At 43.4% G+C, this 288358-nt stretch overlaps 9 protein-coding genes and 1 non-coding gene across 10 annotated transcripts; 4 read left to right on the top strand and 6 right to left on the bottom strand.

Moving 5' to 3' along the window:
* The first annotated feature begins 32970 nt into the window (after window positions 1-32970).
* Trnak-uuu (transfer RNA lysine (anticodon UUU)) lies at window positions 32971-33043 on the top strand. Its single transcript has one exon. It is a non-coding gene; the product is annotated as a tRNA-Lys (tRNA).
* A 3434-nt stretch (window positions 33044-36477) lies between these two features.
* On the bottom strand, window positions 36478-50021 carry LOC128723264 (leucine-rich repeats and immunoglobulin-like domains protein 2). Its single transcript, XM_053816984.1, has 7 exons — window positions 49855-50021; window positions 47461-48478; window positions 39983-40057; window positions 39623-39904; window positions 38906-39557; window positions 38669-38837; window positions 36478-38594 (listed from the first exon to the last, which is right to left on the bottom strand). The coding sequence occupies exons 2-7, from the start codon at window positions 47772-47774 to the stop codon at window positions 36478-36480; spliced, it is 3609 nt and encodes a 1202-aa protein (XP_053672959.1). The 5' UTR covers window positions 47775-48478; window positions 49855-50021.
* Window positions 50022-59187: 9166 nt separating this feature from the next.
* On the bottom strand, window positions 59188-62733 carry LOC128723906 (U6 snRNA-associated Sm-like protein LSm4). Its single transcript, XM_053817671.1, has 5 exons — window positions 62640-62733; window positions 62204-62328; window positions 60693-60734; window positions 59597-59695; window positions 59188-59502 (listed from the first exon to the last, which is right to left on the bottom strand). The coding sequence occupies exons 1-5, from the start codon at window positions 62731-62733 to the stop codon at window positions 59188-59190; spliced, it is 675 nt and encodes a 224-aa protein (XP_053673646.1).
* A 542-nt stretch (window positions 62734-63275) lies between these two features.
* On the top strand, window positions 63276-66534 carry LOC128726957 (aspartate aminotransferase, mitochondrial). The gene is made up of 4 exons (XM_053820807.1): window positions 63276-63320; window positions 63380-63512; window positions 64344-64851; window positions 65226-66534. The coding sequence occupies exons 2-4, from the start codon at window positions 63424-63426 to the stop codon at window positions 65919-65921; spliced, it is 1293 nt and encodes a 430-aa protein (XP_053676782.1). The 5' UTR covers window positions 63276-63320; window positions 63380-63423; the 3' UTR covers window positions 65922-66534.
* A 3977-nt stretch (window positions 66535-70511) lies between these two features.
* LOC128723905 (hemicentin-1-like) lies at window positions 70512-231779 on the bottom strand. The gene is made up of 17 exons (XM_053817670.1): window positions 231731-231779; window positions 133142-133271; window positions 120313-120427; window positions 119807-119900; window positions 105386-105499; window positions 90876-91079; window positions 88670-88815; window positions 86107-86251; window positions 82161-82291; window positions 81469-81628; window positions 80694-80987; window positions 80452-80593; window positions 78579-78778; window positions 78221-78420; window positions 73456-73633; window positions 73256-73317; window positions 70512-70979 (listed from the first exon to the last, which is right to left on the bottom strand). The coding sequence occupies exons 1-17, from the start codon at window positions 231777-231779 to the stop codon at window positions 70512-70514; spliced, it is 2832 nt and encodes a 943-aa protein (XP_053673645.1).
* A 13231-nt stretch (window positions 231780-245010) lies between these two features.
* LOC128726858 (uncharacterized) lies at window positions 245011-245791 on the top strand. The gene is made up of 2 exons (XM_053820697.1): window positions 245011-245080; window positions 245153-245791. Exons 1-2 carry the CDS (start codon window positions 245011-245013, stop codon window positions 245668-245670), a joined length of 588 nt encoding a protein of 195 aa, XP_053676672.1. The 3' UTR covers window positions 245671-245791.
* A 168-nt stretch (window positions 245792-245959) lies between these two features.
* Window positions 245960-247777, bottom strand: LOC128725956 (DNA fragmentation factor subunit beta). Its single transcript, XM_053819728.1, has 4 exons — window positions 247625-247777; window positions 247128-247251; window positions 246864-247049; window positions 245960-246793 (listed from the first exon to the last, which is right to left on the bottom strand). The coding sequence occupies exons 1-4, from the start codon at window positions 247775-247777 to the stop codon at window positions 245997-245999; spliced, it is 1260 nt and encodes a 419-aa protein (XP_053675703.1). The 3' UTR covers window positions 245960-245996.
* Window positions 247778-248853: 1076 nt separating this feature from the next.
* Window positions 248854-255089, bottom strand: LOC128723904 (tsukushi-like). Its single transcript, XM_053817668.1, has 6 exons — window positions 254971-255089; window positions 254766-254905; window positions 254137-254694; window positions 253972-254060; window positions 253562-253900; window positions 248854-248892 (listed from the first exon to the last, which is right to left on the bottom strand). Exons 1-6 carry the CDS (start codon window positions 255087-255089, stop codon window positions 248854-248856), a joined length of 1284 nt encoding a protein of 427 aa, XP_053673643.1.
* Window positions 255090-258834: 3745 nt separating this feature from the next.
* LOC128723389 (protein PTCD3 homolog, mitochondrial) lies at window positions 258835-261066 on the bottom strand. The gene has a single exon (XM_053817122.1). The coding sequence runs from the start codon at window positions 261061-261063 to the stop codon at window positions 258985-258987; it is 2079 nt and encodes a 692-aa protein (XP_053673097.1). The 5' UTR covers window positions 261064-261066; the 3' UTR covers window positions 258835-258984.
* Window positions 261067-262261: 1195 nt separating this feature from the next.
* Window positions 262262-262855, top strand: LOC128726888 (acidic leucine-rich nuclear phosphoprotein 32 family member B-like). Its single transcript, XM_053820730.1, has 2 exons — window positions 262262-262276; window positions 262388-262855. Exons 1-2 carry the CDS (start codon window positions 262262-262264, stop codon window positions 262853-262855), a joined length of 483 nt encoding a protein of 160 aa, XP_053676705.1.
* Window positions 262856-288358: the final 25503 nt, after the last annotated feature.

Here is a 288358-nt window from a genome sequence, read left to right as displayed (position 1 = left end):
ATGCGCTCATAACTAGCGACGAAGTTCATCGTCGCTATCTTAACACGTTCATCTTGACCGCAGTTCGTTTCAATCCTTTTATCAGGCCATCAAGTCAGAGAAGCCTGCAGAAGCCGAATGTCGAATTTTATGGCTCGCTGAGAGGTGCCAATGGTGCAGATTTCCGCGCACAAACCTGCCTCATTTTCGGCATCCTTCATTCTTGAGTTTACCAAACCGCGAAAACGGGCCGAAGAAGAAACGCAGGATCAGGTTTCGAGGCGCACCAACATGACCGGAGGAAATTGATATCCAGTTTCATTTTCACTCCAGACTAAACCAAACACACCCCGGCGCTGTGACAAACCGAAAGCTGCCAAGGAATGAGGAACAACACAACAATCCACAACTCCGGACCGCTAAGCCGCTTTAAAACAGCCAACCCCCGGTGCCGTAAGGTCGGTGTCGCGCGTGGGGCAACCGACGACGAAACGGCAAAGGTTAGTGGAAATAAAATAATGTTTTCAAAATGTTTTCGTTCCATTCCCGGGGCGCACTAAAACACATTACTCAAGTCAAAACCCGTACCCCCGCATCCGCCACTCATTTTCGGCCAAAGAGGTGGGCTTTCATGTGCCTTAGCTCAACAATCAAGTGCCGGCACAAGCGTCCCCCGGTATGTCCCTCACGCGCGCCAAGTCGTCCTTATATCGCTCAGCACCAAACAGCAACGCGGCATCGAGCGATCGAGCGAAGAGTCAGCTGGCTAGGACTTTGCAATAAAACCGAGAAGAATTCAATTTCCCAAGAGTTTGCATGATGATCCTGGCAGCCACGGGGATCGGGGTTCTATTTCCAACGCGAGCGCCCGCCCCGGCGAGTGCTAGTGGCCTGGCCGTGATGGACGACAGACGTGCTGGAGCAACCATCAACTGGCTTCACAGCAGCATATGACCCCGTGTGGTTTGCACCGAAATGCCATCGAACCGTCGTAACAAAACGGAGCAGCAGATGACGAGCAGCAAAAACCCCGAAACACGGCGAAACGCGAGCAAACTCTCTCGACGAGAAAACCATTTCCGATGGTTAGCAGACTATGATTTTCAGACCGGATTTGCACAGTTTTAGCGGTACGATTTCGTCGAAGGAAATAGAAAATTGGCTTACCATCTTGGCGGTTTTCCCCGTTCCCACCGGCAACGGTAAGCCCTCGGCACAAGTTTCACGTTCTCGTTTGCCTCTTTTTCCTTTCGTTCTCACTCTTGCGCGTGCTTCAGGCTTGTTCTTTTTCTTTCACGAGTCCCTAATCGGAGACATGAAAATCCAGCCACACTCCACGGAGTAGATGTTCGAATCACAACGAATCAAATCAGGACTGCTTTCGGTGATTCTATTCGCTTAAGCATTGTCTGGTTTTTCGGATTTCCTCCTTCACGCTGCGGTCGCCGACGTCCGATAACGGAGGAATTTGTTATGCATAGAAAACTTTTCAATTCTGATAGTGGAAATGAGATCCAGTAATGTTCTATCAAGCGGTGTGAAAGAGGAATGATAATATCGTTGACATAGAACCAAATTTCTTTATCCCCATGACGGTATCGATGAGTAGAAGAAAAGCAACAGAATGCTGCATGTTAAACTTATTATACGCATGTTGATCGTTTTAAATTGTTTTGTTTTTCCGTTACACAAGCTTCAATCAGCTGTTTGCAATGTTTTTTGGGAACTTATGCTAGTAGCTAAAAAAGCTCCTGACACTAAATCAAACCGAAATATAAATTAGCTAAATTATACGCATCAAATTCGCTTCCTTCGTCATTAATACCGTTCTTGGTGAAATTTGTACACGACCAGACTGTCTGAACATTCAAACAGAGTTTTCAGCACCCAAACTTTTGATTCCCCATCGTCGCTTCCTCACTCAGCAAACCGAAGGCACCTGGTAGGAAAATTTGCCGCGCGATATCTTATTTTTCTCCGCTCATTAAAGGAGGTGAAAAATGATTTTCACCCAGTCAGCTGCATTCGCCAAACGATTAATTAACGCATACATTAAGTTGCTTGTCGCAAAAATTGCTTCTGGCAACTCCTATCCATCAACAGACATCGCGCGCGTCTCGGCTCGCGTTCGCCGTTGTAAACGGATCAAATGATTCCTTGCAAATGCTCACCGATAGAACCGGGTACCCTGTCAAGGAAACGTCGGGAGTACACAAACGATATTAATTAATTACACCGGCATTATTCGAAAGTTTGAAAAACCTCGCCAAACATTCATGTAACTTTAATTCGTGCATTCTTAATTTCCATTCCATGGGCCTTCTCTCAGGTTCACGTTCTCTTTTATGTCAGCGGCATTTCCACAGCGGTGGATAGTAAAATTTATGTATTTTTTTCAAATAAAGTGCGTTGAACTCAGCCTTAAAGTGACTTTTGCTATCAAGCACACCATACATCTTGGCGGTCCACCGATCGACCGCTCTAGATAGACGCCCGTTATTCCTTCTCCGATGGCAAAATACGCACGAAGCATGCACTTTGGTGCTATTTTTATGCCACACGTGTACATCACTCACGAGAGCACGCTTTAAAGCCATCACGCACCGCCGGATCAGTGACATCGGTGACAAACGTGAAATTGGATCTTGGGTGCACTTTTGTCGCATTCCCAAACGCGAGTGGCCGAAACGAGCCAGCCTGTTAGGTAGAATTCTTTTTTAGTGATAGGGTCATAAACTGGCCCTTCGGTTGAGCTATTAATCTAAGGAGGTTTATTATGCTTCTGCTTGGGTAACGGGGATAACAAACGTATGTCGACACTGTCACGGCGATCTGTGTATTCTGACGGATTACGCCGTGAAACGTGCTCTCTGCTCATCACACCCAATGGGATTGAGACACCTATTGCACTCAAATGCAAGAAAATCACACCGCACTATAGAGCGTATCGATCGTTCGGATCATTCTCAATTTTTTTTCTAAAAATATCAACCAAAGTCAAAGTACAAACATAAAAACGGTAGTACGTTTTCATATAATGGTCGAAAATCGCTTTTTGATGGTCCACATACGTAAACATAAAAGGCTGGCAAATGCACGAACCCACGAATATTATGCAATTTATATTGTTTTCAACATCGATCACAGTCAACAAACATTAGATAAAACCTACTTGCATAATTAAACAGCAACGAATAGTCCTCCTGATGTCTAAAACTTGAAAATGAATACTACTCTTCCTATTTATTAATATAAAATTTGGTACTTTAAACACTGCTAGCCCATTTCAAAGTAATATATGAAATTCAGCAAGATGCTCCTAGATTGCTCCTGGACAAACCTTTAGCTGTTCCAACAAACACCATCATATTGGTTGATCTAATTCATATACGCCTAATGTCGTTGGTAACGCTAACTCTTCGACATTTGAAATGTAATCAGCCTAATGGATGATATGCCCTATACCTTTCTATGCGAACGAAGCATAATTATACAACGAAGCTAACTTTTAACCCTCCCAAAGAACAGCCATCTCGGCAACGTATCAAATACTGACGGGCAAGATATCAAGCAGCTCAATACCCTTTTCACTAAAGTTCGTCCGTAACCGTTCATCCCATTTCTTCAAGATGGCGTCGTCGCTGCCTGATGCCGCATTAACTGGCGAGACAAAATAGACCACAATTCACAGCCATTTGCTGCACCCGTAGAACCTTAGAGAGCCAGCGTAGAAGCAGTATCTTCCAACAATATTACCCCATTACCCAATGCTCAACAAGCTCGTGTTACTTCATTATCACTGCGTTCTCTGAGAGTTCCGCATCCTTCCTTCAGAAAAGGATCAAATAGAAGGTCACGGAGTTTTCGATCCAAAGGTGCTCCATCGTAAGGGTTAAGAAGATTCTTCTCCACGGATGCAAGATGGGAGGTCGGATATAAAACCAATTTCAATTAACCTTGCCTCATTATGTTGTTATCGGTAGGCACTCCGTAGAGTCGGTGGGATAGCGTAAACATCCGATCATGGCCGAACACAGAGCAGAAAGCAACTAGCACCGTAATTAAGCCTTCCAATAATCACGTTCGAGCAACCGAAAGTCCTCCATGCGACATTGTTGCATTATTGCCGCGTCATTTATGACCGTCGCGTTAGCACTAAATAATGCCGCAGACGAAACCCCCAGGATCAACGTTCAACACAGAACTAAAATTAGACTGACAATCAAACGATGGTTCCCAACAAAAAAAAACAAAGAACTTATCCCCATCCGTGACCATTAGCGTCTGCATATTCGAAAGGTTTATTTGCCGCATTAAAGCAATACGTACTCGAAGCGTTCGTGCTAGCGCACCGTCGAGTATCGTGAGTCCCCTGACGACCATAATCTTTGCGCGCGAGCTCGAACCAGCAAGACAACGAGTTTAACGAGCATTTGCGATGTCAGTTTTTGCTCTCTGTTTTTTTCTATGCCATTTGCCATCACCGAGGACGATTGCATGCACCTAATGCCAACCAAACTAGCGTCTCCCAGACGAACCATGAGTGAAATCCATCACGACACACAGATATATGCATGGTCGTCCTGTTTACACTACCAAATTGCAGACGCATCACGCCAGCGCACCGCCGGCAAAACTTCAGGTGCCGCTATATTTAGATTGAACATTAGTTCGGTTTCCATAGTTCACCAGCATTGATGTACCGCCAGGCGCCCCAACCCGGCCAGCCACCAACGATTAATATGATCCACCGGTTGCTAAGCAAATGCAACAGTGCGTTTCGGGTGCTGTTTTGCTGCCGCCTTAACTTCCTTATCATGGGCAGACACAGCAGCGCAGCAGCGCGCCATCAGTGCGAAAAGTGTCCCGCTCGGTTGGGTGCCAGTCGCGACGAAAGCAGCAGACAGACAGCACCACAACAGGTGGAAGATGGACGGGCCGAAGGAAAGATTTATTTACACTTCAAATTTCAGCTCACCGCTGAACCCCGACGCGAGGCCGACACGGTTGATTATTATTGCATTATTTGTGGCGTTTGGAAGCATTCCCAAAATAATACGTGCATTGGAGAGACCGCGCGTTGCCGGACACTACACTGTAATGCGTCGCATCACACGCGAGAAGAACTTTGGCTCGATCGGAAATGTACCGAAGCAGGCCATGGTTAAATAAAGACTAGCTAATAAATCAACGAGAATGCGAGTTTATTTTCAAAGCGCCTGTTATGATGCCGTTCAAATATATCGCATCCTTTTGCCATATTTTATCCGAAACCGAACGCAGTTCCACAGTACGAGTCAAGATATATAAACAATGTTCTACTTACGTATCTCAATGAATCAACAATTATATCGCTCCGCGAATACTGCCAATAACTGGAAAAGCCACAGTTGCCGGTCCATTTCGGCAATCACTTCCCCGTCATGTTTACTCGCAACGGCTTAACGTGATTTATTCCGCTCAAGGCGAAAATCGTTCACCGTCTTTCGAGATAATCAGAACAAAATCTCTAAGCCCGTCTACGATCCTGCGCAGAGCGAGAAGCCACATCCCACAAGGTACCCGCCGCGTGGTATTATTCCAAATTGTCATACTCGATGTGGGAATGCCATTCCGACGACGTCGCGTGATACGGCGTAAAAACAGCCACAGCTGAGAGCACTCGTGCGGGAACACGCTGAAACGCCCGTACTCATGAAAACATAACTTGGGACGGTACTTACAGTAAAGGGCGGCTTACTTAAGTCTAATGAGGCACCGGCGCGCCGTATTACTGGCGTGCGTAGTTCTACTAAGTACCGTCCTTTCCCAGCCCACCCAGGTCCCAGAGATGCAGGCGCTGTCGAGGAAATCTCTGCAAGATGAAAACTATTCACCTTTTCGCTGGAAACCCACCGAGCCATTCAGCCAAGGCAAGGCACTGCTACCTTGACCAACTCTGCACCCTGCGGGTAAGCGCCTTACAATTTGTTAAGGAAGTGTAATCTAATTAAAATTAATTGAAAAGTAATTCAAATTTGCATAGACAATGCTGTACGCCATGCAGTACACGATGCCACACGACGCTTATTGAAACCAAGCGTACGCGAACGCTTGCGGAAGCGATTCTAAATCGCGCCATGTTCATAACTAAACCTGTGTCGTCTTATAGTAGTTTAACTTAACCAGCAACGACATGCGATAAAAAGTAAAAATGTTTTATCAACGCATAAAATAACATTCCATCAAAGGCTTTAGAATATTGTGTAACTGTTCATCTTGAGTTTGAATATTTTATCGAGAAAGTCACAAATAACAAATAATTCAAATAACATTTGGCAAACAAATCATGTAAAAATATGATGAAATTGAATTATTCACAAATCTTTTCGAGAGCCCGAGTAATATAAATGTAACAATACTTGACGAACTTTAGAAAATAAACTGTGTAACTATGTGTCTACCGAAACTTTTCTATTTCAAATTACTGCATTTGCATTACGCTACGATGCGAACCGAGTAGAAGAGTGCTTACGTTTTTTTGTTTTCATCACCCACGGTTAATGGTTTTATAGTCAGCTCTTTTCTTTGGGTATACCATTTTTGCACACCATTGATGGTGTAACGGACAATTTTGCGTCCTTTCGGAAAACGGCATCATACTGTGCACCGTACAGGCACTGACCATTTATTTAAACGCAATCCATTGCATCACCACCGACAAACGGCTTTCTGCTTTTCGTAGCCACCAAAGCCAAGCCAAACCCGTACGGAGGGGGGAACAAGGACATTCGGAAAACTAACTCCAGTGTGGCCCAATGTAATCCGCGGTTGAACGTTTCGCTAAAGGGTAGCCGAGGTTCCGAGCAACAACGGCCGTCGTCAGCATGTGATAATACTATCATGTGTACCCCGTTGTCGCAGTCGAAACTGTCGACGTCAGCTATGTGGTTTTGGGGTTACGTCGAATGTATTAAACGAGCGGAGGGTGAACGTGTGAACAAAAGTACTAACAGGCGACATCGAGGCGATCTTAAGGTAGCGTAAGTTGAGTATGTATATTTGTAACGAAAATATCCCACAACATTCGCACAACTTTATTCCAGACGTCTAATTAAACCTCTGGCCATATTTACCATACCATAACAGAAGATCACAAAACGTGTATCGGACAAGCAAATTAAAATTCAACAAATCTCTCATTTAACTGTTGTGGTTTTTATAACACAACGGAAAACGCCTTTTTGAATCCCATATCGTCATTTATTGGCAAACGTTTGCACCAGCCTGGACACGTTACACCCTTTTCCAGTGCCACAAAATCTCATTCAAAATGATCACCCTATCCATGGGCCATCATCTCGTGAGAGATCATTTTTATCTCATTGGCACTTTTCCTCAGGGAGCCGCATCGAACAGTCGCCGGGGCTCGCATGGACACCAGTTCAACACGGCATCAAAAGTCAGCCCCTGACCAGGATGGTGGCCGTAAAGGGTTCGCTTTGATGCAACCCCATTTACATAATTTCATTGCTGCGGTCTAGTGGGTTGCTCGGTTCCAACGATGACGGGGAGCTGCCGGTGCATGCCGGCCATCCAGCATACTAATCGGGAACCGTTAGCAGGATTCCGTGACAAAAATTCGTCCGGTCCGTCCAGTGCAAGCAAAATAAAAGCATGGACTGGTGCCTCACGGAGAGGGATTAAGTCTCGACGCTGGTTTTCTCCGTTCAGCAAACGTGGACGAAGATCCTGTCAGCATGATACAAATGATTGAACTTAAAAGCCTTGTTCTTCTTTAATGGCACAACAACCGTTCCCGGTCAGGGCCTGCCTTTAATTTGGCTTTCTTGACTTGAGAGGTCGCATAGCCGGAAACCCGTTCCATGTGAGCTTTAAAAATCTAGTTTTAAAAATTTACTAACCTCCAAAAGTAGGCTTTGAGACGTATGAGAGCAACTAACAATGATAAAAAATGAGCAAGAACTACCAATCGACATTAAAACCACACTCAAATTGAAATGAAACCGTATTCCATTTCATTAAGACTTTTATTCACCCTCAACGTAGCTTCTTCCTAAATACTAAAAGTCGATTGCGAAGCTAAATGGACTGCAATCGCCACGGCTAAGAAGTTCGTCTAGCCAATGTTGAGCGGAAATACAACCAGAATGTTTGAAAAAAAATCGATTGCATGTGAGCTTCGACGAATGTTTAGAAGGAATAGTGTGAATTGGTTTTCCCCATTGAAATTCTGGCCAACGGCTTAAACCAATTGCTTTCCACTACGAACCCCTTTACCGCTTGTCTGACGGTACACACAACTGAATGGCTTTTCCGGTCAAATAAAAAAAACCGACAAAAAACTCATACACACACCGTACACTACCGTGGCAAAGAATACTCGTTGTCGTCGTCGTGCCTGCTGGCTTGTTGGTGCTTTATTTATAGCCTCCAGCTGCACCGTCAACACTTTTAACTACGACCGGACCCAATGCATCCGCAGGCCGAAAAACACTGCCTTGAGCCCCGCGCTATCGGATTGAACTTGGTGTGAAAAAAAACGCCATTTCCTCCTACTCGGGCACCAGAAGAACCAAGCAGCTCTCCAAGGACAACGGTTTCGACATTCAATACCAATCCCACCCACACCCGATGCGCGCGCGTTTTATTCGGCGCCTCCGTTGCACCGTTGCAATCGACACACGGCCCGATACGGCGAACCGAAGCGCACCAGTGGGAATGAATTCATACGACCAGGGACTGTGGTGCCATCTAAGTATTTTGCATCTTTCTAAACATCCTGCCGGTGTGCTTCAGCGTCTAGTTTAGAGGTTTCTGGCTATTCACCCGGGGCAGACCAGGAGCCAGCATAAAATGCTACAGGGACTGATTCGTTAGCCGGAGCATCCGTTGGCCGCGCAAAGCCCATCTGTGTACGGTGAACACAAAAAAAAATGGATGACCTTCGCCTCGCCGTCCATAATTTTACGCTGGAGAAGCAAGAAAGCAACGTAACTAATAATAAAAAACTGATAATGAAAGTTGCATGTAAACAACACACGCACGCGAGATGGCTCGAAAATCATCGGATTTTGTAAACAAAATTTTGCGAAGAGGTCCTAAAATTGAAAAAAAAAAACACACAAGCCACTCTCAGCTTGAAGATCTCCTAGGATCGTGCTCGCATTTGGGAAGTTTGCTAAAACGGTTTTCGACTCGAAATAGTTTCTTTGCAAACAATCTCATTGCATCGTCCAACACTGTACGAACGAAACCATACGTTACGAAACACAGGCTCCCACGGAGAAAAACGGCTCCATGCGCTTGCTTCCGGCTTCAAATGGAAGCAAATTTACCGCTTCCATCGATCACACTCCGAATGAACAGCGCAACTCGATACGACAGGTTTCGATGGCCAAGAGTTACGTATCGAAACATCTTCTCCTGAATGCTCCTGTGGCCTTTGCAACGTCGGATGTCCGGCAATTTTATGACCCCACACAATCAAACTCGGTTCGGTCGGGTGTGTCGAGAAATCGAATCCCGTTTCGCCGAGCGCGAGCAAAACGCATCTCGGGCAACCGAGCGATGATGCTAAATCTTCTACTTGAAATAAGCGCCACTCTATCGGGTTCTGGTGCACTTTGTAGTGCCAGTATCGTGTCTCGTCGGTTTACGATTCGACCCTGCGCATTATCGATCTTTAACTGCTCTGCATTCCAGCGGTGTTGAAATCGAAACGATCGCAGAATTATTGCCGGAATACGGTTGGCCATCGTCACACGGAGCTGGGAAGCGACGCAATCATCGTAGTTCTTTCCTTACACACACTCGAGTGGATGTGTCCTCGAGCGTTCTTCAATTCCCTCGACAGCAAGGGCGATGCGGGCGTTTCATTTTGCAAACCCCATAGGGGTAATTTTGATTGCCTTTTGCCTACACACAGATTACTTTTTTATTCCTCAATCCATCGCCTAAAAACACTAAGATTGGATTCTGTACGTACTGATTTAAAATGGCTTTTTAAGGTTATCTTTTTTTTTGCCGAAAAAAATCCCTATTCCCATATCGAACTAGAGCAAGATCTGCCAGAACACATCACAAAATGCGTATTAATCTAGGACAACATTAGACGTTTGATGACTTTTCGTTTATGACTTTCATAATGGCGTCCATTAGTTGATGAAATTTTTTACACATCTACCCTTAACGATAGTCTTTCGAATTCTCGTTCACTTTACTGTAAAATCGATTTCAATTAACAGAAAAGTATTTTTCATCGTTAAATAAACCTACATCTGGTAACCATCGGGAAGCGTTTTCTAGAAGCAAAAATCGATACCTAATAACTGATGAAAGCATTGTAAGACACACCATGATTAATCAATTTAAATCCATACCAGAACGCCTTGAAACAAGCAAAAAAAACACAATTCCCAGTTGAACATTGTTCAAGCGCAACATACAACGCAAAGCACACTGACAAGCAGCTTAACGATTTCAAACACCACCATTAATCATTTGGAAACGGCAACGCAAGACCGCTTCCCATCAACACCTCCTGCTTGGTCGTTTAACATATCGTAACGTCCGCACAGCTTCCAACTGTCCAACGGCTAACGACCAAATGATACCAATTTTCCTGCAAAAGTCCATTAACCGTGGGTAATGTTGAACGGAACCCAGAAGAATCACGTAGCATGTCAAACAATATGCATTCGTTAGCGCGCATTTATGCGCCCCATCTAACTAGCCAGCCCTTCTCGGTGAGCCGTGGTCTGGCGGCTGACGGAATGCCTATTTAAACATTACGGCCCTGAGACGCATCCAGCACGAAATGGATTCCGTTTAATTAGTCTCCATTTCTTAATTACACGTGCGGTTGACCCTCGCCGCGCCGTGCTAATCTTCATGCAGCAGTGCCATTTTTCCCTTGCTTCGCTTCCCGGTCTTGGCCGTCCACCCTGCGAAGAAGTTTATTAAAAGTTACATGAGCCAGCGCCCAAATTACATCCCTCTCCAATTGCTTCCTTTCGGCAGTTTTGCACCGGGCGAGCAACATTTGCGCCGCGGCCCCAACCAACCATTCTCCCGTCCGTCACGCAACCTTTCCGGCTGCTCGTGGGCTGCCTTCTATTGGGATCGGATTTAAACGATCAATTAAATAAATTTCTCACTCGTGCGAAACGCTCCCACGGGGCAGGGTCCTCTGACGGGGTTTTCCCGCCCCAAATACCGGGCCCAAACCGTCCCAGGAAATCGTTTCGCATTCTAACCGAAGCACTCGCAAGCCATCGCACCGAAGAGGTTTACCGCCGGTGTTCACTCTCGCTCGCTCATCGGTCACAGCCGATGCGAAATGGTTTCACTGAACCGTTCCTAATCAAATGCGGTTAGCAGGACTTGCTACACCACGTATCGCACCGGACCTTCTGGTAAGAAAATGAAACTTTCTTATTAAAACAACGGCGCACCCGAGCCGGCTCCCCTCATTACCCGCGTGCAGCTGTTTTCTTTGTCCTTCGCTCCCACAAGCGCATTTACATACCCGATCTGGCGATTGTCTGAGAAGCATTAATCCACTTGAGAAACGATTTCGTTGGGCACGCTGCCCGTTGCTGGTTTTGGGTACGGCCAGAAACCCACCCAGCCTGCATCCACAGACAAACCCTTACAATTAATGGCCGGTACACAAGCGAAGTGGCTTGTATCATCCAAAAGGAGATTGCAATGCTACTGCTACAATTTCTACTTCAAACATGCGAATGTCTACTGCATGAAATAAGTACAACCGCTGGTAGTCAACCCTGTATGAAGAAGAACAACACACACACACAATTCTCGCACATGTGGTATGTGCAAGCAAATCTAGACAAAACACGAGCCCGGACAGAGTGATGGTACGATATGTTGCCACGCATGCACCAACGCCTACTGCCGGTACCGTGCTGGCCACCATATCGTTTGTTTTTATTCTGAGACAATTCTAATCTAATTCTGTTTCCATGGTTGCTTCCTCGTCCGCCTACTCTAATTTCGGCTCGAAATTAAAATCTTAATTACGCCTCTTCACTCAAGACCACGATTGCGGAGATTTCGAACACTCAGGAGATAATTTGAAACGCATAATAACGCAGGAGCAATATCGACTACCTTCAAACAGATCTAGCTCAACCCGGAATGTGATGTTTCTGGTTACATCGCTGGATGAAACATTCCAGACAACGAAAACATGCCGCCGAGTTCTATTTTCAACGAGTTTAAGCTGATGATGGTTAAAACGATCATTTCATTCATGCTATTCTGTTCCTGACACCATGTATAAAATATACCCAAAATTGCTTGTGCTTTGAAATTGAAATATTTGTTTTAATAATCAAATTTTGAAATATTGAAAGAAATATTGTAGATTAAATTTAAGTTACATTAAACAAATATCGAATAAAAATAACACATTATAATCGAGAACGTTTTCTTTTTGGATTCTAGAATATTGTATTTCGAATTTGTTGCTGTTGATGTTGATTTAAAATTGCAATTTTTTACTTAGTGAAGAAATCATTAAATTAATGTTACGTCAAATTACATAATTTCTTATTCGATCCTACTACTTTACGCGTTCTGCACAATAAATCCTTTAATGATATATCACCCGTCATTCTTCACGAAGGTTCAGGTTAAAATTGATGTGCGTTTTTTTAGTCCGCATCAGTACGTGCGTATTTGAACATGCGTTCGGTAATGTCGCCCCCTTCAAGACTGCAAACGGCAAAAGCGGTCAACCGGCATGTGGCATCCCGGCATAGTATCGCTTTGAACATCCTTATCTGATGAAATATGGGTTCAAAACTGTAAATTAATTGTAAACAATCTCGTCAGCAGATGTTGCCACATCAGCCTCTAAATTGTCCAACCAGCAAACCAGCACACGGAGTCCTGATTCGGATTGGTCCGGACGAGTCTCGGAAAACAATGGCATGGTCTGCTAAATGAAGGCAAATGGTCGACTTGCGGAGAGACAGAATACATGACAACTTGCGTCAACACGATAGAACTTTGTCACGGCTCGTTGAAAGGCGAAAAGGATAATTGCGTCTGGTGAACCACCAGTAGGTCAGCCAATGTGATAAGCAGCTAATAACATACCGTCAAGGGTAGAGGGATGTTTCTGACCTATTACAAGCAATATGTGTTATGAAAGGTTGCGAAACACAGAAGACGTGAATTTTAGAAAGGCTTAACGAATGTACTACTTGAACGCTCATGGACTGAACACTGTTCAGAAGCTTTGCTGCATAGCATAACGTATAATAAAAACATTTAAATACTGGAAAAGGAGTAAAATTTCATTCAAGCGGTACAAAGTAGGAATTCAGTATTCAGTTAGTTAGTTTGTTTATACATAGATAACAACATTGGTGTATATTTTTATTTTTGAATTCCATAATTTTTTTTGTTAATTTTGATACTCAACAAGTGTCTATATAAACAAAAAACTACAACAATAAAAATAAATGCAATCTATACGGAAATGGTTGTTGCAACCGGCGTTTTAGTTTCATTTTACGCATATTATTCATGTTGAAAAAAAATCTAAGGTTAGTTTACTTAAGCAGCCTCATCTTTTTATATAAAAACAAGATAAAACATATGCTTAGCACTGACCTCTGAATAATCGCACTCCTCAAACCAGACGACTTCTTTGGCTGCATCTTCCTCCGAAGGTTCCGGTGTGAAGCAACGTTTCAAAACGACAATGTTTTCCTCATCCACGGTAGTGTAGTGTCCATGCTGAGTTTGGGCATGCCGTAAACATTGCACGGAATCCGTCGGCTTTGCCGCACCATCACCGGCATCCATTTTAGCTTCCATTTTGAACCTCGTTTCCCGTGCTGTCGCTACACACGTTTCACTAGCACTGATTATCACTTTGTAATACTCGTTCAAAAACAAAAAAACACTTCAATTGGGTGTTAACGGCTGCCTAGAGTACGTTAGATCCTTAAATTATGATATAATTTGCGTAAAACACCGGTAATCGAGCTTAGAAAAAGGCCGCCAGAAACCACACCGCAATGTTTGTACACAACATTTGACAGCCACCCAATTTTGACAGTTCATTCTCTCTCACGTGTTCAGTGAGCGGGAGAGCGAAATCGGCACGTTGCCGCGTTGAAATACAGGTAGCGACAAACTTTAGCGCACAGAGCATATAATAAACATTTTCACATTATTTTACTACTCTTTTCACTAAACATTTTCAAACTGGTATCGTTCCATGCTCCATGCTTAGTTATTCATGTTGATGATCTCATAAATTTGGTAATGCAAAATGAATTAATAATACATTTCATGACAGCAAGGAAGAAAACGTTTTCTCTTCGCATGTGGAATAATCTAAAGCAGGTTACTAAAATAGTATAAGAGCTTGTTAGAATAATAGGTCTAAAATGACTCTTCGCAAAATATTTCTCATAGTTTCATTTTTAATAATGATTTACTTTCTCACACCTTAAATAATGGTTTACTACTAACACAAAAATATACGATGCGTTTGAATTTAATAAGATCAATAGTAGCTGTCTATCATGGGCAGTTTCATTCTAACACTTGATTTGTGTCTGCAATAAGAGAGTAAGTATTTCCAAGTATTCAAAATCCTTATTTATAGATCGATTAATGTTTGAAAAGTAATCAACCAATATAATACATAAAAAATAACGATGAACTATTCAATTGGAGCTCCGATTACACACAATGTCCATCGTTACTGTGTGTTAAGCGTGACGTAGTTAATTCAACCTATTTCGGAACAGTACGGTCGTAACTTCCAAAACAACACACCCTTGAAATTAATTTGAAAAGTGTTCAAGACGAGCCATAATCATTCGAGAAACAGATGTATGTTCAAACAAATACGAAAGTTTTCCTCCCAAAAAGAGCATAATTTGTTTTAACACAAACATCAACGGAGAGGCCAGTTTAATCCGGTTGCATGTACGATCCAGCATTACCTTTCCCGTAGCATCCAGATTCGAATACGGCATGCAAATAAAGTTCCCCAAAGTTATAGTGTACAGTCTGTCCGATTTATCGCGCCATTCACCGCAATAAATACTTCCACTAAAACCGCCAAAACTCCATCAAGCACATGCTTCCGTGGCATAAGCCCACAGCACGGTATTTCGCGTTCAACACCGTAAGGAAATGTGCATCAGTTCCGTCCTGCTTTCCCATTCGGCTTTTTATTTGTGGCATTTTCCGGGAAAATTTACGATATGAAAAAATCATTCTTTTGTAAAATGAGTATCCATACCCGGAAGGTGCACCCAAAAAACACTACAGCTTAACTTCCGCTGCAAAACGGCGGGGAAAAATTATAGAGTCGCTATTTTAGGTGAATTTTCACCATTACAAGAAGGCGCTTTTCTTTCCGCCTCGTGTAATATTAATTTGTATTGAAAAGAAGTTTTTCAAAGCTAAAAGAGCTCATAAAAGCGTTTGTAAATGACTAACATAACTTACTGTAGCCGATAAGAAAGAAATATTTATGTTCTCAATAAAACGTTAAATTAAAATATTAATGATCAGTGCTACTAGACATATACACGCTTCCGATTGGCTTGGTCAGCAATTTTCGTCTTCAACACCACATCACCACTGCGTCTGAAAGATTATACGAGTACCAAATATTGTGACGAACATTGTGTGGACACCGAACGGACACTTTGGACATCATTAATACACCAGACCAGGATATTTGACCTCTGCCTTCGCCGGCCGGAAGCTAATCAGTGCGGCGTAACGTGCTAAACCCGATCCGGTGGTATAGGCCGGCATCTCTTACTGTCCCCCAAGGTATCCAACCGGGCATGGAGAAACCACACTCGCAAGCAGTTTCGCCCGACGACGGCTACCCGCTAGGTCAGCGGTGTCATCGATGATGGGGGTTCTCTAAGCAAGCATCTGCCGGATATCGGACGCGCAGAGATACCGGACACTACTTACCAGAATGCTCGATGTTTGCACTGCCTCGGGGGCATCCAAAAACCAGATGCATCCATTCGAAAGCAGCTCCCTCTATCAGCAATTCAAGAGCCATCCCAAAAGCAACCCAAGTATGCAACACAAGCGCCACGTTTGCTACTTTATGCAGATTAAGACAATGCTCCCGGGCACCAGGCGGCTGCTGGTGGTGCCCTTTTCTCGTTACTAAGACGCCGAACCGTTATTTTGCAGGACTCCCCAAATGGCCAGCAAAGCGGGAGCCAAACAACAGAATGCTCCCCCGCGATATTCCACTTCAACTTGCTATGCATTAGATGGATCCAGCAACTGTTTCGTTACTGCACCACCGAGGCGTACCCGCTGGTTCCAGCGGACGCCGGATGGTTTGTCTTGTTGTATAATGAATATGTGAATGCTGTTGACAATATGCGGCACGTGTGGTGAAACAGATAACATTAATTGATATGTGATTAAAATTAAATCATTTGTCCATGCGATACGATTGCTCGGAATGGCAAGGCTCTCCGGTTTTGTGGTTATTTTTGCTCCATGTACTTGTTCTCTCGAATTGGGAAAATGTGTCGTTGCTAACAAAACTCGAATTATCGTACTCTCTGCTTTTGATGGTTTGGGAAATACCCTTCCCTTTATCGGCTATAGTTTAAAGCAAATAGCGTTAAAAAACGAAATTATGCAGATTTTTGAAACCACTCCTTGGACTCCCTGGACGAATACTCGCTAGTATAACTGCTTCGATGCAACGCTAGCTCACGTACATACATAAATCACGTAATACGCAATCCAAACTGGCGGCCGTCTTCTGATAATCACTGCGAAATCAGTTTCTTCAGCGTTCCCAAGCACGACGCAACGCACGTTTCGCAGGACCATCCCCAAGGCGGTGGATATTCAACCGGACACCAGGGAAGGCTCATGCGTTCGCAACGCCAGTGGCCACCGCAAACAAAGGACCTACGCAACTTGCTAACTAACTGCGTCCGCATTTAGCCGACCCATGTGGGCTCCGCTCCGAGCGCCATTCGCCATACTCGGAAGCGATTCTAAAGCGGCCGTGCCGCAAAGCTCACCAGGTGCACCGCTCCGGAAGGATCGGATCGCCTCCGTATGCTTCACGCATCCGCAACCGTTCCGTAACCCCATCCGGAAGGCACATTTTATTGGATGTCATTGTTGCTAATTTTCAAGGAGCTATCGGACCCGCCGGAAACAAGACGCCACCGGTCATCGGCTGGACCTGCAGAGGTTCCTTATTATTTGCCCCAGCCGTGTTGCATCGGTTCCAGCGCACCGTGTGCGCCTTCTGGGACGTTGCCGCTGCCCAAAGGCGATGGAACACGCTTGCTCGTACCGATTTCGAGCCTTCCACCCGGTGTCCGGCAGCCGGTCGAGAATAGCCGGGTGGAATTCTGATTTATTGCACCGGGTGAGATAAATTAGCTCCGAGCAGATTAATGCACTTCTTGTTTGCAGATTTTCGCACGCATAAGCGCATAAGTGCCTCCCCGGGTTGTGGCTGGCCGGGCTGTGGAAAATACGAAGCGTAAAGAAACGGTCTGGGTCTGCCGTTGCCCGGTCACACCACCCGACCGAGCTGGTGCATCCCGTGACCACGAAATAGAAGGAAGAAAGCAAAAAAAAAACACATACAGCTCGGCTCCTCAGCAAAGAAGGTGTGATTGGGTCGGATTGGCCGCACTATCGTGCCGTGCTTCTAATTATACCGCTCTACCGGTGCACCGGTGGTATGGTGTGCTAGCTCCCGTTTGCCAGTGCCCTAACGTATCGATCCACGTGCTGACTACTTTCTTCCTGCTTGCGGATGGTGTGCGGACCGTGTGTAAGTTGCCCTCGGAATTTCCGGTCCGAATTCTCGGTGCCCGCCTGGCGGCACAGTGCCTTTACCGAGTGCCCGTGCACAAGGACGATCGATTTCAATCCGCCAACACAGCGTGGATCTGCCACTCTGCCACTCTGGGCTCTGGGCAGAGCCCCGACTCGACTCGCAAATAATTTGCCATTCCACGCACGCACCCGCAGGTGGGCGAGGATTTTTGCGTACGACGCAGGTCGCCCTCATCATCATCTGCGCCCGTGCCAGTGCAAGCCGCAACGAAAGTTCCCCCCGTTACTCGGTGAGCTCGTGAGAATGGCTTAAGCCATTTTTCTGACACTTACCGGCGGCGAAAACTCGGCACAAAGCTTCACACCGCCCGGTCAGCCGGATGAAAAGATTGGAAGCGAGCGAGCGAGTGCCTGTCGAACGAAAGTTGTATAATATTTGGGTTAATGTTGCTTCGCCAGAATAAATTTACACCACGGCGCGGTACGTTCTCGTGCAGCAAATGTCCCTCCTGCTGTACGGCATGATGGTGACATTTTCACTCGGAAAACTTCTCGACCAGAAATATTCATCTCACTTGTCTGCCGACCGGGCGCGTTGTGCGGAGGTGTGAGGCGGTCGTCGGTGACGGAACCCCAGGCTACCCAGGTTTGTTCCTTCGACGAGGATGACGCGCTGACGGCAGCTTCCCCAAAACAAAACGACACGCAGCCGGCAAATCAGAGTGCAGAGCTAAGGCGCGGTGATTTTCCGAAAACGCACCCGGAATGCAAAACTCAACGCATACCCTGTAAGCGGACTCTTTATCTAACCCACCCCCAACACACACACACACACACACACACACAATTGCCGGGTGAGTTTTCCCCCATTTTCTTGCGTACGCGGTTGCGTTGAAGGCGAACGTTTTGAGTACTACTGCCAGTGGCAGTCTGGCAACTTCACCAGCCCCGAGCACGGGCGTCTTAAGGCGGGAGGTTTTTGAAACTCACATGAGTTATGGGCTCATGTTTTTGCGCCAAAGTGTTCCGTTTTGCGGGCATTTCGGTTTTAACGGTGCAATAAAAGTTAGTCTTTTGAGCAAATTAATTCATTAAAATAATTACACCGACCGTGTACGCATCGTTGTGCACGGGTACGGCAATCGAATGGCTCTCAAGTGCGATGTTCCGCAATCGCATCTCTGTTTTATGGGCCCCTTTTTTTGTGCTGCCATAAGCGAAAAATAAACATCAATGCCACAATATCGCGCTTCATGTGGATAGCTAAAGCACATCTGTGACTGTTTGGGATGTGTTCGCAAGGAATAATAGGACCCTCTCTTGATTGGGGACTTTTGGCGACAAACAAATACGCATATAAGCATAACGATATTGGCTTCAAAGGAAGAAAAAACACGGCCTACTTTAGAAACCAGTCATACTACAATGGCTACAGCTTTACAATAATTAGCAGCTTTAAGAGCTTCAACGTCAAATTAGACGTCATTTTTTGACACGATTCACTCCAACCATTCCGAGCTACCCTCGGTGAGCAGTGAAATATTAAAACACAAGTTGCGGTAGAATTGTGACAAAGTTTCTCCCTGCCCTCGGCATCAGCCACCCATCACGAACAGATGTTTATTCTTGCCCTTGGCTGCCCGCAAAGTTGGACAAAGAAACGGATTCCGCACCTTTTCGGGCCTAATCGAGCCGACTCATGATAGACAGCCGGTCTGCCCACTGCCACGAAAACTTCAAACACGATGGACTGATAGATGTGGTGATCGCTATAATATGTTGATTAAAATGACACCCCATCAGATAGGTGGCTAAGGCTTTCGGAGGTGACATCGGCGCAAATTACGGTGCCATAAAAGACAAGGGCAGGGAAAGGGCAAACTTTTCTAAGCGAAAAAAAATGATAAAGAATTGTCGAATGACCGGTTTTTCTTTGCTCAGGGGGATCAGACACGACACCGGACGCCATTGTTTGCTCAGTGACAAACTTTTCCGATGCCCGTTGGCGCGACGTCGGTGGACGGGTGGGTTTTTATTTTGAGTGCTTTTCCTTTTACGTTTATTTTTCGGTACATCAAACGTATCCTTTTTCTCTCCGACGAAGGTTTTGATGATTATCCATCGAGAGGGTATAAAAAGCAAAGTTAATTTATGGCATCGGGCTGGGTCGGTAATTTCAAAATAAGTCCTGCAGTAGGAGATATTTATCAACAGATCACATCGAGCGATGTTTATAAATCAAATTTGTATAGTATATAAATATCTGCCTTAAAGATGTATATTGATTCGAGTAGCTGTTTGGTTTGAAATTTTCCCCTAAACAGGTACGATGTAATGGTTCCAAATGTTACGTTCAAATGTTGAATTAAAATGCTACTGAATGATTGGCATTCCCTAAATCTGTCTACTTTTCGCTTAGGTTGAACTGTCGCATCGTTTTACGAAACGGAAACTTTTACATCATTGACCATAATCTGAGAAACTAACGAAAGCCGCATGACAGATTAGCAAGCAATTTATACCCCTAATGATGATGATGATGATGATGATGACGATGTGTTCGTACACATTTGACATTTGATCATGCCCCAGCAGCACCGGACGGTTTCTTCCGCCTAGATCATCCAACAGCGGGATGACTGAAGTATGATGCAAAGAATACCATAAGCAACGCGTGGGCGAGAGTAAGTGTGCCGGGTTTTTTGGGGTCAACCGCTTTGGGGCCTGATAAAAGATTAATAAATACCGTAGAATCGGATGGCGTCGGAAGTTTGTACAGCAATTCGCCGGAACAAACTCAAGCGCCGGAAGTCGACCAACGCCAGGCCCAGGGAAACAGATAAGTGCATTGCGGAAGCGGTAATGTTTACGGAAGCGAAAAGGTACGGGGATCCTTTTTGCCAAACATCCCTTGATGAGAAAATAAGCTAGCCCTCTAGTCTGGTTTATTTATTTGTTCGGTTGATTATTTATTTCGCTCCACCTTTCGCTCCACCCTTTTCCGCAAGCGGTTGTTTCGCTTAACGCGTGCCTTTTTAGGTGATACATAAAAAAGTAGCATTGATTAAGCTGACGAGGCGAAGGGATGGAAAACTTTTATCCCAAAGGATCAGCTATGTTTCACTAATTGTCGACACCATCGTTCCCGGGGATGGAGCCCTTTGAAGGGGGCCACCGAAAAAAAAAAGCCAAGCTAACGATTTGAGCGCGCAAAACACCTGGCGAGCAAACTTCGTTAAGGATCCTTATGGTTTTGAAGTGACCAGAAATGCAAACTTGTTAGCATAAGCAAACAGTTCTGGTAGAATACCACGAAAACTTTTGCGACACATCCATGCCTGGACTTATAAGGAATTACTAAATAGGAGCAAAATCGTATAAGTAAAAGGTGACCGACACATATCCAAAGCCAGCTTTATATCAAAGCATTAACCATCCGCCAAAAATTAAAGTCCGTTGCATCATCTACGCAGCTGTCTAAAAGCTAGGACTAACTATGCGTAAAAATGTGCAAAATTTCGCATCCACGCAATGGCGTTGCTGTCACTCAAGAGAAAGGCAACATATTTAGGTCAAACACAGGTGCAACCTTATTCAGGCCTCAAAAACCCCTCCATTGTGTTATTCTCGGGAAGCGGTGCAGTGTCGACCACCATTGCGATACGAAAACGATCCATGTCGATTCAAAACGCACGCAGAGCGGATCCATTACGATTGTAATCAAATTCGGTATATCCACCCTCGCATGGGCCCGGAATTAGAAAGTGAAAAAAAAACTACTGCATCGACCTTTTTCACCGTAACTCCCAGGCTGCTAATGGCTCTCGTGCCTGCTCGATGTTCTCCATTTCTTTTCGCAGTATATCGCCATCGTCCCGGTTGAAGAATTCGAACTAGCCAAATGTCAATTCAGGCGTCCCCGGAGTGTGTGTGTGTGTTGCGCCACCTTTTCACAGGAGGGGTGCAAGTTTCTTTCTTTCCAGTTTTTTTTTCTTTCGCTGTTGCCAAACGATATTTTCATTTTCAACGTGACAGGATGGCTGTTGCGGCGATCAGTCTTGCCCGAGCTCAACCCTCATGGCCGCGAAATGCTTTCGCTCGCAACCAAAGTGCGCAAAGCCCCGGTGGAATCGAATTTTACGCCACTCTATAACTAAAAGGCACCGTATTTATTCTTCGGCTGGCATTTAAGGCACCGAAATGACCCAGTTCATAGCACAGCGATACCAGCACGCTTCGCCTTTGCCGCCGAAGAGTTGAAGTAAGCGAAGGAGAGTTGATAAGTTGCTAAGAAATGGAAAATACGTTCCAAATAGGGAACATTTATTTACAGTATTTTTGAACAACGAGAAAAAACCTTCAATTTCGTTACAATATGTGTGCTTAAATTATAAATTTATTCTAAAGCACGTGGCTCGTGTGTTGAACAGCGTCAACATAAGAACATCTCCACACGAAGCGGCCTGATAGTGAATAATAATATTGTCATCAAACATAGAAAGTGTGTTCATACCCTTTACCTATAGCATACTATAGATCGGTGAACAATCCGTAAATGATGCGAAAAATGTATTTTTGATGCATTGGTATGCGGTTAAAAAAAGGCTTCACCGACATTTTAAAAGCGTGGGCAATAATTCCTGCACCTTATCAGTTCTTCTGCTGTGAAGTCTCGTCCAGGACGAAGCCACATCCACCCGTGGCACAGTCGATGCCGAGGTGCCATATGATTGCGTGCCGACCATCAGCACGTCAGGACGATGCGGGCGTTTGCATTGGGCGCGCATTAGCACATGAGTGTGTGTTTTGTATTTTTGCTCCTAACATGCTTTTGCAATATAAATCAAACATGCTCATAAATGGTGAACCCGCTGTTTACTACGCCGGATGTCGGTTTCACCGTAGCCGGAACGCTACGGGTCCTTCCCAACAGGCTACTGACTCCGGTTCAATCCAATCTAGATACGCCACATATAGAGCGGGACTTTCTCTGCATTCCACGAAAAGTTCGATACCTCATTCCCGCTCTATTCAAACCCCCGACGCATGCGGCCAGCATGGGGCGTGGGCGAAGGCGTGATGATTACGCTGACGACATTGAGGCGTCCTGCCGTTACGGGGACCGGGGCCGCTGCTGCCGATGAGAAATGGGGCGAAAAATAATGGAAAAATACGCATAATCCTGTGCTGGTCCTGAGCGACGGTCGTTAGCAATGTGCGAAAGTGAAAAATCATGAGTTCTGATGTTTATTCGATATTACATTTCATCCTGAGCCGCTACTCAAAAAACAACCTATCACACGGCAAATATGGCGGCCTGGCATTGTCTCTTATAACTGCGGCTAGATTTTCTATTTTAGCGGGACAGGTTGCGCGATATTCAAAATAACTGTGATTTATTGAACATTCGTTTGGTTCTCGCATCCAACGCATTGAAAACAACAGTACGCGCAAAGTATTTTAAATTTTTCTTTTAATTTTCGTTGGTATAATACACGAAAAATATTTCATGATAACCTAGTTTCAGCAGATAGTCGTGCGGTTCAATTACTTAGTAGAAAAAGCAAGAGTCCAAACTCCAACTGTCAACGTTCCATTCGTTCGGAAAGCAGTTCTCGAGAAGCAACTGGCATCTTCATACTGCTGATGGTCCTTCGGTGATACTCGAAGCAATCTTCCATCCTTTCTGGTTCCTTTGACACCGCACCTCAGCAAAGCCGTCCGTCTTTTCCTCGAAGACGTCCAGGTGGCGTCTGCTAGTACGAGCTAGTAAATTTCTCTGCACTCCCATGTTACTGCAGCTGCTAATGGTGCCGATCCGATGGCTCTATGCCGTTAGCACTGATCAATGGGTTTTCGATGAAATTGATTTAAGTTGTGAAGCTCCTTCAGTGATTTCCTCGCTCAACAGTCAAACGGCCCATCGAATGACGAGCGCTTCGAATGCGCTGATGCGATATGTAGTGTCAATTAGGACTGTGCAGTCAGACCATCATTTGACGTGGCTTGGAAAATGTTCCATTAATTACATTTAGCTATCGGGTTGTGTACCGGAATGGGCAAGGCTCGTACAAACCGACGGCTGTTCCGACACTAGACCAACATGACAGAGCCGGCATTGATTTACAAATAATCGTTCACCATTCCTTTACCACGAATGCTAACCCAACGAATGCAACAAGCAATCGTGAGCAATACGATATTCCTCTAGGATGCTTGAAAATCTCTTGGAAATAGCATCGAGGAAGATTGAAATTTAAATCAGCTGACCACCAACTGGCGACTACTTCAACCAAACTAGGCTAAAGAGTACTTCGAATGGGCAAGGGCGCAAGAATGTTGAGCGTTACTCGTCGTTTCCTTTGCTGAAGAATACCTCTGTATCACGTTTCAAAAACACGGATTGAATTAACTCGGTAGAGAGCTATAAATTAAACCGATTGAAGGATGAAAAGCTAATTTTGAAGCTCCAATGCATCAAAATCCTTCATATTCATTTCCCGCTATGCTGGCCACCAAACCAACCGATTTGGGGTAAATTGATATCTGCTTTTAAAAATGAGGTCAAAAGGCTTGCTGAAACCTTCCTTGACCGTAAGGAGCAACATTCCACCACCACAAGCCGTTTCCTTGCCAGGATACATATGGTTGCTAGCCTCACAACCGAAACCGACACGTGCAACCTGAAACCCTTTCGTCGAGGCGTAGCCTGCTTGCCCGTTCACGGTTAGCGGGTGGCTCGTGATATAATTTTATACAGATCCGGATCCGGTTGAATTATGACACCCAATAAAGTGTTGTTATCGTGAAAAAAAAACCCTTACCAAAGAAGAAGAAATTCGGTACCGAGGGAAGCAATAAAAGCAAATTATCAACCTTTTCATCCACTTTTCCTGATTCCCATGCTTCTTGGATGATGCGGCGAGTAAGAAAACTGAAAGGATAAAATCCCTTCAACTGGACGCAGTAGCCCATGAGCGGATGTAAAAGCAAAATGGAGTCTTGTTTGAACGCGATGATGCGAAACATGGGAACGTTGTTACACTGTAAAACAATCTTTCAACCTACTAGATGGGGATCATTTTTTATGTTCACCACTATGGTCTATGAAAATCGAATAAGCACACCCTTTGCCCGTGGAAATGGTTTGCATGGTTGCCGTTGTGCTTTTTTTTTGCCAAACCTCCTTGAATAAATATGTTCCGGAACAGCCCATAAAACCTGCTTCCGTCCATTTTTTAACCATACCCCATTGGCGTGATACCGCCGATAAATAAATTACTTCAAACCTACAACAAAGAGAAAAATCGTTATTGTTGCGGGTGGTAAATTTTCAGTATCATTAAATTCCGAGCTAAAATCAGATGGATAATGAATGGCCGGTAATTGATTCACGAAACTCGAATGTGATATCCTACAAATACGCATCTTGACAACACATATCGTACATTTTATAGCTATGTGCGGTACTTGAGCGGAAAATCAGCGCTGGGGGGGAACCAATCCCCTTAATTGTAGTATCCCTAGGCTCTGGTTCATTTGAAAATATAAAATCATATTAACTTCACTTCTCTCTTTATTGCTCTGCTGACTTTTGCTGACACTTGCTTTTAAATACTGGTAAATTTTAATTAAAACATCCGCTTGTAGGAGATGAAATAAGAAAAATATGAACGGCACTTGCTGTTCTAAAAAAGGGGAAGCATATTCAAGAACCGAATGATTTAAAATGTGTGTGGTTCGGAATCGCGTAGGTCGAGCTCAGCAATAGTTTCTTAATTTATAATGCTTCGTTGAATAAGAGTGGCAACCTATAAAACTCATTCAGCGGTAAAATTATAGAACAACATATGAAAAATTAAAGAAAAATATATAAACTCGATATGTTGAGTTTATTTATCTTTCACTAAGTTACATAATTGTACTGTCTGACCTTTTACAAGGTTGAATGAGATTTTTTCAATTACACCAAACTACTGCCATTCTGCCAAACAAACTACCACATGAAAAACATTTCGAGGAGGAACGAAATTTAGAAACACTTTATACCCACTTAATCCTTCAGCATTCCCATGACCTCGAATAAAGTGTAGTAATAATTAATGAGGCAACGTTTGTTCTGTCTGAGACCCCTTTTGTGCTAACACACGGGTACGTTCGAAATACGCAAAAAGAGGTGTTACTTTATTTGCGGACATACAAATAGCTCCATTAAATCTCGACAAATGTATATTAACATTGCATTGTAATGGCATTAACCCTTTTCCGAGGAGTCATTCTACCTTAACCGTTGTTTTCTTAGGCTTTTGAAAATGTTACGTGCTACAGTGTGAATGTTTATGGAAAAGATCATTGAAGCCGACATTTACTGCACTCTTTTTGGTGTATTGTTTAGTTTTATGATGTTTTAAAGTTTTCATCAGGATAAAAGTGTGGAAAAACTCGTCTTTTGAACATTTTGAGGATAGCCGTTTTTCCGTGATACTTTGAAAGAAACAATACCAAAATGAAACACAAATTAGCACTCGTGCAAATTTAAGCTTTATGTGCTGATGCATTTTTTTTCAGCGTGCATTATTTTCAACCGACAAAAAAGAAACCGTTCCGAAGAATCCCAATTAAAATGACAGGCAAAATGAAGAATTTCGAAATAGTTGCCGCCCCATCCATCTTCCTATCGCTCGCACTCATCTTTGGACGCTGTGGAGCGCACTCTCACTGCCGATAGGCTTACCGACAATTCAATTAAAAGTTTCTTCTTGTTAATTTGCCAAAACAATCCCAAACGACAGGAGCCCACCGTCACCGGCAGCGCCAGAGAATCCGAGGCCAATAGGCTAGCGGTGAATGAAAAACGGACAGCCATCTATCTCTCGGAGGGAGGAAAAATCCTGGCACTGGTTCAGGCGGTTGGAATTTAAATCCATTTTTCCATGCACTCGAACGCTGCACCAGTTTTAATTGTTACGCCTTGCCTGAGCCCCTCTTAAGCTGTATACTTCCGGCCCGGACTGAGGTGACTGATGCCAAAGCACCATCCATTACATCATCACTCATTTTAATTCATTTTTCATTCGTTCGCCACTGCTGATGAGCCGGAAGTATGCATCTGTGTTCCGGCATTCGGACAAGGCATCCAAATGTTTCCTCACAATGCTCGGCTCCCGAGGAGCATAACGAATGCGAGATTGAATCGCCCACGAATGGATTCCAAAAATGTATGGACGAAAAACTGCGATCTACGGGGAGGGCGCGCTAAATGCTGCACTGCATGCATAAACGGGAAAATGCCAGCATATCCGAAGAGCATATTGAGGAGTGGCTTTGGCGAGCGCATAAATTTTCGTGAAACATATTTTTCTTCTCCTGCTGTTGAAATGGAAATCTCAATCATGATCATCCTTGGTCATCACGGCACAGCTGGTGAAGTAGCGAGTCTTCGGAGAAGTATTTAACACTTTTGAAATCATATTTGCAATCGTTTTTTGAAGGGATTGATTCTCTTTTTTACGTTTCTTTGTCTGCAATGCATGAACCAAATTTCACAAAAAAAAACATTAAATTTCAATACGAGTTCTCAAATTTTTTAAAAGCATTTGAAAATATCGAATAGAAGATATATACATATTTTGGGTTTTTAACAAAGTTGCATATATTTTAATCATTTTGATACATATTTCTTATTAGGTTTTCTTTGCTATTAATTAAAGCAATGCAGTGTACATGGAGATAATTTTAGACAATATAATTCGTATTTTCTCCGATTAGTTTATCACACAAGCATTTTCACATCGAATTCACGGCTCACGTGTTGCTCTCTAGCCCAAAGGCACTTGTCGAAGTCCTTCTGGACAAATTATCCTTAAATTGTAATATCCCGAAAAGTGTACCCTGGAGGAAACGCTCAAGAGCTTGTTTTCACATCTATTTCCAGCTTCACGAAAACGATCGCACGTGAATTTTCCAGAGAAAAGTACGATCGACAAACGCTCGTAAAACATAATCCATCGGGACTGCACGGCGAGCCACTCGCAACGTACGATGTTCCGAATTTCATTCGTGAGCTCAATTTACGAAACCAGGATTAAGAGTGTTCCCAGTGCACTCATTAGAGCGTTTTGGGCAGTTGTTTACATGTTTACCTTCTAATCGCCGCCCATAAAGCATTGAGGAATGACTAGCAACTTCATGCCCCAGGTTAACTCGACCAAATTTCTAGCTCGGAAAACTTTGACAATACGTTACAATAATAATCTAGCAAAAATGTCTTAAATTCATTGAAGCTTATAACATAGAATAAGAAAATAAAGATTACTTCATATTAATCTCTGTTCCGTTGAATATATTTTTACGAAATAGAAATCGGGCAGGATTTATGCGTCAAAAACAGGCGAGAGAACAAAACAGAACAGACGGGAAAATAGAAACGGTAGCAAAAAAAAAACTTTCATTAACATTATCCTTGCACACTGTTGCCTTAAAGCAACCTCGCTGATAAGTAGCAAAGATCCGTAATCCTTTTCGTGCTTATACTTTCTCCAGATGGTGCACACTCTCACCACTTGTACGCCCCGTTCATCCATATCAATTTAATCATCTATCTCGATAAAACTTTTCCCCTTTTGAATGAAGCTTTCACGGTCGATTTTCCTGCTCCACATGGCAAGGCGAAGCGTCGGCAATGATTAAGTTTTTACACTTCCTGATGGACGGATGCAACCAGCTGGGTGCAGTTTGATTCGCGTTACACGATCTTCACCGCCACCACCCTAAGGGCGACCATTAGCCCCACCATTCCGCTTTCATTGCGAATCGCCAAAGAGCTTAAGAGTCTGCCAAAAAAAAAGAGGCTTCGCTGCACCATCTGGTAGCTTATGTTTGAAATGAAACGATTTTTGTCGGAGCCGGAAAACGTGCGAATTTCTCCAGCCGTTATCGGAATTCTTGCGTGCTGCTTCGGCATCACACGGCTTTCTTTCCTCGGTTTTATTTCAGATTTTGGCACAATGTTTTGAACCACAGCCTCTGACGCTGGCTATAAGTCCATCAGCGCGGAAATACGCTCATAACTGTAGAATCGCAGCCACAGTACATTTGCCTCTTGCCGTGTACATATCCTTCGCAAACAGCTTTTTTATTTGTTTCTTCTTTTAGCTTGCAACACTATGCAGCTCACTGGTTGAATGTAAGGTCTTTGCGTCTCAATCGTGTAACCACTTTACAAGGACTCCGTCCCAACTTCATAAACTAGTGCTTCTTCGTGCGCCCGCGGGGAACTTTTGCGCGGGAATGAAAAACTTTACGCTAAATCTTTTTATTGCACACCAGATAATCCGTGGATCCAGGGCGCTTGTCCTTCGGGACACGTAATATGCTAATCGTTTTCATTTCCTTGTGCCATTACATTTTCTCGAGCCCTGCAACTATGATGAAGGTGGCTGATAGTACTTTCATGAATAAGTTTCCATCACCGCTACTGCCAGCTGCTTCGCCCACAATCCAAATGCCTTGACTAATTCAATAGATTCACCACTTTCAATGTATGGATAGCATCTTACATGCGGGTGCAAGTTGACGAGTGAGTTGCGTGTACTGGCGCTCAAGACGAGGAATTTTCGATAAAAAATCTTTAAGGGAAGAGACAGTACATGTTTTTAAATTTTTATGAATTTTTGTCTTAATATATTTTTTTCCTATTTGTATAGTTTTTGTTTAACCCTTATCATTGAACGATGCGTGGTGAATTAATCGTAAAAAAGTGTGTATACATTTTCTATTGAAACATGCCCACATGCAGTCCACTGCAAACAACAGCGTCATAGTACACTCCTTGTTCATACATATTGATGCCCGAGCCATCCCGTGCCCGCGTACGTTAAATCGGGAGCTAACCATTCAGGATAAAATAAACAGAATCCCGCCGGATTGAGCAGCCGTCATCCGGGTCATCGGTGCCGTCCTCATCATAGTTGGATATTAAGCGCGAAAAGAGCGTTGGAAAGCACAGTGAGTGAGAGAAAGAGCTTATTTCATTTAATATGCAAATATATCCTCACCAGCCTTGCGCCTTGTAACGCGCATCCATTTTTATGCACTTTGCAACGAGTTTCCAACGAGCAACGAGCCGGTAAAGCGCCCGAAGGCGAGGAAATGAAGGGCTCCCATGGGCAATCACTCGGCATCCGTTGCATCGGTTTAAGTTATGCACGCTTATGTGCACCGGCAGGGCATAATCCTTCGCGTTTCAGTCGACCATCAAATCCACGGCAGCTAAGCGCCTTCCATAATGCGAAGCCGTTGTTGGTCAGTTGATCGTTCACCTGCCTGTACGATGCTGGTATACAGGTAGTACGGCCGCTCGAGTCACCCTTTGCAGTTTCCAGCAAAGTGATTAATGATGCAATTGCGTTGAAATTCAAATTTCCAAACTTTTGATTGCATTTTTATAATCCATCATGGGGCCGCGATGCCATGGTTTCGGTGATATTTTGTACAAAATGCATAAAATATGGAGCCAAAATGGGATCGTATTGCAAAAAATGATGCAATGAAAATTAATTAAAAAATTGAGAGTTATGCAAATAAAAATGTCTACGCATCTGTGCATCCACAAACAAATTATGTATTTTTCGTATTTAATACAATTTAAAAACAATAAATACCAACACAGAGTACACGTTAGAAATCCTTTTAATTGCCGATGCCCGATACCATACGATATAATACGACATTTATCAACAACAAAAAAATCAGAATGCCCGTAAGATGCAGCTTTCAACGTCCATCAATGGATCCTTAATTACATTAATTATGCATCGAAGAACAATGCATAATTACACAACACTCAAAAAGTAGGCTTAGCTCCCAGGAGAGTGTTTTGATGAACGAAACAATCGATGATGAACTGCATTGTTGAATAATTTACTACTCAAAACCAATTAGGGTTAATCTCTGCACTTGCACTCCGCATTATGTTTTGCGCTTTCAATATTGTTCTTGAAAAGTAGCTAAAACCTCTCTACCTTCCTAAGCGATTTTTATCCCGCATTTAGCTTCCATTACTCATTCGTGCACTTCACACTTCGGAGAAAAACAAGCAGGATGGTTCTTGATTACATATATGGACGTTAATCAATGCACATACGGTTAATTGGTACATATACAGATATGTTACATTTATAACACATTTATTGTATTCGGTCAGAGTGTTCGCTATGGTCTCTAATGCTATTTGACCCATTAACGATGTTCCCAAGACAGTATCAAGTAATGGTTAGAGCATTTTGATTGCTCCACCTCCCAACCATCGTTATCGTCCGCGGGAACCGAAACATGAAACGCGTCCTTCGGCGAAAAGGTACTCAGACGCTACTTTGAAACGCGAATCCTTGTTCGCGCTGCACATAAAGTAAAATGTTTCTCATTACTTGCCCTTTGGTTTTGCAAGCAGCTGGCAAGAAAATCTCTCTCGTCGGCGCAGTGGAAACCCAGACGGACGAAAGATCACACGCATTGTTGATACTTTGAAAATGCCTCAAAGATTTAGCACCACAGCAAATAAAAATGTTCAAAAGAAGTTCAAACGGGTCTCAAACTAAGCCGAAGCGGGGCGAAGAAAAAGGACTGAAATGCACACTTCCGCGCCAAACGCCAAAATGAGCGGAAAAAAATTGCAGTTTAATACCCGCGGCTATGGGCAAGGACACGAAGTAAACAAAAAAAAACGACCGGCTGGAACATAAAATCGCCAGTAAAACTTTAATGCAAATTGAATTTTATGCTCAGCCCATAGTCGACCGTCCAACGAGGAGATACTTTTCCTGGGGTAAGTTTTGGTGGCGATGAAATTTGTTTCGCCACGTTTTCGGAACCTCGTTTGGTCGATCCAACGCAATTGTTTTTCGAACCGTGTGGCGACTCGTTCGGGATATTTCACCCGTTTGCATTCGTTCAAAAATTATGCTCTTTTACCCGGCCGTAAACATTTGTTACCATTCGCCGACGAATTGAACAATAGGCGAAGAAGAACGATCAACACTCCGCCGTCGAGTTTAGAATGGTGTCATTTCGTTTTCTTGGTGAACTTTTCGGCAAAAATAAAACCAGACCACTAGTGAGCTTTCTTTTTCTTTTCTTTCCCGATGCTCGATTTCGCTTCAACCGAAGAGCATGGATAATTAAATCGCGTAAACTTGACAGATGTACCGGAAAAGATGGTTCAGTTCGTCGGTTGAATTTTCTACAACCTAAAAGGCAATGTGAATCAATACATTGTTGGGAGTAATACAGCACTTAAGGTGCAATTGAAAAAATATCATTCAATTTTAAGTATCAATGCATCATATCAATTTTTTATCATTGAACCGTCTAAATTCTTAAGAAAAAAAAACAAGTATATTTTTTCATGTGTTTTAGAAAGTTTATATCTACTTTTATACACCGTTTTCAAGCCCTTTTACTGACAACAGACGTGAGGCGATCTTTTTTACTGTGTTGCACATCCTCTACCAAATTTGCCTTGGTAATTCACGAGAAAGTAAATTTACATGTTCAACTCCATTCATGTTGCGTAGTGGACCGAAATTCCAGCATCGGTAGGTCGGACGCAGTGAGTCTGCAGCAGAGTGTGATAAATAATAATAGCCAGATTGCAAATTCGGTGCACTTCGGGCCAAGTAAAAAACCAAGGCTAAAACCAACATTAAAAGACCGGAACGTTCGGTTACGGACGTTACGGTGCAACGTGGCACAACCCTCGTGTGCGGGTGTTCGAACTGTGACCGGACTCGGCCATAGGAACGATGTTGTAAAATACATTCTTCCCTAAATGCTGTGTAATGGCTGGACAGGTACACCACACTTCGCAACAGCACAATCATAATGTATTACATGGTTTATTATTGAGTTTTTAAATGTGAGCTCCCAATAAATACACAATACTTTGTTCGTTTCCCTCACTGTCTGCCCAGAAGCAGAGGAATACTCCAGCACGATGGTAATTGGGCACGCGTAATACGAACACATACCATACGCTAATTTGTCTAGATATCGTAATAGGACAATGACCTCAATAATACCTAAATAGATGTCTACGATGATAAATCAACCGGGTCATTGAATAGGTGTCATCTTCCAGATGCCCGGATAGCTCAGTCGGTAGAGCGTTGGACTTTTAATCCAACGGTCTAGGGTTCAAGTCCCTATTCGGGCGGAGAAATACAATATTTTTATGTAATAAAAAAATACTAAGAACAAACAAAATGATATATATTCCTGATAAAAAGCACAACAAACATTCGTCCCCATAAAGAACAATTATCCGCATGTAAAAAACCAAAGCGCGTTTATCATCTGGCCATTTTTCATACTAGGGAAAAAGTAGAAGAAATATAATTTTTAATTTTCTTAGTAAAACTGCTTAAAAGTTCATCTATTTCTTGAACATGTTTGATTTAGCTTACAAGTAACAGCACATGATTACTACCTTTCTCGTTGCTCACATTCGATTTGAATGCAACCTTGTATGCAATTGCTAGGGGTTATTTTATAATAATGTAAATGCCACCTTGGGCGATATAATATTGGTATGATTTTCGGATTCATTTTGAAACATTGTACAAAATCATGCACATGGCCGAACATAGTGCCAACAGTAGACACATTTTCTATGTAACAGCAGCCAGTAAGTAAGTTGCCGGAAGCCCACCTATACGGTAGTATTTCTTGCAAACGCGAAGAAAAGGACTAGATTGTGGAAAGCAGGAGGCAGAACAAGCTCACTAACGAAAGCTTATCCTTGTAACAGCTTATCTCGCGTGACTTGGTAGAGGAAGCGAGGAAGGAACGAACTACAAGTAGAAAGCTCACTTGAAAACATTGCACAAGTATGCAAATAAAATACTAAAAAGAAAATATTGGGGACTATCAGGAAGCTCCAGTACAAAAGAAAGCTCAATCGATGCACAGAGCTTTTCATACGGATCGGAGTATGACTCCCACTCGCTACGTTATATCACCAGAGCAATTCTTTCTCATATTTCCGTTTTGTAGGATTCGGATCTGAACACGCGAACAGAACACTCCACCATATCAGATATCAATTATAGTTTATTCGATAAATAGCTTATCCATACGCGATAACCTAACTTCTTAATTACAAAACTTCTTGGATTTCACGAATTGATGTGAGCTGCAGTGTAGTGAATTAGGGTTGTGAATCAAACAAATAATTTTCGCACGGACATTTGTTGAACCAAATGCTAGGCACAAACCAGTTATACAATAACTTAAAAATGCACGCTACGGTTGCAGAAAAAGTACGAAACGCATTGTGTTTGCATGTGTTAAACTGCTAAGTAAGATTTTTGCTTAAATACTGCTTTGTTAAGGCCATTTCGTTATATTTTGCTGCCCAATTGTAATGTTTTTTTTATGAGGCTACGGCTGACGTATAAAAAAGAGTTAATTGCACTTACTATCCTCTGTTCATGTTCCGTTTCATGTTATTTGCAAAGGCCATGTTGTGTAGGTTTCCCAAAAAATTTACGGCACTTTTAATTTTTCTTTTCTTAAGGAACGATTTTACGAGCATCATGGCGTTGTTGGTTATTTTTATGCTGTACCATACACTTATTCTATTGAAGTATATTATGAGGAACGGAAGGAAATTTAGAACTAACAAGCACGACATTTACAAAATACCTTACGAAACGTGTAATTAACGTGAAAAGCAGCATATCCCACTTGTGACAGTACATCTTTTTTTAAGTTTCCAGATGTTTCATTAGCAATTCCAATTACGGGATCTTTTAAACCGTACAGCTTCTTTGGTGTAGAGCATGATCAATGGTTATGCTATCTCCCTGTGTCGCATACACATTACAAGCCTCTCAATCCGTTTGCGAGTGTTAGAGTTCGGTTGCCTTATTGTACCTAGCAATGTACCGTAAACTTTAAAAGCACCATTGGAATCTTATATGAAAGATAAAAGTTGTAAAGTTGCTCTTCTTATTCTCATCTGTAGCAAAACATCTTAAGAAACATGCACGAAACAAGTGTTTATCGATTGCTGCATCCACTTTCTACTCGTTTTGTTCACATCAATAGCAATAGGAAAGTTTACAACGTGTAAACTCCAATTACGGCTTTACACGTATGTCCCTTTTCTGCGGTTGTTTTGTAGATTTTGTTTCCAATTTGTAACGATACAATTTCGACAGATCAAACTAAATGCGACAGTTGTAAGCAAAGAAAATAAGAGAGATGTGCAGAGAAAACAGTTGAATTGAGGGCAAACTGATACTAAACTAACCGTAAGTAATATTAACTTATCCTAAATTATTTTTCCTTCACACCATAGCGTAGCCAAGGGTGAAAAACAAAAATAAACATCACAGTTCAGAATTTGCTAACATATAAATAGAAATCGATTAACAGTTGCCTCATTCGCCTCGTCAAACGCTATTGCCACCAGTAAGTTATTGAACGAAGGCACACATAAAATTATAAACATCATATAAAACTGAAAACAAAGCGATCTTGCAATTCTATCGGGGAAAGTAATAATCAGATTTGTTTTTTTCCTGATTCATCAATGTAGCAAACCAGTAGACGGGTAGCAAGCTTGGGTTATAGAAAAGATAACAAAATTGTACATATCACACATTTTTTTTAACACGCGCACACTCCTTTTGTACATATATATATATGTTTAGTACATCCCAATTGATTTTTTTTTTCATTTGCATTTTTTTCCATTTAACCCACACAAAACTAAGGCAAAGCATTTGTATTTGTATATAACCCCGCTTAACAATACTTTCTGTCTTTCACGAAAACAATCGTTTCCTTCCCATCATATCGATTTCAAGTCCAGATCACAATTACAGTATGGCATACCAGCGTCCTGTTGACAGATGTTGAAACGGTAACAAATGCTCGATTAAAAAAGTGTCTCTTTTTTTTCATTAACAGTGAAGTAGTCAATGCAAATGTCGAAAAAGGATTTTGTCGGTTTGTTTTAGACTCTGTCAAGCAGTACACTCGTTGTCTTTTGTGGCACTTTTTCAAAAGCGATTTACTACAGCGGCTGTGAACCACTGGGTCAACATAATCTACACAAATCTGTATGCACTCAATTATTCCCGTACCCTTTGACTATCAATTTTGTCAAAGAACAAGCTTAACCCATTTAAAAAAGGAACATTTTTTAAATTATTTTTCTTGCAAACGGCTCAAATCTGAGCTCACTATCACTCTACGAGAAATTACAGTAAAATATCCGTGAACTATAGGTGCAGCAGGGTATACGTCTTGAAAAACAACAAACCCAACTGCGATTGGAATGAACGACGGAAGGCACCATGATGTTGTAGTTAAATATCAAATTCAATCTTAATTGTGCTCACGGTGAACTGTCTAGCGGCCATTCCAATGTATACGTTTATCAGTAGCTTTACTGTATATAGTTAAGACTTTGAGCAGTTTAAATTTAGATAAGAGGGCAACCTTATAGTCATAGTGAGGAAATAGTAATAGAATAAAGCTCTATCGGCAGTCCAGCTGTCGTTATAGAACTGTTTAAACCGGAATCTATAGTAGTTGGTATTAGTAGTAGTAATGTGAAGATTTTGCTAACGTAAAAATCTATCGGTTTACTTTTCTTCTCGTGTCACTCGTTCTCGTTGTTGGTTGCCGCAGTTCACTGGTGCACTCACCGTTCATCGTACTGCCATTACTGCTCCCCGTGCCGATACCACTGCTAGCGGAAGTCGGTACAGCATCCATGCTGTGGCATTGTTCCATTGATTTGGTTCTATATTTGGCCGGTTTTTCCATTAACCTCGGGTTTTCTAGCAGCAGTTGGTACAGTTGATTTACTTGTATCTGCTTCTGGGGAACAGGCTGTTCTTTTGCAGTCGGAATGACTGGATCAGCAGAAGCTTCCAACGAAGACGTTCGCAACGATGCCTCTGTTAGTGTGTTCGGTGCGCGAGTGAATCCCGGGAAGGTTTGTGAATTTGGTAAGCGTGAGACAGAAAGCCCTGCTGTTGATGGAATATAGTCTTCTATAGAGCAAGCAGGACCAATAGAAGGTTGAATAGTGGCCGGGCCACCCATCAACACAGTAGATGTGGCGTTCACTGGCGGTATCGCAGGAGGAGGTTCAATTCTCGGATCATCATCCGGATCGTGTGCATTCTGTGACGAAGGTAGCAATGAAGCATCGGATCGTGTGCCTAGTTGATATTGTCGATGGTGATTCAATTCCACGTCGCTAGTGTGCTTACGGTTGAGAGAATGTAGCAAGCATTTCAAATCTTCCTGACTGCCTCGATGAGCAGCATTCGTTGAGCCTGTTGCGGAAGCACAATCACCACCAGTCCCAGAATCCTTGGACGAGAGATCATCATCTAAATCATCTGAATCAAGCTCTGTAGAGCGAGTCTTCGTATTAGCAACTGCCGTATAAAAACCACCGTGGTCTCGTCCTATCGTACCACAATCGGCACTGTCACCGTCGTCGTCTACATTGGTTGTTATCTCCTTGTTGCGGACCATTGGAATCAAGTACTCAAAATAACCGGCAGGTGTAGTGGAAGTCCCGACGCCGCTTCGTACAATCAAGTTAGGTTGATTTATCTCCATACCTGTTGCGAGATCAAATTCCGTTTCCCCAGAACATCGCATAGCGCCTCCTCGAATTCGTTTCTCCATGCGATACATGCAAATCATCCAGATTAGCGACGTCACAAACACGCAAACTATCAAGGAACCCGCTATGGTCAACCACGAGCTAAATAGCTTTGAGTGAATTTCCACATCCTCCAGCACACCTGGTACATATCCTGTGCCCGTATCGCCCACAACAGATCCGTGCATGTCCTCCGGTGCATCAATGACGATCAAACGTGTGGATTCTCTTTCAGTACCTAGTTCATTCGCTAGCCGACACTCGTATAATCCGGCATCTGCTATTTCCGTGTCAACGATCACCAGCAGTTGGCCGTCACCCGTAATATAATGACGCTCCGTTAATCCTATCGGTTCACCATCTTTCAACCACAATATGACTGGTTTTGGCGATATGGATACTCTGCACACGATGACACTGGCTTTGCCAATAGGAGTCTCTAGACTGTTGATTGGCCGAAGTGCTGTTGGACTATCGAATACGACCACTGATGCGTTGGCTCGAATAATACCGGCCGGATTTTCTGCGGTGCAACTGTACACACCCATATCAATCAACTGCACATTCAAGATCAAAAAGGCGTCTTCGTTCGGGATGACGTGCATTCGGCGTTCCTTTGCCGCAGGGAAATCATTTCCACCATCTTTTTCCCAAGAAATTTGTGGCTTTGGCTCTCCCATCGCTGCACAATCCAATCGTGCTACTTTTCCTGGTTCCACGCTAACGTCAGACGGTGTTTTGCGAAATTTGGGATAGGTCCCTACGGTTACTTTCACTTTTGATGAATACACAACACCGTAGTTGTTCGTTATAATGCACTGGTATTTTCCGGCACCTGATTGCTGGATGTTTGGGATGGTCAATTCAGACGATCCGATTGTGCCATTATCGTTGTTGATCTGCTGAACTGTGAATTGTTCTGACGGTAGCTCGAGGTTGTCTTGCTTCCATTTAAAAGTCATTTTAGTAGCGGCTGTTGAAGTGGCCGTACACACAAGCGTTACATTCGTGCCTCGAATACCAAGCTGAGCTCTCGGTTCCTCGATCAAATGTGGCTTAGGGGAATCATCTACAAATGCATATATGGAACAAAACGTTTTCCGTTAGAATGATATCCTCTTCTGCATTCTCATTAATACCTACCACAAGAAAAGTTACTAGGATGCAGGTCACGGATCAAACGATTGCGAAGCCAAATGGGATAGATACATTCGGCGTCAATTTGGAACACCTCCCTTCGCTCTTTGATCCAATGATAAAACCACACCAGATTACAATCGCATATTAGATTCGTCGAGTTCATGATTAAGTTCTGGAAAATTGCAACATCCAATTAGTATAACAGCAATGAAGGTTATTGCATTGTACAATTGTAATTACCTTTAATCGAGGGGTATCCTTAAACGCGTTGTTCTGTATCGAAGAGATATTATTCTGACTGATCTCCAGGAGCGTAAGAGATTTTAAACCCAGGAAAGCCGTCCGGCTGACGGATTTGATTTCGTTCGCGTTCAAGTATAACCGCGTCAGCTTGTTCAAGCCCATAAACGGGCCTCGCATATCCTCAATCGTCCAAGAAATACGATTCGCATTCAGATACAGCGTCTCCAGGAGCCTCGTCTCGTTGAAGGTACCCTCACCAATTGCCGAAATGCGGTTTCCTTGTAAGTTGAGAGTCTGCAATGCGGACAGCTCCTCAAACGTGTATCGATCTAGTGTTTCAAGCTGGTTGTACGATAGATCCAAGCTGATAAGTTTAGGCGTAAACTCCCACCCGGATTGCTCGATTTCGCCGATCCGATTGTGGGCTAAGGCAAGGTTTGTGAGACTAGTTAGATTAAAAAATCCGCCCTTTCGTATGCTTGTGATGCTGTTGTTATTCAGCTCGAGCGTGCCTATCGATATGAGCCCATGAAACACACCATCCATCAGAGCCGGAATGCGATTATTGTTGAGCTTGAGGCTTTTGAGTTGATTGAGGTTCTGGAAAGTAAGACTTTGTACCTCCTCTAACGCGTTGCCGCTGATCTCTCTGCAAGAAGGGCAATAAAAATGCGTATTAAAGTTTGTACACTATTACCAGCTAATTTTACTTACAGCCTCTTCACGGACGTCAACCGATCGAAGGTGCCTTTCGTTAGCGTTGTCAGCTTGTTGAAATTCAAATTCAAATATTGCAAACTGTTTCTCGACGGAAACGACTGAGTCTGCACCTCCAGAATAGCATTCCGCGACAAATCGAGAAACCTTAGAGATGACAACGTCGCTAACGCCTCCATATCGATGATTTCAATTTCATTGTTACTTAGGACCAACTTCGTCAAGTTCCTGACTCCCATTAGTACCGGTATTCGACGCAGCCGATTGTTGTTTAAATTCCTACGATTTATTTCACAGAGAAATTGTTAGGGTGAAAATTTATTTTGTTTCCAGTATATCAATATCAATTGTACTTACAATGCTTGCAGCCGACGAAGGTCAACCAATTGCGCAGATACCGTATCGTGGCTCAGACGGTTGGACGCCAAGTCGCTATAAAAATCGAATGAAACAAGAAATCCGCATTAAAAAAAAATGCTAGATAACACCGCAATTTAGACGCGTATAAATCAATCACCCGGTCAATAATCTCACATATTCGGAAAGCCCAGTCGTGAACGTGATGTAATTCAACACTATATACCAGAACAAAAACAAACGCAAGATAAGTGAACCGTGCATCTAAAGACGTAAGTTTATGCTTGCCTACCACACACCTAAGGGTAATAGTAACTAGTATGCATTAAGTCTAAGCGGATATGAAGTTATCTAAAGTCAGTAACATTTCGGTAACATTGCCGTATGGAGTCGAGTAGATAAAGCATAAACGATAACTAACGCCTATGCGAAAGCACTCGTAACGGTTTGTCGATAAGATAAGCATTTGAAAAGGTGTGTTCTTCTGTTGTGTGGACACAACATCACAACTGGTGCGCAAAAACAATGCTTTGAAGGGTATATTATACCATGATAAGATAGTTTTGGTTGGGACAATGTGCGATAACTTCAAAAATCCAAAACATCATTTCCCGTATTTCCGTACTGCGTAAGCTACTATCGAAGTCTGCAGGAGATTGTTATTGTTGCAGAAGAAAACATACGCAAAATATGGAATAATATTTACTAAACAGCATATCAAGATTTCATTTGTTGTTCAAGGTGTGGAAGCTGAGTTTAAAATTTCAAAATCCTGAATCCAACAAGCCGCAGAATTATTACAGTCGATCATTGATGCAATACGACATACTTCGCATTCGAGTCGAATCTCTGAGCAACACTAACAAACAGCCGTGCAGCAGCAAATCAACAGGAAAAGAAACAGTGTTCCGGAGGTGTGCAACCGGTACTAACACTCCTGCACCAAACGGCACCAAGCTGGCTGCCGATGCGCTCAGCCACAGTCACAAACAAAGGGGAGCTTGCTGAAAAAAAACTGCACTAATGCGCCAGCGTACAACAAACTAACATTTGCATTACGGGTACAGCGCAGGGCAGGAAGTAAACCCGTATAATAAACGCGCCGTTGCACCACCATCGGCCGATTCATGAATGATCGAAAGCGATCTGCTTCTCCTTCTCGTCGTTCCCTTCCTTCACGCTGGCACCACCGTACAACTAGCAGAACCAGTCAGCGAAAGGAATTAAAACGCGCGTAGGCGACCTAGACAGAAAGGCTCGCGGCACCGGGGGTGGTGCATGCGTGTTTGCACTAAACCATTCGCACGAGGCAAGAATGCACGTGCGTTGGCGACCAGTACCTGTTTGTGAAGGGGGGCTGGCTGGCTTTCCAAGTTCTCTCCGTGATGGAAACCAAAAAAGGTGTACACTTTTTAGCAAACAAAATAAATGACGATAAATGTTAATGATAAAAGCACATTAGTGCATTCCAGGAGCTGCAACTTGTGTACGTTCCATTTGTAAAAGTATTTAAAATATTTGCGCAATGATTGTTTCCGATGAGTCACGCTTGCGATCGGATGGATCATGTTGCATACACCGCGCACGATCAGCAAGCAAGATCAACAGAAAACGACGTAGAGTATAGCGCTGAGATTGAGCAACAAACATTTCTGTTTCCGGTTGATTTCACAGGTGTTAATTTATTCCTCGCTGGCCCACACGATATCGCCATTGTCACGGAAAACCATCTACTCCCGCCATATAACGCCAACACCGTTTAAACATACGAAAACCATGATTTCGTATTCCTCCTTAACAGCCGGATTGGAATATAGATTTCGTTTGCACAAAAAGGAATCCATAATCCACCAGGCTGGGTCAGTAAGTGAATGAACAAAAACCGTTCGGATTAAAAGCCTAAAAGATTTAAATCGGCACAAATCTTCGATTTAAATGGCAACCTTTGATTCGCGTGCTTATACACACTAGGCCGGGGCGCTTTGCTGGCTAAGCGGCTCGACAGTGAGCTCGACAGTTTATAAGGAAATGCTGCACAGCACTTTTCAACGGCTGAGCATTCGAAAACGACGCTTCCCAAAGCGTAACAGCATCTACGCCAAAAGGCTTTTGCACAGATTAGCGTGAACCAAACTCACCAAACGCTAATCGAAGCACCGATTTGGAGCGCGTTTTATGTGCCTCTTAAAAATTTCAATTTAGCAACACACCCACATTCCCCAATCGGTTTGCCATTCAAAGTGAATTCTTGTTGATGCTAGGAAAAGTGCACAGCATGGCGATTGGGGTGATGCCGGGTGTGGTACGATTGAATTTCAGAATTGACGCACATACGACTCGTAAACCCCCCACAGACCAGCCGTTGCAGATTAGTCACTACTCTCTATCATTGGTGAACGGTGGCGGCAACATGCTTGCTGCTGTTTTGTCACAAGGTTTAACCAGTAGATAAACGTAATGGTGGCTGCTTAAATGGTGGTCAACTTGGTTAAACCACCGTCCGAAGCGAACAACAATCGCTGTTTTGCGAGCAACCGTTACACAACCGCGATGCATTGCCAGGGGTGGCTAAAGGAAACAAATTTACGTAATGCTTAGCTAACATGCAACAATACTTCTCGGAAAAGGCCTTCCCTGCAAACAGATAAGCGACCAGAGCCATCATCCAAACTGCGTTTAAGTGCCTTCGTTCTAACCACTTCCGGTTCTAGAAAGTTAAACACACTCTTCTTTGCTTACAGTGAGTTTGAAGAGCGATTGGCTTTGATTAAACTTTCCTTTTCCGAAGCTGTTTGGGCACGGACAACCTATGGCATATTTTGCTGCTATGTGGCGAAAAGTTTATTTACAAACATTTATCAAAATTCGCCCATGTTTTTTTTTCTAGAAACGACAGTTCCAGTAAGGAATTTTAATGGATGATTCAGCCATTGTTACATCAATCACACCACCTTCGTGTTGGTGTTATGGAAAACTTTGTCAATATTTATCATGTGAAATAACTGAAAATTATGATGAATTACTCGTGCAGTGAAAAAAAAACTTCTCACGTCAGCTTTATCAATACCACATTTGCACACGGCAGAAGATAGCAGATTATCTAAATCGCTCCCAGCAAACATCGTGTCGTCGATCAAACCCACAACAGCTAAATGTCGCTTAATGCCGGTGCGTCCAGCCGCGATATGAAACCCAAACTGCAAGTTGAATAAAGACCTTTTCGTACAGCGTTAACGAGTGACCAAAATGTGACAACCGTGAGAGCATGTTTAGATAATGAACGTTGATAAAAATCGTGCATCGTAACACCAATGAAATCAACAGCAAAACATGCGAAAAAAATCGTCACGTAAAAGATACTTTGGACTCATTTGGCTGCCAATTTGCATTCTTTTGGTGGAGTACCAAAACGAGCTAAGAATAAAATTTTTACCTACACGTACGAGCGGATACATTGCTCAGAATCTTATCACGACTAGCTACAAGGCTGGTTATCATAAAATAAAATAGGCCACAAGTGAAAAATAAATTGATTTTTACCTGTTCTTTGATCACACACAATTCCCCGATTGTTTACAAACAGTACAGCGCCTATCGAATGGCTATCAATAGCTGGCAAAGGGGCTATAGCCAACATGGAAAGAGTTTATATTGAGAGCCATAAAATAGGCACGCATCAAACGGTCTATCTTATCAAACTTATCAAGACCTGCAATTAAGTGATAATAAGTGAAGTCCACACGTAGTACCGTGGTTTCAGATTCATGTTCGACCGCATCGAAAGAAAACGGAACTGGATAACATTCGAATAGTTTAGTGAAGTAAGTAAGCTTTAAGGGAGGAAAAATTTAAATAAATAAAATTGGGTAATTAGCGAGAAACATTCTTCATAAAAAAAGCCATCGAGAAATCGAGCACACGTTAGCACATGCTCCCCATCCTAGTTGTGAATGTAAATATCCAAAGCTATAATGATTGATGATCATCGTATTGGATGATGATGATTGCACAGCCATTGAATTGATGCTATTCATTTGATTGTTATATATATACACCAAACAAATAAGCGATAGGAACAGACAGATAGTTCGATTCGATTACTTCCCCAGGATTTGGTCGCCTATCTCATGTCCAACTATTGAAGCACGCGTATAGCACGCATTAAAAAATCTTATCAAATCATAGAAACCACCCTCCGTAGTAAAATAAAGACCTATTATCGATCACCAAGCTTTTCTTCGAATCAGATGGACGAACACAAGACAGTAAAGGGCAGCAGACGAACGCAGTTGTGTAGTTAGTTTGTTTTTTTTTTTCGAATAAAATGTAAACATATCTATCGATCGATTACAAACCGTCGATTCGTTCACTATCTAATTTCAGGAATAGGGTAGATTGAATTGACGAAGGACAAAAACAACATACACACGCACACCGGTACCGAAGAAAACCGCCTGTTCAAACAGACTTCCAGTGATAAGAAAAGTACCCGAAGCCAATCGCTCTCGCTCGTCGCAGCTCTGCTAGTTTCTCGATTTTTATCGAACCACTGTTATGATGTTAGCCATTGAAAAACAGAAAACCTAATGTGTATCCCTGGTACCACCTCTCAAGTGCGTGTCTGTCACCCCGAATTACTGATAAGAAACTCCACCGGAATCCGAGAAAACGGCAACATAAAATACCAATAAATAACGACCGCATTTACCCATCAAAGAAATCGTCCTAATCTTCCGAACCAGCTTTCTGGCATTTGATCACACCTTTGCAAGCAGGAAAATCATGTCAGTGCGTGAAAGCGAAAAAAGGAAATATGCCCCCGTTCTCCAAACATGGATGACGAAAGCCCCGTTGTTGTTCTAGTTTGAGGCCATTGCGCGATGGTTGTGCGGCTCTTAATATGTTCATGTTTGGCTCGGAAAGCGACCCTCCTCCATCTCCGACCGTGAGAGTGTCTGCGACACACGCGAACAGCGAACAGCAATTGCGCACTTGAACGATACACACAATGTGGAGAAAAATATAATGTCAACATCAGCTCGAAGCCCTTCGATAGGGAATCGAAGCCATACGTGTTTTTCTAGTCCATCATTTGGTTTCGTTTTTTTTTTCTTACTTAGTTTTGACTCAAACTAGGTACGGGCTGTTCGTTGGGGGCATCTAATGACGAGCTTGTTTGCGATAGTTTTCACGATACCAGAACAAATATACGTAATGCAACACAACTGGGACAGATTTTGTTTGGAACGTTGCATCTACAAAAAAACGGCAAATGACGTAGAAATTGCAAACTCTTCAACAATTTAGAGACAGATGGCTACAGTCGATTGATCTAAATTACGACGACATTGATATTCTTTCTTTGTTTGACATTGATTATATGTTTTACTACAAGAAAACTATACAAGGGTGAAAAGAAACAAGGATGGAAAAGCAATACGAATTGAAATACGTAAATTATATGTTTACAAAATGCATTTCAAACTCCTCTATTATATAGCATCATACAGAAGTGAGCTGTTTGGCAGCCCTCTCCTTCAATATAGCTCCTTTCAATGTAGCTAAACAATGGTGCAAGCCTCCAAAACTAGAACAGGAAAAGCAATGCACGAAATACGATGCATCTTCGAAAGCGTCAGAGTAATATCTCCGACACCCACGAGGGGGCTTGATGGAAAGAAACGGAAGAAAATGGAACGGATGCGTCCAACAGCGTTTCATCATCAGCTCATCTCCGGATGGCCGTCAGAATCGATGCTCCGTTATCGAAGTGCTGATTGATCGTTTGTGGGCCGTAGTTTACGTAATGAGAACGATTGGGGCGGTTTCAAGTATAACCACATGGATTTAAACTCTCACACCAGTCAGCATCAGCAATCGATGAAAAAATAGCCATCGTTAGAAAGCAAACGATACGATGGAAACGAAGGAAAAACGATGCTGGCAGTTGTGACACGTAAGTCACGTCGACCGGACGTGAGAAAGTGTAACCTGATAGCCGCATTGAGCCTTATGATAAGACCGAAAAAAAAAACAAGACAACATCATGCACATGCACCGACTCTTTGTTCGCTCGCCGAACGAAAAGAAGCGTTTATCTATTGAATGCATTCGTATCTGTATGTTTGTGAATGTGTTTTTCATCGCCATACATGGAAAGTTATAAATTATCAATAGTAATCAATATAATTACCATACATCCGTGATCGTATAAAATTGATACATACAAAGCTAGTACGATGTCACGAGAGATGCAGAATCAAACTAATGAATATATTTTCCAGTTGCGATACCAGTTGCTATGCAAAAATGGCATGCTTCTCGTCTCACTAGCCACGCAAAAACGTCGTATTTTATTTCCGACCAACGCTCATGCAACTATCCAATCATGAAAGCAGACGAATCAAAATCGATCAAACATCCGGCATTGCGCTGCATTTTCCGCTAATCCCGACGTAATTCTACCGATGGCAGGTACGCGAAAGCCAGAAGCTATCATTCTACGGCTACGGCCATCATGTTCGCTTTATCTATTTATATTTGATCCCACACTTTTAGAATCAATATCCCTTCCACTTACGCCCCACAAAACACGCCACTCACAGTACAGCAAGAAAAACAGCTCCCCGTTCCATGCAGAACAGGCAAAAGTGGCATACGTTCGGTCGTAGACCTTTCAATTAATGAGAAAATGATCTACGTCGGACGCGTAACGCGTTTCCGAAGCTAGTTTCAGTGAAACCGCGACCTTTAGCAAAACACGACATATACCCCGGAGTTGCATGATGGATTGCATTTTGCCGGAACGGACGCGAATGTCCACATCCCGGCGAATCTGCGCAAGGTGCAGTATGTTAGCCCGTGCCGGAAATGTCACCACACCAGCTCACCATCCATTAATTTGTCCATGCCGCCCATCGACATTCCGGGAGCGCGCGTGGAGCGAAGAATAAAATGTGCACTGTGAAAAATCATATGCGCACTCTTGCTGCGGTTTTGAGTGCGTTTAGGGAGGCGTGCTGTGTTTTCCTCGAGACAGGCCCTTATGACACTACCGTCGCACGCCTAAAAGTGCAACCTCCGTGACCGACTAGCGCGTGTCCTGGGTGTGGTGGCCTTTTTGCGGACGAAAGAGACTGGGTTGAGACTTGCTAGTTGGCTTGGGAGTTCGGGAGTGAAGAGTTCGTTATATTAATAAATCAAAAACCTTTTGCTTCGTCTTTTTCTTCTTCTCCCGCTTAAGGGCCTCTCCGGACGATCGTCGCAAGGCACGCGGGACACTGGGAAAACGCGCACATGGCATTCGCCGGAGACTAATGGATGTTTAAAAATGGCAAAACCGAACGATGCGAAACCGTTGGGCGGAAAATTTGAATCCCTCCCCTGTTCCCTCCCTTCGAAAACCTAGTTTTCCACCCGCCCGTTTTTGGTCCCCCACTATTTTGCAACCCTACAGTAAAGGTGTAAGAGATACTTACAGATTATCCACCCAGTGCGGCATCGGGAAAAGCGACTTGAGGTTTTTCTTCGAGCAATCGATGGCATTTCCCAGACAGGGGCACTGCTTCTGGCAGAAGTTACCACCGGACGCGCTCGGTTGGGGCAGTATTGGCAGCGTGTCACTCTCGTCACTGCCCACACCACCCCCGGCGACCGCCGCACCCTCGACCACCGCTTGCGGCAACCAAATGCCAGCGACGGCGACGGCGAGGATGGCCGCAATTAATCGGAGCATTTTTATTTTTACTCTACCACCGCCGGTTCCTCGCGCGGGGGTAGCTGAACTCCGCATTTTCTCCTTGATCGCGTGATCGCACCCGCCACGGGCTGTGCGCGAATCGATCTTCGCACTTTCGGTTTGTGCTTTGTGTGTTAAAATTGTCCCACCATAGACCGGGGGGCGATTGGTCTGCACGAGAAAAACGACGGGCGTGAATTGCTTAGTGGCCGCTGCTCGTCGCAGGAATCACTGTAACACTTTGCATCGTAGACACCACCCGGTTTGTGTGTGTGTGTTTTTTTTCTTCTTTTCTTTGCTGTGAATTTGTCAACGTTTCGCGCACTCGCTTTCTCTCGCCATTATCCTTCAGCGTTAATCAACCAACCGGGCGCAGGGTATCGTCACTGTTTTTTCGCACTTATTTGTCGCATCCAATTCCGTTCACAGCCGTGCTCGAAACGACCGGTGACCTAAGGGACATTCATCACCATTGCCTCCGGTGTCGTCGTCCCAGCGTCCGTTGAAAAGCATGGCCCGTGATGCTGCGCCTACTGCCATGATATTGATGCGGTGGTGTTTATTTTTCCTCGCTGACACTAATTCATCCCCTCGAAGTAGGCACTGTTCGACAGGACGTGGGGTCTCTGTCGTTTTTCTCTCGCTAATCTCACCGCGAGGAAGCGCTTGTTGGTTTCCGCTCGTCTGCACTTTTCCGAAGACGTACTTCACACAACCGCGAATGATCACTTGCGCACACCCGCACACCCGTACTGCTGCTGTTTAGGGAGGGAAAAAAAGAGCACTTACATAAACGAAATATTCAAACACATCGCCCATCCCACGAGGGAGGATGTAATCGGAAACTATCTCCTCGCGCTCCCCATGGTCCTCGTGCCACTCTCCCGTATTGGGGGGAGGGATGAAAAATGCACATCCACCCTGCAACCCGTGGGGGAGGGTTGCAATCGGTCGGGTCAGATTCCCGGAAAACCCCCGGACCGTGAAAACCACCCGTTGACACCAGGCGAGCTATTACGCCATTGCACCGCCCGGTGACGACGATGACGGTTTCCTCACGCACGAAAAACGTTCACGCGCGCGCCAACCAGCTGTGGGCGGGCGTGCGAACGAGACGCAACACACAGCAGCTCCACCGCTCTCGCGAGCGTTGAAATGTTTTTGTTTTGCTGGCTGGGTGGCTGGCAGGCTCCCTCTGTGTGTGCCGTTGGCCGTTCTATGCGCGAGGAACCCAGCTGTCTCGAAAACCGGGGCGGTTGTAAAGCCTATCGGCTTTCTCTTTCCCTCACACCCCTAAAAAAAGTGCACCGTTTGCTCGCCTTCGTCTCAGTAGGCGGCTGCGGACTGTGTGTATATATATATATATATCTATCTATCTACGGTCCGCAGCGGGGACACGCGAGATGAATTGTTGTATCACAGCACAACAAGGGGCAACAAGGAGGGGGAGGCCAAAACACGCCACACACACCCACGGTGGCAAACACCCACGCTGGGCGCAAACCGCGCGCGCGCGCCCTCGCGGCCCCATTCACACACCAACACAGCCCCGGGCACATACGCACGCCGCTATCACAACGGGGAACTCTCCAATATCGGGGGGAGTTTGATTAATTTTTAAGTTTTGTTATTGTTGCCCTCGGTTGGTTTCCCCCAAAAAAAAAAAAAAGAAACACACTCCCGCACGCGGCGTGTTTCCTGTGTGTTCGCCTTACGAAGGACCCAGGTCCACAACAACACAACGCACGGGGCGCTTTAATTTGCTGTCTGCTACCGATTATGGCATTGTGCTGCGACGAGAACGGGGTGCCCGTGGATTAACGGCGACCGGTGGCTCACCAGCAGCCCCATTTTGACGTGTTTTTAGCCCTTTCCTGATGGCGTAACCGTCGGGCAACCACACCAGGACACAATTTCCATCGCCAGCCGTCAAACGCGCTACGTCGCTAACGCAGCAGGCCATGATTTCGCGGTGAAAAATCAATTCAAAAAGTCACACTTTTTCTCACAAAAACACTGCTTAAAACGTCGCTCGAACGACGATGCGTTCCGCGAAAACCAGTACAACACAACCGCGTACCACACCACACGCAAAACCAGTCGCGGGTCTGTTTTCGTTGCTCCGATATCTTACTTTTCTCTCTCTCTCTCTCTCTCTCTCTGGCGCTTGCACGCGCGCACAGTTAACTGTCAAACGAAACGCGCGCGCCTCTCTGGATGGGCTCACGCGCGCGCGCGCTCTCTCTCTCTCTCTCTCGCTAGCGGAAGGCACACGCACAGGTCGCGAACGCGTTCACGGAAAAACCGTCCGATCGAAGGCACTGCCAAGAACGTAGTGACGTTTCGAACTCTGCGCTGCTGCCGCAACAGCTCGCAGCCGTGCTCTCTCGCGGTGTTCTCCGTTGCTTTCTTCTTCTCTTTTCGGCGGGCGGTTTTGTCGTTTTCTTCCGCACTCGATACCCTTGCCGGGCTGGGCTGCTGCAAAGGGTGCCGGCGAGAGAGAGAGAGAGAGAGTGAGGGTGCGTCTCCTTCGCTCACCACCCACCCGGGCACCGGATGGGGTTTCTAAGCTTCTCGCTTACTCTTTCGTTCTCACTCTCTCTCTTGCTCTTTCGCTTGTGTTCTTTACGTACGGCGGGATGCCCGCGTGCGCACATGTGTTTTTTTTTTCTAACGCTCTTCGTTCAGCTCTCCTACGCGCACGCACACACACACAACAGCGAGCGAACCGTTTGCCCTTTTCTTTCCACACCACCCTCTTCCTGCTCACCCGCTCACCCACCAACCGCCGACAACTAACGACGCATTTCTAGACATCTTGGCACTGGCTTGCTGGGTTGCGCACCGAGGGTGTCGTGTTCTCGTGAAGGGCCCGTAGAAGCGGCCGGTGAGACGGAGATGAGTGGGAAACGGAGATCCACACCAACGCACTAGAAAAATACCCCGTGTCCATCCACCCACCGTCTGGCAACCTCGTCTAGCAACGGACCCCTCTCGTACGGAGAGGAGGAAAAAAAAAAGTAAACAAAATATGACGTTCAAACAGGCTGTGGAAGTGAAGCCGTTTTGTCAACCATTCGGCCGGGATTCGCTTGGGAAAGCCGTCTTGCGTAGGGCTAGTGCGTTAGACTGCCTCCTATACTTCACTTTCCGCTTGTGCCATCTCACTCTGCGCCTCTCTCTCTCTCTCTCTCCGTCGGTTTCGCGCCTACGCATCGCAAAGGAGGAAGATCATCTTCCCGGGCGCGGTGCGTGCTATCCGATTTTAAGCGACTTGATTTATTAGATAAAAACGGGCAGCTGCGTCTCGTTCGCACATATCTATTGCCCTCTCGCCCGTGCTGCGTGGGCCACAGTGGTGAGATTTTTCACCACGTTGCTGACACAGCATCATCAATTATGGAACTAACGGTGGACATTTGATATAACGATCAATAGATTCGGAGGATTCACGTTCGCAGCCGGTGCGATGTCCGCCCCGGCAGGATGAGCTGACTCATGGCCGTGGCTGGGCCGGGTCATCGAGAAGAGGATTAGACTTTTACGACAAACCATCCGCGAAGCTCACAAGCGAGTCCTCCCGCGTCAAGTCAACAAGGGGGAATTTTCCCTTCCGTTACACTGGAGCACATGTAAATGGTTCTCCGGACGGTCGTAAAGTGAGACGATGCTCGATAGTTTGGGTCAAAGTGATAATCCGATTGGGTAGTATTAGAAATAAGCTGGGAAACGCATCATGGAAATGAATTTCATTAAACCCCTCGACGTAGATTCGCTTTACGGGATTCCGATCAATAATGTTGGCTTATTTAATCTCCTTTAACAGCATTTTGTATCATAAAACTTGAAACTTTTTTCTTCACTTGTCTAATTGCTTCGGTTCAACACGATTGCGGGTTTTTTTCCGCGTAAGCTTTGTAATTAAATGTTTATATCGCTTTAAAACATGATCAAGTACGCCATCCATTGCCCACTAATAAGCATGTTTGAGCTCTCCAACATGCCGGTAACTGTATCGGAAAATGTTTTAACCACCTACCATAAATCACAAGCGAGAACAAAACCCATGCCTTTAAGAATAGTGCATTCAAGGGCAAAAGGGGATTCCTTTACGATCACATCAATGCGGCACAAGAGGCGATCATTACATTATACATCCTGGAAAACAGCGTACAAATCGGCATATAACACTTTTTACGTCCACGCTGTCCACTTTCGGGCACAGCTTTAGTCTGGTGTTCGTTGTTTATTTCCTCCCCGACCATCTTGCTTATCTTATCATACAACCCGGCTACCGTTCGGAGCGAGCAGGATGCCATATCACACCTTTTTCGGAATTTCTTTATTCTACCGTTTCATCGGTTCTCTTATGTTGCTGCGCTTCTTGCGAGATGCCCTTTTGCTTTTTTTTTTTCGTTTCCCATCCCAATACGTCTTCACACGTTGCTCCGTTAAAAAGCAACGTTCAAAACCGGCCATGTGTATGCTCAGCCGTTTCGGTGTGGTGCACCCATACCTTTCCATGCTGGAAAGTCACAAAAAAAAGCGAAGCATAAATTCATGCCAGCCACAAGACGAAGGACAACAAAGCGTTATCCACCATAGAGAGCAACAAAAAAAAAAGAACGATCATTTTACAACCACTCTTTGGTGTCGGTGTGAAGATTTTCTTATCCCTTCCATACAATTGCTACGGGCTTTCTTCTACACAACATTTCCATGCTTCATCCATGCGGCTCTCGGGTTCCATCTCGCATCCTCTTTGTGTCCTTTCAACCTATTGAAATCCTTCCGTTTCGCCACGATTCATTTCATTCCCGTTCCCGTTCACGTTCCGTAATATGTTGTGTGGCTTCCTTTTTGACACTTGCTTCTTACTTGCTCAGGTTCTTGGGCTGATCTTCGCAAGGGAGCTGGCGAACCACACATTGTGCACCGTCGGCACGTTGCCAAAATACATATACATTTCAAGCATCCGATTGCATCTCGTCTCAGTCGCCACAAGCCACATGCACCCAAGTGCAGCCGGGATGTGTGCTTCAACCGTTGAACTGTGGTGCTGGCCCTGAAGCGTTTCCAAGTAAACGAATCAGAACGAAATGTCCTTCCGTTTGTGCTGCGTTTCTGCATAGCCAAGCACCATCACCCGAGGCGCAAACTATAAACATCGAAAATCCATTTCGGCATCACCTCGGGGCAGCCAATGGAAGTTGTCTTAAGGAGAGTCACACCAAAAAGTACTTAGCTAAAGAATTAAGCAACGAAAATAACAACAAAAAGTACGTGAATTAACGTGGAGAATCCTGGATACCGCCTAACATAGAACGGAAACGACAAGCGGGAGAGAGAAAAATAAAAAGAAATAAGAGAACGAAGGAAAAAAATTAAGATTTCTCTTCGCCCGGCGGTGAGAATAGTCTTTCAAAAAATGCAACACCATCGTTTTTTTTTGGTTTTCAAAAGACTACAACAACATTCTAATGCCGTACCAAAAGCGGAATGGAAATAAAACAAACTTTCAAACGCACGGTAGACGATGCGAGACCCGAAACGAACTGTCGTTGTTTGCGTTGGCAAAGCGGTAGAAAAAGGGAATGGAACGGAACGCGCTTCGAAAGTGACAAAAAGACAAATGTCTGCCAGAACCGGACGAAGGGAATTCCTTCATCCCGAGGCGATCGTGAAGCAGATAGCGCGATTTGGAGATGCCCGGTTCAGATTGCCTCGAAAATGTGTGCGTGCCGGAAACAGGGTGTGTAGGAGAGCCACAGGAGATGTACAGGCAATAACCAATTTTGTGACCGCAAGAGGTCCTTGCACTTTACTTCAAATCCTTGCGTACTAACAGTGTAAAGGAGATTGCACATCATTGCAGTAAATAATATAAAACACCTTGAATAACAAATAAATACGCCATATAGACGATCAAAGTTTTGAAAAGAAGTAAAATTAAACTAAAAACTCATTTTTGAAGCTAACGTGGAGAAAATTTGAAACCTACTGTTATCGACCGCACGCTTCGTGTGAGATTCACGCGGTAGAAAGATGGAAAAGCTGCCAGCATCCGCGCGCATGGTTCCATCAATCACCGAATAAAGAAGAAAAGAATCGCGCTCCCGTCCGTGATGAAGCGGAATGGTAGAAGGCGAGAGAAGGTCGAACCCACCTTCGAGAATCGCCCGAAATTTGGCTCGAAACTCAGATGGGTAATTATGTGATTACAGAGTAATCATTTGGAATCGCTTTGGTGAACCCCTCTAATCAACGCGGTTTTGTTGTAGTAATTTTGATGCACCGGATCGATTGCTGCGTTGCCACGGAAACGGGCTAGAAGTGTGTGACTGGAGCGCAAAATTTGATTGGCCTTCTTTGATCGATTCGAGATGAGGCGCACGCTTCCTTCCAGATGGGAACGCTTACGGCGCGATGCGATGAAAAGAGGGCAATTATTTTATAGCTTCCGTGGCCACATCCCACGAAAACTAATAGCATTCATCGGATGTGCTTTGATTTAAAAGATTTGGCTTTGGCGCTTACGACGGGAAGCTGGATTCCGATATCCCAACCAGAAGCCGGTGGAAACGAATTCTGCTGCAACTAATTGCTCTTGCTCTTGCTTCACGCATTACGCCAAGGGCGGAAGAGCTTAGCGTCGATTACCAAAATGAACGTTTTTGTGAAATTATTTTAAGGTACGAGCCGCACTTCATTTTTCGTTTAATTTTCCATTAGTTATTCCCCATATTCTGAGCAAGATTAATGTGATTGTAAAAAAAAACCCTTCCGTATCCATGGTACACTTATGCAATGTGCTTAACATGTAAATGCATTTGCAAAAAGAAAAGCAGTACAATTCGCGAGGAACAGCTAAAGTGCCAATCTACCATCGCCCCCAGGCAAAGCCATTAATACAGCAACATTTAAAAGCGAGGAGGAACCGTCCATAAAAGAGCAGATGTTTTGCCAGGAGCTGATGTATTCGGTGCCCATCTTGGCACCATTCGCTGTAGCGAAATTATGCATACGTTAGCCAGCACTTTAAAGATGCATTCCATGTATTGCTGGTGGAGGAAACAAAAATATTCGCAATTTAGCCCAAGACGAATCTCACCGCACGCAAGGGCAAGGGCCATTTCCAGCAGTGGAATTCGATCCCTCACGGAATTCGACGTTCGCTCGCTCGATGTTTTGCTGCACGTTTTCCTTTGGCCGTCGGTTGGTACCGTGCCCCTAAAACCTCGCTGCCGGAAGGTGATACGTCAGTTGGATGACATCAGAATGGAGACCACAGCACACCTTGGGTGTCGATGGTAATGCGCAAACACCGACGCGTATAACCATTTTCAGCGCAAAATCGCCAACGATCGAAATTCATCGATTAGCAATTTTATGCGGCCGTCCAGCCCTACCGGCGGGATTCTTCCACGGCAGTGGTTTCTTCTTTCCAGAACCAACGACGATACACGCGAAGCAGCATCAGGAGAGCCGCGATGCTCCGTTGCAAATCAGTAAATGCCCGTTCCAGAAGGTGCTCCATCTCATTTCACCTTCCATGTCCCCGAAATGGTTGTGGCGGGGGAACGGATGAAATTGATCGCATCCGCGAACCCGACACGTCAGGAAAGAGCATACAGCGGGTTTTTTTTCCATAAAATGGTACAGCACTGCAAGCGGGAATTATCACTCGTCTGCAAGTACGTTCCCAAATAGGGAAAAATCATCCGGAATGTCTGCCCCATTTGAGCTGACAGTATGGTGTGGCACACGAAACTTGAAACGGGCAGCCCCTAATACCGTCGAAACAAATTAGGCAGTTGCGGTGCGAGCAACCAGCAAGGATGCCTTATTTCACACCGACAATGATAGCCGTGCACCGAGAACGGGGTGAAATCGCGCTACAGAGTCGCCTGTTTTGCACCTTCCGTGTTTTTAGCTGATTTTAATCGAATTCGCATTGGAAGTGGCACAAGAACGTACGAACGATTCAGCGAACGAGCGGGTTTGCGGCTAGGACGGATCGCATGTAGATTTGCGCCGGTAGAGTTCAACGCGCGGATGGACGGGAAACCCTAGGGTCGACCCGTGCCGAACTCGGCGCGAGCCAGGGCCGTGGCCAGTCGGTACATGAGATTTTTATGTAAAAACATGCGCACATTGCACTCGGGATCGTTTCCAGTGGGACCCTTTGCGATACTCATTCGCGCAACGATGCTTGGATTCTGGGTGCACATTGGTTCAGCGTGTCGTGCTACTGTGGACAAACGACGATTGGCTTTCGGGCCGTTTATAATCGGAAATAAGATCCACTTATGATCAAATAATAACTCACCAGCACGGTTTTTTTAATTTTAATAAAAAAATATTACTTTATTTTTGAAAAACCTAATTTTTAAGCTTGATTTCTGGTCCAATTTGCCAATAAAAAATAATAAGTTGACTATACTATGGAGAATTTATCAACTATTCTAACTAGTATATTCTAAAAATAAATCCAATTTCAAATGTATTGTCCTTTATTCAAAACAAGTGCATTTAACCAACGTGCTTCTTAACGCTGTACCGAAATTTGTTTAATCATACTCACAGTGCCCAGAACACTTTGCTCAGAGTGCCAAGCAGAGTGTGACCAAAGCGAGTTAAATACGATGTAAAAACGTGACCAACAACATCGCCTTCGTACCCACCGCAACCCCATCGTGGGCCGTTTTGTCGCCCGTGGATGCTGGATGCGGCATACAATTGGCAAACAATGGTACATACATACGTACATAGGTCCGATCGTGTTGTTCCGCGATCGGTTCCGCACTCTCGAAGGGCTCAAACCATTTCCAAAGCGCTGCCAGCGAACAGCGCACAAGAAGGAAAATGGCAAACAGCATCCCGAAGGACTGGGAATCGATGGCGTAACGATCGGTGATCAGTGGAGGGCGATCTTAAGAGGCAATATAAGCGAGAGAAGCAATGAATAGTGTACTAACGAAGGCAGGCAATTCAACCGGTCGCCCGGCCAGGAACGAACGTCTAGAACGCGCGGCCAGCAAGAAGCTAAAGAAAGGAAACCGGTTTCCTTTCATTTCACACTAGCTCTTATTCAATTTGGTCGAGGTGTCGTTTTTAACAGATTTCAAACGATTAATTCTCGCTCTTTCCACTTCACACGCTCGCTGCGCGGTCGTTTTTCTTTCCTCGGCCCGCTGCCCGTTTGGTTCGTCCTGGGTTCCTGCTTTTTCCGCGGGCATCACGCACCGGGAGGGCAACCCTTCCGCTCGGTCGTCACCTGTGCGTGACTTCGGCGGCTCCATCAGCGATGTATGGATGGATATTTTAAAGGTTCTGGACGTTGCGGCCAGACGATTCGTTCCGAAGAGATTGGTTGCCGTTTGGCTTTGGCTGTTGGCCATTCGCTACGGACTTATCGTTCCGGCCATCCCGTGCCAGTTCAGCAAGCCCCCCACAGGGTGCGTCTGGGTGGAGTCTGCTAATATTATGGCTCGAGGAAATAGATCCTGCATACTGTTTTCTATTTAAATATGAGGTTTCTAGCAATCAAAACCAAGGTATACGACTTAATACATTTGTTCGTTATACTGTTCAATCTTAAAATAATTTGTTAAGCTTTATTTTTATTGTATCCTGATCTTGATTTCATTATCTAAAATTTACCTTTAAATATACGTAGAAGGCTTGCTTCATTGGTGTTCCTTTTTTCCACTGGCATCGTGATATTATTTTGTTAAAAAAATGGGGGGAAAATATCCCTTTACCCTGAATCACCCTGTGTTGTGGGGATATCGGTTTAAAGAGAACGATCCCAAGAGAGCAGCCTCTCTTGACCCAAACATGATTATTCACCTGGGGATCAGTTAAGCAGCATCATCGACGCCCTGATTCCTGTGGGTCGCGAACGGTGGTGTGTTGGCGAAGAATAATCTCAGATGTCGTTGAAGAAAATGAAGCAGGCGCGAAGAAGGCCAACGGAATAATTTATACAAAAAGAAATTAAATTTATCTTCGCTTATTCCACCTCACGTCCGAACAGACGTGAGCTTTGAAACTGAGCCCCCATCGACTCCCTCGCTGTCCATCCATGTCTTTCAAAAAAAAATAAAGAAAAGAAAAGAATGTCCATCGGTGTTCTGAAGCGTTCCTGATGGGGTTTCATCTGGGATTCAAAGCTCTATTATATTTTATTTTTCCTGTCGCTCAGCCGGGGTTGAAATTTGTTCGGCGGCTATTGTAAGCGGAATTTCCCGCATCCAAAGCGATCAAAGTGCGATGCTTCAGGCGATTGTGGCACAGGCCAGATACAACGTGAATGACCGCAAACGGTTTCCAAGATTAGGCTCGTAAAAGGCGACGAGATGACACAAAAGGTGTGACGAATACGTGAACCCTCGAATCAGCCAGTACGTCCGCAGGACATGAAACGTAGCTGGCCATACGAGAACGGCGAAAGCGACTGACCAATTTCCGCTTCGTTTATGCGGTTTTCATTATAAAACCGCAGAGCATTTCATACAACTCAGAAGAGTTTCGTTTTTTTTTGTTAATGGGAAGCAAATAAATCATTTTGACAATTTTAACATTAGTTTATTTCATGAAGGCAGCCTGCATTAAATTTATCAATGTCAAAGGATCGAATATTTGAATTTCAAAAAATATATTCAATTGGTTCTTTTGAAAGTGCAATTTCTTAAGCTGTTTTATACACGAATCGTCAGTAGCTTGTAGTTTTTTTTTTGCAAAATTATGCTACTTTTATAACTAATCTTGAAAAATAGGAAGTTTTTTCTAAATTAAAATGCTTACGAACATTGTTTTAAATTTCTGGAAAGCATCGTGAGGTAACCTAAAAAAAGAGAAGCTAGCTTAAATCTGCCTACTTTCTTGCGCTGACTCATAGATTGCCCAAATTTATTCTTTTGTATTACTACTCGATCTAAAATTTCGTTTTTTTTGGCTCATTTCACGCCTCAACCAGATGCTAATGAGAGAACTGCAAATCAAACTGGCGAATAATGACACATTTAAATTTCCGAAACTGCCCATAATCGACACCGCGTCGCATCCGAACGATGCCATTTGCCGTTGAGTTATGAATATGAATGTTTCCATTTTTATAATTTTCCTCCCCCATTGCGCCCGTGGTCAAAATCAACACCCGCTGTTCAACCGATCGGTCACCAAATAAGGCGACACTCGGTTCGTCGACTCGTTGGCGAACCAACCAAGAAGAAGTGTTTGTTTGGTTTCATCTTCGGTTCGCCCTATCCAAGCGTTACCATATTTCCAATCGATTCGACTCGAGGGTGAGTCCAATTTTATACTCCGCACCCACGCATCCTTCCGTCAAGGAAAGCACGGAACCTTCGCAAACTACTGAACATAATAGAAAACGCAATCTTTGCTACTAAATCGATTCCGCGAGACCAATTTCGTGCCAGTCTTTTGTTGTGATTTTTGTTATTTATTTCTTGTTCTGTGCATTTCGATTCGGGTTCCCCAATCCGGCCCGATTGCCGCCTCGGTTGCCGCCAAAGGTGTTTCGATTGTTGGCGTTCATATTATTGCGTCCACCGCCGCCTCCGCCAACACCTCCGCCACCACCCCCTCCGCGACCCTGATTCTGGTTCCGTCCACCCTTGTTCATTTCGGCTCGGTTCCGTGATTTCGCCTGCATGTCCTCCTTCACCATGTCTATCACTTCGTCCGGAATACGCAAATATTTTATGGTGCTGCCCCGGATGTAGCATTCGGGCATACGCCAAAACTTATCGCCGTCCTGTGGTGAAAGAAGCAGGAGTATAGAAGATAAATAAAGACAAACCTGAGCGGATGCGGCGATGCTAGCTGAGCATCCATGCTGAAAGGCTTACTTTTGAAGTGCAGATGACCTCCCGCAGGTTAATATTCATCCAGGTGTCACAGCTCACCAGGTGTCCGTTGTATGTTTCGCCATTTTTCAACTCCACCAACTGCGCCGGGATGCACGCGATGAAGAGATGACGCATGAAAAAAGAGAAGCGCCCGAAAGAAGCAAATAATTTAGTATTCTTTATTAACCATACCGATGGCAACCACAGCGAACGAATTTCTATCCAATAGCATTCTCTTTTCTACGAAGGTCCATCGGAAAAGTGGTACTCTTTTGATAATATTGATTTTTTTTCTACTACTTCTACGATTTTTATAAGCAAGATATTGGCAATATACATTCAAAAAGTTTGCACAAAAAACGACTGTTCTATTTGAATATAGCTATTACGATTACGATATTAAATTTATTACAATTACGATAATAAATAAAAATAGCGATCACAAAAAGATAATTAAGAGATTATTTGAAACCCCAGATAAAAATAAATAATACTGACAGCCGAATAATAAAATTTGTTTTAAAATTTCATAAATTGAATGGACAGTCGGATTTTTGTTAAATATCATGTAATCAAATTATGCACTATAACTCCTAGGAGCTTTACAAACATGTTGAAAATTTAACAATGTTACAGTTCTTAAAGTCGTAAGGAAATTGTAGAATGTAAAATGCAAAAACAAAATCATAAATCCATTTCCGTGCAAATAAGACATACTGCAAAGTAGTTTAAAACACAATCGAAGTATTATTGTTATTATAAACAACCTACGATAATGTATTGATGCAAACAAAAATTTAATGCATGTTACTCCTAGCATTTTCATTATTCAATAAATTGGTTAAATTTTTCTGCTTTATATTAACTGATAAAACCAGCAATCACATGTTATATATTAATACTTTTTACAGGATTTATTAAACTTAGTTAGGCCCAGATCTTATGAAAAAAGGATGATAATAATTTAGGATGTGTTTGAATATGGCCTCAAATTGTTAAGTTAAATAAAAACTTCTTAATTTAACAATAATAAATGCAGATCGAGCTATACTTCTAATGTAAACAAGAAGGCCGGTACAAATTAACGAGATCTTACCATAGGATGACTCTGCGCTGTTTTAAGTAAAGACAGAGGAAGCTAAAAGTACATTAAAACATAACGTATTTTAGAAAACTACACTTTGTGAAATAAGCATTATATATTTCATAAATTTACCATCGTAAATGTAGTTGATTTCTACACTGTTACCTATAAAATTAAGGAACTAACGCGGCAAACAATTCTTCTAGCATATCAAAACAAATATATTTGACATTCGAGCATCCAAAAGGATGCTAGTGATGGCTGTCAGCTGTCAAAACAATGTGGAGTGATCTAGTGCAATCCGAGAGCATAAAAGTCCGATACCTTTCTTTTTATCAAATTATTTCTATTATTAAATATTTTTAAATATATTTATTTCTATTATTTATTTAATAATTTTTATCTGTATTAAGATTTGAACAACGAACAAATGATCGTTTAACGAACAATATCCAAAGATCTTTAAAGTTAGGTTGTTTAAATGTTGCAAATTGTTCATCGTCAATGTGTTATAATTATTTACAGTTCCTTTAAATTTCGCATTACTTTTCATTCCTCATGGATTCTGAAACAATAAATTATCAGCATTAATATAATTACTGGACATCGCTTTTAATTTCTAACTAATTTTTCTGCGTTTTATAAGATGCATCAAATATATCCAGAAGATCGTGCTTCCAAATCGCTAAAAGACGTTTACATAACCTTACTTTATCCTCGCGCGGTACCTGATTTGAAAATAGCACGACCCTATCTTCTAGAAATATGCTTAGTTCGCCTGTAAACCGATGTTTTTTCTCTCTGAAAGGATGATGAGAATCTATTTTCAATGTACTTTCTGTCCGTAAACAACTAACGCGCGAATGGAAAAATGTATCTTGACTAGAAAATAATATACAAATAAGTGTTCAGTAGGAAGATCTTTTCGTATAGACTAGCTCATATGCATACAGGTTAAAGGTATTTAAAAGGTTAGACTGATAGAACTTTCGGATACTTAAATTTGAAATTTGACGCAATTAAATCTTATCGAAACATTGAATGTTGTTTATTGAATGTTTAGCAACACACATTAGCAAGGTTTAAATAGCAAGTAGCTGAAAATTTGAAAGCTCAGCGAGGTACGCATTTTAACAGCCTCAGTACGATAACCTGTTACTGTGAACAATGATTTTCTTATTGAATATTTTTCTTCATTCACATGACGAAAATTATGAATGAAGTTAATGTTCACTGTTTAATTACTTTCGAGAACGCGTTCGCTTAGAGAACGTCTCATACTCTCCCGATGTTTGCACGTTTAAAAATCCCATCCGTTGAAGAAACTTTTTCACAGGAACATCTGCTTTACGAACGCATATGATGACCTTTTCAAGATGAAAACGACGAGCGAGTACTTCTGTTGATATCATGAGATGAGTGCCAAGTCCTTTACGTCTGTACTTCTCCTCTATGTGCAGGGCATAAATGCGCACTTTCGTTCCCGATGTACCGATGATGAAACGAAACATAATGAATCCTACCGGTACAGATGTGCGCGGTTCATAAGCGATGATATACCGTGCCCACTCATAGAACATGACGCAGTAACATGATTTCTTTTGCCAGCTACTTCCAAATTCGCGGTATTTGATCTTCAAATTGCGATCTACAAGGTTGAACGCCCACATTAAAATCGGATATCCGAGATCAATTCGCCGTTTGCAGATGATTTTCAATTCCTTCCAATTGTTGTCTTCAATGTAGTAAAATAATGAACAGTCGGGAATGAGACTATTTGGGTCAATATGGTCATTGGCGAGTTTGACACTCGTTTTTTTAAATTGAAGGTATTTTTCAGCTTTGTCCATAGCTTTCTGCTCTTCGGTGTTTTTCGTTTTGTTCGCCATCACGAAGAACTGCTCGCCTTTTCTTACTGATTTTGAACGGAACTAATTCACACTTGAGCCAACTAGTTACGAGTATAACTATACAGCGTGTATGGGCGCGAGTGGCGCGTAGTTCCGCGCGGTTTCTTGGAAACTTCATTCGTAACATTTGCAGCAACGTCCATTCTTAGACTTCCGTTCAATTGTAGTAATGTTGAAAAGGGATAAGGTTGGTTCATAACAATTTGTGTGATTGAGAAACTCTTTGAAGCTTCATTTGGAGTTTTCTCAAATATTTTTATACTGAAAAACTTTTTAAAATCGAAAAATCTATCAAATTTTATGGACTAAATAGTAGTGATTGGTTAATTAATATCTTTTATTAGAGAGCCAACCTGGCTCGCTGGTGACCAAGGTACGTTCTAGCAATGGCGAGATTTTCTCGCCAAGATTTCTTTTCAAATGTTAGCCGATGTGCCGGTAGGATCAATTTGAAGCATTCCTCAAGATATCATTTTAAAATTAATTGCTTAATTCAATTTATATCATGATTTTTCACAAGTTATCCCTTATACTTGTTTTTTTTTTTATTTTCTGCATTTTGACGCCTGACATTTTTGGCAGCAGCTCTACGACGTCTGAAAGAGCATTCGTTTGTGTGCAAAAATCCCGTTGACAAAAAGTACACAACAGCGGTGCGTTATCAGCTGCATTATCGGTGAGTGGTAATCATACCAGGACTTAAGTAAAAGGACTGATTGTACGCCGTACTGTGAGTTCGGACGTACACCATTAAACAATTACTTCTGATTCGTGGGTTTTGATTTGCAGTTGCTTCCCTGTGACCCTCGGTGAAAGCGGTGCGTGACGGAAAGATGGCTTGTTCGAAAGCACTCCAGCGCAGCTCAGCTGTTTTGCTGCGGAATGTACTGCCAGCCCAAGGCCAGCTGGCGATTCGCGCTAGGTAAGAATGATTCCAATAGCCGGGTTGAACCACCGGTGTGCAAAGGGCTCAGCTTCTTTTTAGACAGGTACTGCTACTTTGACCTTCGGGTGATTAACCAAGGTCACGATGGTCAGTTACCGAGATCGTGGCCGCTTTGTGGATTGTTGAACGCTGTCGCTTCGATGACGTTGACGGTTGTATTCATGGTTCAACGGTTACCTAACGTGCGGATGGTTAAGATTTCTATCGGTGTGTGGAGTGGGTGGTCTAAAAATAACAGGTTAAAAGCAAAAAGAGCCAGCCTCAATGGTCTTATCTTGCTTTGATGATTCGTAGTAAATACGTACTCTCATACCAACTGCATAGTAGTATGGGCTATGTACTCCATGAGAGCGAAGGATAATTTATCTTCATAGATTTTCAACACCATGGATCTAATTATCGATTAAATAATCCAGACAGAACTTATCTGAAAGACAGTATGAGAGCTATTCTGTTACACAATTCTGTCCATTGATTTTCTGTCCATTCTGATAAGAAAATGCATCTCATGGTCATGCAAATGCGATAATTTTTTTGTCACCGAATGTTTGACCCGATGTGTTAATTTATGGTTTACGTGCGAAATTTTTCACACGAAATATCATCCAGCTTCGCTGCGCGAGTTGCCAAATGCCAGGAGATACGTCTCTTGGTGTTTGTTCAGTAATTAAGACTATCTTATAGATTGATTGGTTGTTAAGCGTATTTATAGTCGATCGTGTTCCAGTTTATACTTTGAAGAGGCTGGTGCAAATAATTTTTTACTGCAGATTTATGACAGAAATATGTGTTTCCATATCGTTTTAGCTCTTGGTGGAGTGGCGTACAGATGGGCCCACCGGATGTTATTCTGGGTGTAACGGAGGCCTTCAAGCGCGACACAAATGCGAAAAAGATCAACCTGGGTGTTGGAGCTTACCGAGACGACAATGGCAAACCATTCGTACTGCCGAGTGTGAAAAAGGCCGAAAAACGGCTGGCAGAGAAGCAGCTGGATCACGAGTACTCGCCCATTGGTGGAACGGCCGAGTTTTGCAAGCACAGCATCCTGCTGGCGCTGGGTGAAGATAGCGAGCACGTGGCGAACGGTCTCAATGCCACCGTGCAGGGTATCAGTGGAACTGGAGCGCTTCGCATCGGTGGCGCATTCTTGTCCAGCTTCTTCCCCGGACCGAAGGATATCTATCTGCCGACGCCGTCCTGGGGTAACCATGGACCTATCTTCCGCCACTCGGGGTTGAACGTTAAGTCATACCGTTACTATGACCCATCGACCTGTGGCTTCGATTTCAATGGGGCGCTAGAGGATCTTTCGGTAAGTGCGCACGACGCTGGTTTGCGGCTGGCAGAGGGCTATTATCGCCCCACTTATGAGTAAGTGGCGCTAGGCGATAGGATTGGTTTTAATAGCACATGGTACGACGTCACAATGCACTATTATCAGTGGGGCTCGATCTCGACCACGACATAGCCTCGGAATGTTGTTTTGCTTAGTGTTGTTTACCCCCGTTAGCTTGTTAATTCAGACTGCGCAGGGTTGCATCATTTTTCATGCAGGAATTGTTACGAATTTTTGATCAAATTTTGCCGAAGAGCTGGGACACATTTGTTTAGTATTGCGTACTGAGTTTAATTTATTCCACTGGCTTTCAATTTATATTTTTGCATCTGCTCTCTGTTTTAATTCAGAAAATTCCCGAGAAGTCCATTGTACTGCTGCATGCTTGCGCACACAACCCTACCGGTGTGGATCCGAAACCGGAACAGTGGGCAGAAATGTCGGCGGTCATCAAGAAGCGCAATCTCTTCCCATTCTTCGATATGGCTTACCAGGGTTTTGCCAGTGGAGATGTCGACAAGGATGCGCTAGCTGTGCGCTCGTTTCTCCGTGATGGCCATCAGATTGTGTTGGCCCAGAGCTTTGCGAAGAATATGGGCTTGTACGGCGAACGTGCCGGAGCGTTTTCGCTGATCGCGGGCAGTAAAGACGAAGCCGACCGAACGATGTCGCAGATTAAGATTATAATCCGACCGATGTATTCGAACCCCCCAATCAACGGTGCCCGGCTGGTGGCAGAGATCCTGGGCGACAAGCAGCTGCGCCAGGAGTGGTTGAGCGACGTGAAGCTGATGGCGGATCGTATCATATCCGTACGTTCGACGCTGCGCAATAACCTCAAGGATCTAGGCTCGTCCCGCAACTGGTCGCACATTACCGACCAGATTGGAATGTTCTGCTTTACCGGCATGAACCAGCAGCAGTGCGAACGCCTGACGAAGGAATTTAGCGTCTATTTGACCAAGGACGGACGTATTTCGATGGCTGGAGTTACGTCGAAAAACGTTAAATACCTAGCCGAAGCTATCCATGCCGTTACGAAGTAGACAACTAATAACTTTTATTTTGCGAGAAAAAAGAGAATGTGGGCTGTCATGTTAAATTTAGCGCATTTAGAATGCATTTTCTTCATCAATCCCGTACAGTGCTTTGAACAATACCGCTGAGGCAAAAAACAAAAACAAAGTAATATTATGCGACACGTTTCCTAAATGGACGAAAGATGTATTTACGGAAGGCATTTTTGTACCCATTTATCTAATATAGCACCTTTGCGACCTAGTTTGTATAGAACGTAGCGCTGCACAGTTATCGACGGCGTGTTCTGATGAATAACGCCTTCATATCAAATGAAATTGAGACTAGAACAGAAGCTTAGCTTTACCGAAATCAATCAAATTGATGGTTAGCGTATATTTTGTTATTGTTTTCATTTTTGAGCACCTCTTTCGGATACTTTTTCTATTACATTTGATATTCTTGAAATATACACCACAGTAAGTGCACTGATGAGCACATTAGTATTGTAGCTAAACAGGGATGGTGCAGGCAAAAAAAGGTTAAAAGGCTGTAATGATGAAACTGTTTCCAAGAGCTCGAGCTGGGTGTATTTAAACCAAAATAGATGACTGCTGGTAGTAAAACGTCCTACACATCACTGCCTTAAAATGAAGCATATTTTTGTCTGTTTTATTACTAATGCATCCGAAAGAAAAGTGTGTTTTTTCAGATTGCCATATGTGTAAGACTTATTTAAGGGTAGGTATCATTTTTCATACCTTGTTACATTATTACATTCAATCGATTGTAAAGAAAACTTGAAAACATGATTATCACGCGTAATAATCAACCTATTACTCTTGAGCCAATTATTTTGATTACTCAAAAAAGTTTACAATACTTACTTGCAGCAATGCTAGAGCTGATCATTTTAAATTCCTGTCAACACTCGTGTGTAACATGGGGTGAAATGTATTACCTATTTTAAGGCTAAACAGAATATCTCTGAATAGATCACAGTCCGGGGCATGGTTTATTGGGGCAGAGTTTTCGAGTTCCGGTTCAGTTGGCGGAAACGCGGTATCCCGGCGAACTTTTTGCGCTGGCCGACCACAATTCAGTGAAAACAACAACTGTGTAATATCATAGTAAAACAAACACCACCGCGCTGACGGAAGCTTGCAAATAAGCTTTCCACCCCCTAGCTCATCATATCCACCCCCTAGCTCATCATACACCCCCCCCCCCCCCGTCTCACCCACCTCCCCAAAACGGATGCGTCACATCAAATCGTTCGTTAAGCTGGTGGTGGTAATAATTAAATAGATGTGCATGAAAGAAAACGCTGTACCTTACTTTGGAAACTCTATTGTTTGATGGGCTGTTAGTTGGTCGTACCGAGAGGTGGAACGCTGGAATAATATGTGCTGGAAATGACGACTCCTGTTTTGCGAAACAGAGAGATAGCGATAGCGTGGAAAAACAATACAAAAGAAAAACACCGGCCGTGTGGTGTGACCGCGGAAAGCAAGGATAAAGTTTCACCATGTTTGCACTGTCGTTTTAGCTGGCGTAGCGGATAAGCGTAGTCATCGCAGTCAGTTGCTGGTGTTTCCCGGTCAGCTGGCACCGGTTAGTGCCATTATTCATCATCCTGGGGCTCTTCTTCTCGACCGTTTCCGAGCGATTAGTGTTACATTCGTACACGGTTCACAAAACAGTGCCTCGTGCTTGCTTTTTTAGCGCAGACCCGGTCCCTGCTCGTTTGATTTCGTATTAAAACTGCCGGTATAAATTTGGTAATTTACGTAAAGTGGCCCATGTGGACGGTTGCGTCCTGGTTCGGGACGCAGGAGATAAGAGCCACAAATCAAAACACAATTGCCGAAATGGTTTGCCGGTTTTTATTATTTCCAATCGTCTGGTTGTTTATTGTTGTTTTTCTGGTTTTTAAATTATCCATTTTTGTTTTAAATTCTCTCATCACACACTTCACGGATGTTTTTTTTTGTCTCTTTTTTTTTGCATTTGCACTTTTTGTACAACAACATTACACTTGTTTTGTTTCGATTGTAGTATTTCTGTTTCTTCTGCGAATGATTTATATCTCTCCGCCACCAACATGTGGGTGATTCGTTTCCAAATGCATGAAGCGAGCTCCACAGTTTCCTATAAATTAGAGTGGTGTACCATTTTCGCAGACACATTTTACACACCGAGCTGCATGATGCCGTGTTTCTGATAATATTTTTTCAACTTGGACTTTCTGTTTTTCCGTTTGCGTTCGTATATGTTTGCGTGCTTGGGCGCTCACGGGGAAAAAATATATACAATTCTGTCTAATACCACTGTGCCGCCAAGAATGCCATCAGCGGAGGGGAATATGTGTTTATAAAATCTAGCAGCATTTTGGGAGATTTTTTTTCTCTCTGTTCCTTCCTCCTGCCATAAAATGTATGTAGATCTATTCATGCTTAAAACACCATGTGAGGTTTGTTTAGCTACATTCGTATGTACAAAACTGTCCCACCCTTTATCGGAAGCATACGTCACTGAATCAAAGTTTGTTTTCCTTTTCTGTAACAATAGTCCAGAAACAACAGTTAAAGAACTCTAAATGAAAAGGTTGATTAAAATTGATTGCAAGATATGTAAAACATTCTTTTGCCAGGAGCAGCGATTGAAATGTAATGTCGATATGGCAATAGTTTGTATAAATAGATCGTTAGTGTAATGAGACATCGGTATGTTTGTTTGATATGTAGGGCAGAGTTTTTCACTAAAGATTGGCACACAACTCCGTGACATGAACTGAAATGTTATCCATCGGTCTTAAAATCGAGTCCGCACCTATTCAACACATAGCACCACTAATGCCGACGTTATTTTCAAAAAACTGGCCGTTCCTTTTGACTACCTAAGCAAAAGTGGTCCGTGGGCCACCATGCGCCTCCATCAGACACACGCTTCGATCGATCGAAATACATGTTACAACGAGTCGCCTAACTCATATCGAAGACAGGCGATCGATCTGTGTCTGGTGAAGAAATTACGGCTCCTAGTAAGAACGAATTACCTATCGAACGCTCTCCCCACACAACCTACTACACTTACGTTAACATCAACATTGTTAGATTGGTTTCGTTTGCTATTCCATGTTCGCTCTCGCCTGTTCTGGCCAGATTTTTTTTTTACTGTACACAATTTTAGTAGTATTTTTGATACATGAAGATCGTCTTCGTTAACAAAAAAAAAACAAATGCTGATAAAATTGTATACATGAACTAAGCATTACGCAGGGCGTAGAACCAGAAGATGTGTCTTTTCGGTAGACATTTTTCCGCTCATATTGACCACATAGATGCCCGTGTACTACTTTATTACCAGTCCGTATTGCACACTCAACATTTTCGATATTGTCTTCTGTTAATAAAAATGACCCTACTGCCATTGTACCATTGTAATGCTAATGGTTTATAGCATCGGTTTCTCTACCACCGTGTGAGATGTTGACGTGTTACAGTCGTTTAATGGCAATGGAGCAGTAACATCAGTTGCAATGTACATTGAGGAAAATTTTTTACGGTTTTTACATTCAACTTAATAAAAAAAAACTTTGACCCATATAGACTAGTTCGCTTTGCTACACTTATTAACTTAAGATTATTCTAGGAATTCCTCCAAAACGGCACAATTAATTAGTTGGCTGGATGAATTTTGATTTTAATGCTGTTTGCTTGCTGTATTTATGACCAACTTTTACGTTTGTTTATGTGAAAGAAGGCTAAATTTTGCCTTTGGAAAGTAGTTTAAACTTTACTTCACACATCTTTCAAGTGAAGCTTTCTCTTGGCGTTAGTTTTCAGGACATCAGCAATTAAAATTTAATCCATTTAAAAATTGAATACATCTTATCAATTGATAAGTGAGGTTTGAGAAAAATAAAACAATTGCTAGGCCGTAGACAATAAACTAATTTATCGCGCAATTTTTCCGCAGTTTCATGTATTGTCTAGTCCATTGTTTGAAAGTATAATAACAGTTGAAATAACATATACTTTCTTAATTTAGCGATAAAAGCTTATTTTTCAGTTTAATTAAAAAAAATGACTATTAGTAAAATAACTATCAAATTTTTGTAACATTATTTCTCGCATATGCATAAAACACATATCAGGATTCGATTTCTTTACATTGTGACTAAGGCTTAAAAATGTACCTAGAGGTCGCAAAAATTATTTCTAGTAAACTCGTCTCTACAGATTGGTGTTCAATACAGTGAATTCTGATATAAAACATAGCAGATAGTAAATAGCGCGAAACAATGCATTGATACCTCCTCGCCGACAAACGCAGTAAAACGTGTCCGATGTGTATGTGGGTTTCTTATAAGCTTAAGAAAAACGGTAGAGTCCTGTCCTCAAAATCGCCTATTAGAAGGAAGGAAGGAGTTGCGTAACGCGCCTTCACCTTTACCTGTTGCTACGCCATCGCGAATAAACTCGAAGAAAGCTGATCGATGATGCCCTCTCCTGGAAGCGTCTCGTTCCACTCGCGAGGCATCCGTTATCTCCGCGGCCGCTTCATGCTTGAGAACGTCGAGACTGCCTTCGGCGCCTTGGGACCACGCGGTGCAACTAAACGCAGCTCTCGGGGACGCGAGTCGTCATTAGCATATTTTTGATGGTATGTACATTGATGTCATAATCGTTAGGATTAACTCCGCTGCCGGCGCTACCATTTGGCAGCAGGTTTGATTGATGATGGCCACCACCAACCAGCGTCTGGCCGCCGGCACCGGCCACTCCTCCGGTGCCACCGTACAGCAAGGATCCGTCCAAACCGCCGCTGTCGAGAGGATGCGTTCCGGCTGGGCTGAGGTAGGACGCTCCCAGTGGCGTTCCCGTTGTGCTGCCAATGGTGCCCGCGGTGGCCCCGCTACCGGTCAGCATACCGCAGGGCGTGTAGTAGGGACCTAATTTAATACTATCACCCGGTTGATTAACATTCGGGTGTAATTGATTCGTCGTCGGGCCTAATGTCCCTCCAGCGGACGGTATCAGGAGCTCCGATGGTCGTATGTCATGGTTAGGGTATCGGTCATACTGCGAAACGGGAAAGGGGTTGCGAATATTTAATTGATTTTTGATCTGGTAATTAATTTTCTGTTACGACAATAACATCGGTACACGACAAACATTATACAGTCCAGCCCAGCGGTTCAATCCGCAGGCGTCGGGGGAGTTTTCATTAGCGCGATACTTTATTTGCGTCCGAATATTAAGATCAGCGTGGGTTTGTGTCGTCAGTTGATGGATGGGATGCTGATGGAGTTAATTTTGACGATAATATTTGTATCAATTAAACATCTGTACTGTGACAGAAATGGATGCTTCAAGATGCTGTGAAGCAAATAAAATTTTAATTTATCAATAGATTACCACGTGAATCGATTCTGCAATGCCAAAGCAATTGTGGTCATAACATACGCATCCAATTTTCAGTTAAATTGAATGCTTATAAATATTGAAACTCTTAACGAACAGCGAATACTAACGTTGGTTGAAGATAAAGTAAACAGTTGCATTGTTGCAGTTGTTGCAGTTTCTAACTATACGCTTTTGGATTGATGAAAATGCTGCCATATAATGTAGCAACATAATGAATCATCCTGATCAAAGGTGACGCAATTTTTTGAAACTTCCTTGACCATAGAATATAAGAGAGAATCTATTCGGTATTCTTCGGTGTATCAAAAGCTTCCTTTCTATTGATGAGCTGTAAACGGACAATACAATCAAATACAGTCCTTTAGCAACATTGTCCCGATGCGAAGTCGACAACATGAAACGATAATTGACACCTAGCGACACCATGCCTTTCTACGACAATGTCGACTGGGTGGCTGGGTTAAGTTCAAAAGAGTCCCCAACTAAATGAGCAGGACCGGGTTCCATGCGGAAATACGGTACGGTTCGTGAAAAATCTGGCAGAAATTATTTGCCCGTAAAAAAGACATAAGCACAAGCATTGACCGGGCGCCTCCATTGACGAGGGTCGAAAGATGTAAGACGGGGCTGGCCTGCAGACCAGGCAGCTGGAAACGTGCAGGTTTTTAGATGATTTGGGCAATTGGAGGCCTGCTGATGGTGTTTACAGTTGTTTTCTACCGATTTTCGGTCCATAAAGGACCCTAACACGCCATCGCCTGGCGCCTATTTGTTGATGATTGTACAACTCGTCCCACCCGAACGTTTCGTCGGAATACGGCGGCAGTGACAGGAAATAGCTTCCAGAGTCTCTTTCATTTCGTGCAAAGCATGTCGTGTTCGGTACGCTTATGTTGTTATCGGTAACGTCTGGGCTTTTTTGTCCTGCGGTACATCTTGCGTTGTACAGCATCGATACGTACACGAACATTCCGCTCCCGCATCGGTCCCCATCGGTCGGTAAGTTCTCCGTGGGACGTACTGCTGTTCACAATGGTTCAACACGTCTTTTGACATGATCGACCGGCGTGGAGCAGCACACTCGGGGGCCCCAAATGGAAAATATTCCAGGCTCGAAATCGATTGTCTGTGCAGGCAACGGATGCATCCCACCGGACCGAGTCCCGGAAGTGGGCGAGATGGAACGAATTTCAGTGATGTTTTATTAATACGTGAAACCGAGACACGGCATACAACGGCACTAAGCAAGACACTTTTATCGGCTTGTTGGAGTGCCATGTTGGCAGGCACGTCGACGTGCTCAAAGAGTGATGGAAAATAGAAATTCTTCGGAATATGATCGGCTCAAATGCTCCCAATGTAATGGAGAAGAATTTGACTGTGCGGGTTCGAGATCGAGTCGCTCTGAATGAGATGGCCTGTAATGGTAGGCCATTGATTTCACACGAGCTTTGAATATTGATAAATTTCAATAGGATGCCAGCTCGGAGGCACAATGTTACCACTTGGCTAGAGGCCAGGGATGGTGTTATCACGTGAGAAACTGTTAGCTAAACGTCCTTTGTCTTTGTGCAATGCATGAATACATCAGGAATGATTTATGAATTGATTTGATTCGACCAATTAGTGTCATGTTGACGTTGTCATATGGAAATGTACGAATGAAATTGCTTCTACAATTTCCAAATAGCTCGGTGTATCTCAGAAGCACGCTGCTAAATGGCACCCGGTCCACAAGTTGGTGAGATGTTGGATAAATTATACTCATGCGATTGTTTCCTTGGCGAGAGATACTTTAAGCTAAGTGAAGTTAAATTTACCCACCAAAAACCTTAAAGAAAGTTTTCAAAGAATTGCAAACTCTCAATTACTATCTTTAACTCTTGCTTTTAACCCCTTGCGAAGGAAATAAGTTTCCGCGCTATACTTACAAAGTTCCCATTTGGCCACTTGGAGGAGTTGAAGCTAACGCTTTCCGAATCGTTCGAAGCTGCTGTAGCATGAATGAGCATGGAAAGAGAAAGGAAACCCGTTACAAACAGAAACAACCGATAAAAGGCAAGCAAAGTGAACGCAAAGAAAAAGTATACCGCAGCTTCATTGAAATAAATTTCTATCAATCGCGCCTTACCGAACTGGGCGGGTATCACGTCGGGGTCTCGCTCATCTTCCATGCCGTCCGGAACGCCCAGCTTCTCGTCCCGCGATCGTCCATCGACGATCAGTCCACATCCGGTTCCGGCACCGCCGTATCCTCCACCGACGCCACTGTTGCCCTGCTGCCAACGAGGGCTTTGTTTGGTAGCCTTCTATTGCCATTAGTACGTTTGCACGCGGTCCGTCCGATCGCAACGTGGTCAGCCAGATGATGAAAAATTATACGATTCCGCAACGCAACGCGGGTTGATTTGATGGGGGGGTGTGGTAAGCGTTTATTTAACAAAAAAAGAAGAAAAAAGCAAACGTTAAAATAGTGCGCCAACAATGGGGCACCTCCGTGGGTGGAAATGGCTGGAAAAGATTGCGGAACATTACCACAGCATACCGCCAGTTTACCACAGCCAAACAATCCAGCAAATTAATCTTATTGAGAGGATTTCCTTTTTTGTGTGCTCCACTGTACTGGGTAATGCTCATAAAGCGTAGTTTGAATGAACAAACAATAGCGATCCGATAGTCAGGTTTTAAAATGATTGAAAATGCACCACTAAATGGGTTTACTTTCACGCCATTGATGGTGAATGTAGTTTTTCCAGTTACGCATTAAATTACAAACTAAAAGCAAAATGTACAAACCAAACAATAAAATACCCCCACAGCATAATAATAGCAACGGCATATGATAGCATGATCGAGAGTGTATAAAAACGTTTAATAGGGAATTAAGTAATGGGAAACCGTTCATGAATTTCATGTCAGTTTTAGCTGTTGGACTTTTGCTCTCTAACAGAATACTACTGTACCAGTCAAAACTGATGCTACAATGAGTAGGCGACGCGTTGCTAATCAATCAGCCTACTCGGACGAACATTCCTTTTCGATGTTTCCGCTAACTTAACCTAATTTCCATGATATGTCTTCTTGGCGAGTTTCATTTCACGCCCGTCCTTGGCATTCTACGGAAGTGAAAGCCAGAACGTCCTTGCTGGAGGGCATTAAAATTGAATCCATTTAAATTCTTGCGGCCCAACACCAGGCCTCCCTTTAGGAGCACTGTTCCGTCCAGGACCTGTCATAAACAAGTTCGCGTTGAGGCGCGGCATTTGCAACGTAAATTTAATTTGATTTCCACGGTATGTTTGTGCGTCTGGGGTTTGTGTGCCTGGTTTGGTTTGAAAATAAAAAAGCAAAAGGAATGAAACCTTGCGATTTCGCTAAACCTCACCAAAGCCAAGAAGTTTTGACATCTTGTCGTGTTTTTCCACCAGCGCAACAAGGATACGCCGGGCCGCGTTGCGTCTTCTGGCCACCAAACGCACCAACACAAGATGTACTTTCTATTGTTTAATGAACGAAACATCATTCAATTATAATGGGAGGGAGCGTGAAGCGTGAATTAACGTCTGAAAACAAAATGGCCCGCACTGGCGTGGTAAAGATGTGCAAAATGAACCCTCGAGCTGTGGACATTTTTCTTTTCGCGCTTACCCGCGCACCCTATCCGCTCGTCGCGTGCGCGCGGGACTGATGAGTTTTTTTTTGTATCATGCTGCCGTGTCCCCCACCCGCCCTTTCGCAGCAATAGATCGTGGCGAACATGTCCTTCAAAAGAATAATAAAACTGAAATAAAACATCGAACTGATGTCGTCAGTCGTTTGCCGCCGCCAGGCCGCTGGCGGGGAATGTTGAACCGAACCACTTTTTCTTGTTTTTTTTTTTCTGTTATAACTTTCCTGTCCTTCACCACCCGGCACGTGGGTTTTTGGGTGGGGCGTTCTGGTGAGCGCCCGTGCTGGATGCTGGCAGGAAAGTGAAAAACGAAGATTTAATTACGCCCGGAACAAGACGCAGGAAAGCGATTTTTCTTTATTCGCACATTTCGCCCTCGCGCGACACACAATTTTCACCGCCCGGGGAACGGGGGGGAGGGGGGCGTTTTGCAAAGGGCTGGGGAAGAATTTTGAAACCGGCTTCCCGTCCCCTTTCACCGTGGCACCTTCTTACCCCGAGGCGCGGTTAGCGCGGTTGGCGGAACCGGAAAGTCCTTCCGGTTTGTTGTTTTCAGGCTTGCGATTTGCTGTTCCTTGTAATAGGGCGCGAGCGCTCGCTGGTGGAATGAAAATTTCACAAACTGTAATCTGCCACGGTCGGGAAGAATCGCGACTGGCGCTTAAGCGTGGCTACGCGAAAGAAAAAAAAAAGCACAAAACGAAAAGACGAAAAATTTTGCGGAGAGTAACCGGTAGTAACGCTAAAAGACAGAACCACGCCGGGAAGGTGATAGGAAGCGCTTTTACTAGCGTTTCTCTTCCCTCCGTAATGGCCAGATGGTCGTTTGGTGGTGGTGGTGTCGTGGTGGCGTGGTGTTGTTGGCGCTGCTGGTGCTAATGGTTAGCGAAACAATGCCGAAATGGCTAAATTACGAGCGTACAGCGCGACGAACGCTTTGACGGCGGATTTTAATTGCATTTAATCTAATTTTCACCCCAACACCTTTGCCTGACCGGGCTGAGTGTGTGTGTGTGTGGGGGGGGGGGAGAGGGAGCCTGGTATTTCCACGCCAGTTAGCGTCGGCATGGACGAGGATAGCCCGTCAGGACCTCGTCCAACGTGGGTGGGAAGTTTGATGGAACGGGCGTACCGAGAACGCGTCTAAACCCACGTCAGCCGGATTGGGTTGAGGAAGTTTATCCCTGGCGTAACGGTTCTTCGGCGCCGTAACGCGGTCCAGGACTCGGGAAGATCTCGGTGCAGACCGGTTTTGCAGGATGCTGCAGCAGCCAACTGCAACACACTGCAACGGAACGGAACGTATACCGCCGGAGGTGCATTGTGTGTTGAAAGATGAAAAATTGTTTCTCGTCCAATTAAGGACGGCTAGGACGGGGGTGTTCGTTACAAACTCGGCACCGGAAACGTAGCGCATTCGGAGTGGAGAAAGAAAACATGAAAATACCATCACTAATTCGCGTTCTCGGTGGGTCGGTTTCGGTGAAATGCCCCTGTTTCGTCCGGGTTCTCCAGCAAACGGAATATGCAACGTGGCGCACGGCTGAATGATCCGTTGATCCGGAAAGGTGCAATAATGGAAACGATTTCAGCTCTCCAATTGCCATTCAAACAGTGCATTATCCCGAGCTGAGCTAACGAACCGAATGCGCTGCTACGGATGCTATTTTTTTCTCTCTCTCCTTTGGACAAAAAACATCCCTTGTACAAAGCAACACGCCATGCAGTGGGCGGTTCGGGAGCAGGAAGCTTGACTTATCGCACCATAATGGTTAGTTTATCGTTTGGATCGTTACCTTCGTTACGGAGCGTTTAGTTGCAATTCAAGAAACGCCAGGCGCATTGCAAATTATTATATTAATTCAAACGGGTGTAATTAACAGCCACGTACCTAATTAATAAGCATGCTGCTGACCATTCAGTTTGCATCAATTGTTAAAGTGGATTCGGAGTGCAAAAAAAAAAATCCAACAAACCAGGGCGCACATTTCACATTCTTTTCAAAGTGTGACATTTTACACCACCAGCACGTTCGGGGGAATTGTTTACTTGCAAGAAATGTTTTTTTGCACGATATCTCGCATCGAATCTGCCATTTCCACATCCGGTTGTCACTTCTTGTTATTGTGATTTTTCCCTGATTTTCCGGATGGGGAGGGGGGAGTGTTTTTTTTATTGCAGAAAATGCACAAATCATTTTCTGTCACCCGTTGTCATGCAAATGACAGGCGATTTCTTGGGGACTGCGTCGAAATGAAAGAAAAACACGTAACGCGATATCCTTGGCGGTAAAACATGCACGTACGCCGCACGTACAATCACTCACTCGTTGTGCTTCGCGCTTTGGGTCGAGATTTACCGTTTCGTTTTGCTTGCACTCACCGTTTTCCGAACCCGTTAAGGCAGGTGATTTGAAGATGCGAAAAACAAGATAAGAAATGACACAATATCACGACTTTTGCGCTTTCACGAGCAGGTGCGAGCGGATTGTTGCCGGCGCGTGAGTGTCAAGCACGCGTGGACTGGGAAGCGAGCAGTTCTAGTTTTTCCGTTCCGTTCGGAAGCTCATCGAGGGGCGGAAAAAAGATGTGATATCACTGTTTGATGTTTTACACACGATACCATTGTTTGAAGGCATCTTTCTTGAACGACGTCAAACCGGAAGGTGCGCATCGTATGTGCGACAACTCCGACTCCGGCAGTGTGAATTGATAAGTTCTGTGGTTAGAAATGCAGAAGAGGCAACAGGGTTTTGTAGATGGGGGTTATGAAAAATATGTTACGCTGTAAAACATGTAATGCGTGAGTCGCCCAAACTGTTATCAATGTTAAGCTCACAAAATCAACTGATGTGGCATATAAACATTGTATTTAAAGATTAAAAAAAGAAGTTTAAAATACACTTTTATAAAAAAAAGGTAAAAGAAGATACTGCACCAACCACTTTCACGATAGTTTGTATCGGTAAGGTATCCGACGTAGCTTTTGTGTTAATTTAACTTATCAACTTCCGTTGCACACGTGATACGTTTGAACGAGAACAAAGCGGGGAAGATGGCACATATTTCCTGTTTTTCCTTGGTGACTATCTACCATATTGGTGGAGCAAGGTTGGCTGTGGTTGCTAGGCGATACAATCGGTACCAAAAATTGTGACATAAGCCCAGGTGGCTGGATGTGGAACGACTGAGTGCAGCTAGAGTGATGGTGAACCTCGTTTGCTTACCTTGGCAAGGGTATCCTGTTTGCTGTTTCCTTGCTTTGAATTACTAACTAAGTCATTACTAACGTTTGTTATGGTGGTGGTGGTGGCAGTCGCTTTGATGTAGTACACTCGGACGAAGATAACGAAACAGAGCACCAGCAGCGTCAGCAGCACTCCGAACAGGATCGGCGAGATACTATCGAGCGAGTTGCTCGTTAGCACTGTCGCGAAATGTAGACAGGCGGGAAAGAAAGTTAGTGGGCGAGAAAAAAAAGGGAAAAGAAGGGGCAAAATTCCCCACGCACATTGAGCCACACGTGTGCGGGGAAAATCATGCCCAAGCGGAAAGGACGATACGGCGACGAGCGCCGGTACGTACCGGTCCGGTTTTCGGCGCTGCTCTCGAGATAGAAGTCCTTGACTACGACGCCCTGGCTGCGGCCCTTCTGATTGACGGCGTAGATGATGGCTTTCAGTGGGTTGTCGTCGCCGATGTCGTCATACGCGGCCCCATAATGAATCAGGTTCTCGAGTGATTCCACCAGAAAGTACGGCTCGTCCGGGTTGGTAACGTTGTACCTGTGACGGATGCAAATGGGAGCGTGGAAAATCGGGTGAAACGCGGGATGGCGCGCAGTCCACCCACCGGATGTATCAGTTGACAGGCGAACGTCGCGCTCGGTTTAATGACACTCGGACGATTATCGGAATGCAATCGAATCGAATGCGCCCATCGGAACTAACACTTCAGCGCTTCAATCGCGCCACCGTGTAACAGTTTGTCACGGTAGCGATTGTGCATTGTGCGCTTTGTGTGGCGGATGTTTATCGCAGTCACGATTTCGACATTATCTCGCATAATATTGTCGGCAAAATGGCGGCGGTGGGAGCGTGGCTGGGTTGCGCCGATTGGTGTTGTATCGTTTGTCGCCGGTACAAATGGCGCGGTGTGCTGGAGATACGTTTCCTTTGCGCGGAAATTGATTTAAACGACTCGTTGAAAGGGCACATTGCGATGAGAAGTGCAGCAAAATGCAGCAATAGAAGCCCATTAGAAAATGTGATTGCCTACCCGGGCTAAGGATTGCATTCGTTAGTATTTGCTGCAAATCACAAACAAATTTGTTTGTTTAATATGCCGTGGTTTGCTTGCAAGGTTGAATGCAAATGCTGCAGCTGAGTTTATACTGCACAAAAAACGATATTTTATCGAACGAAATCAAACTGCTTCAAGGATTTTTTCTCTTCTATCAGCAAATAGAGAAAAAACAGTAAAGTTTATTACACCATAAACAAGGTTTTAAAAAGTACTGTTTCAATTTCTGAAAAAGTAAACCATTTTCATTCAAGTAATGGTTTTTAAAATGTACTGACTTTGGAAATGTTTTAAAATAAGTTGTATTGATTCTATTGATTAGACAACTTTTTAAAATGTTAACAATAAAAGGTTTCATTAGCACTAACGCTTCGGCAATATCGACACAAAAGGTAATCTACTGAAGGTAGTCATGCAGGCCAGAATAAATCAATAGCTTCCCTTCCACTACATAGCAATAGCACTATGTTTTCCAAATTGATTTCCCTCATACAGATGTCAAAAGAGCCCCTTCCAATTGAAGCTTCCCTGGGTGGCGTCATGCAACGCTCGAAGCCACCTGCCGGACAGACCAAAGACATCATGCCAATCTTCCCTTGCCACCGCATCGCCTACACAGCACATCAAGTAATTTGAATAGCTTGTTTGGCGTCGCTGCACCTTGCTGGTTTACCGGGGGGGGTTTTTCATTTCACCGCATCGGCATTTGCAATTTCTCGCCAGCGGATTCGGGGCCTTCGAGAGCTGCAGGGTTTCCGGTTTTCCTTTGAAGCTTTTTGTTCCATCCGGAATGGGAAAACCAGGCGCAAGGTGATAATGATGGAGTGTTTCCTATTGTTGGCAGCTACAAGTAATGCAACACCCCGGAATGGGACGCGGTTGCTGCGAAACGCTACACCGAAAGTGGAAGTGATTTGTTTGCGTGTCCAGCGCATGGGAAGGAGCTCCCGTACCGGAAGTGAGCCGCGCGAGAGAACCATCGACGAGGGTGCACTGATTGTCAAACACATCGAGTAGGTCGAATTGCACTTCAAACACACTCTCACGCCCGGGACGATTCGATTGCATCGCAAGTCCTCGAGTCAGTCTGTCGTAGACAATGCGCCACATCCGGTGGCGGAAAACGGTTCCTGCTGCAGGAGTTGCCTTTACTTACCGTACACGGCCCGTGCGGCTGGAAATCACTTCGAGGATGAAAATTTGCGGTAAACCTCCGTCGTACCCGGGCAGACACTGCACTTCAACTGAATGCTGCGTTTGATTGTTTATCGAGCAGTTTTTCACCACCGACGGCAGTCCTGCGAATACGCGCGTGGATGGCGAGAGGTTTTGCGAAAGAAGGTAAGTTCCGTAAGGGTGCATCGCTTATTTACACGAGCAAGCCGGAGCGGTGCTTACCTGCGAGGACGACTTGGAAGAAACACGGCCAATCCTGGGTTCCCACTTCGTTCTCACCCCAGCACGTAAGCGTCCCGTAGTCCTGATCGCTGACCGGCATGTAGTTGAGCAGGCTGACGGAACCGTTCTTGACGTAGCGATTCTTGGCTATCTTGAGCGTTTCGCCGGAATTGTTGAACTTCCAGTTGAACTGTCGTGGCGGTGGGTCGGCGTGCACCTCGCACGGAATCTGCAAGGACTCGCTGCGGAATGCACCGACGATGATGATTCGATCGGTGGCACAAACGGGCGCATCTGTGAATGGGAACGACCGCGCGAGGGCACGCTATGTTGGTTAGCCATGTAGCTCGACGGGCTTTGTTGCCGGCGAAACGTGACGCTTCCGGTGCCACTGTTTGCATCGTGTAAATGCGACGTCGAAGGTTGTTACGTCGACGTTGAAACGGGTTGGAAAATTTCTTTAAATTTATCGAACCCTTAAGAGCAAGCACCCCGGAGGAGCAGCTTTGTGTTGGGATTGTAATGTTCATATATTTTTTTTAAGAAACCCTCAGCAATTTTCCAGGAACGGTACAATTGAAAAATGCTCTAAATTCATTGCAACACAAATCTAACAAACCCAAGTTAGCTTCAGCGACACAAGAGAGCGTAATTTTAAAACTGTTTGAAAAGAACCATTTCCTTCCGCGGCGCGTCAGAAGACCATTCGCCAACGACGAGCGGGAAGCTAATCAGGCTCACTGATTTTGTTAGCTACCTACGCTACCGTACTTACATTTGACCCGCAGGGCCAGCTGATTGCTGACCGTTTCCCCCTCGGCGTTGAATGCACTGCACGAGTAATTTCCGGACGAGTTGCGGGTGACCTTTTGCAGCACCAAACTTTGATTGGACCGTATCACGCGGGCGGTGGCGTTGTGCGTTATCATGACGCCCTGCAAACGATGTGCGATGGAAAGCGAAAAGCACAATAGTAAGGGTGAAATAGTTCCTGCGGCGTAGATGGTCGACTCGGACGATGGGTGGGCTTGGGAATGGGTTTTCGGGTGTTTCATGGTAAGGCGCTATTTGTCGAAAGTTTAATATCTCATCCGTCTGCGCTGATTAACCGACGCGAACTGTGCGAAAGGAGACCACCCACCTGGGTGGTGTGGAAAGCAGTTCTGGCACATCGTTCGTCGGAAGGTGTGTTGCGGTTGGTGGTTGGATTGCGTTTCGCCAGCGGATGCCCCGTGTGGAATTGAAACATCTTTTACGACCGGTACATCCCGGTGGGACTTCCGATCGGAAGGGAATTGGCACAACAATGCACACCGCATAAGAAGCACAGGGTCTTCGAACGTAGAGAGGGAACTTTCGAAAAAGCAGTGCTCGTGAAAAGGAGCCACATGCCAAGCCCAACCGGAAACGGGAACTTGGGTGCAGCCAGGGAAGGAGCGGAAGGAATTGACCATAAATAACACTTACGTCGTGTAGCCAGTGTAATTTTCTCCACGGAGGATTCGCCTGGACGTGACACTCGAAGTAAACATCGTCGCCTTCCTTGATGTCGTCCGCCGATAGTGTGGAACCGAGCCCGAGCGACACAATCGGTGGATCTGGACGCGCGAGATCCGAAAGATTGAGCGAGCGAGAAAGCGAGATGGCGAGAAAAGAAAAACAACCACCGGTTAGCAGTGGAAGGACGCAAATGTGGTTTTGGTGTTGGACGGCAGCGGGGTCACGCGACCGGAGACACCATCTTGTGAACAAGTGAAAAATAAAACTCTAAAACAGAACGAACACAATCGAACCTGTGTCCCGATGGGACCAGCCTTTTTCCGGTGGCTTCTTGCGAGCGAGTGTGCGTGGTTGCAGTCCTTTACCACGATCCTAGATCGTTTGCCGAATGTCACATACCGTATTGAGCCCCAATTTCGCACCCGCACCGTGCTTTCCCGCTCGGCCATTTTGTCTAACAATGGCGGGTGGCGTAAAGGAGATAAATCATTCGGGCTAATCTTTTAGGTACTTTTTTTTTAAGGGCCGTCCGCCGGCCAAATCGATAAACCAGGATTTCATTGGTTTGCCCAGTTAGAACGCGCCAAATGTTTCACGAACACATGCGCCGACATACGAACGCCGAAAGTGCCGGATCGGTGAAAGTTCTTGAGACAGTTTTGGCGTCGCTGGGCCTTGCCTTGCTGGGTTAAGAGTACACGCTCGTGCTCGTGCGGGTGCCAGCGGCTGGTGTGGGACGTGCGCAAGGACAACGGTTGGACCGGCGGGAAGGACCAAGATATAACGCTATTAACTCGTTTGAGTCGTTCGCTTTCAGTAGGGTGAAGAATTTGTTACTTCATTGTGATCAAGATATTAAGTAGATTAAGGATCGACATTTTCTCTCGAACATTGAACCGAAGCGCGGCTTTGGATCATGGCACTTTGTGGGGCTTTTTTGTGATTAATTTTAAAGTATGTTGGTACATCCTGGATTAAAGAGCTAACGATTTTCGTTTCAGTTTTAAATCTCAGTTTTAAAACACCATCAATTCAAAGTAAATTTTATGGAACTTATGTTGAATTCAGGATCGATTTCGTGCTGCAAGCTGTGTTCAATACCTATACATGAGCTTGACAGTTTTAAGTTAATAAAAGCCGGATTTTGGATTGAAATTTTTTTCACAAAATTAGTTAAAAGAGCTGCAATACTTTAGGACAAAAATACAATATTAACAAAGCATTTAAAGTTAGAATATTGTAAATATGTTTTAAAGTTAACACGATGTATATTTTTTTGCTAAATTTATGATAATTAAAAGCGATTTTTTTCCTGCTACCAAACCCATATTAGTTTCCACCAATTACACTCCCACAACTGCTTCACTCTGTACCGAATGGAGGAAAATCTACCCGCGGCCGATTGAAGCTCAATGAACTATGAACCGAGCTACAATGAGTTTGTCACAATGCTGCGAAGTGCGGACAACGAGGTTTTTTTCCCCTTTCTCGATGCTTTTACCGATGCGACCCCAGAACCGGTTTTGGGGAGTGAAAAATATATCCTTTTACCCGAGGCTTACCCGGTAGAGAAACTGTTAGCGGTTAGTAATGCACTTTCCTGTTAACGTAGTTTTCCCTGTTTTTGTCCCACGGTACGCGGAGATAGTGCTATTTTTTGCCCAACCCCCGGGACGCATTAGGGCGATCGACGAGAAAAATCGTCCCTTTCGATCTGGTCGTATGTAAGAAATTCGCTTCACCGATGGCATGGTTATCGATTCGGGGCATCCGGCTTGCTTCCTGGTCGCCAGCGCTTGGCCAAGCCTGTTGGTGGGGGATGAAAAATTCAGCACTCTGCACTAATATCATAAATAAAATCTTGCATTTGGGTTAATCGATTGGATTTGGTGCTAAGCTTGTTCGTGAGAACACGATGTACGCGAGATTGTAGACCAGGGAGCGTTTGAGCCTTGGGTTTGCAGTTGGCCCGCTGCAGCATCCTTGCGGCGAAAATAGCAGCCCCGGAATATTGGCTGGCGAACGTGAGTCTACTTGTTCATTCTATCTCCCACGTGTGGGTGGGTGTAAGTGTGGGCGAAAAGGTTCGACTCGTTGCGATCGAGAGAAAGGCATTTGTTTCCCAAACCATCTGGTCCGTCTTTGGTTTTGCAGCATGTAACGATGCAAATTCAGGATAGAGCGAATGGAGCGGAAAATCGAATATTTAAAGTGCATCAGGGCAATGCAGTGCCGCACGTAGCACATGCGGAATGTTGCTTTGGGGAGTGATTGCAATGACACGGGTGACGATGGGACTCGAGATAAACGAGCCATTTTGGAGAGTAAGCAACACGGTCACCCGGAAGTAGTTCCGCTTTCGACACATGCTAATCTGCTGTTGTTGTTGGGTGAGCGAGCTCTGTCAATGTGAATTATCGGCAACAGATAGCCACAAAACAGGGACAGTACAAACAAAATAGAACCGTTATATTTATTTCGCTACGTAGTACAAATTCTCGAAACATCAAATATGAACTTTATGTGACACATTGAATCGTTATCGGATGATAAGCTGCGTTAGTATCATTCCGATCGTGATAAAAACATCCAGCATACTTTCGCAAACAGCAAATTAGGCGGACTAAAAATAGTTTTCCCATTAATTATTCACAGGGAGCTTATTTGCCACAATTATGCTCTCTGTTGCGAGCTGCGCTGTGCGAATGCTGCTTCAATTGAAGTCGTGTATTTGGTCGACAGTAATTGCTGGTAAGTGTCCACGTAATGTGGACAGCAGCTCTGCTGGCAGGGCTTAATCGAAAAAGCTTGCACGAAATTTTAGCGTGAAACTTTTTAATTATATCACCAACCAAAGCGAGAGAGCGAAAAACCTCATTCAGATCCGTTCAGCGTCGAGTGTTTGTCGCTACATCAACTCGCAGAACTGAATGACTTTGGCGGAATGCATGTAATGGCGGTGCGGATAAATTAGTTACACTGTGAAAAAAAAAACGACGGCAATAGACATTTCCACGGAGAACCTGTTCGTTACGCTTTGCGTTACGTTCTCAGACAACGGTGGGCCGTTGGAAAAACCAGCCATTCCGTGCGTAGGCCGAAGCTCGAGCGCATTTTGTCTTTAGGGAAATTTTGAACCCCTCAAATCTTAGCCACACCATCTCGAGATTGGGTTCGGTGCGTTCCATGCGGTTGAGCTGTGCACGACGATAAAGTTTTATCAAACATACCGAATCAAAAACCGCAATTAACTCGACAATAAAAAGCCGAATTGTATTTTCTTCCTTGCGAAAGGCTCCCGGCCCGAGAAGCAGGCCGAGAACGGCGACAATCGCGTCGCGACTGTGGTCGGAGATCAAGGGATGCGTTTACACCATGGCAACGTCTTGTCGTGTGCTCGGTACCCGTGGCGGCGTAGTTGGCATTGGAAAATGATTCAAAAACGACGGCTCCCTCTGCCGCACGAAGTCGAAAATCCGTGCGGCCTGAGTTGATGGATCCACGGTCGCACGCGGAAGGGCACGGCTCTTCACTTGCGCGCTTGTTTTCCCATTAGAACTACCGGAAAGTTTCCACGCCAGAAGAATCCACGGAACGGGCTCAACCTTGCCGCACAAGACGGCGCACTATAAACGCGAATACTTTTTTACGATTGTTGATTTGAATTTAATTTTAATTAATTTCTTCGCTTCCATGCTTTGATGCGCACGCTAGGGAGCTTTTATGGGCTCGCTACCGTTGCGCCTTTCCGGTTGTACCGTCTCGCTCTTCCGGATGGAGCAGTGAAGTTTTGAATTTATTCTGCCCACAGAAATTCCGAGCTCTGTAAACTTGCCACAAGCCATTCCGGCGTCGCTGGTCCCACCCGTGCCCCTTAGCTGCCAGGGTTAGATTCATCTACAGTGCTACTCACAGACAACTTCAATCTTCCAGGATGTTTCCAGAAACAGTCCGGTAACGTTCGGATTCTCGGCGCGGCAGGTTATCAGCTTACCGTCGTCCTCGGTCATCGGGACAAAGCTTAGTTGCGAGATGGTGGTGTTGTTGAGAATTTCCTCCTGCGCAGTAGGCGTGTGTGTATTTGTGAAGAAGAAAAAGAATGATACAGTAAAAAATTGTGAATAGAATTTTATTCGATAAGATGAGAAACAGTATGGGGAAAATTTTTACGGTGCACAATTGTTTGCAGAGAGGAATTAAGAGGTTCAGAAATGCGCCCAATTTCCACGCTTAATGATTCAGTTTCGGCTAAGTTAAGCTCATTCAAGAGGAAAAAAGCACTAAATGGAATGAAAACAGGAAGCACTTTGAAGATTGAAAATTCAGTCACTGCGAGTTACTGGCCTGGTGGAATATGTAACAAAATGTAGCACAAAAGTATGTTAGACTAGCAAACTGTTTACAAAATGTAAGTGTTTTAATTGTATTGTAATGCATCTTGAATAGTAATTTAAGTTCAAGGTATTGTTGTTTGAGGCTTTATACGAAACATTAACTACTTAATTCTTTCAAAGCAACTCAGCATTCTGGAAAGAGCATAACTAAATGCTCATGAATAATTAAAACCAATTGCTTAATGCTTTTAAAATTTTAGAAATTATTGAATGTTTTGAGCAGCTTAGTCAAAAATAATGCTACACAAGAGCTGAATTTTATTATTTTATCTTCCATTACTGGATCATGGTGCTCTATCGTGATTAAATAAGGGGCGTTTTGGACTCCGACTGGATCGAGTCATTACCACATTGTACAAGTAATACATTTCGAATGGAAATGATACAGCGTCAAAAGAAATCATCATTTTCCCATTCAATTTTTACTGCCGACGTAGCTGAGAATATTTGAGAGCAGAATAAAAAAAATCAGTAAATTTGAACAATGTTGGCATGCAAATGCAGCGATTTTAATTTGCCAAAGGAAAGCGAAATTACTTGAGGTAAAAATGTTTTAAAGATAATCACATCTAGTAAATTAATTTCGTTGGGATGTGTTTGATGTAACACTTATACAAATTGCGTGATATATGATTATTTTTTAACGTTTTAAAGTGAATTATAATATAGTAAAATAACATTTCCAATAACTCTAAGATATACAAATTCTCAAAAATAAAAAAAGACAAATTCCTATCCTATATTTTCCAGAAAAACTTTCAAGTAAAGACACAGTAAAGCTTGTCATCTAACATATATGAAGAAAAAAATCATATCGTATTTGTTTCTTATCACTTTTAGAATATCCAGCTGTATAGACGATTGAAATGACACCAGGGGTAATAAAACTGTCAGTAAAACTTGGATTGAAATACTAGCACGATCAGTGACGGATGCAACAGAGTTTCCCCAAATAACTTGGAGGATGTTCGAGAAAAAAACCAATTCTAATAAAAAATGAAAGAAGATTCGTCCTTTACTTAGAACTTGACATCTTCCGTCGCACTTGAATTTGTTCGCTGGATGCTGTGCTCAAGAGCTGTCAGGAGTGGAATCAAAAGCATGGGAATGGCAAGACTGAATTTCCAATGGGTAGGAGCCAGTGTATTTTTACTCACGGTTGGCTTACTTATTGCTTTTATACAGAACAAAGGGGAGTGCATTTTAATCTAGATATTCTCGGAGCACTTTAGGTGTCATGGAAATAATGCTGGTTTTTTCATGTTTGGAATGGAGCAGTAAAAACGTTGATAAGAAAAAAGGATTGAATCTTTGGAGAATCATATTTCCTATCTCTATGTGGGTTTATGTTTTTCACATTCCGTGTTGCTTTAGATATGGAGTAAAAAACAATCAAAACATGTATCTGTACTCGGAATACTCTGAAATTATCTTAATAATTAATAGCACTCTTGGTGTCCTCGCAGCGGCCCGATGTTTTTAAAGCCAATTGCACCTAGTGTTTGCGCCCAGAGCGAAAGTTGAGCATTTTCGGTCGCCACTGCTACAACCACAAACACTAAGCTCCCGTAGGAATGAAGCGATTTCTTATTTATAGGTGCATACTATCAGTTTGGGATTCGCACCAGAGAAGGCTTTGCATCGCTGGTGTACAAGCCGGCTTTGGACTCGTCCATTTCGATCGCACAAGAGGCTGCACCGTATCACAGGCTTTTGTTGTCTCTAGGATCAAATTCCCGGTCTCACGGTAGTGTGGGGGAAAGATTGAAGCTGGCGGGAAATTCAATGCAGTGCCCTTTAGTCTACGGACGTTCGTCCATTTTCATAAATTCAATAAAACATCCTCCTCTATCAGCTCCGCATTTGGCCATTTTCCCGGCCGCTCGGAAGAGCCCGACCAAACGGAGGAAAACAAAGAAACGAAGACCCGGGGGTTTTCTTTTTTGTTCTTACGCCCAACGATTTCGCCCCTGTTATTGAGTGAAATGAACGATTCTCCCTTGCCCATAACTTAGCGATTGGGCCAGCACCGACTCACTTTCTACCGCTATTCACTGGAGCGCTCGGGTTTTCTATACTAACCTGCGCACGGCGTAATTGTCGCTTTCCTTTGTACCAGGTTATAATCGCATTTGGCCTCGAACCAACGCTTTCACAGGAGATTTCATATCGTCGATCGGCTACTAATGGCGTCTGCGGGTTCATTATCTTCACACTCAGTGGTTTCACTGTTCGTGCAGGTGGATGGGTTGAAGACGGCACCAAGCGTGGAACGAGAATAAAGGGGGGAGAAAAAACAAACGTTCAATATGAACCAGTAAATATTATCCTGCCACGACGACGGATTCTGGCGGGTGGAGCTGGAAGAACGAAGAAAATAACGATCGGTGCCGTGCATTGAATTTCCCGATCATTCTGTATTTGCTAGCTGCTGTTATCTGGGAGCGAAATTTTCTGTCCCTCGAGAAATAGAATATCTCGTGGTGAAGTCTCCGCCCGGCCGTATTTCGTGTTGACCGTGTAGGAAGGACAAAAGGAGAGAGAAAGAGAGAGAACTGAACGAATGATCGATGGTATAGGTAATGATTGCAGGATTGCGCGTCAACGGAAGGTGGGGATTTATCGATTGCGGTGAAATATTATATTATACCGATGAGTACACGTCACTGGAACGACATTTTTGCTGCCCAATTTGGGATAAACGTTTGGAAAATTGTGTGGAATAAATGGGGGTTTTTCTTTGAAAAATGATGAAGAAATTTCACAATAACTTCACGTTAAGCGCAGGTCGGTTAAAGGATGCTCCTTATTCAATCGTTGTAGCATCGTATTTCGTTTCAATTTTAAAAGCAAAACATAAAAACGGTGGTGTTTTTTTTTGTAAGCACCTCAAGATGAAATCGAAACGAGCCGAAGGGCGATCAAATATCTCCGCTATAATGATAGAAAAAGGCTACCGGTTGTTCCTGGAAGTGGGCATAAAAGTCTTATATTCTTTGCAAAAGAGTGAAATGAATGATTGCTTTCATCTTTTTTATCAATATTTTTCCATCTTCGTTCTAACCCCCAAGGCAGAACATTTAGTCAAAAGGATATCGATTCGTTTTGTATCGAAAGAATCATTCAAAGGCTAACGCAGGTGTGACGGGTTTTGTCATTGGGGATGTAAATTCTCTTGATAACTTTTACCCCTTGACGCTGGCACTCCTCGTTTGCCTCTGGCACTCTTGAAAAAGATATAAGTTATCATTTGAGTTCTGCTGGGAGTTTGAACATTTTTTTGTCTTCCTTCCTGAGGGATATCGTGGCATTTTTGATTGAAAGTGGACACCATTAGACGCATTTATTTGTGAGAAAGCAAAATGTTGTAGCTATAAAACGAGAACGAATCTAGAATCGTACAACAAATATAGAGCATAATTCTGCACAGCACAAAGAATATCATTTTCTTTTCTTTTTCGTCAACAGCTCTATTGTTCAACGTCAACCTTCATATTGAATTTTATGAACATTGACACGAATGAAATGAAAGTTAACTACGATTGAATGTGTCTGGTGCGTTTAGTTATGTTGTTGTCATGGACCGTTTGATATCAAATAGATTTATTTACATTTCGAAGAAACACCCTGCCAAATAACTGTGGCAGAGAGTTATCGTAACGAGGAAGCGTCAAAAAACATTTTTTTTTAATTTGATCACCAACGTACGTTTAACGCTCTTCGAAAACGACCGGTAAGCAGTGTCGGCAAGATTTTGGGGATGTTTCGCTTCATCACGGCGCTGCCCGCAATTGAACCGTTCGGCGGAGCGGACTCGAAAAATACGATGACGAGCTCATTTTTGCTGCCAGCTCGCCTTGAAAAGAACATTTGGGACTGGCAACGCGGCAATCAGCAAGGATCGGCGAGCTCGAGCTATTCTGTTTTATGTACCGACTGGTACGGTCGCAAAAGTAATGAGATTTTAATGAAATGAGAATTCGACAATCAGATGGATTCATCCCGGTGGGAGCAGTCGGAACCGAAGTTTCCGAAACCGGAAATCATAATCCCGGGAGAAAATCTTTTGCCCATTAGTTGGCGTTTCTTTCGATTGGTTCGATCGGTGGGCGGCAATGATTGGAACATCGGGACACTCGCTTCGGTGGGGCTGGCTAAATGTTTAAAATGGTGACAATGATTTGCAGCTCTCGAAGAAAACTGAATCGTCCACAGGAAGGCGTCACCGAGAAAGTCAGCGAAACGTTCCCGTGGGACGGCCGTACGTTGCCGGCGGCTGTCGACTTACGATGTAAATCCAGCACGAAGCTGCTTTCTTTGGGCTCCACCAGGAGCGTGTTGGTCGCTTGACAGGTGAAGGTGGAATTTAGGTCTGAGCGCTGGATTGCTGGCCATAGTAACCGATTTTCGATGACATCACCGGAATTGTGCTCGTACTGCTCGTCCACCAGGATGCCGTTGATGAGCCACTTCACCGAGGGCTGAGGTCGACCTGTACATGCCAACGAGAAAGCGAAGGAGAAAATATTTAGATCGCACCAAACTCTATTTGTTACGTTGAAATGTGCGCTGGATCGTGACGCCTGGGGGGTTGGGTGGAGTTGATATTGCATATTGAATGATTCCCTAGAGTAGCATAATTTCAATGCAATTCAAAGCCGCCGGCAGTATTTATGTATTTTTGTATTTTGTTTCCAAAATGCTCCCACGAGAATTTGCAAGAGCTTACGTTTGGTATGTGTTTGAAGAGGGAGTGTTCACTTCGCAAATCACTGAAATATATCGTTTTGTATACTACAGCAAAATTCTCTTAATATGTATGCATTTAAGAAGGTTTGTACAGTGATGGGAATACTACTAGGGGATAGGGGATTTAACGCAAATTCTATTGATCCTCAGACATCTTTTTTGTAGCACATTCCCAACACCGTTGGTTAGTTTAATTATGAATGCACCTGCATCTGTCGGTCAGAGGGGGTTTCAACATTCAGAGCTGACGAACCGGGAACTGGTGTAACAACAGTTTGCCAAAAGTGTAACCATTCGATTAATTAAATCTGGTGGTACAACGATGAAACCACGTAGATGTAGATTAAAAATATAATTTATTACTCCATGGTGGTTTGTTCTGCAATCAGCTGCGTGTGGGTTCGTTCAGCGGCCAGTGCTAGACCAGGTTTTTACGTTACGGGTCAGTAACAATTGACACTTTAAAGCCGTGAAAATAGCAGCAGTATTGTGCAGCCTTTTCACCAACAATAGATTATTTAATGCTTTGGATTAATTATACCAGTTGAGATACGTTTACTTTAGTTTATACTATTGTGCGTGTTATTAGTGAACAAGTACAATTGTGCGCCAGTAAAAATGGTTAAAATATAAAAAATATAGTTTGTATTTGTAGAATAGTACAAATGAGATCTTTTGTATAAATACAATTTTATGTCAACTTGTAGTAGTAAATATTCTTGTACATGAAAAGAATTCAAAGAAGTTGTAAACTACAGTAAGTTATTTTTATCACACTTAAATAGAATGGATATGAAAATGAAGCTAGGATGGTGTGCTATTTTTGCACCAGTACTTTCTGGTACAAGAAACGTGAAAATATTTGTTAACATCATTCAAGAACATTTCCTTTCATAACGCTGATAGTTGATTTTTCGGTTGTATCTACCACGTATGTAATAATGCGATTTATAACAGCAACTAAACCATGAACCGCAAGTTGCTTCTATGTAATACTTTTCTCTTCATACAGTATTTGCTCTTTTTCTTGGCAAAAAATACAGTTTGCTGGAACGAATCGATTGAAGGCAACACATGACCACACCACGCTAAGTGCCAATTATTGGAATTCCCAGAATTCGTTCAACGGTGGCTCAATAAAAACCAAATAACGATTATTTGCGTCTGAAACAAACACGCTCGATGTGTGTGCCAGCTCAGGAATGCTAGGAAAGAAGGCACATCTTGCCACCATCAGGGTGCAACATCTTGCCACTGATTGGCACAAATATAAGCGAAATTTAATAATGATTCTACCACTAATCGATTTTGAACTCAGTTTCAGGGCACCTATCAAGTGAACGAGATTCGACACTGTTTTGTGAACTGTTGTGAAGATGTGCAGTAACCGAGAGCTATTTATATTTGAGATTTTTTTCTATTGCAGTCGTGTAACAATTTTGTCAAAACATTTTTGTTGTTCAACTGCTTCATGCAAATTTGCAGCTAAATTGCAACTGATAATTTCTCACGAATATTTTGATTGTTATGGTGTAATAAATTCAGTTTAATACCAGGGGTAGTGTGGAATGTCGGTATAATTGCTTTTGGACAAAATTAACACTCATTATACGGTTTTGTGTGGTGTCGTGCAAGGAAATTGATGGGAAAGTGTAATAAATTGGCGTCACGCAACGAGCCCTGCAATATGATTAGAATTGCATTCCTCCATTTCGCTTCGGCGGTGCTATGAAATTTTCGGTAAGAATGCCTTTAACATTGCATCGCTAACAAATCTCATCCCACATCTCCCTGTTCTAACGTATGCCCTGGTGGGGCTTACCCTAAAATTAATCCCAATAAAATAGCAGCTATAAAATCAATTCTTATCGTGCGAAAAAATGCAAGTGGGTTCTCTACACGCAGCACCTCTTTCCATCGGGTGGGGTTTGGGTTGTGAATGCGGGTCATGAACATTTTTTCCCCGTACTTTCCGATATTGAAGCTCGTTGCTGCGGTGTACCCTAGAGAGTTAGTACAATGTGGTGGTGGGCTAGCTGCGGAATGTAATGATGGAAAGGGATACGTGGTCGGTGTGCTGGGCAAGACGGATCGCGTATAAATGCATGGCTGCAAATTCTACCGCCGGGTTGAACTTTGTCGTGTACAAATTGTTGCTGGCACGAAATGAATTCACGAGCAGCAGGGTTAAATGGGAAGCAAAAGAGTTTCGGAAGCGCACAAAACCATTTTCGTTCGTTGCCAGCACACCTGGCGTGGTATTGGACCTCGCGTTTGGGAACTTGGAACCGTCCTATTCATGGGCTTTGGCTCAGCCACGGACGCAGAGTTATTGAAACGAGGAATTTTTCGTATTTTTGGGAACTTACATTCACGTATGACGATCGTTTATGCTTTGCAATACATGCATGAATGGGGTTTTCGGGAAATAAGAGCTCAAAAGAAGTATTTAATCCTTTTTTCCGCTCGACGATTGCGAGTTTTAATAAGACGAAACTTGGCCAATACAAGTGATGGTATTAAAACAGCTACAAACTACATGATTTTTGGAGTACGTTAACGTTAATTAGTTTTTTTTTCTATGATAGTTGCACTGTTGTAAATAATGTTAAAGCGTTTTTCTCTTACAATCGATTTAAGGTAACATTTTTAAATTTATTAAACTTAGTAAAATAATTTCAAAGTCTTATGTATTGGTTACTGTAAAATTATTCCATTGCGATTGATATCAGAATAAAAAAAAATTTTCCAAAGAGAACGATAGCTAAGAATTGAACTAGAAGCAGATAAAGCAGCTTCCTAAGAGTTGTGCTGAAAATGTGTTGAAAATCAACCCATGTCTGAATTTCCTCCGTGTGAACCATTTGTTCCGGTGTAATCATCCATGCAGGAAGGATGTGTTTAACTTTGTACACATCACGGGTGCGCCATTGTTCAGGATGCTTCTCGCCGGGTAGGTGCTATTTATTTATATAAATTATTTACACTTATTCCCACATCCTATGCATTTCCAAACAGAATTCCGCTCCTTCGCCAACGGTTTACACTCGGAATACCAGAGCGCTCTTTTTGTCACGATCGCTTCCATCGGGAAAGGCTTTCATTCCCACCGATGCGGTAGCACATCGCAACGCGTTCAAACCACTTCCCTGAGTGCTAGCAGCTACGAGAGCGCGTACGATAGCGACCAACCTTTCAGTATCGAATGAATGATGGATGTCAGGAAAACCGTTTTGCAGTATCGATAACACATGTCCTTACCGATATCGCTTCACTCGACACCACGAGCTGCCAGCTTCCCAAGCACAGTCAGCCGCTGGAAATGCTTCTTGGGAAGGATTGCCTGTATCAGCAGATTCGTTCCGACAGCGTAGTCACCTCAACCCATCCCACTTTCGATTTTTTTTTTGCATACCCGGATGCACGAAATCTGGAATGTGATGAGAAATTTATTTTGGCCCAGCTCATGACAATGCCTTTTTCCCGTTGTTGGCTTCGTTTTCTTGCTGTCACTTTTATGTGGCCTCCATGCGAGGGATCGTTTGTGACACGCGGTGGCATCGCCGGATCTGCGACGTGAGGCAACATTTTCCGCCAGTAATCGATCCAGCTTCGGAATTTATGCTGACAGTACCAAATGTGGATACATTGCGATGTTCGGGGCACAGGGTAGGCCGGAAATGCGTTACAATTATGTTGGAATTGCTCCGCAACAAAGGTTTCCTATGAATGCATGCCATTTGAAGGATTTTTGGAAGCATGGGTAGAGATTTCTATTGATTTTGAGAAACGCGGAAAGTGCGACTAAATTGTGCTGACTTTTATGGGAGCGCCAAGTTTGCAAATATTTTCATCCTAGCATTAGATAGGATATATCATATTCTATTAATGTTTCATAGTTTTGAGCTAAATATTTTTTTTTCATTGTTTTGAACTAAATGCATAAGTTTCAGATCATTAAATACGTTGAATTTCCATCTTTGCAATTTATTTTGACGATCGTTTCCCAAATAAAAGATGATCTCATGTGCACACTTATAACAAAATAGTCATGCATTTAAAGTGTAAAATGACTATATTTATGTATATACATAACATTTACAAAAATAACAGGTGCTTTTAAACACACATATCGTCATTGAAGCATTTATTAAGCTTCTGTACTTTTTATTCAAAATTTTTCTTACTTGAAGTATTAAGACGACAAATGTTGTTTGAGTATTGTTGTGAAAAAAGGATTCATTTAAAAATAAATCCCGGAAGTACATAACATCCAATAAGCCGTTTTCAGTGTCTCGTGAAAGCAATTGATAAACCAATCGTTTACAGTGAATATATTTTATTATTATACCGTCGGCTCAATTGAGCACATTCTTCACGCGCCATGCTTGCGCCTACTGGGACGGCAGGAGAATAAATAAAACCGATAAGGTAGAAATAAAAAAGTGCAACGAGCTCCACGCTCGACGGGAGTAGATAAAATCGGTGAAAAGCGTTCCAGCGGCGCGAACATGGCGCGGACCGGAACAAGCGATGAGTAGTTACCACAGAACGCATAAGTGACAGCAGTCTCCGGAGCTGTCACGTTTGACATGTGATTATCATGTCAATACCGCATCACACCAGAGCACGCATTACTCTGGGAGTCATTTCCGCCCGGAAATCTCTTCCGTGCACCGTTCCCATGCGAAAAGTCGCACAATTACTTTGTTTATCATCAGGATCTCTCTCTCTCTCTCTCTCCCACGCGTGGGTGTGAAAAGCTCAATACCACCGCCTCACACGGTGAGCAACTTCACAAAGCAATTTTATATAACGTTTTTTTCGCACCTCTGTCTTTCCAGTATCAGTACGGGTACCGGGCCACGATTTTCCGACGGGTCGGCGAACAAGCTTCGAAACGGATTTTCGATGGGATGAATTCCATCAACGCTATCAGGGAAATTTATTTGCACGAAATATGTAAATCTGTGACACGTTTGAGCTGTGCTCACGGGAAATTCCCAAATGATCTCTGGCGTTGCCGCGAGCTGCAGCGTTGGAACCGCGCATTAATGGTCGAGGACAACACGCAGCTCCTGCCAGGTTGGCGGGTGGGCCGACGATTGTTGCGGGATATTGCGAGCGGGAAAAATCCGGATTGAGATATATGTGGCTCGAGAATGGGCGGACACATTTTGTCACATAAATGCGTGGCGCTTTACAGGAGGAGACCCCATGTGCCAACGTGGCATAATCGACGCGTTACTTGACGCGTCACACCCGGGTGTGCTGGTTTGGGCATATTTCTGATACCTTTGTTTACGCCTGCGAGCGCCTGCCAGTACATTTCGGCGTTCCGTTTTTCCCTGCCATGCTGCATTTTCCTATCACGCCTGTAAATTCGACCACTTTAATGCGGCTTGGTGTTCGTTTTATCGCCGCTTCGGATGGGCTTAGCCAGCTCCGTTCCCTGGGTGTAGAATTGCACGCGAGCCAGGGGAGACCCGATGAGCGTGTGATGGGTGATCATGTTAAATTATGGCTCGTTACAATAGTCTCCATGTCCACCGTTGTGTCGCATGCAACGCTACAAGTACGCGATGCCGTGTTGTGCTTCGGTTGTTTTTTCTGCATCGTTATCAAAAAAACCATATTTCAACATTATTGCGCGAAGATAATATTTTCATATTATTAGTTTTCCCATGGAAGCGGCGCATTTGTAGCGCCGGAATCGTCCGTGTTTATTCTACGCTAGCAATGCAATGGAGATGCTGGTCAATTGCAAGGTGAGGAGCGCGATTCGGTGGAAAAGTCTAGCAAAGAAGCGACACGAAAGGGAGCTGGCGAAACGGAGACCACGCCAGTGGGACGCCGTACGATCGTAGATCAAACGAAGGCTCCCAAGCGTATCGTAGCGTTTTCACCAATGCCAGTGAAATATGAACTGAAAGCACCGCTGGCTGGTGGATGATATGTTTCGAGCACAGAGGGGAGATACATAAAATTGCATTAATAAGGCAGAATGGTTCGACTGTTGTTTGCAGCGAAGGTAGCGATGCGATGCAATTTCGACATCGTAAGTGCCCTTTTCTAGAATAATCGCTTTGCGGTATTTGTTGGTGATCCACTCGAGATAGAGAATGCAATCTTCTGAATCCATCGGGCTTCAGATGTGCGATTTGCAATTGTAAACTAATATAAAACAATCATTTCAATCTGAGCAGTGCTCGAAACAAACCGCGCTTGGTGCATAGACGTGTTTTATGTTTATCTGGTAGTGAAGGAAACAAACTGGTAGCTCGCTCACAATAAGGGTTATTGGCAAAACAATAATTGTGAATATATGATGGCATTTATTATCAAATAGAGATGTCACAGGACAGTCCGGGATGCCAGTTATACAACCCAAGACTCACGTGTACTGCACGAAAACTTCAATACCATCCTGCTCAAGCATTGTTGAAGTTTTGTTGAGATCGTTTGGAGCGATGAATCTATACCGATTTGTTGCAGAGCGTAGAGATACCGGTTACGTATCAGTGTACTGAAGTGGAACGTGACTGCAAGCGTTTCCAAAACGGACACATTCGGTTCCGAGCTTAGTTGGTGCCTGCTTTAATGTGTCCGGTTTCTTTCAACACCAGAACCAGCGAGAAAACGTGGGTAAAATTTCCGAATGCTTCCAATAGCAAATATTATTTTCCGCACCTTTAGGTACAAACGACCAGGCGTCCGCTTTGCCTCGGGAACAGTGTGTGGTGCCGACCAAACATCACCGATGTGGCAATGCGAGTATATGTGTGGAAATTGCGGAACGGACATTCGTCCCTAGACGAAGACGACGAAAGAGAAGTGCCGATTTCGGGTGAGATCAAACAAATGCGGCTGAAAGGAATTAACGAATTTTTCGGCATCCACTGTGATCGTGGTGGGCGATTGCAAGGACGAGAAAAAAAAAATGAAAGAAAATCCGCACAAGACCGATGGCAGGAAAAAATTTAATCATTCCCCGAGGAATGCGTGTCATAAACCACCGAATCCAATCAGACGACTCATGATGCAGGACACGGACGCGAAGCGCTCATTCGGAAACACAAACGATTCTGGTGACATTCTGATGGAAGGTGACCGTTATCTCAAACCCGAGGTCATGGCGTCTCCTTTCGTGCAGTGAAGTTCATTTCGCCGATTTCTTTTCGCCCCATGGTCCGTACGATAGAGGGAAGGAAATTCGGTTTTTGCTCCCGCCACCTGCAAAGCCGCTGCCGTTGTTTTCCCTTCTATTAGCTGCCCACTCGAGGAGTTCGTAAATCCCGACCAGACCACCATCGCTGAACGCTTTCACCGCAGGAGGCCGGTGCGTGCGGTTGCGGGCCCTAATCGGATGGCCGCTGCAAAGCTGATCATTCGATATCGGACAGAATGGGCTATTTTCGGTTGGCCAGCCTACGGGCAGCGAGCCAGGACCGGGTCGAGAGCGACGATCAATTCGGACCGTTCTCCCATCCGATCGATTATCACGTTTTTAGACCTAATATTCAGCATCGGCCAGCCCTAAGGGCAGAACCAACGGCATCCGTCCCGGTGCCTGTAGTAGACTTTTAATTCCAATATTGGAAGGATGGATGAAAACCAATTTATTTCCCATTTACTTCCAACGGTCCGGGAAGGGATGTGGGGTCGATGTTTTTCTAGCACACCATGCACACACTTTCGATAGAACTTTCCACCGCAAGCTGAATGATATGGCGCATCGGCTGCCTGGCGAGTTTCCCATTTTCTCAACTAAATCGAACCACGTTCGGCAGGCTCTGGCTGGTTTTGCTCTACTCGCGTCTCACCACATGCTTAATTCTAATGCGTGGATTCTGGACTGCCGATTGACACCGTAATCAACGTTACTGTGAATCATGAAGTCTGTGCGCTTGAACATGTGCTACATTGTCACCATTGCGGACAGAACTGAACAAAACATTTCATTCGAAATTTCATTCAAGCCTAAACAATATACGAAAAATATTATTCAATTGAAAACCCACATTACTGTTTGCATGGTTTTTTAAGATAAAATGAAAAAATGTCTATTTTCTATATCGTTTAACTTTCAATGTTTTTGAATAAAAATATAAATATATTAAATAACCTTTCGGAATGTCGATAAAAACATTTTTTTTTCTTTTTTGAACTAAAATATAAACTATTTTGCACTTTCAATAGTGTATTTACGAAACTACATAGATGAAACGCATTGAAAATATGAATGCCGAGCTTCCTGAATGTCTGTAACATTCACCCAAGAGCGCAGAGCTAAATACAGCTCCATGATCAACAGGATTGATTTAGCTGTCCAATTATTATGAAACCGATTGCTCTTGACATCGACTGAGATTATATTTTTCGGTGGCATTCTACACATAACGCGACTGTCCCAAACATCCGCATTTGGAATGGGATGGGTTATTTCGCACATTTCTTGTAGGTTCCCATCATCTCTTCTCATGACACATACCCAAAGGTACATTTTGAAATGGATATGCTTTGATGTTCGATAAGTGCTAGGTTGCGGATGATTTGTTCTCGCCCAACGCTCGATGCTTTTGTGACCAGTACTGATGCATCATAGCTTCGTTCTTTACCCGTTCGAGTGGTTCTGATTTTAAAGTAGAATTTAATTAACAGCTGATTGTGTTTAAATAAGTTTTGGAAATTTTCATCTATTTATTTATTGGTATTTATTTCATTTTTATTCTTTAAAATCTTTAAAAAATGTAAGAGTAATTTTCTGATTATAACTGATACGACAATAAGAGTTGTTAAATAGGCATTTTGTAGAAATTTAATCACTATTTTGACTTATGATTTTGTTTCTCAAACGAAGAAAACCTTGATTATCTCAATCAAAATCACTGCAATTAACTTCAATTTTGATGCCTTGTGTTGTGCGAGTAGTCAAATCGATCAATGTTTCAATGAATGTGACGATGCACTTGCTATTGCAGCTGTTTGTTGAGTGAACACTTCGGAACGGTTGGTAACTATCCAATCAATGTCAATGAAAACCAAAATTCCATTTTAAGCTCATGTCATTCTAACAACGGGTACCCGTTGTCGTCAACGGGACTCTTTAATAGCTTTCTGTATGGTATTGAACCCTAATTCGTACCCGGTATCGAATTATTCATGGCATCTCGAGTGAAGTGGATGTTTGATTGACTATGTTAGCGTTTCTCTTTGAAGATACATGGTGATATGCCAAACCGGTTAAACAGAGGAGAGTTGTATATCAGTGTATCGGAACAAAAATGTTCTTTTTAATATGTATCATGAAATGACATACTCCATGTTGGTTTAAGAGTTAGCAAAATTTTAATTCACAAATGAATCGGTCACAAATCAGCTCAGTTGAGCGTTTTTATTTAAGTGCTCTGCCATTGTGCACAATTCCAAGAGGTATGCTTCTAGCATATGCTGTCCTTCCAAAAGGCACACCAGACAGGAAGGATCATTAATTTCAATTCCAAAATCCGGAATCGATCGATCGGACGTGGAGCCAAAAGCGCATTAGAGTGCCAACGTTTGGCGCGATACAGCCAGTACGGAGCGTATGGGATGGGTTTGATGAGTGATGGGATTGTGATTGGCAGGCTAATTAAATTATTTACCGCACAGAACGGTGACGAAACTTCACCACGGTATGCGAAAGCACGGTAAATGCCCACCGTACGTGGATGAGGCTACCGAGGTTTAGACATTGCCTACCGCTCTGTGGTATTTCGGTCACCGGATTCGCTGGTTGGCATTATAGCCGGCATGCAGAGCGACACGTTTCAAAGCTGGGCACACCTTCCGCATCCGACGTGCAAATGCTGGCAGGGAAAGAGCCTCATACAGGACCCGAAATCAACCCGATGTTGATTGAACGGTGATAAATCGGTGAATGGTGCCGATTTAATAAATCTTCAAATCAGAACATCGTCTCTGAAGGATGGCTGGACGCTCGATGAATACAATCAAATGGGACGGTTCATGAGCAGTTTTGGGTGGAATTTGGGATGCTGGTGGAATTTCGGTCCATATCGTCGGCACTGACGTCGACTGGGGTATCTGCGCGTGCAAGGAAAGGTCGTGTGAAGTTAAATTCCATGGACTTTGAATTCCACATGGAGAGATACCAACCGTTCATCGCTGTCGGGAAAATGATTAATCGATACAATGGTTAAGGGTTAGGTTCATAAATACCTCACCGTACGACGGCGGTTGGATACTACACTTGAATGGCCCAGCGATGATGCATTCAAACCCAAGAGAACCCTTCAGCCCTTCGAGTGAACCTTCGAGATGACCACACTCATTGGTGGTTGGAGGCTCAAATATCTTCATCATATTTACAGCCAAACTGGTGCTACTACAAAACGTTCGCTAGAAGTCAGGGGCTGAGAATGATGATAAATGACAAGCGGCCGTTCGATACAGACAGCTTTACTAGCCGTGAAATGTTGGTAGGCCTAAAAACGCCCAACTATTTATCAAACTTGACGAGAATACTTCTTTCCGCAGTAAGTATATATTTCCGACCGGCGGTAATGCTGAGCGATTGGTTTGTTTGTGGTATTTTTTTTCATTCTTACTCAAGCTTTTTGTCGTTCACAGTTGGCCTGAAGCTGAACATCATTTGGGGTAAAACATCAAAATGGTAAATATCTTTATCTCTAGTCTAGCTATCGTGTGAAAGACAGTAGTATATGTCATGGGGCAAATTTAATGGAAACGCATTATGATTTATGCTTCTACGACGAGTAACACTATAACTTAATCAATTCCTTATCAGTATCTACGTCACTAGCACTAAAAAGACTGATGCAGATAAATCACAATGGGTTTTGTGAGTATAATTGTCGATTTGAGTTTAAATGCGTAATTTTATAATATATAGACAACCCCATTTCGAATAACTTTTCACAGAGAATTGATTTCTAACACTTTTTTCTCTTTCGCTTAGCCAGCTCTGTTAAATATTTATGATGCCTAAACCCGACCATATGAAACTATTACGACGTAAAATATAACCATTTCCTTCCAGTGGCACCCGGTTATGGAACTGTCGGAAAACTCGAACTTTAATAATAAAACATTTTCAATCACACCCAACGCTAGCAGAGCGTAGCTAAGCGTTCGTGAACGTTGCACCCGAGCAACCTGACTTTCACTCCACCTACGGAAATGACTCTTTTGCTCGATGAACTGGCGCTGCTCACCGGTACGGGCACAAAGGTGATGAAAAGTGCAGCAAAACTTGGACCGGTTCGAGTGCATCGAGCAATGCGTATGTGCCAGCGGTAGCCCTGATGAAGGTGGCGAAAAGTTGTGTATAAACTAAACCATAACTTTGGCGCAAATTCTATCGCACTCCGGTACCTCCAATCACATGGTACCTTGTCGAATGCCGAATGGCCTAGATGGGCTGCCTGGTGCGTTTTGCATTCACCGCCGCATGTCTTTAACTATAACGGCTCTTAAACGGCGTTCTGCAGCGTGTTGTACTTTGCTTTGAAGAAGTTTTGTTTGCTGCACTTATCCTCTTATTTAAAATCCTTTCCGTAAGCTTTACGGTACGGTTGGATTTGTACCGTTTGTGGACGAAAGCCCGTCGCCTGGCGGCATCGGTAGACCGGGCCCCGTTATCAACTGTTTGCATACATGGTAAACTTTCAATGGCTGGCAAGCGGTTGGCTGTGCTCTAGGAGGCGAGTTTCCACGGGACACGGGAGCAAAACTGAAGAATCGTAAATACGCCGGCAAGTGCAGGGTTTGTTAGGCTGGATTTCGCCCAATGGGACTTTTCGAGGGAAAGTCAAAAAGTCAGTCACATGCGGCTTGGGGATTTAGTTTTAAAATACTGCGTTTCTTTTAGCCAGCATCATGTGCGTGCATATTGCCCGCATGTCTGAAATACGATCGTGAAAGGGTAGTGAAAGTTAAAGAAACCAAAACGAACACTACCACACCGCATTAAGCAGGCGCATTGAAACTCGCGCGCCGGGCGTTCTGTGTTTTCCTTTCCCGTAAATTTAACATTCTAACCGCTTGGAAAATTTGAACACACCACCAGACAATCAAGACGAGCGGCCATAATGAGTTTATATTGTTCCGAGTTTTAGTACTCTCCCTCCATTGGCCACGCGGCGGCCCATTGCAGGCAGCAGACGATGGTAGAACGCCATTTTACCCCTAGCTATGAATGTGTTAGCGTAGCCTAACGGGTTGGTTAATCGTATAATTTTAATTGCCCGCCAAGGTGTTAAACTTACCCAAATGATGTTGTTTTTTGGTTATGCTTGAGAAAAATAATACCCAACTGCATGTAGCGTGTGGGTCGCAGGTAAAGCTGTATTGTCTTGAAGGTTGTAACAAAAGATTAAGGATTTTCAATAACACAACCATGCAACCACCACATACTCGGCAAACAAGCTTTGTGTATCTTTTATGGCATATATTGTAAACTCCTAATGAAACAAGCTCTAGGAAATGTTTCAATCTGAAAGCTTTTTTTATTTAAAGTTCCAGGAAACGTGTTTGTTCGCTGCAGTGAAAATGCAAACACGTTCCATTTGCTTAATGTTATTTTGAGAATTCAGATTTGGATATTAATTTAGCATGTTTAGAGTAATGCGTGGGTGAAATGTTTTGAGCTATGTTTTCTAGTTCACCAAATCTTACCGTCCTTGGTTTGTAGTAAATTAATCAGTACTCTGACGGCACTTTTCATAAATTCCAAGAATATGGGTAGTGGTTTTTCAAAGTGTTTTAAGAGCTGTATGAACCGTTAGGGCTTACGATTCAATTTAATGATCTTTTACTAGCACTGATTATCCGGGATGCATTCAGAGCCCCTCGATGGATCCGAACAAATGCGACCACAAAGAGTTACGATTCCCTGCAGGATACGTCAGGGATAGAGCTACAACACTACGTCTGAGTACCGTTTGATCCACGTTTGACCATGGCGTGAGGTATTTGAAGGAGATCGTGAAAGGACACTCCCAGCATCTTGACGTATCGCTGGTCCCAGAGCCACCAGGAGAGTTTCTAACAATTCACAGGTACCGTCGGGATGGGCATGCCAAGATAGACCGGTGTGGTGCCACAGAACGACTGAGGTTGAATTTTGCGTTTCCGGCTGTGTAAGTCTCGCATACTAATGAATCAATTAAACTTCTGTCATTATCAGTGTAAAATGTACGCCTTCGTGACGCTGCAGGTTGGCTGGTTGAACCGCTGGACCAAGTGTTCAACTGAAAATTATGTGAAGTTTCCTCGGAGAATGGGCGAATCCTTCGCCCAGCACTGGGACTTAGCCACGAGGACGGACTTGATGGAATAATCCCACCGCGATCCGCTACCGGCTCTTCGGCCAGTAGTTTAGGTTGGTTTAATTGAGGTTAGGAATTGCTCCTTGGGAAGCCTCGAGGTTGTCGGAGGCAACTTCTTCTGTAGAAGCATCGTTGTGCATCCGGTTATTCTGGCAAAGTAACTGCCAATAATTACGTTAGCAAAATGGACTCTGCGATGATGTGGAAGTAGTGTCTTCAAATTGAATCGAAACTACTTGCAGCAGTAGAGGCAACTGCGCCGCTTTTACTGTCACTGCGACAAGAATAGATGTCAGTCGTGCACGGTACCACGGTAGAATGGGTTTCAGAAGCACTGGACATTGGTTGAAGATTGTATGCTTGGAAACATTGGTCACGTGCACTGAAGTGTGGGTTAATTATTTATCATACTAAATGTGCGCCAATGCAACAAGATGTGACAGGCATGTAGACTTTAAGAAAGTTATTTAAATCTGAAAAATGAGATGTAGCTGTTCAGATTGAATAGCATAATTCACTGATATTTATTGCAGGACCTAATTGTTCAAGAGACCTTGGAAGCTTGTGTTTATTGATAGTTTTGAATATTGGTAGGTGAATGTTTGTTTAACCTCATCAAGCATTATACTCTAAATAATGCTGAAAGACTTCCCATTCGAAAGACTTTGCTGGAAAACTATTGATGCTTCCTACTTACCTCCAACTACACGACAGGTTAGCACAATATCGTCACCTTCTTCTTTGGGACCAAGTTTTGTGCTGTTTACTTGCTGACCCCACTGGCTGAGAACCACAGGATGTTCGGGAAGAACTGCAACAAAATTGTGGGTATTTATTGTAAATTAATATGTTTAATTTAAATTTAGAAGTAATATGGTTTGAAAATGTCATTTTTGAGCTTCCACAATAAGGCTATTTAAAGAATAAACTGAATATTTTAAAGGGAAACCAGAGCATTTACAATGACAACTTGATAATATATGGGATAATATATGGGATAATATAATTTTGCTGGGATAATATATCGATGAAACAATTTTCCTCAAATTGAAAGAACGATTTGGAAGCATGTTTAGTTCGATTTATGAAATCTGATCTGAGATTATGTATGTTTGTTTTACTACGGATGATGTTGATGGATGAATTGACGATAGATAATCGAATGCTTGAATCACAGAGGCGGATGGAAAATAAAATCTCAGAACACATTCAGCCACGAATCGTTCTTTAGCTTCGCGTAATGGATGTTCTCTTCTTTTTGGCTGATATCATCCGATTTTCGTTAGCTGCTACAATCACAGTTACGCAAAAGCCAGGAGTATAACTTCCTTTTCCTGATTTTATATCCCATACTTCCGGATTCGAGATTCAGTATCGGCTAGTGGAGGTGTAAAACACCACCACCAACGGTGTGTAATTGAATTTCCGAAACCTAAATTAATGGGAAAAGTTTTCCACGTGCCGCCAGGTGATCCGTCCCAGGCTTGAGCCCACCGCATCGTTGTACGATCGCTGGAAGGAACGAGCACGAAAGTGAGCGATGGGCTAGAATGAGACATAACATGAACCGAAGGCTCTACGAGCACGCGCCAGAACGGTGTTCATCTTTAGCAATGAGCATTCGCAGGGCAAATGGAAAATGAAGGTGGAAAAGTAAAAGAAAAGCCGTATCCTTGCAACGGGCACGTTGATCCTCGTAGGACATCAGTCATGCCAGATTTCAACACCGTATTATCGCAACTGACTGACGAAATGGCAGTTGGCAAATAATTCCATTCCAAGCAACGACCATGCAGCTTGTCTACACTCTTTTTTCGTCATTGCTCGAGCCTCCTGGTGCTTGAAAGTGTTAGAGCATATGACCAGTTTCAGATTCAATTTCTCAATTTAACCACGTAAATTGATTTGATAACTTCTGAACAAACAGCTCGTTTAAACTTGCCAGCAGCTCGTCCGATTGCAATGTTTGCCGAGCATAGATTGCATCAAAGCCGGATTATCAGCAGATTCGTTAGGGCGGTGTTGAATTGCATCTCGAACCGGCGTCTAAATCGAGATAAGCCACTGTATCAACACACATAAATACACACATTGAAAAGACGTTGGGCAACATGGCTCTGGTGGACGGCAATCGTCATCTTCGTACTTGGTAACCGTTCGGATTGCACCGCACTCGGGCACATACGAGCATTCGTTTGCATTGAAAAAGCTGACCAATTTAAGCTCATTGAAAGTGGCACCGATAGAGTGGATAAAAAATTGATTTACTCCCTGCAGTTGAAGAAGATCGGAGCGAAGGTTAGAGTGGTCGAACGGGTGGAATTTTAAATCAATAAGCAAACCCGAAGATGCGACTATTTGTCGGGCTGCTTGTTTGACCATTCATTATCATATCTGCTGTAAATCGGAATGTACGTTTCAATCGAGACGTGAGGGCTGTTTGCGTAGTGTTTAGTATTGGTTTTGAACTATGAGCGTATTGTGGGGAATGACATTAAAATGAATGAAATTAAAATGTACATTCTTCCTTATTCGAGCAAGTTGAGGGTTTTTTGTGCAAGCATTATGCAATTTCTACTCAGTTTTCTTTCCACCAAAAACAGATTACGCACCAAATTCATAGATGTAGCCACTGTGGTAGCCACAATTTGTCCAGCATTTTATCTAGTGTGCACCGGTGGAAAACTGGAAACCGGTTACCGTGCAGCGGGACAAAAGGACATTTTGATTCAAGCCCCACAACGATCAATATACCGGGTATCCTGTGGCGTTCCGTGGATATCGAGCTGGTTGTGAAGGAAGGAGCATTTGCATTTCCGTTCGCTAGCTGTGGGACGGAGAAAGTGAATCGCGCTATTTGTGTGTACATCTGGAGAACAAGTTTATTGGCTGGGATCGTGTTTGCTTCACCGTTGTACCGAAGTCAAATATCGATAGATATTGGGTATCTGCATCGTTCCCTTGAATTTCGTACGCTTCCTGCGGCTGGTTTGCTTTCATATATCCAGGGCAGCATAAGAAGCAAGCTGAAGAAGCTAGTGACTGTCATCATACAGCTCAATAACTGCAACGCTATATGGAGCTTATTCGGTATGAGAAATGTCGATGAATGCAGTCTGGGAATTTGGGAACCAAACGAAGCGCTTTCCATTTTCAATTGTCGGAAAGTTTGGCAATGAATCCTGCCAAACTTATAGAAATAACATGTGTTAATACTATTTTAAATACACATATTCTTAAAATTTGCAGTCACTAAGTTGATTTAGAATTATTATTTATAAAAATTCCAGCTTGAACAGATGGCTGGAGACAATAAATAATTCACTTAGATGAACATAATCTAATCTGTTATTATTATGGTTTAACTGTTATATTTATGTTTTTCCGTTTGCATTATTGATCATTTTTATTTTTTCTGTTGATATTATTCAAAAAATATGTGAAAGAACAAAAAAAAACAATACAGAGATACTGCAGGCACAGTAAAAGATATAATAAAAAGAATAAACCAATGAAAAAACGATGAAATCCTAAAAGTTAATTAATTTTATTTTTAAATAGTGTTGTTGGAAATATACGCTCAATTACGTCACCATAAATCACACCGAAATTTGTACCAACAACTTAGCTATTAATTTGGCTAGATATATTTGGGTGACCGTAGCTAAGTCTCACCTAGTCCAGAGTAAGCTTTATTGACAGCGTTCACGATCCGAAGGTAATACGTGGTTTGCCATCGGAGATCGATGCTAACCGAAACCACAATGGGGTCACTAATCCTACCCTACGACCTGGGAAAACGGATTATATTGGTTTCCTAAAATAAAAACAGATCCCTGTACATTCCGTCTTCCGCACATGCCTAAACACACTCAACAAATTTCATCACGTCGCGGTATTTGCAGAGTTTTGCATGCCATGCTCCTTGCAGCGCCCTGCACAATCGATACTGTGTGAACGTTCAGCTTGGAATGCCGCTTTTCCAATAGGAGTCATGCATTTTCCAGGGTTTCATGGTTCCGAACGGGTCGGAGGATGCTGTTTACTTTAAAAATTTATTTCCACGTCACACCATGAACCGACAGTAGATCGTTGGGCCGCACAGGGCGTTGTAGACAGTACCGTTCTTCTTGGCACTTCTTTTCTGTATTGGCACTTGCAATATACCCTGCGCAATGTTGATCCTTACCGCATGTCTGATGTGTACGTGTAGTGGATAGTATTTTTCGAGCAGACATCAGGGATAGCTTTCTAAGGACATGAATTTTGCATACATCCTGTAAAAATGCATCGATTGAGTACGATGAAAGTGAGATGTTTTGTTATTGCTCGTCTAGACGCTGATAATCAGGGATGGGGGATTATCTTATTTTTTACAAATTTTTGCTTTACCATACGATTGAGAGCTACTGGAAATAATGAAAAATTTCTTAAAGAAGCATGTTAGCACGGAAGCATAGTATCATAAGGAGAATATATGAACATATTTTTGAAAGAAAATTGTTCAAATGTCATAAAAGTGCTATGGAATTGACTATGTCTCACTCTGACTATGTCTTCAATAAATTAGCATGGGAATCACTTGATTATCATCAGCTCAATAGATCACTTAGAAACAGTTTAAAAAATGAACCAGAATTTAAATCAGGTTTTTTTAATAGTTTATAGATCATGTCACAAAATATGCGGTTATGAAAACATGCGAGATTCATTCAAGGTCAACAGATAAAATGTGCGAAAATATTATATCAGAATTAATTATGTACCTCCATCGAGCGGCCTTGAATGTTTAACAATCTTCTCACCCGGTTCCGGGGTTAGATTCCGGTTTACGTTTCGTTCGTGCATCGACCAGCAGCGTCGGTAAGCATGCATGAAACATTGAATCGAAAACTGGTTTCGAATCTGATCAAAAACTCAACCGCAGCATCACAAACACAAATGTGATCATGCTACGGGGTAGCATCGTGAAACAGCTGAGATATCAGGTTTTCTGTGTTTTGTTTTGCGCAAAGCTCGCGAACGTGTTTGACATTTCATGCTCTGAAGATGAGCCTCTTTCTACTTGATTCGTAACGCCTAATGTTGTTTTTTGCTGAAAAAGTGTTGAGGGAACCGGTGATGTGTTTATTTGACTGTGCACATTTGTTTTTGGTGTATCGTTTTGGTTGTTATTTCTGTTTCAGTTGCTTGTTTACGGTGCACGGTTCAGTGTGAAGATACTCTCCACAAGTTAAGCACCTCTTCGATGATCGTGGCGTTGAACTTATCGTCTAAGTTAAGCACCCCATGCTATGTTCGGTTCTGGGAGTCATTGAAAGCTGTAGTATTGCACAAGACGCGCATAGAGTAACCGGTGCACAGGGAGTTGTGGAGAAAAAAGTGTTGTGAAAAAATGGAAGTCGGAAGAGAAAGTGTCCGATCGCGCATTGTCGCGTTTTGGGTCAGAGCAAAAGACTTCATCACCATCGAGCCAGTGATCATTTTCTACATCTTTGGAGTTGTCTGTGGAACAGCGTTTAAAGTATTTGAATACGAGAAGGTAGGGAACAGTGTTTAGCGTGTTTCAGTTTTTTTTGGTCAGCGAATGGGTAGATATATTTCATTACATGATCGTATTTATCTCTTTGCTAGGCCTGTGCTGCAAAACTCGGAGTTGACTTGAATGTTTGCGAGTTTTTTGTTCAGCTAGAAGATGACGATATATGCTCCGAGACCGACACAAACCGGACACTGGCCGGGGTGGAGAACTTTACCAGTTTTCGTAACTTAGTTTGCGATGCGCAGCAGGAATCGACAAATGCGGTGGTTTTTTTGAATTCCTACCGTAGCATCATAGGTGGGATGGACAACGGGCAAAAAAGTTGATGGGAATTTAATGTGTATTTGCGTTCATTTGCTGCATGGTGCTTTTACAGTGGGAATTATACAGGGCGTGGTGCTTTTGTTTGCCGGCAGTTGGAGCGACCGTGCTGGATTGAGAAAGCCCTGTATTCTAGTGCCGATTGCGGCAGACATACTCGCATTTTGTGGTAAGCCAATACGACTGAGTTGAGTTGAGGTTAAAATCAACCTCGTTGTCACTTGCTAATGACGAGGTATCATTATGATATCATATTAACGACAGTTAGCAATAAGTATAATCAGAACTCCACTTGAGGTAGTACTTTAGAGCTGTTTTCATTTTTAATTTGTATATAATAATATTGCTCTCTTTCAGTTTATATATTTAGTGCTGTTTTTATGCGCGAAGTTCCACTGGAAGTAGCGGGAATCGTACCAAATGTTATCATTGCATTAAGCGGTGGAGTGCCCTTGGTGGTGACAGGCATATATAGCTATTTGACCGTATGTACGGACGAGAAGGATCGTACCTTCAGGTTTGCATGTACTGCCGTTGTATACGCTACCATTCCGATCGTTGCAAACTTCTTCAGTGGTCATTTGTTTAAATACCTGGGATTTATCAGTAAGTAACAGTTAGTATACTGCTGTATGTAATGCTTCAAAATGCCCATTCTTGCAATGCTTTCAGAGCTGTGTATTCTTTGCATTGTAACGGATACCATCGGTCTGCTATATGGGTTATTCGTGCTAAAGGAGCCTGTTGATGTTAAGGTCAAGACCACGAGTCCTGCTAATGGTGGGCCGGAAAAAAGCTCCCGACCCTCACTGAGTCAGCTCTTTGACATTGGGCTGGTGCTTGATTGCGTGAAAGTTTTTCTCAAAAAACGAGACTTCAATTGCCGGAACCTGCTGTACTTGACGGTACTGGCGTACTTCATCAACTACGGCGCGCTGGGCGACACGGAGTCCGCCGCCATTTTGGCTTACGTCCAGTTCAGCTGGATAACCAACCTCGGCACCTGGATATCTTACGATCTGCTAACGACCATGCTTGGAACGCTGCTAGCGATGGGAGTGCTGAGCAAAAGGCTTGGAGTTTCGGATGCAATGATTTGTGTGTTTTCCGTGTGCTTTTCGTTGGTGGGAAAACCGATCATGGTAATGACTGTGGGGGCGCTTCCGATCAGCCTGTAACGTACCGACGTATCTACCACGTTTTTGCGGAGTGGTGTTGTGGAATAATTTTGCTAATTGCGGCTTTGACCGTAACCATATCTTACCGCGGTATGTTTTCTTGTACCAATTCGCAGGCCATTGCCGTGACGGCCGTAAAACCGTACCTTTACTATGTGGCTACCTCGATCGATGTGTTCGAGGGCAGTAAAATGATCGCAATTCGAAGCATCGTGTCGAAGCTGGTCGGGCAGGACGAGATTGGTGAGTGTAATTGGAGGAAGTGAACGAAAATTGATTCGGACAGTACGCCGGAGAGTCGAATTTATTGTGACGAGACGTGTGCGCTTCGGCTTGTTCCTTCTTTTGCTATATCTTTTCACGAATGGTGCGCGTAGGAAAAATGCTTGCCATACTGGGAATTGTGGATTCTGCCCAGGTGGCCATCTACCCGACGATCTACAGCGCCGTATATTTGAAGAGCCAATCGTTCTTCCTCGGAAGCGTATTCCTACTCAGCGAGGCGTTCCTGCTGGCATCGTTGGGAATTTACATGTGAGTCGCAGCAACGCAAGGGATTCGCATTTTTTTTATCTCGATTTGGAGAACACGACCGAATACAAATATATTAATCCACTCGGCGTTCTGCTGCATTTCGTGGCACCATGAGAGCGGTCACCACCTCCCCCGGAAGCGGCGAACGTGTGGCAATGATGATGTTGATGACGGTAGGTTTCAATTTACCTTTCGTTTCAGCATGCTGTTTCTGATGTTCCGCCGGTCGGACCGCGATAAAACCATGGCGCAGTCATCCACCAAGCAGGGAATCGATAATCCTGCAGTGGATATTACTGCACTTTGATGATTTTATCTGCATCCCGCGGACGTCATCGCCGTCGTTTTCGTCACCGGCGATCCGGACTGGGAAGTCTCCCTTAGCCCTCTGGTATTGTTGAGATGAGCGAAGCATGATGATGCATGATGCGAAAAGCTGCTGCGAACGAGCGGCAAATTGACGTGTGGTGGGGAAACGATAGAGAAGCAGGAAGGATGCAACTGATTGGACGGGAAATTATTATTTTCCCACAGCATATCGACGCTCCGGGAAAAATGTTGCTGCGAGATGATAGATGTAGATGAGTTTGATAGCTTCGAGGGTTCGCCGTTATCGGCTATCTTGTTTCGCCCCATTGCATCACTTGGACTTTCCGGAAATTTTATCATAATGATATTGTGCTTGATTACCAGTAATCCTTTAATAAACTCAATTTGAACAATTTGATTAATGCCTATTTAATTATTTACTTTTTTTAAATTTACTTTAAAACTAAACATATATGATATAAATATTACACATTATAATGATTGATATGATATCTATACAGAAATATAGAATAGATTACTTTCAAAACAAAAAAAAACAATAAGAGCTTCTATTTACTAAGCATTTATTTAAGACATTACAAATTACAAGTAGAAAATATATTTACAATGTATATTTAGTTAGAGAATTTCAGATTTATTTAATGTAAATCGTTATTTCTTATGCAGAGCCAAAAAAAACTACTTTTTTTTAATAAAAACATTAAAATGTTTCTTGAAAATCTATGTTACAAAAAAGTGGAACAAAATTTCACTATGCGCCAATTGTGTCGAGCCACAGGCGAGACAATCTTACACCAACATTAGGACGGGAGAAAATTTTATCTCTTAGCTGTCCTGGCTTGTCGGGGATGTTCCTTTAGCACGTGTTCCTTCACTATCAGGCTCTGGCTAGGGTTGCCTTTCTGTAGAAAGGTACGCCGGTTGATGAGAGCATGAAAATAATAATCTTTTGTGAAGCGTCAAGAATACTGTCCCACTCGACTCGTGCCAGCCCAAATGAGTCGGGCCAGACGAGATAAAAACGATCCTCTTTCACTTTGCGCCCATGTAAACGGCGCGTGTGTTGAGTGTCAGCCAGGGAAACCGAGCATACGCACGAACCTTATGCTGATCCGACGGAACATCGGAAACTTTTGACAAAAGTCAACGACTTCCACTCGTCCACTCGAGGTGGGATATTTAATTGGTGGCAAGAGTCATAGAGATAATTATATCGCCCCGCACTCGAAGGCCAGCGAAATGACACCGCTACGTTTTGCACAGATGCGACCTGCGGCTGTGGCAGAGCAAAAGAAAGCCACTACCAAGGCCCCAGGGTTAACCGGCTTTGGAGAGGAAGTCGTATCTCCGAGCTGCCAGAGCATTTAAGTTTCCAACAGAATAGAAGCGTTTCGGGCGTAACAGTTTCATTTGTCAGGTTTTTTTTTGACTCACTGGTTGAGTGTGGCTGAGTTTTTGTTTGTCACTCGTGTCGTTCTGCTTCACTGACGGGGAGAGTTGTTATGAAGGTTATGACGAGAGCTAATAAAAAATTACGATATAAGATCGTTGGAAAAACTTCGCTCACTTTATTTGCTGCTGCGGGTGGGCAAAGTTTTTCAGTGCCACGTTTGGTTTTTTTTTCTAGCTGCAAAAACAGTCGTGGTGTTCTATTTTAGGTTCTGCTTATGATTAGCCATTAAGTGTGAGAACCGAGGCTCTTAACTGTTATAAGCCAGAGAGACAGTAAACCGGCATGGTATCTGCTGCTACTCAACGTCCGGGAAGAAAATGTCGGTGGCCAAGGCTCGAGTTTATGACCCAACTGATTACCAGGGTGAGAATATTGTGCGAGTTTTGATAGTTTTCTGACGCTCGAAATGTTCTTGCGTAGAATTAAAAAAGTAACAGAAAAAATGCGCAGACTTTAAGCACTTGAATTAGTCTATACGAGTCTTAATATAGTAACAATAGGGCTGAAGAATTTAAACAGACAAGAGACATGGAAAGACGAGCGTCAACTGAAGCTTAGTAGGGGAGTTCATAAATCAAGTTAAATAATATGGTACTGCAAAGCTACGATACGCAAATTACGCTAATATGGCAGATCGAGAATGAAATTAATTAGGAACGAAAATTGGCAAGCTCCACAGTCAACTGAGCGATGATTAGTAGCATCCATTTTGTGTGACAGGAATTAAGCCATAAACAAGAAATTGACGGCTGAAATGCTCGCAAGATTTGCCTCATTCATTAGCTGTCTTGATGCATTTCTTCATACATATATCCCCTTAGCTTTGACGCCTGTCAGTGACGACTCCGAGAGCTGCCTTAAGGGAGAATCTAGTGCCGGATTGGTTGGATAATGTTGTCTGCGCTGTACGAGGTACGCGAGTTTATGCAAAGGCTAAAAGCGACAACAAAAAATAACTAGGTGTCGAAGAAAACGGAACTAATTAGCTTTGGAGCGGAACCGGAAGAGACTTAATTAAGAAAAATGACACCATATTCCTTGGAAATTGTGCTTCGGTCTCGCTGTTTCTTCTCGTGGCACAACAACATGAGTAATATGATTCAAAGGTTCAACTGAACAAAAGTCGTCCGACGTCAAAAGTGTGGCAGTATAAGAACGATACTGAGCAGAAAATAGTTTTTTTTCTGTCACATATGCTGTGTGCTCTAAGTAGCTGGGTTTTTGTTCATTGGATAAATTGTTGAATTAATTTATGGTCCTTCATTTGTCTTCCACTAAGTGCATTGTTTCATTAAGAATCATATGCGCAAGTTATAACTAGTACGTATAAGCTCAGTATAGAAATTACAAGTACCAAGAATATTTACTTTGTCGTACGGTACAATTATGTGATAGATGTTGCAGTATATTAACAGTCGTTTTTCGTTATATCTAAGCCAGCTAGCCAGCTTGGTCAAATGAGAGAGCAAATAATTTAGTAGCACACTTTTATCAGTGAAACTCTAATGTTTAATATTCTGTTCAGTTCCTGCTGAAATAAATCAGCGCATATCAACCCGATCTTCAGATAATTACCTTTATTATAATAGCAACTGTTAGAATCACGAATTCGATGGTTATGTCTTTCTACTCTTGCATGTAAAATCTATAATTCAGTTGTTTTATCTAAGCCATAAGCAAATGTATGTTTAAAAAGCAATAAGCAAAAATATGTTTAGAAGAAAACTCTTGGAAGGTTTGTAAAAAAATCATGGCGTGCTTAGTGCCCTTCAGCAAACACCTAATTATGTCCAATTGCCTTGCATACAAATTCTCGTCCATAATGCAACTAATAGCTAGTGGTGCGTAGTTTGATAAACAAAGTAGCCTCCTTTTCGGCGGTGGTTCGAGATTTGCTAAAAGCATCCAAACGAAGCATGGCTTCGTGAGAATCTGTCAAAGCAGGCAAGTTATGAATTTTTCATAACATCACGTTGATTGATACCGAACGATCAGACCGATACACGACGCTTTGTGCTACCCGGTGGACCCCGCTATCGCCGCACTTCCAGTAACTAAGCCTACCTAAAACACTAATGCACCTTAGAGAACACGAACAGCTGTGATGGGTCAGGGAGAGGTGACAAAAAATACAAAGTGCTCCTCTGGCGATATGCTAATCATCACCATCAGCTTGTCGATCAGAGAGTGTTGAAAGCGCAGGTGTGTTTTAAGAAAACGTTCCTGTCGCAGCAGCAGCTTTCATAGCACATCATTCCCCTATTTCTCGCACTCATGCAATCGTCATTAGTAGCATTTCCGTCAATGTTTTGCTTAACAAAACGCTTGTGGTTCATTCATTAATTTCGTTCTTCCGTATTCGATGTCGATCGACGGCAATGAGCAATTCCATTTCGTACCGTAATGTGAATAAAATTCTCTTACCATCGAGTGAATTGAATTCACAAATTTTTTCACTGCCGCTACAGCTTAAGCTCAAATATTTACTTATGCAAATGCCAGCAGCGTAGCGGCAGGAAATGGTGTTTCAGTGGCACGATTTGTAAACGCGCAGCAACATAATTTAGTCTGCTGTAAGAGGACACATCAATATTTGAAATGTACATTGTAGATGTACCTTTATAGAAATGGTTTCAAACGTTTATTATTTTTAGTGAATTTTGATGTGTAGATATGAACTGTTTTGAGTATTGTAATAGCAATATTTCAATACATTTTAAAACAACTAACTAATACAATGACAAAATAAGTAACATAAGCAGTTTATGATCTCAAATTCATTTTACAGTAACTTAAATCCAAAAGTGTTTTGCTTCCCACCTATACGTAATGCTGCTGGCAGTGCTGCTCAATGTTGGTTGATCGTGTATCAAAGGCGCTTTTCGGTGAAAAATCCCGCATAAAACATGTCCGTAGCATGTGATTGGCTGAATTTGACACTCTACCGTAGTGCCGCAAGGTTACACTCGCTGCCAACGGCCGTTGATGATTTTATCGATCGTAGCCGCTTTACATCAAAAGTGACGGAATATGGTATAAATTAGCAACCAGCACGGTGCCAAAGGTGCTCGCCGGCCACGAGACGGCGTTCCGAGGTCCGGTATCTGTACGCTAACAATTTTAACCAGCGTAACCTTGGGATACCCTTTTTGTGCCAAGTGTTCAATCAGGGTGGAAGTTCGTATTAACAGGAATCCAACTCTAGGAGGACGATACGCAAATATATAGTGACATAATATTTTTAGCACCCTTGCCAGTGTAGCTTATCACGTGTAGTTGTTTCATGGTGTAATACATAGCTCAGTGGCGGCAAAAAAAATTGGTTAAATTAATAGAGTTAGCAAATTTCTACTAGGTTTTGTTCCCCTCGTTTGTTGTGACCTTGTTCAGAGTGGTAGGAGTATATGCCGCATTAGGATGGGACATGAAAAATGGTTCTAATCAGTATGCAAGCTCGCTGTCCTAGAAAAGTAAGCACGACGTGTGAGCGCTGACTCCAGCTGCCTATTCTTCACCTGTCCTCAAATACATAGTACGTTTTGTTTATTTTGTATTTTATGAGGATTGAATGATTCTATGTCGCTTTTTTATATTTAATCATTTGTCCGGAAATGTTTCTAGACAAAGCGGTTTGATCGCATGCATTTGTTACGGTCCCGGGTTTGGAACACCTCGTATATTTCGTACCAAGCATTCGTTGCGAAATCGATGCCCATGCTAGGTGGTCACGTGGGCACCGTAAATGCACAGACCAACCGACCGGAATGGACTGATACTAACGAAACCGGGCGCAGAAAATGTTTCAAAGGTGCGTTGGGTCAAGTAAGCAAAAATAAAATATACGCCGCACTGAAAATTTATTGCTTCACCCGAAGCCGATCATGGCTGGACGGGGTTTCTTCGGTTTGTTTTCCCATTTTCCGGCCTGCAAATCGTTAAACCGAAGCGATGGTGCGGCCAATGGAGCCGGCCATAAATAACCTTCCGCTTGTTGAACGAGCGTGAGATGAAACCGGTGGCAGTGGTAGACAAATAAAAATAAGAGCACGCATACACACGCGTGCATGCAGCAACAATAACAAGTAACAACGCATCTACCTCAAGCAGACCGTGCGCCCAAAAGTAGCTGAAAATCTTTCACAACCCACTTGACAACACCCGGTTTTAGGCTGATCCATATTCGATTTCTCAGCCCCGAACTTGCCCGCCATTTTACATCGTTTTGTGATGGGAGATGGTGTGTAGAAAGTGTGATAAATGGTGTACGGGGAAGTGCTGCTTGTGCGAGCGGACACCAGAGGGTCCCGGCTTGTCGTTCTGCCAATTGCGGCGAGCTGATGCTTGTGAGCGGCGAGAGTGGAACCTTAATCTGCAATGGTTTGTTAGAGGCTCAATCAGCTGGAACCGATGTGTTCCGAAATTCCATAAGAAAACCCACGCTTCAATGACGCCGTCTCTTTACTCCGGTGGGGCGAGAAGGCAAAACGATCCACACGAGTGCCGGTGCCAGTCCCATGCCAGCCCGTCCTATAATCAGGAACAAAAGACATTGATCGATCACGGATTGCCCAGCCACGGTTTCTGTGCGTTGCTACGGTCGCATTAGGAGAAGTTTTCTTCCGCAACACCGCATCGCGCTGACAGCGAAGGGAATCGGAGTACGAGTGGTAATTTAGTGTGTGCAAAAGACCGTACGATTAGAGCGGAAATGATCCCACAATCGATTTCAGAACCCTTGCCATCGCGTTTGCATTAACGAAGCTCATGCAAATGGTTCAAATGACCCCCTAACGGTGGCAAGCTGGGATTATTTATGGTGTTACATATAGCTTTGGCACTTGGAAGATCACAAAATGTCAAGGACACACAACGACTTCCGCCGCAGTATATGTAGCTGCATGCGCTCAGTAAAGATTGATGATCGCATGTTGTGGCTTAGCTTTGGCCAATCTATGCCTGAATATTTCACACACAAGTTAAAAACAACAAGTTGTTGAAACGATTTGAAAGGGTGTATATATATACTCTAACTTGAGAAAAATTCTGCAATTTATCACGGAAATGTAGCTGAGTTTATGGCTATATTCCTTTCATCACAATCTGATGTATTTCAGCAATTAAGCGTATTAAAAAAAGGATTATGTCAATTTATCCATATGTTGCTGATAATTTAGATTGGTTTGATTAATGAGAATGAAATAAAATTGTTATAATTAACAGGCACTGCGGATTTCCGGCGTCATCAATCATATACGATTACTGCTTCGTAAGCAAATTTGATTAATCAATGAACTGATTACTCAGCATCATCATCATTTCAATGTGCTCTTCCTTTGAAGATTGTAGCATTTGGATTACACTTTAACATTTTAGCTAACACTTAGCTGTTGCCTTGCATAATTTTATTTTTCGAAGAATGTAATAAAAGTGTTTTTTTCATATGTGTTATGATTTCGTTCTAATAACGGTGAAATGAATGTTAACCAGGACAAGATCAAACCATTATTTTTGTATTTTGAATTGATAATGTGATTCATGTAGAATATATAGAGGAGTAATTGAAACATGAACAATTGAAAGATAAAAAATTAGTTGAAATTTTGGAAGACAGTACAAATCATCGAAATACGAGAAAATGGATCATCTCTGAGGAGATGGATTACTTTACCACTTGCTTGAGTAGGGGACACAACGGGGAACGAAAATCATAGAGGGAAAAACATTGCAAATCATCTATTTATGCTGCTTGTTTGTACTCACTGATGATGCTGAGATTATATCGAAAGCTCTGTGTTTGACTGGTACGAAAGTCAACCCGACAGCGGTAGACACCCTCGTCATGGCGTCGGACGTCCTAAGCAAATATTTGTACCGCGTTGTACCATGAATTACAGGCGGTCCCAAATTGATGAAACACGGTGGATGCAGGAGAGAGGTGGCATCAAAAACGGCGTCAATGCGTTGGAAAGCATGAAGGCATGAAAACCGGAAGAGAAAAATAGTAAAAACAACGAAAACGATCAAACTCACGACCAGTTACAGGAGTTGGGATGTTCTGGGAAATAACATATTTTTGAGAATGTTATTCTTTGAAATAAGGAAAGGAACCAAATTTTGCAGCATTTTCCATTGTTTACAATGAGTGTGGAGAAATTTTTCGACTATAGGTCGAGGTAGCACGGAATATTTTGAAAACTTTTCCAAAACGTCTGGAGGACAGGTATGGTAGGGTTCACTGGTCCCTTGTTTCAACTTGACATTTTTACCTGTATGTCCAATGTTGCTGGATCAGTATCTGTGTTGAAGTGAGCTCTCGGACCAAAGATTTCCGGTGCTGACCAATGCCGTGCCTGCTGTAAAGGCTTCCCCCGCACGTCAAAGCTGAAGAGAGAAGGCGAAAAGGTTGTAGTAGTATTTGGTATCTACATGAAATGGTTTATTTTATACATAATTGTTTTTACTATATATAGGGAAAACTACAGACGATGATATGTTATCAGTGGTTACAGATCTGTGGTAATTTAAGCATCTTTCATCGTATCGTAGATAACCTTATAGATTCATAGTGAATATTTTTTATGTTAATCCTCTCTGATATGTTATGCTATCCAATATGAGCGAGGTATGCTAGAGTCACCGTAAGCAAAGGCATCGTCAGCTCATGAAGAGAGTGCTATCATTACGCTCACTAGCAAGCCACCCCCATGCTTTCCGAATTCTGACGGTAAAGAACTTGCCCCGTTGCTCGTTAGAAAACGATGGCTTAATGGTGGAGCAATTAAGAAACGTGTGTATGAGAATGGCTTCGCTTTGATGACACTAATTGCTAAATAAATTTATTAAAACTTTATCGTTTCTGCGGCACATCCGGGTTCTCACGAGGTTAACTGACATTCTATGGAAGAACTACCGGGGCTGATATGCCTGACAATGTTTTGGGAAAGCAGAATTGCTAGCTTAGGAACATGTTTTTGAGTTAACATATTTTTTTATAAAAGCCTATTAGTAACTCGTTTAGTCGTATTAGTCGCTGTTATTGCACTGTTAACCGAAATTTTTCTAATCTAAACAAAACTAAAATTTATTCATCACACATTGCAAAAATAGCAAATTAAATTTGACTTAATTATTGATTTAAATTCTTGATATTTTAAATCGAAGACCTCCATCTCTTTTTTTTTTTCAATGAATTTATGATGTGTTGTTTTCAGTCTACAATTCTATTTGTTAATGGGAACATATCTTGCAAGAATTTTATAGATAGTTTTTTTAATCTATCTCGAACATTTATAAATATTAAAAGAACTGTAAAAAACCGGTTATTACAAAACCATAATTAAAAAGCCATTATTTTTTTGTTAAGTACATGACCAGGCGCCTCCATCAAGTTGTTTTGTTGTACTTTGATGGAGGCGCCTGGTCCGGCGTATGAAAAATTTCCGATCAAGATGGTTCGAATGGTGAAGTAGCATGGTTCACATGTGTTTGCCTTAAAAATTCTTAAAATATTCTTAAATTTAAGCGCTTTGTTCTTTATTAAATAGAAGTTAGGGTGCTGTCATCCAGAGAGTACATTGTGACGCTTGAAGTAAAACACATCAACACGCCGGTGACTTTTATCTAAACTTTTCGACAGCATGTTTCACCATATGAGTGGGAGGACCGTTACTGGCTCAGTATATCTAACGAATCGTTACAACTTGACGTGTGTTGGTATAACGTGTGACACATATTAACGTGTTTCGCGTTCGCTTCTGAAAAGAGCGTTATCAGTCAACGTGTACAATGCCCTCCCTGGGTATTTCGAGGGTGGTAGGAATAAGAAGAACATTTCGCACCCAACGAAACGTACAAAGACAGTTGATGACGTTTATTAAATGATTTATGTTGTTCGGGTAACATTTACGCGTTTGAGCCTATGCGCGTTTGTTTATAACAGGATTCCGGTTGACGAACGCCTAGCAGAAAGAAAGCGAAAAATGGCTAACCGTTTAATGTTGGTTCGAGCATGAGAGCCGTGATGAGAGGGTAATTTGTTTCCCGTTGCTGCTGTGCCTCAGAAGCACGAATGCCCTGAATTACGAAAGTCGACAAGTCGAACGAGAAGAAAGAATGATGGATGAGCGAACCAGTGCGATGAAGGTATCCTCGAGACGTTCGGAAGCGTCCGTAAATGCGTAGCGCCTAGAGAGCCCACTCCCAGACTTGATGCGCAGATAACCTGGACACATGCAGACGAGTGCGTCTACTGATTCTGAAATACAACGTTCGACCAACTGAACATCCAGGGTGTTGGTGATTGATGGTTCTAATAAGCAGCAGAAGGCACCGAATGAGAAACGATCAGAAAAATGAAAAATTTGACATACAAGGTTGAATTTTTTAACTGTCTCGACCAAAAAAGCACAACAATAGCATGCACTATTTGAGACACATATATTGTATACAGACAAATAAGGTTTCAAATCAATTGCCTTTTGAATGTCGTATAGATATTATTTAAATTAAAATGAAAATGAACTTATTCTGCGTGATTTATTAACGTATTTATTTCATTTTATTTTCTGTCCGTTTTAAAAACTTATGGTTTTGAAGTAACTTCTTTTTAGAGGCAGTTTTTACTTTTTGCATGTGTAATATTTCAAGTTTACGCTCATTATCACAAAATGTTTCTCCATTACAGATCGAACGTTGTGATTCAGATTTGATTCAGACATTTTGACAGCATCGATAGCTTTGGTGAAAATACCAGATTTGTAATAACTAATTATTTAATCCTAATGCTTAACACAATATTGATAAACAGGCGCACTTGCAAAATAATTTGTTTTATTTCATTTTATGCTTATTTTCGGGCTCCATTATATATTAATTAGACGTTTGAGCATTCCGTTATACTTGAGCTCAAAGGTCGTTTTCTTTCTTTTTTGGAGTCTCAATATCAAATATTTTCACGCACAATATGCTTCAATTTTCTTTGAAGAAAGCCGTATATGACTGGATTCATCCGTTTCTGATCTTCCACTTGAATGCGTGACTGTATCTGAATCGTCAGGCCAGCGAGCAACGAAATTTGTAAGAGTACGGAATGACTGAAATAAAAAAATCCTCCAAGAATGAGCGCATGAGCGCTTAGGAAGTCGGTTGGCTAAAATATCTGTAAAAAAGCAACAAGCTATTTCCCATAACCGTTACCATTCGGACATTTGCTTCGGCATCATGTTTAGAATTTTCAACCAATTTGGATGAAAATTCCTTCGTGCAGGCGCTCGTTGGCCGCGTTCACGTTGAATGGAAAGCTCATTACGGAGAAATGGAAGAACAAAAAAAAACGAATTCACTGAATGGTTACCAGTGCACGATGGCCAGCTCCACTGGTTCAGCGTAATAGCTGGAGGAAAGCATTCGAACGCAATCCAGCCAGGACCTAAGTCGTGCATTCAATACGAAGCAATCAAAGCTCACATGGAACGCTAAATGACCTCCAGCGTCAGTGGCTTAGCGTACCTTAAATCGGTCGATCGTTTTGATAAACTTTAAGTTGAAATGGTCCGTTGGCCAGGGCTTATATCGTACTCGGTAGAAGAAATCCAGGCACTGTAGAGGACAATCATAATGGCAGGCATTTCATGGTTTCTTTCAAACACGTGAAAGCAACTTTCTTATAATTCTTTGTTCCTGACCAAATTCTTGCTATGCGGAAATGCCGCCTTTCTACAGCTTTACATGCTTCAAGCTTGTGGCAATCTCCGATAAGGATATGCGATGAACAATATTAATTGAGTTTCCGCACGAATTTCGAATTTTCTGTAAGGCAGAATGAGTTGGTACTGGAGTTAATTCTTTGTTAGTTTTTCTATGGTTGGCTGGAATCGTATTACCGGTATGGTACCAAAATGAAAGCAACATTGATATGAAGGTGAAGATATGTTGATAGTGTAAACCATTAAAAACTGTGAAACATTATCTACAGGCAGTTGTTTTACCTTTTTTGCAGGTTTATTGTGTATCAAATAAAATATTTGTTTTGTTGAGTAACAATTTTATTTAGTTTAGCTGTAATGTATCAGTAATCATTACGTCCTTTTTCTTGCAAGTTCAATCGCTGTACTATATCGCGACTTGTCTTAAAGGAGTGTCAATCTTCGCCTATGACAGACGGCAAGTGGTTAACCGAAGGGTAGTAGCATCAGATATGAATGCGGTTAGTTGGCCCACTTTTCCATTATTTCTACTTGATGATCACAGCAAATTGAAGACAATATTTCACCAGACAGAACGTTAGGCGAGTCATACAAAATAAAAAAAAAACAGAATCAACTCACCGAAGCCTGCGCGACTATTCCAGCAACAGAGACGTGATTCTTGCTCGGGCACCATGGAGCTCGGCTGCGGTTACGGTTTTCGCTTTTGTTATGTTTTAATTATGTAAATGTATAATAATCTCCTGCAGAGCAAGGATTATAGCGTTGACTTTGCGCTTGAAAGGCCAACTAGGAACGCCCTACCGGGAGACGAGACGCAAAAATTGACAGACATTGGAATTCGTGAACGTTTCCTTGGAATCTAGCGCACTTCGCTCTACAGAAAACAAAGCAACGTCTGACGACGTGGCAGAATATGAGTGTCGAAGTTAGCTCAATCGCGATACGGTTGCTTGAAGCCTTTCGACCTCGCGAGGCCACACGAAGGCAAAAGATCCCATTAGTCGTGGAGGAATATGAGTCGAGTGTCAGGTACCGCGCGAGGTTGGCTCGAGGGAGGATGGTTTTCACGAGGCGAAAAGAAACCGTAAACAGCGTGGGCAAATCGGGAACCGGATCGGTTGTGTTAAACCAACCGATTACAACTACTCTGCGGTTTTACTGAATGCTGATTCCACGTCGGCCAAAGTGGCGCCCTGGGAGTGATGCCGTTTTGTGAGAGCGATGAGTATAAATGACTTTTCCCACCGTCATGGTTAGCAGATATCGATTTTAGACAGTCAACATGTTGATCTCGGGTTGTTTTGATTATTCTGCTGTTGGAAAGGTTTACTAGTTGCGAGTTGGTGACACGACATTTTAATCTTTTAATTTTATATTGAGCTCATGAAGCTTATGTTCTTAGCGCTATTTGTTTGAAAAATGATTTGGTTGAAACGTGAAACCACACAGAATGTTAGCAAGTCTATTCAACACTCAGTCAGTCACAACGTTAGCCTTATTTAGCAAATTAAGAAATGACAATCGATGTACAACGTCGATTGGTCATGATTAAAAAAATATTTTCTATCTAAACTTGAGTCGTATTAGATCATGGCACGAATAAACCCACGAAAACGAACATTAAGGTTTCACATATCAAGTGTACGTGCAATAAGCTATATTATTTTGCAACATTGTGAAACAAAATTATGTTTTACTTGCCCGTTCAAAGAGGATCGTTTACCTTTCGGCATCACTCAGCGTCGTTTGCGATTCATTAAACGCTAAATTCATTTCAAGTCATTAAACCAATCTTTTAATGATATTTTCGGGCTAGCTTGGTTCTCCCTTTTTGTGGAAGCCAAAATAGCCAGGTGAAAGCAAATTTACCATTTCCATTTAACAACCCTACCTCGAGGCCCACGATGGCGCTTCGCTCTCTATACCAGGATTGACTCACTTGCTCGCATTAATATTGACATACACGCGTACCGCTTGAGCCAACATGACACGTGGGCTACCCGTCGTTGGTTACCTTCGAGCAAATTCCTCAGGCCGCTGCTCGTGTAGATAATCGACCAAGAGGCGCAGGTAACCCACCGAGCACAGGCTCGGGCTGCATCGTCATCAGGTTTTAGCCGACAAGGGAACCGGCAGTTTGAGGACATCTTCAAGAGAGTCTATATCCCGTCACATCTTCATAGAACGTGGCAACTCATTCATATTTCTCTTCCTCTTTCGCTGTGCCGGTGTGTTGTGTGCGTTTTTCTCCATTTTGCTCCCTCCAATCCGCTTGTCACCGACGGCTTTGGGCCTTTGTGGAGACGACATCATTCTGAAACGACCGCTTAAAGAACCATCAGCCTTTTCAGCAGCTTTGCCTAACCACCGGGGCCACATATCGAACGGGGCAACACATCGCTGGAGTAACGGTGGAGAAAGGTATGAAAGAAAATATCGTCCTTTAAGTGAAGAAAATGACACTCTCTCTTTTTCTAGTGCACTCGTGTAGCCTATGTTGATTTTCCTTAGTCCCAAGCGCGTCTCGAGGTATGTCGGGGAGCGTGCTTGGTCGAAGTGAGAACCTGAATCAACCGAAAGTCCCTCCATTTGGAAACCTGGTGGGAAAAGCATTAATGGAGCAATGTGCTGTATCCTTCAGACATGATGATGTACACATGCTTACACAGCATTGGCCATGCGGCTTAAGTCCCACGGTTTCGGTTACTGCACATTCAGGTAGAAGCGCTTTCGCACGAACCTCTGCTAACCTTTAACGCACCAGTGTCGTTTTTGTCGTCTTATAAGACTTCGTCTCGATCTTGCGTTCTCGCAATGTGTGATACTATCGACACCTATGCGGGAAAATACCACTAAAATGTACTCACGACAAAAGTGTTTAATATATGCTCAAATGAAACAGATTTCGTGAAGCATAACGTTTCGCTTAGATTTGTACAAATCACAGTTATATTGGGAGAGTACATGGTAAAAGGCTGTAAATCATAGGAAATTTCTTTACCAATGAAGACAGAATGAGGGTGGGATACAACTGTCCTAAAAAATACAACTGGGATACAACTATCTTAAAATTAGCATCAATACTTATTTTTATTGCTTTCCATCAAACTTTCTACATAAATTAGCCATAAGCATAGGTAGTATATATAACCATAAGCCATTGATAGCAATAGATACCTCAAATTATTGTAGCAATTATCCCTCAATTTCAAAATGAAATCTCTTCAATTCAAAGTATATCAAATGTTTCAAAGTATGGCAAATGTACATGAACAGTAAGTATTGGAGAAGAAACAACAAATTTTCGAAAATGTGCGTGTCATCAAGTCGAATTACATTTTTCATATAAATTTGTTTGTTAAAGTTTGAAGGGAAGTAATAAAAATCGAAAATAAAAAATTTTGTATAAAAATCTACCTGATACAGGGCTTAAAAACTCACTTATCCTATCAAAAAATGTTTGACGTTTTTGCAGCGTTACCAAAAAGCATTGTAGGAAATCTAAACCTGGGCTCTGGGGCCATTATGATGCTTGGAAAATCACCAAACTCGCACGGTCGAGTGTTTAAAGAAATTGATAAACATGTGAGCGGCTGTTGATCGGAAAGGCATCAATTTGCTACCTTTCCTTGCTCCGTTTCCTATTGCTCCGGGTTTGGAACATGTTCCTTGTAAGCTTTCGTCCGGACGGATCGATAACCGGAAACTCATTGACCGTCTACAGTAGCCGAGATCGATTCTTCGTTTCCCGCATGTGTAGCGGAGCAAGACACTTTTAGAAAAGTGCGTGTCCGTGCTTTGCTGATGAACCCTCCTGGAATGGGACCAATTTTAGGCGAACGAGTGGCAAACGCATTCGAGCGGTCAAAAGCTATGAATAAATTGTATTGTAAAAAATCGGTTCACCAGTCGCCAATCATAGCAGGCGGTTTGAAGGACTCGGCCGCATGTCTGTGACGCTGGTCGGTTCTGTGCGCCATTGACATCTTGCGTGTAACGGTGGAGAGGTGTGGTTTAAGGACGAACCCTTTCACAGACTGTCGGGTTGAACCCGAAGGAGAGTTCGAAAAGCAGAGAAATATTGTAAATGTAAGCGTATTATCATGTTCTTCAGACGGACCTTTTCAAACGATTTAGGATCCGGTTCGGCTATCACCCGACTCAGCAAGGAACGGTTTCCTGTTTGGGGCAGTATTTGTTTGAGTGAAATATTGCTATCCTATCACTGCCAGGTATCGTTTGGGTCAAAAGCAGTGTGTGAGCATCCGGTGTGCAAATGATACGGTACAGTTTGGCATCAATTTGTGTAGTTTCTTTTCAAATATCTTCAAATTGATGATGAATGCGCAAAGACTTCAAAGAACAATCTTTTGCCCTTTAGTCGAATTATTCACCGCAATTGTTGTAAAGCGAGCAAACGGTATTTTGGTTTCACGGAATTTTGAATAGTATTTTTAGGTGGACAGAATCAAATCAAGATTACCAGAGAGGTAAAATGATCCAGAATCGCTGATGAGAAAGTATTGTTTATACTTATTGAAGTTGAACAGCGTTTGCTTTGAAAAGTGTAGCAGGCGAAAGTGGCTCAGGTTCTTTTTTGCCGTTAAATATAAAATTTCCAATATCTAGCTGCTTATGCAACTACACCATTGTGATGAAAATATGCATTTTGTAGGCATTCAAATATTTTTCTTGAGAATCCAGATGCTGATTTTGTACAGTGACAGTGTTGGTATTTGACACGTTATCGTACGTCTCATACATTTAGTTTCGGTTTTGGGAAAACGAAATATTTTTTCTTCATTCTCGCTGCTTCTTCAAACACAATGAGTACCTTCGTTTTGCTTCGTATAAGGTTCCGAGAACTCCCGGAATCCTAGCGTGCCATTCCAATACTTCCAGCTTAAGGAATGATTTTATGTGAAATATGCAAAATATTCATTGAACGTACTTTTTATGGTCATTTTCAAAGTACCGCTTCGTCAGCTCGTCGGCTGCGTGCTTCCGGAAATGGATCCGTTGGGTTGCCCAATAACTCACATCGTTCTGCCGAATGGTAGCCAGAATAGCTGCGGCCTGCAGCATGGAGATTGCAACATTTCTTGCACTTCGTCTTTCGTCATATTCATGGCGAGCGAAAGCGTTTTCGCGTAACGAACCCTTCCGCTGGTTCACGGCTCGACGGCACGGTTACGGCTTGTCACTTTTGCCGTGGCCGGATCGGCTTTATTGCACAAGATTGCTACCTAGCTTGGTGGATCATGAAAATAAAATTGAAAAATTTAGGAAGCCACAATGAATTTATGAATATCCAGCAATCGTCGCGCGGGGACTGAAAGCATCGTTTCGTACCTAGCTTTCGTTACAAATGCAAACGACAGCATGAACTTTTATGTGTATAGGGGATTTGATGGTTAGTGAATGAAATAGCTTGAAGGATGATGAAAGTGTGCTTTAATTTGCATCAATTCAGCCCACAACTCTCCATGTATAACATTTTTTAATATAAAAATTAAATAGAAACAAAATGTATCAAGCATTTTAAAATATATATTCGATCTCAAATTTTAAATGTAATATTATCTTGAATCTAGATAAAAGATGTGAAAACAGTATGCAGTATTAGTATGTGAGACTTAGCATGTTGGGCTGTTTTTTATTAATTACGGACTAAGCCACTTTTAAAGGTTGAAACCTTCCCTAAATCATGATTAAATAGTAGAAATACCTTTTCATACGACAAGTGGGCAGGAAATGGATATAAATTGGATATTACCGTTATTTACCTTCCTATTTTTGTAGGTTCTCATACACTTTATTTTTCGTTTTTTTTTTAGATTAAAGCCAATGCAATGTTCGTAAAGACGTTCTCCCGAAGGCAATAAGTGAAATAATTACAGTGTCATAAGTAATGAGGTATGAAAAAAGAGGGTTTCTCAAATGAAGTAATGGCACCAAATGAAGTAATGGGTAATGAAGAAACCATTAACCGCATGTTTTTTCTTACTAAGTATGGTGCGAACACTTTTTTGTGGTTTCGGATTAGAGAAATTTATGTGATATTAGATTGAGACAGTTTTTTTGTTGAATGCGACGTCATTATTTATTGGTAGTACCATTCCTCAGAGTAGAGCTTTGTGTCTTTGAACAGCAGCTACTTCAGGAGAGTTAAGGGCCAGAACGTCTTTGACGACCGATGCGTTCATAATAGGGAAAATGCAATGCTGCAGAGACTGTGAAAACTCGGCATGAAGAAGATCGGCCGCTGCTTTTGGTTCGGAAACCCTGGCCAATCTCAAGACAATATCCCATGATATACATATAGTATTCATGATACTCGGAAAGAAGAGCCTAGACTTCTTGGAAAGCATTTATATCCGAGAAATGTTCGGTGTATATACACGTTAGGGAAGTCAAGTTAGTAGCTTTTGAACCTACAACGCCTCCCCTGTACGTTTGACCACGATCAACCCACTGTGCTCTACTTCCATAGTAGATAGTAAGAAGGTATACATGGAAAGGAAATTCAAGCGAATCCCTTTCGAGAGGACAGCACTTTCATACTCTTTGGTATCCTAGGGAACTTGTAGTTTGAACTAAGAGTTGCAACCTGTGAGAACTGTAGCCAAAGAGGGCAAACTAAAAGTTCAGCAGTAGCAAAATTAAATGTGACATATGCTAGAGGGCCGGTATGGTATCGCTACACCGATCAGATGTATGCAGCGTAAACACCCCTAGCATGAGCTCGATTCCTGCGCGTTTTTATGAAAAAAAAATCAGCTTAACTAAAAAAGCTCTAGTACCAGCCCGTATACACGTATAAGCGTTATAGTGCAGGTGCTCGTAGGCGTTAACATTTTTCCTTTTGCACCTACATAGTACTTTTCTCGTTTTTCTGAAACACGGCGGTGGGTGAGTGAGCATTTCCCTACCAAAACCAATCAAGTTCCTGTCCCTTACCAGTACTTAATCAAATTCATGCATGCTCTACGATCTACGATACGATATACCATTATTTTATGTTAGTGTGTAACAAATTTTGAGCTTTGAACTGCCACCTAAATCCCTTTATCATCTTTAGGTTGGGTTCTGCTTAGTTAAAACCTTAACTGAGATAGCCACTCAACCCCGTAACGACCGGAAGATTCTGAGGAAACTCCTAGCTGGGTATCCCTTTCAGAAAGCCATGATAAGTGTGTCTAATGAAGTAGATGATATGTGTTTTTTGTTCATGTCGTCGTTTGACGCAACACATAAATCATTAGCAAGCAACCTGTTGCTGTGCAGAAAAGATGAATAACGGGAAACCAAGTAATCTAAGAGCTAATCATTGTTTCCTCAATAGAAAAAAAAGGTCTATATTTTTGGTTTCTCGGCCCTTTTTCATTGGTTAGGAAAGAATTAATGAATATGTTCAACCATGTGAGCAACAATTATTTATTTATTAAAAAAAACAAGCTCAAATGAGTTTATTTATTCCTCTTCTTGTTTCTCTCATAATGCATACAAAGCATACATGATGCATACATGATCATCCTGTACAAATACACCTATGATTGTTGTTTTCCAGTTATGGAATGGCGGCTTGGGAATTAAAGCTCTAAAAAAAGAAGTGTGTTACCATGATTCAAAGCAATCGAATGATAACATAAAGAAAGTATGTGTAAGGTATCTAGTGCAAATAGATATCAATCGAATCACCATTGTCTTTGATGGTGTCAGGTTTGATCGAATCAATTATAAAAAAAAAACAGAAAACAACACCGAAAATGTGCTTCGAACGTGTCAAGCGCCATTTAATGCTATCTACCAGCTGCCCGGGTACGTCACAAAAACGCACGGTCCTTCCGGCCCCAGATTCCAGCTAATATCAGCGTATGAGGCAACAGCCCTCTTCAAAAAAGGCTATTCTCGATGGGCACGTCTCGAATAATCCCTTTAGGGTAATGGTTGAATTATGTCGCGTTACGTGTGCCGCATGGATTGGCCCCTGTATCGCTTCACCAACCAACCAATGGATGGCAGCTTCTTCCGATATGGGAGTTTGTCAGAAAATTGAAATAAATGTACCTCCTGTATGTCGAGTATTGAAACTGCCAAACCACAAAAACAATCCAGTTTTGAACATTGTTAAGGTAAACGGAGGGGTACTTTATTTTCGTGGTTATCAGCTTTGGAAAGCAACAGCTGAAAGCTGTCATCACACCGTGATGGCAGCCATCCGTTGACTGCCGATTTCGACTGAAATTCCACGTACATAAATTATGTCTGGGTCTCCAGAGGTTTAAAGGAAGAGAAATTACATTACCCGGAGCACGTTATCGGAGAACTTGTGGGACTATAAATGTCTCTTTAAGCGATATTTTGCGTGTGTTTTATTTACGGCTGGTACGGCTATCGGTTGTGACAGTTTAAGTGTTTAACTTATAATTTTTAACTTATACTGCAATCTCACTTGTTATGTAAGTCATAATGTAGCTTGTATTGCTTAGCATTCGATGTTCGATTGATCAAGTTTGAGCATTGCCAAATGTGTGAGTAAACCGGCACGAGATCAGAACATATTTGCAAGCTAACACCTTCCGATGGATAATGTATTACGCAAGTGATTAGTGAAATAATTGTTTTCGGTCTACCTTTTACTTTACGTAAATTGAATGTATGAAAATGAGCAAAATATATCACGCCATCCACTTCGAGCGATCCGACTTAAGGTTATATCATAAATCAACCATTTCCCATTCAGCTCCCATTTTGGTGACCTCTGACAGTAATGGTTCTATGCCAAAAGTAAGTTATCGTGCGTGACACGCCACCAAAAAAAGGTCCCCGAGGTAATTAAACAGTTATCAGCAAAACACTATCAATGGGCAGTGTGAAATCGTTGACATAAGAAAAACGTAGGCAAATACGATGAAATATAAGTTTCGTAGCTGTTCGCTTTGCCTTAATCGGTGTGCAAGACCTGAATGAGTTTAATATAAGAAAAAAAATCTAAGTAAAAAAATTAAAGTCAAACTTCTAACAGTTCTATGCGGTAGAAAAAAGAGCATCATTGTTTTAAGGCAAGATTAGTCCCTTATCTGCGTATTTACTGGATACATGCTACCTATTTTTAGTTATAATTATTGAGCAATCAATACTACAGCAGGATTGACGGCTGTTCTTTAAAGAAGGTTAGCTTAGCACGACTGATCAAATTATAAATCAATTTTACTCTATGTCACACATCAGGGCTTTACAGCTGTAAATTCCTCGATTTTCCTGAATACCACCATGCATACCACACTGATTTAGATTGTTGACGTATTAAGGTTGCGTTGTGAGGAAATCGTTACACCTGGTAGAAAACGTTCGCTTGTTAAAATCGACTTTTGAGGCAACATACCTGTACAAAGGAATTCCAGCGTCGTCTTTAAACCACAGAACCATGTACACTTTATCCCTGGACGGTGCGGAGAGAGGACAGGGCAAAGATATTTTACGTCCTTCCACTGCCTGTATTTCTGATGATTTAACTGTAAATGAAACAAAAACAAATAACGATTTTCTTAGAAGGTGACATAAATGGAGTAATTTGAATGTGTAATATAATAAATTATAGAACAAAATAAGCTTTTATGATTGTTTCATGTTTTTCGGATGAATAAACAGGTTAGGAAAATTTATAAAAGTTTGTTTATCTAACAGATACAGTCAATTCTGAATAATAGAGTGTGCTACTTTCATTGGTAATTAATGTTCGTACAATAGTAGATCATATTTCAATCAGCAAGCAATTTTACTGCGTTGCATCAGATCAGCAATGAGCAATTCGTCGTAACATGACAAAATAGCTAAGTTTGCCCCTGCGCTGCTAATGTAATCACGGCTATTGCAATAAAGCAAAATTGCACTTGGTTCTGTCGGCACTAATGCAGCTCAACATTCCGAAAGGCTTGACACCTCAGCAGGGATCGTAGTTTCGTAACTAACACGTATACCGTTTCGGTGGATTGACGGTTTCGTCAGCGACATAGATTAAGTGTATGATTAATGGAGATTCATATGTTCACGCCCGTCAGCAACGGCCTACAAGCATCCTTCGTCAAAGCGACCCAGTTGATGTTCTTTTAGGGGTTGATGAATAAACTTATGGCCTTCACGAAACGGGCTAAACGTCAGTAAGGGCGTATTGGAATGATGGATGGAACGAACAAACGCACGAATGGAAGGCTGAAAATTCCAACGCTTTGCAACAGGGTCAAAGGTTTGATACATTATGCGCCAGGATCGTCTCTTGTATGTAGGTGACGAGACGAAGATTCCATTTCTAGTTCCGTTGACAAATAGAGATGCGAATGGAAATCATTTCATGGGTCGAGGTATTATCTGTTGATATATGATCGGTCATCGTTATCGGACCGTGCGGATTAAGCGGATGGAGCGCAAAAGAGTATTTATGATTCAACAATCCGATCCCTTGGTGAACAGCACGAAAGGCTTCGCGGCCAAGCAAAAGAAAATCTAGAAGAAGAAACCTTAGCTCTGCGAAAAATGGGGCTGTGAATAGATCGTGAAGGTGAAAGATCTAATATGAGAGACTTTTGATTGAATTTGGTTGTATGGAAATCGACGAGTTCATCGGTTGAATTATAAACTAAATGTAACTGTAAACTAAATGTAATTGTAATCTGCAATATAAACGGATAACGTTGATGACGTGTAAGTTGATATATTAGACCATAATTATAAAAAGGATATGCAAAAACCATCAAAATCAAGGCTAACACCATAGCAGCTGCAAAAGCTACAGGCCGTTACTCAGCAAATTTGTATTAACGCTCCCAACGACTGTCTTTTAATCTCAATGAAGCTCAGAAGCCAACCGGAAGAACAAAGTCAAGCGATTATGTATTTCGTTTAACAAAATGGTGGAAAAACAGCCGATTCCGTTGTGCCATTGCTATCGTGGACTGGATGTTTGGACCGAATTACGGAGCTTACGCTTGATGGTTATAAACAATTACTAAAAACCACAGTCGACTTATTATGAATAGATTAATCATGGAACTTTGAAACTGGTCAACGGGTTTGATAAATGTATTAATAATCTTGGATTTGATCCAAAAAAATACAGTCAATGAGGCGCCTATTGTACATAAATAACATTCGAGCGTTCTTAGAATCTATGCAGCTATATTTCATCCCTAATTGCTTATTTGAATATATTATGAGCGCTTTGTACTCAATGTAAAAATAATATGTATACTTCATATACAATACATTTAATCTAGTATTTAGTACATATTTTCTATGGAGCGTATTTAATATAAGAATGTTGAATACGATATAACTTGAAATAATGAAATAAGGAACTTAATTTATAACTCTAAAAATATTCTTTTTCTATGTATCATAATGTTATAGGCAACGAAATGCTACGTTAGTGCAAGAAAAGTCCTGATTATTGTATGGAAGCTGAGTAGCTGGCAACTAAGGTTCGTTTCCCGCCTGTCAAACTTTACCAATTAATATGCATATAATTCTCCTGCTGAGAATTTAGCAATTCGTTGAAAATAGGAAGTTGAAGTGGGATATTTGAAAAAAAAATCGTAACATCACGGAGCTCAACAATTTGCATCTGGGAGCTTTTCTGTCTGCTATTTTTGTTATTGTTTGCGTGTCTAAAAGAGTGCGATTGTAGATGAATATTTTTTGCCTAACGCTTGCGCTAAGCCCGACGGATTATCTTCAGTGTCCGAATCCAGCACTTGTGTTGTTGGTTTCATCCTGCTCCTCTGATTTTCTAGTCACCAGTTGAACGAAGCATTGCTTAGGGCCAAAGAGCCGAGGAAATTTGTTGAGCTTCTAACTTAGCGGAAAAAGGACGTGCTCTGCTTGACGTGCAGGGCAGCTATGCTGAGAGCTTTGTTAATTTGTGCGTAAAAATAACTCAATTACGATGAATTGGACTTAGGAGCTATAGCTCCACGTGACCTAATTTGAATAGAGTGGTAATGGAAGCGTGAGAAAAAAATATTTCACATCGCATATTTTGCAGAAGCAAAGTTTTTTAAACGAAGGAATGAGTGAGCAAGAAACAAAGTTTCTTTAGAAATCGACAACCGCTTTTACGATTGCTTTCAAAGCTTTGTCATTGTCTTAGGGATTTTTGTGCAAATCGTGCAAAGTGTTCTATATGTTTGCAATGTTAAAATAAAATTGATTAGTATAATTCATCAGAATCAATTAAACAATGGATAATTTCTAAGGTTCTGAGTTTAATGTGCACACATGCATGGTTGATAATTTGTTCGAAAGAGATGACGAATAGAAAACTTTAGATTACAAAAACACTTCAAAATCTATGAAATAAAATCTATACAACAAAACATGAGTACACATTCCACATAGCAAAGTTTGCTGAGTTTTCACCATGTTATGCTAGCAAAGCCTCAGTTGTGAACATTTCCCGTTGCCACTTTGCCGGTTTCTCACGATGCGGCACAACTTGTTGGTGTTATGTATTCGTTAGCTAGCCGAACGTTGATGAGCTCCTCGGCGATGTTGTTTTACCCTTTTTGACCTTTTGCTTCGTAGGCGCGCAGTTGAGTCCCTCGCACGTTCTTTTCGTGTGCGAACATGGTGTCTTTAACGGAAACATAATTAACGATCTGTAGGGAAACGCACTGCAACAGCACTGTTGGCTTAACACAGAACGTTGTTGGTTGATGCATGGATAAGACAGCCATGTGATGTTTTGAAAGGGACGCATCGTGTGACGTGTTTGCGAAAGCTTTCTCACTCGGGCTTAATGACCAGGCGCCTCCATCCGATGCCGGCTACGGGTGTTCAAGGAAACACTGACATACCTGCAATCGCAATATGATTGAGGGTGCAAAGCTCGTAATAAAAAGGCGCTTTCGAAAGGTGCGTTGCTTAAAATGTGTATAAAAGTTTTCCTGCATGGAGTCATTTTTCTTGCATCATTTATCAACGCTAAAAAGAGCACATGGTGGCAACCGTATATAATTCGTATATGCTACACTGCAGAAACCACATAACAAAGCAATCGTGTTCTTTCTCTTTTTTAGTTTTATCAATAATCATAGCCACCTGTGTTTAGTGCAAACTCACCACTTATTTTCTACATGACACCTTGCGGTGTAGAATCCTGTCTTTGTTTGTATTGTCATTATACTCTCTTCATTTTCTGTTTCGAAAGTTGGTGTACGTTGTTTCTTTTTTGTCATCTTTTTTTTTGCTGTGTTTTCTTTTCAAACTCTGTTCGAGGATCTGAGCTTTCTTAAAACACTTTACCTCAACCACTAGACTTGCTATGTGCTTGATTTAATTTCAATTTCGAGAATGTAATTTAAATAAAAATGGGTAAATTATTGGAAATTATCAACAGCTTTTAATGAAATGAAAAGAAAATTTATAATTATGAAAAATGTAAAGCTTAACAACTCCCAAAAGATGGATAAGCAATATATGAAACAACCACCACATCTAATGTTTTCTCTTCCTCGTGATCCAATGTTAAGATGAAAATTGGATTTTGCTTTCCGCTAGCTGAATTAGTTCTATTCATTTAGAAACACAAATATGCTCTTGATACTATTTTTGCTGTTGCGCAGGAGGCTAAACCGCGAAGGGAACTTTGCAACGAATACGAAGATTTTCCCTCATAAGAAACCTTTTGAATGGCCTAGAGCGGGGCATAAAAATAAAGCAGGAAAAATGAGCGCTGCCCGAAATTGAACGAAAATTTGAAAGTACTCATTGCACAACACTGGTGAAAGGATCCTTGAAATTTATGATTATTAGTTTTACCCATTCGAACCCGTTCCGCGATGGCAAGGTTTTAGCAAGCACACCCCAAACGGATAAGAAGTCGGTGCTGCTCCGGTAGCCGCTTTCTGAGATGGGGCCCGAAAAACTTAAACGAAAGGGATGTGGGAAAACTACCTCGTGGTATATTCATAATCCTACGCCCAATCTACAAAAGGCAATTTTCATCACCAGCAGGGAACGCGGCATCTGTTGGGTGTAACGAGTCTCGATTGCAAATCATTCGAGTCCCTTTTCACTATGGAAACGCCGCCGAGTGCATATTTCTCCGTTCGCCCGGCATTTTAGACGGTTGCCGAACACGTGGCGCTGCGTGAGGAAAAAACTGTTGGCAAGGGTTTTGGATACGCCTTCCGGGCAATCAGCTCGGCAATTGCTTCGAATAACTAGACATCAGCAAGTGCCAGAATGGGCTAGTTGGTGTGGGTTGGTTTCTAATCTTGTTTCCCACGAATGAGAGGGCTCGATGAATCGATTAGGCTGGAAACTTGTTCGCGACATGCTGAAGCAGTGTTAATTTTGCAACATTTTCAATTGACCTGAGCTACTTCAAACACATTTCCAAAACTTGAGTGGGTAGAGGCTTCCGGAAAATTTGTATCCAGTTGATCCCATTTTATTTTCATATCTGAAGTTTATTGTGCTTCAATCTTCGCCTAGATTGATCATTTCTGGGTTATCAGCATTTGATTTGAAGACGTTGAAAAATATTGCTTTGTTACCCAACATTTTGTCTTAAGCTTCATTAAATCAGGTTCAACCAATTTTGAATTTCAACACTCATAACAAGGTTGAGAGACATATACTCAAAGATTTTTTGTTTTCATGATTTTAACAACAAAAGGATGTATTCCTTATGTTCCTTAATTATTGATAAATTTAAGCACCATAATGTATTTAGTTTGTATAGTTTGCATTGTCATTTTCTTGGAAAGTTAGTTTTTTTTATTAAAACCAAGTCTATATAATTCAAACGGCGCCATGTTCGTGCTCTTTTGAGTTGAAAGCACTTGGTTTAAGGTACATTTTGGAAACTAGTACTTGAATTCTGAAACCAGATTGGTTTGTGTTTTCAAATATATTTCCATCGTTACCCAAAAATTTTCACATCTACTGTATCAAATGACGGGACACCCATTCGCGGATACTGTACGGTGCAGACGAGTTCGGAATGTTGCGATAAAAAAAAACGAAAAAAAAAAACAAACGGTTTCATTTGGGTTTTTCTGCACCATCTTCAACGATGCAAACGGATCCATCACATGCAGTGACACCGCAGGTGCAAGAGTGACTCGTACGTTCGTGATGATGATTGCAAAGCGCAGAAGAAGTCTTTCGAGAAAGACGCATTAGAATCGATCGTAGATGGTGAAGGCATGAGTTTCCACTTTGCAATGCTGTTTTATTCATCATCGGTAGCGGAGAACTGAATTATTCCGCATACAGGCTTTTATCGCTGGAACCATGAGAGATCCACCGGGGGCCTCAATACAGTACAGCATTACGTAACTGTTGCATTTATCAGACGAACGGGTATTGTCGTATGAATGAGCTTGTACCTAGTTAGCAACAAAGAAGCACTTATTTTCAAATGTTCCCTTACATTAAACGAGAAAACTTTGACTTGCGATAGCCTCGAGCAAATGGAACGATAATTGTGAGCTCTCCCAGCCTTTCTTTAATTGCAACCGCGCAGTTATTCATCATATTTGTACCAGAACCGAACGTTTCCTGCACTCCTCATCGGCGCGGACGTCTTGCAAGAACGCCTGCACGCCGGACACTTTTTGGGCCGGGCCAGATTGCGAATAATTTATCGCGAAGCCAAAACTCAAAATAGTCTTCGGCTCAGCAATTTCCATTCAAACAGGCTTCGCTCATCCAGCCCGTTCAGCCGACCGTTCAACCGATTCAGTGATCGACCGATTTAGCACCGAGCACGTCGTCGTCGTCCGCTTCATCGTCACCTTTCGCTACGGGCGGCGCGCCCGATGGGCGGTGCCGGGACGCCAGCAATTGCTAGCCTCGCAGAAATTAATCCTTTTACACGCCATTCATCACGCCGATATCAGTGTCGTTACGACTGGTTGCACCGCGTAGCTTAATCGACCCGAACCGGCTTGATTCCATCGGCCACCGCTCGCCTCACGGTGCATTTCCACCGCCGGCGGCTTTTGCGGACGGAGGACCTTCCATTATTATTGATCCGCTTCCGGGTGGTTGGCGCCGGTTGGAGGCGGTTTTATTACCGCCCTAGACGCCGTTGATGCTGGGCCAGCTGGCAGGATATGACTACCTTGATGGAGGACGCCTCGTTCCGACTTCGCTTCACGCCATGCGCTTCCAGCGTCCCCTGTGGCTTTATTACCATCCGCGGATCCGGATCGCGGCTCGGTGCGCCTTGGTTGGCTTTCTCGGTGGTTCCGACATCGCAAGCGGTGACTGGAATCAACCGATGTGATGGAAGAAATTCCAAAATGCTGCGACTGCCGTTTGTTGCTTCCGGTTGGCGCACATTTCCTATTTGATGGCAAGCTACCAAGAGATCCCTATTCTCCCGGGGGCCTTTTGTTAGATTTATAGACGCTCAAATGAAGCGATACCATGACAAAGTAGAATTATACGTAATTTCCTCGATGTTTTATGAATTTATTATGTGCGCACACATCCGCCTTAAAGCGAGCCATCGATCGATCCGCGGCTCGAAGAGTCCTAGGAAAGTGCCAATAGTGGGCGGAGAAGGTTCCCATTTAATGGAGTTGTAAATGAGTAGACGTAAAATTGATGAAGCCGTCTCGTAGATCACTTGATCTGTGCAGTTCGCTTGCTAGACGAAACTTCTCTTTTACATCCCGGATGAATTTAAAAACAACAACCCTGTGAGAGTTCTCAAACAGAACACCATTCGAGCTTACGCTGATGTATATGTTGAATTACTGTTCGTTGACTTTTTGAACGTTTCTAGGGTTACGAAGCAGCTGCAGCAGCGAAACTTGGCATGCTGCACATGAAGGTTTTACGAAGGATTAGCTCCGTGCAAATGAACTCAAATTAGTGTAATTATTTCTTTACCTTCGGTGATACTAAACCCCCCAGCGGGTTCCCGGTGAATCCGATTAGAGAACGAGTGCGGGAAATGATTGAATTTCCTAATAAGATGAGGTTAACTTTTACTTCGCTGCATGGATCAACCGGTAGCCGGGTCCGGGTCGCACGAAAGGTGTTGCAAAGGAAGGATCTTCCCAGGTACGGCGACAGTCGACCAGCAAGCGATGTTCGAGTGAAATTTGTACGGAATACATCCCTACTCCAGGAAGCAGCACGATGGAAGCATCGATGGTGTTCGAGAGGAAAACGGAAGGAAAACACTTCGCAATCACGAACGATAACAAGGCGTACGGGTGGCAGCTAGATGGCGCCGTCAGATGGGAGCTGCTTTGCAGCTGATTAGTGACAGTGAGGCTCGTGATTGAAGGCGAGTGGGCATCTACTTTTGCTCGCAGCTAATGACCGTCTCCACACGTTCGCAACGCGTTGCAGCCAGGAGCCGGGAATGCGAGATCAAAAGATCAATTAGTGTGTGATGAGTGGCTGATGAGTTTATGTGCATCGAAAGCCCTGTCGACACGGCGTACCGATAAGAAGCTCTCATCGAGGGCGGCAGTGGGGAATGTTATTCTGCAATCTGATTATGCTATGATTTGATTCCATCGAGATCTGCAATGATAAATGAGGGGGATGTCGCACAAATGTCACCGGGACGTCCATTATTAGTTCGCCGAATCGAATGGGCGGTCCGATAGGAGCGATGTACGGGGGCAATTTTCCAAGAATGTGACGCACGCGTTTGTCTTTGAAACCAGTCGAGCTTTTGACGATGCTAGAAGTCCACCTGAGACGGTGATGTCTGTGACAGGTTCGATTGGAAATGGTAATCGTTTGGCAATCTAAATCAATTGAGCACACGTGAAGTTTGCTCGATTGAAAACAAGCCACTGAAATGTACTCGTGTTGCGTCTCGAATTCGTTACGGTTTCATTGAACCGAAGGTTTTAATATCTGATTTTCATTGAACTTGGACTACCGGAAGCATTTGTTTCATCTCGCTGGTTGTTTCATAGTTCTTGTTCTGCAGAATAGATAAACTTACAGTAAGATACATTTTTGTATTGCATATACTTTCTGGAATATTTGAATTACCAGTTATGTTGAATGAAAGAAGAATTTGATTTTTTTTCTTCTTATTTGGTAATATAATCATTGTTCCATCAAGGCCTTGTTAAAGCTTTCTTTGATTTGTAAACTTTTCATACTCGAATAGTCTGTTCTGCGTACGGATACATATTTTCACGAAATTTATCTGTGGTGGATTTGTGTGAGCCTTCTCTCCGTCTGACGGCCTTGTAGGCCTAAACGCATGAAAAATGATCTAATTGCTTGCATGATATGCACAAGCACAATTGCTAATGAGATTGCGTAATGCTTTCGCTCATCCGTTGGAATCTTGTAGTATTAAATATAATAAGCAAAGCTTGCGGTGGGTTGCAAACCAGAAACAAAATTCAACCGTATTATGTTTCCGAACAATGCAAAATATGAAAGGATGTGTTTCTACACTCTCGATTGCAGCGTTGCATGACGTTCCGTTCTATTTCCGCGCTACCAAGCCGCTAAAACTGGTGAACCTTTTCTGACGCAAAATGCTCCCGCCACTGTCGTTGCCACCGTCGTCGTGTTCGTAAGATCCACTCGCAACAGCGAAACTTCGACCGAAAAGATTATGTTTGCAACCCCTTTTCGTCACTGATAGTCGGAATCGGACAACAGGTCACCCAGGCGGGTTCCCCAGGATCACCACCGAAATGAGCGAGCACCATTTAAATGAAACGGAAACCATTATTCTCACTGACAAACGTGATTTTACGAAAAGCTGTAGCCGCCTGACGACCAGTGGGTTAACAGTGGGGCGGCTGGAATGATATGTGAGCGGTTGAACAGCGAGATATGCCAAGCTTACCATCTACCCATATGCGGGCGCCGAAGGTTGCGCCTTCGGGGCAAAGACACGACAAAGCCTGTGCCTTCGGTCGGTAACCGGAGCGGGGAAGGATTAGTTGATGTTTGTCCTGGCGTGATTGTTTGTGTCTCGCTGCAGGAGTGCTTGTGGCGTTGTGTGTGGGCACGAGCGCGTGTATGCATGCTCGGTGCAGACAACAAACCGGACATTCTTTCCACGGCTTCCAACATGGACGTAAAAAGGTTCTCTCCTTCTTGTTAATACCACTTTTGTTACACTACGTGTGTGTGTGTGTTTGTTAGTATGCTCCCGGAAAAGGACGTTTTTGGCCTACGGTTGGGTCTTCCAGAACAACTGAATAAATCCTTTAATCTGATTTTTAGAATCCCTCTCATTCGGACGCAGGCACTGGGACTCGACGCTGGGGCTCAATGGTTCGGGTCCGATTTCCCTCTCCAGCTCGTTAGCATGATTCCCACACGCATTGTATTTGGCCCTAATCCTTTGTCTGTGCTTTTGCGGGTGATACAAATTTCGTACCACATTCAGAAACTTTTCAATTCTATTCACTCGTCCCTCGGTCCCCGTGCGAAACCCGCTGTGGTGCGTACCGTGCAGAAATGCATGACCAGCTTTGCGGCAAATGGGGATCATTCCGTGGCGTGATCATTTGTTTCGTACACACATCAAAGATGACGATTATGTCGGGTCCCAGACGGCACGGAGCCGTGTATATTAAGAGCAAACCACTGTAACGGCCACACGTCATTTTCTAGGGTTGACAAAAGCTGAAAACCCCAACAGTGGAGCTTGAGGCTCGTGGTGAAAATGAACACATATTTGACACCGCTAGCAAACCGGGTAGGAAAAGTGCGTGCGAATATAACCCTCAGCCAAAGGCAGAAAGCAAACTCCGTTCAGTAACAATTTCTCTAATCGCTAATTTGTTGCCATCAGATGACTTTTTTCTCCACGGTCCACGGTCTGCACGTTACGCGAGCTGGCTACTGTAACAGGATGCATCACGTGACCATTAAAAGTGGTGGATTTCGTTTTTTTGTGCGCTTCCCGCGAAGAGCTTATTGGTGCCAGCATCTCGGGCGTCATGTGAAAACCTAGCCCCGATCGTGTCGAACGATAAAAGCCGTGCCTGAAGGGCAGGTGGCGTGTATCGTATGAATATGAGTTTAATTAAAAACTCTTTGACGCTATCCGTGTACCAACAGCCCGACCAGTCGCGTTGGTTCTGCACGGCAGTTCGAAAAGGGGTTGACAGCTGGCCTGTGGCGTATTGGGCTGGCGAGTATAGAGATTCAACGGTTGCTGGAAAATTTGGAACGGGTGCGGTTATTGGTTTTTTGTACCACTAACAATGAATTTCCATCACTGCTACAATATGAAGGATTATGTGAATACCGGTTCCATTTACGTAATCGAATAGCAAAACCATTTCGTTCTGCAACCAGGAGTATCAGACATTCGATTTTTGAGGTAAACAAATGGTTTGGTTTTTTCAACATTTCAACAGGCTAACAATCTATGAGTTTAACAAATAGAAGGGTATAATAGATGGAATAGAAATGACAAAAAGCTCCGAAAGAATCAGGCGAATCTATGCAGGTGGTCGAAAATTGAGCTAAATGTTTTGTGGCTTTAAATATGATAAGAAATAAATGTTTTCATCGTTCAATGGTTCCAGCAGGGAAAACGTTCAGAAATATGAATTTGTAGAATTTTCGGTAAAAATTGAATGTAAAATGATATTACCATAAGAAAAGTGCCAGCGTTGTTGGATGATGGGACTATCATAAATCAATATCATACTATATCAGAGCAAATAAGGACTATTTTTCTCACGTCACAGTGCGCATTCTTTTATCCATAATTATTTCTCCGCCTCCAGTGTTTAACTTTTTCTTGAGAGTGTTTCTCCCAGATGTACTGTAAAATGATATTTTTAAGCTCAGCTCACATTGCAGCACAGCTGCACTAGCCAATATACGGTGGTATGCAAACGCGAGCTTCACAACTGCCGACACACTACATCGGAGTTCCTTCCGCTTTCGTACGGCAAAATTTCCGCGGATGCGTTTCGCTGTTTGCCTGTTGATGGAAAACTTTTCGTGAGACGAGCTTCCGTATGAAAAGTTGTACGACTACAGCGACTCGCTTGACGAGCGGTGTAGGTATCCCGACCGAAAACTGCATCCATTAAAAGCATTCAGCAAAACTTCCAGCGTATTCCCCAAGTGCTGTTTTGCGCGCTAGCGGAAAAGATTCCTTAACGCTGCTTTAATTATTACCACATTAGCATAAATAAAAACTTTCCTCGCATTAGCGGTGCCGCTCTTTGGTGAGTACGGCTCACAGACAGGTGATCGGGCCGAGAGCTGAGAGATCCGCTAGAAAGGGGAGAATTGTTAATATACAGTTTTTGTTTTTATTCTTCGAAGCTGTGCAACAAATGCAAAAGATAGTGTCAAAGTATCACGTTGTGTGAAATGTTCAGTAATGAGAAAGTTGTTTTTTTGTTTTGCATTTTTATGTTTCCTTCAACAACCCAACCGTGTCCCTGTGATGAATATGGTGATTTACCTAAAGCGACAACAGTAGGAAATTGTTACCAAAGGAAGACTTATAAACCTTCTTTTTTAAGCCAGCTGGTTAAGGATTATTAAAGACCAAATGGTGGAAAGCATTCAGATTACAGAGCGTTTCAAGTACAGTAATCATAGCAACCATAGCTTTAATACTGGATAAAAATCTCTCGTGAAGATGAACAAAGCCAAGGATGTCGTCCTTAGCGGCACTCACACACGCCTCTGAAATTCAATTTGCATAGAAAGTTACATCAAACTTCGCATCATATTCTCAGTGAAGTTGACTCATAATTTTAAAGTTTGCCGTACTTTCCTGGTAGCACGAGTACGGCTTTTCGCACCATGGGTCAAACATTGCGCAGGATTGTTCAGAAATCAAGTGAGGCTTACAATCTATGGGCCCTCTAGGAAGCTATGTAAGGATCTGATGTGGGGTAGTGAAGAACAAAAATGCAAAAAAATTTAAGAGATGTTAATGTTCACGATAATCCACGGCAAGCTACTACTACCTCCCTGGGCTTCTGGGTGATAACCAACGAACGAGCAACGGCGTGAAAATTCCGTAATCTGCCGTGGCTGACGAACGATAGGTTAGTTTGATGCTGAGTCAACTATTTAAATATTATCTATATTAGCTTAAACGCGTGCAAGAGAAAGAGATATAAGCCGGAGACATGAATGTTACCACACAAAGTATGCTATGAAATCATTCAATGATTTTAATTTTTGTTTTTCGATTGGTCCGTCAGTAGAGTTGATACCAACAGTCAAAATAAATCATTGAGCAGGAAAACTTTCACGAAGAGCAGCCTTGAAACAGCTTTACAAAAACGGTTAAAATTATAGCGCGGCAAAGCGTTTCTTGCTTCAGCCTTAACCGCTGACTTGTTCCAACCCTAACAAACACTGGTATGGTAGGGTTCGAAGCGTTTGCTCATTAAAATATGCTAACCGTGTTCCGACGTCAGTCGCCTACTACTTCCCGGAACTTCCCGGGAGGCTTCGTGCACGATTTCCACATACACCCAAACAAAACACTGCCGGTCGCGGCCAGGCGGAAAATCGGCCAGCAAAAATTAACATTTGCGAAACTTTTGGATTTTTTTGCCCCACTCGGAACTGTTTTTCTTTCGCACGAACAAAATAGAAGGCATCTCTCGGAAGGCTTGGCAGAGGTCGTCGGGTGGTCGACGACTATACCCAACCAAACCAGCCAGCCGACGGGTGGAGCAGATTGAACGATACGTACAATTTAGTGAATCGTATAATTAAGCCAAATTTATATTCAAATCAAAACTGCTTAACATTTATACGACTTCTTACTTTTGCTGGCAAACAGAGAATTGGCCCGCTGGGAAGCAAGGTTCGGGAAAAGACGTCCAGTAGACGAGTTTCGTTTCCGTTTCTCGATGAGAGTTTCGCACCTTCCACCATTCACACCTGTTCACAGGTGAGGACATGTGACAGAGAAACGAAAATCGGCGTAAAAATGTGACGATTCAAAGTGTGTGCGGAGAAAAGTTCATTTCCATTTGATATGGTTCTTTGAGCGAAACTTCCAACGCTTAAAATGTAAAACGCTCTAAAGCATTGAATAAAGATGGCGAGCTGTGACTGGAGTCAGGTCAAAGTTCAATCATATAGCAGTGTGACCTTTTCGACGGTTCTGAAGTCTTTTTAGTGCAGGTGGCTAGTAGAGTAATATTAAAGCTTCAGACAGCACATTTCTTGTTGTTTGTATAGGTAAAAGGTGCTGACTGGAAAGTTCGTTTGTTAAAACATGTAGCTCGCAATGGTCGCCCGGGCAGTTTAAATCAATATTCAGCCAATCACTTCTCTAGGTAATGTGTTTGAATCTTAAATACTCTACGGTTTGTTTAACAATCTTAAATATTTGAAACTAATTAATGAAACAATCAAGCAGAAACATCACTTGCAGGGTGAAATAATTATTGATCGTAAACCATACGTTAAACGGCATCGCTGACTTCGCAGACAGTAAAGCTCAAATCTTATAAATCTTCCGCGCCCCATTCAATCCCGTCTGGGGAGAGGGAACAACTAAAACTTACAGTGTAACACTTCTCTCTGAAGCGATCACTTTCGCGGCTTACAGCTCCTGGCTGACATTCCCGATGGTTATGTAGATTAAATTACCGCCGAGCTTTGGTAATGTTTCAATTTGGATAATTTTATTCCGCCCTCTGCTTCCGAGCTCAAACGACCCCAAAATTTCGATCTGTGCGGGGCTAAATTTTCCAATGCGACCGTGCTCGTTTACTCGAATCTCTCGGCTGTTGTGCACGATAGTGCCGGAAATATAATTTATTAGAGCGTTCGCACCCGCCCAACCATGCTCCTGCGGAAAGAGTTAGACAGAGTATTTAACTTTAACCAGCAGCGATGGGGAAGGGAAACATTTCAATTACGCTAAATGTAGCCTCAACCCACACAACTGGTAGCCATTTTGAAGAGTTTTACAACGAACGGTGTTTGATTTGTTTTCTTTTGGAGGAGGCTTGTTGGATGATTTGAAGCGAGACGTCTTCAATAGGTAAATACGCTGCTGGGACTGAAAATGAGCTCAAATGTTGCTTATGTTAGTAATATAAATTCAAAAAATAGAATAAAAAATGCCTCCATAATTGCTGATTATTGCAGACATATGACATAAGTTCCAATCTTCATGCTCAAATTGTTTTACAAAAAAACGAATGTCAAATTAGAAAGCATAACATTCACAATCTAATTAAAAGCTATTCATTCTTAAGACATCTTTATGAGCGCATATAATATACTATTTATGAAATTTGTCACGGTTTGAGTTGAGTGAAAAAAAACAAACTGTTAATCTTGTTTCATAATAAACATATATTGTTGAGTTTGCAAACGAATTACGTTGGGTTGCTCGTACTCCTGGCTAGGTGGCGGCCGTATTTTTCTCCTCATTAATTGGAATAAACGACCCGAAAGGCGAAATCAAATTATAGATGATTGGGGAGAGGCCGAACCTACTTTTCCCCGCAATACAAACGACGCTCGTTAGCACTGTACACCGTATTTATCTTTACCAGTTCCGGGCGACCAGAGCGAGGCTGTCAACTGCTAAACCGTGGATCGTTAGCCAACTGGCCCAAAGTCAAATAATTTGATGGGTTTGGTGAAAACTTCTTATCTCCCGGGCAGACCCCTACCGTGCACGATCGCTGCGGAAATCGCTCGGAATCGTTTGAAATTATTACTCCACCCAGGGGTGACTCTTGATTTAAGGGCAGGCCCTGTTGGTCCGGAAGGGGAAATACGGGCTCGAAATGGGGGATGAGGGGCCAAATTTTCACACGACAAAGTTCCACCCAAGACAAAGTTCCGATTTACCACCCGTGGTGGGCTCCAAAGGAGCGTCGAAGCTTCACGAATGTGAGGATGGTGTTGGCTTGTTTTTATGTACCAAACACACACTGAACGTTTTGCGAGTGTGTGCATGCATGCATGCACGTACGTGTGTCATAACCATCGAACGGGCTTCTCCATCTGATGCAACACAACTCGAGGCGAAAGCCCGTGTCTTTGGTGCTCCGTCCCTGCAGTGGTTGGAAATGACTGAGTGCGAGGAAGCGAGCGCTTACTAAAGCCTAATAACAGTGCAGCAATGGGAAAACACATAAATACATCACAAATTAAGTTGAACACTCCCATTCGCAGCAGCATGGCCCGTCCCTCAAGCAGACTCAAGCCCAGCCAGTGCCAACCGGTCGTTTTCCCGACCGTTTGCCAAGCGAAAGACTTGTTTCAATTGGATTCCATCCAATGTTCGACCGGCCGCACCAAGCTCGGCTCCACTGAGAAATGCCTTCAGAAAACTCCGTTCGATGCGATACGGAACCCACATCGAATGTGGCTCGTCAAGCATACAAAACGGAGTGCCTGCGAGAAGGAACGAACAAACGTGTCGACTCCTTCAATGGAATGCCCCGGCCTGTCCAATTGGGTTGAGTTCGTCAATTTTGGACAGACTGGGGGCTAAAGAAGAACATTTTCGCATACACGCCTTGACCAAACTTAACGCAACGATCCTCAATTCGTCGTTCCAATTAACGAGGGCTCGGTTGGTTAAGGCGTTCTGTTTCATTATTTAATTATTTTCTATGTCCCAAGCGAACTTTGGACTTTGCTTCCGCATCTTTTACATAGGAGAAAGTTTTTTTTTTATACCATGAAGTATCATTTATTCTTCACTCATATTCAAAATGAAGACTTCCAGTAAGCGTAGAGGAGTCCCAGTGCGTCCAACCAATCAATAACCATAAATGAGTGAACGTAAAGCGGTTAAAATTGTAGATCCAGTTCTCGGTTGTGAAAGCTTCAACTATCTTCACCCAGTTCATGGTTTTCCTCGCAAGAGCACGTTTCCAGCCTGTGCATCGACCGTGCAGCAAATGTTAATCTACGATCAATGAGGATGTGTTGTCATTCATTTAGTCGGACCCTGACGCTATCTGCTCTCGGCATTGGAAGCCCATCTCGGTTGAAATGCGTGCGCCGTTCTGTGGTGGCAAGAAGATTGAATCAATAAATTTGGTCTAAATTGAGAAAGTAAAAGGATTACGTAGCCCGAAACATAATTTCCCATCGGCTTTGCTGTGATTGCCGATCCGAAGCGAAGGTTTCAGACGCAAGTCTCTCAAGCAGTCGTGCGAATGGGCGTCGGGCGGCTCTCGTTTCTTGATATGACCAATTCGTTAAATTGATTTCGCAGGGATTAACGGAAAGATGCCGGGGCACGATGGACGATGGGACGGGCCATCAGCCTGCCGACAGCTAGCGGTGGCGGTTGGTGCGGTTCTTGGCCTAATTGTACACTCCCCGTCGGCTTCCCATTCGACCGTCTTGGGGAATGTCGACCACCGTTTATTTGCGTTCGATGAAGTGAACTCGCATAATAACAATTTCACCAAACGATGATCCTTTCGCAAGGGTGACTTTTAATTCCAGGGAGCTTGAACCGGGCGCAAAGATAAGAATGAGTCTGCCGAGTGCTGGAGTAGAGGAGCTGAACGACAGGGGAGGCATTTTAACATGCCCCTCTAATTTGAGGCCCATGATTTGGGATCGGTCTCGGGGGACCAGTTTTTATCTGGCAGCATGGGGATCCACCAACGCAACGCCACCAGTCTTGCAAATGAGCCGGCCCCGTTATTTCGGGAGGACAGGAACGATGAGGTTTTTCCTGCGGTCGTACCAGCGGCCAATTAACAAATGTTTAATTTAATCAAGATCTACCATTTGAATCCAATTTGAAGTGGTTGTAATTAATTTTCCTTCTTATTGAGTGGATTATCTATCAACTTACAAAGCCGACCCAAGCATGCGTCGATGCGTCGCTTCGAGTGGAATAATGAAACGGAGTTTGTGCTGTAGTTTGTTCAGTGAACATTCCCTCCATTGGTGGTATTATTCTTGCGATGAATGGCTGTTGTGCTACGTGACACTTTAGCAGACACTTTAGTATGCAGAGAAATTAGATAAGAAAAATGGGATCTTTCTTCAAAGCGTGTCATGTTTTGAAAGCTACTCGAACCATTATCCAGTTGGAAAAGAAATCACTCATTTTTCTTCCTTATGGTAATTCTAGAAAAACTCCTGAATCGAAAGCTAAAAAAACACTCAATCATACCCGTTGTCCGATAGAGAGAAAAGCTAATTAGAGGATCCTCTGCATGGCATGACAAAAAGATAAAGTACTTTCAATTTAGTAAAATGGTTCCGGATTTTGCCCCACCCCTGGAAACTCCCCGAGGATGCTAAGCCGCTGGGCATATTATAACTGCATTTCGGATTCCAATTTCGAAATGGCACGATTAGCCCCGAGGGACCATCGCGCGTACGTTTCCGTTGTGGGCCCGGCCAGCAGCCTCATTCGCACGGACGTTGGCGTGTATGTTGCCCACGAATGCGGGTCACTATTACGGGTTTAGTTGCTTCTTAAAAAGCGCTAGGGTGGCAAAAGAAAACGCGGGCCATCAAGTCACTCACTTGCTCGCATTAAAGAGCCACGCATTAGGAAGGAAAAACTCTTACGAAAAAAAAAAACCAACCAACCAACCAACCATAAAGGAGGGTTCTGCAAGAGGCAAAATTGTTGAAACCAGGGAGCTATCGTGTGCATTCATTTCCGTTTTTGCTTTCCCTAATATTACTCTGTTTCACACCTATTCGGCCAACACGTATTCCAGCAACCGGTCGGCACCACTGCCCGGCACTGGCTGGCGTCTGTAATAACAGTTCGGGCGTTTCCCGGACCGTACCGGTATTCACGTTGCCTTTTTACTGCACTATCGTAGCTCGCAGGGCTTCGCAGGTTTGCCACACTATCTCTAGAATGCTCCCGATCGCCGTATCTTACCGGCGTTGGACCCCGGACGCCGATTGCTGCTGGGAGAGGCTTTAATTTTTACTTTTATTCCTCTCCTCGTTATCTTAACGGCTTCATAGTGGCCCAAATGGCGCAGTTGTGAAAGGTTTCGCCCCGTGACTGTTGTTATCCTTCTCGCCGTGGTAGAACCGCCAGCAAAACCGAGCCAACTCCTCGACCGGCGCGTGGAACGAGGAATGCAGACGATGGCCGGAATGTTGCCCTCGAATTGTTCCGAAACAACTTAAGCCTGTCTAAATCCCACCGAAAACCCCCCGCCAAACTGAAACGGGACGGGTGATCTTCGCCAAGGGCCGCCGAAGAGTGTGAAAGCAGCGAAAGGCAGGATAAATTAAATGAATTTATTATACAGAAAATTGGATCTTTCCGCCGAAGAAAGCCAACCGCGCCCAGCTCGGGTAGTTTGGAAAGAAAATCACACAAACAGCGAACCCCCGGAACCGAGGTTGGGGGCCCTTTCGGTCTCGCTAGATTTCGGACGCCAACGGTCACTTTGTGCCCAAGGGCACGTGCAACCTTTTCTCCTGCTGGCGTCAGGAGCGTCGCGAGGTGTCCCGAATCGGCTAGAACGGGTGCCACATTTTTCATTGCATAAACTGTTCGGGAAAGTTTGTCATTCCCGGTAAACTTTGCAGCGTACGGAGGGGATCAAATAAATTCATTCTCAATCCCGTCGGACACGGCCGGGCTACCGGTGTCATGTCGGGGAAAGTAATGTAGAACACATGGCCGTGTATCCTGACTGCTACTTAGTTTCGCTCGCCAACTGTTACCAGTTCCCGGCAAGTTTCTGCGCGCTTGTCCCGGTTCCGTCCCGACCACGACCGGTCTGATGGAGGCCGATGCTGGGCTGATGTCCAGAGACCGAAACGACGGGATTGTTACCCTGTCCTCGTTCGCACACATTCCGCCAGCATTCCGCCAGCAAAAACGTCCGCAAACCCAAACCGGGGTCGGTTATTTCGGCAATACACCACAAATGAGTATCGAATTCTTCTCCAACTCGGTGGCAGCAATTCGGGACTGTTGTGTGGTGGCTAGCACAAGCCTTGGCGTTCGCTTCCGTTACATTCCGTCACGACACAGTGCTGCCAACCCAGACTGGGTCCTTGACTGGGCCCTTGACCAGCACTCAGTTTCTCCCTTCAGCAGAGCGAATAAATTAACCACTCCCACCGGCGGAATGGCAGGTGGACAGAGGCGGCAAGGTGTCCGGCACGCGGCAACTGCGACCGGGAGAGGTCCCGCAAGGCATTTCGTCATGTCATGGCGAACGGTAATGAGACCGGCACGCCGACCGGACCCCGGATGCCGACGGGGACGGACGCTGCAATGGCGAAGAAAAATTAGGCAAACGGAAATGTTAACTTCAATGACAACGGGCTGCGACGTTTGCTACGAGCTACCGGGACGGGCGCTTTTTTCGGTGCCGGCTGACACACGTGACATGATTCGCTAATGAACGACGTAAATGGACAAATTGAAATAACGATGTTCCGGGTCGGATGTTGATCGAAAATCACGCTCACCATGGTTGAGCGGTGCGCAGGTGGTAGTAGCGGGTTGGGATATTTGGCGGAAAATAGAAACGGTCCCAGGGCAGGGTGGCAAAGTGGAACAGCAAAAACGTGGAGAGAAAAACAATTCCAACCCGAAATTGTTGTTTGTGGAGGTGTTTTCGTCACTGAGGCGCAATCAGAGCGGCACTAGAGAGGAACAGATTTCTTTTGAACGACGGATGAGCCACCTAAAGTAGGCCGATGCTTGACTCGAGTAATGGTTGGCAGCAAAGAATTATGATGCTGAGTTTTGTTTTTCAAACATAGTAAGCAATGGCGGGTTTTTGGGCCGGTTGCGAGATTAAAGGGAATGTACCGCGAGTGAACGTTTTACGTAACACGGGATAAATGTTAACGTTACTTGAAAAGAACATATAACATATTTTTGATTTTTTATTATTAGTTGATTAATTGGGCACTTGAATTATTCACGCAGACGTAGACAAAGTTATATTTAATTCAATTGAGTTAGTTACCTATTTTTTAATCCTTACAAAATGATATTTATGCTTGCACCAAGATCGTAATGTCATAATGCTTTCGTTCACAAGAATACTGAGCGACTTTTTGCATCAGTATAAAAAAACGTCTATAACATCTGACGGAATAAAACACTGAAGCTGTTCGCGTGTTTGTTGATAAAATAAATGATGTTTTGATATAAAAGGCTTCCCAAGTTTACCGGCAGGAAAGATTCATTTCAATCAATTTGCAGCAGTTAAGCAACATTTAATGAAACCGCTGTACATCGAGCGAGCAGAGCGATTGAATTCCATTACCATTCTGCCACTTCTTGGCCGTTAATCAATGAAAAGGAGCTCGCGCTGCTTTAAACCGTTCTTAATGCGCTTTACGTGACCGGTGGCTTGCCGAAACGCCATCACTGTGCTAGCAGATAACACGCGACCCGGCATTCCCTAGGACGACCCAGCGGGGCTGGATGCTGGTTAAAGATTTTAATAGGATTTCCTGGATGAGTAAATAGTCCCCGTTTCCCTGTGGCAGGCATCAGCAGACACGCAGGCCGGCAACAGCACGTGCGGTCTGATCTCCGACGTTGGTTTGGTTTCGAGCGCAAACGGCGACCGTCAACGCCGTTGTTCTTCTTCGATCAGCAAACGGTGCGGTTTAGTGACGGTGCGAAGCCATTAATGGCCGGGCGAAAATCGATGCAGGAGCGCTTTCGCTTTGCTGCGAAATGCAACATTTCAAGACTTAATGGGATAATGGAAACCATTTCCAGCCCGGCCCAAAACGATGGCCGACCCAACATCCCCTAGGGTGGGTGCTTGCGGGTCGATATTCGGATGCGAGAGTGCATTATGTTTGCACTACCACTACAACGGCCACCGGGAGGGCCATCCGTTATTCATATCTCTATTAAGCCGTGGCAAGCAATGGATATAATAATCGTAAACGTTCGAAACAAACCCATAAACACTGTGCCGCCGAGGTTGCACTAAATCCTACCGTGATGGCAAGGACGCCTACTTCGATGCCGCCTTCTGGATCCTGCGAACCGTTTCCGGAATGACCCATTCATTTTTGTTATAAAAGTTTCGTAAAATAAAGGACCACTTGAGGATTAAGTAATGGCCAAACACGTTTTCTGATCTTTTCTTTTTTGTTTGCGAAAGCTTTCGAGGCCTGTGTTTAAAAATCTACGTGTCCAAATCGAAGCACGCAGCCCCTGGAATGCCAATAAACAGTGATGCAGATCATAAGGGAGTAAGTGCGACATTACCAAACCTTCGGCTATGAATACACACACACGTTGGGAAGTGCATCATGTTGCATGGCCACGCCTCGAGGTTGCCAATGAATTTTCAAATTAACACGAATTATGATACGGAACAAAAACGAACCATTTCGGAACTGTGCATAAACAATTGGCTTTAGCTGTCGCTTAGGCGCACGAACCTTGCACCTTCTGAGTCTGCTGGCAGCATGTTGCCAGCGCGTTCGGGCTTCGGGCGTGCTCATGAAATGCACGGTCGACGGGCAACCAAGACCGTCGCAGGCTTCTGCTCCATAAATACCTCAAAAGCCACCGGAACGGGTACGCGGCGTCGGGTAGGTGACGTCCAGTGTTTGAGAACAAACCCCAGAGACAGGCGCCCGAGCCCTACCCACGATCCGCCCACCGAGACCCGCAAACCCTGCGGCGTACCGGAAGTCTGTTGGTTTAAAATTATGAACGAATTTGTGTCTCAATCAGTGCTTGCATTGTGTTCCTTCCCGGGGTTGCATTGTGGCGACCGAAACCAAACGGGAAATATGCGTTCAGCGGTTTCGGAGCATCGGCCGATTTTATGCTCCATTCGACACGCCCTGTCCCCTCGGTTGGTTCGTTTGTTTACCCACGATCACGACCACGACCACGATGTGCATACCGGGACGGGACGTACGGCTTCAATTTGATCGGCATCAGTTTTCCGCGGGCTATTAACGTGCAGCCGCCTGATCCGGCCGGTAGGGTCACCCATTGTTGATGGTAATGATTTTAGTGTTGACTTAAGCAAACACCGTACCCGGTCGCATTCGCCACACCGGATGGCGCCTTTTTGGTGGTATTTTAAACTACGGTCCATGCGCCGACGCGTTCGACTGCATAAAGCACGCTATTTTCCCGCCCTTTGTGCCAGCGACATGTGGAAGGATGTTTCGCGGGATTATCAGCGCTGCACGTCGAATGCAGCTCATTGTGGAGGCTGCAACGCGCAGTTCGATGTATAAGTTTGATTAAATTATAGTTGAGCTTGAGCTGGCAGCTGGCAACAAAGTGTACATCATTCTGCCGAAAGGGTGCTGCAAAAATGCTGCTCTTCAATGAGTTTCAAATAATTATTACCGGGATAAATTTAACAGGCACATTGGAATTATGCAAAAAAGATTAGGCTAGGCAATAATATCTAAAAGTATATTAAACTTTGAGTAAATACACTTTTGAAGTTGTTTTATGTTCCATATAAAAGAAACTATGTGGCACGTAAAGCAATTACGTTCATGCTCATACCATTTTAAAGAGCAGCCATTATTCGTTACTTAAATTTGGATCTTTTACAAAAATAATACATCGTACCGTTGGCGCCGGTTCATGAATCAAAGGGTCTTGAATCTGTTTTCTCAGCTCAACAGACCGAACGTAAACAGAAAGTCAACCCGTAGTACATTTGAAAAATATTTCCCCAAAATGGCCAAAAATCCGAGCACGGATAGCAAAAGCTCAGAAAGCTCCAAGCACAGACGGCAGAGGCGGGCGAGCAAATAAACCCTTCGGACCTCGTTCGTTCGGAGACTGCCGCAAGGGGTTTTCACCCAAAAATGTCAATGTAAACCAAGTCGCACCCGAACCAACACAAAAATCGTACACCGTGGCTGGTGGTTTGAAAAGCAAGCAAGGAAAAGTAAAAATAAAAACACTCCTGGACGAGAGGAAATATCGCGCAATCGAGAAGAAATGCGTCTTCGTTAAGATTCCAGTGCTAAGCAGAAGCTGTCCGGTGGAACACCCGAAAGCAGAGTAAATAAATTTCGCCCAATCACTCACAGATTGTTTTTATTGAATCGAAACAACAAAATTGTGTTCTGTAAAAACACTTCGTGCGTTCGGTGGTTCCTTTTTGGTCCTGCTTCACTTCCCGAGTGCTTGTACATTGCTTGTACTGCTCTAATTTTTCTTCCCTTTTGCGCAAGTCGCACCGGCCGATTGTGGGACGTCTTGCAAGCCAACGGACATGGTGCGCTCGTTGCAACGACGTTAGGATCCGTCGTTGGGTCGAACCTTCTGACCGATGGGACGGTGAGGGCATTTGACCCAGCAGGGCAGGCATTGCTGAACGCCTCACGAATTGTGCCTCACCCGGGTGGGCCGATTCAGCAAATGCTGTCCAGTGCCCGGTAGCGGGTTCGAACATTGGCAAAACGTGCTCCCATGACTGCTGATGGAAATGTAATCTAATAAACGCGCAACGGAGGCAGCCCAACGTTCGGAGGCTCCTGCTCGGAGGTACGAGTGATTTATTTGTCCTGCCCAAACACCGGTTCGAATTGTGCGTCCTGAATCATTGGGTTGAAGGTCGGTTACGTACCGGAATTGTTTGCACATTTTAACACGTTTACACACTGGCAAGAAAAGGATTACATGCTCGAGGGCCTCGGTGTAATGGTTCACATTCGGAAAATAAACTTCATGGGCTATGCGGTCGCTGTGCGGAAGCACAATTTATGAGTTCTCATTTAACCCGTAGCTCTTTTCAAAACACAAATATGGAGAACGGGTTAAAGAGGATTTATGAAAAACCATCCTAAGATAATCTGTTCGATGTGCAATGTTTGAAGAATCGCAGCAGCACCCATCTTGGGGTTTCTTGTTTGTATTTTTTTTTTCTATTTGTACATATTTTGTGATCAGTTCCATCATGCCAGGTTGAGTGAGCGTTGTGCAGATTTTGTGCGGAAAACCCATATCGGAAACAAAGCTTCTAATTGGAAGCTTCGAAACGCTTCGCATTGATTGAATCCTTTTGCAACGCAATTCATTTGCTTCCGTCCGTTTTCTCCTACATTGTCACCAAACGCTAACAGTTTTTGTTGACTTCGTACCATTATAGATCCGGTACGAAACAATATTCACTTCCGCTAGATTCATCGTCGAGCGAAGGTGGTCCCTAACCGGAAGGCACCAAAACATCGTCCATAACTTTCAGCTCATAATCGAACACAATAAAAACATCCTTTTTACAAGAAAAATGATTATCATGAACACGAACGTTGAAACACCTCCGTCCACCGTGCCAGCGTCGGTTGTCTCGAGCCGTAGAATGTGAAGCATTAGGAATCCCTGGACCACACGAAGCCAAACGCCTTAGAATCCTGTAGTGGGGAACGACGCTCGCCTCATCACTTAGCACTTGAATGACTCGCTACACCTCCCCAGCTCGTGCGGACCATTCGGTGCAGTAATCGGCCCAGGAGTGGGCCGTTATTATATTCCAATATTTATTTTTCAATAACGATCGACAATTTATGATTATGGCCCGATCGGGCGATTCCCACACCCACCAACCTGTTCAACCGGAAGCGGCAAACGTCGGAAACGTCGTACGCAACGTTATTTGCGGCCTTCTCGGGCAGCATTTTCGTTATTTCTCATCGTTCACCCCGCGCTACCCGTGACCGGAAAAACATTTCCATGCCACTGCCGGTGAAGGTTTCTTTCCTTCCATTCTTTCTTTTCTGGGACGTCCGGTGCAATAAAAACACGACCGGAAGCTAGAAGTGCTGGCCCTCGTTCCCCATGCGACCACTAGGTGAAGGAGCTAGCTTTAGAGGCGAGGATTTCATCGCTTCAGTCAATTCAGCATCTAGGGTAGAGCGCCTTCGAGCACCCGATTCCAATATGAAGTGATTGTTATTGTTATTGCCGTGTCGATGCCCGTGAAAACATTGGGTTGCATTCGTGTAGTGTTTTGGAGGTTTGTTTTGTTCCCGTACTGCCCTCTTGGGTGAGCCATTGGTAAGATGAAAAAAAAAAGACAGAACCTTTTGTGAGCATCCGGGTTCGGGTTGGGAAAAACACTTCAAAGCGTAATATATTTTTGCAGGAATTGCTGCTTTGGATGTGACTGGTACTTGAGACACGTGTGCCTCTTCTTGGCTCTTAACAGGAGCTTTTAAGTGTTGTAAAACATTCGGCCCTAAGAAACCTTCGGCGGTAAGTAAGGGGCGTTGGAGTGCTGTACGAGATGTTATCAAAAAAAAAATGATGTGATAGTGATTTTAATTCCAAAAAATTTTTCTTTGTCAAAACAAGTGCCAAACAAGGCGCGTGTTTTTGTTGTTTGACTATTTTTCGAAACACTCAATTGCAGCAGCTAAAAGATAAATTCAGTGGTAAACATGACGAATAAATGACCATGGGTAAGAAAATTATGAGAATTTACGTAGCTTTGAAAAGTTACAAGCTACTCGCACAATCCGTTGAGCAACTGCCCCAAGAGTATCATCTCAATATACGGGATTACGGTATAGGTAGACTGATGCTCGTTATACCTTGGCGTTAGCAAGATTGAGCAAACTTTTTTTTGTGAAAAACTTTTAATTAAACGCACAATTTATTGTCACTGTTTGGCGCGGATCTTAATTCGCAATCAGAACCAATTATGGCTTTATTAATTATCATTATGCTTAACGGCCATTTGGCCATATTCGTTGTCTGTGCCACGCTTCACAGCATGAGCTCGGAGCTGCTAGGACACGGCTAGCGTTGCCTCAGTATTATGTTGCTTGCTGAGAGAGATTAACTTCAGTTTTGCCACCGTTTTATGCCACCGTTTTTTTTCTGCTTCATCTTTTCCCTTCTCACTGCATGCGGCCACCAGAAGAAACTGCGAGCTGGCGTACGAGCGATGGAGCGATTTCCTGCGCAGATTCGCCTTTTTTTTCGTTCTTTTCCTGAGCACACAAATTAACCAGAAACAACGCCATCTTCAATAATCATTAGCATCAAAGTGGCGGATGGATCACCAGTGGATTGCCGCCGACCCATCGATGCGCCAATTCGGTGGAGCAAATAAGTGGCAGATAGGAATCGCAAGGGCTGGTGAATCCGGTCGCAAGCAGGACCCAGTGGCCATGATGCAAGCACGCTGTAAAGCTTCCGGATCGCCACCACCATCGGTGTCGTTGGGGGCTCGCTTCCTAATGGGCGCGAAAAAGGCTTCACGGCACGCTCTGGCACTTGATGGAACAATGTGTATCTCCGCTTTCATTAAATTTTAATCCTCATTCTATTAAGCATCATTAAATTTAATAGTGCTTGGCACGTAAGCTTGCCCACAGTCTCCGGTTCGCTACACGCTGTGCCTCGCTGGCGATAGTTCCTTGGGTGACCGGCAGCCCTTTGGCTTTGGGAAAGGGTCGCCACAGCAAGCTCCGGCAGCCACCGAAGGATATCACTTGCGGGCAGAAAAAGTACCATCAGCATCCTTCAAGGGAAGTTACGGGATTTTTGCTTCGTTTCACGGTTCATTGAACGTCCCGGACATATACGTATTTTATTCGGCTTGTTCGCTGTTGGGTTGCTTGCTGTATTCTTGTTTTGCTACGTTTGCTGATCATTTTGTTATTCGAGAGCTCGCCAAAGTACACCGAAGTGCATGCATGAAAGAGTCTTCGTGTAGCCGTTCCGGTCAATCCAGCCGCAGGGCAACCGGAAGGATTCTTCTTCGATTCCCTCATGCGCTATCTTCGGCATGCATCGCCTAAGGGATAGACATCGAAACTGAAGATATCGCTATCATCATTAACTGATCTAACAAAGAATGTTACTCCTTTGCGTGGCTTTAACACGGCTTTCCAGAAATGGGTTTAATGTAAGATATTTTTTCGACGCTCTAAATTGTACCACAAAAAGGTAGTTTTATGTAAAAAAATAAATTCAACGTTATTGTATAAGCATTAATATCTGTATTGTGAACATAACAAAAAATAAAACTAGCCAACAACTGTAGCTTTTATTGTTCTGATATACCTCAAAAGATATTATCTAAATACAGTCAAGTTGCTCCCCCATTGACGTTACGAGAAGGGCTTAGGGAAACTAAAGCTGGGACCGAATTCGGAAACCGTTGTGCCAAAGCCTTCAAGCTTGTTCCACTTATGGCTTGATCCTAGTGCAAATAAACACAAATATGATCGAAATATGAAAGGAAGCAAAATGCTGTTTCGCTGTGACGCACCCTAACCAAACGCCCGAGGGTTTGTGAGGGACTCAGGAATTGACTTACAACAATGTTTTGAATGGCTTGAAAATCCCGTAGCCGTAAAGAAGCGAATTTATAAGAACAGGATTTTTACCAAATGCTAAACAGGATGTCCTGTTGAAAAGATTTACACACTCTAAGATGCGAAAGGGATGAGTTGATATTATTGAACATAAAAATGATGGGTGCCTTTTGGAGCTAGTATAGGTGCTTTATGCTCCGCAAATGTAATTTTATATTGGTTGGTATTTAAGTTTCAATTGAACATTCAGTTTGAAAACAAATATTGGTAAATTGTAGAAAAATCTAACTGGTCTGACACATGAAACAAATTCACTGATCTGTAATACACGTTTAGTGGATATTACAAAAGTATTTATTGTATCGGGCAGCAAATTTCTTTGCAAACCGGAACAGTAAGATCATTTTATTCAAATAACAGTTGCTCGGCAGACCGGAAAACTGCATTGTATGCTATCTGGTACGGTAATGCCGAGCCACGCACGAATGTTCCGCATCGTCTCCGCTTGTTCTGCTTGCTCTACTAGTGTACAATATGCTTTTCCAACCACCGGCGCCATTGTGGCTGCTGTTGATGTTGGTTATAATTAATTAGATGTCATTAATTCGAAACTGACCATAAAATATAAATATTGATTATCAAAGTAATGAATCTTTATTAAGAACTCGAAATGGGCGGAAATCGCTCGCGTCTCTAAAGCTCACACGCTTCGTTGTGCGTTCGTATGTGAGTAGAAAGTGATTTGTCAACTGCTGTCTCGGCTCTATTGTTCTACGCGCGGATCGCGATCGATAATGGTACTTCACTGTCTGAATCGCCAAAACAGTGGAGAACATAGCTAAGAGAGCGGTAAAATTCAGCTTTAAAATTGAAGTATCGTCAATTTTATTTGAGTGAACTCGCTTGAAGCATCTACGCTAGAAAGGAATGACTGAGAATCGTCTTTGCAAATGATGGTTGAAATTTAATTATTTGCAGTTTGCAGCATGACAACGTGCGATCCAAGTAGGCGGAAAATTAGCTTCCATCACAACCTATCAGGGCAATGTTTGAGCGCAAAATAGTATCACAATCACGGAACATACCCTAACAGAACCAATTTAATCACCGCTCATTAATCAAACTCATTTCGATTCCACGTAAATGCAATGAATAATTTCACCCAAACCTTCAGAGTACGCGGCGAAACGGTCACCCAACAGAAAGCACAGTCCTGTGCGCTGCCAAGGCTACGAACGATAGCACGGATTATTAGCATGTGAAAGGCACGCTGGTCGTCTGGTACAAAGATACTGAGCTTGACAGCACGTTTGATAGATTCCGAGTGGTGCAAAGCGCAGCTGTAACTGAAATCTATCTCTATAGATTGAATGAGTTTTCTCACTTTTCAGAAGCGAAACCTCGCCCATGATGGTGTCGGAAAATGTGATCTTTTAGGACATCTCTAATTAAATACGAGAAGCGAACAAAAAAAAATCCAATCTGTGGTTAGATACAATCTGTCATAAAATTGGTCAGCAATCACGTTCTCTGGTGGGTCCTTTTCTGGATCCGTGTACTGCTTCGAGGCGCGCCATCAACTATTTTTAGTTACGCCAAGGAATTCATCCCAAGTTCTGTGAGGCGAGATGATTCGCCCGATGTCTATGCACGCATCGTTGGACTTTACTCGAGCAGACCGATGGGTCGTTCGCGTGAGGAAGATGAAAACATCCCTCAAAGCACAATCGCACGAGACAGGCCCAATTTTCCAGCAGAACGATCCCGTGCTGCCTCTCTCATGGTTTCCACGTTTCTCCTCATTCGCTGTCTCACTTGCTCTCTTACTTTTTGTTGATAGGCAGAAATGTAAAACATTCCCGGAAACGGTCGAACACGTAGACCGGAATACTTTGGAGCGAAATTGATGGAATTGTTACGCACAAGAAGGATCCACAACAGTGAGACGAACATCTTTGCGCGTTACAGTGGCGCAAATGGGAATCGTTGCTGACCCTCAAACTTCAAAAGAACGGAAAAAGACAGAACGCAACATCGCACACAGCCGCCAACCGTGTCGGATGGTCATTTGGTTGCCAGCTGCCAAGCTTGGAAGCAGCGTGGAGTCGTTCTGTTACGTTGCCTTTAATCATTGGTCAGTTCTCATCCACACGCCCCGGGCCAGAAAAGGGGAGTTTTCCGTACCGACCGAGCGACGTAGTTCATTTGGCCGTAGGCCTATCCTCATCACAACTCTTGCGGGAAGATTAATTTGCTCCCAGGCATGCACTTGCTTCAATTTGGGTGAAAGTTATCTTTTAATTATTTTCTTCTTTATCCTCCTATTTGTTGAGAGTGTCTTTTTTTGCTCTTGCGTGTGCTGCTCTTGCTTCTTCGGGGTGGCGGCTTCGTCTCTGGCCTAATAACTCCAAATGAACTAGTGCCGTTGGAAAGCGTCAAACGAGTGTAAGGACGTAGACAGGAAGGAGAAGTAAACCGTCCCACTCGCCATGCCTGCCAGCGATGAGGAAAAGCGAACACCGAACAAAGCACCCTGGCCGTCCAAATAAATTTGCAGAGCGCTGGTACAAGATAAGCCTCCACGGCAGTGGCAGTGGCGGTGGTGTTTCTTCCTAGCCTCGAGGATTAGACACGATTGCAGTGTACCGATTGCGCCGGGGGTTCGACGGTTGCCTGACGAGGAACGCAGTGTGGCACGGAAGCGGGCCACATAATTTGAGCTGGTTAAACCGACTGCTGGTTTGGGCGGGCACAAGTGATCCCGATTGCTGCCTCCGTAGCGTACGTATCTCGGCTGATTGACGCCTGTGGCTTTAATCAGGAAGTGTTGAGGATCGACTTCCAAAGAAGCTTGACTCACACCGGGTGGAGAAGCCTCACATACGCCCGAAGACAGCCGACGTGGCGGGGAAAAGTTTTGTGCTGATAAAAGAGCACTGAATTTGATTGGCTTCGGAGAGTATTAGTAGATGGCATACATGATCCGTCTGCTAAATACTACCGGAGGATTGAAACTGGAATCCAGATTTGAATTCCAATCACTCCGATTGGCTGAGGTGGTGGCTTAGCTTTCGAGTTGATACGAGCCGGTAGGACTGAAAGGAACGCACTCAAACTGGTGGTTGACAATTTAGATTAGAAGAAGTAGTAGTAGTATCGTTTGCTACATGCTGCAAACATGCCTGTAAAAGTTTTTTAGAGATACCCGTTCACCGATTACGCAACCTATCGTGCTCGATATATGCGCAATGTCTCTTGTGCGAAAGAATGGATTTATTTGGGATTTATGCGTACCAGCCCGAAGCATCTTTTCACGATTGCTTTACATTAAACTCTCGTATTCGTGCTAAAAATCCCATTTCAGACGACCCCGCCCTGCGAGTGGAGGAATATTGCAAAAGTTTTATGATCGATGTGGAATCGATATCGACTGTGGAATATTTTGCAACTCCTGCTGCCGTGCTGTTTAGCGTGAGGGTACAACCCATCGCAGCCAGCTGGTCGATGTTCGATTGATGATCATAATCATGCATGACACTGTGACGACGGCTTCAAAGCATTCGGGCAAGCAGTTTTCTCGGAGCGAAGAGCACCCATAAACCTATTGGGTTTGGGTTTTATATCGGTACAGGCGAAGATCTTTCCACGACCGAAACGATTTCCACGGAACCGCATAGAAGCATGCTGCAAAGGGCATCCGAGAGCCCGCACCACACTCGTCCAAGCCGTTCGCCCATTCGCCCGGTACAGCTAAAGAGGGTGTCCACGAGAACGCACAAGTGGGCCCGAGGGCTGCGGACGAATACAGACGTCAGCTATAGGTGGAAGGATACGTCAAAAAGCGTAAAAGCATCGTCAATCATTTGCGCCACGGTAGCTTCGCAAGTTTTTCGGCTGGAGGCTACTAAAGCGTCGTGAGCAATCCAGCAAGCGAACTAGCGCCCACCAGAGCGTTGGAAGTTTCGTAAAATATTCCACCATTTCTTCAACTTGACAAGTACAAAGCGAACGTTTTATCTTACGTGGGAGGCAAGGGAGCAGTGAAAACTGTGAACACTTTCGGTGCTTCTTCATGTATAAATATTCAAGCTATGTGGACTTTTGCTCGTGATTTCCAGAGCAATTGAAAGCTTTTTTTTGTATGTGGTAAATGATTTTGATCATGTGCTAAATTTGGCGTTACACAAACTAGAATAATTTTTCTATTTTTGGCTTGATTTTTAATGAAAAGTTATAAGTAACATATTTCATTTTTAGGGTGTTTTGCGAAATTAGTATCAGTTGAGTGAAGGAAATAAGAACAACGTGGAGAGAAGGAACAGAGGAGTAGAGCAAAAAATGAGTCCTCTTAAACAAGACTCTGAAAGCTGTTTGGGTGCACTGTTGCGGTTTGTCATGACACTATTCATGCCATTCTCGAGGTCGTCATTCGAATTTCGTTTTTTTTTTCAGATCGCTGCATCGTCACCATACAAGACCGCACCGCCAGAGGGATGGCATTCCATCTTTTGTTCGGTGAAACCAAAGCGAAGCTTGAGAAAAAAAATCCGTCACCATTGGTCGCATCCACCGATGGTGGCGAACAGGCGAAACAGACAGCTCGTCGGTTTACTCAATCGAGTGTGAAATCATATTTGCTAAACTTCGTCCTCCGAACGACGCGAGGAATTTCGTCACCAACCCAGCGCAGCACCACAATGCTCAAGCTCAGGTAATTTCGTTTCGGGACATTCCTGAAACGTTGCTGGCTCGAGTGGGACGATGGCTTAACGAGTGAATCTCTTACCGGCGTTTGTAAAACTTTTCTCATATCGTTTTCTATTTCCACCAAACCTAGAGTGCAAAGTGAGAGAAAAAAAGCAAGAGAGAGAGAGAGAGAAAGAGAGAAAGAGAAAAAATAGCTGCACATCCAACGACAGTACACGGTGCATCGTGCAACTGCCGTTCCCTCGACGCCAATGGAGTTAACTTTTCGTCCCGAATCGGTGTCGTTCTTCTTCTTGGTTCGATGCCCACCACGCTGCCACTGTTTGCACGGGTTCGGGTTACGGTGCTCAGTGGCTTGCAGCTCATCAGGACCAGGTGGGAAAAGTTCTACGATAGCGGAAAAACCTCTAACTGCTTTTGGATCGCAACTGCCCATCGATTTTAAGTGTTAACGAATGTTAACGAAATTTTCACAACCGTGATAATCACAAGCGGTAGCCCAGGTGCATCTGGGTGACGCCTTTCCGTAAACCACCGCCCAGATCGAGCACTTCAAGTGGAGCCAATTGACTTTCGTGTTTTGGGGAAGTTTGCAATGAAAAATATTGAATAGTCTGGCGGCAATTTGGTTCCTGCGGTAGGATGAGCAAATGTTCGAAACATGTTAAACTTTTTGCCCAGCAGGACAAGCTGCTCAAGTTATTTAATTGAAAGCTCGCTTGTACTGTTTATACCGTTGCAATGATAATTAAGATATGACGTCAACTGATAAATTTATCATTTCAATAAAATCTTTTATCACTGTTACAAAATCATATATGGATATAATTTAATGTGTTCGTTTAGTTAGACAAATCAAATGTGGTCAAGAATCGATTATAAAATATTCACATATTAAATTTTATTCACTAAATTTGTTCGCTTCTTGAGTTTTGCCTGTACGCCTTGATAAGCCGATTGAGAATATTTTCGAAATACTAGCATTTACCATTTGAATAGTCTCTCAAGCACCAACGCGATGTTTAGTGGCAACCAGATTGAGTTTCACTTGTTAAAAACGACCACTTTGCTATGGTAAGCCTGGTACCTTGAGGCAAGAATAAGCGAGAAGGATGGACTCATTATTTTAATGACTTCGATTACGGCTACAAGCACTCAGAAGTCGTTGATCGTTATTACCACTACAAGATGGTGCTTCTAGTAAGGTCTGTCTCAAACATTCACTACAGGTTTCGATAGCCGCCACTAGATTCGTAAACCCCCGTTGGAAGCGCATGAATAGATCAACCTACAACCGCTGTTGCAAGGGAAGCTATTTGGTAAACGCTGCAAGAAAATTCATTCAAACTAAACGAACGAATAAATTTTGTAGCTCTCGATCTTAAAGAAAGCGGATTACATTACCGTGAAGTATTGTCATGCTGTTCAGAAAGCTGTATAATAACATGAACGAATGAATATCGTGTTCTTTGGGTTGAAGTTTCGATTATTTTTTATTAATCGTTGCAGCAACTCTCATTGAAACATTATTTGACTTATCTTTTTTCATGTAGCGGGATAGTAGTTGCTGCACACAGAGTGGCTCAGTGGATATGCGAATCCAAAACCATCCTTTGTTCTGCTTTATTACTAGTTTACCAAAAATGTTAAATCAGTGAATCATCAAGAACATGTATATGATGTGAGCAGATCTGTTTACAGGTGTTAAGAAATAAAATAGAATCTGTTTTAGGCAACGTTTTTGTTTCTTTTTGTAATGCAAACATTGAGCAAAAAATTTCAAGTAGAAATCAAAATATCCCGAAACCATCTGCTGCATTAAGTAGCAGATAATTCCGTCGGTGCCCAGGTAAAAGTATCACTGGAACAGATTCCAGCCGTCCGCTTCGACCGGCAAGAGTAAAATGCATAATCTTCCTAGCCGTGGAAAAGAGAATTGCTTTAGGAAAAAAAAAAGAGTCCCGCTTCAGCTTTCCTGCTCGCGCACTTGGCATGCGGGTCGTTATGCCGGATGCAACTTTCTTCTGTTGTTACGATGCGCTATGACTTTTATGAATTTTAAATTAGCTTGATAATCTGGCATTTGTCGGCTTATGGTCATGAACACGGGTACGGCCAACGACGTTAGTACAGTTTGCATGGAATGCAAGGCATCTGTAGCCGGGGCCTGGCAGAAACGAATCTAGCGCAGGGATAAAGTGTATTTCAAAAGTAAGAACCGCATATATAAGAAAAGCTTTTGATGGCACTACAAGCAACTACTGCGCTGCGGATGAAAGAAACGTCTCTCGGCTATAAGAATTCTTTTTAGAAGGTTTGCATTCCGTCTCGGGTGTCTTTTGTCGGGAACATTGCGGCAACAATGCCACCATATCGCTACCGGACGTGGTAAAGTAGCCGGTGCATTTCATGTGATCCACTCATGGCTGATTGTTTTAAAACTGTACCAATGCCACATGCAGATGCGACAGATGTCTGAAGGTAAATGGATTTCGCTCAGTACCAAACTGTGTAATCTTTGATAGGATTCGCTATGTTCGTTGGATGGCGTTCATTTGATGCGTTTGATAGAAGCACAGTGTAACAGCATAGACATATAACATACAAACTTAAAAGATTGTGCATTAGTTATTGTTACCCATCCAAGTGTTAGCTGTGCTATCATACCAGTTGTTGAGAGGACTTGTTTATTGATTATGACAACTTCATTGGTATATTTTACTTCGGCATATCCACGCTCATTATGATAGATCGAGCTTGAAAATAATCCTATCATTTCGACTTTTTTTCCAATAACTGAATAAAATAAGACACAATCCATATAAAACGTATTATTATTGAGAATTTATATTGAATGTTAACGTACCAATCAGCGACCATGCATTATACGTTCGTACAATCGCTCATGAAATCAAATTAAATGAACCATTGCTCGATATGAATATTCGTTCATTACCTTCTCTTCGCTCGCTGAATGCTAGTGTATGAAGAGTGCCAGAAGCCAAATAATAGCTCGTCGTGTTTTCATCAAGTGTAATTCAACGTCTACTACTTTTGCACCGATCTCGGATTTCCATCGGATCAATACCGCAATAAAAAGCGATTAAAATCGGTAATTTAATTATGACAAATTTTTAGTCCTTTTTTGACTTTTCCAGCGGTCTCCTATACGAATATGCACCACACACTAATAATCACACGATATAGACTATCGATTGCTGTTTTGGATAAATGCGCAAGTTGCGCACTACATGCGACACCGCACGAATAGACCCCATGGGGCGTTGCGAAGCGCGTATAAAAAGAAAATACCACACCAAAAACGCGATAAAAATCACCCCTTGACTAAACAGGGTGAACGTCTGCGCAACGGTTGCCGGGGCATATATGCACATTTTCCTACGGGTTTATCGTGATGGAAAATTTAAACGATTATCGATTACTTGGGAAGGCGGTAAATTGGATTAATGGGCATTGTACGGTCATTGAAAACCATTGATCGAAATTATGCAGTCCGACAAGGTTTCAATTTTATAAATGCTTTAATGAAGTTTTATGAAATTCCCAATTGAGGATCAAATCGATGTTGAATCACAGTATATTGCATCGGAATAAAATGTGTTAAAGTATTTGTATGAACGGAATAGGTCAGTCACGTTACATAATACATAAATTATTTCAATAGTATTTCACAAACATATTATTTGAACACTTTTCAATTTAAAACATTTAGAATATTAAACTATTTTAGCAAACTCCTCGTTCTTTGTTCATTTATTTCTAAAAACATCTTAAGTTTATGAAATAGTTTCAACAAATGTCTGCATTTTTGCTGAACAATTTAGATGGCCTTTCATACGAAAGAATTTGAATTTGGCTTTGCGCCAACGCTAGAAGGAAGTAAATTTTGCTTCTCCATCACATAAATCTTCACTGGTAAAAGGGACAGGCAAAGGTTTAGCACCTGCTCCATTTCAGGAACGATTCGTGAAAAATCCAAGCTTGCTGAAAAGGTTTATCAACAGCCGCTAGCATCATCCTATCCTTTTCAAAATAATTCCCCCTGAACCCACGCTCCGTCATTATAAAAAATAATAAAAAAAAACAGAAAGACCCTTCGCGCTATTCTGCGAAGTGGTAGTACACTTTCTAACCTCATAAAATTAATCAACTTGAAGTGAACCATTTCTATCGGACTCATCAAAACCATTGTTGCTGCCTTTTTACCGTACTTTTTAAATGAACACCAAGCGATTTATTTTTCTTAAATGCCGTTTGAGGATTCGCGTATTTGTGTGGTAGTTGTTGGGTTTGTATCTCAGTTGTGATACAAAATTGCTTAGAAACATATATGCACAAGCTAAAAGGCTCCAGATGATGCAATAATAACAAACGATGTCTATGAGTGATGATAATTATGAATATTAATTTAATTATTAATTTAAAAATATCAAAGTTCAATTAATACTTTTCGTATAGATTTAATTAGTTTCGTTGAGCACTGGAATTTAAACAATTCATTAAGTATATTAGTAGATCGCAACATAGGTCTTTAGAGCAAATAATAATCTAAAAATAAAATAACAAAATTAATTAAGTTTAGCAGCGATGTAAGGATTAGTAATAGCAGAAGCTGCTGTAGAAATATTCATTCCAATTTTGTTTCTTTTGTTGGTTTTACCACAATGCATATAATTCTGTACCATGTTGCAAAAACAGCAATTTCACGATGCCATATATTATATTTTGACAATATTCACATGATTGATAGCGTGTAAATAACAGCAACCCAACACATTGTTCTAACGACAAGGAATCCTCCCAAATGCAGCTACGCAGCGAGAGCGATATTGAAATGATTGTTTTGTATTATGAGCTGGCAAAAAAGTATTTGAACAATTTATCAATATCTCGCTGCTGTTCAGGGCTCCAAAACGTCCTGAACTGCCTCAGGTACTGTTCAAATCGATGAAATATTATCGACATGCTCGCATGCCAATCGCCACTTTGTGCCTTATGTTGACGGGTTTCCCACTCCGTTTGATCCATCTAACATAAGATGGATGACGTGACGGTTAAGCGCCAACAGACGGCAATATCACCCTTCAGCCGAGGCTGGGACGAATCGATGGCAGAGAATAAAACAAAATAAAACTCAGAAACGCCAACCACACAAGCAGACGGCATGATCACAGCTTCGAATAGACTGCATCGGTGCAGATCGGCCACGATTGCTCGAGTCGATTGAACAGAACCGCATGGAACAGAATCCGTTCGGGGCTCAGCCCGAGGCCGAAACATCGCCTCCCAGTGAGTGAGCGATGGACGAGCAGAACCATTTCAATCCCTCTGTTTGCAATTGAAAAAATCGACACTTCTCACTATCTCGGCATTCGTCCTTCGCATCGGTAATATAGGGATAGTAACGCGGAATGCAGACAGAATCCTAAATCCCGCATCCATCCACCAACGGCCAAGTTCGGATGCGGGACTACCATTTTTCCAATATCGTCGCTAGACGGCGATGACGATCGCAGCCGTGAGAAAAATAAATTGAAAACCATATAATCCAAAATTAGATCCAGATAGATGGGCCACAACAACAGCACATATTTCTTCGACTGTTTATTATTCCACCGAGGGAATGCGTTAGTCGTTTTGTTTGCCAACGATGGACATGCATTTCTACACCCAGCCCGGCCAACGTAAGTGATGTGATCCGAAAATAAATAGCTGATGCAGTTATAACATTCATAAAAGCAAAACTGTCAAAAACTGTGACCTAAATAATATAACGACGTTTCCTTTTTTACGGTAGACTAATTTTGTACGGCTTACTGCTGTCAAATGTCACCAAAATAAGTTTGATCGAATTCTTGAACTGTTCTACAACCTATACAAACTGCATGTGTATTCTTCGTTGCTCAATTTATCAACTTATGCTCAAATAATTTTGTCATATTGAAGTAAATTGAACAATACGGTGCTAAGGGAATTTTCTCCATCGAAAGCGGCATGCAAAACAGTTGACTGCCTGTACCTGCCACTGTTCGCATACTGACCGCTAACCTCAGACATAAATACATCCGCCAGAGCAAGCAGAGTTACTGGCAGATGCCACCGTTAAGCAAGACTTGCGTCAATAAATTAATATTCAACTAGCAGCAGTTGTTTATGGGAGCCAGTGAATAGATGTCATTACTTGAGCTAACACCGCTTCGCCATTTTCCTAGCGGATTCCTTAGGTCAAAATGTTGCGACCTTAGCGATGACAACCAGCCACCAGGTAGCCCCCAGACCGCACGAATGCATAAACCAACACGCGAGTAGATCGCCGTTCAGGTCCTTCTCGATGGGTCGTAAACAACCGGTCACCTCGGAGAAGTCGCCCACCCCGCTACTCTGAGAGACTTTGCACCGCTACGAATTGTTTAACTTGTGAAGCGGTTAATAATTGAAACAGTCCTGTTAACAATACCACTCCCTTAGAGAAACAACCTGTTTCCATAGCAAGGCCGTACGGCGTAGACAGTACTAGGAATCTTTGCCACTTCTTGAAGCTACCCTTCTCTTCCCAAAGCCTCTTGGTTGAACGAGGCGCATGTCTTGCCTTACCCTGGCGTACAGTTTCACATGCGGCATTAACATGCGGTGAGCACCCACAGGAGACGTTGCGAGGGCACATTGCAAAATTCAAATCAATTAACCCAGAGTAAATATGCTCGCGCCGAATGGGACGTTAATTTTCCCATGCATAATGGATGCCGGCACCGGGTGAGGGCGTCCAAAGTTGAAATGCCAGAGAAGCGGTTGGGGACTTGCTTTTCGGCCATGGGTGACGGTAATGGCCATCTGGAAGTAGGACGGAAAGTTGGTTTACAATTTAAATTTCATCACGCTGGGCATTAGGGGTGGTGCTCCTACAATTTAAAGTCAATTTGAATCCACACAATCGCACAACAATGCCGGTTTAGCCGCATTGGTAGAAGCACCTTGCTGGTGAGCTTTGTAAAATTTACCTTCGCCTACACGGTACAGTCGGGAAAATACGATTTCATTGCGTTTCAGCACGTAGCTTTAAGCAACTGTTCTATTTCGGACACTTTATGCTCCTGTGTGAGTATTTTGGTGAAGTTCCATTTTGAAAGTGAAGTGGTTTGCAAAAACCGGGAGAGCAATCGATCAATCCTCTCGTGCAAGTACCGTCAGCGCGTAGTCCACCGGTTTGCAGGTTAAAGCCTCAGGCTTCATTTATTATGAATAGTTTATCATAGTTCTCGGACACTGCATCAAGCATGCGTTACGATGGCTCTATCGCCAGAATTGCAATTTCCATTTCCTTAAGGACATGCAACTGGCCCATCGCCTTGATGGTGCCATGATGAATGAAGCCACTTCGTGCAATGGGTAGCCCTATGCGGAATTGCGTTGGGCAGGATGATCGTCAGGTGGCACTCCACTTGATGTGGCAGGCATAACCGGATGGGTATAAACTTCTGCCGAGGCGCATAGCCACGGCTCTGGTCGGCCGATAGCGCTGCGCTCATCCCGGTATATCCTTTTCAGCGCCCGTTTGCCAGCGTTAGCACTGTCCCGAAGGAAGAGACAGAGTTTTACTATGAATTATGAAACCTGCTAACAGCATTGCGAGGTTAAGTGAAGGAAAGTTTTTTGTCGCCATGTTGCCCTCCATCCGCTTCCGGTTCGCTCTCATCACCTTTCCGCCCGTGTCAGCCTGACATATCCATTTCTCATCACACGCCCGGAAACACGGGTTTATGGGTTGAAGCCAAGATGAACCTGTGGCTTCCTAGGAGCTCTCTACTGAGACATCACTCGGCTCAGAACAAGCCCGGTGTGTGCAGGCGGCAGGATATATTGTGACAGGTGAAGAATCATCACCATCACTCCTGCACGCGTCTATCTTGAGGATGACACTTTTCCGTGTTTTGTTCGGGTCGCAATGAACCCCTTCTCGCGTACGCTATATCTCCGATGAAGCACAACTTCACCCTCGTTGCTAGCTGTCGACCTCGTGTAGAATGACTGTACTGGAATCAGTGAGTGTAATAATTTTGAAGTGCTTTCATGGGAATAGCTTCTGGAAGAAAAACTTCCTATCGAGAATGAATGACATGCGGTGCTGATGTTCCGGTCAACAGGTCTTAGGCTTTGCTTCATTCTGCCTGCAAGCTAGAAGATCTCCAGTAAGAAATAAAAGAGCATAAATACAGATTTGCAAATTTTTGCTCGTTTTTATTCAACCAACAGCATTTCTGGCATACTCCACATGATCATTGCAATGGGCGTACCTACAAATTATTGCCCACATCATTATCGAGTGATAAATTATTGAATTCTAGACAGTACGAGCAGGTCTTTAGTAGTAAAGATCATGCAGAATGCAATAACTTGTATTGGTGTATATAAGAAAAACCAGCTTTTTATAACGTTATACATTATTTTGAACTTTGTTTCTTACTTATTTTCATTATCGTGTATTATTTACATAGACCTCGTTTTGTATGCACAATGTTGATACTTAGTTTGCTTCAACGTAAATGATATTTCACATTAGCTTAAGATCACAGGAATGTTTTATCCGAGTAAATGGGTAAAATATTTAAAAAACTACTATAAGAATAGGTTCTGCCTTATTGAATATTTCTAAGATATGTAGCATAAGAAGATAAATATTTTCTGTTATTCTTTTTGAAACATGCCTTCAAACGATTCTTGCCAAAACAAAGTAAACTAACAAACGAATCACTTTTTCAGTCCCTGCTATTTGTACACCGTTAAAAGTACGTAAATATAAATTGTCGAGATTAACTTTCGCATTACGCTTGTCTGCTTTTTTTGCGTCCCGTTACGATTAGCCAGCGGAAAAAATTAGAGCACTTCTTTTTTGATAGGGGCGAAAATGGGCCCCAACTCAGGAAAGTTTCTTGAATTCGTAAGCACGCTTTTGCGGTGTTCTATTTTTGGCCAGGGTCAAATTTGACAATCGTAAAATTTTAAACCCCCAATTGCGCACCCGGAACCTAATCGACTTGATTCGTGCTTTTCCTCCTTGTTTTTTGGGTTTCAGATGCTTTTAGTGGTTAGTCGGTGCATCAAGTTTATCTTATACAATTCAAAGTAGTATTTTTCTTGTTCTGAGTAGCAATCTCCAGCAGTGAAGCAGTAAAATGTATCACAATGTATCTATTGTATTATTTTATGCTAGCTATTGTTCTAAAGTTATCTCTTTACTAATTCTTACCTTCCGCCGATTGAATGATATAACAAAAAAAGGGACCACTAAACTTTTCTACCGTTCAAGCTGATCTTATCATTTTCAATACAGTTCTTATGCATTACGTAATTTATCCATGCATATGTATTCTTCTTTACGTCTGTAATTTCAAAGGCTTAGAGAAGCTCTATCTTCACGTTTTTTGCTAGGTCGTGAAAAATATAATAAATGAATTTTGTACAAGCTAAAGAATGATTTGCTAGCACTTGAAAGGTAGTCAAAAAAATAATTGACAATTACATTCATAGAAACTTGACTCCTCGGTGAAGTAATGTGCTGTCAACATCTACTTTAATATAAATATTTGGCATCTCAAGAACATTACCAATTTTCGCTGCTACCAATATAAGATTTTCTAGATGCCATTTCTGATGTCAGTGTAAAAGAATATGCATGATCGTTTCATCGCTCCCGTTTCTCATGAACGTCGTTCGTTTTAATCTTAAATTTCGTAGCCATCTCAACGCCAGTTGTTTGCTATTATGCTTCGGCGAATAGAAAAAAGAGACGAAGAGTTTTACATCGACTAACCCACTTCTGTATGTGTTCGTATGCATCAAATGTGTCTCGTTACATCGTAATTCTTCGTTAGCATGAAGGCACTGTTCTGGGTATTACATTACCGCCTGTGATTCCCACGACCGTCTTACAGACAGAACAGAAGCGATACGGCGAGAAACGACGACATTTTCATTCTCTATGCCCAGTGAGGCAGATATTTCATGACCTTTTAGTTAGGAGCATGTTTTTTTGTTGTGATCCGGTTACTCAAAATCAATGCCTAACGAAACGAGAAGTAAAAGCAAGGGACAGTATTAAGAACTTATTTTGCTGACATGCTGACACATGAAACACTCTTTTCTCTCTTCTCTTTTCCGTATTCGATTTTTATGATTGCGAAGCTAATACAAACTGCTCATCATATGATTTAATATTTTAATTTCATTATAATGTTCATTTAATCCTTACAAATTACAGGTTCACCTAGAAATAAAATGCAAAGTTTACCATTAGTAGCGAATGGAGGCGCCTGGTACTTTGTGAAAATAAAGCTAAACATTTTTTTTTCAATGTTGTTTCAATCCAAGATCATGCGTTATACAAAATTTACTACAAAGCATGTATTTTTACATTCATTCGGTATCCATTAAATTTGCAAAGATATTCATATTTTCATGAAATATGTTCATGTGAAAAAGAACTGTTTCTAATTAGTTCCAAAGCCATTTTTGCACATTCCCCCATTTCTTCGACAATACAACCAGAAAATCATTCCATTTTTATTATCATATCCATTGCTCAGCTAGCACACGCGCTAACTAAAAAGCTAATGAAATTTTATTTTCATTTAATGTGGTTTCACTTTCCAATCAATCTTCACTTACTACTCGTCTTGGTTTTTTTTTCGTCTTTAATACTTTAAAAGGTTTTTTTCTACTGGACTGGATTGTAAACAGCAGAAACCGTCAGTTTTACGCTGTTCGTGACTGTCTTGGGCATTCCAGTTTCTTTCTGTGACATTACCAAGGGGCCACAGCTGCTATAGGAAAATCCAGGTTAAAAGGTGCAAGAAAACTGATCGGCCTTGAAGAGGTTTCACCGGTGCCCAGCTAAAGTCGGAAACGCGGAACAGTGGTCAAAAGAAGAAGCGAACGGTGATGGAACCTGCGAAACGTCAACAAGTGCTCAATCAATCATTGTAGCCCAAGTGTGTGATAAGCTTTTTTCGTCCGATTTCTTCAGCTAGCTGACGACACTTGGCGTTAGTATCCACTTCACTTCAACACGTTTCGTTGATTCATTCATCAAATACGTGGCAACAAACTGACAAACGACCATCAAGCAAACGGACATTCGGCAAGACGCCGCAAATAGTACTGGGGGAATGTTGTTTCTTAAGCATTAAGTACGAAAAGAAGCATTAAATAGGTCTATATGCTAACGAATAAGAAACGAAATTTCAATACGTTGGTAGTAAATGGTATACTATAAAACAAAAGTTCATATAAAAGCTTGATGTGGTCATATCTAATTTATTTTCATAAATACCATTAGTGTTTTAGGGTGGTTTACAATGTTTAAAGTATTCACATTAGTCAAATCAAAACTTACCATGCTTTTCCTTATCCGCCACTGTCGGTTGTAAACCAAATGCATATTGCACGAGAAGTATGTGCAAAATAATCAGGTGTAATCCCTGATTGGTTAAGTTGTACTTTATTTTGCGCCGCATTTTCATTTCTTGCACCTGACAAGGACCGGCTTTAGGTATTACCTTAATTATGGCTATCTTTTCAACTTGCACAAACCGTATTGGCAAAACAATTAACTAGCCCCAAAGTAGAACTAACCCCGTTAAGGTGGTCGGTATAATGCATCCTTTCAAGATCATTCGACGTAAACATAACACGATTTTCTGGTGAAGCTTCTCCACTCATTAGGTGCAGCTTGGGTGAAACTTCATACCAGCTCATCTAGTAGGAAAAAAAACACTCGATCACTATTTTCCAACGCCTTTCAACTCTCACGTATGACACAAATGCACGCACACCAGATAACTAACATCACTGGATATTTCTTCGCCCACGCAAGAGACTCTGACTCCTTTACTTTACTTCTCGAAGACAGCCACTAGGTCCGACGATACACTTTCGCTTGGTGATACTTTCACGGGCATTCTTTTCAGAAAAATTGGCTTCTTTAAGACTTTAAGCCTTTCTTCGTGCCATTCAGCTGCTGCTCGTACGGCTGGCGGTATGATAGAACCCGTCTAGAACACATTTCGTTCTTCAATTGCGAAAATACGGCACTGCAAACCAGGATAATGGTTATCCTTTTCACGACCCAACAGAGCGCTTTTCTCAGTGGGATAATGTTTGGATGGTCAATGAGTTAATTATGTTTTACTGCCGATTCTAACCACACCGTAAGCGTGCACAGCTCTGGCGCTCCAATCGTTGATGCTCGATGTAGCAAAGTACCTCTCATCGAATGTTGAATGTTCCGTTTGGATGAAGGCTACGTACAGGTCGCGTTTGGTACTGGTAGTCCTTTTCAGCGACATCTTATCGCGTTGTCACCAGCTAATGGTTCCGTGGGCTTATGGGTGGCGATTTCAAAGCGATAAATTATTGTAACCGGTAGCTTTTCCATCGATGAAAAAGAAAGAACGGTTCTACACCTGCAACGAACAATGTAAGAGTCACGATGAGTTTGTGTTTGTAAAGAGCGAAATATTGAAACTTGAATTACGACCTCCAGGAGAGCGTAAAAGCGATGGGTTGGAGCGAAAATAGCTCTACAAATAGGATTGTGTGGGACTATCGTGAACAAAGCTAAATTATGGCATTGATCATAAAATATGCTACGGATTAAGTGTCGTGAAATACGAGACAAACAATATCGCTGCGTTCGCCTTGCGCTGCCCATGTGCCCTGTTTTATGGGTCTCTCAAACGCCACGTCTTGCGACGGCACGGAGCCAACTTGACATTTTCAAGCCGTTGGTGTGAGAAATGCCAGACCTTCGGTTGTAAAAACTGTATTTTACAAACAACATAAACTCAAAATGTGCCGGCGAGCATATTACTGCACGTTTATAATGAAGATGTAAGCGACGATGTTATCATACACTCCGTTCATAATGTCTTCGTTTGCTCTCCGCACGTGCGGTGACGATTTGGCCCATGAGAAATTGTAGTGTGAAGCCGGAAGTAACGAAATTTGAGCTCTATTACATCGCTTTTGTAACAAATTGAGTATATACTGAACATATTTTCATCGTGTGTTGAAATGACGTATCATGGGTATAGGTACGTGAAATTGCAAAACTAAACACGTCGACCAGCCAGCGTGATATAACTCGCCCCAAAAAGCACGAAAACCGGTGGTGCAAATTTCCACAGCAAACTTTTGCAAACCAACGCTGTCGGCCATCGCACCAAACAAAGAGCAAACTGCGAACAACGTGCAACATTTCTGAGCAACATAATCGCTCTAATTAGTTCGGAACAGCCACTAAACTACCGCGCTGGTGTGGACAGTGCAGTGGAGCTTTTCACTCTACACCGTGCGATCGTTTCTATCCTCGCTACATGATACGCTCCAAGTGGCAACTATAAAGCTCCGGAATGTGTGTATATCCGGTGTGGCTGTGTGTCTGTATTCCTATGGTGCGAGTGTCACCTCGTGCGTCTCTTCTCTTTTGCCAGTGCCCGGCTTACCATGCAATATGAGTAAAGTAGCGAGATGATCTGTAGGACCAGGGAAACTTTTTCCCAATTTCCTGTTTAAACTTTTGACACTCGGGCACCCGAAGCCGATTCCGATGGCATCACGATATCGATAGAAAATTGCTTTTCCGTTTCCCGTTCGGTTAGTAATGGAGCTCCCTTCATGTGCACGCTCACACTACCAACTCTCCGCTAACCTTGGCCGGTTTGGTTACGATCGGCACCAACAAAAAAAACATGAATGGTAAAAAAAAACGTTACCACCAAATGCGACACCCATGCGAGCGGCAAAAATAATATCAAGGACTCCATCATCTATCACGCGCAAACATGGTGAGTGCGGACGGAGTGCACGAACGTTGCCTTGACAACGGAGCCGACTTTTGGAAACGATCCATAATGCAGCAAAATGTGCGCCAAGATGGGAAGCAAAAATAGGTCGGCCTGGAACGTGGTGCGGGAAATTGATTCCACGGGTAGACCACACCGCTGGAGAGATTTGAATTTTTGCACCCTCACTCTAGGAACAGTCGCAGGCAGAATAGTCTAGTCGTTGGGCTCCCTTCGTTGCCGGCTCTCATGCGAATCTACAATTTCTATTTATCCTTCTCCCTACCATCTAACCCTCCGGTCGTTTGAGCGTGTGTGTGTGTGTTTGTGTATGGGAATGTGGCTGTAAATGGTCAAGGATGTGATCCTGCGTAAACTGTTCCCATACTAGATCCGCCATCTCGGTGCTTGTGCTCTCGAACCTTCCCGATATTGGAAAGCCCCATTTTTATCAAACAATTCACGTGCCGCACAGTTGGCAGTGGCAGCAGTTTGGTGAAATCGTTTCTGATCCAGGAAAACCAGCCTAGCAGAAAACTTTCTTGCGTTTCCTTTTGGCGTGCACCCTGACCAATGAGAAGGTGTGTAAAACAACTGGCCGTTTCGAAATCGAGGATGAGGATTGTGATTATGGAAAACCAGAAATTTATCGGGGCAGTAGTACGAACGTATCTCCGGATAGGTTATCTTGCTTCAATAACACTTCGGAGCAAAATGTCAAGCGCATGAGAGTATTCAACGGTTCTTTTTCTAGCAAACTTTTAAAAATGTGAAACACTCGATATTTTCTATTTGGTATAAAAACTTCGTAATACTTTTTCCTTTGTAAACTGTTTAACATTAGATACACAGCAATGATTATTATGATACTCATGCAATCAATGTATATAAGTGTTTTATTTATCTACTTTTTGATAAGATTCTCTTCTACAATTTCAATGAAAGGCGTAAATTAAAAAAAAGTTCAGCTTTATAGATTTCTATAGATCAAAATTAAACCATATATTTTCATGAAATTTATACAAATAAACTTGTTCAATATTTATGTATATTGTTAAAAAATAGAATGCAAGTCATCAAGAGTCTGACAATTATCACATTCTATCAATATTTCTGTTGCATGATTTCGCTTTTGAATCATTAATGGCAATGATTAAAAGCAGCTACTAAGCTATCTGAGCAAGAACGTACTTGAAACCCAATAATAACCCATCATTAAAGGAATATTCAGGCACCTGTGCGGAGAGGATAAAAATGGATCAATAGAAAAGTAAAACCATCATTATTGAGCTATTTACGGCCACCAAATGAGCATCTCTTGTTATGCATGTTTTGAACAGAAAAAAAACTGTTGTGAGAAGATTTTTTCTCTTATTCAATACACCCACGGTAACTTAGGAGGAGCAACTAACGACAACGTAGGAAAAGAACAACTTAGATATTTTCGTACGTTTAGAAAATGAACTTGCCCAATAAAGTGCGTCAGAACATAGAAAAAAAAGACTAACCGTGATGCTGGTGATATAGGTGCCTAATTTCTTTTTAATTGTACCTACTATGAATAGTACCAAGAATTAGTATAGATTACTCAATCCGGTTGCTGGGGATCGATGGTATTTGTGACGGACTTAAATCGTTTGAAAAATCTCAGACCTTTAAATATCAATGTTTGTGGGCCGTCGAACGTGTTGTACTTCTTAAAAATACTGCCGATTTTGAAGCGACCTGCCATATATGTTCAAACAGCATCATTTTCCAGAACATGATAATTTTTAACAAAAAAAAAACCTTTCATCTTTAACCTCTAACCTTGGATGGTGTTTAACCCCTTTAACCCATCGTAAAAACTGAAATCGATCGGCCTCGTTCAATCCCTTTCGAATCTAAAATCCGACTAACCAAGAATCGCGGGAATCGTAATTCGAATCCACCTCTTGGCAATGCCACTCCGCCAGGCTCGATGTGGTTTCGAATGCTAGTTGGAATTCATACATATTTATCAACTAACATCATTAGCAGTAATCATTCCGTTTCGCCCGGGCCTCACCGGTGGTACCGGACGGGCGTCATGGTGTGCCACCGCCAACAATCTCGGAATAGCATTTCGATATCCGATTGACTTTCGTCGTGCTCGTTCCGTGGTCGGTGCTTGGTGCTGGGATTATTCAACTCGAGTCTTTTTTTGTTGTTGTTGTTGTTTTGTTTTGAGAAGCTCACCGCACCACAGATTGGACGCGTTTGGTCTGTCGGCCATATTTACTCACGTGTCCACCCGATACACCAACATCGTGACCGGAAATTGCCACGTGTTTGTAAGGACGAAGAATCGAAGCGGGGCTGCAGGTGTGTGGAGAATTAGATACCACCTTCGCCGCTATTCGTCCTCAATGTGGCTGAGGATTATTTTATGTGCGTGTGTTTATGTGTGTGCGACGAATGGAAAGTGGGTTCGCTGAGGAAAGGATGATGAGACACAAAACGAACGAGAGGGAAGGGCGCAGCAAGTCAAATAATAGCAGCGGGAATGTTTGTTGTCAAACAAAAGGTGAAGAATCTGTTTGTTATGCCTGGAGCTGCCTGTTGGCGTGGCTAAGAGTCCAGAGGTGAATACCTTCATTAGATTCCGTACGTGGTTGGACGCGGTTTTCGATCCGGAACTCACCAAGAACGGGCGGATGTTTTTTGTGCTCCTTGACAGATATTTCACCATTGCACGAGTTCACGGGTATCATCATGACACCCGCACATTATGAACGGTTCAATTGAATGGTTTGATCCTGATTGATTCCCTTACTCGAATGGAATACCTGATGAGGTGCTGTGCACAGCAAACAAACAGTTTTTACTCCGTGAGATTGTAGCCGATCGAGAAATACATTGATGCGCGGTAAATATATTCACTTCTACGATTGTTCAAGATCACACTCCATAAAAAGTTCGAACGAGGTATATACGTTCATAACCCGTACAAATTATGTGTTAAATGCATTTCAATCATTTTCAGACTTTGTAGTCAATCTTGGTTTAAAAACTGATTGATTTATTTTAAAGGGTTTTACTCTCTTAGATACCAGGTAATGTACGATGCCTTGCACTATATCTCTATTGTGTTCTGCTCGAAAGAAAAGAAAACACCTAAAACTCTAGTGTATCTAATTCAGCAAACATTGCGAATCAGCCGTATCCGTATGAAAGAAAGAAAAATCAATTTGCCAAATGGCATCAAATCACAAACAGACAATCCTACCATCCCGCTGTTCATTCGGCGAGCAAACATTTAAAGTTGTTCCAGTGCATCAAGTCTTCCACTGCTTCTGGAAAATGGCCCACTGCGATGAAACGAACGCTCAATTGTAACATCGTAAAGGAACGCCGAGCGACTTCCGGGACGCTATCGCAAGAATCCGACAACGATCGAATGGATTGAAAAGTTGTGCTTCAATCATTTCCCTCTGGGATAGCTACTGAAACGGATTTACTTCCTAACTCGCAGTGACAAACGATCCGAATGTTTTCCTCCATTACACGGCGTTCGCTAAGATTATCGACGAAGGATATTTGTCGTCCTGCATTGGAGCTCATTTCGAAGCAAGTTCGCTATGATTTGAAAGGCTCCCGGGGTGACTTGGTATGTTAGACCCATTCCGGCACTGGCACATAATCATTGTCACCGGTGAACCGGGTATGTCGGTAGAAAACTTCAATTGACAGAATTCTACTGAGAACCTGGTCCCCTGGTGCAAGCGACTGATTCAAACTACTTTTTCATGAGCAGGTAGCATTTTGTTCGGCTCCTGTTGATGTCCATTTCCGAAAAAGTTAAATCAAATTTTCACTTCTGCTAAACTGCTACGGTATATCCTCAGAGTGATCACAGGTGGACATGGTCTCGGGAGAATGGCTTTAATGTAAAATTTCAATAAAACTACAAAAATACGAAAACATCGATGAAGCAAAACGCTTTCACTCGGAAAACTTTATTCCTTTACAGTCCTTCCGAAGCGTCCCTTGTTACTTGTTTGGCCAATATGACCGGAACTAACCTTCGGATGGGGAATTCGATAATCTGCACAGTTCACAGAAAGAAGAAACACGAAATGGCTTTGTAAAGGTAATCGGCGTTTGGCCTGACAATTTTCAATGTACACAAAACTTGTTGGCATTGTATAAGAAGAGGTTTGGTTAGTAACGAACATGGAAAACATTGACTTATTATCAGAATAATACATCGCATATGTCGATCAATACCCTTATATCTGCTATCATTGAAGTAAAAATGTGTTTTAATGAACTAAAGTAGTAACTTTTCTTTGCCTTAAGTTTTCCAATACGCGATCCGATGAGAAGTTTGAAGCAATCGGAATAAAATGTGAATCACAAATGGATCTCAATCCCTTCACACTTTGCTTGGCGAGTAATTTATTCATAAACGTACAATGGTAGTGATAATGCGTGTTGTATGGTACATATCTTTCAGTTTGTGCCAAGTCATTCGCGAGCCTCGGCATGCCAATACCGATCCGCATAATGCCATAAACAATTCAACCACCTTTTCTGCTGATTGAACCGTCTTCTCGGTACCGGCGTACAAGGCCTCGAATTCGGTCGAACCTGAGATGGATGGAAGTAAATCAAGCGAGAAAAAAATACTCCTCCGCTAGCAGGGACGTTAGGAAGTGGGATTTCTCACGCGAGATGTGTACATGCACACGAGGGTATTATACCGTTGGATCATTCCACCAACACCGTCCGATCATGCCGAACCGATTCCAGCTCGGGCAATCGTGAGGAAATGATTTATTCAGAAAATATAGCACATAAGAACGAATTATCTTTATGTGGAATGATTGATTTTGACTTTTTTATTCGCTTCGAGCCGCCCGACCATCGAGAAGTCCCAATGCAACGAGAAGCTATTGAGATTTTCCATTTACAATTGGATCCTTTCTTTCATACTTGCGCGCCTGCCCGGTCTGTGTTCGGGGCCAGCTGATCGAGCGTAGGTTTTCGCCGTCTTATATTTGAGGTTGTGCTTGAATGAATCGATCGAATTGAAGTGCCATTTGTGCAATTCACCCGGAAAAACGAATCTCCTTCCACAAAATGCTTTCGAACGTTGCCGGTCGGTTCGTTATGCGCAACTGAGGAAAATCAAATTGGACGTAAGATAATTCAATCCCTCGTGGATAACTTGGTAAGAAAATGGTTTCTGAATGCAAAACCCTATCAGCAAACAAAAGAGGTTGCATCGGTTTCAATAAAAATAATGGTCAATCAATAGGTGCATTTGTGCATTTGTTATTGTAGGAAAAAAAAACAATGTAACGCTGGTTTTCCTGGCATAGAGCTAGAGTTGTAATAGTTGAATGTCGACATATATCACACGTTGAAGAAAAAAAAGTTAAAGTCGAATTTTAAGAATGATTGAATGAATTTTAAGAATTTGCAATCATTTTACCTAGGCAAGAAGCTGTTTAATTACATATTTTATATTTATCTATTTAGGAGTACAAACTTGTCAAACGTTTGTAAAAAATCAATGAAAGAATATTACACAGCTCTTCAGCAAGTATCAAAGCTAAAAAACTGACATTTAGAAATTGATTAAACTAACAGTCACACGTTGCTATATTATATCGTAAAATTTTTGACTAATAAAGGCCAAGAAGAGAGAAAATAGTCAGAGCTCAAATGGCTTAAATCATATCACATTTTTCATAGTGTTTGTTATTGAATCATTAATCACCATATTGACCAAGAGTAAAACAAAAAACTTCGTACGGCTATAATTTCTACCTCAAACCGAATGAATAAAATTTATGGCATTGCCACAATTTACTACACACGGACAATCATTTTTTGAAAATCTCATCCTGCGCGCTTTCCCGTTTCTGACATTGCACCGTAAATATGCATTCCAGCTTCCCAAGTGTCAGAACGAAGGGAGAAAGATCGTGTTTCAAAGCCAAACGCCATTGTTGTGTTTGTTATGCGCGTAAGATATGTGTAGTGAGCAAAAAGCACCAAAATGCTTGGTTGGCACAAAAACAAATGCTACCAGGGGATGGTATTTTATTTCGTTTTGGTCATACTTTTTATGTCAGCTGCAACCATTTGCACCCGATTCGAATATCAATTCATTTTGTGGCTCACCGAACTGAAGCCGCTCGAAACCCGGAGGTAAAGTGGACGCACGCTTTCACATTCGGATTAATGCACTCAACCATAAGTAACGGCCACTCATAGCCGGATCCATCAAATTTATTGCTACTTTATCAGATTTCACAATGTGCATTTGTGTATTGTAGCTACCAACGGCCTTAAATAAACCTTATTGCTTCGACACATGCGAGCGTATGAACATACAATGCTCTTGAAAATTAACGTCAATGATATCACGTTAATAAAATTGACCAATATTACCGAATCCATATTTTTAAAGCATCGAAAATGTTTGCATTTAATATTACTGTTATTTGACAAATTGAAATTTGTTTTTTTTTTTATCAATATGAATTGTATGCTACTTGAATTGAACCTTACTAACAGCTGTAAGAAAATCGACAAATGTAGCTAGAGTTAGTAGTAGAATATAATTGCATCATATCCTCAACAGCACTAATTTTTTGGTCGAAGTTTTCCAAAATACCTACACACCGTGCAAAAACCAAAGTTGAAGGCACAAATAACGCATATATGCACAATTTCGTTTACAAAGCAAGCGGGAGCACTTTTTTAAAGCTATTATAATACATTCGGTGTTACTTGCGAAACCGAGATGCGAATTCGTCGACGGGAGAAAAACCACATTGTCCATCATTTTCCACTTTTGGGCCAGGTAGCGCAGCAGAATGTCCCCGCGAGCCAGGGAAGCGAGGTTTTTGATCTATCCGTACGTGCTTGGAATCGAAAGTGACCCATTTTCCTTCCGGCTCGGAACGCGACGGCCCGAGCACAACCATTTGATGGAGTGTCCGCATACGAAGTCACGCCTCCACCCGTGGAGAGGGTGTGAAGAGTTCAGGTTTGTTGCGCTAGTTTGCACGGTGCCCGTTGCCACGGTGCAAAACTTTGGCAACTCCGGGCCTTAGAACCGACGTTGAAAGTGCCGGAAATCGGTTTATTCTGCGGTCGCTTTCCCGGGCTTTCCGGTGCGCTTGGATGGCGAAGTGCTTGGATAAGGATATGCTCGAGGTTTATGATTCGTTCGTTTATAATTCATCCGTTGTCTGGGCTGCGATTATTTCCTTCGCAAGTCACCGAACGAGCGAGCACGCCTGTTGGCTGAAACATTCGCAAATCTTCCGGCTAATATGGCGCACCGAAGGCAGCACATTCGGTTTGTTCTTGCGCAGCGAGTGGCCCACGTTCAGTAGCGCTGAACGCTCCCATATGGCAGATTCGTCATTTCTTTATTTAACCATCTAGTCCTTTTATTTTGTGCCGAGCGTCACTGCCAGGCTGCCAAATCTCCGTCGGCATTTTTGGTGCTTAGTATTCATCACCTTACGCGAGATGCGTAGGACAAAAGGGCGAGGCGATGAGCCAGGGAGATGATCTCGGGGTGCAACCGGTGTGGAGATAAAACACTTAAGCAACCCAGCATTTGAAGCGAAGAGTCATGCGTCGCGTTTATATGCGACCGTACCCTAGACTGTTTGGGACCCTTTTCGAGCACTTCCTGTTTACCTTGCTAAGGACATTTCACGCACTTTTTCTCACTGCTCGTTAAGCTGGGAGGTGAGTGCGAGAATTTCAATAACGGCAGGTGAATAAACAATTGTCAAAAATGTGCACGTTAGGCCGATTTTTTGTTCTGTTTTATTTTTTTCGAGACATTTTCCACGCCCCTGAACAGGGGCGATTTACTTATCCCCGTAAGAACGTGACTAAAATTAAGTGAACAAAATCTCGTTTTTTCCGAGGCAAAACGTGTGCCAATTATGATTAGGTGCGTACGGAATGTGCCGGTACAATCCCACAACAGCACGTTATGGGTTAATTCAATTGAGTTTATTTTCGAGTGCATTGGTTCACTGATTTGCGTCGGTTGCGCGAGGTATAACACGCGCTATGAACGTATCAATTTGTATCCATCAGAACTTTCACTCGCATAGCATATAAATAACAAGCAACGTTTGACGCTCAACATGGTCAGGTGGCTCTGAAAGACACAAATTCGTCAATTATCATGACATCGCTTCACCAAATATTCAATTTTACAAATACGACCCTCTGGAGTTGAAAATTCATGTTCGAACGTTGCGATACTCTTGCTTCGAATGCGCTTGCCGGTGTAGCACATTCATTAGCATTTGTGGCTGCTAAATGAAGATTTTAATGTCATATCTAATCGCGAACCAGTGAAACACATTATCCCACCGCCCCACCATCAAAAGCGTATCGTATCAGAATAATTCAATATCAATCCGTTTCAATATGCGTCGCCGAACACTTTTGTAAACAATCGACATGCCGGGTTTCTGTACATTTCATACTTCGCTGTGTGCTGGACCACAGTAGTAGCAGCACATTGCACTATTTGCATTTGTCTAAAATGGCATGCACTATGAATTTCCTGCCAGCGTTTAGCAACGCGCATGTTTGACCATTCTAATGATGTTTTCACAGTTTCTGCCAACGGCGAGAAACTGCTGATCTTACCAAGTTTCCTATTCCATGTTCCACTATTCCATGCGGTTGTAGCTTACGGCTATGTTGGTAGGCCATGAATTTCGTATTTAATTTTCCTCGAACTGCATAGCCTACTAAACATGCTCGAGTTAACAGAAACATAACGAAGTGATTAATTAACAATTTCAGGGAATTTTAACTTCGCACAAGATGAGATATCCACGACTGCTTATTAAAAACTTAAACCAAGCACTGACGTGACAAGTTTCTCATCAACGATAAGCCCCACGAGCAAAACTGCATTACAAAAAGGCACAGATGGTTTTACGGGGCTTCATCCTGATTTCGGATTCCTCAGCGTTAAAATGCAACGCCATTTTTTTGCTGCCCTAACGGCTTCCCCGACGGTGTGGCCCACTTTCGTCGCAGCAAACGCCACGCTGAATCAATAACTTTAATTAATTAGCAGTTCCAAAACATTTACCGGTGTGCCGGAGAGCTGCTGCCAGCTGCGGCCAACAACAAACGTGGTGGAACCGAAACAGGACGCCAACTTACAACGATTCATGTTAAAAGAAGTTTAAGTACTATTATGTTTGCTCGATAGAAGCCCGGTCCCCGTCTGGCAGGACCCACTTTTAGAGCACTGGAGCGCGATGCACAAAGCGCAACCAGAAACTTTGATTGGTCACCGTCGTTTGCGTTTAAGGTGGAAATCCAACCACGCTGCACGAACAGTTTACCGCCACCGTTTGCCTTGATGTCGGTTATTGGTTTATGGCCGAACTGTTTTCGTCGACGCTCGCCCTGGCAGCTCGCCCCATCCACCCGGTCCTCATGCTAGGTTCGGATGGAATTGCGCAACGCGAAAAGCAAACAGTACGTTCGTATGAGCAAGCAAATCAGTTCGCATGCCAAACCCGGCTCACCAGTGTCGTGCTTTTCTTTCAGTCAATTTATTTAGCTGTCGAAAGTTGTGTTTTTTACACCGCACTCCCGACATGGCCACCACCAGAGGTGCAACCGCTCCGACACGCTTCAAGCCCATGGTCAGACCTCTGAAAACAGGCACTTTTCAACTCGATTGCGCTTTGAGCTTCTTTTTTTTATTGCAATTTCTCCATTCACCATTTTTTCTCCTCTTTTCTCACTGATTCACCCCCATTTGTCGGGGTTCGTCGAGGACCTCTACCCACATGTTTGATTTTGAGCGTGTCATAGCAGGCAACATGCCAAGAGTCTCTCGAAAGACATCTTTGATCGTTTGTTTTCCCTCAAAAACCCAAAATGTGGTTGAAGTCGCTGGCTCCAGCCAATCCCATTTTCGTGCTTTCCCCCATCCAGGGTCCAGGGTGGTTTCATTCGTCGAAAATCAATTGCAATCCTTGTGAAATCTATTGCCAGCAGGGAGTCGAGGCTGCAAGGACGGGACGGTTAGTTAGATTGAAGGTATTCCCAGTACTTGACAGGTGTGGAAACGGTATTACCTTTATGTTTATACCACCGCTCTCTGAACGCATATAGCAAAAATGCATTAGAGCTCGCCTGGTGAGCAGTGGGGCGTGGGAGATCCAAAGGACTAGTGCACATTCAAAATGAATAGGAATGAGATGGTAGCAGCCAGTCGTACCCCGTCAAACGACCTCACTCGAGCTGCATGCCATGTTATTGAAAAACAAACGCCTGCTGTTGCGCTCGTGCGTGAGTGGTACACGATTGATTGCTTGCTATACCCGACACTGCGAAAGCACGCGAACGGCATGCTGTCATCTTTGAGAAAAGACTGCTGCAATTGTGCTGGACATGTAATCATTCAATTCAACCAGCCGCTCAATTTGAGCAATTTTAATGTAGGCCACACATTCACTATGTTTTGTGTTTTCATATATAAACCTATTATCCTAGAAGGTTTTCGTAAGTGATGTTCAAACATCTTCTAGTGCTACTTGCAATAAGCTTGACTGTTATTTGCATTAAAGTTCACGAACGATGAAATTAAAAGACTCTCGTGGAAGTTTCGGTGAGGTTTGTGGGAAGGATTTTCTTTCAAAGTTCATGTTTTAGTTCCTCAAAATCTTTACGCATTACAATACTTTTCAATCAGGGTAAACGACTACGCTGGAAGGGCCAGGGAAGGCAACTTTGGCCACCCAAATTGCCCCGGTACGATGAAACGTGATACGAAGAATGCGAGGCGTCTTTGGCTGAGGTACATAAAGAAGGAACCCCGTAAGCTAGACTTTCATATGCTCGCATATGCGAAGTTTGCATATCCTCTCGAGGCCGCGAAAATCTCTCGGCGATGGATATTCAAATCCACCCGAATGCCTATTCAATCAAACGGATCCATCACAAGTTACCCTCTGCCCGGCGATAATTCTGCACCGATCGTCTATTCTTCTGATCTTCGGAGCAGAATAGCATCCTTATGGCAGAAAAGGGCACCGGATAAAGGAAACACCCTTCTGCAAACCCTTTCAAAAGATTGCTGTGAGCTATCTTTTACATCTAGCATGAGAAATCCGTGGTCGTTCTTTTTATCTAACCCCAAGACGAACGGTTGCTCACTTCTAAAATATCAACTTACCAACAATCAAGTAGAGTTCAGAGAGTAAAGTATAGCAGAGAGATTTTTATGTAAACTAAGAAACTACAATGTGGTTATTTATTTATATGTAGGACATATTCTGGCAAAATTATATCGTAAAATAAAATTAAAGAATGTTGTTTTTGATTAATATAACAAAACATAATTAAACAAAAAAGTCCTTTGTGCGCAAGACCACAAGATAGTTTAACAAAACTTCGTTTCCATACTTAAGTAAACTTCAGGTGCAAAATTCATTTACTCAACAAACTTTTATAATTATCATAAATATCATTTACTCAACAAACTTTTATAAGAATTTGAAACCATTTTCAAAATATCTTGAAATCTAATGTCATACATACTATGATAGATGCATGTAATTAAAAGAAATCAAGACAAAAGTTATTAGGATAATTGAATGAAAACTCATTTCAAGCAAATAAGTTATTTAAACTTCACATAATATATTTTTATACAACCACATTCGGAACCATACCCTCTAGAATCGTAACGTACTAAATTTCGAACTGATTTTGTTTCGTCCTAATGAATGAAATTCACTTTGCATTTCCAGCCCCGTCGCAAATGCAATTGACCGTTACCGTAAAATTTTAAACTACTCTGCGACCACTTTGGAAGTGATTGCTCGTAACACCACAGCGATCTCCTTGTTTGGTGCCGTTTCCCTCCAGCCGACCACGCAACTAACCAAGCATGCACATCTCTAGACCTTGGTAGTCAGACTTCCGATCCGACCGACATTCAGTGCCGTGGAAAGTTCCCTGTTCATTTCCGATGAACCTTATTTCTCTTCATCAAACGCAATAAGCATGGAAATAAAATGTGGCCCATAAATTTGCCCGCCCGCCGTAATAACTGTCACGGAATAAACACTTTCCCTCGGGCGGTGAAAAGAAGAAAAGCCGCCGGTTACGCTCTGCGACTTCCGGGTGTTGTTGGCTTTGGCAGCCGAAAATCGCTTCGTCCAGAGGGTGCCAAGAGGTGGCACTTTTACGCTTGGTTCGTGCCTCGAGCTAACTTGGCCCGAGGACACTGCCTGCCGACAGCGATACGTCAACCGGGAAGCGGGCTTTCCCTTTTTGGCTTGTGCTGGCTGGCGTGGCTGCCGTGGCTAGCTATCCGGGCCGGGAGGGTTTATGAAAGACACCGTAAGCATTCCAATGATAGAACGTCGCCCCTTTGCCCATGGATGGAGCAGCCGAAACGATGACACGATTTTCCGATTACTTACGTCGTCAATGCGTCGCTGGTACATGCGAGATTGAGTCGGCAGGAAACGTGGAAAACAAAAAGAAACCCTCACTAGACAGTGAAGCACCATCGTAAGAAAAGGTGGGAGGAACAGCGAAGAAAAGTGATAAAATCCGTAATACTCGTCTCCAAGCGCACACTGCCAAATGTGCGGATGAAGTACATTTTCCAGCAACATTCCGGGACTTTGCGAAAAATAAAAAAAAAACGTTTCAAGTATGTGCCGGAAAGGTTTATACGGTAGCATCCCGTAGCATTTTTCCATTGCTGCAAACACGAAGCGAGAGACACAATTTCGTACCTGCTATTTTTCATCGCAATTTCTTTCTCCTGGCACCCACCTCTGGGTCGTCTCTGTGGCAATCACCGTCTGCGTGTCGTACGAAATAAGATGAAATATGAAAAGCAGTTCTCGCAAAGTTCATGATCAATGACAATACCCCGGTTTTGAGCTACGGTTCTGCATGATTCGCTGTTGTTTGTTGTGTGTTGGCTATTTTTTTTCCTCGGCTCCATTTCAAGGCAATACCAAACCTGCCTAAAGACAGCACGGCACAAACAATCGGTGCGCTTTTGGCAGAAAATATTCATTCTCACCCACTCCAGCGTCAGCTGGCGGAGGAGAGAAACTTTAGTTTATGATGGAGAAAAGTTGTTCAATTAGTGGAAAAATTGCGAAAAATTACTGCTCGCCCCCGAAGCCGAAGCCAAGACAAAATAAGTAAACCTTTCACAACACATCCATCGCCGGCGGGTCGCTGCACCGCGCACGTATTGTGGCTCCGGAAAAAGGTTTGAGGGCAGTGCAAACTAAAAACGAGCAACCCCACGGAGCGTGGTCCCTGCCATTAGTGGTGCCGAGGGTGTGCCCGCGATTTACGACTGCGATTGTTTACGGTCAGTGGGTTTTCGACGGAGGATTATGACCGACGGCAGGGAGCGAAAGAAACTCGTCGAAGGACCCACTTTGCCTAACCCGAAATGGCACATCGGTTTCTCGTTCGTGTTTTCTTTTCCTTTTTCTTTCCGTTTCGTTTTTCTACGAGAAGGCGTTGGAAGTTTTGTTTTGTTTTCCGATTGCAGGGGGTTTGCTCAGATTTTCACGTCGCTGGAAAACATGAAAGTGGGAACTCTCATCGATTTGTTAGAAGAGAATTTTGTTCATTTTTCATTGAATTTGCTCTTGGTTTTTAGGATTGGAAAGAAAGAAAATCGCCACCATAATGCTCTAGCATAGCTACAGCACGTTATAATAACGATGCATTCGTGTCATGGTTAACGGCCTAAATTTGTTCTACAAATCGGCAAGTAAACGGTTACGGATAGATTGACCGCAATTCACTTAACCGTACAAATCCATTCCATCATCATTACTCTACAGCAAGATCACCATCTACCACACCAGCGCGTGGCGTTCGGGAAGTAATCGTGATTCATTTCATCTCGGAAATTGCCCAAAACCGTCAACATGCTGGAGTCCTTTTTTTCCCTAGCGCCTACCAAATTGGCTTCCGCCATGGAAGAATTCGAGTGGCTGAAGAAAAGTGTGTGTTTTTCCTCCGAGCGGTGGGAACAGTTTTCCACAACCAACGCGTAGCAGCATTGTTTGCGTTACTAGTGGCGATGGTAGTAGTGAAGAAAAAGAGTGTGCTTTTTCTACATCAACTTCTTCCGTCGTTGGAACGTAAATGGCTAAGCCGCAGCCACCGCGTTCTACCACCAATTCGCTAATGGTGCGCTCGGTGTGGATAAGGAAACAAGTGGCTCCCAGTTTGCATTCTGTTAGTAAAGGGATGGATTTTATTTACACTGTGCGCTCCAACCTTCATCCAGATTCCGGAACGTATTTTATCCTCGTTTTTTTTTTTTCATCCGAAGGGAACGCGACAGCTTCCCTTCTTCGATTGACTGTGTTGAAAAAACCCCACTTCCTGGAGTTGAAAAAAAAATATTCCCCGTACGCACGCTCAACTCAACCAACTGCTTGGGAAAAATGGAGAAGGGCGCGAAAAGACAGTTGTTGAAATTTCTTCAGTGGAGGGTGAACGAAAGAGGCTTCATTCGAAAGAGGCGAATGGCAGCCGATCGACGGCGTGGCAAATTTTAGAAGTCAGACGATAAGCCCAAACAAACGTTGGGAAGCCATCAAAACAGACAGAACACGGCAGTGGTGAAGCGAAAAGTTGGCGCAAAGAAACAAATAAAGGCTTTATGATTTCACTTTGGCCCCAAAACGCTAGCAAACTTTGGTCCTCGAAGCCATGGCACGCATAAGGCAGGACACCGAGTGCACCGCCCACGGCGTAAAGTTGAAGCTGGAAAATGGTTCGGGCAATCCCGGAAATCAAAAAGGGGAGAAAAGCGCATAAAAGTTGATCCGAAAGGCATTCCAGTTTTCGCTGCCTGACGGTTTCTATCTTATCGATGATGAGTGTATTTTGTTCCGGAAAGTCGCACAACCTCCGTGACCGCTCGCCCCGGGTGCCGGATGCTTGGTTCTGCAACAATGAACGTTTGTCAAAGCGAGAAGCCCCCGAAGAACGAATGGGTATACGGCCAGCAGTTCCAGCCCTGCGCCGGGTAGAGATGAAATTTGAAACTTTTCTCTTAAGCTCAATTTGGTGGCCCGTCTGGTGGTCCGCAGTGACCGGAGTTCGAATCAATAAATTTTCCCTTTCGTCATCAAACTAATTGACCCTAATCAGAAGGGGACATTGAAAAGGAAAAATAGGCCACCCGAGGGTTCCAAAAAACTAGCTGGAACGGCAGATTGCGATGAGTGGCTCTAATGGAATTGAAAAGTTTCTTAAACCACCCCCCGCACTGAAACAACTGATTGTTTGGTTGATATTTTGTCATCTCTTACGGTCGGCTCGGTGACGCGGAACATTGGCGGGAACATTGACCCTGCCATAAAGCAAATGTGCCAAATGTATTGAAATTAAGAAGATAAAGCTTAAGCGGGCGGAAGTCATTTGTTCCAGCTTGTCATCGGTCTCATTCGAGCGGAATTATTATGGTATCTATTGTGCGTGACGGGTCGCGACTTTGAGCATGCTTAATGAGTTCTTTCATACACGGTACATTAGAAGCGCTATTGACATATAGTTATTGAAATATCAAATTAAGTTTTAAGTCAAATCATTTGATCACTTTTAGCTTTTCAGTTATCAGCAATGTATTCACGATGCTCACTAATTAATTAGAACGAGGCAAGAATATATTACTAAAGCATTCGATTATGGCGAATATGTCTCCGATCGCTTTGTCGTTAGTTAAATTTTCAAGAACCCCACAAAAAGCTCACCCCAAAAGCATGTTGGATTTTAACAAACGCCGAGTAAAAAAATATTGGGAGCTGCTCGGGGAATGGCAAACTTAATGAAACTTTCGTTTTCAAATTAGATTAGAGTAAACAGGGTGGCGAGATTTCGCTAAATGGTGGCGTGGCTAAAGAAGATAAGAGTTACTTTGGGCAAACATTTACGTGAAAACAATATCGCCGACCGGCCTGTGCGCGATGCGGGACGCGATAGGGCTATTTAAAACCCATCTTGACCATCCGACCGGGAGACGGGCCGATTTTCGAACGGTTAAAATCATAAAAAGCACCACGAAAGCAACCAGGCCGCTCCAGAAATGACCAAGTTGAAGAAAAGCAACAATATTGAATCTTCCTGCCTCGGATCGAGTTTTAATTAATTCCGGGCTCATATTGTTTCCAGCATTCTCGCCAGCGGGGACTGCTTTCTGATGTGTTTTTTTTCTCTCTCTCTCTCTCTCTCTCTCTCTCTCTCTCTATCTCTCTACCTCCCTCCCCCCAACGGTTTCCCCCTATCTGCACCCGTGGCTACCAGTAGATTGTTTTTCTCTGACTCCACGCTTCCAGGCCCATTTCACCGTGGCCAAATGAAATCGATACGAGGCTTACGGAGGTCGTGTTTCGGCCAATCGTCGATCAGCACGAAGCCGTCTTCCTCATGATGGTCCGTCCTGCCACGGTTTGGGCCTCGGGCCGCATTTGAACCCATTTATGTGTGACCATCCCCATCGTAACACCTCACCCGTGCGGACGATTCTACGCCGTGCGCTGGCAAGGGCGGCTTCCCGGTCTAGCGTGCCAGCGGTCTCCGTGCACTAAGCTCGGTAGAAAGTGGCGATAAAAGGATCAATGAACTAAATGAACGCAGCACGGAGCAAAAACGGACACCAGCTGCCGACCGGTTAGGCTTCGTCGAAATCAACAAGGTCACGCGGGCCATGGTGACCAAGCCCTTCCGGTTCTGTTGCTCGGCTTCGAGGGAAAACCGACGACCCGATCAAACGGACTCCGATCGGAACGGCAGCAGGAGGAGGGCTATTTGCGAATTGGCTCAAATATTTGTTTTTGTTTGACCTTTTTTCGATGCCTTTCCTTCACCTTCCCGATTTTGGGAAGCCAGCCTAGCAGGCTTCACACTACGCCAAGACCGGTACGCTTTTCCCGATGCCCACGAGGCGTTATTTTCCCCGCTTTGGCGTTCGCTGCCGCTGTCCGGGCGATAGCACGGAGGGACACACGGCTTCGTAAAAAAAAGTCGTATCGCCCTTGTGCGGCACGCGCTCGATGCTCGATTTTCTTAGCCAAAGTTTCGCCCAAAAATTGCGTGACTCGCATTCGCCGGTGAATATTATTTGGTAAAAAATTTCAATTAAAATTTGAACCCGCTAGACCAAATGAAACTTTTATGCCGGGTACCGAGGGACCGGGCAGTAGCATCGATCGGCCAGAATGTGGGCCGTTATTTATGATTCGGTAGTTGCTGGGCCGAAGGAACAGAGCGGTGTCAGATAGACTGGGATAAGCGCGGAAGCTCGCTTGGTTTTAGAATGCTGAGAGGAGATGGAAAAAAAAAAAATACTTTATGACGTGCGGAACCGAAATGAAAATAGGCAGCCTGACGCTTCGCGAGGAGATTGGAAAATGCATGGTTCGGATTTTTCCTACTCATGGTGCGCGCTCGCCTTTTCTTGCGAACAAAATGGCCTAAATCTACGCCTCTAATCTTTGGCTTGGGCGTATTCGATTGATAATGAAAAATGAATTAATAACATTTTTTGCATCCCTCCCCGTCATCAAAGAAACATCGATCAGCCACTTCGGGGTAATAAATTGGCGATTGCTTCGAAGATTTCCTTATGAACCTGTTTCGTAAATGAAACAGAATCGAAAGACGCCATTATGGTGTACTTATAAACATAAATTGATAGACTCTTTATTTTGGATTTAGTAGCAAATATGCTTTCATTAAGTGTACATTAGCCTAACAGTAGAAAACTTACAAGTAATCACGAGTGCAGGTATACTATTTCCAATTCAACTATTCGCGAATGGCTCCGTAAATCATCCAGCACCCAGGAAGTCCTGACAAGCGATTGATTCCGTTTGCTGCAGTAAAAATGAATTATTGACATCCGCCGGAAAACACTCGCCATTAAAGCAAGTAACGCTAATAATTCAGCGCTCTCGAGCCACCGGTTGGCGCCCCGTTGGGCAATACATCACAGCAGAACGAGAACGCACCATTAAGACATCGTCCGTACAAGTGCATTAAAAGTGTTATGTTATGTCAAACAGTACCCGGGAGGCTTTGTCCGAGTATTAGCTTCATCCCTGGGCGCATCGTCCATTTGAAAAGGAAGAACCCACATCCCCCACGGTACGGCGCCGTCATCAGCGATGCTCAGAGGCCCGTGTGGACTGACTCGGATTCACAAGTGTCATACATCAACAATCCGGGTACTGGCTTGTTTGACTTATGTGTTCAACTATTGAATTAATGCTGTGTTTCCGTCCTTGAAAATCCGGTGCAACTAGCAGGGGCCTAAGTGGAAAAAAAAGTCTTCCCGACTCCAAAAGGATGCCATGCGCTTCAGACATGCCTTTCGTGCAGAACCGACCAGCGTGGGGTGGACGTGTTTGCACAAACAAAAATAATGCCTCGATATATTTGCTTCCTCCATCCGACCGTTCGTTTGTGTGCTACAGCGCTTCATGACCATTCCCGGGATGCTACCATCACGATGGTCACTCACCGTTACCAGACATGTTGTGTTTGACTTTGGTTCCGTGCTCGAAACCTCACTGCACTGTTGGTGTGCTGAAGCGCACTGGCACAGCATGTTTTAGCTGCCTCCCGTACCGGTTTGACGAGTCGTGCCAAAGGACATTCTCCTCGACGGTAGGTGAAGATAGAACCGGCCACTCGTTTGTTGTCCCAGCTAGTGTGTATCTTTACATTTTCTCATCGAACACGAGCGAACGACCCAACTAACGCTCTGTGTGGATGGGAGTAAACCGTGCTCAGAACGCATATAAGGTCCTTGTCCGAATGTTTGACGCATCCTTCCTGGAGTGTCTCTTGTGTGAGCAATAAAAAACAATGTGAAAAAGCACATTCGTAGCAATTGGTGCTGCTCGTCCTCACACACTGCTGCCGGGAGCAACGTTTCGAAACAAGAGTATTTGTCCATCGCTCGTGAACTAATTTAATTCATACGCCCAACGATTTTCCAATACCTAACATATTCGTGGTAGAAAAGATCAGTGTGGTATCCGGCCTCATAAATCATTACAAAATGAAGATATCTCAATGAAAGCTTCTTTAAACTTACAGTAAAAAAATTCATATTTGTTTATTCTCTTACATGTTCCGTAATATTTTGTGTAATGTATTAGGATTAAAAACTCATGTTGGCACACGATATCATGCCGCATTATTTTTTCTACGCTACATTTTTTCACATCCTGGACAGCTTCACTGAAAACCAAAATCCTGTTCTCTTACTTCATCTTACCAAAGCGAAAATAGCGCTAGAAAACTACTTCAAACTGACGCTACACTAATTAAGCACACGCGAGCCCCTGGCAAGAAACCAACAGAAAAGCGCTAACCAAGCAAATGCCACAATCCGACCCAAACCGACATACCCCACCCGTGGCAGGTTAAACGGTATGATTCCACTGCCGCAACCGTAGATGTAAGCGTCCACGTACCGAAATTTCAGCAAAAGGCGATACCCTCAAACAGTGGCCCCATCTGGTGGTGAGGCGAACCATTACGCGAGGGAAAATCTGGAAGAAGATGGCTAGCGTTTCGCCGATACAAATCATAGTGGTAATAATAATTACGACACGAATCCCGTTATAAATATCAATTAGCTAGCAGCTGTACTTTATTTTCATTTCCTGCCGAGTCGCTGCCAGTGGAAAGGATTGTTGAGAAAATTATCGTTCCATATCAGTGATAGGTGGAAGCGGCGTAAGGATTCCTGCCCACCACTTGGGTGCGGTGGTGAGCCGCTGCCAACCAGCGGGAGCCGAGCCGGATAGAGCCAAGCCGCATTAGCCCCGTTGAAGTGCCGGTACGCCCGACAAGGACAGGAACCGAAGGCGGCATGTGCGAGGCCCGGAGCCATAGGGCAGCATAAAACATGAAATACCACCATTGAAGCAACCGACGGCGAAGCGGAAAGAGAAACGGTCTCCACCGTTCTTCCTTCGGCTGCGGCTTCTAGAGGGCGATTGTTTGCCAAGACGTGTGCCCCTCGGGAGGGCGAACGAGTTAGGAAAGAAGTTTTATGTTGACTAGGGTACAACTTCTGCAGCCTGCTGGAAGAAATAACTCATTTCACTTTTAGTGCAGAGCTGTTGTTGTTGTGTGTGTTTTTTTTTGTGTTTGGCCCCCGTACATTGTTATTTTCTTTTTTCCGCTCCGATTGTTTGCTTGCCGCTTTCGCAGGATATCCTGCGAACAGTGGCGCACTAGGAGCGCTGCAAAACGGTGGTCGGACACATTTGGATGTAGCTCATCATCCTCATTTCATCATACACGCGAGGGCTTAACCAAGGGTTGCAGCACAAGAAAAAACACCACCGTAAATTATTAAAGCCGCTAGCAGCTGATGCCGGTAGGATGAAGGATTTCATGCACGTTTCGTGCTGTTTAAAAATGAAAAATTCAATACCTAAATAGCTTTAAAACATCGTCCGTAGAAAATGCTCTTCTATCGTTTACTCCAACTGCTATTTAATAACGTAAACTCATCTTATTGGTGACGAAATCGGATTGAATGCGCATAACGATGTTATAAAGACCAACCGAGTGCACTGTTCGTGCCGTCCATCTTTACAGAATGGACATGGAGCTTTTTTATTGTTGTTGTTGTGAAAATGCTCGAGCACAACTATTCAACCTTCGCGGCATCCCTCCTCGTGCAATTGTTTACCTTCCGTTCTGCTGTCGTCCTTCATCGAAGACATACCAACACACGGGAGACAGCAGCAACGACCGGACGGGCGCTTGCACTCGAAACGAAGCAGCATAACTTTGTCATAACAAACAGTACTGTTATTCGTACATTGCAAATAAAATGTTATTCATCTTGAACCCGTTCCGGGTCCTCGGTACAACTCTGATCCACCCTCGGACGGCTTTAAGCATAACTCGCGGGCACGCCAGCTCGAGCGATGACATACGAACAACGAGTTGCACACACTACCTACGTCCACTGCCACCGATGACCATGTTTTCCTGTTCGACAGCATTGCAAAATATACCGAGTGTTAGAAAAAATGGCATTAAGCTCTTAACGCGCGTTCTGCCAAAGGATTTCTTTTTTTTTATGTTTGGCTATCGGAATTATGCGACCGAGACCGTGCAACCGAGAAGGAAAGAGAGTTTTGCTAATGGCGAAAACGGAGCCAGTGAAACCAGATAAAAATGAGCCAAATGTAATCTCTCATCCTTCGCGCAATAAAAATGTGTATTCGCTGTGCTACATTTTCCTACTATTTTAAGCATCACCGCGGCTATCCATAAGAAGCACCATTTGCACTCCAATGCTTTTGTACGACGGCATTTGCACTCTGCAAAATTTGTGCGACCAGAACGAGCGGTACGGTATTTTGCTGGATTTTTAAACCAACTTTTCAACCCAACCGAAGCACAATTGTGCACTCTTTTTGTGATTTCGATGTATGATGCGCGTTGCAGTCTCTCGGTATAATTTACTTAGCCTTTGTATTAGTTGTACACATACGGTGCATATTTGCATTCGAATATGTTCTCATGTTGCTGGTTGAAGCGAGTAATTTTTAGTTGGTTCAAATTTAAAATCAGGTTTTTCAACCGTACACGGTACATGAATTGGATTGTATGCATTGAACTTTAGCAACTCTAGCACATGGATTCGATTGTATGCATTGAAATCAATTCTTAATGTAATGGTGTAATAATTAACTTTTAATTCAGTGCGACTATGCTTAAGATCGCAATTCAATAAATTGTTTTTGAAGCACAGTTTAATTTTCATGTATACCCATTAGCGCTGAAACATGTACATTTAATTTAAATATTTCACGGCTTTAAACGTGCCAGAATAGTTTCCTATGGAAAATATGAGCCATTTTTTTTTTGTTCAGTGAGATTCACATCTATCATTGTCGGAAGCGGATGAGCCAAAATTTACTCTTGCTTTTGCCTACTCTTTTTTATTTGCTTTCCAGCATCGTGCATCATCACGAGACGATGAGGAAAAAAATCCTTGCCCCGAATCCAGAGGGTCAGCTTAGCTCCAAGCATCCGCTGATGTTGGTGCAGTATTTATTTACTCCTTTCTGCGAAACTCATGCGCCGTTTGGGTGAAAAAAAAATCATTTCCCAGCTGAGACTTTTATGCCCCTCGGAATTATTCCTTCATGAATGTCTTACCACGACATGGCGAGGGCAAGATGAAGTGGAAGCAAACGGAAAAAATACAGCATAGTGCGGTTTGTTGTTCGCGGCTTGATTGCTGTGAGCTGGTTTAAGAATAATGTTTCACAGCTGGCCAACGTGGTGAGATAATTTATGACAACTGAAATGAGGTTAATTCGCTCACTGGTTTAACAGTGCACCAGATGGCTCCGATGGGAGTTTGTGAAGGTATGCCATTATACGGGCAATTGTACCGTCACTTGGTACACATTTATGAGAGCTAACAAACGGAAGAAAAAACCTTCTTTGGTTTTACTAGCCACTGGCTTGCACTAGTGCTGGGCGAGAAAGATGCAGGAAATGGTCCAAACAACACTATTTCTCGCCAAGCATCCATTCCAACTCAGCGGTACCAGGTGTGATTACTTGCCCGTGCTTGTACTACACGAGTAAGACAGATATTTTGGAAACTGCTTCCATTTAGCACGAGAAACACTTCTCCCAACGAGACCTCGTTAAAGGAGGTTGGACAGGTTAATGTGAATAATAACTATGGAGCATCGTAAAACTCTCTAGAACCATTACAAACCACTTTGACGAACCAATACTATCGTTACTAAAAACAACAACGAAAACCGCCTTACTGTCTTCAGTTCATATATCGAGAAATAATGCCTTGTTAACAAAATTTGGCAATAATATATTTGCGATCAGAGTTCAACAGATTTTGTTATTAGTAAATTTTCTCAGTTTATAGGAATCCGATAAAAAACATTGTTTTGTTTTACGAAAATGAAACCAACATGCTAATGGTATTTTTTAATGGTTTCTTAATTATCATTCGACATGATTACCACCGGATGGAACAGTAAAAAACTGATAATTCCAGTTAAGGGCTACAACCCTTCAACCCTGCAATGAAAACTAATCCAACCGGGATAGGTGCAGGAGCTCGTTAAACAAACTAAGCGTCGGCTAATAAAATAGGTTTACCTAACTGACGGGTCTCGCAAGTATTTTTAATACCACGTCTGCCTGCCTGAGTCACAACAAGCGACGGAAAACAACGCTTCAAAAACTGATCGGCTGGACGAAAAAAAAGGGGCATCAAAAAGGCATCAGCAATAGCTACCGAAGCCTACCGGGCTTATCCGTCGGTTTTATGGCGCCGTTGCCACCCGACCCTGCTACTCATCAACATCAACACCTTGGTTTTGGCACCGGAAATGACCACTGCCCAGGAAATGACCTCATCCATGGGTAGAAAAACTTCATCACGAATCATTAGTCTCACGCATACCCGCATACGGATAAATGTTGGGATTGTGTCGTTTTTGCTTCCCCATCGTCCCGATTACTCCGACGGGCCCAGCCTGCATGGGACTGCCCGAATGATGTGGCGGTACAATAAAAAAGGCTTCATCAAACTCCATTCGGTGCCATTCAAATGTCATAAAAACCTCATTTAACCAGCGACAAATCGGTAAAAACGATTTCATCGCTTACAACCACCAACCATGTGCGGATGTCTTTTGCTCGCGGCCGCATGATTGGGGAATGGCTTTTTGCTCTATCTCATCTACCACAGCGAATGGCATCCAGAACTGCTTTTGCATTCGTACTGGAAAACCATTCGGTCTATAAATGCCCCTAAAAACTATCCCGCGAAGCCGAAAATCTTCTTAGCATTCTGTTGGGAAAGGATTTTTTAGCACCCGTCGCAGTAATGTGAAAATTGTTAGGAGCATTTCCCTTTCATTATATCCTCGCCTCGTGCTCAATGTGGTGGAAAGAGCTGCCCTTTCGTATATCTTTAGTACGCTTGAAGAGTTTATGTTGGGACTCGAAGAGGTTCGTTTTATTATGTCCTTTTTTGTCTCCTTCGTCAAAGTAGTGCCCTTAGGTAACCTTTCTTTTGACGCCTTTACCGGCACCCGGAATAAACCAATCGGTGCGACGTACGGCAGACTTCGGTCTTCACGCATGAACAAGAAACTGTGGAGCCCGCAATAACCACGAAAACATATTAATTTCGTTCACGTTCGCTTAACCTCTCGTTAATACCATGAAGAAGAAATTTTGCCACAATTTAGTCATTCTTGCCATACCTCGATGTCCTACGTGAATATTCAAGAAATCGTCAATAAACAAATATTTTATGAGAAATGGTTGCTTTTATCGATGTTTAATAAAAGTTATACTTTCATTACTCTCTCACAGATTAGTTTTGCAATGATCGATGGAATCTTTCATCATTTTCATAAGGTTTCTTCTCTTTGAAGGCTCACAGTTAAACTACCTCCATCTATTTACACTTGGTATAACTTGAAAGCATCTCGATTTTCTACTGCATCGCACTAAAGTAAGTCAGTGTGTTGTATTTGTTTTTAAATTACTATATTTTGTAGTTGTGGACATCTTTACTGGCGATTTTGCCATACATTGTATACATTTACTTTAATGCTCTCATCTTGCCTGCTTTCCTTCTGCTGACACCGTGCACTGTTCGTTTTGCTAGGTTGGCGGTATTTTATTTTATTTCGTTTTTGTTCTACATGCTGGCATCACCATCTTCCGGTCCTATGTTTGTCAACTGGCCATAACAATTTTATTATGATCACAACCCACCAGTGTGCGGCATAAAATGCTTCCTCGTTGAACCATATTTCCCTCTTCATTACGGTTAACGGTTGACTGGCTGCAACATCTATGAGAGAGGACAGAAAGGCCCTAAGGGCTTCAGGCTAAAATCGAGACCAAATAAAACGATTCTTCGTTGCTCTGTTTTAGTAAAATAGGAAGTGTACTCTAGAGAACGTCTTCGATGTAGAAACCTATTTTAGTGCCTAAAAAACGAGTGAATTCATAATGCAAGGCATAAAAAATATCAATAGCATATTTTTGGTTGTAGGTGATGTTTTGAATGCCATTTCTAATGGCCTTTGTGTATGAATCTACTAACTTTTTCTTTTTTTTAATATATTTATTTGTAACGTACAATTGAAAATAATTGTAGTAATTGTTGTTGATTTTTATTGACTATAAAATACATTTATTCTTAAATTTTTTGAAATCGTATCAAATGTTAATAATCATAGTAATAAAGAAGAAATAGCAATAAAAATAAATACACACAATAAGTTATAAATTGATCGTTTTACTTTATATATTTTTTTATTTTCGTAAATCTTTCATTTACAGTTAGCATATATCTACCACGACCATTCGATACTCCTTTGTTATTATCAACATCTGACAGACTTTTTTGACCATTCCTTAAACTGCTGGCCTTAAGATCGGTACAATGGTGTAACCATTTATTATTTTACGATTGGCTATAAACCCACGATTCGATGTAACTTGTATTAGGCTCGTTTTTAACGATAATCAATAAAAAAAACGCCTTAACCGTCTATTCCAGACAGCGTTGCCCCAAAATGTAGCGAGGAAGTTATTCTCGATGAAACCATGTTATAAGGTGAAACCTAACAGTTTCCGGAGTGTGGACTTCCGAGAAAGGACAAGAGAACACATAGACACAAAATCTTAAATTACGATCGTTTGATGAAGGTTTCCGCTCCCAACCTGGAGCCTGTCGCTAGTAGCGGACGGATGTGTTTATAGCTGATCAAAGGACGACGGACGGTTTTTTGCTTCTCAGTTGGTCGAAAACACATCATGTGTGCTGGGCAGCGAAGCGAGACTACATGGGTGCCGTATGTGATTGGGCAGAAATCGACGCACATGATACGAAAAGGACAATCACCGTTACACCAGGATTTAACGACAGTTCGCCTAATGAGTTGCTGGAAATTGAGTGATAACAGGAAGCGTGAGATGACGTCCGTTAATTGCCTTGTGTTTGACAAAGCCAATCGTGTGCCTTAAAGGCTGTTATAAATAGATGTGGTTTTTAACTGACACAGCGCAGAATAATGGTAGCCCTATTGTGTCAGCGGTAGTAACAAGTGCAACGCTGCATGAATAATAGTTTGCAAGATTTTTTCATGTTAGCTCAATAAAGCAGCGAGGTTTTGCTGAGCTCCTTATTTATCAACGATCTAACAAATAATATTTACGTAAAATTTCGCATGTACAGCCTTTTGCGAGCGTTCTTTTCAGTCGGCCAGCATGCAATGGAACTGAGCACGCCCTTTCGCCAAACGAAACCTTTCAAAACATTCGTGGGATATTTTCATTTATCATTCCACTGGCCAGAAGGTCGGCAATCCAATGCATAATTGAGACATAATTTACTGCTAACTGGATCGGGAACTAATTGCAAACACACCGTATTTGATCCCACTACATTGTAAATGCGTCCCCTGCAGGTTAACTTGCAATGGCGTCTACAATCACTCCGGCCCACAAATTAACCTTTCCCTCGTTGTGCCGGTGCATGCACACAAGCTGACAGGGCAACTTTCCTTCTCACGAATCAGAATCGCAAACAGGGCGCACTGGCAACTTCCTGTCCCGAGCCAAGTTATTCGTAGCCTGGATCGAAGGAGAAAGAGAATCGGGAAATCGAACCTGAAGGAAGCAAAACATGTAGCCACTACGCCTCTATAACCTCGGATATCCGATCCGAGGTCAGCCTGCAGACCTAGCAACGCGATGCAAAACGCATTCACGACACGTGCACACCATGTACGGTGCCAGCCGATGGCTGCGTGGATGACGAGCTGCGGCGTTTTCCAATTAATTCTTCGAGTTGTTTCACTCGCATCCTAACGGAAAGGTGGCGTACCATAAATATGTCAGCAGGCTCGGTGAAAAACAACCAACAGAAACATTATCGTATCAAATTTCTCCCATCTCGGGCGTCCTCCAGGAACACGGCAACCGATGCTACCAGAGAACCAGCAACCGACAGGACGACTTGAACACTCTATTGCCGCAGATTTTTACCTGTAGGCAGCCTGCGATCAAGGCCTAGAGTCGTGAACTCCAGCAACACCGGTGGTAGGGGCTTATAAATTTGGCTTGCTCACGCTACCTCGCCCTGTTGGACGTGCGGAGCGACTAGTCAAACTCTGAGCAGTTCCTTGGCTCGTGGCATTGTGGAATGTTCTACGGTGATTCCAATTTCACGCTACGTTGTTGTGAACAGCACACACTCATCCAGACGGTTTGGCTAAAGACGAATGGACCGTTTCAGGGAGTCGCTGATTTGGTTCGGAAACGTTGCCAGTTATCATAAGTAAAGATCTACCTCTTACGGAACAAAAGCCTTATAAAGTGATTCAACAGATATAGGTATTTAGAAACGAACTAATCTTATTTAACATTTTAGAGATTATTATTTTGTGATAAAAATGTATTGTTAATGTGTGTTTCTTAAAGTTTTGATACATGTCTCATGGAAAATTTTAAACATAGTACAGTTAAAGTGAAAGAAAAATACCCCACGTAAATCCACCGAAAAGTTTTCTTTTGCTTCGATTCATACGAAAGAAGTAACACCGCTGTACTCTTGTGAGTTTCCTTCTCTCTTTAGCTCATGTGTTTTTCTGAAAACTCAGCGATCGTAACAGTACCTTCTTTTCATCGATGTCTTGATGAAGGCTCCTATTTTCCAACGTAGATAAGGTTCGTATTCTTCCACACGTTACAACCACCACTAGCAATCCGCAGGTAAGAAGCTGTAGGAAGCTTATTCTGTGTAACCTTTCGCACCAAGCCACCTGTGGTCCCGAAACATGCATCAAATGCAGCAAATGGTAGGGATCGCTGGCGTGCAGCGAATACGAGCTACGCCATAGAGTTTCGATCCTTTTACTGTCGTACGAGCTCGGGCTGAGAAACATAATGTAAGATTTTTTCAACCCACAGAAAAAAGAGAATACCACATGATGTATAGATTCGCGAAAAACGCATACCACCAGGGTGCATGATTCAGAAGGGACCAAAAAAGACGAATTCCAACCATGGAACGCCGCGAACTAGAAGACTCTTTGGCTAACGGCGAACTATGATTGGTACGATTCTGACAGCTGGCGTTAGAAAAGTCGTACGACAAAGTAACAACCTTTGACCGAGAACGATTTCAAGTAGCAAGAATAGGTCGTAACAGTTGCTGTTGTTATTGGTAGTTTGGGCCGATGTTGTTCCCCAACTTCAGCCCGCGCTGGTCTGGAAAAGTTGCCCCGATTTCTGAGGCAAGTTTTCCGTACATACTTTCCCAACCCCACGTTTCCGCACGCACTAAGGTGACTGTGGCGGTGGGCTGGTTGATGGCGCAACCGAAAATTTCCATCGATAAGCAAATCCGCACGATAGTTGGCCTTGTTTCCTGTGCAGGTGCCGTTTGTTAGCCGAACGCTCAAACTTTCCCACCCCTACGAGCGCTGTCGGAAGGTCCTTCCGCTAGTTACACAAAAGACTACGCCATTGAGTTCCGGAGCACTCTAGCTGCGCCCTTACTTGCTAACTTGCTGTGTGGTACTACCTTTAGATTTTCTCGCTCTCTCTGTCTCTTTCTCACGCTCACATCTGTTAGTAGCAAGCAAACTTTAGCTGTGTTTCAGGTTGGATTTTCAATTAGATAACAGTTGCACGTCGCATTCCACCGCAACGCAGCGTACCGAGTGCACAGCTGCAAACTTACTGCCATCACCATTTTCCAGACGATGACGACGATATTAACATTTGACTCTGATTTGTCTATGCACTAATAGGGTGGACGGGAAGAAAGACGTACGAACTTCGTAAAGAGTGCGGAATTTCTTGAATGGTGAAAACAACCCACACTACGGAAAGCTGAACATGGGAAGAGATATTGAAGGTTCACAATGGCATTTAAAGGTCGCTCTTTTGCTACACTCAAGATAACACACAAAGCTTCCGTTGCCTTTCTCAACATCATTCCATTCATCATTTCGGTTCCGCTTCGTGCAAAAGCTCAATATGTCTTCTCGTATGTACTGTGCATTAGAAAAGGCACTGGAAGTTAATGTGAGGTATCTCTAGTTTCGATTTTTTGTTTAAAGAAAATAAATAAAAAGATAAAAAATAGTTCACGATACAATCGCAGTATTTGTAAACTATTGGTTGGCTAAAAAACACAAAACAAAATTGTTTATTATTAAAATATTTCCTGTCATGTATTCACAAATGGACTTTAAGGTACTGCTAACATATACAAATACAATCATTTGCATGTGAAATTATTTTTAACTTTCTTTAAAGCACGATAACCAGTTGTCATCTGTATTTGCCACACTAACGCCACCATGCAGCCTTGCACCAGGACGTGCTAGGTAACCCAAGATTTCAACCAAAAGAATCGCAGAGAAACATCTTCCATAGTTGAGTGCTGCATCAAATCTGTAATACGTGGAAATATCTTGTGCACTACATTTGCTTCCATCACCCATTCCACGGCCTGCCAAACACACTAATGCAACGACGGTAGCAGCGATGCCGGAACCGGAAGCAACTTTTAGCCAGCATAAGGGAGCGTTCGTGAAAGCCCCACGAAGAAGCAGTGAAAAATTGGATTATCGTGAAACTTTAGCGTGAGACCCTGCTACAATCCAGGACGGTCCCCTCAGCGTTGTATTTTTTTTTTGCTGAACATCCTGCTACGAGTTGCAGCTTGTACATTCTTCGACGCTTTCCAGTTTCAAGCATTGTTAGCTATTTTTCCTAGCAGCGAATCATTACACCATAGGACTTTCAAACAAGCGGGTAAAAGCCACCGTGACTTTAAAGCGCTCTTTTCAGCTGCCCCGCGACTGCGAAATGTTTCCGTTTTCTTTGGGGTTTGCTGTTCCGAAGTACCATTGCATGCACATGTGCGCAAGTAACCGATGTATTTCTTGATCGTTTGATCGGTACTGGCTCGGGACGTGCCAGGCGCCCGATCCTAAACTGTGCCAGGGGAAAGTTTTAACTTTAAATGAATCTCGGTGCTAGTTAACTCCGCCGTCCTAGCGGTTCGCCTGTCTTCCTCCTGGATTCAACCACCAGTAAGCCGATTTCCTCTGCTTTCAGCACAGCGTGGCCAGCATTTTCTTCCGGAAAAGTTTCCCACCATACTGCAACACACTCGCTCACCGCCGGCTCCGTTCCGTGGTGGTGCATTTTTCGATGCTCACCAACCGCGCGTTCCCACGCAAAACGCTACTGGACTGGGCCAAACCGGGACCTGGAAACCTTCTACGTGTTAGTAGTACACTCGGGCAAGACACAGGCTGCGGTAAGTGTCAGCCATATTAAACGGCACGGAAACGTTCCTTTACCCGTGCGTTTTTCCTTGCACTTTTACCTTGTTTGAAAAATTAGAGTTAAATAGTTTCTGGACTGTTAATGAAATATTTACCACGCCGTCGTCTCCATCAGCAGGGGCGTCGGAACATAACCAAAGCTTCTACCAAAGACAACGGTAGGAAAGTTCACCCAAGTATGCCCATGAAAGGAGAACCTTTTTGTTTCAGGCAAAGTATTTGAAGAATGCCTGTTATACGGCGCACTCACCTCGGCCACACGCGCGCTACGCTCATGGGGCAAGGTTGCATGCGTTCCATTTGGCGTGCCTTTCGGTTTGCAGCGAAGACGGATACACCAAGGCTACAACCAAGGGGCACAGCAAATCGCCAAACGAGACACTTCCGCTGTGCTGTCAATTTGATTCGAAATTAGTTGGAAATTAATTTTAAACTTTACCCATCCCGTTCCCGTGCGCCGGCTGGTAAGTCAATAGGTGGTTATGGTTATGAGCTAATTAGTGTGAAGAAGAGAAACGGTTTTAATAACAAAATTACCACCTTGAGCTACCGAAGCCGCAAAACCGGTTGACATACAATGTTAGTTTGAAAACTAAATGTCCAGAAAAAGCCACACAGTTGTAGATTTTTCCTCCAACAAATTTCTCTTAGGCTTTACTTTGTTTTTGTTTTTATATATACTGTTTGAATAACAATGTGAATCGGATTGATTTGCAAGCAAATTTTTACTTGATTAAAATACCTAGAAAATCATACACAAAAAACAGTTAACAGTTCACTTTCAATTCCAAAATGAATTCAGTCAAGGTAAACGATTGTATGAAACGCTCAATTTCAAAAGGATTCAAACATTATCGCTACGAAACCGCTTCTAAACCCTCTCGAATTTCTTATCCCTCTCAAATCTTCTTATCAAACATTGTAGAGAAATTCTTTAGCGTTTCTTTCCGAACAATTTCATAACATTATGGCCCCTCATCGGCTTAAGGACTCGCACGCATCCAGACACCAGAACAGGCGTCGTTCCCAGGGGCAATCGTGCCGTCGAAGAGCATGAGACAGGCTTGGGTGGATTGAGGCACACATTCAACAGAAAAATACAATCTCAATCCCAGATGGGACACTGGAACATCAACATTTTTCAATTGTCACTCCAAAGCATCGAAAGGGAAGCTCCAACTGGATCAACTTGGATCCTGCGGGACTCAAGAACGGACTTCGCTTCAGGTGTCTGTTTGGCCTTTAAAATTTCAACCCATTTCCTTGTGATCGCTGTCGAACTTGTTAGATGATTTCTCGTCAGTCTCCATAGCCATTGCAACAAACGGTTAGAAAAGACGTTCCTTTCCGTACAAGCGTTCCACCACTCCTAACCATGAGTCTACTAAAAGGATCAGCAAAACTTAAAGACGATCTGCCAATATTGCACACGAACAACTTTTTGACTTTCGGCTTGCCTACCTTGCATTGTGCTGGTTTAAGGTACACTCAAGGGATCAAGGCTCCTATAAAACAAAAACGTACACTTTTCGCCCTACGAAGCCGCTTAGAGTGTAGTATACCCCGGATGGCAAGGTGTATGTGTGCGAGTAACATAAGAATGGTATCAGGAAATAAAACAACATCTTCCTTCTTATCCATCTAGAATCCAGCTGCCAAGGACGCACGACCGTACGCATAGCACATCAAATATCACCGAGTATTTCGTCCATTTGGGGCCATCCGGGCCACCATTGTCGACCCTTTCCGTTGGGCTTTGGAATGGAGAAATGGTAGCCTTTTTTTTTCTCCATTTGGCAGAAATCGCTCGGTTTCTGTTGGGAGAAAAAATGAGCATAAATAAAACCACCTAAAAAGTTTATCGTTCGTTACAACTTGTGACATGGGTTTTGGCCTTGCTTGCCTCAACGTATCTGATCCTTTTTATTTATGTTTTCCGATTGAATTGGTTACCATGTTTCTTGTCTCTTATTTCGTTTCCATGGCCTCTCGCTTTTCGTTGCATCTAAAATATATTCCAAGGAGGTTAATGATGATCCAAAGGAACATATAATTTTAAATCTTTTCCCTGTTGGAATGTAATTGAATAAACAGTAATAAACATATACGTGTTCAAATATTGTAAACACTTTAGGTTCTGATTTACAAATGCCACTAAATATATTTTCGCTCATGTTTATTGTTCATACTAAAATGAAATTCATGCTACCCCAAGCCTGTTGTACCTTTAAAACTGGTGTATTTCAAATGCTTTAAGTACTTCGTCACGTTAAATTTTCAGGTACATCGATCGCTCACGAGCGTCTTAAATCAAGCTTGTCTCAACAGCGGGGTTTAAAACGGAAGCAAAAATTTAGCAAGGAATAAATATCAATCCGTTCATCAAACGATGCTTATTCTGTATGTTTTCGCCTCTATTGTTGCAGGTAGCTTCGACGGCGTCCCACAGAGTTTTATCATGAACAAGGCTTTGTCACGAAACGCGAAATCAATTCAAGGCATAGAAATGGCCCGAGGCAACGAAAACACGCTATCGAAAGTCTTTTGGGGAAAAATATCAGGAAGGAAGCGTTCACGCATTTGGCTCCGTTTTTTTACCTTTCATTTATTTATTTTCATTTTTTCCCAACGTGGGTTGATGTTTGTACACAACGAGCCGCTGAGTGGCTGAAAAGCTGGATTGGAAAAGATGTGGGTTATTCGTTATTTGCACATGTATTTTATTTTTCATTTTTAGCTCCCCCGAAAAGGAGCTCAAGCAAGACAGCTCCTTGCAGTTTCGTTAGCGCTGCCGTAAGCCGCAAGCAACGAGGACGAAGGAATCGTCAGTTTCTTCGCTGTCTGTTGTGTATGTGCGAGTGAGTTATTTTTTTTCTTTGTGAGTTTGTGATGTTGAGCTCGCACTTTTGATACGCACTTTGTGGCGTTAAGACTCACTAGAAAACCCCCGAAAAGCTCTTGCGTATGAGAGGTATAATATCTTTTGGCGGTTCGCTTTCATTGTGGTGGATATTTTTCAACGTTCCCGTTTTCCGTCTGATTCACATTTACAGCGCTTTTTTTCATCGTTCCGCGTGACTGTCGAAAGAAGCCACTTATTTACATCTGACACGAGATACATATTTATTTCACTACTTACTTACGCTCCATGATGTTGGAATTCCGTCGTGTTTCGTGACAGGCAATGGAAAATAGGCCCCATATTACCGTTCAGTTGCGTATTTTTTGCCACGAATTTTCTTCATTTAAGGAATGAAAAATAGTGTAGCGTACCTTTTTTGTTTTTATTTTCCAAAACACCAAAGTTACAGTTAGCTTTTCAGAGTATTAGGTGGGTCCTTTGTGAAGACGAATCGCATAATGATGTGTGATGGCGAAATACAGTCGTGTTCTATTACATCCGGTCCCATACCAACCCTGCTTATATTAATATTGCATTTGCATAAGAAAAGCCATGCGTGTCACAGTTTTACGATCCGTTTGGCCTTCGATGGCTTTAGTTAACCGAACATTTTTCTGTAGCAACCATAAAGCAAATATAGCTGGAGAACCAACTCAGTTCAATTTCACAGTCTACTCTGATGATTATAAAATGCTAATGGAAGATAACCCTTAATAGATTATAAAGACTCATATGGCTACATGCACAATCTTCTTACTCATGTGTTAGCAGATAAAACGGTAGTTTTGCAACATTATGGTGTTATTGAAGTTTTTGAGTAGGTAGTTCATGAAAAAATCTTTCTCTCCTCATTTTTATTGCAGTGAACAAATCGTATGTTGATAATAACCATGTGTTTTAGGTTAATTTTATGTCCACCCTACTCCATCAAAAATACTCAATCATCTGATACGATACTCCAAACCGATGGAGTTGGATGAGCAAACACAAGTTGGGCATGGCTGCTACTAGCTGCTGACTAAAGCCCTAAGGCAAGTCTTGGGACTACGTCCTACTGTAAACACATCCCTCAACCTAACGATCGACCCGCACTGGGTCGTGGCAGAACGAGAGATCGGTATATTCGCTCCGAGCGTTAAACCCATAGCACACCGGCCTAGCAAAGGACCGCAGCCAAACGAATCGCTTTCCAGTGTTCACTTTTGTGGCAATCGTCCTCGTTTTGCCAGATTTCTGTTTGCGAATTATGACTCGTTCGAATGAGTTTTCACAAAACGGCACTGACGAGCATGTTTGCGTCCATCGAACAAATGATAAAAGTTCAAACAATAATGCTTACGGATGGATTCGTTCACTGTAGTCGCCATTTACAGGGAGCAAGCGAAAATGCACGTTCATCCAAGTAACCGACGAACAGGATGAAGTATGCATTCCATAAGCCTCTATCGACCAAATGATTGCTAGAGTTGCTGCATCAATCTGAATAGCATATGAACCCTGATTCGACTAACTACTGGGGTACGTAAAAACGTCTTGTGCATTCTCTTCGTTAAAAGTAAAGTAAAGTAAAGTTGGTCATTTTTTGCGGATGTTATATTTAGTTTTTGATTTAGAAAAAGAAAAAAGGGAATGTTTTTTATGCGTAAGCAGGTTAACCCACGTTCTTTGCCCTTCATACAATCTGTAAAATTGATTTCATCTCCAACAACTAGTACATACTTCAGGTCGCTGGTGAAATATTTAAAAACTTAGCCCATTATCGTGACCCAAACACTCATTCAACACATCAAAAGCCATTGTGTTATTCAGTGGCGCCGACATTTGACCATAGGAAAAATTAGTTTGGTCTGCAGGGGCCACAAAAGACTCTCTGCCCTTAAAAAAGAACGCCACGCCGTTCCGCGCAAGTCCACTCGCCAGAAACTCTCCACCGAAACCCATCACGACCTATCGTTATCGCAAACGGCCATCGACAAATTTTCCACAACATATAATTCTTGAAAATTTAATTCCCTTCTCATCCTGCTCCATGTTTCGTCTGGCCGACACTCTCGGGCCGGGGCAGCCGGGCTACTAGCGTCTTGACCTGTCCCGCCATTCAAGGGCAGCGGTAACGAAGCAATTCCGAGCACTTGGGGCTGCTTAAATGCCACGGTCATACCGTGCCTGGAGGGTATCGTTGGTGTCGCACTGACGTGAAACTGTAAAACGCTAACGATCCTGCTATCCTGCTCCTGTCCGCCACTAATACTCACACACACAAAGCTCCTCGTTTCCAGTTCCAGGCGTCACACCACAAGGACGACGGGACACCGGAGCCCCGAACTCCAGACACCTTAAAATAGCAATAATAATAACAATAATAGGAAAACATCTTAACTCCCCCGTCCTCAGTCATTCCTAATGCGGCTTCGTGGCCCTCCACAGATCATGGAAGCCAACTTATCGCAATCAATTTATCTGGCCGGTACTGGAAGTTTTGATTCTTCTTGGTTCTTTCCATTCTTTCGGCGGTCGGTGTGCTGTTGGGTTGGCGCGATTTTCGCAAGCACCACCGCCAAGATGGTCTATCTACCTTGGTTCAATCCCCGCGAGACTTTCGACGGTGATTTTCTCGCGCGAGAACGCCCAGGTCCCGTGCAGCGCAAGCGAAGTGTGGACCCCAAGAATGCCAAACTTTTCTGTGCATTTATACCACAGAATTTAAAGCAGAGGAAAAAAGCTATCACACGATTGCATTATCCGCACTACATAACACTCGATAAGGTGCGCGAGAAGAGGCACCGGCGAGAAGCGATGGATAGATTGCCCGATAGACGTGGGCCAGTGGCGGTTGAACGAATCGCAGAAAGTTTGGTTCGACGTCCGTTTCGGAAAAACAAAACATAAAGAGCACACAAAAAAAAACCAAACCCACTTAATACACAGGCGATTTTTCCCATCGTCGGGCTCCCGTTGCTTCTAGTTTACCCACAATCGGTGTGAGCGCTGGCTTCTGCCCGCCCCGTGGCTGATAAATCATTCGGCAATGCTTTTAATGCTAATCTCGCTCCCGAGGGCTTATTACCTACCCCCAAATGCAGGCTCGTCGGCAGCTTTCAGTGTGATCCTTTTTCTAGCTCTGCCGACAAACCCTCCATCTATTAGAGGATTTCATAATTTTCTGGTCGTTTCGCTCAGATAAACTGCACAACTTTCTCCGCAAATTACGAGATCGGTGAAACAAGAACCGCAGCACAAAATTTATCCGACGGTGAGGGTAAAATAATGTGTTTCCACCACTCAAGTACAACTTGCGAGTTAATTTTGTTGGCCGTGAAGATTTTATTTCGCATCATTAGATGAGGAGCGGGTCCGTGATTAGTGAAAATGTGCAGCTTAGCCCCGACGGGATCCTTTTTCATCCATTAAAGCAGCATCTTCCAGTATTCGTACACGGCAACAGACTCTCTTTGCAACAAGTATCGCATGAAATATTTCGCCTAATAGAAAAGGAATGTTTTAGTAAATCTTTTGCCCAGGTTCGTTATCATTTCATCACATCTACCAATTGATCCAAGACAACAGTGAAGAGAATGCTTTACCAAAGGGTATTCATAATTTAAAATCTGTACGACAATTCCAGCATTGATTTAACCATCACTTAAAACATACTTGAAAACATAAAAAAAACCAACAAAAAGAATTTGAAATAGTGCTTAAAGAAGAGTTTCAGATATTTTTTAGTTGTCTTATTAGGCAAATCGTTTTCTCAAGGTCATGATAATTAGTTTGTGGAAACTTTATTTTGTAAGTTTCCTTTTAAAGAATGCAGCAGAGCAATTTGAATCTTTTCAAGAATCTATCAAACCATTTAAGTATCTAAAGATAACCCTGAAGCTTAAAACCGGTGCTAGGCATACACGATCCTTCCATTAAAAGGACAAAACAATAGCTCTTGTTTCAAAAAAGCTTGGGGTTACTCAACTTTTACAGGGATTTCTATGTATATCCCATTTGGCATTGATCGTAGTAATCATTATCACCATATTGTTTCATTTTCTGCTATGCCATGATCGCTTTGTTTCGTGCCAATTGGCAATCGCAGCCATATGCGCAGTTGACCCACGGGTCAGGCACAGCTCGCACATAATTCGAACCGATTAGACCGGGACGTTGTTTTTCACTTCATCGGTTTGTTTGTCACAGGCCGTGCACCAAGCAGAACGAAATCAATCGTGCACAAATTTCTGCCACATAGCACTTCTTATCAGCTATCAACGCAATTGGATCGTGACGCTGGCCCAAAACGACTAGACGACGAAAAGACAAACGGCGCAAACCAAACGAAGGTCCTTTTATTTCTTTGCGCATTCTGCTCCTGCCTAAACATAGCGCACTGACCAGCGGGAAGATGTCGAGAAGCGAAGCAAGAAATCGTTATTTCCTTTTTATGATTATTATTGACGATGTGATGATAACAGCCTATAATTCATGACGCCTTTCCGGGATAACGGACTCCAGTTCCGTGCCGCTCGGCGGGAGAAAAAAGCTTTTCACAGCAGGAGGCTGCACCGAAACGGGTCGCAGTGCGAAAACCGGATGTGAACGCTCGACGCTACGGATATTGCCCCCACAACGGCACATTTCCGATATCTTGCCTGTCTTTGATTTTGTTTTGTCGTCCATTTGCTGGGAAATTTCGCCAACGCCCGGCACGCTCCGTTTGTTTCTGTAAAGCTGTACATCAACTGGAGCATTTTGCTCCATCGCTTACGCGATCGGGAAGAGGAAATTAGATAACGATATTTCTTTCCATTTCGGCTCGATTCGTTCGAGTTCTCGATCTCGTTGTGGCTGGTATTTCTTGTTGCTTTCGTACATTTCATTAGCAACAATTTTCTAATGGTAAGGGGGGTTAGCTTTTTTACGTGTCATTGAAAACCAATCGCTCGTCGACCACGGGTTGTACAGCGTAATTGCATTACGGAATCAACAAGGCGGATCTTATTAACATTATCGAAATGTAGCAGTGAGAAAGAGAGAGAGAGAGAGAGAGAGAGAGAGAGACAAAATTTATAGGCTTCAATCGTACAAAATATACCGATGAGGATAAGCAAAATTCGTCAATTTTTTAACACAACGAACGTGCATGTCATCTTACGAATGCTCAATGCGAACGGCTTCAGACAACAGTACTGGTAGCTGGTTTCGAAAACATCTGTAAAGTGATGAAGCACCGAAACACGTCGGCACACGAACGGAAGCTACAAAAGGAACTTATTCTAACCGAGGATTATTACCTTCGCCGTGCGATGCGTCCACCGTTGACGACAATCGAAGGTGTCGGGACAGGAGCGTGACCGTGACGATTTCCCTTTTTCCACCTTGTTTGGCCCAGATCCAATCCGCTATGATCCAGTGCACCTTCACTGAAGCACCGTGGCACCGTTACCACCGAAACCACGACACGTTTGGCCAATCAGCACTTGTATTAATTAAATTGCTTTTCGTCGAAAACGAGGCCATCCTCGCGCCGAGTCCGCCCGAAACAGCACCGTGACAGTAAACCTTCGCCTCAGCGAATGGAACAGATTTTCCGCAAAATTTTGCTTCCCAAAATGGGACGGCAATTTTCACGGTTGCCTCCTCGCTGGCGGCCACTTGCTGTGCACTACCCCCTTCGGCTCATTTTTCCGTATTCTTTGGTGGCATGGTATCCGTGCTTATTTCTCAATTCTCGCTTCAGCCTGCGAAGGATTCGAGCGTGGGGACGTCACGGACTACTTACGAGCACACGGAGCATCACGTACGGGGAGCGATTTTCCGCGGAAAAGCATTAAACGCACATCGAACCTTCGCCTCACCACGCCTGTACACACATAGACACTCGCGTAAACGCACGCTTCACCATGGCGTCGTCTGGCTCGTTCACCGGCCGTACGCAACACTCCTAAGCAACCGGCTCACGCTGGCAACACGCTTCACCTGATATCCACTTTTGCCGTTTGTTGCGTTTCGAACGACTTGCGTCGGTCTAAAGTGCCTTCGTCTCAGGTTTCGCGCTGGAAAGGAATCGTATATTTCAAAGGAATTACTATCGGTAAGCCGGGGCCGGGGACGGCCCGAATCCATGGAACACGAAAACATTACGTACGAATGTCGGCATTCTTATTTCCATATTGATATTCATGCGAAAAGTGGATTTAGTTGATTAGGCGAGGAAGCGTCAGAACGATCCAACACCTACCAACGGCATGGCTTGCATTTCAAGGCTGCCCACTTGGTCGGTTGTGTTAGGCTGCGAGTTCCCCAGCCACGTTATACCTGTTCAGTAAACGTCCGTACCGAAAAGGAACGTAGCTCTAGCGGTTCGCCTAATCCCCGGTTAAGAACTGTGCATTAATTTACTTATTTTTCATGGCTCTTTCGCCTAGTGACAGGATAATTTTCCATTGCCTGGTCCCACTGCCTGGCGGTGATAACGACCTACGCAACATGCAAAAAACTTATCCTCCCAGCATGTCCTCGTTGACACCGGGCCACGAAATGCCTGGCTGTGGGGCTGTAGCTCGCAAAGCACGGAAACAACCTACAAACCCTCTCGAGAACACACCGGATGCGCTACTCGGGACTGAGCCCAGCCGACGCGAGGCTAAGCGCCTTCGTTTCACAACCTTCGTTTAAAAAGACACCACTGGGCGTGTGTCCGTTTTTGTGACAGTTTACCGACATTTTCCTCAGCACCGTCCACACCCGACAATCTCAACGCGCGCACAACAGATTAGTGTTGTTTAATGAATTTAATTAATCCTTTTCTACTTCGGCCTAAACCTTCTTCGAAATTATACACGGTATTTATTTCTTTTTTTTACCTAAAAACCGGGCAGGTCCTTTCTACCACCCACAAGCCTATGGATCTAGTCTTACGATCCCGTTCACGCTGTTTTTTTACCCCAATTGTCGATTTAACGTCAATGTGGAATTGGGTGGCACGTTCTCGGCCCACGCGCACCAGCTCAAACCACACTTCATTTCAGAAGCGTATCCTAGCAGCACCGCAATGTAAAAAAAAATACGCACAGGCCAATGTCTCAAATGCCCGAAAAGATCGAGTATTTCTTGCGAACTGATCCGCACATATTTTTCCCCGGTGCTCATTTACTCTCCTCCATCGTGCAAACAATTGCAGAATCTTCTTCGCTTACATACGGCCGCTGCCATGCACACTCATTTCCATGAAAACAATTCGGAACGCTCGCGCAAAGGCAAAGAAAGCCCAACAATGGGGCTGTTGGCGAACAGCGGCCCAGAAGCCAGAAAAAGTTAAAACGAACGAAAAGTTGTATAACGAGCGGGGCAGCCGGGAGCGAGAAAGCAAAATATTGCAAATTTTCCACTGGTTTGAAGCAATTCGCTTTTGTACGTGCCCCATCCCTGCCGTCAATTAATCAGATTTAATTTGACGAGATTATTCTTTCTTGGGTTTGGAGTTTTTTAGCTTTCGCTTTTATTTCTCATTTCCGCCCGCCACGCCATTATTCTCTTCCGTTTGGGCGCTGCGGGCGTTCCGAAATCCTTCAACGTTTGAACTCCTCCAAATCCTCCCTCCGGTGGAAAGCTCCGACCAGCGCGCGAGGGTGTACTTTGGTGGTGCGTCGGCCGGTGTCGGTGTTCGTTGCAGGCAAAAAGCCCTGCCTAAAGCGACCTAATGCGCTTCTCGGATTTGAGTGAGGCAGCCTTGGGTTGAGCAGCAAGGGGAAGAAAAAAAAGCACCATCCCGTCCCAAGTGCCCGTCTGGCGGGTAGGAGAGCGAATACTGGGAATTGGAAAGCTTCAAGGCCACTCTCGGGAAACGCGCCGCTTTGAAAATCGCCGATACTTTTGGATCGTGTCCATCAGCTTCGACGGTCGTCTCGATGGCGGCTTAAAGGATCGCCCGAGAGGCTACTTCGGACATCTGAAACTTTCAACAAGGGATTCACCCTGCAGCGGCAGCTTCGTCTGTTCAGCTAAATTAATCTCGACGGATCATTGCCCCCGATTAGCACAGGCTTTGTTGCGTGGGCTGGGAAGATATCTATCCTTAGCTCGCATTCTACCCAACTCCATCACGTGTGGTCACCGTCAAGAGAAAAACAGCTTCCGTTTTTTCATCACAGCACTGGTTGTTTTCAAGCTCCGAACGTCGCATTCGCATTCTCACTGTTCTAGCACTATACATGGGAAACACATCCAAATGCACGATTATTCCCTCGACGAAATTGTTCGTGTTGACATGAGCTGCAAACACTTCCTGTTTATACGATTTTGGGATGCATTGAGGATCGTATTGCCTTCAACACCTACGGTGCAATCGGTTAAATGCACAAACACAAACACATAAAAACACCATTCGACCGATTTTTGCTCAAGTACACCGCCAAGGTACCTTTTTGCGGGTGTAGCACCGTCACTAATGTGCGGAAACCACACGAAATAACGCATTATTTTCGCACCATTCTCCCACCGGATGTCGCGTGAACCGTGAACAGGATCAAACCGATCCCGCACGCACTCTTCGTGCGGAAAAGCGATCCGCGTAATCACACGTACCGGACGTCCGTCAAACGTCAAACCGCGTATGCGGATCACTCCCGAGCAGTGACAAATTGAAACTGAAGCAAAAATCGTTCCCTCTTCGGCATTCCCGAACGAGGCGGCCACGAGCAGCTGCGTCATCTGCGCTCTTCCGTTTGCTCGAGGAAAACGCGTCCGACGAAACGATGCGTTCCCGTGGGCGAGCCAGAGAACGCTCAATATACAGAACTGGTGTTGCTGCTGCTTCAAAACAAGAGCACGGTGAGAAAAACGCTACGAGCAATGGTGAATGGAGTGTGAAACGTGCCACAATGTAAAGGAATCCTGCTGGAAATTTGCCGATCCGGAGCTCTGCTAAGGAAAAGCCTCATTCATTTCCGCGTTCATTCATGAAGTCGCATTTAAAAGCCAAGCCCGCGCAAGCGCTCGATTGTTCTGCGAGGATGTCGCTTAGAACCGCAAGCAGAAACCAATGGTAGGGATGCCACAATTTATGGCATGAACATTGGCCACCCGAAATGAAGCAAAACATCCTAGTTGTTGCAAGGATGTCACGCTGGTTTACATGCGAATTTTGTGGAGGGGATGCCAGAATCTATAAAATGAACGGTCTTGAAGCGGGATGAACTTGGAAAATCGCGTACGAATTTCCCTAACAAGGCAAAAATGATGCAGCAACATTCATGTTTTACAACAGGCATTACTGTTAAAGTGAACCAAGTGAAGAAAATGTATCGTTGGAGTTGAGTGGGAAAATTGTTCCATGCATTCCTGATAATGAACCGATGGGTTTCCTCCACCAGAAACGCTTGACGACGTCGAGTGCAACGGAATAAGCGTACAGTGTTATAACAAATATTCATTCTGACTGACGCAGAAATGTTTTTCACTGCCGATAGATCCTGATACCAATGACATACCAAAAGGCAACGAACCGGTTTAGGCTGAGAAAGCGGTTCATGTTAAACGGTGCTGTTTTTACACAATTAGAAATGTACGGTTTTTATTTGTTTTGACTCGCTATTTGGTCCAGTTAACTTTTGATATGCTTTTCATCTGGTTTGATGATTATCCAATATAAAAAGCATTAATGAAAAATATATACATGCTTCGAAATGAAATAAATAAATACAAATAGAGTGAGTAGTTTATGCTCACGCACTCATTTTGAGTTAGTAAAATCAGTTAGTAAAAAAAGGTGTCAATGAATTTGCGAACGCCAATCAATTTTGTCAAGAACTAAAACAAAAAACAGCCTACTTTAATGAAAAACGACTTAGAATCGGCAAAAAAAATAAAACATCTGAAACATGTACAGCTATTCTATTTATGTACTATACTACCAAATACTAAAATTAGTCCTTGCAATTTGTTTTCTAATAGCGTTCGCTTGTTCATAGCCAATTAATGTTACAACTCCTCGAAACGATAATCAGCTATTAATCTTTAGAAATGTACGTATCCTTCCTGTTTCGCAATGGGCTTTTTCCATTCATCTTACGACCTTAACCGATTGAAAGCCATCATCGAAGCCATAATCGTTTGATATATTCTGGTCGGCAATGATGCAAAACTCCCAGCCGCAATTGATACAAATCAAAGGACATCCGTACCAAACAGACCGGAACAATAGAAATAATACCGAGACCGGGACCAAGAGCAAGGCTTCTGCCTCAGTACTAGTAGAGCGCGCCAACATCTGACAGATGCTGGCAAGGAAGCGGTAGAATTAAATCTAAATGCCTCTTTTTCAACCGAAAAGAGATCAAGTGCCACTGATAAAAAAGAAGTGATCCCGGTACTCTTCGGCACTTCCGGAACACCCGCTGCCCGGTCCAAGAACAAGGGTAGCGAGCGACGATCCTTGCCTCTGGTAAAGGGGGATAGGACAATTTGAAAAATCGTTCAACCATTTGAATTGCACCGTAGTCTTTAGGTCGCGAGACGGTGCCTCGTGCCGACCGAGCCGTCGGAATATTTTTGCACATTTTTTCTCGCGCTCTTTGCTCTGCCTGAGTCTTGTTTTTTTGCTATTGCACCACGGTGTCGCGCCACATGGTGGCGCTGAGGGTAAGGAAAGAAGTGTGATCTAAAGCGAAAAGTTCCTGTTAAAAATGATTATAGCCCACTTTTGGCCATTAGTGGAATCTCGACGGACGAGCGAACTTTGCGTTCGTCGCTGAGCGACAGTAGCCCGAATTCAAGACGGCAAGTAGTGGTTGGGTGTCATGCCCCTGTTTTGGCTATTTCCAGATACTCTCGCCCCTCATTTCTACAATTCCAGCAGTGCACTCAATCGCATCCCGCTTCGTCGTTGTTTGCCTCGTCAATCGTCGCCGTGTTAAGGCTGCTTCAATATTTCCGCTCCAGCGTCAAAATTCTCGTTCGTCGGAAACGTTTGTTGGCTAAAGTTTCGCGCGGAAAATATTCCTTCAATTTAAATGAAAATTACTGCGAAACAAAAAGAGGCCTCCCAGACGCCTTCTTCGCCTTCGCAGGGTGCGGAGTGCCACATACCTATAGCGGGTTGGTAGTAGTGGTTTGTTTTTCTCCGAAACTGGTACAAAGCGTCATGGAAGAATATGCAACCATGGCTATATGTGTCGTTTAAAGATTTTTCCAAAAGCTTGAGAGTTGTGAAAAATATGCTTCAAAATGAAGCAAATATATGCAAGCAGCATATGCTGCAGAAAATATACCGTACAGTGCTGCTTGTGCGAAAATGAACGGAGGTAATACAGCCTCCGCCCAGCTGTGTACATGAGCATGCGAGTTAAGCATAAACATATTTCTTAGATGAAACCCTTTTTTTAGCAACGCCACTACCCGAATACTTTTTTATTATTCATTTTTACCTGAGCACAGTTTTCTTCATGCAAAATCGCACATCCTTATGCGAATCGCTTTGCCGGGTTGGTGAAATAAACGTGAACAAGCTGACAGTAAATAGTTTCTCTTTAAATAGTGGGGAGTTTATCTGATTCACCCGCTGTTGAAAGTACATAAATTATTTTACACCTGGATGGAAAAGTTGACGTAAATATGGAGGAATACACAAATCGTTTTCATGCTTAATTCCAAAAGTTTCAGTACAGTCGTATGTCCAATTTATGTCCAATGCATTTCTCTCTTTACCAAAAGAAAAAGATAATAAATTTGATCATATCTACTGATATTTTTAAATTGCTAATAGCTAATAAGAAGTTTCATAAAACAGAGTGCTTTATCGATATTAATGTGCTCCGGATGTTGTGCGCGACAGATATTAGCAAATTAATGAGCTTGAAAAGAAAACTTTCATACATTGACAGGTGATGAAGCCGATAAAATATCGGATAAAAGATATATCAACTTGCTCTTGTTTTCATTACAAGTTTTGACACCAATGTTTGATTGATGCTTTAATACTTGCCATTGTAAAGTACGATATCGTAGCTCACGCATCGTTGAACACTTTCAAACCCGCGCATATTTCTTTAAAACTTGCAAAAAGTGCTAGCTGCCCAAAGGCTTACCCACCATCGGTGGTTTATTTCGTGACAATCAACCATGGAAGGCTGCCTTCTCGGCAATCGTTCATCATCGCGCGCAGCAACGCGGTGTTGTGGCTGTGTTTCGCTGTAATCATTGTCCCGCTTGTTCTTTCACCTTCACTTGTTCGGTGCGCAATCCGCGTGGGGTGCAAGTTCACCCCTAACGTGCGCTTCCCACGACATCTTCCCGCAGTAGTCCACCGCGTTCCTCTCATTATCTTCATTTACGGGGCGGCTTTGTAGCCAGCCGTCGCTCCTGCGGTTCCTGCGAGAACTCGGCCAAGGACAAATGACGAAAAACGACGGTAAAGACGACGCAAGCAAATAATTCAATACGTCAACTTGAGCGACGAAATCGAAGCCTACAGCATAAATCATTAATCTTTTCCTTTTTTTCGCTTCCTTTTTTTTCGCTAACCCCGTCCGCTAGACGGGCTGTTGAGCTTTTTGTTAGCGCAGCTACGATGGCGGACGTATTCGCCGGGGCCGTCGGGGGTCTTTCTCGCTTGGATTTGAATGTCGTTTATTTCGGCTAAACTTATCGTTAATCACAGCTCGCCCAGCGCCTGCAAGGGTGGAAATAGGCCCGGCGCGATGGCGAGGAAATTTATTTTTCGTCATGCGGTCGCGTACCTACCGAACCCTTGATTAAACGGGAATGATTTTTCTCAACCGGCCGGGATAAAATTCTTTGTTGATGATGGGCTCGTTTTACAGCACCAATCGCTCATGATTCGCACGATTCGCGCCATGTAGCTGGTGACGACGGCTAGAGGTGAAATGACGAATAATCGTGCGCCTTCAAGCATGTACAACTCATTAAAAATAATTGAAAATCAAGCGTAATCAAGCTGTTCGGACAGAAGCGAATATATGGGCTTCCGAAACGGGTTGAGGAAATTTATGTACGAGCAAAAGTTTGGAGTTAAACAAATTGTTCGTAAACGTCAACTTTTGAAGGTTTACAGTTTTAAGTAATATCTTCATTGCAACCATGAAGTAGAAGCAAAGAACAAATGATCTTCTTTGTATAAAACGAGAGCAACTCTTATATATCAGTGCTTATTTAAGCTTACTTAAATGAAAATTTTATGATCATTCTTTCTTTAAATACATTCCGCAGATGAACGTACTACAGTGTTATATAATAATGCAATGAATCAGTAAACGAAAATTTAATTATCCACAAGATACACTGAGAAAAATTGTGCTAATTTTGTTCCATTTTTCATACTTCCATCGCTCCATAAGATTTCTCCTGCCATCATGATGTCCGAAAACCTTCCTAGCTCTCTAAATCATAATTCTGGAACCTTAAATCTCGCTAATCTAATTCCCGTTGTACCATTTTCTCGGTAATTCTTTCAAGTCATCGGAGATCTTAACAGAGATGAGGGGGAAAACCTGCCACAATTCTGTCCACTCGCCAGTAGGAAGAGATCGTAGATGACGCCTGAATTAGTCACCTTTCGAAGCCTTATATTAAAGTGGAGGCTTGAATTGTGATAAACTTTTCCTTCTCTTTTGTGCACTCACCCAACGCCCGCTAGTAAGATGCGTTGCGTTATGTGCTCTGCCATCACGGCGCTGATCTGACTGCAATGTGTAAAATTTGAATAAATTAAGCGCAATAAGTGAAAAGCATAGCTGACCCGGGACCTGGATAATTCATTTTCATTATTAAACATTAGAATGGGTCGAGAAGAAAGGGAGGAACTTTAATAGAATAATGACCAAGGAAAGATGCCATTCAAACGAGAAGCAAAAATCATTGAGTTATTTTTATATCAGTTTTATGTTAAATGTAACGATCGATGAATGAATTGTTGAATTTGTGAGTCAAATAATTGTATTATTAAATGTGTGCAGCTATTATAATATTAACAATTGCTGCTAACTTTTTGATTTCAAATTAGGGAGTACCTCAATTACGCATCCATTTTTATGCTAATCAATTTACTTACAAAGGAAAACCGTCGCCTTTAACCCGTTGAAATTGGTGTGATATCATAACACTGTCCACAGCAAGTCGTACGATTCTTCAATCGTCACACTAGACTGCACCATTTCTTACCCGTGCTGTGCTGATAATTGATTCAAATTTACTGCTTAGCATGTAATAAATAACCTTCCCTCGCCCTGGCAACATTCGCACCCGGCTCGAACGGTAAGGAAACGATGAGCGTGGTTGGTGCAATGAAAGCTCTGCGAAAGCTCCCTTTGATACGATGGAAACCGTCCACCGCCAGAAGCATGTTTGGGATGCGCGAAGGGGGTGGCTAAAAAATAAACCAGATGTGCTAATTTATGTACATCTATGCACCGGAAGACGATCCTCGAACAATAACCGGAAAGAACCGTTTCCCAAGAACAAATAACAATCAGTAGATTTATTGCTTCTGCTGTGTTTTTCCTTTCCGGTTTGGGAGGCGGATGCCCGCTGCTATACCGGTGTTCTGTGTTTGAACGTGAAAAGCTCTACCTATTCGTGTGCTGACTGGCAACGGGCTATTAGGAATACTGGTAAAACCAGAGCAGTTCCCGTGGCTCACCCGTCCATCTGCTATTCTTCCGGTAGCCCTTCTTACCATTCCCATTCCAACTCTGTACTCTAAACAGTTCGTATACCCGGTTACTGGTTCAGTTACGGTTTGCAGAACGAGTGCTGACGAGTTAGGGAAATGATTAGAACTGAACATCATCACTTACAAGAAAAGGAACGAACAGGGCTACAGATCCTTCACAGCACCAAACATGGTACTGTCCGTGTTTTATCAAGAAAGCTATCGAACATCTCCATTGAAATAGTCTTCAAACAGTACGAAGCACATTCAGGAAGTTTTTTTCAACCTGCTTGCGTATAGCTTGCGTTCCTTTGTGGGTCATATTTTTTCTTGCAGGATGTAATTAGGTAGCAGTGGAGTTGCAGTACGTCGGTGTACACAACGTTCTCCGCACCGTTCTTTCAAACAGATTTCAAATACACACAGTCCATGCATAAAATCCAAATTGCTTATTCGAAAACAGTTCGTATAGAGCAAGGATGCTTCGTGGATGCGCCTGAAGCATATTTTTGTTTGCTTGTACTCATGAAGATAGCTTAGTTGAAGCACTATATGTTTTTGCTGTTGGTTCACGCTCGAGCAACGCTCGTTTTACGATCAGGACAAACCACACACGTAATGCCGGTACTAATTGGAGCTTACATTTCTAATCATGTTACACTCGACGAAATCCTTCCATCTCACAACAGTAGCAATCCAGCATGAATGTTTTTGATGAATGCTCTTTGAAGAAAGTAAAATAGAATTCTTTTTTTGTTATTTTTAGCTAAATTTATTAAAATAACCTTGTTTTAGTTATATATCATTCAACTTATAGACCAATATAATAACAATATGTCCAATATGCAAATCACTTGTAGCCTGTAAGCAAACACTCATTTGTTATTGATTGCTTAGCTCTGTTTTAAAACAAATTACCAACTATCTCTGTGACGCTATTTCACTGTGATATAATGTGTTTAACAATACCTTCGGCTAGGAAAAAAAATCATTTTAATATAGAAATAAAGTATTATGCTTTGAAAACGTCATTACATAGCTCTATAGCCATGAATATTTTGGTATTGTGGTTCGTTTAAGCTAGCTATTGATATTTGCCACTCAAACTAGCGAACTTACTCAAGCGTACAAAAAATACTAACATCTAAAAACTGTTTCTACCTTCCAATTGCAGTACAACTTTGACTCATTAAAAGCAAAGTACGTCGCTTTGACTTTTAAGCGCAAAGCCATTGACAAGCCTGTATGAGCAACACTAATCATACATGAGATAACAAACCAGCTAAAACAACTTTTTCCTTCTCAGCCCGCAAGGCTCCCGGGGCAAACGACTTAGGTGCAGCGTTTGTTCACTCTTCCGCACAATACAGTCCCTGGCCCTCTCGCATTCAAGCAAATAAAGTGCACTTGGCGAAAAGTCCTGGGGAACGAATGCACATAAAACAGAAAATATTGCACCAGGTAACCGGCTTCTCGCCTTGTGCCTCTAGTGGCCATAAGCCTGAATTGGTCATGCATGGCCATGGTACCTCTACTCTGCTGCAGCCGCATCCCAACACGTGCCACCAACCGAAACGGCTTAGACAAAACGAGCCTCAAGCTCGTGTACGTAGCCGGCGGAAGCTACTTTACACCCATTTACATAAGGCAGCGGCCTAAAGACGGCCTCGCATTTAATCACCTCTGGGGTTACGCAATGCACGGTGCCATTGGCAGCAATTCTGCTCCCGAAAACCGCACGGACAGTTTACTTTAGCGTTGCGGTGCTGTCGGCAGGCCGGAACAACAGTAAACTCAAAGACGGAACTGCTGTTACCCCTAAAATGGGTGGCGAGTCTGGTGCATGCGGATCCTGCGTCACCGCAACGGCGCGCGGACGGACCTTCCTTTGACCAAATCTTGAGCTGCCCGGTGAAAAGGGGTGTGCCACTGTCGGCTTTCGGATGTGTGCACGCCGCCCGGAGCCCAAATCTCTCGTGCCTGAATTAACCCATTTGGCTTTTTTTTCGCCTTGTTTGCTTAGTTTTAGCCAGCTATTCATGGCGCAAACTATGCACTTTTGGGGCCCGGGACACCATGGCTCATCAACATTATCATCCTAAGCATCAGTATCAGCAAGATCATCACGGAATGCCCAGTTTCCCATTCGGCCGGCGTTCCCGAAGCTAAATGGGCTGCAGTGTGCATAATAACGGCTTCGCTTCACCCTAGAAGCGTAATCAGATGGTTCAGCTAAATTTACTCCCACTCTGCTGCATAAAATGCCCCTTCCTGGATGCTTTCCTTGCAGTTTGGCTCTCCTTGTGGCTCGTTCTTGTTCGGTTTCGCCATCGCGATGCTCCCTCGTGCTGCTTGCGAGTGGGCAAAATGCAAATGCGACTGAATGCGAAAAACCCGAGGCTTCCAGCAGTTCGAGGAACCGTTCCGTGTCGCGATCGAAACAAGCAGCAACCGAACGGCAACCGTACGTGGCACCGCTGTGAAGGAAAGTGCCTTGGGCGATGCGAACTCTTCCGGTTTTCTCTCCGCCCCTATTTCGGGTGAGCCGGCAACCCTGGCCTGGCCGTGTAGCGGAAGATAGTTCTTGCAATCATCGCCGCCCAGGCGTCAATGTCGCTTGTTAGGCGTCTTGTAAAAGGCAGCGCCTGGACCAACGCCCTGGTGTTCATCGGTGCCAAAGTTGCACTGCGATTTTCATAACTTTTCTAAATAAATTTATTCTACAGTTTGTATTCATACAGCCTCCTACCGTGTTCCATTTCTTCTGACGCAACCACCGTCGTCTCTCGATCTTTCTCTCTCTCTCTCTCTCTCTCTCTCTCACACTCTCTCTTTCTGGTCGTGAAAGTGTCATGAGACAGCGTAAACGGAAGCAAGAATGCACAGGAAGGACGAGTGAACAGCGACACCTTAGTCTCCGAGCGACAGCCAAAATTATGGCCACATGGAATAGTACAACGATGTAGCCTTCAGGCCAACCGTCACCGACAGATATTTGGAGCGCATATTCAAACCATTTTTCCCCCATTTCGACGCAGCAGCGTGCGGTGGGCTTATGCTTCGGGAACTGCGCTAAAGTCATTTGCAAAGCACAATGCATCTAAATGGACTTGCAAATTGATTAGGTTGATCTGCATCAGGGATCTGAGATTCTATTTTATATACTGGTCGTTCTAAACAAAACATTTTTGCAGCAACTTTTACGTCAACGGTGAAATAAATGAAGGAAATTTGCATGCACGAGTTATAGTAGTTTTCATCATCAAGAACACTGCATTAGAGCATGTTGCTTTATCGTGAACGTCCTAATTCATATTCAATCTTTGCAAAAGATGCATGAATAAGTAAAAAAAAGCTACTTTAGTGCTCCACATAGTAAATCAAAATAGTTGAGAATAAAAATATGTATCACTAAGAAAAAAAATAACTAAACAGATTTAATGCTCTGTAACAAAGTTTAGTTGACTATTTACAGCGATTGAGCCACGGATGGTCATACATATATAGAAAAAAAATCAAAGCAAATGCCGCCGAAATGCACCTAACATTCTTTACTTCACTTTAACAATCCACTTAATGCCTAAAAATTTGGGTTTTCAACCAACGAAATAATCAAACAGTTGTTGAATTCGTCCCGACACGGCAGCTGTGCGCAATTCGGTATCCTTTTTTCAAGTAATTGCCCGCGCGCTATCTACTCCCATACTTTACCATCAACGCCAAGATCGCAACGTGAGGTTTGCACCGGGGTCAATCTCTGTGTTTCACCTGTTCTTTGGTTGGCCATCCTTTCCGGCTCGAAACAGAAGCCTAAGCGAAACCTCATCTTTATGCTGGTTGGGTATGCAGCAACGATAAACTATACGTGCCCAGCATGAGTGACCATCAGTGTGTTGGAGCCGGTGCGTGCGTGTTGGTGCCTTTGCTCGCGTGCAGTTTACGAAGCCCGTAGTCCATCCGGTCGTAGCATCTTCCCCCTTTTTTCGCCTCTAAAGCCTCTAGATCCGTCTCACACGAGAAATGAAGGGAGGCTACAAGCCCATGCCCAACCACAGCTCGACTTTTGGAGCTTTTCATTTTCCCAAACACCGAACAACTTCCGGAAGCTCCCGCCAAGAGCTGGGGGCGATTTGGTGTCAGCCATTCTTGTTATTACCATTGTTATTACGTACAACTGGCTTCGCGTCGATCCGCAGCACGCCCATTATGCCGACGTCCATTGGCACGGGGCACATCCTCCCGAGGTCGGAGGTTTGTGTTTCGCCTAGAGCCACGCCACACCAAGCTGGAGCCGGTAGTGAGCAAAACAAGTGTTTTACTGTATCGCTTGTGGTGGCGGTGGAAAAACCGGGAATAAACGGTTCATACACCACATCGTAAATGTAAAGATTCCCCTATTGCAGACACGCTTCGTCGTGCTGGTTATTGTTGCTGTTCATGATCTTCTTTATCAGTTTGTAGTACACCCACAGGTTAACTGCAGCAATTCTTTTCACACTGCGTAGTATGATGAATGCGGCTACATTTCCGGTTAAGAAAAAGGACTCTTGGGTATCGGCACGCCTATCATCGATGGGAATGAATAATTCGAACCGATCTTGGTGGTATCTTTTTGTTCGAGCCTTAAATCATTATTGTTTTTTTTTTCTGCCTTAGCCCTTATATCATGCTTCACACGTTTGTTCAACGCGTTGAAAGCGACACCGACGGTGCGACGGTTCTCAATTCGAACCCACGCGTGCATTCATTTTCCCTACATAATAAACAAACCAAGCCAAATCATTTTGCCGAACTAATAGCACGCGTCTGTTTTGGAAGAAAATACTACCCGAGCCTAGCCTCTCTTTTCTTTTTTGCACCACCGCCTCAATCACACGGCATGTCGAACACCAGGCCGAAATCCATTCCCGCCGACGGTCGACAAACACACCAAACCCGGGCACTGGGCTCGTATTTTGCCAACGCGACTTCATATCTATCCTCCAAAAACTGTCCCAAACCGTGCCTCTAACACGCGCCTCCATCTGACACCGCTCTGTTTGGATTTCATTAGACTGAAACAACAAACATGCTCTAACATTGCGCGCACCGATACGCACACACCACCGGGAATCAATTCCGTAGATATTAATAAGTGCCAGCTCCAGCATCCGGAGTGCCCGACTGTGGTGTCATTAGATATCGAAAGATGGAGTATTTTTGCAACCAAACTCGAACCGGCGCACGACCGGGATGTCCTTGCGGTGGTGCACCGGGCGACACCACCGATGAACTTTGCGTTTTGCGATTTATTTTTAGGCCCAGCTTATCCCACGGTTCGGTTGGTCGAGCCGCTCTGTTTTTGCATTCGGTTCCCTTGGCAACGTCGCCTACTCTACATTTTCTTTTCCCAAAAACTAGTGCCATGTTCAACACGTCATCCACACGGCACCGCTGGCAAGCAATTGAAAATTCCCTATTATGCTCAAATTGAATTTAGTTAGTTTTTTAGAGGAAAGGTGGGGGTGGCATAGTTCTCTCATTTCGGTACACACACACACCCTTGTAGGAGCAGGCGACCTCAGTACGCGACGTGCATGAAAACCGTGCATGAACCCAACCGTGCGTCCTATCGGCTCGGTGCAGTTGGTGCAAGCTCAGTAAAATACGGCTCACACTCACTCGCTTGCTTCCTTCGCTGCTCCTTCGAATCCTTTGACCAGGAGATGTGTTGCTATTTTTACTCCCCTCGCCCACGCAGCTGCTGGCACGGAATGCCATCCTAGTGGGAAATGACATACAGGTTATGGGTGAAACATTTTTACTCACTCAGTTCGGTACTGCCCGTCCCCGTGGCGAGCAGTCTGCCGGAAGCTGCGCACGGTAAGCTTCAATAGAAGCTTGCTATTGCAGTGATTTCTATTCATGAGCAGAGAAACCATTTCATTTGCACTCGAAAGCACTCCTGCAGCCACGGTCGGTTCCTTTCCCGGCACGCGGCGAAGGAAAATAACGTTCCGGGGTCCTATTTTCAATACCATTCCGTCATGGCCGCCAGATGCTCGGCGAGAAACGCCCGTCCGCCGTTGGTGGTGTGGGTGGTGGTGGAATTCAATATCAAAAAGACACCTTTGCCCGGGTGTTGGGCCCAGTTCGCCACAGCTGCAGCGTGTGGAAGACAACGGGCGTTAGCAGGCGTGTTAGCAGGCCACTCGACGTTACGGGATACACTCGTGGTGGCCGGGTGGCCAAGCGTTTGGTATTATTGCGCACGCTGCCACGTCCGACCGGACGCCGACGTGGACGCGGCGACGCCCAGTGTGTTGTAATTGTAAATATCACGAAAATATTTTTCCCCATGATTTGCATACGTAATATGCATGGTGAAGCGCCGGCATTAGAAAGCGCTCGGGAAGAACTGGGCACTGCACTAAAACCGAGGATCTAACTTTTGGTAAGCAGCCACTGCCAGGGGCCTGCATCACTGTGGAAGTCGAAGGAATCGGATCGTTGCGGCGTGTTCTCGGAAGGTCGACCACCAGACGACCAGGCAGCACGGTTTCGGCACAGGCACAGGCAGATAAGTAAATAGAAAAACCCCCTCCTGGTGGTGTCCGACTTGCTACCCGGCAAACATAACCGGGCGTGCTGGGACGTCTATTAGTTCCGTTTCTTTTCACTTTTTTTTTGTTTTTTGGAGCTGGGTGGAAACGGTTGCGCGTGAAATTACATTACCCGCATGAGCATATGTGGCATTGTTTTTGTTTTGCATGTGCAAGGAAGCTGAATAAATTTTCATCCGTCACTCGGGTTGAAAGCACACGTACACGGCAACTGATACCGAGGAGGACGGAATGGGATTTGCTGAAAACATTGAACGCATTTCCGGCAAGCAGTAATATCGGATTATGGTGCATTTGGTACCTGACGGTAAGTTGAAGTTAGCTGGACCGAGGTTGGCGCACTAAACCCACCACACATTGCCGTATGAAATGGGGCACATTCATTATCCGATTGCTTTAAAAATGCTGGAAAGCTTAAAAATGCTTCCAAGCCCTACAGGTAATTTATTTTGCACCACGCGTGCATCATGAAATAAGCATCAGGAGACGATTAGCGAAATAAATGTTTCGCGTTGCAATCATTTGCGACTGTTTTCGCGAAGCAAATATTCTCCAACTATCGTGCACATTTGGTGCCTTTTGGAAGCGAGAAATAAAACCAACTGTGTCTTGTTTTTTAAGCAAATAGCTGGTGCGCCTGCAACACGCTGATACGTACCGTGAGTTGAAAAGAATTTCAATGATAACGAAATTAAATGCAAAATTTTACGCTAATTGAACAATAGTTACCGCTTTTTCTTTTATCAAGCGCTGTTTAAAATTAACCGATATAGTGTTCTACATGAGTATTTAACAAATTATGTTTGAACTGTTTGCACTTCTAGGTATACTCAGCATTATAGTAACGTTTAAAACAACGCCTTATTCCGGGCTGACTCGGTTAATATGTCTAGTAGATCTATGTCATTTAATGGATGGATGGATGTGCAATGCAGGGCTATGTTAAGCAGACCATGTGCACTGGTTTAGTCCCGCTGATTCACTGATTTGGCAGCCGAAAGAGTGAATGTCAATGAGGCCAAGTGAGTGGCACGAGAACCAACATTAGATCGACGATAAATTCAAGAACATAAATTCAAAGAAAAAAATAATATCCAAAACAACATTGCTTTCTCTATTGATGGAGACGCCTGGTGCTTGATGATTCTGAGTGAAATCGAAAATTACTATATTCAAATTGATAACACTGATTTCATACAAGCTTGTGTTGTTTTAATAAACTAATTTTACGATCATTCATCTAACATTAGGAATGTGTAAAATATACCATATAAATGATTTAATGTCTTGTGCTGTTACAGATGTGCACCCTTTGAAGTAGTTATACGCTGGTTGTTGAATATTGAAGGAAATATTGATGTGTCTGTCCCGCTCTCTTCAATTTCTCTCTATTGAATGTTTTATTTTATAAGGTTTGTTTATATTTCCTTAGTTTTGAAATCCTTCAGTTTTATTTTTTTGCTCTACAGTAGATAAACGCTTTCAAAATATTATGTTCATTCCCAATATCCTGCTTTGTATATCCCTTATGAGCTGTATCCACCAAACTCAACTGGGTCATCTTTGCGGAAGACAAACGCCTGTCGCGATTCCTGCACATCATCATCATCATAAATCACTATAACGTCGTCTACGGCCAGGCTCGCCCGCTAGTTTAGACGGAGTGCCGAAGTCGCATAGCGGCTGACAAATGTATGTAAAACGCACCATAATGTAAATTGATTGATTGAATCCATTTCCGTCAGATTTATTTGCTTTGCTAGCGGAAGGATCGAAGTTTCCGTTTCGCCGCCAAACGTGTACATCATTCACGCCGCTTTGGCTCCCAAACAAACAGCGGGATAAGGGCTGCCTGCTGGTAAAGTGGCTCTACCAGTGTTCGAATACACTCGTTGTCTTCCATTATGTTCCACCGCTTTTCATGCATTCTCGCTCAACCGCACGACACACCGTGCAACCGGCCGGGACACAGGTATAGCTTCCTGAACACACCACCACGTAAGCCAATTTGTCGATCAGCTAGTTCGCGTGCCGAAATTTCCCCAAAAAGGGAGCCGTGGACCGTTCTGCTGAATGCTATTTCCGGTAAGAGTTTCATCAAATTGTTAGCATTTTTTATACATGCCTTTTTTGATGGATGACATGATATCAATTTGACGTGGTTAGTAGCAGGAAATGCCAATATTCGATGGCATCGAAGTAAAGCGGTTTGCCAAGCCCCCAGTTTTCTAACACTGCACCGGTATTCTCTGAAAGTTGTATCTCGTCCCAAATATAACAACAACAGTCGTGGTCCTTAAGCAAAGGCTATATAGATCATGAAGCTATCGAACGTGTTCCTTCCGGTGTGGTTAGCAGCCAAAGAAACAAGGATTGCGTCTCTCTTATGATACAAGCATCCTTCAATGTCTACATCGCACACACAACGGAACGGATAGGACAACGGCTTTGTGAGGAATGTCATAAAGCGCAAAATATGGCTTGTACTTGATTTCAGAGCAGCAAGAACAATTTAACCCGATTCTTTTCATAGCGCGTAAGACGCTTTGGAACCTTTTGGCGTATCCACTTCACATCGACACTCCGAACCAAGCCAAGTCAAGCCATTCAACATCTCGTTCATCTTTGCAACCATCTCCTCAAGAAGTGTTGTGTCGAAAGGCCACTAAAATGCGGGCTCTAGTAAAGAAAACCAGACAGAATGGGTTCCCTTGCTCGATTGTTCCACCTGTGCAGAGTGTTTATATTTCCCATAACGCTAAGCAAGAAAAAAAAACCATCTCAAGTTCCCTCGACCGGTACATTGTCTGTGTTTTTTTTTGTTTTTGCTCTGGAGTTTTCCGTGTACGACACGGATCCCGATATCAATATGGCTGTGACGAGTTGAGTGTGTTCTTCTGCAAGAAGAAGCTAGCTAGACGCATCCTTTCATGGGTTCTTTTCTACCCACTCGAGCGGCGCTGTAAGTACTATTTCCTTAGGCGAAACTTCAGTATTCAACACACACACAGCCATATAGGATTCAACTCATAAAGGAAACCCTCAAGTAAAGTAACAGCAACCAAGGAAACGAACTTATTTTGTGCAATAAAATTTATTTTTCGCATATTCTTATGTGTCTCATTTTAATTTCTAGTATCACTTTTCAATTTGTTATACTTTATGTTTTCATTTATACTGCTTTCATACATACTATATGTTTTATTATATCTTTTACCTTCAAAGGTCACACATTGTTTTATTATCTGTAAGGATTTGCCTATAAGTAGATTGATAATTGATTGATTGAAATGAATGATTATCATTGTGAAACTGTTGCTGGTTCAGGATTGCAAATCATACTCTTCAAACGGCACCAGTGATCGTGAGTGGGATCTATTGCATTTATTAATTACAATGAATTTTGCAATACCAAAGAAAGATTTCTGAAAGTTCTATAGAATGAAAACTTCCAATCAGTAAATGAAAAACACTAAAACTTACAATACCTGAGGGAACAACTTTCTAGAGCTGAGAGTCTAATCGATTATTCTCGATTGCTTGAAAGCATGAGCCGAACCTCAAAGACTCCCGCCGTGGCATCTGGCCAGAAAAGCGCTCCACCTAAAATTCAATTACTTCCGGTCTTTCATGGCCAAATTGGCGTAATGAGAGCGATTTTGCTCACAGCCTGTCTCTTGGGCACAATGGGATGAAGATTTCGTGCAAAAGTGTTATGGCAAATAATTTTATCAACGTTACGCCCCGCTTGGTATACCTGAGCTTTTTCCATTTTTTTTCTTTAAGATCGACCATTTACTTTCTAAATGGGAGAAAATCTCCTTGCCGCGGAGATCGAATCTATCCTTGCGGTGGTGGTGATCGAAAATTGAGATAAACCGAAGCCAATCATAATCGCCTTGAAGCCCTTTAATGAGTTTAATCAAGTCTTACGAAATCAAGCAGCTGTGCCTTATTTTTTGTACCAAATATACACACTATTTTCAGCTGTTTGCGAAGGTTAGTTATAAAATATTGTAATAAATAAAACAGTCGAGTAGCAGCACACACATTGTGTTATTTTTTACAAGAAAAAATCAATCTTTCATCGTCTAAACGATCAAATGATCAAAATTCTAAAAAAATTCAAAAAAAAATTATCAGTAGTTTCCGCTGGCCATATCATGGTTGTTTACATTGATTCTCGATTGATAACAGATCCTAAGGCATTTAGCATACAGTTGGCAAACATCGCCCTCTTTTGTCCTTCAATCGTTCCCATCGCGCATCACTTCGACTAACAGTGGACCCAGAACAGAACACAAGGCTGCTTGATGGCCGTTTCAAGATCTTCTCGACACCACGGAACCCACCGAAAGCTGCTGCCTTCTGGCTATCACTTGAAGGAGATAAGTCCAGATTTTCGTGCAATTTTCCGAAAACCCAATCGATCGATAAAAAAGGGGTGAAATGAAAGTACATTTTATGGCCTTCGTTTGTCCTAAATTCTCAAAAAGGATAAGATCTTCCGTTAGGATAGGAATAGGCGTCCGAATCTATTAGTATGACGCGTCAAGCATCGTGTTCAATCATGAAAATCCCTTTTCGCAAATCGAAAAAAAAACGATCTTAACATGCCTTCTAACAGAGAGGAAAACGGATAAGAAGATTTAACAAGTTCGGCTAATACAAGAAAAGGGATCCTCAGTGTTTGCAGTTGAAATTTAGCATCAATTCACGAAGATGCAAGCGCAAATCAGCATGCGAAATCTTCTATTTTCTCTAACGTTTCGTTTCGGACTATCTTCAAAGCGTCGGTCGCGAATTGCATCAACATGCAGACGGGATTAGGACGATAGATAATTGGAACCGATTGAGAGCATTTGTATAGAGCGTTTCAGGATTAAAAAGGGTTAGGAAGCTTAATAAATCTAGAAATTCTGTTAAAGCACAAACTTGTATTAAGGCACATTGTATTAAAGCACAAAATAAATGAATAATATGAAAGTATTAAAGAAAGTTTTACTCTTTGTTGTTCATTGAGGCAACAACAAAAAAACACTCATAACAGTCAACACTGCTGCGTGCGATAAGCATATTCAAACACCCGTTTGAAAGGACTCGCATCGGGCTACAATTGTTTGGGCGAATAATGTCGAAAAAATAAATCCTTCTACCAATTACCCGGCTCCATTTTTTTCTCCCTTCTCTTCGGTGCCGAAACTCAAAATACCCGCGCACTTGCAGACAATGAAAATCATCATGTACCGTCATTAATGTGCAACATTGCACGAGATTTCATTTGGGTTTTTTTGTTGTTGTTTATTTTCATATCCTTTTTTTTTCTCTCCCCAGGCCTCACAACACATTGCCTCGCGACCCGATTCACATTCAAGCGTGTGCTGTCGTGCCGCTGTCGATTTGGCATAAATACTTTGTTTTCGAGCATTATTTATGGGACGAATGTTTTGGATTAAATTTGTGTTAATTTATTAATTCCTCGAGGCAAAACTGGCGTGGAGCTTCGGGAGGGGTAAACCCGATCATGCAGCGAGAAAAATTGACTCCCGCTCGAGGGCCAAACAATCGATGGAGTGACCCTTGCCCGCGGAAAAACACTCGCAAGGTGGTGGGTGGTGGGTGGTGGGTGGTGGTGTTTGCGAAATCGGTGGCAGCGGGAGACAGAAAAGCCGTTGTATTTTTTTTGTTTTTTCATTTGAGCTTCCAAACACCGGCAGAAAAAGTAACATCGACCTCATCCGCTGTGGAAAAAAACTACGTTCGCGGGGATGAAAAACCGAAATTGCGTATGACTGACAAGCGATAAAAAGCTGCTACAGAGAGAGAGAGAGAGAGAGAGAGAGAGAGAAATTCACACCACCAGAGCAACGTGAACAAATATTTCTGGTGCACACAACAACCAAAAAAAAAAGAAAAGGCGACTCATTCATAAAATGTATAAATCATGCAAACCCACTTCCCAAAAACCAGTCGAAAGCGCGCGTGGGAAGCCAACAACAACAACAAAAAATTGTCCGTAAAAAGTGTGTAAATACGACAGATTATTGAACAGCATGATTTACACGGCGTGTAGTGGTGCGACATGGGCGGCTGCTGGATTGATGTGTGAATGCTGCTGGCCAGCGCGACTCGTCGGCTAAAATCGGATATAAATAATCCTTGCCGCGGCAAAAAAAAAACGTACAACCCCATTTTCTCTTCGCCACCCCCAATTCGGCCACATGCGAACCCCCGTAACACTTCATCAAAAGACACGAACAAGCGATTACGGAGCAGCAGCAGCAGCAGCAGTGGGGCAAATTATGCGCCAAAGGGAACCACCCGTGGGGGATGATTTATGCGGACAAGATTAACCCAAGTATTGTCACACGGAAATTATCATCTGCATGCAACCGTGATTTCTGCTCCAATCCCTCCAATCGCTACGGGTTTTTGCTTCAATCTGGTTATTTGTTCAATTGCTGAAATGTCCGCTGACATGTCCGCTTTGGGGTACAAACCGTTTTCACTAAGGGTAGTACGCAATTAAAATTGTTCAAAGGAATAATTTACAGCTTAGTGTGATATTTAATTTGTTTAATTTGAATTTATTTTCGCAATGATTTTGACATCAAATGAAGTCCAATCTCAGCTTTTAGTCTACACATTCAAGTGGGAAAACTTAAAGCATCCAAAAGCTTTCTCCCAAAAAAGCTCTATTTCTGTGTGATTAATGCACAGCACAGGAAATACAACGTCGGTTAGGATATTTGCGTCGAGTCCAGATAGTTTAGTAAACCTGTTACAAATTTAAATCATAAGCAGTGCCGCATTCACAGTGAGGCATTCAACATTATTTGCACAGCAGAGCTCCGTTTCTGGTCAATTTACCACAAATAATGAAACAACAATAATGAAACGTTCCTTTAGTTTGATTTTGGGCTGGTAAGTGCTGTTCGGCATCGTACGTGCGCTAGTTTGCATTTACAACGCTTCAAACATTTACGGCAGTGATCGGCTGCAAACGATCGGTTGCTCATACGAATTTCCTCGAAGCTCACAAATGCATTTTTTTTACCCACACAGCAGTTCAAAATTTTTAGAATGAGATATTGTCTTCATCATTCCATTATTAAATCAAAAAAAAGCCCAAGAAGGGGATCATCGCTTTCATTTGCTGCTCGTTTATTGCTTCTTGCTAAAAAGGGAAGCCATATTTGCATATTAGCTTACTTAAGAAAACTCATCATCAACCATCCAACTGATTGATGGTGAGTTTAGCTGAGCATAGATGCGTTTCTTCACCACACTGAACGCCAGACGTATGCAAAGGCCAAAAAATGCTCACAAAACCCTGCCACAACACCACAACAGCCAGTGCCGTGCGATCATCTCGTGGCCTAAAAAGGGACGTCGTCTCCTCGTCTCATTTGTATTTTATTTTCCCACCACCTAGTGATAAACCATTTATCTCAGCTACAGCGCAGGCTGCGTGGTTGTGATAGCGCACCGGAATTTAACCGGGACCATCGCGGTTTTGTTTCCTACCCCGGGATGATTCCCACCAGCCAGTCAGCCAGCCAGACCGTCGGTTGCTTGCGCCAAATGTACGCCATCTGCTAGGAAAGCAAACATTAGGCATGAATATGAATAAGCGCACGGAATTACCATAAGCATGGGTATCCCATCTCCATGCATCCAGGCTGCGGCTACTGTTTTTGACGGCCCTCACCGATGATGCCATTGGCTGTTGCTCTTCAGCACTCCAGCTTCAGCAATCATCATCATCATCATCATCATCATCATCATCGTCATAAGCATTGCCCTCGTCGGTGGCATGTAAATAAAAATAGCACGTTTTCCCGCGCGACAGAAGGTCCTTCCGGTTGGAGCGTTCGCGGGGCGGGTTAATACCGATATCATCAGAATTTCTAAGTACATTTGGAATGAATTAAGATAGCAAAGATAAATTGACACCTAAGCGCACGTATTCATCAGCCAGAGCGGTGGCGTCGCGCAAAGATGAACGAAATAAGCGCACAATTCACCTTCCTGCGATAAAGGACAATTTAGCGCTTCAAAAGCGCACAAAAGAGGCTTCGATGTAAAGCAAAACAGGGCGGGAACTCTTCTTTCGCGTTAGTTGTTCTGTTGCGTTCATAAAAGCATAAGGTTTGAAGCGCAAAGTGAAGCATTAGAATATGATCAATAAGCATATGCTTGCTTTCGGCGGTATGTTTGAGGCAAAAAGAAACTGATGCAAATCGGCTGTCTGCGGCAGGCTCAGCTAATGTGGAACGAAAATTCACCAAACCAAAGCGATGGTGCATGGAGCAGAAAACTTAAAACACGTTTGCATAAAATAATCAGCAATATATTTGATCTGTACATCCGCCTGGGAAACTCCGCTCGAAGCACGCGTGAGAACCCCGAGAAATGGCTCATTTTAAAGGGGGAAAGAGTGAGCAGCAACAACACTCAAAAAAACACCCCCAAATTAGCATAACAACCAACACATCCATCTAAACCATCGCGCGACAACCGAAACCAATCTATTCGCGCATTCGGTTTCGAGCGGGGATGGAAAGTTTGACGCTACGTGTCGATCACCAGATGGAAAAGCTTCGATGGAAAGATCCACGTGGCAGCGAATGCTTCACGCAGCCAATCAAAATGTTAATCCTCCGCTGCTTTACAGTCGTGCTCGAAATAAAAGGCAGAAGAAAAAGCGCGCGAGGGCGAGCCCTTATGCATGCGGGGCGAATAAACTGCAGCCGTTTCTTTTCTTTTCCTTTTTTCAAGCGATCGTAAGCAAACGTTTGTAAGCTTGTTTAAAGGCATAGTTACACGGCAAACAGGGCAAGGTTTAGATACCCTTTTTAGAGTTTCGTTTTCTGCTGGATTCGATTGATTTATAAACACGTTTTTGAAAGCTCGATATATAGTTGTTCATCAGCAGTGCATCGTCACGGGAATTGTGTGCAATTTTCACACGCTCATTCATTAATATTGTGCTCGTTCGATATGCTTTGGATCAATATGGTTGAAATTAAAATTAGCTACTTTATTTTTCGTCCTAGCTGATGAAAATCAAACCTCTCTCAGCTGATCTCTCACCCTGCTGATCGCTCAGCTCGTATGCTAATGTTTGTCTTTCGATTATTTTAAGAAGCTTGACGAATTTAAGGATGCTTTTCTCTTTGTCCGAAACTATCTTGAAGCTGTTCTGGTAGAGTTAAATAATCTCTCCACATCGTTTGTTCTACAGTACGAAAAAAAAACACATTATATGAAGCTTCTCGCCTTGTTTTTTTAATAAAATATTGAATAGATGTAATATTTCACTTTTTTTACAATTTAGTTTAGTTGAGGCTCGCTACTTTTCATCCCCACAAAATTACATGGTCTTATAACAGTTTTTACTCATATATTCTCTTCTGCCCGCGCTCATCAGTTTCATGTTGCAACTGATTATGTTTCTCTCGTCTCTTTATTTTGATTTTCTTCCTATGTTTCTCTTATTCAAAAATCATCTCATTAATTATTTTACATTCTGTGCTTTCGTTCTTCTTTATAAATACAATGAAGTACCAATACGATCCTGAAGCACAGCATAATGTGATACCAAAACCTAGATCTTTTTATATGTAGATACCGTGATCAGCTCAATTTTTTCTTATGGAAAAGCATTAGACTTTCCTCACGATATTCTCGCGAGCTATATGTACAGCGTTATCAATAAAGTGCATCTTTTCATTACCGTGGAACGTCTGTAGGTCATGATTTATTAGACAAAAAGAACGGCGGAAGTATCACATCCATGTTTGACCAACAACGCTGGATTACTATCTACTAACATCTATCATCACTGATAAATGACTACATACTACATGTTGTTCAGTATTCCTTTTGATTAATCAGCAGTTCTTCGTGAATTTCATATTAAAAATCCATCGTTCTGTATGATTTCATCTTGATCTTGCATCTTGATGTAGCGAGAAAATTGTAAAAACAAATTACCAAATTATTGCGAATTATTCAACAAACAGATGTACACACGGTATTGAGAGCACATACATTCGCCAATAACATGCTCATTACATGCTAATTACACCACAAAGTGCAAAGCGAAAAAGATGGAATAATGTGGAACAAAGTCTGTTTCGAGCTCTGCAAATCAGAAAATTTTACACAAAGTAACAGGAGAACATACTAGCTAGGAGGTTACAATTTCAAAATTTTATTTTCAATTTAATTTTTCACTCATAGATGGCGCTGTAATGTGGCATGGATGAAATGTTTCATCAATTGAAATGTTTCACCTGGTGAAGCGTTTAAATAGCGCCATCTATGAGTAAGTAGTTGAACCATATTTGCTCTTTAGCGTAATTAGCGCCATCTATTTCTCAGAAATAGCACTAATATTCATTTTAAGCGTTTAATTCATTCGAAGCGTTTCAATTATTTTTGTCATTTTCATCGACAAAAAATGTTACCTCTTAATTAGTATGGGCTCCTGTTATTTGGACGAAAAATTTTTCTGTCGTATCCAAGCCGTATGCGGACAACATTTTTTCCGCTTCTTCTCTGCGATCCCGTTTTTTACCGATGATGGATTTTCGTGCAATCGTTAGCATGTTTTGATGGATAATGTAAACACCTGAACTCGTTAAGAAATAGCTATAGATTCACACAGTTTGCTCGTGAATTGTCAAACAGTTTGTGTTCGTTCAACGGAAAATCAAAAAGGCGGCTGCGACTGCGAAGCGACCAGACGGATTTATTTCATTTCCGAAGCTCCTTCACCATTTTTATTCTCTGTGCGTTCGCCATTCTGTTAAGAGCTTGCCCGAAAATGGCTTCGACTCGTGCATTTGGAATTTTCAATCATCAAAACCGAACAAATGGAAACAACATCTTGGGAAGTAAGTTACAACCTCGCTGGTGAATTGTTTTGCCATTTCCTACAACAGAAAGGATGTAAAAATCGTTCACAGAAAATGCTCAGCTATTGAAACCTGGCGAGACTCGCACGACGGCAGCCTTCGCCCTGAAGGATCTCACTAACAGCAACAAGGCTCAGCGTATTTCAGTGCACCAGGATGGAAAGGAAAAGGCCGCCAGCATACACGGAAAATCGTTGAAATCCACCACGAACAGCGTGTTGCAAATGATATGCAACGACATGACGAAGGACACCCCTAAGAAACCATCACATATAACGGAGGATACGTTCGCGCCGCAAAATGCCGAATATGCCTGGGGTCAGGCGGCTTGTCTGCGAGATGATCTCCTGGAGCAGATGATCGACTTCGTTGGGATGCCTTGCGAGATCAAACGAAAGCCACTAAAACCCACGCCACCGAAGGATCCGCTGGATCTGCCGGATCTGATGTGGGATGACTACGCGTGGCCAGCTTCGAGGAAGGACCGATTTGATCCAGTCAAACCAATGGATCTGCCCGAAGATGATTTACCCCTGAAGGATATTCAAGAGTTGGAATTCTTATTCTAATATGTGTTTATTTTCGTTTCATTTGTACAGTATTTTTAAACGTTAGTGTATCTGATATCCTTTTTCTTCGAGTAGGAGGAGTGTACCAGTTTGCGCTAGAATACATGTTGTGAATTTTCTATCCTCCATACACAGTCGTGTATTAGTGTATTGTGAGCAGTGTAAATTATTATTACAAAAATAAAGCGAATAAAAACCGCGGCAGTGGTTTCGTACCAGCGAACACATTATTGCGCACATGAGGTGAACCCCTTTATTGTAGAGAGATTTGCTTAAATAGTTACGTTTTTTTTTGAGTCGCGAGATCAACAGGCTATGGTGCTGTTTTACAGCATTGCGTCTTTTTTGGAACGTAGGTTACGTTGAAATTGCTTAATATACTTATACTCATCGCACCGATCGCAAATGATGGCACCGTTCGAGATCAGCTCGTGGACGCTCTTGTCATGGCATACTATGTGCACCAGCTTTAGGTTGTTGAGCGTGAACAGCTCCAAAAAGTACGTTATCACAGACAGTTTCTTGCCCTTGCGCCGATGCAGCTTGCAGAATGCGTCCCCCTCTGCTGACACCATCCGCTCGACGTTGTCCAGGATCGACGGCAGCACGGCTCGACTGATCTCGATCTGATGGTCGAGATTCCACACCTGGAACAGTATTAAATTCTCCCGGCTGGCGTACGGGTTGATCCGGTGGTTCAAGTAACGGCAGCGCTCGTCATTCCATACGCCCATGCACCGGAAATCGCCCAACTGGCTGCACAGGGCTACATTGTAGCGATCGATACGGCAGTCCGACCCAAGCGACTTCTGTACCAACAGTTTTAGCCTTTTTGGTGGGATCTTTTGTGCGTCCGTTTCATCCTGGGTATTAGCTTCGGGCTTCAGCTCTACCCTACGCAAGCAGGTACGATCGAACATGCAGCTGAAGTAGTCGAAGCCCACCAGCAACTGGCGGAACAGCTCCAGCATCTCGTCGATCAGCTCCCGAGCGACCGGACTCGCGCGGTACATCGAACACTTGGTTAGTTCGTCCTTCGTTTTGTAAAAGTAGCCTCGAATGCGGTCTTGACCGCGACGCTTCATCACCTCTTCCTTCGTTTTAGCGGCACGATCATCAATTCCTGCGGGAGCGGACATGAGTTCATTATTAGTGCGATTAAAAATGCAACTAAATCGATAACCATTTCTTACCTTCAAACCATTCGGCATGGTCGCTTCGCGTGCTACGTTCGATCAGATCATCCCGACCACGCTGGGCGCTTAAGAGGATTTTTGAAATCTCCGGCTGATTATTACTCACGAACTGTTGTGCCAGTTCGCCTGCATGCAGCAGATCCGTGTGGGCGGACTTGATGGCGTTGTACATCAGCTCAAAATCTACAATGAAAATTCCGATAGAAACGATAGCGCAATTGCGTCAAGTTGCTTGCATTAACGCGCTCAGCACCACCATACCGGTTCTTACGATGGTGTCCTTGTCCGCTATGACGAACAGAACCTGGGCCGGTAGCGTTTGGAAGTACTCCTCGTCAGCCACCTCTACGCCGTCCTGGGCAAGATATACGCGACATGCAGCTATCTGTGGAAGCAGTAAATCAAAGAAACAATAGTAAAGAAGGTGAAATTGGCAACACATCTCCGATAAGACCCACTTCAAACGCGACCTTGACACATATTTCACACAGCCACCTTCGATGGAAGTGGCAAGGACAAATCCTAGAGAAGGCTTACTACGATGATCGTCTTGACAAAAATGCATCTAATGCCCATAAAAAGCAATGACCTCGTGTAGCTTTGCATGCATTGCAGCATCGCGCCCGGTGCATTTCAAACGCCGAACGCCAAATACGGACGCCTGGCAGCCAAACAGGTCAATGCCATTTATGCTTCAACCAGCATCAAAACACACACACTCACACTTGAAGAGTTGGTCCCATCCAGGGGTTATTTACCTTGAATTTTTCGGACGCTTTCGTCCGGAGCATGCGGAGTGAGTTGGCTGCCACGCCGAATTTGCGGCTCCGTTCGACATCGGTTATTTTGTAGCCCTTTAGCGGCGCTCCTGCTGACGGTTTGCTGGCTTTTGACGGGAACAGGTTGAACATTTCCGCTCTTTTGTCACGTCCTACTGAAACCTTTGGTGTCGTTCGTACCAGCCAGCAAAAGGATCCGATCACGATAGTACGCAGTGCCGGACCGAAAGACAGAACCACTTCGCGGGGTGCTGGTTTACGAGTGAATGAAGCTGGCTCGAGCCGCGAACGGCTGGACTGCACGAAATTGGAATGCAATGGTAATGACCTTTGATGCACTTAAAATAACACCGCGCAGCTGTTGTGACGAACACCAACGCTTCTGCCTGCTGTTCACTTGCGCAAACACGATAACGTATCCTTTGACGTGAAAGTCACACGTGCATCAGTTCAAAACATAGACACATGTGAGGAAACCATTCCTATGATTTTAAAATACAACAAATTGGTTCATATCAACGGTCAACCAATATTCACAAATTAAGCATTTATAATGATATTATAAAACCTACAAGCTAGAACAAAAGATCAAATTCATGTTGTACTGTCCTACGTCGAAACCAAAACAAATTCAATACGGAAAGTGTCTTACACATTTTTTTTTGACTAATCGGAAATTATTCTAGCATTCTAATGCAGACATTCGATTCACGCTAGAGCATATGTTTAGGTTAAAAATTAACTAAACTTTTCGCTACAGTAACATTTCTCAAACAAACACCGTATATTTTACCACCTCATTCTTTATGTCATAACAATCTGTACGAGGGGTAGGACAGTGTCTTTCAATCGTCTGCTACATCAATATTATAGTCGTGAAATTATTCCTTATATATTCTCAATTACATTCAATACAACCTATACTGTACTGTTTAAGGTGAAAGAGAACGTAAAAAAAAACCAAAGTCATCATTCAAACCATTGTTTGGGTCTAGGGAAAATAAATGTGTAGGTATGCACCAACTTCTCGATCTGTTTTTTCGTAAAATTTTTAAATTTAAATTAAAAAATACTTAAAACTAAATTCAAATAGTTAAAACTAAAATTTAACAACAAATGACCAATATTATATTTCAATAAAATATGAAATCAGATGAATAGCTTGGATATGAATTTCATATACTTTTGCACGATCAGTGTTATGTTGTTCACTTTTGCACGTTCAGAGTTATGTTGTTGGACTGGGCCTATAGGTTGGAGGTGAAGCTCGTATAAGAATAAGAACGTCCTCAGATTACAGATATCGTAATTATGAAGCTTTTTTTTTGTCCTTCCGTCTTGCAAGTTTATTAACATCTTCATTCCTCATGAACGCGGCTAGAGATTACTTATTCGTTGAATTTACAGCATTAAATTAATCATGTGTATATTAAAATAAAGATTTCAGTTATAAACTAAAACTATTGTCTGCAGTATTATGGTAATATATATATATATATATATATATATATATATATATATATATATATATATATATATATATATATATATATCTATATATATATATATATATATATATATATATATATATATATATATATATATATATATATATCTAATGCAAACAGTTAGCATAAAGCATTTAAGCTTATTCAACCATTTTATTCAGAAAAATTTACTCAAATTTGTCTATTACCAGGCGCCTCCATCTGACCGTTCATGCTTTTTTTTCGTAATCAGTCTACCATAGAACCCACACTATTTTTACAAATACTCTTTAAAATTGACTCCATATATACTCTTTTATTTATATTAGTTATAATTGGTGCGCGAGGCAGTGCTTAGAGGTAAAAATGAAACTAGCCGACCTAATTAATACACTGATGAATAACTCGGTAAAGTGTTCATTTCGATTAGACATTGCATTTGTTTTTGAATGATTTTGATTTAGGCTTATATCTAATGACATTATTACTATAGTTGAAGGGCATATTGACTTTTCGGTTAGATTTTGTTTTGTCCGTTGTTATAGAAAAAAAGGTAACAATGAATGAGAGTTACGAGGATTCTTCTAATCGAGATTTTTTTCGAAAACAATCACTATCAATCTCAGACATAAAGTAGCTTAAGTAATGGAATTTTTTGCATTCAACAGTATATATTAAAAGAAAGGGTCATGGTTCAATCAAGACATCAAATCGTTGATTAGTACGCTTAGAACGTTAATGGTATTTCTATGTATCTCGCCTTGAAATATTTCTGATAAACAAGATAGACAGCCAAGAATATTATGCACACAAAAAGAATTGATAGAACACTAATTTTCGCCATTGCTTGATTGCTTGGGTTGAGGTTATTGACGATCTTTTCCAACCATTGCATTCCAGGCAACTGCAATACATCCTGCATGGGGAGGCATAGCAGATTTCCGTGTATGGTGAACCGAACCATTTGTAAATCCTTAAAAATCTCTGGTCCAGCACACTTTAGCTCTAAAAATAGAATGTGCATTTCCGGTCTAGAGTGCATTGGTGAAAGAACGTAATCCACAAACCACTGCATAGAGCAATCGCACTTGATCGGATTTCCCTGCAAGTTTACGCCGTCCTTGATCCTTGGCCAGCGTGCCATATCTTTGGGTAATTTTTCTAAGTTGTTGTAACTGAGATCGAGCTGTTGTAAAAACGAAGCATAGAATTTACATTGTTAACAAAGTCACTATGTGACACGTTAGCCAGGCTCACCTTTTGCAGCCAATTCAGACCGGTAAATGTTTCCGATTCGATTAGAGATAAGCGCGGGCAGACGGATATACTGATCTCTGTAAGGTTTGCTGCAAGAAGACATTTTACAAATAAATGGTTAAAAACTAGTAGCAGTGCATAAGGGCGCCCTAAGATCATCGGTACCTGCTCCTTCGAATGATTCTTGTCGAATGGAGAGTAAGTTGGGCATGTAATTGAAGGCAAGCTTCCGTAATGGTAGTGTTTTGTTGGAACGAAATGACGGAATAGAATCAAAGTAATTGCCAGACAAATCGAGCTCTTCGAGAGACGAGAAATGGTCACTACAGAAGTTGTTGAGTCTGTTGTTGGATAAATCGAGTCGTTTCACACTTGAGATCGGTTTGGTGTAGTTTAATTGGTTAAATTTGAGCGAGAGATCTGTAAGTCTTGCCGGGATGAATTCCAAAGGCCAGGTGACGATTTCGTTGTTATCTAACTTTAAATGTCTCAGATTTGTCGGTAACATGATTGACTCGGAAGATTTAATCGAATTGTTCGACAAATCGAGCACTTCAAGTGAACTTAAGTTGAATAGATAGCTACTAACTTTAACGATATGATTGTGGGACAGATTTAAGTGATTTAACATGTGCCATGTAAGTTTGTTGAAGCCACTTATATCCATTATGTTGTTAGACGACAAGTCGAGATACTCAATCCGAAGAGGAGGGCTGAAAAAATCTGTTGATAATGTGAAAATAAAATTGCTATACATAATTGCTTTGCATAATCAATCGCCATTCTTACGGTACCATTGTCAATCGCTGAAATCTTATTGTACCGTAAAGAAAGCTTTTTCATATAAGGGAAATGGTCGAACGCTTCGTGTTTGATGCGGCTTATTTGATTCTCGTCCAGATTCAGGCTAGCAACACAGTTGTGTCCCTGTAATCTGTTGAGTAACATTTATGTAATTGGTATGTGATATAGCTATACAATTATTAATGTGCAACCACGCATCGCTTACAGATCAATTGTAGGAGTGTTAAATCCTTTGAAGATGAGCTCGATAAACGCACCACAACTTTTATTTGGGTTTTGAAAAAAGTCTAGCTCGGTCCAGGCCCAGGTACGGAAATCGAACATATCGGAATCGGGATAACTGTGGTATCTACGCCACATGCTCTGATTGAAGCTAACAACCATTTTAACCAAGCTTGACTCTTGGTCTTCTCCACTGGTCTGTTCCGTACATTGCATGTACTTGCATATGTCTTTAGAAGGCTGATCTTCACTAGAAATGCACACCCATAATACAAGGGTACTAATCAGGCGCAAAACTAAACTAACAGAATTCATTCCCTCAACCCTCTTTCACGAACGAATACATGAGAGCGTACTGGAAAACGCGTAAGGGGAACTGATCGATAAAGTAATAAGTTTTTTCAGAGGAACCGTTTCAGGAATTGCTCAATGCGCTGTAGTTTGTGCTCTATCTCTCTTTCTCTCTATCTCTCTTGATCTTTCTTTCATTCTTACTCTGTCTCTTTTTATGTTGCGTGCTTATCCTTAACCGCCGCATAATGGTGTGCATTGTATTCCACGTGTTGCAAGCCGTAGAAGCAAACATTAATCGTATCGCAGCTGACATTGACCCTAAATAATATCAGTTTTATCATCATTTCGAAGAAATAACTCAGTGCAGAGTGTTACGTTTAGAAGAGCTCGGAAATGATTCATGAGCTATTCGTCAATAAATTTCTTTAAAACAAAATTAGCATAATGATCCTGTTACTTCTTGTTGCTGAGATACAATGGTTTTTTAGTCGAAAATGTTAATTGAAAAACTTAAAAACGATGTTTTGATGGTATATTCTTTGATATCGAAGATTTCTCATATTTATTATAATCGCAACGAGATGTTGTCACAATGAAGCAATACAAAGGTTAATATATAACTCATTTTGTGATTTTTCTAAGGCATTATAATACTTTGATATGAATGTTTCCCAGCAAGTCACAACCTATCGTGGATTTGTGAATGGAGCCGCCTGGTGATGGTCAAATTTCCTAAGAAATTTAAGGTTTTCATAAATCATGTAAAACAACGTACTACAAGCATGTTTCTGTTAAGGCCAAGTGTCTTTCAATTTAGTATTTGCTTTATAAAATATTAAACACAAAAAAATAAACTTTATAATTATTTCTTGACACTGATAACGCTAATTACATACACATACTACGATATACTAGGTACGATTATATCTGCGTACATAGATTCTATGTATGACTTCATATTTGTCTACATCTGTGTTAATTCGACCCAACATATATATGTTGGGAAGGATAAGTATGAAAGGGAATATTTGTGAATTAAGACGTCCCTTAAACTCGAGACATAAGATGAATTAATTCATCATTCCAATCCAAAACCCTTAACTCGCGTACGATAAAGCATTAAGCCTTGAGAATATTTGCAATAAAGATCCATAATTGGAATCACAACTTCGATATAATTGGTGATGTCCTTTTTTTATAACCTCTTGACAGTCCTGTGATTCTGTTATTAAATGTCTTTTTTATTTGTGTTTTAGGTAAAACATGGTCTGAAATAAATAAAATCAAAATATTCATTTAAATTTTTTCCATGTTTTTTGCTAAAATAATTGTTTTTTACAGTGTTTCAGAAAAAATACAATAAAGTTTAGTTGAAATTGTTGATATGTTTTCAGTATAAACGAATCCTATTTATTAAGAAACTATATAACATAATTTAAATATCATCAATACTTTCTTGAATTACGAAGAATAGAAAAAATCATTCATATGCATTCATTATCCACACAATAGAATTTCTAATACATTCATTTACCCACAACCTATACCCATGTTTGTGGTGATAGATATTTTAATAGAAAAGGCGATTTGAATAGAATAAAGGAGCAACAACTGCCCGAGAACTGCTACGTCAAAATAGTAAATACAAGCTCAACGTATCCGAGTACTGCTCTCGAAAAACTGTAAAGGGTTTAAATGAATAAGTCTTGGTTCAGTCAAGACACCAAATCGTTGATTAGTACAACGCTAATGGTATGTATCTCGTCTTGAAATATTGCTGATAAACGAGGTAGACAGCCAAGAATATTATGCACACAAAAAGAATTGATAGAACACTAATTTTCGCCATTACTTGATTGCTTGGGTTGAGGTTATTGACGATCTTTTCCAACCATTGCATTCCCGGCAACTGCAAAACATCCTGCATGGGGAGGCATAGCAGATTTTCGTGTATGGTGAACCGAACCATTTGTAAATCCTTAAAAATCTCTGGTCCAGCACACTTTAGCTCTAAAAATAGAATGTGCATTTCCGGTCTAGAGTGCATTGGTGAAAGAACGTAATCCACAAACCACTGCATAGAGCAATCGCACTTGATCGGATTTCCCTGCAAGTTTACGCCGTCCTTGATCCTTAGCCAGCGTGCCATATCTTTGGGCAATTTTTCTAAGTTGTTGTAACTGAGATCGAGCTGTTGTAAAAACGAAGCATAGAATTTACGCTATTAACAAAGTCACTATATGACACGTTAGCCAGGCTCACCTTTTCCAGCCAATTCAGACCGGTAAATGTTTCCGATTCGATTAGAGATAAGCGCGGGCAGACGGATATACTGATCTCTGTAAGGTTTGCTGCAAGAAGACATTTTACAAATAAATGGTTAAAAACTAGCAGCAGTGCATAAGGGCGCCCTAAGATCATCGGTACCTGCTCCTTCGAATGATTCTTGTCGAATGGAGAGTAAGTTGGGCATGTAATTGAAGGCAAGCTTCCGTAATGGTAGTGTTTTGTTGGAACGAAATGACGGAATAGAATCAAAGTAATTGCCAGACAAATCGAGCTCTTCGAGAGACGAGAAATGGTCACTACAGAAGTTGTTGAGTCTGTTGTTGGACAGATCGAGTCGTTTCACACTTGAGATCGGTTTGGTGTAGTTTAATTGGTTAAATTTGAGCGAGAGATCTGTAAGTCTTGCCGGGATGAAATCTAAAGGCCAGGTGACGATTTCGTTGTTATCTAACTTTAAATGTCTCAAATTTGTCGGTAACATGATTGGCTCGGAAGATTTAATCGAATTGTTCGACAAATCGAGCACTTCAAGTGAACTTAAGTTGAATAGATAGCTACTAACTTTAACGATATGATTGTGGGACAGATTTAAGTGATTTAACATGTGCCGTGTAAGTTTGTTGAAGCCACTTATATCCATTATGTTGTTAGACGACAAGTCGAGATACTCAATCCGAAGAAGAGGGCTGAAAAAATCTGTTGATAATGTGAAAATAAAATTGCTATACATAATTGCTTTGCAAAATCAATCGCCATTCTTACGGTACCATTGTCAATCGCTGAAATTTTATTGTATCGTAAAGAAAGTTTTTTCATATAAGGCAACTGGTTGAACGCTTTGTGTTTCAAGCTGCTTATTTGATTCTCGTCCAGATTCAGGCTGGTAACACAGTTGTGTCCCTGTAATCTGTAGAGTAACAATCATGTAATCGGTATATGATATAGCTATATAATTACTAATGCATCGCTTACAGATTAATTATAGGAGTGTTAAATCCATTGAAGATAAGCTCGATATACGCACCACAACTCTTATTTGCGTTTTGAAAAAAGTCTAGCTCGGTCCAGGCCCAGGTACGGAAATCGAACATATCGGAATCGGGAAAACTATGGTATCTACGCCACATGCTCTGATTGAAGCTAATAACCACTGTATCCCAGCTTGACTCTTGGTCTTCTCCACTGGTCTGTTCCGTACATTGCATGTACTGGCATATGTCTTTGGAAGGCTGATCTTCACTAGAAATGCACACCCATAATACAAGGGTACTGATCACGCGCAAAACTAAACGAATAGAGTTCATTCCCGCTACCCTCCTAAACGAATGTGAACATGAAAGCGTACTGGAAAACGCGATAAGGGGAACTGTTTGATAAATAAATAAGTCATATCTCTGCAACCGTCAACATTTCTGAAATTGCTCAATGCGTTGCAGTGCTTTATCTCTTTTTTTCTCTCTCTCTTTCTCGATCTCTCTCTATCATTCTGTCAGTCTCTTCATAAGTTACGCGCTTATCCTTTTCCGCCGCACAATGGTGTGCATAGTATTCGACTTATGACAACCCGTAAGAGCAAACATCAGTCCACATAGGGGCAAGGGCGGTTATAAGTCCCAATTTTATTTATTCGCTTACGCTAAATCTAATATTTCCTATTGAAAGTCATATAGTTAACTAAGAAAATTCTATAATTACAGTTTCTACCATTCATATCTTCGAAGATACAAAGCTCCAAAGTAAAAAAAAAGCTAGAAAAATGCGCAAATTTCAGCAGCTACAATTGAACTGCCTACTTTAGTAGTAGTGTTTGGTGTATAATGGGTATATTATATACCATTAGAAACAGTAATCTACTGTTCAAAAAAATAAATAAAACAAAAATTTGACCTATATAACAAGTATATTTTTTTGTGCTATAACCACATAAGAAACAACAAAAAATTACGTTTTTCTTACTTTGGTAATGAAGAAAAAAATTGTTTATTTCTCATTTTTTTCCTAAAACATACTTCAATATATAATAATGAAACGGTGAAACGCTCCGCTCCACTTCGAACCGCAAATGTGTGAAAATGTTTGGGTTTAAAAATGTTTGGTATACGCACTGTAGTATCAAACCTAGTGAACTTAAAACCCCTGCACAGTTCTTCAATTTTGAAAAAAGGGTCAAAAAATTGTTACCCTTTTTTATTTGTGGTTTTTAAAAAACGTGCTCTAAAATTCATAAAATTAAAAATTTTTATTTATTTTTGTTGAAATTTCATGCTAAAAAATGATAATTGCTTTAGCGTGTCAGAAAATTTGTTAAGAACTGCTTGATTGTTTTCAATATCAATAAATTCTTTTTTTTAGTTATAATATAATTTAAATTTCATCGTAGTTTTCTTTTGTCTGGTGCAAGGAATTCTGTTCAGAGTCTTACAATAATATTTGATTTCTTTGCGTAGCTTTTTACCGCACTTGCTTCTGTACGAACAACGAACTTTGCACTCTCGTGACTTGAGTTTAAAAGCTCAATTTTTTATATTTGAATTTTACGACCTGGCCGTATTGTTCCCCAAAGCTATATTTCTAGTCCATAAATACATATTCATTCATTCTTATTCCATAATTTCGCATAGTCCATGGCTGGTGGGCATTTCCTTCAAAACATTGTAGTAATTTATAAAAAATTTACGATTTAAACATAAAGGTAAAAAAATCGTAACACATATATTTATGGAGAATCTATGATGCATGCTCATAAAAAATGGATAAATAACAGTGCACAAGCAAAATGAGGAAGAAAAAAGCTTAATCAAAACTGCCTAAACTTAAGCTAAACAAAACCTTTCCAAACCTCCCACAAAAGGCACACGAATCCGTCAATCCGATAGTTTTCAGCCATGCCAAACGCCGGCCGAGCTGCAACAAATGAACAAAAATCAATCGTCGCTAAGCGGTATCGATTTTCGGCGTCGGATTTTGAACGCCAAAATCGCCCAATTTGAATTCGCTAGTAACAAGAGATCATGCGTCAAAGAGGATACATGTACCAGCCGAATTCTGTTTCGAACATCACTTATCACCTAAGGGTTACCAAATTTAATGGATTTCCCCTCCTAATGTTATCAGTACATATCGCCGATCTTTCCGACGCATGATAATCAGCATCCCATCTCGTTTGCTATCGATCGCATTGTTCTAAGCGCACTGTAGGATCTTATTGAGCGTCTTATCTTGCCGGTCATAATTCGGTCGCAATATTTTTGCCGGTCATAATAAATTGTGTGGCTGGGTACATTAAATCCTTTTTTCATACAAAACATAGCAGAAAACTGTTTGTGATAAATTTCTCTTACTTAAACCACTGTTCTCCATATCATTGAGCATCTTTTTATCACAAAACTATATATTATGACCGAATTATGACCAGCAAGATACGACGCTCAATAAGATACTACAGTGTGCTTAGAACATTCCGATCGATAGCAAACGAAAGCAAACGAGACGGGATGCTGATTATCATGCGCCAGAAAGATCGACGATATGTACTGATAACATTTGGAGGGGAAATCCATTAATCTTAGTGTGGCAATCCAGCTGGTGCATGCAACCTCTTCGACGCATGATCTCTTGTTACTAGCGAATTCAAATTGGGCGATTTTGGCGTTCAAAATCCGACGCCGAAATCCTCCCGATAGCAGCGTGCGTTCAAATCGTTCCGATATTGGTGGCTTTTCGATAGAATTTTGAGATATCGACGTGCGCAAGAAACACGCGCAACCACGCGAGATTTGGCACTGTTGATAAAAAAACGTGCGCTATGGGCTTAAAGATTACTATTTCGGATAACGGGAGCAGCACGTGAGCGTAACAAGGACAAGCTGCTATATTTTGTACCAGGCGCGCATAGGAGGTGATCTTGCTTGCACTATGGAGTGATGCGTGCTAGCTGGACATCGTGTTTGATAATCCCGCTAGTTTCATATAGTTTTGTGATAACAAGATGCTCAATGATATGGAGAACAGTGGTTTAAATAAGAGAAATTTATCACAAACAGTTTTCTGCTATGTTTTGTATGAAAAAAGGATTTAATGTACGCAGCCACACAATTTATTATGACCGGCAAAATACTGCGACCAAATTATGACCAGCAAGATACGACGCTCAATAAGATCCTACAGTGTGCTTAGAACAATGCGATCGATAGCAAACGAGAGCAAACGAGACGGGATGCTGATTATTATGCGTAGGAAAGATCGGCGATATGTACTGATAACAAAAGGAGGGGAAATCCATTAAATTTGGTAACCCTTGAGTGACAAGTGATGTTCGAAGCGGAATTCGGCTGGTACATGTATCCTCTTTGACGCATGATCTCTTGTTACTAGCGAATTCAAATTGGGCGATTTTGGCGTTCAAAATCCGACGCCGAAAATCGATACTGCTTAGCGACGATTGATTTTTGTGCATTTGTTGCAGCTCGGCCGGCGTTTGGCATGGCTGAAAACTATCGGATTGACGGATTCGTGTGCCTTTTGTGGGGATATTTTCCAAAGGGAAATTTATAAGATCGGCTTTATCTAGATAATGAACTCTTTTAATCACTGTGAAATTATATAGTTACTTACTTATGCGCGTTTTAATGCGATTAAAATTCCATAGCTTATGCGATAAAACCATCCAATGTTTTCTTTCAAATGAATTAATAAGAGCAGTTGTTAAGTTTTAGTATGTCAAGTATGAGTTTATTATTTCGACTGTTCTCATAACTTATTTTTAGAAACTGGAGATAGCATTAGGACTAATATAAAAAGATATGATCCATTTTCGAAATACCTTTCGAGGCCCTGTAACGCATTGCTTTCATTGCCACGGATTTTCTTTCAACAAACACACCGAATGAGATATAATTTTGTCAACAGATTTTACATGGATTGGCGCAATTTATTCCATCCGCCACCATCGCTAAGTGATACATTGGTATAGTGTCCAACATCATGCTAATGTGCCACTGCTGGCTCGGTTGAGACCACGGTGGTGTCCGGTTTAAGTGCAGATTCTGTCTTGGCCGTCCTTACAGCATCAGCTCCGACGAAACTCTTGATCTTCGCGATCTGGTTCTGGTCGAGCGCGAACGAGTTGAAGATGTGTCTCCCAAGATCGGTGCTCTCCGGGTACCCGTTGTCGCTGCAATACTGCAGGCACTGAATCGCAACTGACGGCATTCGGTTGGTGACGCACAGGTTTACGAACTCCCGCAACCCATCCACTCGTGGTTCGCCCACTATCGAGTGTTGGTTCTTGACAAGTTTCATAAAAAGCGAGCTCGATCGCTCGAAATCACCGGCGCGCGTTGCCAGCAGCAGGACATCACCCAGCATCGGCCCAGAAAGACCGGATGACACGACGGCTGCAGCCCTTGGGTTCGAGACTCGCTCCTCCAGTCGGTTCCACATGTCCCAACCGATCTGGGCGAACCGCTCGATCAACCCATTGTGCCGAGGGTCGCTGGGTGACGGTTGATTGGAGACCATGATTTGCAGCAGCATGTTAACGAGGTTTTCGCGCCCTGTATGGTCGAACTGCACCATGTGGGACCACAGTAGTGGTAGCTGCTCGAGGGCACCATTCATTTCAACCGATCGCAGAATGTCTTCCATCACGGATGGTTCCGGAATGTAGACGTTCGGCACGAGCAGGTGGTACGTGTCTAGGAAGCTTTCTAGCGGTTCCGTTGTGGCAAGCAGTGCGAAGTAATGCCGGTAATAGATCGACTCCTTATACGAATCCCCGATCAAGTTGTAGTTCTCACCGTGGTGGAGCAGCTGGTTCACTCGCTTCGCTAACTCCTTGTCGTGCAGGTGATTTCGGCAGATGTCCATCGCAGTCACAAAAAAGAACGTGTCCTTCGGGTCTTGGATGGTGAACTCGCGGCCCTCGATCTCATTCAGGATGTCATGCAGCACGTGGCTAACGGGACCCCGCTCTCGACAAAAGATGACCAGCACATAGTACCAGCTCGCGAGTGACGGTTCCACGCCGAGCTGTTTGAACTCGGCCAATGTCCGCAACGCGTACGTTCGAGGATGGTTGTACCCACCAATGGTCGTCACGGTTTGCAGAATCCCATTAAGTGTGCCGAGGTTGGGGCGCAGGTTCCGCTGCTTCATGGCGGACAACACCTCGCACACAAGCTCCCACCGCTTATCGTAGCTCTCTTTTAGGAAGGACGCGATGTGCAGCAGACTGTTGAAGGTGTTTGTGTCCAGCTCGATGCCTTTCTCAACCGTCTCTTGGTAGAGAGCCCATGCCTTTTCGACTTGAAAATATCGCGCCATCCCGCGAATCATAGCACAGTAGTGTTCCGGCCGCTTTGTTTCTAGCCCGTGGAAAAGTTCCTCCGCCAGCTCGAAGTCTTTCCACGTCTTGCGCTGCCGCTCGCGGCCCACCGTACCTTGTCGGAACCAGCGTTCCTCGATAAACTGCTCTGGAAGTGTGTCGTCGTGGTTGTAGAAACACAGCAGTTCGAGCAGCTGCTGCTTTAGTTGCTCGTCCACCTCGATCCCGTTCTTTTTCAGTAGGTTATAAACAAGGATCGCGTCCTTCACCTCCACACCGTCAATCAGCTTCTGCAGGTCGGTCGTTTCCACCTGGCTTTCTTCGGTGTACACCATCGTTGGAACGAACGCCTGTACTGGTGGATCGGCTTCCTGATGTTGAAACAGGTGTACGTTCTCCTGCCTCACCCACAGGGCGGCCTTCCGTCCCGCTTCGTGGGCAAGTGCGTATGTTTTTTTATTGGCGTTTGACGTCGGTATTAGGTACGGGTCATCATGATATTTGTAGTGTGGCGCAGTCGGATCGTACCCTACGGTGCTCGAAAGCGCCATTAATATATCGGTTGGACCTCGTTCAATCCGTGTTGGTATGACAATCTTTTCCTTAACCGCTGAAGTTGTAGCAGATGATTGGCGATGTGTTGTGGTGCTTTGTGCCACAGAAAACACTCTTCCGTACGCCAACATGCGGTTGCACGAGTGCAATCGTAGTCGATGCATGGATTTACACAAATTGTTCATATTGTCCGACCGAATTTGTTGGATAACGTAGTAACAATTCTTTGGTTCCTTTTTCTTCTTCTTCTTCTTCGATGACCAAGTAACACGTTGCCTTCTATGCTTTAGAATCACGTGCTTTATACATGCATTTATGTCAAGAGATCAGCAAACCGGAGACAAAGCAATTTGCTTTGGATCTGTAAAGAATAAAGCAAGTTTAGGTTCGTATTGAATTAGAAATTAATAATAACAAATGATACCAGCAAAATCGCCTACCAAAACAACATTGCAACCTTTGACAGTACAGACATCAAACCGGCACCAGAGTGAGAAAGGATGAAAAGAATAGGACAACCGTATGTTTTATGTGAACGACTCAAAAGCTTCACCACTCTGACGTCACGGTATATTTCGTTTTTATCGTTCCACAATTTTTAAATTAAATATTGGAGGAGATCGATATGTTTCGAAAGATACAATAACTGTTGTTGATGGCTTTGTAACTTATTGTTTTTTAAATATTTAAATTAATTCTCAGATATTGATTTTTATGTATTGAGAACAAAATAATAGGATGAGAGAATGATTTCCTAAGCCAAATACTAGTAGCAACATGAAAAATAAATTAAAATTTATTCATGGTCGCTAAATCCATGCAGATCCTTATAGCATGGCTACAGCAAGCGAGGCAAATATAAACACTGATCTATTTTTATGCCCAAGGTCTAACCAACAGATCAGGTGATGGACCAACTGTTGTATCCTCTATTAGTATTGATTTATTTATTTTTTCAAATTCAAGGTACTATATTTGCAGGTCAAGCTGCCAATAATATTTGTCGTTTAATCTATTCTCAAAACACTATAGCTCGTGTTATGACGCCAAGCGAATATCTTGCTTTCTCGAACTAGACTACGTGAGTACCACAATTATCTTCCTCCCTTTTTCAGACTATCGCCAATAATGATCGTTTATTAGCATCCCTGTGTTAATTGATCACCGGATCGCAACACAGCCGAGTACGTCCCAATAAAGCAATGATCATATTTGGGCTTGCATCACGACAGCTCTAGTTATCAAAACGAACTCCAATCGTACGGACGTATCCGTTTGTCTGAAACAATATATTGTGCACGTGTGCCATCAACCAATTGTTTTCGAGTTTGTAAAGATACTGCCTCATCGCGTCTGTTACTGATTACTAGTCATTCGAAAAAGATGGCTGAAACCCAAGTAAGTCCTAGGAGTGATCTTGAATAACGGGAGACGAGAACTACGATGAGTAAATGTCAGGGTGCATAAAGATTTTGATCAGGTCTCGTTGCGTTTTCCCGTTCACCACAGTTCCTGTGTGACTTGTGCGGTCAGCGCTACTCCACCTTCGAGATCCTGATGACGCACAACCGCTTGAAGCACTACCATACGATCAAGTTCGGTTGCGGGTATTGCAACGAAACGTTCCGGCACGAGGACGATTTATACTGCCATTTTGTACTGACACATCACGTTGATCCGTACGCGAAGCGCCGTTGCGACAGTGCTGAATCTGATGAGGACGGCTACGGTCAGATGCGACTTATTAGTGAAAGTGATGATGGAGAGGAGCCCACCGAAAGCAGCGCTGATGATGACGACGATGAGGAGGAGGAGGATGAGGAGGAGGAAGACGAAAACAACGACGTGGAGCTGAGCTACAACGAGCTGTACGTGAGACGGAAACAGAGCGCCATGACCCAGGAGGAAATTTCGGAGCTGACGGACGAGTTCAAGAAGTCGGTCCAGTCGGCCTTCTTCACGAAGCTAAGGTTATAGCCGAGGGGTATGCGAGACCGGATCGATCGTCGTCTGTAAATAGGTTTGTGACAGTCATGTAACGACCATTAGCTGTTCGCTAATGCGTGTTTGCTGATAAGGAGCACACATTTACAATCCGTCGATCCGTCTCGTGTCGATCTCCTGAAGAGATCGAGGAGAAAAGTACGTTCTCCGGTATCTGGAGGGTAGCGCGACGGCGTTGCACTTAGCACGTAGGACACACTATCACGTTGATCTTTTCGAGAGGATCCCAGGTTTGGCCAATGGTTGAATCGGCGGGAAAACAGAGCCGGGTAGAGAGATTTCTGGATTCGTGGTTAGTAAGACGAAATGGTTCTCATAAATGTTGCATCTGCTCGTTGAGCAGTATTTCTTCGGCAGTTCGGTAACAGACAGAAACCTCTTCGTATGCCCAACCAGGTTGGCATAGTTGAATGCATTTATCGCGTGTTTAGGGGGTTGGTTCGCAGCCCGGATTCTTTCCGTTCCATCAGCGAACTGCGGAAACGGGAACTCCTGGCAGGCACTTGGTGATAATTGCACGTAGGTGACGAAACCGAATGTCTTCCAGCCCCGGCAGGCACGGAGGCGGGAGAATGACGCGGTGCGTTAATGGTGATGTTTTATTTGGAAAAGATTGCATGAAATCGAGCTCAAGGAAGGAACCAATAAATGTGAACGAAGGTAAAAGAAGCAGAAATAGCCCGAATCGGCAAGATCTGATGACGCTTAAAGATGTTTTTTTTTCTCGAACGAACGGCCAAACCCAAATGACTTCAGTCTTACTCACTCGCTCACTCGGAGGCTCAATGTGCAAGCCGCACATCGCAGCCGAGCGTAATTAGGGTGGCGCGGTAATGTTAATGATAATGCATCCTGGGAAACCATTGATGCCGATCCCAGAGGAGGAAGCCATGACTGGAACAAAAAAGCAAAGAAAATCACGCTACTGGGGAAAATTTTGGTGCCCCATACCTGGCGTTTCGCAAAATACTCGGTGGACGATCCATCGTTCTTGTTTGCGGTAAGATTTACGCAGCGTCTTCCTCTCGCGATAAAAAGCCCTCCCATCTACCATTCAACGGGATTCGTGGGTTTCAATAAACGACGACAGGATAAAAAAGGAGCATTTTAAATTCCGCGATGAGGCTTTTATTTATGATGTTCTTCCCGTAGAGCATGGTGTGCGTGTGTTTCACTTCTTTTTTCCGATAAACATATTTTTATCTCATTACATTCGGACTTCATGGTGGTGAGTTTTTCACATTTTATTCTCCCTCCAGCACCCTCGACCTCACTGCAAGCTTGTGCTATACGGCCGCTATTAGTCATAAACACGAATTGATGGCCATGGACTGGGGGGTTCGAATAGGGGTATGGCTGGCTTTACGGTAGTCATTAGGATGTCCGTGGAAGAAACTGGTTTGGTAATAAAGCGGGGTCATACTTCTGACCGGAGCCTACCTCACAGGTTCTGATAAGACTGCCTTTATTGTCGTATAATATCACGGTGGCTGATGTTTAAAAAAAAACCTTTGAAAAGGTCTTGAAATGTTAAATGCCACCCCCTGGGCTTATAAGTAGATATTGCTTCAAAACTCCATAAGAGGCTGATGAGAGTTGCTTTTCTCACCTGCACCAGAAGACTTCGGTGGGAATCACCGATGAGAACGATCGGACCAGCGCGTGTCAAATGGCCGTAAACGTTTGGGATGAAATTATAGTCGTAACTGTTAAACATTTTCAGGAAGAGTTTGGCAATTTCCTCATTACGATTAATCTCGATTATAGGAACGTAGGATGCGTTAGTTGATTTCTGTAGACGTGGTACATGTGGAAATTTGTTTTTGGCTATTTTTTATCAATAAAGCATATACAGAGTATATGGAAAAGATTATTTTGAAAACTTTTAATGAACTTGAAAAAAAAGAATGGGCTTGTGAGAGCTAAAACTATTGTAAAAATCCTATAAAATATCAAAACTTGGTTGTTATTATATCTTGGATATTATTCATGAAATTAAATTTAAAAATAGCGTTGTTAATTTAATTTTATGTAGCAAATTCGATTTAAAATAAGCAACACCTTAACTAAAAAAGAATTTTAAACAAAAATACCAGTTTCTATTTTTTTCAAATTTTTCAACAACCACCTCTATATAGAAACCATGTTATCATGCATTTAGTCATGCATTTCGGTTGTTATTATACCTTTTTCATGGAGGGTAATTTTGCCACCGGGCTCAAAATGCTACTGGACCATGACACGACAGTACATCTCGCAGACACGAAAGCCACCGAAAATATTGCGCCACCGGGAATCATGGTTATTGATGACTCTCATCGCCCAGACGCCTTCTTCCACCGACCAATCGATCAACAAATTCAACAGGAAATCTTGCCACATGCGTCATGTGTGGCGACATTGTAGCACACAAAAACGCCCTTTCCTCTCTCGAAGAGAGACGCCGGCCCCATTTTTTTATTTTACCACCAAAAAACAAACATCTTCCTTCTTTCCTTCCACAGGTCCACCGTCCGTATCGTTTCCTTGATCTTGCACGCCTTTGTTCGCGGGCATCCGTGGCGTGTTGGTTCTTCTCAAAGAAGAGAAAAAAAAACCTACTCCGATATAAATCAATCACCTCCCGATGGGAACCCGATGCGAGTGCGAGTGGTTCGCGCAAAGGTGGTAAGGAATGAAAAAAAGGCAACCTCTTTCCACCCAGAACAAGGCCACGGGATGCGCGCGCGGATTGGCGCATTAGCGGGGTTTGGATAAAAATATCTTTGCGTCAAGAGCGAGTAGGAGTACTAGTCTTCAGACGGCGGAAAACATATCGAATTTATTACCCATCTACCGGGACGGGATGTACCTGGCGAAAAAATGATCGATACCGTAAGCTGGTCGGTTTTCACATCAAGGTTGCACATATATCACTAGGCTCCGGTGCAAGGTTGCACATCCGTGTTTGTTTGATCGATATAGAGACGCATTTCCTTTACGTCATACCAGTCAGATGTTTGCTTATCCGTTACCAAAGTAACCGCTTCGAAAGACATCTCCAGTTGTAGCCTGCTGCAAACAGTGTTTCGCTAGAAATCTTAGAGACGCAAAACCACATTTTATGACACGTATCTGCCCCTGGGAGCGCCCTTGGTACGATTGACTCACATACGAGACAATGCGGCTGGGAAGGGACTGGTTCGATTCCGTGTGAAAATCAAATAAACCATTAAACTTTAATTGTCAAGCAATTGTTTACGAGCACGCTCAGCAAGGAGCCAGAGTACTGTCGAGCGACTCATCTCATGGCGATTCCCGCCATCTCGTCGCAGCAGGCCGCGAAGACACGTGTTCCACTGCGTTACGATTATCACCGGCTCGCCCGCTGTGAGGAACACCGATCTCAAAAGACAGGGAGGGGATGTAATAAAATTTAATCGATTACATCGACGAAACAGCGATCCGCCAGAAGAAGGAGAAACTGCGTGGCAGCTCGGAAAGACAAAAAAGGAAGTCTCGTTCGCAAGAGGTTCTTTTTTGTATCTTCCAATTTTGCTTTGACCAACCGACGTCCTGCCATCACCTTCGATCTCGTGAGATTTCTCAATCTGCGTGGATTTCTTTTTGTTGCTCAGCTCCCCGCTTTTTCCTGTGCGACGGGTGCATTTGGAAGTATCGTTATGGAAAATAATTACTCTTCACGAGTTCGGTGGCTAGGTCGTTCGATTTCTTGTATGTGCTTGTTTTTGTACAGTCGGTGATTGCGAATTTGTTTTTGTGAAATTTTCCCAGACTGAATAAAATATCGAACGACACGAAGACTAATTCGTGATTGGGAGAGCTTGAGTTTCTGAAGCAAGAAAGGAAATCAGTGAACAATTTTTGCATTACGTGACGTATTTTGAGCCTGGAGTTAGTTACATACAGTTCTCTCATATTTACATACATTTCTCTCAGATTTGATATTTTTTAATAAGGTATAGTATATAAGTCTTTCCTCTAACTTTTATAAAATAAGAAAATTCAATTCTAAATGTTTCCTACGATTATTATTTACAAAGAAACATAAATATACAAATAATCCAAATACCGGGTTTCCACAAGCGATATTTGAGATAGTAGCAAAATAAATGAGTTTTATTGCCATATGTTTTTTTTTGTTTCTCAGCCTTTTTGAAGAGCTGACTTATCAACCGTCACTCGTAAGGCAATTTCGAACAATAAATTATTATTCTAAAAATTTATTTATTATTTAACAACATCTCCATATTAAAGTGTTATTAATCTAAAACGGCTTTATTTAAGTTAGCTAGCTTACTCAAAGGAGAGCTATCTTACCTTTGTAAAACGCCTTGTTAAAAAAATCTATTTATGGCTCGAAAATGGCAATCTCCTCGTGAAACATTCTGATGAAAGTAACATCCCACTTGAAGAGAAACAAATAATTGCTGTTTCTAATTGCACCCCAGCTCAGGAGTGAGTTAACGAGATCCCACTGTACGCAACATAAATTAACAATTCCTCATCGCACAAAGCCCCACAAAAGGCGCGCAATCAGGCATATACTTATGAATTCATAATAGTGCTTATTAGACGCGTCAATATTACGTTCCACTGAAGTCGCATGAAGTCGGTAGCTGGTCTGTTTAGCTCTGCTACGTGGTTTGGAGCGCTTGTGGCTGGAATTTCAAGCCCATGCAGTGGAACTGGTAGTTTTCAGGTCTGGTAGAAATCCACCCGAACTTGATTACGCCGTGACTGTGGCAGCGTTATACACTTGACACGCGCTTGGCACGAGCGATCCGTTTCGGAATGATTGAGAGATCACGCTGATTTGGCATCTTCGCAATGGCACCCGTAAAAAGCCGATGCCGGGAATGGCAAACGAGTGAAAATTGTCTGCTAAACACCTTCCTAGAAACCAAGAAGTGTCTGTGGAAAGCCTTAAATCGGATCGGATTTAGACAACGAAAACATAGTTTCAAACATATTCAAAATGCATTAAACATGTCGATCGAATGAGGCACCCTCTAGGAGACAAATCGCGGATAGCCCATCATCTGGAAGCGAAGAGGATTTATCGTGTGCGTGAAATGTTGGGCAATTTATCCGTGCTTACACGACGGAGAAGAATTAATACAGAGGACTCTCCGGCATCGTTCGTCCCCAATGTTTTGATTCTTCCTGGCTTATCGCCCTTTCGAGATCGGGCGTAAAATGGCTAAACCACACGGGTTGAACACTGATTCCGGCAAGATGGTTGGTTTCGATGGAGACGCACAGTACTTTGATGCCTTTGTACTCGGTTTGTTTATTCGATCGTTTGCCGCGGACTGAGAAGGTAGATAGGGGGTTTAGTGACAGCAACACAACCCCGAGAGACCGGATGCTGCCTAATCGGACCGACAAAAGATAATGCGTTAAGAGGCTTTTATGCTTCGTGAGCCCGTTCTACGAATCGTTAGTGAACGGAACCCGATTTTTGGTTTGTGGGCTCTCTTTGACGGCTCAAGGTATAGAGAAAACAGCAAAATGTTAAGGAGTCAAGTAAATGAATCAATTTTGAATGATACGTTTTATTTGGTAAAGGCACCTCTTTTGGCAAACATGCGTTGTGACATTTGCGTGGCGTTGTGGGGTGCTTACAGTCAGTGTGGTTAAAAGCTTTTGAGAGATCAATACTTTTCTTACGTATCCTAGCAAGTACAGTAGCCTTTGAAGGATTCCGCTTTCCCATTTGGGAGCGACTGCTAGCGATTACACTCAATTAGCCAGCATTGACGTAAAAGGCGTTGGACCCAAAGCAGAAAAAAAAAGTTTCTTATATACACAAGCCGCGGACCGGCTTGCGTTCGAAGGTCGTTCTCGGGCGACCCCTCAGCGCAGGGAAAACTGATTGTCGCCCCAGGACATAGCTCCGTCGCCTTGGCAATCCTTCGAGCTGTGGTTGGGTTGCTTTTGAGAATTAAGAAATAAAAAACCACTCCAAAGATACTCGGTACCGGTAGCCCTCATTTTTGTGCCACACGTCCTCCGGGCGGGTCGAGTGTAAAGTGCGCCGCAATAAATCTTGGTCCAGTTTTGGTGGCTCCGCTTTTCGCTGTCCGTACCGACGAGGACGCGCTGACGGAAATACCACTTCCATCAGTTCTTTTCTTTATCATATGTTTTATTTTTCGCTTTTTATCTTCGTTTTTGGTTTGGACCCACGTCTCATTAGTTTCCTTCTTCTCTCTTTTTAAATTGACCCCATGACGAGGACGCATTAACTTTTAGTATGTTTAAAAGAAGAAAAATCATCGCTCTTTCATACGCCGTCAGTGTCGCGAAAACAGTCCCAAGCACCATAATCACACTCATATACACGCCATGGTGCCATTATCGTAAATAAATTAAAAAAGCATAAATGAATATTAATCGATGATTATTATTATGTTTCACGACGCAAATTTATCATTTCATATCGGCGACGGACCCGAGCGCCTTTAAAAGGACCTCAGAAGAGCTCGGTTCGCAGTTTGCCCCGCGGCGGTTACGAAGCGTGTGTGTGACACCGGCAAGTGGCCGCCATCGATACCACGGGGGCTTACAAGCGTGCGAATTTATGCACGTTCCGGTGGTGTGATTTTCGATCCGCTTTTTGTTTCCTTTTTTCCTGTCCCAGCTCCCGGGAGAGCTATCTGTCATGTTTTTCTCTCTGCTGAGCTTCACAAACTGCATCAAATGGCCGCACCTTGCTGCCGATAAATGCGAAGACAAATGGACGAAGCGTGGCTGGAGAGTTTCTGCACGGCCGCCCTTTGCCGCCCCGGGTGTGATTTATTCGGCCATTAAGGCCATTCGGCCAGGCGTATGTCGGGTGACATTCCGCAGGTGGCCACGGCTAGGACACACGTGCTGCTCACTCTCGCACGTGTCCTTATAAGGGGAAATAATTACTCCACCAATATTGCACACTCGCTGCCGACTGCACGGTGGAGACCATTACCTGAGGTCTTATCTTGCCAATCGCATCAGAATGGAAGCGTACAGAGGGCGTCCATTTGGGTCTCCATTGTTTGCACGTCCATCGTCAGGGCCACCCAAGTGGATTCGAAAAAGAGCCTGTTGCTTCCCGAGAGAACGAGCGCAAGAGATCCAACGACTGCAGCTCGTTAGGGCAAATCTCGGGTGAGGCGAGAAGTCGGTTCCTGCACCATCCTGAGGTCCATCCCGGGTCTTAGTTCGATGGGGCACGATTAGCACGATGTAAATTGTCCGTACGACTCGTTCCGTCTGTGAGCGCCATTTAGCGGGCGCCAAACGCAGCTAAACGAAGGCAACAGCCTCCTCGTTAGCGGATGGCCCACCGGTAGATGCGCAGATGCGATTGTTTCGCAATCGAAAATCCCGTCCGTTCCCGACCGATCTCAGGCACGTTCATGGTGGGCTTAATTATCAATCCAAACTCTCGACTCCAACCTCTCCGCACGGGAATGGGTCCACGGGGTTGCCGGCACTTCTTGACGAACTCGGCTACCTCGACATGGCTGCAAATTGCTGACCGATGGACTGTTGAAAAAGCCAATCGTTGGACGTGTTCCTGGTCTTGTTTGTCTCGCTTTACGATGCGATGCAGAACCGTCCAGCCCAGCCAGACGACCGTCAATCTGGAGCGCTGGTGCGTAATTAATTGCCGAGTAAATTATGCTCTTTACAGTCCGAGATCCACGCAATTCAGTACCATAATCGTCATTATTACTCATGCAGTGCCACCCGAACTGCCTGAATCTGTACCCGGATGGCGCACTCCGCACAAAGCACACTCCTTTGCGCTCGTATCTGGCGCCAGGCAGGTCTTCCGGTGACACATTTCCGCCGGCGGCGACCTTCAGCGTGCAAATCACGGTGTTCCATCGCTCGACCGCAGCCGGTTATCAGATCAGATCGATGGTCTATTTAAGATCTCGCGCTATCACGCATCTCGCCTGGATACGTTCGGTACGCCAAATGCGCCCCGGCAGGGCTCGCAAAATGTGTGTATGTGTGCGAGTTTTCCCCTCGCGGTTTATTTATTCGCCCTTCGGCGCGTCTGGCTGCCGGTGGCAGATTTAATTAACTATGCCAACGCGCGTAAAATCTTATCACGCGGCCCGGCAAGGGTGATCTCGATTGCTGACCGCCTGACCAGTTTTTTTTGCGCGATAAACGAAGCGCATTACTTTTGGGATGCAAAAAAATGATCTTTCAAAAAGCCACCAGTAAATATTTGGGAAATTCTATCACGTCCAGGTGCGTTATGTTTTGCAGAACGATACTGGAATGCATTCAAACACCCAGTGTGCAATCCGATGTAGCATCGCGTGCAACATGTGCGTACTACAGGTGCATGCGACGTTTCGTATAACAGAGATGACGGGCGTATGAACGAGATAACCATACATCTCATGTTCACATCGGGCAAACGGTCCTATGTTAATATAATTGATAATATTTTTCAGATCAGTTGATGTATAATTTATGATAAATAAATTATGCGATTAGGCTGATCAGTTTGTCTATTTTGCTCTTTGTTATAATCTGTTCAAAATTTCTGTTAACACAAATCAGAGTGACCAACAGCAATGGCCAAGAAATCTCTCACATATTCCCAAGAAAGCCACAGCAAGCTGCAATGTTGACGAAAGATGCCCGCTCTATGCCGAACCTGTCCCATAGTGCCGATGTAACGTTAACAAGCAGCGTCCACTTGCCAGAAAGAGAGAAATGCATTGGAGCATTGGAGCAGCCAGCACGCGAGAGAAAGAACGAACCGTCGCCGCGAACCGAGCAGCACACAAGCAATGTCCATCGGGTGGTGCTCCATTCGCCGATAGCCCGCGGTTCGAAGGAAATCTTCAGTATTTTTCCCAACATCGTCGCAAGTGGCAGCGTGGAGCGCGTCGCATGGAACGCGCCCGGCCACAGCATAAAAACCGTTAACGTGCGCGTGGCGACCCCAACGTGGACAGTGCATTTCTCCCTGCACCGTTTGGCAGGGAACCGTTCGGGGTGACTTTTGGGTGGGGTGGAACGGCCGGACAGAATCGCGTTTTTCCGCTCCGTTTCCGGCTCGCAAAACGGACCCGTTTGGCGCTTGGCAGAGTGCGGTTAGTTTGGGCGCAAACGTGAGTTAAATCGACGAATCGACGTTTGAATCCGGTCATCAACGCTGATGCGAGTTTAATTTGAGCCCGTTGTTTCAGCAGCCGCCAGGTTGGGGCGTTCTTTCGAGCGAGTGAGTGTGTGCTGGTATTTATCAAATGTGTCGAGTGTAGGTGCTCGTGCTTTTTGGTGATTTATGAGAAAAAAAAATCGGTACGGCATTCAGATGCACAGTTTATAGCTTGTAAGATAAAATGTAAAGAAAACAATATTTTCATCTTTTACGAAAAACATTTGCGATAAAATTACGCAATTCAAAAAGTAATATACAATTAAATGGAAAACAGCCTTATTGTAGCAGCCAGAAACAGCCAGTGTAGTATTAAAATCTCTCGCTGCAGTGAGACAATATTTGACCTCTAGAATTGTTCACTTTCCTATCGACGATGGCCAGTGTTGCCTCATCGTTCACAGTGCGTTACCGTTTTGGGACAAGGGAATTGAATCCAACGAATCCGTGGCCCGCAATTGTGTCCTCATCATCAAGACGAGTGGGGTGTACGTTCTGCGCATTTCGTATTTCTTTTTCCACTTCGTCGATGCTCCGATGAAGAAAGTTTTCTACTCGGGACGGTACCAAAGTGTTTTAAATTGAATTAACACCAAACAGACGGCCGCTCGGGGCACGATGGCCTCCCATTTTATGCTCGCGGCCTCGGTTGCATAGCATGCCGCTATCACTCGAGTGTTAATTTTTATGCGGCTCTATCTCGGTTGGAGCTTGGATGAACACATAAAACACACACACACACACACACACACACACACACACACATTTACCCAGCCTAATTCGTTCGGTACACGCGGGAGATAAAACCCGCCGCATGTTGCGACATCTCCGGCGGGCACGGGGAAGAGACAACAATGCACCGTTTTCCTTTACGAAGGGTTTCGAATAGTTCCGACTGAAGGAGGTGGTTGGGGTCGATAGAGGGAAACAAAACAGAAATACAACCGATACCAGAAACAAGACACCACCACCACGTGCACCGTCAACGGCACCGGGAACGTGATTTGGTCCCCGGGCTCAGGGCCGCCACTTCCTTGCCGGTGACGTGATAATGAAGTGCGCTTGAATGCAAATGCGATCGAAAGTGTAATTTTGTCACCCCGTGAACCCCAGTGGGGTGGGTGGGCGAGACCGACGCCAGTGAGCCGAATGCATAAGCGGTGTGGCACGCACGGTTTAGGGTGCGTTTGCCCAAAGTGCATCCGTCTCGTGGGGTTGTACAATGCCACAAGCTTTTAAGACAGTACGATCGTAACGATCAACCGGAGTGCTAATGGTGTAAAAGAGAGAGAGATGGAGAGGTTTATAGGACAGATTTATGCCTCATAGGCATGTTAATTACACTCATCAGCAGACGATCACCCAATCGCACTCTCGATCGTGCTCAATGGTGATAGAAAAAAAAGAAGGATCGAGGGAAAATCCTCCTCCGCCAGATAGTCCACTGTGTGAATGTGAACCACGAGGGTCGTATGTGAAAGAGAAAGAGAGAGAGAGTGAGAGAAATAAGGATGGAGGTGGTAGAGGAATAAAAGCAAGTGATATAAAATTAATTCTGCCCCGCACACCGGTCCGGTTGCATGGTCGCCGCATCATTAGGCATGCAGATTTGATGCATGTTGACAGGAAGAGCTCGTCTGTGGGTTCGCCCGGTGTACGATGCGGAACCACTCTTGCTTCGGGAAGTTGACGAGACGTTCCGTCAGCGTGCGGTGCTGTTGGAGACTCTTTTTTCTTTAGCTTTTATTATAGTTTGTTTTCCATTTTTCCTCCCCTTGCTGTTCCCCGGCCGGTGACCGGTGTTTCGATGGCATATATGCATTCACCGAGGGGTAGTTGTTACCGCCCGCCTATCCTCGGCGACGTGAGATGGGTGATCATGCGTAAGCATTGGCCACACGCGGGCGTTTCCCTTTTACGTTCGCCGTTCGATCCGAGGCCCAGGTGAACCTGCTCTCAAGCGAGCGCCTTAGACACCCTCGGCACAAAGCGATCACCGCATACCGCTGTAATTAATTGACTATGGAGATCGGGTAGTCAGGCGGAGCGTCCGTTTGGCACGTGCCACCCTTTTTTGCAACCCCCTAGGCGTGTTAGCTATCGCAGGAGCATAAACTGATGCAGTAGCAGTAAAGTGATAGAAGCCCTGTTGCTGGGGAACGGTAAAGCAAGAGAGGAGGAAACAAATGGGCCAACATCAACATCAAACGACGGCTTGGTGCGGCAGTTCCCGCCGGCGTGGATTTGATGTCGAAAGCTCGCGAATTACACCTTCTAATCGGGAGCCAAACTCGTTCGCAGGTGACTGTCTTCAGCGTGTAGGTTAGTTTTTTACTCCGTTTTCCTTTTCCGGAACCGGGGGTGCCGAAGGCAAATCTAAAAACCCCTTTCCAAGTCGACGGGCGTGGCGTGTATGTGGACGAGTGCGTGTAAGTGTACGGGCGCGAAAAATAATGTGCACAGTGGCTGGCTGCTCGAGGGCGTGCTCGATAGCCAACCAACGAAAAGGCAGGCGAGATAAAGCAATTTACCGCACGTGAAGGTGGCGCCCGGGCGACAAGTGCAACGGTGCAGTGTGATTGAAGGAAACGCAAATAAACCAGAAAAAATATAGCAAGCGAATCTAAGCTCTCCTCCCTGGGGATGAATTAACCGCCAGCACAAGGAGGCACCGTTTGAAGCGCGCTACAAGGCACCAAGAGCCCATCAATTAGCGCCGGAGCTCAATCGATCGATCTTTCGTGGATGGCAAACTGAGGATTCGAAGATCGCGCATTCGTACGTGCTGTGTGCAACCGAACGAGAAGCATGCATATGCACCTTAAAGAGCGCGCGTTCGCGTTCCGGTCAGTATCACCCAAGGTAAGACCCACGATTAACGCGTGATGGTAATGTGGTGAAAATTATACGGTAATTAAATTAGGCTCATTTGAATGTACGGTGAGCACAAAACGGGGCGTGGGCTGGGAACAAAAAGGCCCACACCATTTATGGCCTCTCCACCCGAGATTTCGTTAGATTTTGCTTAACGGAGTAGTCCGAGGGTTTTTTTAGCTGCCGTTTTTTGAAACCTCTTCCGGGACTGGTGCTGCTCGGGAGTAGGACTCGCGATTCGTGAGAACCCTTGAGAGCCCTGGGAAGTGCACCGCAACACTGCTGCAAATGTGATTCCACTTATACGGGTGCTTTTTTTTGCTCCCTTCAAGTATTATCAACACACCACTCAAGCGCAGCCCCTCGAAGGGTAAGCTAGGGGATTTAATTACTCGCCAATTGATGTACGGCTCTCGAGTGGTTGAGTACTTTTTTCTGTTGCGATGAGTATAGGTGCATCAGCATCTCGTAAAGCCACTCGTTTTTTTTCTCCTCTCTTCTGTTATCGCACTCTAATATTGACCAACTGATGCAGCGATTTATGGAGATGGTATCGAGGAGCAAAAAAAATAAAAAAAACCCACCATAAATGATACCGATTAAATCAAGAACATGCATTCCGATACGTTGTAAGCTAGAGCGTTTTTTAACCTTCCATTTAGCACGGGATTCAGCACGATTGAGCACGGCACGTGGGGAAACGCTCGGTCGCATGGAGGCGTAGGGTTGGGAAAATGAAACCCACCCAGTAAAGTTCAGCTTTCCGAAGTGATATAAAATCACACCGATGTGAATTCTGATGGCTACATTCGGAATCGCATAATCGCCGCGGGTCAATAAAAAACGAGCGAACAGCTGCCGAGCAACGTGTGGGGAGTAAAAATTGATTGCATATGCATGCAAATGCTGCGATTCAAATGCAGATGCGCTCGAACGCACGTAAACTGCTGGATGGGGCGGAAAAATGGACCGTACCCGTTTTATCCCCCGTGCTACCGGTTGGGGAGATCGGGTGTAATGTGATTTTAAAACGGTCGGCATGTAAATGTAACGATAACTGCGAGGGTTACATAGTAACGCTTTTGCTTGATTAATGGTGGAAAAAATTAATTTAAATCAAAATGGTCCGTTATTAGTGATGGACTGTGACCTCTATCACCTGTAACTTTTGCACTCTGTTGCGAGACGTAATTGAAATTAATTAAACACCAGCTTCGATGTGGAAGCCATTTTATCGATGCGCAAGCGGTCGAAAGGCATCATAAAGCATCGGTAACATGGCCACACCTTCCACAGACGTCATCGTTCGATCACATGGTGCGTGATGCTCCGTCCCAACACCCCCATGAAATGAATCAACCGAGCACCTTCGTCTATGTCGGCGGTGTCGTATCGCCGTTTTATCAGCCGAATCAGGGAAGCTACCAATTCGATGGGCAATTTCCGGACGTCTTGTGGATGGCTACCAGGATGTTGGCGATAGCCGGAGACCGAAACCGTATGAGTGCGTTCCACTATCGCCGAAGCCAACCGACGGTAGTGCCATTGGTCCCCGGATGGTAATTTTGGGGCGAAAGATGTACGTGGCACGTGCGCGTTTCCAAACGGGAAAGTTTCACGCCCGACCGAACCGCGTGGAGGCGGTAAGGATGAGCATCGTGCGCCGGAGGCTAACTCGGTTACGGTTTCGAGCGGGCGTAAATTACCTCAACAAAGCAAACAAATTTTCTTTTACTCCAAGAAGACCAGAAGAGCGAGAGCGCACTTCGAATCGAATTAATTCAGTCGGAGTAGGAAGGGTTTATGGGTGTAGGGAACAGAATTAGAATAAGAAAAGCAAGAAACGAACAAAATCAATCACTCCCAGGAGTGATCGAGATTACTTCGTGACGGTGAAGACGTGGAAAGACCGAAAGAAAGCCATGAGCCACAGCAAAAGAAGAGCGAAATTTTCCTTGCGAAGTGGAGTGTACAAAGAAGGAAAAGTAATTTGATTGTGCGCGTTTTACAACACATTCGGCGCGAATGGACGTGAGAAGAATTGAAGCCACACTTAACATGAAAAAGAAAAACATGAGAATCGAAATTTCGCATTACTTCTATTCATAAGAAGGACATTCTATGGCTGAAGGTGGTATCAAAATGGTGTAAAAGCTACTCCCGCTTGCAATTTTCAATTACCAGTAAATTTATTTACACCATCCAAACGTAAAAAGACCGCAATAGCCTTCCGGCATTAAAGCGTAATGTCCTTGATAGAGGGTCCTGCCGCAGCCCGGCACCTCGAGCCAATTTGTGGTCAATCGACGACATAATACGGAACCCGACGACCGGCACCCAGTCGCCTCAAGTGGCCCTCAATTTTTCGTCAACAATGGTTCGCTTTCGGATTCCCATTAACTCCACCCAGCCAGCCTCGCTCCGTGGGCTTGGAGTTTTCTTGTGCGGTGCGTTTCGGCTCATTTCCACGGGAAAATTGTTTCGCCTCTCTCGCTAGTGCTCGCGAGACCGGTGTTGCGACGGTTAAGGACTTGTCGAGCTCCCACAAACGGCAGTTCCGGTTGGTTTTCCGACCGCGGTACCGTGTGGCTGTGTGTGCCTAAGCATTCGCGTAAGTTCATTAATCCATCATCGTTTTTCTTTCATTCCCTAGTGGGTGGGTTGCCCGTGTGCTCGAGTAATCGGATCTTGGCGTAATCTCGTAATCTAAATTTCATCAACGGGCCGACGCAATGGCACGAACGATTTTATGTGGCCTGTCAGTGCGTTTCTTGTTGGCACCCTCTTGGAACCCGCCCTTGTTTTACGGTCGTTTTCCTAGTTCCGCCCCAGGTCCCGGGCGATTGGCACGCGTTCAATTTCGCTGCCCCATGGAAAGGTTCCACGCGTGGTAATCCTCGACGGATGCTGGCGTTGGTGGTGACCCCCTGGGAGCACGCTGGCGTACGGTATTTTTGGTAACGCTGCGGTCCAGGGCTAAGCGGTTTCCAGGGGGGGCGATGCTGGAAATTGTTGCATAATTCATTCATGCGAAAATCTTGCTTATTCATAAATCCCCTGGGGGTAATCCCAAGTGTGGATGTGCAAGATCGCTAGAGTGGATGATCGAGGAGAAACGGGTACTTATTGGAAGAGAGACGTTTTGCTTGCTTTAACGTTCGATTGCGGAGCTAAATGTATCAAATTGAAATCGTCAACAGCAAGACCCAATTATGAGTGCTTCGTTTTTCACTTTTCTCGCGCGACAACCTCATTATGCGGCAGACGATAAATTGCCCATTTTTTCCGGGAAATTCAAGCGAACCGTCCACGAAACCAGAGCACGTATTGGTCCCCCCGAATAGGCTTCCGACAACGGAAATCAACTTTCCGCGGACAAACCGGGCTCCAACGTCCGTGCTCGTGAGGATTCTATGCCGTCTTGGATGTATTTTTGCTCACGCCACAACCCCGAGGGCTTCCCTTTGCTGGGATGACTCTCGGGAAAAGAAGCAAACTAACCGTTGACGAAGATAAATAGGGAAAAAATGGCGAATCTTTCTATTCCCTTCTGGGCGCACAATTGACTCAATTTAAGTAAATGACGGCTGTCGAGCGGCATTAACGGTCGGCCCACGGATGTGTCCGAGAAGACCGCTCCCGAAAGCACCGGGAGCTGGCGTTGTCACGCGGATGTCAGTGTGGATCGGTAGAAAAAAGTATAGAAGAAAGAAATGCTTCATTTCGCAAACGCACGCGAAAAGTCTCGCGAGAAACGCATTTCGCTACGTTCGCTAACGTGACAGCGAATTGACGGTTTGGTGCCGGTGTGCTCTCACAGAAGGCCTCACGGAGATGCTGCCCCGGGTTGATTCTCGGTTCCGTCTGCGGTTGATTTGACCCACCCTGTCACGCATTCATAGACACCTGTGCGAGCGTGCGCGCCATCTTGTATCGCTGGCAAGTGGGACAAAGTGAAAAAGAGAAAAAAAACAAAACCGAAACATGCCACATCGCTTGAGTGTTGCTGCAAAAGATCATCCGACTGTCGTACGCGACGACAGAGCGCGCGAATTGTGCCTGCACACGAAGCTTCAAAGGAGCAAACGGACGTCTTTTAATATGCGAGCGGCAATAAATGCGGTTGCGGGAACACAGAAAAGGTTTTTCCATAAAGGACCTTTCAGTCCGCTGACGGACCGTATTGAAGCGAACAGGCAGACCATGGTCGCATGTACCATGAGCTTAAAGCTTCCAAATATTTACCTTCTCCCGTCATGTTACGGTGGCGTTTTTCACTTTAACATTGAGATGTCGCTACGTCGTTGAGGAAAATTTTGTCCTACACCCCCCACCCACCCTACTGCCTTTTGTTTTCGATTACGAGAGATTAAACCCTGTTGACATTGCCGACAAAAGGGCAGGAGTCATATTTGCATAATTCAGCGCGCTCGATGCAAAGCAAACAGGCTGAAGGCGCCCAAAAATCACACGCAACCCACCGAAACCGATGAATTATTCAGCTCCTCGCCGTCGCAAACGCTCGCCACCATCAGCCGAATCCTTTAAGCTCCATTAACCGATCGGATTTGCAAGAGAACAGCGCAACCACTAACGTCGGGAGGTTAGTGTTTGTGTATTTTTTTTCTCACCACTTCGGTTTTTCCGGTGACATCTTCTTTTTTGCCACTCCGGTCATTGATCCAAGCTTAGCCACCGACCACTTACTCGGCCAACTTCACCTTGAGCATTTGTGCGTCAAGAACCTGGATACTTTTTTTTTGTTTTGTATGGTTGCCCTACTCCGGAAAGCTACTCATCTGGAGAGGCTTTTCTATGTTGGCGGTCGCACACAATGGGCCTGGCGGTAAAAGCCCCGACCATTCACGGATAATAAAGTTTCACCTCGCGTCCGATGTTTTCCCTCTTTCCCGCTGTTGGTACTGTGGAAGTGGAAATTGCATTCATTTTTCCATCCGATTGAATGCGTACAGAAGAGTGAGCGAGTTGGGTTATGCTAGTATCCCGAAGTGGCGATATGTCGTCAGAGTCGACTCCGCAGAAGAAGAGGATATAATATGGCACATCCTTTTTTTTCTATTTCGGAATGACAGGACCAACTCTTCACGCGAGACCCCGAGCTTCTCTCTTGGCCTGGATAGGCTTTTCATTTACGAGATGATGGCGTCGGAATGCCGTACCTCGTTTAAAACCACGGGAATGCTTGCATTTTCCGCGCGTCAGGCAATTATTCATTTCAGGCATCTCTGGATGGGAACCGAAAATGCAACCCCCAAAAATTTACCCATTTCAACTGCGTGTTTACAAAGGCCAAACAGGACGACCAAAGCACGCAAAAGTATTATCCTGTCGCTGCCCACAAGTTGGCCAAAATCTCGCCGAGGAAGGCCTTCGCAGGAACCGCGCAGGTATTTCTGCCAGAGAAAGAGCTGAGCCTTTTCCGACGGGCATTTTAATCTCAAACCATGATACAGCCTCCGGTCGTTGGGCAGCGAAAGAAATGAAAGGATTCATTCGTCCGTTTGTTGTTTCTGAAGCGATATCCTCCCCGGAATGCCAGGGTCATCGAGCGGGGCCCTGGGTTTTCCATTTGTTTGCGGTTTTTCACCTTCACGTACATACACACACATGCGCACTCGTATACTCCGGTACGGGGGTGGCTGTGCGTGTGGAGCTCGAATTATGGATCGCTTCCACTCGACCGAACATGTCCCTTTTGGCTCCCGTTTCCCGAACACGCTTCATGTGGATTTTCGACTCTAACTTCATTCGTTTGGGCCGGACCTTTCGGCTTCTCGGCGACCCACCGTGCGTGTCATGTTCCATTCCCGCATTCGTCAGTTATTTTTTTTGCATTCTCATGCCCACTTCCAGCATCGAGAAGGGGCTGCAAAAACACGAAAAAGGCTTTTGCAAAATAAATACGTCAAAACGGGATAGATTTTCGCCGCTGGTTTCTTCGTAGTCTGTTTCGCCTTGACGAGGATTTAAACAATCCGATCAAAATCACTGCAGGCAACCGAGCGGCTAGTTGACAAATGCACATCGAGCTCGGCAGGCCAACAACAGGTGGTAGAAGCTATTTCTCCGCATCTAAACGATAGCGGCTTAACGCTCACTTGTGACCAGCTTCGGACTGATATGCTTCAAATGGGAGCATGTTTTCAAAACGCAAATCACGATGCTGCGCTGTCGCAATCGAAAGGGAGAAAAGATAGAAAAAAATACAGATGGCATTTTAGAAATAGAGCCCTGTGCTCGGGAATCCATTCTGTGTTTGGTGTTTATTTTTAGCTTCCACTGAGCTTTCTTTTGACGATGCCTACTACGTAGGCGATTATATTTCTGATTTGGCTTGCAAAAAGTAGGGTGTTACGCCGTATCATAGTAGCCCTGCTTGTGGCTCTCGGATCTTAATCATTCTGATTTCACAAACTCATCCCTTCCGGTGCACGGCTATGTATGAAGGGAAGAATTTCGATAATCGGATAATGCGCGAGTTTTACCTTTCATCCTCCATCTAGAACAAGACGTTCGGATCGGCTTTAGATGAAGATTTTGTGCGTTCAAACGCGACAAAAACAGTGGCGTGTTTACCGGTATCGCTCGGTCCCGTCGCGCGGTGTCAATTGGAAGATCTTGATTAAGTGCCTGCGAACTGCGGCAGCTGTGCGGAACCGCTGTTTGTCCACGGAGCGGTGAAATCTGGGCGTTTGTTTACACCCCTGACTGGCGCGTGGCACCGGAACGCGCAAACATCGCCTTAAGGTGGGCTCGCGTGACGAATGTTGTTTTCGAAAAATCGTCCGTCTCTCACCCATCACACGGAAATGCTGCCGGAAGCGCTTGGAAGGGCGCTCCAAAAATATAAATCGGCCAAAGTTGGTAAAAAACACACACACAGAAACCCTCACACTCATAACCTGAAACGGCGTGTCTCGTGCTCGTGTGGGCATTATTAATTTAATAGCCCTCATAAACGGACGGTAATTTACAATCAGTGACATGTTTGCGCTTCATTTCGGGGTGTATATGTGATGCCGGGGACATCAAACGGCAGGTTCGTTACATGAAACATGCGTTGGGCAAATGTCGTCCCATTTGCATATCTGAGTGCGTCGTATCGGGGGCTTATTACCTTCCACTTCCATACACTGAGCCTCAGATGGAGTCATTTAGACGTGCTCCCGTCGCAGGCGGTGATATGCATTTAATTCCGATTTAAGTACTACCCTGCTGCTCCTCTGCTCGTGGTCACCGCACCGCACCGTGAAGAGTTTTCCTTTTAACGGTAATCAAATAGCAAAGTGATAACTTCTGGTACCTCTCTAGCGCCTTGAACGGCCGCCCTTTTTGGGGTGGAAGGAAGGAAACTTTTTCGGATGCTTAATAAAAAAGGCGTTGAAGCCGAGAGATGTGATACATTTTAACTGACACGACTCTGGGCGGGAACATTGACGTTTGCTTGCCAAGCGGACGTCAGCGGGCGAAAGTTTTTGGCCAATAAACAACCGAGCACAATGTTGCGTTGCGACGCGAAAACCCGGCGGGAAAACGGTAATACAACCAACTTTATGAAGTCTTGGTTCGTCCTTCGAACAACGGTAAGGTGTCGGGAAGACGGGCAAAGCAAAGGAGGAGCTTGCGTAGGGATTTAATTGAAATCATATTTCAAAGTCAAAACGCAGGAAGCCATGGAAACACGCGCAGCGAAGTTCAAAACTCACCGAGTGTGATATGAAATTGTGAGCATAGAAGATGACGCCTTTTTTTGTGCTCTGATCGAGCTAGGGTATGAAAATAGCTCACAGAATGGACACATTTGCATACGGCGAGAAGTTGTTGCTTCCCGAGGTGGCCGATATCGCTTCCAGCTAGGTGTGCCGGATAGACAAAACTTGCCCCGATAACCTTCCGGGAGCGACGAGACAAAGTTTCGCTTGTTTATTTTCGAAAACCAATCGCCACCGGTGCTATCGTGGCCCGGTAAAAAGATACAACCATCTGTCCCATCGGTGCGTCTCGTTAGGTCGAAGGTTTGTTTTCTCGATCTTGATTGCCACCCCTATGGGTGGTTGGATCCGGTGTAGCATCTCAAGGCTACCGAGGGGCTCTCGAGAGGGGATGAAAATGGGAAAGTTTACTCCGAGCAAACATCATAAATATTTATTTCAAACAATGGCATCTGCTTTTATCAAACAGCTTCGATGGTACTTTCGCAACGGTTTTATACGCTGTTGACGCTGACGAGTGATTGATGCGATTCCATTTCCATTGTTAGATATTAATTAAACACCGACCATTTGGAAAACATAACAAGCAACAAAAAAAAAAACAAACAAAACAAACGAAACATAATTTATCGCATCACCCGTTAAGCAGATTGTTTTCGTTTCAATTTTCGACCCCAGTTTTCCCGGAAGCAGATTTTCCAAGCGCTATTTACTCGACGATCGTGCTTGGAAACGCACCTCGGTCCACAATTTAACACTCCAGCAACTTCAGTGCCGGCCGCCTGTTTCGGAACACCTGCCCGTGTCAGAGATACTTAATCAGACACGCAAACAGACCGATTGTCGGGCCGGAGTTTGTCAGGCATCGGATTTTCCTTCCCTGACACCTCGATGCGTGGTGGGGAGCCACGAGAGTTTGTATGTCGGTGAATTTGCACCGAGTTCCGGGTATCCAATCAAGCCGGCTCAGGCTCACGCTCAGGCAGGGACGAGGAAAAATTGACGAAAAACGCGCTGCAAGCCCGTCAGAGAGTGGCGCCGAAAGGGCTCGTAATGGAACCATTCGAGTGAGAGGCGAAGCTGGAAACGAACCAAAGTGGGGGAAATGGTTGACCTAAAAGGAACAAGAAAATGTCAGCCATTTTTTTTGTTCCCAACTCCCATCCTTCCCGGAACGAACGAAACGCGTACGCACACGCGCTGCGCCGCTGTGGAAACATGGAAGGTAATTTTCCACTCCGCAGATCGCTCCGGAGGTCGAGGTTTGCGTACGGTGAAGAAATTCCACCCGCACGGTGCCATGATCGCACCTGCCGCGCGAGGACGAGCGGCACAAAGAAAGTAAACAGTGGTTCCGTTCCGGGGCGAACGCGAAATAAAGCTGCGCTCGACGTCTTTACGTCGCCCGGAATGCTGAGGCATCCCACACCACAGCCACACCGGCACCGGGTCGGTATTACAATCGAATCGGGAAGGAGAAGCAATCCAACCAACAACAACAAAAAAACACCGGAAAGGATGAGAAGAAACCCGACGCGGACGTCTTTATACGCGGAATTTCTTTCACTCGAGCGGCAGCAAAGGCCAACAGCAAGGAACCGAACGCGCAGTACCGAGGTTATGAGCGGAGCAGCAGTTTTGACCCGTTTCTCCGTGCATCGATCAAATCGTTCACGGTCGAGCGCGAGCGTCGGGTGGAATTTACAATCCGTCCACTTGGTCGTTCGTCCCAGTTGCACCACCGATTCGCTTCGATGCCACCGGACGAGCGCTCAACGCCCAGAAGGACATTCGAGCGTGGTGGTTTCGTTTGCAGCTCAAATCCGAAAGAAAGGATCATGATCGTTCGCCCGGAGGTTCACAAACGGTTCACGGCGCAAAGCGATTTCCACGCAGCTAGCTTTCCGCTCCACTTTTTTGTTGGTGAAAATGGCAAACCGAGAGGAGGTAAAATGTATCTTTTCGCTCCGATAAATTACGATTGATTCGGAACAAATGTGGCGCCCGACCCTTGCGTACGTCCTTGGCACGCACGGGTAAAACATTGTGGTTCGGGTTTGGTCGCGCGGAAAACCCGCTTCGACGGAAGAGCGATTGCGGGAAAACGGACAAAATGGATTCAAATGATCGCCCACCGATCCGCATTCGCAATCGCGAGACGGTGCGTCCTCGGTCGCTTTGTTCTTGGTTTTGAATCACAAATGGCGGTGTCGATGTTTGGGGCCCCGTGTTCTTTTGCGACCCTCCACACTAATCCACAAACCATTAGCAAACATGGAATATTCAGCAAATGGCTGGCACCATATGATCCCCAAAGAGAAATCGTGTTCGTATAATTATCACGTAATGGCCATCGGGAACCGACACAGCACCGCACATTCACCAAACTCGAGATCCCAGCTGCACGTTGTTACTTTCGTTTACCAGCCCCGGTGTTTGGATGCGTTCAAAATTTCGAAAAGATTATTAACCTCCCCCGATCCGTTCGGGGAGGAGAAAATTCCCCCATCCGCCCATCGCACAAAGCAGCCCAAATAATCCGAAAAAAACCAATCCTCTAACTGGCACTCGGGTTTGCAGAACTTCGCCGTTATGGCAGCATACACGAGCTGGCCGGCCACGTGCTTTCAGGTTGGCCATGATGGGCGTCCTTAATCCACGGTTATTTTGCCATTCGCCCAGCATCACGCTCACCGGTGATAAGGTCCTTCCAACGGTACACAGGGAAGATGGCGCTGGAGGTAAGGACAAATCGTCCTCTCTTATCCGCCGTTCCGCATGGCTGTCGAGAATCAATAAATTTTACACCCCTGTTTTTCGTCCACCGGAAAGGAAGAAAATGGACGGCGTGAAAGGTTCGTAAATTCCGAGCGTTACGGGTTGTTGTTGTCGCATCGGGCAAATCCACTTACGGGTTCACGAGCTACGGTCCCGACGTTCGCAGGATACCCACGGGGGAAATACGTCCATTTTGGCCATTTCTTGTCGAACCTCCCGCTTAAAATACCGTGCATTGCTTTCACCGATCGATCGTGTATCGGATCCGTGTGAAACTGTGCTTTACGGTTTCATTTCTATCGGCTTAAAATATTCCATTACAACGCGCCTTCCTCTCTTTCTCTCTCTCTCTCTCTTGCTCGCTAACACTTTCTTCTCTGGGTTTGGCAATGTTTGTTTTCTAAACCGAATGCGGGAGGCAAAGATACCATAGTTCACTGTTTGGTTTACGCTAATATCCTGATGTTTCGGCACCGCCAGTCGACGAGGTTAACCGTCTTCGTGGCGGGTTGATAGCATCCCGGGCGTGATCCATGTTAGTTTTTGTACGATCCACAGTAACCACAGGGAATGTGACAGGGGCAACCACACGGGTTTTGTGTGGGATGAGATTGATGGAGGTTGTGGGGTTTGGGAATTATTAAAAAACCACGACACTCGCGGATGTTGTCGAAGCAGTTGACGTAGTTGGCCGGATGGTGTTTCAGGATCATGGATCCATATGGCGGATCAGCAATGCGGTGTTTAATGAATTTAGATTTATGTAAGCCTCCTCTGATTCATTGGGCGTGGACATGAGTTTGTGTACAAAATAATTTATTTACTACAAATTACGTCTATTGCTTGCTGATTGGATTTTAAAATAGAATACAGTTATTCATAAAAAGCAATGTTAAATCTTGTTTCAACAATTTTGCAATAAATAAATTGAAAAAAAGCTTCATTTATTATTGATGGAATTCGCGTAATAAAAATGGAATTTAAAGAAATTAAAAACACGAATTTACAAATGATTACTATTGATTACACACAACTTACACTTATTAATGAAGCGACAAATTTTCATCCAGATTGTCGGAAACACCATCGCAAGTTTTCCGCTCACAAAACCTCAATTCCCAAGCGGTATTGCTGGGAATTTCCCACCTTAAATGAACCGCGACACCGCCTTTTGAGCACGTGCAGCGGATTAAGACTCAGCGGACTCCCGAAATCGAACCCGAGAGAGGGCTAAACCTCAACGGATTTCTCCCAGACCCGGGGTAGATTTGCGTGTAGCTCAATCTGTGTGGCGGCACTACTTCTTCGCGACTCACTCCAAGAACCGCCGTTTAGTAAAAGTACCACGTAGTACACCCAATCCGTCCCCGGAGTTACGAGAGCTCTAGTGCGAGCGCCTCCACTCCCAACGGGGTGCCTTTGCCAGCTTTCCACCACCCTGGCGATGTAGTTGTTGTGCTTGTTTTTTTTTCTGAGTGCACACTTCCTCATGTTCAAGCGTTTGTTTGAAGAACACTAGAACCGGCTGGCTGGGAGTTTACTTCCAGTAATGGGTCGACCAGGAACAACGTCATGCATTTCACCGTCCAAGATAGGAAGAGCGAGATGGAGAAAAATAGATGACCTTATCCTCGACCACAGTAAGACGTGCACGAACAGGAGAAAAACCAGTCCTCGGCCGAGGCCAAGGTTAAACACCAGCAGTAGCACGTCTTGTCGGCCGGCAATGTGAGCACATTTTCTTTAAACTCTTCCTTTCGTCCTGTTTTATTGTTTTGCTTTGCGCTCCAGAAAGGCATCGAAGTGGTTGGGTGTTTAAAAACCGAAGGGAACCATCTTTGATGACCCCATTCCACGAACGGACTAAAAGCACCCGACGCTGGAGTCCATCTAAAGTCGCCTCATTATTTCACATTCCTTTCGGTTTAATCGGCCTTTGTGTCAGTATTGATGTTTAAATCGAAATTACGCTCCCGTCCTTCGGATTTCAACTTCACACGACACCATTGCTGGCGCTCAGTGTCGGAGGCGACCCTCCGTAAGTCCTGTTTCTGGTAAATTGCGGGAAAATCCCTCCCCAGAGAGGTGCCCCATGAGGGTGAAGGGAAAAATGGGATTAAATTGAGCATTTCACCGGGAAGAATGCCACGCCGGTGCTCCAAGGCAAAATGGTTGTCCCAAGTTGGCCCGTTTTGACTGAGCTTTTTGCTCTGGCTCTCCTTTTTGTCTTTCTTCTCGCTCACCACGCTTCACACCGATCCTTAGAGCTTAGAAGGACGCGTGATGATGATGAGCCCTTTCGTAAACTCTTTCGATTGGCAGCGTGCCGACTGTAGAGAAACTCCTTCTTAGCCCGGTTGGGTTCACTTTCTGTCGCACGCCAGCGCAAAACTGGGCGAGGTGTTTCCAACTCCACAAAAGAGCTTTAAACTTGCCCAAGTAAACCGACGGAAAAGGATTAAATGAGGGGTTTCGGTCGGGCCTCGGTGGTCCTTTTTATCGTGTTGTATGGGGTGTATGTTTTTGGTGAAAATTGCGAGCGCATTTGCGATGGGCAAATAAACACTGGCCCAATTGAGATGGGGCATTGCTCTCCCTAACCGACAACCCACTACCAAGGAAGCCGGTGCGGGAGGCATCATGCGAATCTCGTTTTTCACACAAACGAGCCTACGCCCGCGTACGGAGGCGGTTGTGAATTATTTAACTGGATTGTTTTCACAAGCAAACTTCAGACAACGCTGGCGGACTGACTGTTTTTTTTTTCGGTGGATTGTTTCCTGTATTCTTCTCGTTGGTCGCTGAGAATGCACAGAAAGGCTTTAGATTCTTGGGAGCCAATGGATGGGATGCGAGGTTTGTTTTAATGCTTTCTTGAATTGCTCCTGTTCTTACCCGCATGTTTGCCGCAATTTG

This window comes from Anopheles nili, chromosome 3 (genome assembly GCF_943737925.1).
Source record: "Anopheles nili chromosome 3, idAnoNiliSN_F5_01, whole genome shotgun sequence".
NCBI lineage: Eukaryota > Metazoa > Arthropoda > Insecta > Diptera > Culicidae > Anopheles > Anopheles nili.
The sequence above is the reverse complement of the archived record's forward strand: the minus strand, read 5'-3'. Positions and strand labels throughout refer to the sequence as shown.

Bases quoted from the DNA above. Each gene is read 5' to 3' on its own strand.
- LOC128725956 (XM_053819728.1), bottom strand. From the start codon at position 247,777: ATGTTCAACCTGTTCCCGTCAAAAGCCAGCAAACCGTCAGCAGGAGCG. The intron at 247,252-247,624 runs GTAAATAACCCC...CTGCTTCCACAG, and splicing joins AAGCGTCCGAAAAATTCAAG to ATAGCTGCATGTCGCGTATA. The intron at 246,794-246,863 runs GTAAGAAATGGT...CCGCTCCCGCAG, and splicing joins CCATGCCGAATGGTTTGAAG to GAATTGATGATCGTGCCGCT.
- LOC128726858 (XM_053820697.1), top strand. From the start codon at position 245,011: ATGGCTTCGACTCGTGCATTTGGAATTTTCAATCATCAAAACCGAACA. The intron at 245,081-245,152 runs GTAAGTTACAAC...AATCGTTCACAG, and splicing joins TGGAAACAACATCTTGGGAA to AAAATGCTCAGCTATTGAAA.
- LOC128723905 (XM_053817670.1), bottom strand. From the start codon at position 231,779: ATGGGCGTGCTGCGGATCGACGCGAAGCCAGTTGTACGTAATAACAAT. The intron at 133,272-231,730 runs GTAATAACAAGA...TTTCATTTACAG, and splicing joins AGTTGTACGTAATAACAATG to TTAAATCATCAGAAATACAG. The intron at 78,421-78,578 runs GTACGTACCGGC...ATTTCGCGACAG, and splicing joins CAGCGCCGAAAACCGGACCG to TGCTAACGAGCAACTCGCTC.
- LOC128723264 (XM_053816984.1), bottom strand. From the start codon at position 47,774: ATGCGGAGTTCAGCTACCCCCGCGCGAGGAACCGGCGGTGGTAGAGTA. The intron at 40,058-47,460 runs GTAAGTATCTCT...CGATTTTTATAG, and splicing joins CCGCACTGGGTGGATAATCT to CGACTTGGCGTCCAACCGTC. The intron at 38,595-38,668 runs GTAGGTATTAAT...ATGCATTTGTAG, and splicing joins TCCTAGTAACTTTTCTTGTG to ATGATTCCCCTAAGCCACAT.
- LOC128723906 (XM_053817671.1), bottom strand. From the start codon at position 62,733: ATGGACGTTGCTGCAAATGTTACGAATGAAGTTTCCAAGAAACCGCGC. The intron at 60,735-62,203 runs GTAGGATTCATT...ATGTACTTTTAG, and splicing joins AACCGCGCACATCTGTACCG to CTTCCTCTGTCTTTACTTAA. The intron at 59,503-59,596 runs GTAAGCCTTTCA...CTTTCACCACAG, and splicing joins AGGTCATCTGCACTTCAAAA to GACGGCGATAAGTTTTGGCG.
- LOC128726957 (XM_053820807.1), top strand. From the start codon at position 63,424: ATGGCTTGTTCGAAAGCACTCCAGCGCAGCTCAGCTGTTTTGCTGCGG. The intron at 63,513-64,343 runs GTAAGAATGATT...ATATCGTTTTAG, and splicing joins CAGCTGGCGATTCGCGCTAG to CTCTTGGTGGAGTGGCGTAC. The intron at 64,852-65,225 runs GTAAGTGCGCAC...GTTTTAATTCAG, and splicing joins GGGCGCTAGAGGATCTTTCG to AAAATTCCCGAGAAGTCCAT.
- LOC128723904 (XM_053817668.1), bottom strand. From the start codon at position 255,089: ATGTTCGATTTCCGTACCTGGGCCTGGACCGAGCTAGACTTTTTTCAA. The intron at 254,906-254,970 runs GTAAGCGATGCA...GTTACTCTACAG, and splicing joins AACACTCCTATAATTAATCT to ATTACAGGGACACAACTGTG. The intron at 248,893-253,561 runs GTAATGGCGAAA...TCCAACCTATAG, and splicing joins ACCTCAACCCAAGCAATCAA to GCCCAGTCCAACAACATAAC.
- LOC128723389 (XM_053817122.1), bottom strand. From the start codon at position 261,063: ATGAACAATTTGTGTAAATCCATGCATCGACTACGATTGCACTCGTGC.